The sequence below is a fragment of the Xenopus laevis genome, chromosome 2L, assembly GCF_017654675.1.
Source record: "Xenopus laevis strain J_2021 chromosome 2L, Xenopus_laevis_v10.1, whole genome shotgun sequence".
NCBI classification, from domain to species: domain Eukaryota; kingdom Metazoa; phylum Chordata; class Amphibia; order Anura; family Pipidae; genus Xenopus; species Xenopus laevis.
The window spans coordinates 120356092-120576422 of NC_054373.1; the positions used below are offsets into that span (position 1 = coordinate 120356092).

The 220331-nt window shown below is 37.9% G+C and overlaps 6 protein-coding genes across 10 annotated transcripts; 3 read left to right on the forward strand and 3 right to left on the reverse strand.

Moving 5' to 3' along the window:
- Nucleotides 1-7683: 7683 nt before the first annotated feature.
- Nucleotides 7684-47591, reverse strand: tfdp1.L (transcription factor Dp-1 L homeolog). Of its 2 annotated transcripts, none has more exons than XM_018245212.2 (12): nucleotides 47436-47591; nucleotides 44420-44487; nucleotides 39034-39100; nucleotides 34092-34198; nucleotides 21816-21937; nucleotides 16316-16481; nucleotides 15878-16024; nucleotides 15276-15344; nucleotides 11855-12006; nucleotides 10244-10410; nucleotides 8975-9056; nucleotides 7684-8264 (listed from the first exon to the last, which is right to left on the reverse strand). In XM_018245212.2, exons 2-12 carry the CDS (start codon nucleotides 44429-44431, stop codon nucleotides 8126-8128), a joined length of 1230 nt encoding a protein of 409 aa, XP_018100701.1. In that variant the 5' UTR covers nucleotides 44432-44487; nucleotides 47436-47591; the 3' UTR covers nucleotides 7684-8125.
- A 6234-nt stretch (nucleotides 47592-53825) lies between these two features.
- Nucleotides 53826-86165, reverse strand: tmco3.L (transmembrane and coiled-coil domains 3 L homeolog). The gene is made up of 13 exons (XM_018247157.2): nucleotides 85910-86165; nucleotides 78198-78746; nucleotides 75970-76149; nucleotides 71128-71313; nucleotides 70127-70255; nucleotides 69337-69429; nucleotides 68421-68607; nucleotides 63661-63778; nucleotides 61655-61856; nucleotides 60430-60580; nucleotides 59100-59179; nucleotides 58013-58162; nucleotides 53826-56574 (listed from the first exon to the last, which is right to left on the reverse strand). The coding sequence occupies exons 2-13, from the start codon at nucleotides 78645-78647 to the stop codon at nucleotides 56461-56463; spliced, it is 2040 nt and encodes a 679-aa protein (XP_018102646.1). The 5' UTR covers nucleotides 78648-78746; nucleotides 85910-86165; the 3' UTR covers nucleotides 53826-56460.
- Nucleotides 86166-86239: 74 nt separating this feature from the next.
- dcun1d2.L (DCN1, defective in cullin neddylation 1, domain containing 2 L homeolog) lies at nucleotides 86240-101693 on the forward strand. Of its 2 annotated transcripts, none has more exons than XM_018247159.2 (7): nucleotides 86240-86659; nucleotides 90592-90808; nucleotides 92797-92965; nucleotides 94963-95093; nucleotides 97154-97236; nucleotides 99134-99230; nucleotides 100829-101693. In XM_018247159.2, the coding sequence occupies exons 1-7, from the start codon at nucleotides 86657-86659 to the stop codon at nucleotides 100906-100908; spliced, it is 780 nt and encodes a 259-aa protein (XP_018102648.1). In that variant the 5' UTR covers nucleotides 86240-86656; the 3' UTR covers nucleotides 100909-101693. The 2 variants fall into 2 exon arrangements, with proteins under 2 accessions (XP_018102648.1, XP_018102649.1); XM_018247160.2 differs by lacking the exon at nucleotides 86240-86659 and adding an exon at nucleotides 87239-87331.
- A 9525-nt stretch (nucleotides 101694-111218) lies between these two features.
- adprhl1.L (ADP-ribosylhydrolase like 1 L homeolog) lies at nucleotides 111219-122352 on the forward strand. Of its 2 annotated transcripts, none has more exons than XM_018247162.2 (7): nucleotides 111219-111515; nucleotides 116378-116542; nucleotides 117713-117838; nucleotides 119204-119344; nucleotides 119790-119917; nucleotides 120052-120184; nucleotides 121504-122352. In XM_018247162.2, exons 1-7 carry the CDS (start codon nucleotides 111302-111304, stop codon nucleotides 121659-121661), a joined length of 1065 nt encoding a protein of 354 aa, XP_018102651.1. In that variant the 5' UTR covers nucleotides 111219-111301; the 3' UTR covers nucleotides 121662-122352. The 2 variants fall into 2 exon arrangements, with proteins under 2 accessions (XP_018102651.1, XP_018102652.1); XM_018247163.2 differs by having other exon boundaries at nucleotides 120052-120180; nucleotides 121504-121628.
- An 11764-nt stretch (nucleotides 122353-134116) lies between these two features.
- On the forward strand, nucleotides 134117-191161 carry grtp1.L (growth hormone regulated TBC protein 1 L homeolog). Of its 2 annotated transcripts, none has more exons than XM_018247164.2 (9): nucleotides 134117-134273; nucleotides 140880-140967; nucleotides 151863-152014; nucleotides 152312-152473; nucleotides 154339-154463; nucleotides 159826-159922; nucleotides 174616-174788; nucleotides 188921-189106; nucleotides 190806-191161. In XM_018247164.2, exons 2-9 carry the CDS (start codon nucleotides 140927-140929, stop codon nucleotides 190896-190898), a joined length of 1029 nt encoding a protein of 342 aa, XP_018102653.1. In that variant the 5' UTR covers nucleotides 134117-134273; nucleotides 140880-140926; the 3' UTR covers nucleotides 190899-191161. The 2 variants fall into 2 exon arrangements, with proteins under 2 accessions (XP_018102653.1, XP_018102654.1); XM_018247165.2 differs by lacking the exon at nucleotides 134117-134273 and adding an exon at nucleotides 134421-134581.
- A 2008-nt stretch (nucleotides 191162-193169) lies between these two features.
- On the reverse strand, nucleotides 193170-208509 carry lamp1.L (lysosomal-associated membrane protein 1 L homeolog). The gene is given in 9 exon segments (NM_001093573.1): nucleotides 193170-194029; nucleotides 194707-194874; nucleotides 195376-195445; nucleotides 195972-196094; nucleotides 198206-198393; nucleotides 198901-199062; nucleotides 200282-200504; nucleotides 203284-203405; nucleotides 208317-208509. Coding segments are annotated over 9 exon segments (1254 nt in total). The 5' UTR covers nucleotides 208375-208509; the 3' UTR covers nucleotides 193170-193889.
- Between the last annotated feature and the right edge of the window lie 11822 nt (nucleotides 208510-220331).

Sequence of the window (220331 nt, forward strand, 5' to 3'; positions counted from 1 at the left end):
TTTTATGCAAACATCTACAGTATGTTGTAGAGCAATTTACAGGAATATAAAACAAGGAGTCTACTACTTTATTTGAAGTTTAATGCACTCTCTTATCTCCAGCAAGTCTTTGGAACTCTTCTGTAGGGAAAATGGAACTCTTCTGTTGGGAAAATGGGCAGTTTCTGGAACTGGTGGAGAATTGGTATTATTATTAATAATAACAATATTCTTTTGACTTCTAAGTACAATAAGCTATGAATAAATGGCAGACCCTTCATTTTAATTAAAAATCTCTAAAACATAATTGGATAAACATGAGGGAACTACCCTTGTTATATAAATACATACCCTTTGTATCAGTATTCTTTGATATGGCAGAGCTTCACATTAAAAAAGGATCAAAATATCTATGACGTGTATTTAAAAGATGAAGATTATGAAATCTAGAGCGACATAAAGAGACAGATTTATCAAAATGTGAGTTTAGAGCTTAAAGGGGAACTATCGTGAAAATGAAAATTTAATATAAGCTTCCTCATACTTAAGTAAGAAACTGTAAGGAAGCCTTACCCTGGTGGTCTAGTGGGCAGCGGGGTCCACTGGCGCGTCCTCAGCGCGGACGCCTGCTGGGCTGCTCCCATTTCTTAAGCAAGGGCCCAGATAGGTAGGTCCATACCCTATTGTGGAAATTGTGAACCCAACCTTTGTCCGTCTTGAGCTGGAGAAGTCAGAGTAGTAAGCAGGCAGGCAAGGGTCAAACCACTTGAGGATCAAATGAATAAACTTAGCAAGGCACCTAGGAACTTCTAAATAGAACCTAACCACGGGCAGTGTGCTGAAACCTAAATTCCCCTTTTAAACTATATGAATTTGGCGCCATTGCGCGCTGACGTCAAACGCCAGCGCACTGCACCTTTAAAAGACGGACGTGCGCGCGCCTTAGAGAAAGCCTGGCACAGGAGAGAAGGGAGCAGCGCAGCGGGCGTCCATGCCGAGGACGCGGCGGTGAACCCTGCTGCCCACTAGACCCACCAGGGTAAGGCTTCCTTACAGAGACTTTCTAAATACAATCAATTAAAATTCATGCATTGTTTCTGAAATAATCAAGTTTATATTCACTATTCCTCTCTCAGTATCAGTTTCTCTTCATTCTGTATTCATGCAGCAGTTGGGTGTCGGATGAATGATCCAATATATCTTATAGGGGGGGTCCCATTCCTAGCAAATGTACAGTATTGGAGCTAGCACAAATAACTGAACCAGTATAAACAAAATCCAACATAATAACTGTCTTTTGCACAAATTCTGCATGTAGAGAGACAGGATTTCTGGTGATTTTAATAGAGTGAGCTCTAATACATCTTGTAGGCAAAAGGAGCTCCCCTATAAGATATTTTGGATCATTCATCGGACACCCAACTCCTGTATGAAGAGAGAATGAGGAGAAACAGATGCTGAAAGATGAACAGTGAAGATAAACTTTATTATTTTAGAAACGGTACAGAATTTTTAATTTATTGTATTTAGAAAGTTTCTTATTTCAGTACGCTGAAACGAATATTAAAATTTCATTTTCGCAATAGTTCCCCTATAATATATAAAAACTCTCCCATGTTCTAGTCATTCATATAGGATTTTTAGAATTGCATTTATCAGTGGGTGAAAGTTATAACTCCCCATTTAATAAATACAGTTTTAATAAATAGAACATGGGTGATATATCCTCAGAGGCACATTTATCAAGGGTCAAATTTATATGAGTTCTTTAAAACTCCCATGAACTTGAAATTAGACCAAACTCGGATGAATAGAATTGACCCGAAAACTTTAATCAAATTCAAATCGCATTAGATTTGAATTTAATAAAACTCAATTCGACTTTTTTTTTTTTTTTAGAAAAAAAACTCGACTGTCAGGAAGGCTGCAAACAACTCACAATTGATCCCTGGACCTCTCCCATTGACTTAAACAGCAATTTGGAAGGTTTTAGGTGGCAAATAGTCTAATTTGAATTCTTAAAGGGCCAAAATATTATAAATCTCGAAAATCTAATTAGAATTTTAAAAAAAAAAAACCGAATTTGAATAACCGTTTTGACAATAAAAAAACGCAAAAATTAGAATTCAAAATTTCTTGATAAATCTGCCCCTTATTGTCTAGATTTTGAATCAGCAACAACGTCTAAAAGGTCTTGTAGAAATTGAACCAACACTGTATATGAAAATGCATTTTACTATGCATGTTAAATAAACAGTTTCAAAATGGGTGTTGTTATACCTTTATAAGTTCATATGTGTTTACGGTTTCTTTTATGGATCCATTACATTATAAGTCTAGTTTGAGTGGAATTAACTCAGATGCAGTAATTTACCTTATATACATTTACATACTCTTGGTTGAAACCAATTTGAAGGTAAACAGATGCAGACCACTCCATATTCACCAAAGGTTATTAAAGTTGCCACTTCTAAAACACAATTACAATTATTAAAGGCACTCAACCATAGAAATTAATCTTGCTTTTGACCCACTAATTGATATTACAAAAAAAAACAGATAAGTCCAGTAGGACACACAGCATTTACTAGGCAACATAAAACAATTTGCAGCATATAATTTCCCCCTTTTTTCCTATGTAAAATTATTCTTCTCCTGGATTTTCTAACTGGATCTGCTTACACAAGGCACCATAGACTTATCTCTGCATTTAACTGTGCAGATGTCAGCATTCATCAGAGCTGACCAGTAATCAGTTGCCCAACATAGGGATTTAAAGGTTTACAAATACATACATGTAATTTTACACAGGGAGTTAGTCTGCAATTCATGTTTGCATTGCGGAAGAGATTTGAACAATTCTAAATTCTTTCAATGGTACAATTTAGTCAGGGTAAGCACTAGAGGGTATAGCACGGGCAACTGTATATACAAATACATTTTAAATCATTGAAAGAGGGAATTTTCTTGAAAGTGGAATGTTTGGGATTCACAGATCAACATATATGGAATAATGCATCCTCTTTTGAAAAATGTGACAATGGTAGGAGTATATGGTGGTAGCAGTTTCAGAAGTATACAGCAGCTTATAGTTAAGGACACCCCCACCACAAATGCATCTGCTATCATAAATTTTAGTGCTGAGGTACTGGATTTATGGTAGAAGGTCCTTATAACACATGAATCCAACAATTATTTGCCATATTAGTAGGGATGCACCAGATCCACTATTTTGGATTGATGTTCTTCCCACTGTAGGGCCACACTGACCAGGCGCCCTAGGCAACCTGACCGGTCACATTGCCGCAATAGGCGTGCGGTAAAAAGGACGCACGCATACGTGCGGCAAAAAGGACGTGGACGCACATCGGAAAGAGCAGCGAGAGGGGACTAGAGTGTGAGGCAAAGACGGTACGCCCCCCCCCCCGAGCCTTGCGCCCTAGGCACCTGCCTACCCCTAGCTTTGGTTCTTCGTGTGCTTGCTGTCCTCCAATAGACAGTCCCTTTCTAGGATACTTAAAAAGAATAGAATATGGGTCTTAGCCACAGCTTGTTTTGAGTATATACTAATACAGGTTATGTTTTACTAGGTGGTGCTATAGTATTCTCTCCACAACCTTTTTTGGTAAAAGAAAGGTTCTTCTTTATTTAAAGAGTGACAGAACTCACATTGTAAATGTAGACATGAAGAGGCAAGGGACCACTTCAGCTGAAGATAAAACAATATATTAAATTTGAAGAACTGTCATAAAGGAAATTAGGTCACTTAGATGACGTCTCAACAAGCTCACTAACAAAAGAAAAAACAAAGTAATTAACATGTGAACAATAAAAAGTTTGCCATACATAATGAAAATACCAAAGTGAAAATGTAATAAATGTACGTTGAATAACATAATTGGCAATAAACATCAAATGTACTTTACTAAACGAAAAATAGATTGTGTAATGCCTCAATTCTGCAATGCAACTTTATATATCAAATATGTATCTACAAGCAACAAAGAAAATACTCCCTTACTAAATCGCATAAACTGCTTCAAATTTAATTATTTAACAGGATACATTTAAAACCGGATATGAATGCAAAAAAAAAAAAATCACATTACAAAATACATCAAGATACATCAAGATACAGACGCTCAACCTAAGCTAAGATGTATAAAAACATGCTTATTACAAACTGTGTATGCAAACTTCTTTCTGGACATATATTTTTTATATATATGGCAAACTTTATTGTTCACATGATTATTGCTTTGCCCTGCAGACTTGGCCCAAGAAGGCGAGTCCCAGGTGTAGGTTGGGTAGACTAAAAGCATTGCCCATCACCTTTGGAGATGTATTAGTTTTGATCAATCTTCTATGGTGACTGAACCCATCCATACACAAATCTTCAGAGGGAAGTTAGGTCAGATGTGGGTTTGACCATAATGTAGAAGTGGCAAAATGTCCAATGTGTTATTTCCCTAATACAGGTAGCCCTTATAATTAAAAGAATTTTGAAGATATCAATGTCTATGTCTTCTACCGTGTAAAGTGCAATCATGTTTTCCTCCAGAGAAAACAAAACTTTCCCAAATATTTGTTTCCTTTAGCTTAACTTAAAGTTGCACACTCTGCACTCTTTCCAGTACATTAATTCTGTATCTTCAGGACGGAGGTCCAAAACTACACTGAAACTCAAGATGAGGCCTTACCAGAGATGGTAATGAGGCAAAATGATCTTTTCATGCATTGAGTTAATTAACTATTATTCACTTTAGGGCAGGGGCACACAGGCAGATTTAGTCGACCTGGCGACTAATTGCCGCTTCTTGGAGGCGACAATCTCCCCAAACGGCCTTCCATCTGCTTAAAATAAAATCGCCTGCGCCAATGCACTCGCGATGCTTCAATTTCCGAAGTTGTGAGGAAACTTCGGGTGACTTCGAAAAACGAAGCGCTGCAAGTGCCATTGCGCTGGCGTTTTCTCATTATAGCAGGCAGGGGGAAGGCAGTTCGGGGAGATTGTCGCTCCGCAGAAGAGGTGATTAGTCAGACGACAATCTCCCTGAATCTGCCAGTGTGCCCCTGCCCTAAGTAGACACTACCACTGCCTACAGCAGTCTAAAATAAACAAAAAACACAACTCCTTCTTAATTAAGGTAGCCCTCAGTACATATTCAAATATTATGTAACTATCATTTATGTTTTACCCAAGTGCATCATCTTCCACTGAAAAATCTGATTTCCCTGCATTTTATTTTACCAGCAACCCGTTATCTTTTTTAGCATGTGTGATTCTTTTTTTGCATGCTTTATTGTCCTCATTGAACCCAATTAAAGTTTCCACTGACTAACATGAAATTCTTAAATGCATATATTTTTCATACCGACATTAATACTAATCTTTAAACCACAACACTTTTTCTCTTTCCTTGTTTTCAACTGTATTATACTGGACAGGTATATTTGTCAAGTAGCATTTTAAAGAAATTCCACTTGCCTTCTAACATTTGCTTAATACCGTACATAACAGGTACACATGTATTCACACCTAAAGTTGTTGAAACGTTGCTTGAATGTTAAAATCACTATGAGGTGCCAAACGTTAGGCACCCAGGCCTAGTTATTGCAATCACTTGTCTGATACCTTGGGCCAGTGCTCTTGTTAGAAGAGTACTGCACCCATCTAGGGTTCTTCTTAGAGGTCAAAATAGAACTTAAATTACAGTGTACATTCCAAATAATTTATTGTTTCAATTAAAACTATTCTTAAACCAATAAATATATTTAATTGTAATATTGGTCTTTAGACCGCCATCTCAGGCCAATATGCCTGATCATGAGGTTTTAGAAACACTGCACAATACAACTGGTTTCAGATTGAATAGGAAAAACAATAGCTTTTCTGACTTATTACACAGACTTGGCTAGTTCTTTTTCCTGCTTTTTGAAGGGGTTAAGAGAGGTCTGCGTGTCAGGAACCATTTCCTCTCCCTGCAATAAGTGTACTTGGTGCTAAAGTATCCACTACCTCTCAACATATTTTGTAATTTCACCACCCTCTGTCTGTCACTGCATAAGGTATTTAGGATCTAAAAATCACTGTTCTTAGAACTCACTGTACTTATCCTCTAACCCACTTTACATTGTAAATAGATTTCAACTCCACCAACGGAAAGGAATTTTTGGGAGACTTGTTGCTGACGAGAAGCACAGATTTCCTGTGGGCAACATATCTCCCCGTGTGCCATCACCCTAAAGTGAATGGGTGGCAGTATTGGGACAGTTTCTGTACCAGACTAAAGCAGAGCAGTGACAGCAGCACAGAACAGAGGTGCTATCAGTTTGGACCTGTTGAAACTCTTTAGAAAAAACTTTCAGGATAAGATTCTGCTGGAAGAGCACTATTAACAAGTACGTTATAAAATAAATAAAAAAAAAAAACCTACCTAACAAAATCCCTTTAACATCTTTTCACTCAGCCATAAAAGAAATAAAATAAACGTGCAATATATTAGGCAGACCACTATTCATATTCCTGTCTCTTTCAAACCACTGCCTGGTTGCTAGGTTATATTGAACCCTAGCATGAAGATAGCTGCCAAAATTCCAAACTGCAGGAGAGCTGTTGAACAAAAAGTTAATTAAAAAAATGCAAATAAAAAATGAAGACCAATTGCAAATTGTCTCAGAACAGCAGCCTCTACATTATACTAAATGTTAATTTAAAGGTGGACAACTCCTTTAATAGATATTGTAATGCTCTCTTTGGAAGTTTCCCCATATTATATGAGTGGCAGATCATTTAAATGCAACATGTAGAACTATAGTTTTATTTGGTTTTAAATGTGAACATTTCTAAAATAAGAAAAACGTTAACACAAAATATTCTTGAAAACCTGCAAACAAACTTTAAAATAACGCAATCCATTAGATTTGATATATAAACAGGAATAATTTCTAAATTACTCCTAAAGTTCATCATAACCATAAGTGGAAAAAAAAAATAAAATAACTAGCAATTTTATATTAACGCTATAATTATAATATAATACTATAATATTGCTTAAAGGCTCGGGAAAAAAAATCTATGCATACAAAAGAAAGTTACTGTACATTCATTTTTATATTAAAAAAACACTTAGCTTATTTAAAATGCCCATGCATTTTATTAATGACTAACAGTGTCAAGTTAAATCATTTATAATTTTCTGCAGCGTTAATAAAATTACATATTCGTATTAATGTTTGAATAAAAAGAATATGATCTTTACATAGGCAGCGGACAATATCTGTGCAGTTGTGATTTTTTTTAAATCTGAAACTAGTTAATCTGCCCTGAAATTTCCTCAGTTAAAAAATGTTAACTGTTAAAAAAGGATTCAGAAATCTAAAGAAAAAAAAAACCAAACAGAATTGCTAACATTAGAATAGATTGCAAGTATAGGTTTAGGAAACAAATACAAAACATTTGTTTCTTTTAGTGATAGCTATGTAAACAAGGTATAAAATAAAAGTTTACCTGGTATAATTCAGGTAAATTATATAAGCAATATATAGAACCTTCAAGATTATAAATAGCTGCACAAGCATCATAGTAAAACCTTTGCCATACCATGTATTTAGTTCTCCCAAAATATACAATAAAAAAATATACAAAACGGGTCATTTTTTTTTTTTTTTTTTTTTACATTTTTAAACTATTAACAATTTTAGAAAAATGCATCTTACTTTATTTGGACTTTGCATGACTTCAACAAAAAAAGGGACATACATACCTAAATTCTAGGCATTATTGAAACACTTCCCAAAAATGGTACTGCTATTATTCCTTTTTTTTTTATTCTTTTTTTTTTTTTTTTTACAAAGGATATCAGTTTATTTTCCCCATTAATGTGGATGAAGTTCCCCTTCAAGCAAAATTCTAAGGGGGCAAACATAACTATACATGGGAAAGTAAATAGATTTGAGCAAAATACTGTCAAAATCCACAGCACACAAAAAATATAAACTTGAATGATCCTTCTTGGTTGTAAGAACCAAGTACTGTATCAATATTTCCTTGGAATGGGGGGGAAATAAGAAAAAAAAAATCACCCCATTAACAGAAATTTTTTTCCCGAAGTTGTATCTCAACACAGAAAAAATGTGCTACACATCAGTCATCATCAAGATCATCATCATCATCGTCATCTTCCTCTTCAACATACGACACAGGAGTCTCAACTCGGGAACTACTGTATTGGGATCCATTTGAACTCGTAGCCAACATGCCATCTGTACAGCCAGTCAAGTCACTGTAAAAAAAAGATAGTTATTGTGTAAATGGCAGCAACCCCAAAATAAGAGATACACAAATGATGTCTCATGCTAAGCACGCAATCCCTTGCTGTTAATAGGTGAAGACTTTTCAAAATTGCTATTTGTACAAAGCAGCTGAACATAGTGTCAAGGCAAAGAATGCATTTCTTTAATTGATATATGTATTCATGCCATTAATTTTTAGTAATTACAAATGTATTTATTAAATTAAATTTAATTAATTTAATTTAGAGTGGCAGTAATTTAAGGTTACTGCACAAAGATGGAATGACAAAATGCTAAAAGAATTGCAATGTTCCTTTATATTTATTTACAAGTTTTACAAAGGATTAAGTAAGTTTGCATGTAAAACCAATGTCTAGAATGACCAGTAACAAAACTCTGCAGAAAATCTTATATTATCTCATATTAGTTACCAATAAAGGTATCACTTTTATACCACTTTTGTTATTTTTTATTTCAAAAGGGTTGCCCTGTAACATTTTTACTGGCTAACACGGTACAGCAACTTTACCTGCAAAGACACTGACTTTCAAACACAACTGTTTGGCCTGGTTTGAGCACCAGCTATCTCAAACTACAAAAGTTATGTAAATTGCAATAGTATTTAGAGAGGCACTTTTGGTGTTTAAGATCCACTTTAAAATGTTTTTCTTTTTTTGTGTGTGCACAATACAGTTCTTACCTTGATGAAAACCTTCTGCCATTAGACACTGAACCTGATGAAAATGAGATATACACACTGCTAATTGATCCCTGAGCCATTTCTGTAAAGTCAAATATGAAGAATTAGCCACTAAGTAATTGACAAACTACATACCATTATTCAGGGGTGCGACCACAAAATGTATACAAAACACAAGGAATCCTTGGGTGAGCGAATCCTGTCCTCTATGGGTGATGGATAAATCAGAAATGCAACCCCTCCCACACCTTGTTCCATGCTGAAGTGATTCGTTTTAGGGCTTGAAGTCTCTCTGGAAAACAGAGGGACTCAAAAACCTTAAGACTTCAATGAATAACTTCAACATGGAACAAGGCGAATTTGCAGTTGATCCAGAAGTCAGGCTAATGGAGGTTGGGAAATGGTAATCCTCCAGCCATCCCTCAAAATGTTTTTATATTTCTTAGTTCAGACATTCCTGTCATTTGTTTTTGTTTTACTATGGATTTTCTTATGCCTAAAAAAGTCTTAATACAGTATGTAATTCTGCCTCTGTAAAAAAAAAAAATCTAAATTCCTAAATATTAAACATTTTAGAATACAGAGACAAATGTAAACATTTTATATGCATCACAACTCATGATTTGAGCCAAATTATCTTCAAACCAGCACAAAATGTTTAGATAAGGAAACTTGTAACTAAAGTAGGGCATTTAATTTCTCTTGTTCTTGGATACAAAGACAAATCCTAAATGTAAATATCACAGGTCTAAATTTGTTTGACCAATATTTGCACTGTCATGTAGAACACCCTCAAAATATATGACTAGTGCATTAAGAATTTCATTTCTGATACTTCTGCCTTTGCAAAAGAAACACCATATATGGGGAGAGCCATATAGATTTGGAAACTACTACATGCGGAAGCATTCAAAATGAGTAATTACGTATAGTATTACAACCAGTCGCTGTGAAGACCCAATTATTCATGGCATGGGGTTGAGGAATAAAAAGAAAAGATACTATGTGCCATCTATCCCTTTAGATAATAGCAGGCACACAGCTATTGGATATACTGAAATGGTTTTATTTGTTGAATTATTGATTGCAAAGTCAAATGATATTTTTGTTTAATTACATCACCTTTAAATAGAGTTTGAGTGAAGATCAATTATTGATATTTCCACATATAAAATAAATAAATATTGGTGTGTACTTATTCATATACATGGCAGAATTGTGGCTGATACAGACAGAATTATTCTGAAAGAAACGATGCAAACCACTGACCTGTCACATATGGTTCTAGAGCTTTTGGCACTAAGCTTTTGGCAGTCTTAAGGTCCTCAGCTGAACAGCTTCCTGATTCTAGACCACAAGCCATTCCCATTCGCTTCAGTACTTCAATATCATCGTGTATTTCAAATGTATTGTCAAAATTAAATAGGTATTCAAACCTAGGACAGAAATTTTAAGACCAGCTGAGCATACAAATAAAACCAGCAGTGAATATGCACATTTCACACAAGTATATTTAAATCTGATTTTTGGAGGCAAAATAATATAATTTAACTGTTGCATTTCAACAGATCATGTTATATCCAATACAACGGTTTACAACACCACACCTTCCATTTACACCTTTCACCTTTAGCACATTATTTACACTTTCAGCATGCAAGGACAATGGTATTTGATTTGAAGAGAAACGGTTATTGCAGTTTTATTTTTTGTTATTATTTAAAGGAACAATAACACCAAAAAATGTAAGTGTTTTAAAGTAATGAAAATATCATGTAGTTTTGCCCTGGACTGGTATAACTGATCTGTATGCTTCAGAAACACTACTATAGTTCATATAAACAAGCTGCTGTGGAGCAATGGCGGAAATTGAAAAATGGCTAAATGGCACAGGTTAACAAATGGATAACAGATAACACCATTAGACAGACAGAGCTTATCTGCTATCTGCTGTGTAACTTGAGCTTTTTCTCCTTTGAATGGTTGCCCCCTTTGCTACACAGCAGCTTATTTATATAAACAATAGTAATGTTTCTGAAGCAAACAACCGTTTTACCAGTGCAGGGAAACACTGCATTATATTTTCAATACTTTAAAACACTTATTTTTTGACGTTACTGTTCCTTTAAGTTTTATTTGGTTTCTCTGCAGTTTGACTATTAAACTGTCATGCTGGAGTCCCATTTACCACAAGAGCATAAAGAAAATAAGAATAAACCTGCCACCACTGACGCCACCTACCATATAGCATTTTATTTGTCAGGTTACAGAGGTAGAATTGAAAGCCATTTTAAAAACAAAGATCATCTGTATTTATGAGTGTCTTCTACTTTATGAACTTCATCCTTAGAGCTACTACAGCTTTCAACATTTAATTGCCTAATGATATTCAAAATTTTAAAGGGGAGCCTTTAAGTTCTAAATGTTTTTTTCAGCTATTGGTAAATGTTGCTAAATCAACACCCAATTTTTTTTATAGATTACAAACTATATTTGACTATACTAACATTGCCAACACCATGCAGCTACCCTTAACATTCTATCATATGCTGCTTTCTTTTTCCAGCATGTAACAGTTATCAAAACTGCTGGTCTGCAATGCAAATTGAGCCTTCAAACAGTTTCTGACTCTTTTACAAATGGTCAAAGAAGTTTACACACTCACATCAATGACCATAAATGAACCTTGATAAAAGACAACCCTGTTCACTTTATTTTTAAACATTGCCTAGAGAAAGTGACCTTGTGGGCAAAGGGGGCAAAAACACTTCACACTTGCAAAACGGATTGTGCAAAGTCATCTAATCAATGCAAAGAATTTAATCATAAAGTCATGGCCTGAACCAACAAAATATTGTGATAGAACAGCCTTTAACCTACTTGTCATTAGAAATGCTGCAGTCAATCACTGTCTTCTTGCTGGTGTTCACAATGATGAAGGGTAAATGTATGACTGAATTTTGTGGGGGTGGTCTGTTTGCTTTTTGTTCTGTAAGACGATTTCGCTGAACTAGGTTTTTGAAGGCAATTTGCTGAAACGGAAAGAAAAGTTCTGTTTAAAAAGAAATGCAAGCAACATTTTCAGATTATGAAGTTTATTTAAATTTCAGAAAGAGCCAGCACTTTCATGAGTGAACAGATTTTGGACAGGCTATTGTATCTCCTGAAGGAGTCACAATGGGACCTTGATTTTTACTATTGAGTGCTATTCTCATATCTAGCAGGGAGCTGCTATCTTGTGTCAGGGAGCTGTTGTGTTTACCTTCCCACTGTACTGCTGATGGACTGCTGGGGGGGGGTTATATCTAGGGATGCACCAAATACAGGATTTGGCCTTTTTCAGCAGGATTCGGCCGAATCCTTCTGCCTGGCTGAACCGAATTTACATATGTGGGGAGTGAAATTAAGTGACTTTTTGTCACAAAACAAGGAAGTAAAAAAAACACTTTCCCCTTCCCACCACTAATTAGCATATGCAAATTAGGATTTGGTTCAGTATTCGCCCGAATCTTTCGTGAAGGATTCAGCTGAATCTAAATTAGTGGATTCAGTGCATCCCTATTAATATCACTCCAGTTTGTAGTAAAGTATGACTGTATAAAGTTTACCAGAGTACAAGTCACATGACTGAGGGCACCTGGGAAATGGAAAATAAACAAATGATATCCTCCGCACTGCCTTTTCAGTCTTTTTCGAAATGCATCAATCCTCGCTTGGGTAAACCGCTATCCCAACAAATGACAAAGATTAAAGAATGAGGAGAGCACTGCTCAATAGCAAAAACGCTGTGGTTGTGTTTATTTAAAAGCTACTACACGACATGTTTCGGGTTATTGTATACCCTTTCTCAAGTAGTAGGCACCTGGGAAATGGACATGTCCATGTGCAGATTTGATGCGAAACTGATGCAATTAAAAAAAAAAAAAAAAAAGTTTTCCCGCGACAGACTCCATTTAACTCTTCAAGTATGTGCACAACTCGAGTGGCACGTGCTGGTCTTCATTCACTGCTCTGAATAAATTTACTCATGACCCTCCAATTTAACCACAAATTATGTAATTCAACTCACACACAATCTTATTACACTGTAGTTAAAGGACTGCTATACCATCGAAATTTACCAAAGAATTTCTGCACTGTACAGAGGAATTCCTATGCGGTCATAGATTTCTATAAAGGCAACAATAAAACAGACAAAGTTGTCCCTGCTACAGAGTGTGCTATTTCTAATCATACTTTGCAGGGCACACAGCTAATGACTTCCTGTTATTAACATGGACTGCTAGAATACCTTATGACTAGAATACCTCCCTATGACTATGGGGATTATAAAAATAAGAGACATGAGGCGGCTAAAGAAAGGCTACGGCTATCTGCACCTAACCTCCACGTTAGTGAGCACGGACATGCACCTACCAGTATGCATATATTCATACCAGTTTAGAAATGGTTTAAGGATGTTTGTGCAAAATGAAGAAAGGGTGAAGAAGACCTATAAAGAGAAACAAAGGGAGGGGGATCATGGGTTAGATATGGAGGCAGGCACAGAGGTGCCATATAGCTAGTTAGATAGAGTCAGATGCTAAGTATGTCAATGGGATGGATGTGGGATCTCATCTGCTAAGTATGTCAATGGGATGTATGTGGGATCTCATCTGACCAAGTCTTGGTACGCTTGTGAATCTGTGAAGAGAAGCCGGTAATGCCATTTGCGGGAAAGTATATCTTGCTCAAGTGTATTCAGTTTGAGTCTTTCAAACTGGTAAATGTTACTTACCTTATGTCCGTTGCATGTGATCTGTCGCAGGCATTTTTTTGCAGCGCATCGGACCGTGCCGAAAACGCCCATGTAGTCCTACCCTTATACGTTGAGTAACTATTCATCATTGGGAAATTCCATGATTTCCAGTGTTTTGGTATCACTGACCTTGCTGCTGTGATGAAGTTTGATACAACAAACTTTATATTGAGATGTGGATATTGTGTTTTTATGTAGGTTGAAGGTGATTGAGTCTTCTATGTCCGTGTTGGTTAATTTTGGTAAAAGTTTTTCAACGCTGAACTGTATGGCTCAGGCTGGGACAATGCCAGTAGATGTGTCATTTATTTCCATTTGTTTGGCTGCATCTCAAGGTGGTGGACATTGGTATAGATTTTTGGTAATGTACAGGTGAGACACTTGTGTAGTTAATATTCCTGTAATCTGCAATGTGCTGGTTCTAAATGTTGTTATGAAATCCCATTCTTGTGAAAGTAATTTGGACAGTTGTTTTTACTAGCGTATATGTCCCTAAATCCTTTAATATTAAGTTTAACGTGTTTGCTTTGAAGTGAGTTTCCTGTAGGAAAGCATTTCCTATCTTTGTTTTAGCTCAGTTTTAAATAGTTTTGCTTAGCAAACTTTTCGAGGATAGGAGGTTTAGCATGGTATCAACCATTGAACTTTGGTAAGGTATAGCACTAGCCTGTGGTTTATATTTTGGTTCTGGTAGTAGAAATTATGATGCAGCAAAATTATCCTCTGCAGTTGGGTCAGTCATGCAAGGCTGGAGGCAGCTAAATACTCCCATAGGGAGTGGTATGGATTTAATTTGTAATAAGCCTATGGAAGGATGACTATTCAACTAGGCAGGGGGTGGAATGGAGGCATTTTCATGACACATCTGTTTAGAAATACTGACGGTCCTATTGATTTTCCATTTAATAATCAGACCTGTACCATCATCTTATTAAGGCAAGCCTCTACTTGACAAATTGTGACAACCGTAAGGCTTAGATTCTCAACAGCTGCCTAGAGCACACTGCACATGCGAGTGTCACTTACAAAACTCAAGAGCTCCTGTGACAACTTTTAAGGCCTGGATCATTCCTACTATAGAGATGCTGAACCTTTAGGCTGCTGCAATAAGTTCCATATCTAAAATATGGGATGTCAAGCCATATTAATTTTCATGGATTAGCTCTTCTTAAACTATGTCAACATAATGGAATCACACCTTGTAGCCTATACCTGAGCTCTTCGGTAAAACCCTATAGGGTTAAGTTGATCCTACATAAAGCTTAGTGAGGATAGATATGTTCATAACAATCATAACTAAAATGAAAAATACGGAGCATGGTACTGGTATTAAAAGTACTTTACATCAAATTGTTTAAGCTTCATCAGACAAAAGGTGCGTCACCTCATAGAATATGTTGAAAAGAATCATTTTTGTTGGAGGTGAATACTACACGAGAGCCTCTCTCTAATCATGTTATATAGGTCATGTTATATATTTCAGACATTGTTGTGGTAAGTTACCTGTAGTATAAGTTCTTGCAGCTGAGACTGCTTTTGCTTTATTCGTTCAAGTCTTCTTTGTCTTTCAACCTACAAACATATTTACATAATATTTAAGCAGTGAAGGGCAAAGCAAAAAATGTCAACATATGATCTTGAAGTGAGACTAAATCAAGCTTCATAACTATAACAGGCAATGGCACTTTGGTTACAGGCCAGAGCTGTAAAACACCATACTGGCAAGGAAACTGCTTAATTTTCCAATTGACTGTTGCCTTACAAATTAGTGTTTCCAAGTGCAAAAGATCACCACTGAAAATAATGGTTATTGGTCTCAAATGATGTGACCCACCCACAATGAAATTGTTTGGGTGACAAAACCCACACACAAAACCAACACATAAGCCAATAAATATTTTTTGGGGGGTTTTTTTTTTTACGATCCACGTTACATGAAACTGAAAAACTGGGAAAACAGTGATATTGTTACTGGGAAAACTATATCTCTCACAGACATAACAATACACAGAATTAAACAGAAGGCTGTCTATCAGTCAGTTAAGCTCAGGTGCAAAAATGATTTACCAAAAATGCTATCTACCATCAGTGAGAAATATACGTACCTCCAAATTTTGACATTCCTGAGCAGAGTTTGTAGGTAAACCAATCCACTTTATTTCTTTTTTTTCTTTAGAAATAATATTCATAGCCATTAGCACATTTAAGGCATCATAGACTCGTCGTCTAATATTCTTCTGGTCATATGCTTGCTAAAAGAACAACACAAAATGATTTTATGGTTAAAAATGTAAATAAAACCAAAAACAGAGCTTTTAGGGTAAAAGATATGAATATTATTTCCAATGTTGGACAAGTTTTACTGATGCAATGTTTACCCCCTGTTGAAATTTATGAGGATATGAGAAGTCACCTTACAGTTCCATGATCTGTATGGGGTTATATTTTACAATAGGGGGTACATTGTTATTAAACCAGAATAGGAAAAAAAAAATTAAAAAAAAAAAAGGCAACAATAAATTATGTGCTATTCTTATACTTACAGACTCATTCGGAGATATATGATTATCTGCTGAACTAAATTCTGCAACCAATTCGTCAGCCACTTCATTGTAGGATGTTGTTCCTTTCTTCTGTACTTTCTCACAAACCTTCATGGAGAAATGACGCAAGCCTTTGCCATTCTTTTCACCTTTTTTATTTCTCTTCCTTAAAGGAAAAAAAGACTTCATTTGTCCAAAATGGTAACATTCAACCAAAATGTGAGCAACCTCTACAGAAAATCACAACGCCAAGGACAGGTTTTTTTTTTAACCCTTTGCCTGCCAAGCACGTACACCGTACGTTCTGGCAGGCAAGGGCTTTAACTGCCAAGCACGTACATTGTACGTGCTTGCAGTTTTACATGCTGTACTCTGCATCAGCGGCTTTAGCCGCCTCTGCAGAGGTTTAGCAGCATTGACAGCCCCCTGGGCAACGAGGCTGGGGGGCTGTCATGTCGGTCCTGCGACTGGATTGTCGCAGGGCCGACCTAAAAGAGGCAGACACAGCAAATCGCGTGTCTGCCTTGCTGCTCTGCTTCCTCCTGCTCACCTCGTGTTCCAGCGACGCCCACACACTTCCTGCTTGCTGTGAATCTGCAGATCTCTCTTCTGCAGCTCTTAGATCAGCCAAAAACGGTAAGTGCCCTTTATTTTACACACTTGCATACACCTACCTACATTATACACACATACACACATATTTTAGTAGTAGTAAAAAAAAAAACAAAAAAAAAAAAACGTTTTTTTTAATTTTTCATTTTCCACTTATATGCACTTATATGCATTTATATACACTTATATGGACTTATATACACACTTATACACTGTCACACAATTCTTGGAAGTGTACACATGTATACACATTTTATTTTTTTTACTTTTTCATTTCACCAATTTGTGTTTTTTTTACCCATAAAAACTGTTTATTTCAGCAGCATGACTATTGGATAATCGATTTCGGCCTCTAATTACACTGTCGGTGCAGTTATTTTGTTATTTCATTGATTTGCACAATTTTTGTGGTTTTATTGCAATTTTATCCCTGGATTATTGTTCCTTATGTATCTTTAGTATAGTTTTGCTGTTTGGTGCTTTGGTATATTATTTTACTTAGATTGATCCGTCAGAATATATGCTTTCCAAAAATATATGGTTTTCTGGGGTCTTTTTACAGTTTGGGGGTCTTACGGCACATAACGCACAGTTGGGGTTCTCTTTTCAGCAGCTTAGTTGGCCAGTGTGAAAATTCATATGCACATTTTTCATTTGGGGCCGTACACACCATATACTTTGGTAAATCTATGCATATTGGGCATCAAACTATTCAGTAGACCTCTGATGTCCATATTTGGGGTGATTTTTCTTTGTACGTAAAACATTGTGTGAGATAAATGTGGCATACTTCAACATTTTTAGGCGATTTTCAGAAATGTAAAAATCTCTATGTTTATAAAAGTTTTGCAGTGCTGTAGAAAGACGTCTTTATCTTGGTTGTTTTTGTCAGAATGTGTACTTTCCAAAAACATATGGTTTTGGGGGGTTTTTGCTGTTAGGAGGGTCTTGAGGCACATAATATGAAGTCAATGGTCTATGTTTACAGAAGGCGAATCGGCAGCAGAGAAAACTCATATTCACTATTTACATTTGGGATCCGCACATGCCAGCTGCCTTGGTATATCAATGCATATTGGGCATAAAACTGTTCAGTAGACCCTTGGCATCAGTATTTATGGTGTTTTACAATTGTATGTAAGAAGTTGGGTGAGATAAATGTGGCCAATTGCAATATTTTTAGGCGATTCTCAGAAATGTAAAAACCGTTGCTTTTATCGCCAAATTTAGGAAAGGCTTGCGACTTGGTACTTTGGAGTACAAAGACATGCATACCCAATTTGGATTCGCAGGAATGTGTAATTTCCAAAAATATATGGTTTTCTGGGGCAAACATACTTTTTTCTACCTTTGCCCCCCCCCAAAACTATGTAAATGTGTTGATTTTGCAGTACCTGAAATGACAGACCATATGGGGGTCTTCCTTTTGGGGCCCTATATGCCACGTGCTTGGGTACACCTATACATATTGGGCATCAAACTGTTCAGAGGACCCTAGGCTTTCATATTTGGGGTGATATCTCTTGATACCTAAAAGTATGTGGGTTATACGATGCTGCAGGGTAGAAATTTTGAGGTGATTTTTGGAAATGTCGCCAAAATCATCAAATTTAGGAATGGTTTGCGGCTTGGTACTTTGGAGTACAAAGACATCCATACCCAATTTAGATTCATGGGAATGTGTACTTTCCGAAAATATATGGTTTTCTGGGTTGAAATTACTTTTTTCTGCCTTTGCCCCCCCCCAAAACGATGTAAATGTGTTGATTTTGCAGTACCTAAAATGAAAGACCATATGGGGTTCTTCCTTTTCGGGCCTCTATATGCCACGTGCTTGGGTACACCTATACATATTGTGCATCAAACTGTTCAGAGGACCCTAGGCTTTCATATTTGGGGTGATTTCTCTTGATACCTAAAAGTATGTGGGTAATACGATGCTGCAGGGTGGAAATTTTGAGGTGATTTTTGGAGATGTCACCAAAATCACCACATTTAGGAATGGTTTGTGGCTTGGTACTTTGGAGTAGAAAGACATGCATACCCAATTTGGATTCAGGGGAATGTGTACTTTACGAAAATATATGGTTTTCTGGGGTGAACGTACTTTTTTCTACCTTTGTCCCCCCCCCCAAACAATGTAAATGTGTTGATTTTGCAGTATCTGAAATGACAGACCAAATGGGGGTCTTCCTTTTGGGGCCCCTGTCTGCCACGTGCTTGGGTACACCTATATATATTGGGCATCAAACTGTTCAGAGGACCCTAGGCTTTCATATTTGGGGTGATATCTCTTGATACCTAAAAGTATGTGGGTAATACGATGCTGCAGGGTAGAAATTTTGAGGTGATTTTTGGAAGTATCACCAAAATCACCAAATTTAGGAATGATTTGCAGCTTTGTACTTTGGAGTACAAAGACATGCATACCCAATTTAGATTCATGGGAATGTGTACTTTCCGAAAATATATGGTTTTCTGGGGTGAACTTACTTTTTTCTACTTTTGACCCCCCCAAAACGATGTAAATGTGTTGATTTTGCTGTACCTGAAATGACAGACCATATGGGGGTCTTCCTTTTGGGGCCCCTGTATGCCACATGCTTGGGTACACCTATACATATTGGGCATCAAACTGTTCAGAGGACCCTAGGCTTTCATATTTGGGGTGATTTTGCTTGATACCTAAAAGTATGTGGGTAATACAATGCTGCAGGGTAGAAATTTTGAGGTGATTTTTGGAAGTATCACCAAAATCACCAAATTTAGGAATGATTTGCGGCTTGGTACTTTGGAGTACAAACACATGCATACCCAATTTAGATTCATGGGAATGTGTACTTTCCGAAAATGTATGGTTTTCTGGGGTGAACCCACTTTTTTCTACTTTTGACCCCCCCAAAACGATGTAAATGTGTTGATTTTGCAGTACCTGCCGAAAATATATGGTTTTCTGGGGTGAACCCACTTTTTTCTACTTTTGACCCCCCCAAAACGATGTATATGTGTTGATTTTGCAGTACCTGAAATGACAGACCATATGGGGGTCTTCCTTTTGGGGCCCCTGTATGCCACGTGCTTGGGTACACCTATACATATTGGGCATCAAACTGTTCAGAGGACCCTAGGCTTTCATATTTGGGGTGATTTCTCTTGATACCTAAAAGTATGTGGGTAATACGATGCTGCAGGGTAGAAATTTTGAGGTGATTTTTGGAAATGTCGCCAAAATCACCAAATTTAGGAATCGTTTGCGGCTTGGTACTTTGTAGTAAAAAGACATGCATACCCAATTTAGATTCGTGGGAATGTGTACTTTCCGAAAATATATGGTTTTCTGGGATGAACTTTTTTTTTACTTTTACCCCACCCCAAAACGATGCAAATGTGTTGATTTTGCAGTATCTGGAATTACAGAACTGATAGCTCAAATGAGGTGTCTACATTTTAGGGCCCCTATATGTCACGTGCTTGGGTACACCTATACATATTTCGCATCAAACTGTTCAGTGGACCCCAGGCTTTCATATTTGGGGTGTTTTACATTGATACCTAATGATGTGTGGGAGATACGATTCTGTAGATTGGAAGCTTTGAGGTCATTTTTCAAAAAATTCACCAATTTCTATAAAACATTATAACTTTAGGAAACAATTGCAACTTGGTAGTTTGGAGTACAACGATATGTTTACCCATTTTTGATTCACCAGAATCTGTTCTTTCTAATAATGGGTAGTTTTCTAGGGTAAACCTACTGTTAGTGGAATGTTTGGCCTTGAAATCAGAAGTATGCCGTTTGGGGAGCGGTGTTTTGGACATTTGCTAGTGTACTGCTTTTAGATTTTGATCTATACAAGTGAGAAATCTCCATAAAACTATATATATTTGGTATTGCCGCATTCAGGAGACATAGACCTTTCCAAATCAGCTGTGTTCTCATACATAAAGTAAATAATGTTTCTGATATATGTGATTGTTCTATGTGAAACATGATTTTTTTCATTTTATTGGACACTTAGAAGCCTATATTTTTTTACAGAAGTAGAATTACACCAAAATTCTTGCATATTTTGAAAGTTCAGGTTGTCCTGAAAAAAACAATATATTTTCCTGGGTAAACTAAAAGACCGCCCCAGGAAGGGGCCTAAAAGTGAAAGAGTGCAAAATATCTAAAAACTGCTTGGCAGTAGATGTTCGCATCTAGGACAAAACGGCTGGCAGGGAAAGGTTTAAAGGATATCCTGGAATGCCAAATACAATGGTATGGAACTTTTATAGCAGGGAAAATTCCCTAGGTTCTCTCACAAGGTGTAATGACAGTTAAAATTAATATATGCTAGCATAGGTATCCATCTGTAATAAGCATAAGCTTTGATTAAAGTTCTACAACCCCTATTTTTTTACAAATCAGTTGGCTTTAAAAAAAAATAAATCTTTTTTTCCCAAAAACATCATATAGACTAGAGGAAGCCCAATTTGCACCGACCATTTCCCAGCCCTTCATACCAAATGGGCATGATAAGAGTCTGAGAATAGATGTCCTTCATGCTTTCAGAAGAATTTGTACACAGTTTGCCATATTTCCTCCAGCTTACATTCCTCTCTGCAGGTTGGGACCACACCTCCTGCCCTCAACTCCTGAGTTTAAATGCAGAAAGTAAACTTTTCCATGGCCTCTCACACAAGTATATTCCAGATGCATGCAAAACGAGGAGGGGGGGGGGGGTGGAATTCCCATGTTATGCTTTTGTGTGAAAGAAAAAAGTGCAATATCCACTACAAGAATCAACAGGCATAAGAGACGTGCAACATGTACATTATAAACATATGAACCACCTACTGATGTGCCGATACTTATTCAGAGCATTACATTATAAATTTGTCTTACCCAGCAGACCATGGTGAAGAGTCTGTAGCTTGGTTCTGTGATATAAAATGTGTATTAGGCGTATGAGGGCTTCCTATAAGGATAGTATTTGGTGCAGATTGCCTCTGTGGTGTCCCAAGAACCTGCAATTAAATCAAAACATTAAACAATTCAAGTGTTGTAGCCATCAAAACACAAACTTCAAACATCATGACACTTAATAGAAGTTATTTTGAATACTGCCTTAGTGCCAGAATCCGATTATTGTAGTAAAATAAAGGCATAAAATCTTATGCCCACTATGTCAAATAAAGTAGACTGTCACCATGCTTAAAATGCAAACGGATAGACAACTTTAATAAACATGCCAAGACTGAATAGCAGGGTTGCGACTTTGGTAGCATTTACTGTAAAAACGGATGTGAATTTACAAGGTTATTAATCTGTGTGAATTTACAGCTCCAAGGTTCAAAAGACCACTCTTTTTAAACATTATCACTTCACTGGCACAGATCAGGCCCCATATTAATGTGGTTGAGGAGATATGGGAGTTTAAATGTTTACTCTTCACTCAAAGTTTTTGTAACCCATGAGTCTAATGTCAGCTATCAAACAGATCATTAAATACTACCTGCCGACTGATTGTTATGGGTTACTAGGCCAATATTGCACCAGTTAAGAGTATGCTATTACAAATTTAAAATTTTCACATCATATGGTGTACATACAAGAAAAGCCAAATTATCTGGTGATGCCAAACATTGGCACCTATGATAAAGCTATAACTGACCCAGGGAATCACAGCTTTATGACAACATTTTGAACTTTTTCCAGGTATCCCCTGAAAATTTTACACTACTGTGCGTGAGCAAGTCCCAAGTTTGCTCAAGGATGCATGGGAAAGGCAGGGAAGATGGCGCAACCTTAGAAACTATTCTCAGATTACTGCAAACACTTTACTGCACTGTGGTGCTTTGTGAATGGACTGCTTTATTTTCAGCTGACCTAGTAGTTTGTGACATGCAAAAGCAGCAAAGACACAGTACATTACAAATGTCCCTCACAGTTCAAATGGAAACGTGCATTAAAAAGTGAACTGAACCCAATATAAATTTTAAAAACGCTTTCAAATAATTTTAATATGCAAACTCTAATTTTACCGTTCTGAATGTTGACAATGAGGTAAGTGTCAAAATAGTGCTGTTCGTGCCTTACCCCTACTAACTTTTAAAGCTATGCAAATACAGGTATGGGATCCATTATCTAGAAACCAGTTATCCACAAAGCTCTGAATTACAGATAGGTTATTTTCCATCAACTCCATTTTATCCAAATAATCCAAACTTTTTAAATGGATTTCCTTTTCTCTGTAATAATAAAACAGTACCTTGTACTTGATCCAAACTAAAATACAGGTATGGGACCAGTTATCCAGAATATTCGGGATCCAAGGTTTTCCAGATAAAGGGTCTCCCCATAATTTGGATCTTCCTACCTCAAGTCTACTAGAAAATTATGTAAACCCAATAAGCAGGTTAATAAGGATTAATTATATCTTAGTCGGTTTTATTATTACAGAGAAAAAAAAAGGAAACAGTTTTTAAAAAATTTGGATTATTTGGATAAAACAGTATAGGAGATTGCTTTTCTGTAATTCGGAGCTTTCTAGATAACAGATCCCATACCTGTATAATTAATCCTTACTGGAAGAAAAAAAACAGCCTATTATGTTTATTTAATGTTTACATGATTTTGTAAGACTATGGAGATGCAAATTCCATAAGCAGAAAACCCCAGGTCCCGAGCATTCTGGATAACAGGTGCCATACCTGTATGTGCATCAGCTTCAGTAAGGTTGAACTGTGTACATGTAAACTTATGTTATGTATCTTCCTACTATTTTAAGTGCTGCAAGAGACAATAGCACTACAGTAATAAATACCCTTTTGTTTGTTTAGAATTTACAAAGTGCTATTTGTCAAGATCTGAGGATCTACAGGAAGAAAACAAAAACAAATACAAAACAAAAATAAGTATTTAAAGTAGAGGGACAAATGAATTACAAACATCTTGGCATAAAATTTCAGAGCCAAGGTTGTAAGTGTGGTGCAGATCCAGAGAAGATAATATCTCCAGTTATTTTAAGCTACCCTTTTGTTCTCCTCCTTAACTGGATAAACATACTACTTACAATCACCCTATTAGATGCTGAGAGAGGATTTTTTTTTTATTATCTTCTGTAAGTCCAGATGACCTCGTTCAATGTTAACATCTAAAACCTGGTTGACAAAACATTCAACACCTCTAGATAGTAGTTGAATCAAGGACAGATCTGGAATATATTTTTTTAAAGCAGTAAAATTTAAGTATACATTTGTAGGTGTTCTACAGCTATAGCCTCAATGTATTTTGCCATTATTAAAGGATGTCAATTAAATCTTTATTAGCCACATGTAATTGATATCATGAGCTAGTCCACAGCAATTTGTGATGATTTTATATTACAAGAGTCATTCTATATAAAACAAAGCAGAAATCTGGTCTATTAAACAGTAGCTTCTGACACTCTGTTACAAAAGTCAATGTCAATGTAGAGGACAGATGCTGGTTGCAGTAAGCAACTACATTTACAAATACAGGTATAGGATTAGTTATCCAGAATGCTTGGGACCTAGGGTTTTATGGAATAGTTAAAAGCGAATGTGACTGGTTTCCCTTCGCCGAAACGGCAAAGTCTATGGGTGTCCAAAATTTTGGACAACTTTTTTTTTTTTGATATGCGACAATTTTTTTTACCCATTGGAGTCTATGGGTGTCATTTTCATAGCAATGTTTGCTCTTCAACAGTTATAAGGTGTCTTTTGGATCCCCGTACTTTAAAGGGATTTACACCTTTACATTAATTTTGTATGACTGACGTAATTCTAAGACAATATACAATAAGTTTTTTAGTTCAGCATTTGTTGAGAGGGTTGCTAGGGTCTCATTTACCTTAGCACCTGAAACTAGAATAATAGGAGAGGGACTGAAAAAAGCGAAGTAATAAAAAGTAACAACAACATATGTCCAGACTCCTTTAATACTTCATCTACTGTTAATTTATTTGCACAATTCTAAAGGTTTACACATGTATATATCCAATTTTTGCCAATATATTGTTCATTTCAAATGTTTACATATTTGTGTATTTTGTGTAACTTTTTGTGATCTGTTCTAGCTGGAGCCATGTCGTTTCGTCTCACTGTGCATTTGTATACTGCTGAGAGGACAATAAAGTTTACTTTGACACAGTAAGCTTACAGGGCAATTTTGCTGTCGGGGGCAGTGATCCCCATTTGAAATTTGGAAAATTGTAAGAATGGGAAAGCAAATTATTCAAAAATTATAACAAATAATGAAGACCAAGTGCAAAGTTGCTAGGATGAGGACATTTTATAGAATATATATATATATATATATATATATATATATATATATATATATATATATATATATATATATATATATATATATATATATATATATATATATATATAATGAGATTTTGTGTACTCACCGTAAAATCTTTTTCTCTCTGGTAGCTTGGGGGACACAGGGAACCATGGGGTATAGCTGATGCCATTAGGAGGTAGGACACAACAACAGAAAAAATAGCTCCTCCTCCGCTGGCTATACCCTCCCAAAGAAGGAACGAAGGAGGTTTTATAATTTTAAACTTCAACAATTAACTTGAAAACTTATCACACATGTTGAAAAAACAGAAGAGGCCTCCACTAAGGGAGGGAAGCCCTGTGTCCCCCAAGCTACCAGAGAGAAAAAGATTTTACGGTGAGTACACAAAATCTCATTTTCTCTAGTGTATGCTTGGGGGACACAGGGAACCATGGGGACGTACCAAAGCTGTCCCCCCAGTAGTAGGGTGGGAGAGGCCCTAACTGGATTTTTCCACTGCGGCCTGAAGCACCTTTCTGCCAAAGCGTGTGTCGTGCCGCAAATGAATCAAAATGATAGAATTTTGCAAAGGGGTGGATGGATGTCCACGTAGCTGCTTTGTACAACTGCTCTGCTGAGGCCTGATTCCGAAAAGCCCAGGTCGTGCTCATTCCCCTTGTGGAATGCGCTTTCACTTTATCCGGTGGTGTTAACCCTTGTGCCACATAAGCTCTTTGAATCGTCTGCTTGACCCATCTGGATATGGAAGCCTTAGTGGCTGGAGATCCTTTTAGTGGACCTGAGGTTAACACGAAAAGAGAGTCAGTCTTTCGTACATCCTGTACTCTATGTAGATAGAATTTTAAAGCACGTACTGGATCCAAAGTATGAATTGCGGCTTCCTTGGGGTTTTTTGGTGAGGGGCAGAAGGTAGGAATAGTTATTTCCTGGTTGATGTGAAATGCCGATACCACCTTAGGCAGGAAGGAAGGTACCGTAAGAAGCACTGCTCTGTCATGCTGAAAAGTGAGAAACGGAGATTTGCAGGATAGTGCACTGATTTCTGACACTCGTTTTGCTGAGGTAATTGCGAATAGGAACACTGTTTTTAATGTTACCCAATGTAATGGTATCAATGCCATTGGTTCAAAGGGAGCTCTCTGTAGTGCTTTAAGAACCAAGGTAAGATCCCATGTCGGTACTGATTTACGGAAAGGAGGAACCACATGTACTACCCCTGTAAAAATGTTTTGACATCCGATAGAAGGGCTAGCCTTTTTTGGAATAAAATAGATAAGGCAGAAATCTGTGATTTGAGAGAACCGAGTGATAATCCTAGAGACACACCTTCCTGGAGGAATTCTAACAATTTTGACATTGAAAAAGATCTAAAGTTTACTTTATGTCTGTAGCACCATTGTCTGTAATTATTCCATACCCGATAGTATGATCTGGCCGAGGAAGGCTTTCGCGCTGCTCGCATAGTTTGAATTACATCGTCCGAGAATCCCATCTGCTTCAGAATGCTGGTCTCAAGAGCCACGCAGTCAAGTTGAGGCTGTGAGGCTTCGGGTGTAGAATTGGGCCCTGATGTAGTAGGTCTGATACGTTTGGCAGAATCCACGGATCCTCTATTGACATGTTTACGAGGTCCGAGAACCAAGACCTTCGAGGCCAGTTCAGAGCTATGAGGATAAGAGTGGTGTTCTCTCTTTGTGCCTTTTTGATTGTTCTGGGTATCAGGGGAATTGGAGGAAATGCGTAGGCTAGTTGAAAATCCCACGGGGCTGTGAGAGCGTCTGCTGCTAGTGCCAGAGGGTCCCGGCACCGAGCAAGGAAGGTTGGTACCTGTCTGTTGTGGCGAGAAGCCATTAGGTCTACTTTCGGCAAGCCCCATCTTGCTGTTATTTCTTGAAAAATCTCCTCCTTTAGCACCCATTCTCCTGGGTCTAATGTTTGGCGGCTTAGGAAGTCTGCTTCCCAGTTTTGCAGGCCTGGGATGAAGATGGCCGATAGTCTGGCGTTGTTCTGTTCTGCCCACCGGAAAATGTGCCTGACTTCTTGTAAGGCCGCCTTGCTTCTTGTGCCCCCCTGGTGGTTTATATAAGCCACCGCTGTCGAGTTGTCTGACTGTATCTTTATCGGTTGTCCTGATAATTCTGTGTGCCAGTGACAGAGTCCTAGACGAATAGCCCTGATCTCCAGAAGATTTATGGGTAAGCGGCTTTCCACTTGAGTCCACAGACCTTGTGCGGATCTGCCCTCTAGTACTGCTCCCCAACCCGACAGGCTCGCATCTGTTGTCATTAGTCTCCATTGTGGCTCTCCGAGAGGTTTTCCCTTGGAAATGCACTGTGTTCGTAGCCACCAGGTCAGGGATACTCGCGTCCTGTGAGAAAGACGGATCTCTTGAGTCAAGTGTTTTCTTTTCCATAATGCAAGAATGTTCCATTGAAGTTCCCGCATGTGAATTTGGGCGAATGGAACCACTTCTATTGTTGATACCATGACCCCCAGTACTTTCATACAGAATCTGATTGAATGACTTGTTTTTGCCAGTAAGGAACGTATTAGAGCTTTGAGATGAACAATCTTTTCCTGAGTTAGGGACACTCTTTGTGTCCGTGTGTCGAACAGTAGTCCTAGAAAAACCATAGACTGTCTGGGTGTTGTGGATGATTTTTCTAGATTTATAGACCATCAGAGATCTTGTAGTTTGTTCATAGCAAGATGGGTTGCTCGTTGTGCCTCTGCTAAAGAGGGTGCTTTGATTAACAGGTCGTCAAGATATGGGGTTATGGATATTCCTAACTGCCGTATCTCTGCAGTGGCTACTGCCATGATTTTTGTGAACACCCTTGGTGCCGAAGTGAGGCCAAAAGGAAGTGCCCTGAATTGGTAGTGGCGGTTTTGTATGGCGAATCGTAAGTACTTTTGATGAGAAGGGAAAATTGGCACATGCAGGTAGGCGTCCTTTATGTCTAGGGACGTCATGAATTGGCCTGGGGTCATTGCTGCAATGATGAAGCGTAGAGATTCCATTTTGAACTTTCTTGGATGAACAAATTTGTTTAGTCCCTTTAGATCTAGTACTGGATGTACCGATCCGTCTTTTTTGGGAACGACTAACAGATTGGAATAGTATCCCCTGAAGAGCTCCTTTGGAGGAACCGAGGAAATGACCTCTGCTTGTAAAAGAGTAGACAGCACGTCTTGGAAGGCCTTGAACTTTGCTGGTTCTCTTGGGATTCTTGACATGAAAAATTGGAGAGGGGGCAACAAATCGAATTCTAGGTGATAACCTTGAGTTACCACCTCCTGTATCCAAGAATCTGATGTGATGTCTAGCCACCTTTGAGAAAAGTGGAGTAGCCTTCCCCCCAGAGGCGTTCCATGTGCCGGAGGCCTCCCGTCATGCGGTGGAGGGCTTGTCCGATGTCCTGGTAGAGGGTTTGCGTGCCTGCCATGAGGTTCTGGGCTTACCCGTGAAGCGTCCTCTGTTGGAGGTTGTATGCCGTGGTGGCGAGTGTCTAGAGCTCTTGTTTTGTGAAGGGCGAAAAAAACCTCCCTCTCCGAAAGGAAGAACGGACTTTTGGTTGAGGAAGTAGCGTGCTCTTTCCTCCTGTCGCTTGACTAATGATCTTGTCCAGATCTGGGCCGAACAGGAGTTTTCCCTTGAATGGCAATGATGTAAGAGACTTTTTGGATGACAAATCAGCAGACCATAGCTTCATCCAGAGTGACCGCCGAGTGGCTATAGATAGCGCTGAAGCTCTGCTAACTGCCTGTGTTGCGTCTAAGGCCGCCTCGCAAATATATTCATTTGCGTCTTTGATTTGCGTCGCCAGCTGCGAAAGTTCTTGTCTTGGCACTCCCGAGAGAATTGCCTGAACAAGGGATTCAGACCATGTCTGTACTGCCCTGCTAACCCATGCTGTAGCCAGGATAGGGCGAAGGACCGTGCCTGAGGCTGAGAAAAGGGAACGTAGTAACCCGTCCATTTTCTTGTCCATCTGGTCCTTAAAGGACGAGGCATCTGGTACTGGAAGAGCTGTGTTTTTGGATAAGCGTGAAACAGGAGCATCCACTGAAGGAGGAGAAGACCATTTCTCTGTGGTATCTGCAGAAAATGGATAGAGTTTGAGGAATCTGTGGTTTGGTTGGAAACGACTTTCCGGCTTGTTCCACTCCTGTTGGATTATTTGCTCAAGTTGTGCATGAGAAGGGAAAGTAGGTGCAGATCTACTACTTCTTTTAAACAGTATCTTAGACTTATCTGTACTGGTCTCTGGTTCCTGTATGTTAAGAGTCTCCAGAACAGAAGTAATTAAATCATCTATCGCTTCAGCAGAGAATTTTGAAGGTTCCTCATCTAACATGTCAGAACTGCAAGATAACTCCCCCTCTGATAGACCAAGGGTCTCCTCCCTGCCTGGTACAGGTGAGGAATCTCTAGAACAATTGTCACTCTCTTCGTCCGAAGACGAGGGTGCTCTACGTTTTGATCCCCTATGTCTGGGTTTATCTAGTCTTGACAGGATTTTATCCAAAGATGATGCTAGTTTTGGTATGCCAGTAGCTAACTGGGCTGCCCAATCTGGAATTACTGTCTGAATTGGATTAGGTACATCTGTGACAGTCACAGTAGGTGTCTGAGGATTTTGTTCTGTTTGAATAGGAGCAGGGCCTGGGAGTTCTTTCTCAGGCTCAGCTGTTTTACACTTAGAGTAACTAGGCTCTTTTTGCCCTAAAGGGGAGCTTTTTGCGGCACTTGGCACATGCAAGGTATCTTACCGAGGCTGTCTTCCCCCTGGAAAAAATGGCCTCACTGTTTTCCTCAAACATGGTTGGTAAGGAAACGCCTAATTGGAGTAAAGGTCGCTCTGATAGAGCCAGGGGGAAAGTCAGGGAAGGAGGCTAGTATTTCTAGTCACCGTGTCCTGTAGTTGCACAGTTCCCTGCTCGTGCTGCGCTGTTCAGTAAGCGACTGTCCCCCTGAAGAGAATGCGCCGTTCCGGTTGGTAGTTTCGCGCCAGTGCGCATCACGTGGTGTGCGGCGGCCGAAACCGCTATAGTAATGCGCTAGTACGCGTATGTGCGCTGTTCCTCTCTGTGCGCTAGAAGGAGAGGACGCGCATATTAAACAAGAGGCCCCCAGAACCTGCGGCTATGCTCCCCTATCCGTTAGTGGGATAAACCGGTCGTCTTTGCCCGCTGTCCTCTCCTTGTTTGCCGCATCCTATCGATGCTATGAGGAGAAGGGCGACGGTCCGCTCCCCCCTCCAGTCATAGGGGGGAGGGATGAAGGCTCTTACTGTTATAATACACCTGGGACTAGGGGATATATCATGTATACTTACCCTCCCCCAGGGTCCCGAAGCCTTCTGTGTCCTGGCCAGTTCACTCCTCCTGCACAATGAGAGAGGGTGATATGAAAAACTGGATGGAAGTAGCTGTGCTGCAATTACCCCAAAGACACTTCCCACGATGGGAGAAATATGCCAAGGCATCCTACACAGTGTAGGTGACTGGTATGACTCCTTGTACAATAGAATAAAAATAAAAATAAAAGTTTCTTGAGGGAAACCATGACATGTCCTGACCTCCTGAGGACATAACAAAAAACTGGAGTAGGCTCCGCCTGCTGGGGGCTATAGCCAGCGGAGGAGGAGCTAATTTTTCAGTTGTTGTGTCCTACCTCCTAATGGCATCAGCTATAGCCCATGGTTCCCTGTGTCCCCCAAGCATACACTAGAGATATAGATAGATAGACACACACACACAGCAAAGAGGATTGCTTTGTTTCTTGGTTATGATCAATACAAGATACTGTTTTATTAATGGAGACCTTTTTTATTTTAAATTTTAATTATTTATTTAAAATGAAGTCAGCAATTAAGTAGCAATTAAGGAGCTTTTTGGATACAAATCACATACAGGCATGGGATCAATTATCCAGAAAATAAGAGACTTGGGGTATATGGGTTTTCTTCCATAATCAGGATTACCATACTATATTGTAATACAAGAAAAGCTGTTCAGTGTGCAACTACAAACACGTCGATTAGTTCACCAGTAACCACGTGGGGGCTGGGTGTGCATGCCCAGACCCAAAGCTGGAGGAGAAGGATTATACTAAAGAGGTGTCAGGCATTCACAGATCCCACAGACTAAATCAACTAAAATAATGGCAAACTATTTATGCAGACATAAAACTTAATGCAGTCAGTATCGTGTGCCAGGGAACTTAAAGTGGTTGTTCACCTCGATTTAATGTTTAGTATGATGTACAGAGTGATATTCTGAGACAACTTGTAATAGCTTTTAATTACCGGTATTTGTTGTTTGAGTTTATTGGCTTTTTATTCAGCAGTTCTCCAGTTTGCAATTTCAGCAATCAGCCCAAATTACCCTAGCAATTATTTGAACGAGAGACTTGAATATGAATAGGAGAGGGCAATAACATTAATCTGTAGTTTTACAGAGCATTTTTAGATGGGGTAATTCGAGAGCTGGAGTAGGAAAAAGTAAAATATTCAAACTATAACAATTTAAAAATATGAAAAAATGAAGTTTCTTAGAATTACGTATTCTATAACATAATAATAATAATAATGAACTTAAAGGCGGACCACACCTTTAATCTTTGGTAAGTGGTTTTGGTGTGCAACCACACACGTCGATTAGCTCACCAGTAACCACATGGGGTGACCGGAGTCTATGATTAAGTGCCCTGGTGAACAAAATGTGCATGGCTGTTTTAATTGTTATGTTGACTTAAAATAAAGTTTTTCATTCTTTTACTTTGCCCGTCAATGAGATCTGTGAGTGCCTGTCACCTCTTTGGTACAATCCTTCACCATAAAAAAAAGTAAACATTAATATCGATTTATGCAGCTTAGGATCAAGTTAAAGGGACTTTTTATTGCATTGTAAAGGGTAATTAAAATTAGAATTATGTTCCTAAAACGAGTTCTGAAAGATGGGCCAATTGTAATTTGCAGTTTCTGGATACCAGGACACCCCAATATATAACTTGTAAAATTAAAAACAATGTATACTAGAAAGTTGCTGCTGCCCATGTCCTACTTCTAAAATGTGCAACTATTTACATAATGCAAAAAAAATGCCCCATATGCACTGGACACTGTTCAGATACAAAGGGTGACCTCATAGTGCGCCCCCTCTTCCACGCATGGTTATTGTTATAATCTCCGGGTATTATCACCATCCACCCCCCCCCCCACGAACTCCAACCAAACAGCACTTTGTTTGCAGGAGAAATAAGTTACTCCTGTATCACAAGCAGCGATTAGTAGCATTCTTCACTGCTACCATGTTGACAGGCTCACTTCTGAAAATGACATGGCAGCAAAGAAAGTTGCGGTATACTGAGGCAGAATAATTTTGCTTTCTTAGAATATGGGGATAGAATTCTCAGATTAATATAAATGTGAAAATATGTTGCCTTGTGAAAAGGAATGCCATCTTACAGTTTAAATACGAGGACATAATCAACTGCTATACAAAAACTGTGCAAGTTATTTAATGTATTTATTGACGCATTCGTTTTCATTTGGAGGGGTTGAACTTGATGAAAAACTCCTTGCATTTAGAGCAGGTGTGCCCAAAATGTGGTTTTCTAGCAGATCTTCAGCTGTCTTGGATAATAGGTGCTGTTTAATTAAACATATTTCTTCCCATAAAAAGCTCAACTGCAATTTTAATATGAAGAAAGACCAAACAGCAGAATTACACTACAAACTACATGTTTTTGGCAGAATTGGAACAGTCACATACAACAGTAGACCTGCTGTGTACTAGATGAGGAAATGCAGATTTGCATCACTGCTATCAATTCCTGCACATATAACAAATATAGCTTTGGAATAGGATGGCAGAACCCATGGAACACCCTGTGAATGTTTACACACATTTTTACTATTTTTAGAACACGTGCACCTTTTTTTTTTTTTTTAAATATAAAAACACAACACAAAACTTGTAAACTGTACAGACCTAAAGACTATGAATTCAATACTCAAACGTGGATGCTGCAATGATCCACAACCAGTGGCTTACCACATTTTAAGTGATGTTACTGAATTTATAGCTATTTTATTGCATATCAGTTACAGTGCCATATATTTCTGAGCCTTGTTCAAGACTGTTGGCTAGCAGAAGTACACCATACTTTTGCATTTCTAAAACTAGAATATCCTCAACATCAACACATGTTGTTACAAAAAACTCATAGCAATATTCAAGGACAACAGTAAATAGGTAATGATTTAGGGTGGTTTTAGTGGCTAAGAACCTACAAACCTTGCTATCATGGAGTACATAACACAATTCGGCCAGGCACAAGGATACGGCTGAATACTGCTAAAAAACGCCAAATCCTTGCTGAATACCGAACAGAATCCTGGATTATCTATTTTATATATATATATATATAGATATATATATAGATATATATATAGATATATATATAGATATATATATATATAGATATATATATATATATATATATATATATATATATATATATATATATATATATCCACCATTAAGGTCCGCACTCGTCGTTAAGGACTGAACTCGGGTGCTGTGTGTAGATCGTGAAATCCAAAAGTCCAAAGGTTTACACGCACACCGATGTTGATATAAATGTTACTTTATTAGGAAGTCATTAATTTTATTGATGCAATAAATTAATGACTTCCTAATAAAGTAACATTTATATCAACATCGGTGTGCGTGTAAACCTTTGGACTTATATATATATATATAAAGATTTCTTTGAAAGTGAACAAAAGTCCCAGATTTCCACAAATCAGTACAAACACATGACTATCTGCTTACCACATGCTGAGAAATGTTTACATTGGACTGTCCAAACGTTTTCGGCAGCAGCTGTTTTCCAACGGAACTGACTGATGATGGATGGACAGTCAATAATGACACTACACCTAGAAATAATAATAAAACAATAAAAAAAAACCTATCAACACATTTAACTAATACAACTTTGATCCATGAGAGCAAAACTTAATATATAAAGATGCAGTGGTCCCTAACTCACCTTTAATTATGGCTAGACAAACAGACCTTTTATTAAAAGCAGTGTAGGTGGTTCTTCACGGTGAGGGCATTTAGGTTGTGATGGCAGATTCATTTTATGCCTTTAAGGCTATGGGCACATGGAGCTGAAGGCTCCACTGCTCGCTCAGCCTGCATGCCCTTGCTCCTTTCATCTAAGCTGCTTCCGCTTGCATGTCTGCCCAAAGATGTCTCATTTGGAGTATTTGGGCTCACCTCTGCTTCACTGCGTGTGAGGGCATGCAGGCGGATCTAATTCAGATCAATGGAGATGGGGCTATGGAGAGTACCTGCTTCTGTCAGCCCATCATAAACATGCAGGCTGAGTTGTAATATTGTTTTGTAGGCAGCCAGCTCAGGACATTGTGCCCGATTCTGTACTTTTTGTGCAGGCCTGGCCAGACCAGATATGACTGACGCAGTTGAACACATTGCAATATATGGACAAACAATCTCTGTTTTATTTAAGGGGGCATCTTTTAGTAGCTTAATGCATATTGATAATGGATAATAGGGAAGAGGATATCATACCATTGCCTGCTCTCAAATAAACTAGTGCTGTCTAAATTCTGTGGTTCCAATGGCTAGAATTTTTCTGGGCTACATGGTGGAGGCCTGATTGTGGAAAGTGTGGACTGCTCCCACTTTAAACCACACCCATGTTATCAAAAGAACTCATGTTACCCAGAAGATAATGAACACACCTTAGGGACCCACTAAGAACTATTTCCACATGCAAACAAACCAACATGCAGCACAGGGCAGGCACAGTCAGGACCTTGATTAGATGAACAATATGTACTATAATTACAATGACAATGTTGGAGCTGATCCTACAGTCTGCCTGAGGTGTGAACAATACATGGAGTTAGTGTAAATATGATATGTGAACAATGAAGGGGCCAGTCAACCTTAGTACACACACACAAGGTAAGCAGTCAGACCAGCTTGTCTCGTTACCGACCCTATTCGGTCGATAGGCTGCTGGGGGGGGGGAAGGGGGGCTGATATCAGAGCACAAGTCACATGGCTGAGGACACCTGGGAAACCGATAACATGTCCTACACCATGTCAGATATCAAAACAAAATATATTTTAATAAAAAAAATCTGTTTGATTGCAATGTACAATTCTGCTGGAGGAGTACTATTAACATATGCATTTTGTGTAAATTAAAAAAATAAAATAAAAACCATTTTCAGGTGACAATTCCTTTAAATATTCAAAAATACAGAGAGAGCATTGCATTGTCCCGTTATTACATGTATTATAAATATCCTTTTATATTTTTTGCAAATAAATTTAAGACCACAAAAAGTATTTCCAAACTATTTCCATATAACAGTATTTTTTAACATGACTGCAGTCACAGGAAAATAGCTGCAATATGCTAAATACAGTGCTAAGAACCAAAGCTATATAGGAATGTTATTAGTGTGACACCTAGTGGCACATTCTTTATTTTCAGTTTTACTGTCCCATTGCTTGTATGGGGGGGGGGGAATACATTTGAGTTATAATGTGAAAAGAAACCGAGGCTTAAACAGTATTCTTACTGTTACAAACCCTGTGGATCAGGAAATCAGAGCCAAAGGCAAACGTTTTGTGTTTTTCTGGAGCTAAATGGGAGAAACAGGGAAATTCTCTACCTCACAAGAACCAAACATGGAGTAGCTTTAATCTGTCATTTTAGCAGTATACATAGTCCTTTCACCATATATTTTGTGTATTTAATCTACCAGATAAGCAGGGAGTTAAATAAGAAATGAATAAAAACCATAATTTTTGGGGGGGGGGAAAAGCCCATAATATGGGATCTATTTTTGGGGTAAGAAAATAGGCAAAACCTAAGTTTCCTTGTTGTACAGTTTATTATTGGCCTACCATCACACCTCATAGGGCAAGCAGGTAGAAAAGGGAGGGAGGGGGAGAGAGAGAGAGAGAGAGAGAGAGAGAGAGAGAGAGAGAGAGAGAGAGAGAGAGAGAGAGAGAGAGAGAGAGAGAGAGAGAGAGAGAGAGAGAGAGAGAGAGAGATGCAATTTTCTTTTTTTAAACAGACCCATAACTGGCCAAGAGCCAGTTCACAGTGCATTACAGAGCCCACAAAGCTACCCCATTAAAACTCAAAGACAAACTACATCCATTAACATGAAGTGATTGCGTTAAAAAAAAAAAAAAGGCTTTAGTTCCTCACGTTTTTATGCAATCTTTTTGTTCAACCGACTGAACTAAAGCTAAAAGTCTGCAGTTCAACTGCATCAGAGTGGTTTCATTTAAAATTCATTGTGGTAATGTACAGAACCAAAATTAGAAAAAAGTTGGCTCTGTCCAAAGATTTATGGACCTAACTGTTATCTATTTAAAAATAACACTGTCGCAATCACAGCCTCCATATTGTGCGATATGGGAGCAAGACCTGCCTATCCCATTGCCAGAAAATGGATGGGATAAAATCTGGGCATCCACTAAAGGGGTTTCTGAGAACGTTGCTACTAAGGAATCATACAAACTCCTTACCAGATGGTACAGGACTCCACAAAGGAAAAACAAAATCTCTTCATTGCATTCACCCCAGTGCTTCAGGGGATGTGGAGATATTGGTACTCTAGTTCACACATGGTGGGACTGCCCATTAGCACGACAGCACTGGATAAAAATTCACTCTATGTTGCAGGATTTTTTCAATAACCTTTTCGTTTAAACCCATGGGAGACGTTACATAATTACCCAATAAATGATTTAAGCAAACGGTCCAGAAACTTAACCAAACATGTCCTTTCAGCAGCAAACTGGAGCCTAGCTATAAGTTGGCTGACGCCAGATATAACTTGGCAAAAGACTCTGAATAAAATACAAGTAATCTATACAATGGAGCAGTTATCAGCACTTGGATCAGCTATGAAGCAAAACAAAAAAAAAAAAATGTGATTACTAGGCCTGAAAGAAGTATATACGGAGTGACAAGGTTAATTTTTATTATGAATATTGCGGTTAGTGGGGGACTCTACTTGTAACTTCCTACTTTATCTTTTATGCTTATTCTTCTATTATTCCTTTTTGCCTTTTGTTGTTTTCGTTTGTTTGAATTGCATATAATAGCTGCATTGCCTAAACTACTGCTGCTTACGGTACTGCTTGTAACAGTGTTACTGACTTCTATACAGTAATAACACTGTCCGATATAGCATGTCTGATGTAGGATCATCCGTGAAGATGTATTTCCACTTTGAAAATCATTTACATCAAAAATGAAAATAAAATAAACTAGCTAGCTACATATCACCTGCTATCAACTTACTGCATGCGTATATGGGTTATTCAATTTCTAACACTTTTTAAAGTTGTCACCAGAAATGACTTTATTTCAATTATCTTCTATTTGTTACAGTTTTGAAGCATCTTTCTAAAGCAGCTCAGGGGAAATTGCCGACTGATGCATTCCTAATCTTTGGCCCTGCGGAACAGAATCCCTGAGTTTCATTAAAGGCAACCGTTTTATTTGATACAACAGTTGCTAATATCACACAGATGTTGCCAAGAAATGTATCAACTAATGTAGCAAGTTATCAGTTCAGAATCTGCACCTGAAGTTACTGAGCTTCCAGACAAAACAAAAAACCTAAAGGATAAAAGTTGGAAAACAATTAAAAAGTCTTTATTTCTGATGAACAATCTGAAAACATCTGAACTGAAAAAGTGCTTGGAAGACCCCATCATGATGCATAAACAAATACCTGTTTTGCGGTCTACCCTTCAATTAGGCATTGGCTGAGTCAAGTCCACAGTATGTAATTTATGTATATAACCTTAGTCTTGTTTAACTTATGTATACGGCTTTAGTCTCTTCTCGTAACTTATAACCCAATATAAATAATACCTGTAAGACAGACTTACGTCTGCTATGTCATCCGAAGGATAGTGTTTATTATTGAGCTTTTTGGATTCCGAAACACCACCTCAATAGTTAAAGATACAGCTATGCCAGGTTTGGAAGGATTGTATTTTCACTTTGATCAGACATTGTGGGAAGCAATGCCAGAGCAGTTACAGCTATTGATGAGGACTGTCATAGTTTTTTATGTTCCTTCAGAGTACATGCATGAGTCTTACTTTAGCGGACTCATTAAACAGTCCAAAAAGCATATTGGCATTAACTGATAATCACAATCTTCACATACCTTCAAAGTTACGGAGCATTTTTTGGTTTTCCATAAGAGACGCTGTTTGAGCACAGAGATAGATTGGGAGCAATAAGAAAAGTTTTTTTTTAGTTAAGTGTCCTTTAGAAGAGATAAAAAAAGGTTGTTTTCTTTTTGAATCCCCAAAGATTGAGATTTTTTTTCAGTTCACATAACTATGCATGCTTACCACATAGGACAACTTTTCCACAGTGGTATTCAACTTTTTACGATTAAGTTTTTAGTCAGGCCTACTTCAACTGCTGTGCCCAGGGTGTGTTTAAAGAGCAAGGCAGCAGTGCAGGTTTCTGGTGTGTATGAATGCAAATAATTTTGCTAGACAAGACCAGATGCTGGACAGAAGGCAAGCAAATGGAAGCCCATTTTAAGCAGCTTATAAATAGTACAATGTGTAGTTGGTGCACAGGATAATTGCAATGGACCTAAGTTTCTTTTTAGCATTGCTAATATTTAGCAAATTCAAAGTGGCACGCTGAGAAGCAAATGTGGGGTGTGGATAGTCTTACCTTTTCCAGGGCTAAGATTCTGATCTACAAAAACCTTGAGTTCTCCATTTGCTTCTATAAGACCAGCCTGTTGAAACAAAACAAAAAAGTTACGACATGCCTTGTGAAGAATAGGCAATACAGAAGTTCAAATTGACAGGAAAAAATACATTTTAAAACTGACCGTAAACATGAAATGATGTAACCTCACAAAACCAAAAGAACAGGATCTTATTACATAATAACCCAAATATGTAATAAAAGGCCAGGAGCAGTAACCCATAAACAAAAAGCTTTTTTTCTTGAAATCTTCACAAGTGAATGATTCCTGCCGATTGGCCCAGGAGCAATAACCCATAGTATCCAAACTTTATTACGTTATTACATAACCTGAAAACAACTCAACTGAAAGAGAGGTTGGAAGATGAACAAACCCTTTAACTCTTGAGTTGTTTTCAGATTGTTCTCCAGAAATAGTTTTTTTTTTTTTTTTTTTTTAAATTACTTTCCATTTTTACCGGTTTCCCAAATCTAAGTTTAAAGAGGTGGTTCACTTTTAAATTAACTTTTAGTATGTTATAGAATGACCAATTCTAAGCAACTTTTTAATTGGTTTTCATTATTTTTTTTTTATAGTTTTATAGTTATTTGTCTTTTTCTTCTGATTTGTCTTTTTCTTCTGATTCCTTGCAGCTTTCAAATAGGTGTCGGCATCCCCTTCTAAAAAAACAAATGCTCTGTAAAGCTACAAATGTATTGTTATTGCTACTTTTTATTACTGATCCTTCTAGTTAAGACTCTCTCCTATTCAAATCAATGCATGGTTGCTAGGGTAATTTGGGCCCTAGTTACCAGATTGCTTAAAATGCAAATTGAAGAGCTGTTGAATAAAAAGCTAAATAACTCAAAAACCTTGAATAATAAAAAATTAAAACCAATTGCAAAGCTCAGAATATCATTCTCTACATCATACTAAAAGTTATCTGAAAGGTGAACAAACACTTTAAAGTTTACTGTCCCCGTCTCTAGTGTTTCATTGTGGCAGTTCAGTAATTCAGGTGAAGATTCTAAACTGTTATATATTTGCAACATTTAGTTGATACAGATTTCAGCAGCATCTCTGGAGTATTAGCAACTATTGTATCAATTAATAGTTGCTGTTAATGAAACCCAAGGGATTCTGCTCAGCAGGGACAAAGATAAGAAAAGTATCAACTAAATGCATCAACGTAGCTGCTTTAAAAGGTTGAAAAATGAAACTTTACACTTCAATCTTAAAAAAACAGTTGCACATAGAAAACAAAATAAATTGGGAAGTCTATTTCTGGTGAACTATCTGAAAACAATTGAATAAAAGCCTTGGAAGGAGAACAACCCCATTAAAGTAAATTTGAGCTACCCCTTGAATTTATTAAATTTGTGAAAATATTTTTTAGAAGCCATAATGAACGTTAATTGTTGGCACATAATAGCAGGTCCTGTTCTCAGCAACTTTTTTCAGTTTTTTGTCTAGCACCTGTATGGCCAAAGTATGTAAAAATCAGCTAGTCTGGCATGCATAGAAAACAAGAGGTTAAGACTTTATAAAAGCAAACATTCCGATCACAAGTGCAGTTGCAGCAAATAAGACTTCCGGCTGAATGTTAGGGTCTAAAAGAAGTTTTGGCACGTGACTGTTGTGGAAGAAATATTTGCAGGCCTTCCTAGTGCCACAAGTGAAAACTAGGGAGTATAGAAAGAGACTAAATCATAGTTTGTATTTTCAAATCTGAAAAAAATAAAAATAAATAAAACATTTTTGAATATAATATTGCATTGAGTTGTCCAGAGCTTTAAAATTACATGACTTAAGAGCCTGGATCTGGTCAAATTGACTAAAGGGCGAAGTGACTAAATCGGGCGAAGATTCGCTGATTTTCTAATGGTCGCTGGCATAACTTCGCTAGCAAAGAAGATAGCCTCTAGTGGTACTTCGTTCCCTAACGCCTGCCGAATTTGCATTCTGGCAAATATAAATATATACATAACCTACTGGCAAAGATCCCTTGAATGGAGTTATCACTAATTTATTAACTACTGAAAAAGCATACACACTTTGGTTGTTCAGGTGTAAACCATATTCATTTCATGAATACAGTTTTGATTAAATACACAATTAAACAATGAGGAAATTCTGGTCTAACAAATCATCCATGCAGAAAAAAATCCAGCAGAAAATTCCAATATTCTCTCATGCAAATCTCCAGCCACCCATTGTGACAAAGTGCCATTGTGACAAAGTCTTATTTTTTAGTGTTTTTGTGTATCTCTTGATCCTTTGTTTAATAATTAATGGATGAAAGTTTAAGAATCAAGAGTAAAAACATGCAAAAATATTTCTCAAAAAAAATAAAAAAAATAACCCAGTTTCACCTGTCATTCGGAAAGAAAACCACTACTGTCCATTACAGTCTGTTTTCTTGCCAAAAACACTTACATACACATTCTGGCAGGGCTGTGTATTTTGCATGTTAATTTAAAGACTTTAAGTACAAAACATACAAGACATTTTATCAGTGCCAAAGCTCAAAAATATATCCAGCTGATATTAATTTGAACCGACAGATTTCAGCAGGTTTCTTGGCTGTCCATGCCTTTTATTCAAGAGTCCCAATAGTTATTCCCTATGCCATTCCACTTTGTATGTATGGGATTACTTGGGTTGTTACAGACATTGATGTAAATTTCATGTCAATAGCCCCATTAGGAATATATTTACGGAGAAAACCATTGACTTGTTCAATACGTATTTTGACTGCTGTATGTAAATAGACAGTTTGCCACATTGAGGTGGATAGAAGAGGGAAAACATTGTCATAGGAGGAAAAAAAAAAAAAAAAAAACTTGCTTGTGAATAATGACTTGGTGAGCTATATATCCGATACAGCATTGATTGGCAAAGCCTTTAATCTCAAAGGCAGCCTTGCCAGCAGCAGGCTAAAATATGTGCATTTTCCAGTGAGCACCAACCATAGAGATATGAAAACTAACACAAGTTAAATACATTTGGATAAACAGGTTATTCAGCAATTTCCCATCAATCTTTTCTTGTACCCCTGCAGAAAACAGTTATCTATAAGAATATTGGATCTACTATTGGGTTCTATAGTATTTTATACATTTTCTAGCTACCTTTTGATAACATAAATATGTAACTTAAAGGACATGTAAACCCTACATGCAAAATCACTGAAGAGCCTCTTTGAAATCTCTAAATACCTGCCACTCCAATTGTTCAAAGGTTAATAGTAAGGCTGCAGCATCCCCTTTCTCCTCCTCTAACCCACTTTGTCCCCTCCCTCTAAAGTTTCCTTTGGCTGTCGGCTCATGAGCATGCTCAGTTCTTCTCAACTCCGATTACTAAACACACCCTCCAGTATAGCAGCCAATGAAGAGATGGCATTGCTGCTTCCCAAAGAAACTCTCCTGAGCAACTATTGCAGTGCTCAGCAGGACTTATCATAATAAATTTTGCCTGTGCTCTTTAATTGCATGAACTTGACATCGCATATGTGCTGTTTGCAGATATAAATGCACTGATGATGTGTCAGAGGGAAAATGACCTCCGGGTGAAAGCTGCTATTTGTTTTAGGGAAATTTAATGATGCTGGCAAACAGAGGGGATATTTGCAGTACAAATAATGACATTTGGGTGGGGAGATGTGCTCAACTTACATACATGGTAGGAAAATGTAGGCTTTATATGTCCTTTAAGTGATTTCAACCTTACATTGATAAGAGTGACTGATATAGATCTAGAAAGCAAATAGGCATAGCAAGTTCTTCCTTTTTCTTGTCATTAAGGAAGTTTGAATATCAAGGTCATTTATATAATCTTAGGCCTGCAAGACAGATGTACAAGACTAAATGCCTCATGAGGAAACATTGAAAAATGAAGCACCGAGTATGGTTTCCCACCAGCGATTTACTATTGCACATAGGAAAGCATTTTGGTACCCCCAGTCACAACCTTTCACTCGCTAAAGCATTTCCAATATCAAACATTAACCTTTTGAACTTGAAACCTTGTAATATTATACTTCACTGACTAATATCGCATGAATGTGTTTTTCCACTTGTCAGGTTTGCAGTGTGCTATGATTAGTCATGAGGTAGGCCTTGTGAAGTAACTGAAGTGCTCAATCTATGTTTTCTTTGCTTTAAAGGGAATGTTAACCCAAAAAGTACATTTTGCCTCATAAAAGAAAAAACAATTCTAAGCAACTTTGCAATATACATTCATTACAAATTTTATAAGGTTTTTAAGTTATTTACATATGTATTGCTAGTGAAAGAAGTGTTTGTCTGCCCCTCTCTATTCTCTGCCCTTATGGATCAGACTGTTGATACAATGTAAGACAAGGCAGGTGATTAACAGACCTGTCTTTGCTGGGGAACGAATACTTTTGCAACATTGTTTAAAATGTAACCGCCAGGAGGTAAGCAAATGCTGCTTTCAATAGTTTTTACAAATAACTTTTTAACAGTGCTGAAATGTTTTCATAAATGTCTTTTGGAAAGTTGCTTAGAATCATGTTTTCTTTTATTAGGCAAATTTTTATTTTGGGCTTGACTTGCCCTTTAACAACCCCAAGCCATGTTTCTGAAGTCAAAACAGAGGTGAATATTCAATGGACAGTAACTGCTTTTGCAATTGGTTGTAGACACAACCCAAGATCGCCAGATGTAGAGGACCATCAGCAAGTCATCACTCCCATTTTTAAAAAATTTACTTTCTCAGATACAGAGAAATCTGATGAAGTGCCGGGAGAGTTAAGGCACAAAAGGCGTAGGTTTTCTCACCAACCCACTGGCAAATGTTCACTAGATGTGCACAATAAAGCCGCATTATTATTGAGCAAGGTGCGTCACCTGTGAATCCTTCAGTCAGCGCCGTACAGCAGGTTAATCTTTGTGCAATTGTTAGCTCCGGAATGAAGTGATCGGGATACCGCGAGAGCTGCTACTGGAAGGGGAGACGCTGCGCTGCTGCACGGATGAGCTCCGCTACATTTCTAAAACCTTTTCTGTGACAGAGAAACTTCACCAGGTATTATTTGGTTTGTTTTTACTATGAACTGTAATAGGTGTGGGGTTTTTTCAGTGATCTGACACCATATAATCATTTGATAAAAATAGTTAAAAAAAAATGTATATTTCTGGAGTTGGATTCAAGCCTACATAAATACATAGGACAGGTGTGAATGGGCATGCAGGCAAAGTCAACTGAAGGTGAAGAAGCCACATAGAACCAAGTTTAAATGCCAAGTCGAAGAGAAACAGACAAACGTATATGATCATTAAATTGCAGAAGAGTTTTATTGAAAAATACAAAAACTTGGAGAAAAAAATATCTGGAATTACTTACATCTTTTGCCATGTTATCAGATCCTAGAAGTCAGGATGGCAGGTCTCAGGTCACCAAACAAATACAACCTAAAACAAAACAAATGAAACCGGATTTTAATAGGATGTTAAAAAGGTAGATCAGCAAATTGACATCATGTCTATATAGGATATTGATGCACACAATCCCTTTTTCCTTTTGCTAGGGCAAACACTAAATGCGTAGAACTACTTACAACTCTTAGTGACGAGCATTTGGAAGAAGCACTGGCTCCTTATATAGGAACCTAATATAGGACCATGATACAATGATTCAATTCAAGTTCCTTCACCAGATTTATACAACACCTTTAAAATTACAGAGGGTGGGTGGCCGTCCAGCAGCCGCCTGTCCTAGATGCCAAGACAAGAATGCCTCTTTCCTTCACTTGGTATGGGAAAGTCCACCACTGGAAGTTTACAGGAATTAGTCCAATATATACGGAAGAAAACTTGCAGTTCCCCAGTCTTTGCATTTTAGAAGTATGTTTATCGGACTTTGTGAAAGATTTATTTCCACTGGACAAAACAAGATCCTTTGCCAGGACCTTATTTTACTACTCTAAGAAATTAGTTGTTTTGAACTGGATGGGAACTAAAGCACCTTTGGCTGCATACCAAGGTAACCTAGTGAATAAATCTCTGCCAGACTTACATAACTCTGGTCTGCCGGACTAAATTTGAGTAGATATGGGCCCCTTGGTTAGATAAGTCACCCTCCTGTTGATGATGCAACCCGTACACAATTAAGAATGCCCTATGTTATGTGCAACGGAATACTGGTTGAATGCCTATACCTTTATTGTATGTCCAGACTGTGTATTGTACACCATTCTTTTGTTTTTTCATATCTATTTTATGCTATTGTTTTGGATTTGTTAAAAAAAATGTGTTTAAGTTCAACGTCCACAGCTTCTCAACTGTGCTATGCCCTTTCACATCAACAGATCAACTTTTCAAACATGACCAACTCTTCAAAATTACTAGTGAGCAAATACTCCACAGACATCCTAACTTATCTTATCTAATCTTAACTGCCTTAGACCTGGCCACCAAGACAGTATCGTTAAGATGGATACTTTCTGGATAAATCAAAATGACAATTAAAGAGGATCTAAACTTAGGAAAAAAATATATTTACTCTGAACTTCTCAAAGCAAGGAATGCCCCCAAACCAATCCAAAATGCAGGCAAATCACACCACTTTTAATCAAATCAAACTTCAGTCAAATACTCAACAACGTCCAACCAGCAGTTTTATCAAGGTTATTCACTTGATACATCCCAAACACTGACTTTAGTTTGATGCTGGGGATTGATTCAATTCCAGCTGGGTTGCCACAGGTTGGGGAACCATCATGAAAATTTACAGCCTAGATCAGTGATCCCCAACCAGTAGCTTGTGAGTATCATGTTACTCACAACCCCTTAGATGTCCCAGTGGCCTCAAAGCAGGTGTTTTTTTCTTTTTTCACCTCCTGGCTTGGAGGAAAGTTTTGGCTGCATAAAAACTAGGTATACTGCCAAACAGAACATCAATGTAGATTGACAATCCACATAGGGGCTACTAAATGACCAATCACATCCCTTATTTGGCACCCGAGGAACATTTTTTTATGCTAGTGTTCTCCCCAACTCATTTTACTTCTGAATGTTGCTAACAGGTTCTAAAGTTTGGGGATCCCTGGCCTAGATGATTAATGTGCCAATTTTATCACTGTGAATTGAAAGCCAAAACAGACAACCACTGGGCATAGTCTTGTTTCAACATATTACCTATGTATTGTTGGGGAAATAACAAAATCGGGGGTAGACTTTAGAGAGAGGGACATTGGGAGGTACAAATGTATTTGCGGGATAGCGAGAAATGTTTCAAATGACACTACTTTCAAAAGGGTTACTGGGACCCATAGCAAAACCCCAAAACATATCAATTTACCTTTTTAACACGCATGTTGCCAACTGGGCACCAGTGAGCTCTATAAGCTCCTAAGGATTCAGGGTCTGGTTTCCCTTTAATAACCCTAGTGTTAAATCCCATTACTACAAACATGTTGAGCCTGTACCCAGCCAGGAATGTGTTTATTGTTAACCACAGGCAGGGAAGGCTATGAGAAGCTTGCACACAATCAAGCCCTCGCTTCATGTTGGCTATTTATGTAGCGGTCAGGTCACACCAGGTCACTATCCTTTTGCTTACTCTATCCCACCTCTTAAATATGGCAAGGGTTTAAGAAAAGGGCTGTATATATGGAGGCAGGAGAGCATGGGAGAAAGGACTAATGGAAAAACACAAGGCACTTGTGCAGCACAGACATCACACAGGAGGAGGAGGGGAGACCCCAAAGGCTCAAGACAAATATGATAGAACACCATATGTCACCAGGTTGGGGAAAACAATGATAACGCCATACAGATGTGATACTCGTCCCTCTCCTGGTGGTGCTGGGTAGTTCCCCTCCCCATTTAAAACCTTATATTAGCATGCAAGGAATAGGAGGTCTAAATGGCAACGAGCTAGTGTATGAAACAAGGGCACCGGTACAACACAGGCCCCGAGTCATTAATACAGATGTAACAGCCCCATACGTGCAGCCTGTCACCCCCAGCCTGGGCCGCCATCAGGGGAGGAGAGTGGACCCAGGCCCTGTGTGGGTTTGAAGGGAGGGGGCGGCTGTGCTTCACTTACTTGGATTCCCGGGCTCCCTGCTGTTAATAAGCTGCAGATTTCAGAAAGAAGGGCGGGAGTTATACTATCTGCATGTTCTTTTCCTACACAGCTTTCTCTATGCTCGTTTTGGCACAGAAGTTTAAGTCCCGGTAAAGCCTATAGGGATTGGATAGGCTTGGGGGAAGTTCAAACTGAACCTTAGCTCCCGCCCTCCCTTCCGAAGTGTGCAGCTCACTGGCAGCAGGGGGCCCGACAATGCAGGTAAGCGCATACTGCCCCACAGCCCTGCTTTTCCTTATTCAGCCCGCAGTCCCGCATCGCTACTTACACCTCCAGATAAAAGCTGTTAACTGCAGGCGCCTAGCCTCTTATCTTATACAAAATCCCAACGCCGCATGTCTCCTCGCGCGAGACTGGCGTCAAAGACTACATGGAAGCGCCAGGACGCTTTACGCAGCCGCCTTGTAGGAGTGACGAGTAAATCGCGGTAGTTTAGCGCCGAATTTGTTTTTCCTCTGCTCGCGCCTCCTACTTCTGTTGGCGAACTCATGAAAAACAAAAAAAACTTTGTGTTGGTGCCGTGCCCTCTGCCACCTCAGCTCCAAATGTTTCCTCATAAGTCATTTGCATTCTCTGCTCAAGAGTTGCCACTTCTGCCAGGAAGCTGAAAAAGGACTTTTCCCATGTAGCAAAACCGCAGAGCTTCTCCCAATTTCACCAAAAATTAAACGTGTTTGTGAGAGGAAATTGTCGTATTTTGACTTTTTTGGTCATTTATTTAACATTATTTATTATTATTATTAACATGCATTTATATAGCGCCAACATATTGAGTAGCACTGTAAAGTGATTGTACAACTAAATCACATGAATTACATACATAGAACATATGGAGTTACATACATCACAATCAATACCGATACAAAAGGTGAGGAAGGCCCTATGCAAAAGAGCTTACTCTCTAAAGGGAAGGGAGTAATACACAAGGTGTGGGAGTTACAGTAATGATCACACCCATCTGCATAATGACGACATCAAATTCTTTATTAACCCTGTATTAAAAATCTTTAAGGGATTCTGTCGTGATTTTTGTGGTATATCGTTTATTACTTAATCACACTACACTGTAAGTAATTTAATCTACCATTTCAAATATTACTGAACTAACAAGTGTAATATTGTTGTGTAGGCAGCCATCTCACGTCATTGTGCCTGGTCATGTGCTTTCATAAAGAGCCAGCACTTCACAATGGAACTACTTTCAGATAGGCTATTGTTTCTCCTACTCAATTTGGGCTAGCCAGACTTGGATTTTTACTTATGAATGCTGTTCTCATATCTACCAGTAGTTGTGGGCATGGTAACATGTTTAGCAATGCAAGTGTCAGGGAGAGGGTTGCCACCCTGCCGGTATTTTACCGGGGCCGGTATTACAAATTTACCGGCAATGTAGTTCTGGGCACCGTGCAGTGTGGCTCCGCCCCTTTTTGCGACACAATCCTAGGCTCGGCCCCTAGGCTCAGCACATTCCTTAGCCTGCCCCTTTTTGCATCACGCTCCACCCCCTTAGTTCCCGCCCCCCCACCACTGGCCGGTAAGTTTTTTTTAAAAAAGGTGGCAACCCTAGTCAGGGAGCTGTTATCTGGTTACCTTCCCATTATTCTGCTGATAGACTGTGTGCAGAACTATATTCTAGGTTATGAGCCTGCTAACTCAGAAAGAGGTGTTTTTGGCAGAAAGCATGTACTGTTGTCTTCCTTCCGAAAATAACTCATATCTAGAGATGACGCAGTGATGTAAGACGCAGAGTGATGGCCATGAACTAGGGAGTGGCAACGGGAAAACTTGATTGGAATTTTCTTTTAAAAACATACTAACCTCCTAGCTGGGAAAAGGTGTTTTTTAGGTAAATATCAAGTAATTCTTGGTTACCTTTTGGTCTACACACATTTGTTAAACAATTACTCACCTTGTTAGTGAAATAATACGAAGAAAATTACTATATGTATGCCATGTGATCTAAGTAAAGGGAAGATGTCTTCTATGTAACAATTAGTTCTGTCCAAATGGAATTTTGGTGTATGACCTAATTTTTATGGATATGAAAATAACCAAATCTATTCTGTGAACTAAATGTACAATTTTTGTAAAGCTGCCAAATGTTAACCTGTAAAAATTAATTAACACAAATTAAGTGAATTATAATAAAGTGTATAATAGTGTTTTGTGGACAACTGGTAATTGGTAATTAAGGTAAATCTTAGTTAAATTCTCAGCTGCAAGAAAACAATTAGCCAAGTGCAGCACTTAATTGGGGGATAAACCCTCCTCTGGGAAACACACCTTTTAAATGGCTACCTTGTTGAGACTCAATTTTTTTTGCCTGCTGACTTCCAAGAATACGTTATGTCCTACTAGTTTTCCAAAAACCTACGTACCCAACTTAAAACCGAACCGGGGTACTTGATTCTGAGTATCCAGTATTTTCTTGAGTATTTGAGTTCTAGACATGATTGTGGATCTTGACCTCCAATTGAAATCTAGCAGGGTTAGATTCACACAGGGTGCATTGGTAATGCTTGCAGCACCAAGACAAAGGGGCAAATTCACTAAAGGGTGAAGTGGCAGTCACTAGTGGAAATTTGCCAGGAATGTCATCCGCATGGACATCAGCGTAGAGGACAATTCGCTAGTGAACAAAACTGTTGCTAGAACCCTAACGCCAGACTACTTTTTACTCTGGCGAACGGTCATTATTCCGAAATTCACTAATATGCGAATTTTACTGAATGTTACCTCTTTCGCCAGAGCTTACTTTGCCACCTCAGACCAGGCGAACTTATAAAATGAAGCTACATCTTCCTCAATCTTATGTCAGTGACATCATATCCTGTCTGCCGGAAATGCATTTAAGTTGTAAAAAACGCTGGTGACTTTTCTTTTTTTAAAGCGGGATTGCCTTCAAAAGTCCAAACTATTAAAGATTTAGGCGTGAGGAATTTTTTAAAACTAAATTGTGGGGCATGCCACATTTGTTTGAGAGAATATCCTCTGTCTTTATTATGGCTCATTGGACATGTGTTTGAAATAGTGGCCACTTCAAGGATTTGCACCAACATTACTATTAAAGACGTCCAAACGACTTTTAGGTACCCACCCTATTCAAATAAACCTAAGTGAAGAGTGCTAGCGAAGTTTTGCTAGGCAGAAATGAAGTCTAGCGAAAATTCGCTATGAAATGCTCACCTTGCCGTAGTAACGCTAGCGAAAAATCACCAGCGTTCGACTGCTGAGACACAACTTTGCACATTAATGAATTAGTTTAGTGGTAACTAATTTACGGCTGGCAAAGTGGTGCATAGTGTGGCGAAGCGGTCGTTGGCAAATATTCGCCCTTTAGTGAATTTGCCCCAGAGAATCCAAGACAGAGAATGGAAGCAATGTAGATTTGTGCCATCCTCTCACTCATAAATAGACAAATAAAGGCTTTTCTTTTATAGATGGTAATGCAGGGAATTATTTCTACTGAATTAAGGTATTACCTGTATTTGGAGAAACTCATTATTCCTGTGCTATATATACGCCCACGGTTCACAAGGGTCTTGTCAACCTCTTGAACCTCCAATATTAGCAGAGATTGGTCCTGATACTAAAAATGATAAATGTGGGACAGTAATAACTTTTTGGAAAATTTAAGCGGTATTGGGCACATTGGATCTGTCCACACCTATAGGCATATATTCCTCACAGCAGTTAGATTGAGGCCTGTGGTTGCTTATTGAAAGGGAATGTGTACAAAGGGGATCAGGTAAGGCTCTGCTTGAGATGATTTTAATCAACAATGCTGAGTGAATGGTTCCAAGTTTGTGCACCTATACAGTATTTATCCCAAGTTCAAATGCAGTATGCAATAGCTGTATCACATCTGAATACCATTTGTTTGTAATATGTTTGTAATTTTGTATGAAAACTTTTCCTGTTATCCTGCTTTTTAATACCATTTTACATTTCCCCTATTAAATATGAAGTATGACAGGACAGGAACTATTGCGAAAATGAAAATTTAATCTAAGTTTCAGAATACTGAAATAATAAACTTAATAAATACAATCAATTAAAATTTCTGAAATAATCAAGTTCATCTTTACTATTCCTCTCTCAGCATCTGTTTCTCTTCATTCTCTCTTCATGCAGGAGTTAGATCCATTATATCTTATAGGGGGGCTCCTTTTGCCTAGAAGATGTATTAGAGCTCACTATTAAAATCACCAGACCATGACTTTCTACATGCAGAATTTGTGGAAAATGCAGTTATTTTGTTAGATTTTGTTTGTACTGGAATCAGTTATTTTAGTAAGCTCTAATTCATTTGCTAGGAAAGTAAGCTCCCCCTATAAGATATATTGGAACGAACGCTCATTGACTATCTAACACATCTGCTGCATGAAGACAGAATGAAGAGAAACAGATGCTGAGAGAGGGACAGTGAATATAAACTTGATTATTTCAGAAACGACGCAGAATATTTCATGGATTGTATTTACAAAGTTTCTTCAGTATGGTGAAGTGTATATTAAATTTATTATATGTGATAGTTCCCCCTTTAAGACTGTATTTACTTTAAAAATGCTTAACTAACAGAAGGACACTGGTGAGCCGTAGCAATTTAGTGTTGTTAACTTGCTAAACCAGTCCCTGCACTCCCACTAAAAATGTATCCAAATGGCTCATTTCGTATAAGTAGTCAGGTAAAACATTCATTGCTTAATTGAGCAAGTAGTTTGTCAAGCAAATCTATGTGGTTAGAAGATGAAATGAATATGAAAGGTATTACTTTTACTTAAACTAACATTGCATTCTCTACATGCATTTCTTCAGATTCCATTAGTCTGCTGATTTAGTTTGTCACATACAAAAATACAAAGGAGGAAAGGGAAGACTTGTAATAGTGCAGTTAATTGCAGATAATTGGCACAAAGAAATGCAATGGCAGCTGTGTGGGTGGTTAATCCTATGTACAATCTATTGACGTCTCAAAACTGGAATGGCTGGTTTAACTCATACATTTGTGGAAACAATCCACTGCATAGATAAGATATCTGTCTGCAAAGTTTACATGTTTCTGTGATTCTTTTTGGACAACACCTAAAAAATAAACTTGAATTTAATTTCACAAACCATGTTTTTCTCACAGTTGTTTAGATATTCTAATGTATTTGTCAACAATTGTTTTTTCATCTGTAAACAACAGCACATTTTAGCTTTGAGTCACCAACCTCTTTCAGGTCATCTATAAAGTAGATTCCACCACTGGCAATGCCACTCTGCTGAATACCATGAGTTTGTAGCAAGATAACATTTTAAGATGGTAATTCATCTCTTTTTGTTCATAATTAAGCGCGCAGTCAAAGTTTGTTGCTGGAATTGGTTCAAACTGTGGTCCATGGGTCTCAATGGCAGACTTAGCGACACAGCAGTCGCAGTCAGGATCCTCTATTCCCAAGCACAGCGCTGCGCCTTGACAGCCGTTGCGCCACCAAACATGGCTTTGTCAAGAGGTTGACCAAGACATGTTTGGTGGCGCAATAGCTGTCGAGGCGCAGCGCTGTGCTTGGGAATCGAGGATCCTCCCTCCTCTGAGGATTTGTGGTGAGCCGGAGAGTGTACCATTGCGGCATGCAAATTGGACTGACCCATTGGAAACAAAGAGTTTTGGTGCTGAACATGTTCTATAAAATCTTACATCCTGTTGGGGCAAGTTTATTGCCAGGGTTCAGGCTACTTCTGAGATAACATTTTTACCCAACAGATTTTAAACTATAAGCTACGAAGGAGTGCACTCTGACATTCTTTATAGAAAAAAATTACAATAAATATTTCAGAGAGAAATCTGGTCTGTAATGTCTTTTTAAATACATTGTGCTACCTGTTGACGGGTTGTTATAAGTTATGACATCTGATGCACACTTTGCTCCTTTAATTAGATTACCCCCATCTTATTTCACTACTGTCTTGCAAGGAACTTACAACTCCTTAAATGCCTTTAAAACATGATCACACAAGCACAGCATGGTATTCAGGAATAAAATACCATCAGATCATTGAGCTCGTCATATCATCTGTACAAATATATTCAGTTAAATCATTTTTTATATGAAAGACTTTATTTTAAAAGTATTACATATTTTACAACAATTTTTTTAACATTTATTAATGGATTTCCTGATTTGAAAAGTACATTTAATGATCTTTAATATTAAATTTCAGCAACCATCAAGTTACATTTGTTTCGGATATATTATAGATAATATAATTCAAGCATAGATTATATTTACCAGATTTTAACGGATAGTGTGCCCCCCCCCCCGCATTATATCAACTTTAGCATTCAAAAGCTCCCTTTAAAGGACACTGAAATGCATTGTGGATGGGGCAAACTGTTAAAGCACATGAAAGCAAATAAAATAATTTACTTGCTTACTATCTGATTGCTAGGTCAAAGGGATGGAGTGGATTGTATGAGGATAGATGTACATTATCTATTATAGGTATGGGACCGGTTATCCAGATTGCTTGTGACCTGGGGATTTCCAGGTAATGGATCTTTCTGTAAATTGGATTTTCATACCCAAAGTCTACTAGAAAATGATGTAAACATTAAATTAACCCAATCGGTTGATTTTGCTTTCAATAAGGATTCATTATATCTTTGTCTGGATCAAGTACAAGGTTATGTTTTATTATTACAGAGAAAAAGATTCTATGGGAGACAGCCTTTCCTTAATTCAGAGCTTTCTGGATAACATACCTATATTTATACTTCTGTTGAAATTAAATTCAGGTCTTTTCCATAGGCACACACCCCCATAATGTAATAAAAGCCATAAAGTTTGCCGAGGTGCAGTAACCCATAACAACTAATAAGATGGTTTCAAGTGGCCAGGAAATGATAAATGCGGATTGGCTGGCATAGTTCATAAGAACTGTAGCAAACTTCGCACCTTGAATTATATAACCTAAACTCTAGCAACCATACAATAGCCTAAATGTCACACTGTCTAAAGGACAACTGCAGAACAAACACAGTAAAATTATTTAAACAAAGCTGAAAAAGCCAAAACCTGGGGAAAAAAAACAATTGCAAATAAAGCTACTTTGTTACAATATGGAAATCATTTTAAAGATCAACATCCCTTATAAGAAAACAATATAGAAAATAAAAACAAAACACATTCCTAGAACCAGAAACACAGCAGAGTATCAACGTTATTGCTGGTCTCTTCATAGATCTCTTAAAACAAACTTAGTAGCACGATTCTTCATGTCCATTACTTATGCAACTGTCACAGAACAAATGTAAATTGTACAGTAATGGTGAGTCTAGTGCAATGAGTCAGGAAAGCTTCAACCACCTTTGGTCCTCTTTTTAAACAATTTTTTGCTTCCACTGTTCTGAAGGTTTTTAAAAATGTCTTCACATGAGTCCAGAAATGTCTTTTAATCCATCTCAATACTATGGAAAACTAACAAGTTAAAAGTCAGCAATATAATTAGCAATACTTGTGCCAGAGAAATCTTTCAGATTTCTGTCTTCTTACAGAGAATGTCTATATTGTGTGCTTCGGAACATTACCTTAAGGGGTACTATTATTAGTTAAGTGTTCTAAATTTTGTCCTTCGTTTAACAATACCAAAAAGATATATACATACAAAAAATACTTTATTTTCATGCTAGAATGGGGTGGGACTTCTAAGGCAGCAGAAGAGTTGTCTATGAAAACAGCCAGGTCTCTATCAGTATTCTTCTTAATTAAGCAATTGCGGGTTTTATATAGCTCAGTAGACAGAAGACACAAACAATAAATCGCTCCCCTTTTGATTCAAACTCAAATCATCTGTAATATTATAAAAGCAACAGCAGGCACAATTGGGGACAATGGGGAGCAATGCATTTTCTCACTCACTTCCCCAAGTATAGAAGAAGAGAGAGGAATACTAAGAGATCATGATTCGTAATGTTAAAGCCTCTGCTACAGTGTCATTTTCAAGGATATTAGAAGAGGATGTGTTCTGAAGAATGGATAATCTGTATAAATTGATGTTTACAGGTTATGGGTTTTGCTAAATTGTACCAGTGAATACAAGTAACTAAGGGTAAGGGGAGATTTAGTCGGACCTTCATTTTCCGAAGTCGCCTGAAGTTTCCTCATGATGCAACTTCGGGTGACTTTGGAAAACGAAGTTCTCCAAGTGTCATCCAGCCGTGATTTCGATTCTAGCAAGCAGGAAGGCTTTTCTGGGAAATTAGTCACCTGTAGAGGGTGACTAAATCTCCCCGAATCTTAGCGTGTGCCCTTATCCTAAATAACAAAGGAAAAAAAATGAGGGAAGAAAACAAAACTGATATAGTCCCTTTAAGCTGGGTACTGCAATGTAAAGTAGGCAGTATAGTAAGGAATAAATTATTATGGGTCCCATACCATAAAATCTGAAGTTGTTGTTTCTGGCCTAACAATCTATAGATTATTTTTTTTAGTTCTGATCTAATGCCATTTCAGTTTATACTGAAAAAGAGGGGCAGCATCATGAAAATAAGGATTTGAAAAAAATACATAAACTCCTGTCATGAAAATCCACAATTTACACAGAAAAACGCTCTTGCAGAGTAGTGATGTGCGGGTCAACCTGGGTCTTGACCCGCACCCGACCATAACCCACCATGAGCTCTCCTATTTATATACTTCTGCATGTCCCCGAAGAGACAGAATGGAGCTGGGCACACTAGTATATAAAAAGGCATTTGTCTGGCGGAAGTGGGAAACCGCCCGACCTGTGAGTCCCAAGGGCTTCGGGTCTGTTCGCACATCACTATTGCAGAGAATCAGATAGCTTATCTTTAGTTTTTATGGCAGGCATCACATGCCTAGATAGTAAAAAAAAAGGACAAAGCATCTACATGCCTTATTATACATACTAAATCTCCTATTTTTATAAGCACGATCAGCAGCAAGCCTCTCCAAAACCTCTAATTACATAATTCATTGATCAGTACTGTACTGTACAATACAAGTGCAGCTAAATATAGTATTTCCAGAGAAAAATAATCAAAAAATAATTTAGTTTCAAGGCACATTTAGAAGAAATATTCAAGGATACCACCAGGATAAATATAGATGTATGACAAATACAAAAATGGAATTGTATTTAGTGTTTTGGGAATCAAGAGACTTAAATTGGTTGAACGTTTTCTTGAGAAGAGTCTCTGTATGTTTAGATTTATAGTGACCTGTAAAAAGAGCACTATGTCTTAGAGAAAAACAAACACAAAAGATTGTTTTTAGCTCTTGCTCCAGTCAAGTGTTCAAACGTTTTTCTGGTCTCGGGACACATTTGGTAATGGCAACCCTCCACAATGCAGGCGCTAGTAAAAGGCTTAAGGTCGTCACACTCAGGATCAGTAGGTAGACCTAAAGAAAATGACAAAATCATTAGCCGTTCCTAAACAACATGTTTGTAGAGGCAAAAACTATCTACAATTGTAATTTCATCCGGTCTTTCGCTATTCAACCCCATTAAGCTAATGGCACATGATACAAGTTTATTCCACTGGAGGGAAAAAAGCTGATCCTGTCTTGTGTGTGACAAAAATGAATGAGATCTACATGCTTGTGTTTGAATTTATTTGGCCAAAATCATCCCTGTGTGCCCAGTGACAGGCAGATAACATTCATTGGTCACTACACATACAGGTGGCTACCAGCAGGATGGACCTTTTGTCTGCTGGTGGAGAAACCATCTGCGATTGGCATTAATCCATTTTTTTCTCTCCTATATGTACTATTCCTCGCGGATTGTCATTCTTTCCTTTCAATTGATGCATTTTCCCCAACGTTCTGTTAATTATTCTCTCCTTTTGATGTTTTTATTTGGTGTGGTTAGCAGACAGGAGACTTAAAGGCATACCAACACATTCCTAGGTAAACTCATAGAACATTTCAGTATTACTAAAAAATAGAATCTACATGATATTTATTAGAAAAGTTGCACCCAATCTCCCCCTCGGCCCAGCAACTGCTGCTGTAATGATCAAGAGATACCAATGTGACTGATGCAACCAGCTCTTTGTTTCCAGATAAATGCATTTGCAATTTACAACAATTTTTAATTTTTTTTTGCTTTCTGACATATTAACATGTCAAGAATCCTCTTTTCACAGTTTGGGCGCATGACCCCCAGGGTTAACTAAATAAGTTTATGTTCATTTTATATTTGGGTTTGAGATACATTGAAGATGACAGCCTTTTAAAGTCTTAAAAATTATCGTACTAAAAATATGTTAATGATTTCTGAAGATAAGTCTATAAACAAGCATCATGAATTTACATTAAAGAAATACTGACACCAGAAATTAAACTCTTTTTTTACATCTATCATAATATTGCCTTAGCTACTCATTACTCAAAGTATTTGCACAATGCTTTTACATTACCTATCTGATGCCCATATTCCTGAATGAGGGGGCTGCCATATTTGTGCAGCAGGAGTCCGTTAGCATTGTAAACTGACAGGCTGAGATGGGACAGTCAGGTTGGCAAAACAGTCAGGTTTAGAAACTCCAACTAACAATAACTTGGATAAACAAACCTCTCAGCAAAAAAAATGATCAACATGACATATAGGTAACTTTTAATGTATAAAAGTCGTTTTTTAGTGGCAGTATCACTTTAACACACGTATGGGGTTTGTGATCAGATCTGCTATACAATATAAGTATGATTTCACCATGTCGTGCAGTACTCTAAAAAAACATTGTTATTGAATAGTAAATAGACAAAACAGAAAATAATAAACGATACAGCATTTTTATTACGACAGAAAACAAATGTAAACACGGCAAGCACTGACCTCTCGAGATATAATCCCTGATCTACGTGCCCTGCTTCCTAGTACAAATGAGAATTCACTGACTTGAGCCAGACCAGCAGATACAATCCATTTAATGTACTGGCTGTTTTTTGGCATAATCAATGACAGTACAAGTACAGCCAATACAAACTGTTGGGAGGAAAAAAATAGAAATCATTAGAAAATCTCATTCTTAAGCACAAATTGGTTGTCTGTCTGAATTCTGGGATATTCAATCAGCCCGCAGATTACTTAGGCTAAGTTCTTTCATGGTCATCTAAGTTATCAACCAGGTTGTTATTTTTTGTTAATTGATTGTGGTGTAATACATAATCCTCATACATGGGGTAAAACCGATTATGCATTCAATGTGATCATTTTTTGACAAAGGATTGGTCTAGCTTGGGGCACCTCTACTAAAGGACCATTACAGGTGTACAAGCTCACCGGTTTGTCAGAACAGAACCCCAAAAAGTCCAAGGCTAGATACTTGGACTTTTTTTATTTCCCAGTCAAGAGTTGTAATCAACATGGGGAGCACTGATGAAGCTGAAATAACAGTGGATAAGAATGAAAGTTTATTGATGTAAAGAATGGTAGCAGAGTAAGCTACGGGGGTCAATTTTACAACAATGGTAACGCAGTAGTGATGTGCTGGTCAGAAAAAACAACCCACACCTACCCTAACCTGGAAAATATTGCCATTATATTACCTGCACCCACATCTTCCTGCTCCATGCACTACTTCTGCACAGACCACTGGTTCCAAGACAGGAAATATTTAGGGAGCTTGATAATTTGCAACAACCCCTTACTTTAGCTTGTCCACAGCTGCTAAGAGCCCACTGAGCATGTGAGTGTCACAGACACTTTCCAAGATGGTGGCCCCCTGTGACAAGTTTGAAGTCCTGGATCATTGCTGCTATTGAGAAGCTGAAACTTTAGGCTGGTGCAATAAGTATGTAAAATATGGCATTTTTGACCATGTTCATTTTTAGGGTTTAGTTCTCCTTTAAATGTTTACTTGTATTAAATTGACAATACATATTTTATACATACAAAAAAAAAAATAAAAAAATAAACTAACCTTCAAGATCACCACAAACAGGGTCAGAAACAAAAGTATTGTTAATTCATATACTACAAATGTGGGAAACACGTGAAGTCCTGAAAAAAAATGTGGAAAAAGTTGATATTAAATATCCTTGCTCCAAAGTAGAACATTGGAACTGAAACACACAAGTCATACATTAAATGTCTATTGCAAAAAAAATCAAGGTAGCCTTTCTCCTAAATTATTACATTGTAGTATGTAAAATTATGCAGGAATGGTAAGTTGCATTCCTAAAATAGCAGATTCTTAAGACAAAATATACATTAAAAGTTGATTCCCTTTAGGCTATGTTAAGGTCAAGAATCTGCCCCTACACTCAGATCAGCCTTCACATGTGACTGCACCTGGAGGCATTGTATTGGCCCAGATGCAGACACATGGAGCAGATTTTGGTGCAGAAACACACAAGTATGCATTAGAATTCCACTCCAGGTGCGTACACCTGGGCCAGCACAGTGCTTCTGGGTGCAGGCACATGAGAGGGCTAATGACAAGCGTAGGGGCTGATTCTCATCCTGCATTTATCTGAAGGCAGAGAATCAGCATTAACTACAGAAAACAAGGATAAAGTAATCATAGCGCTCTACATACAAAAAAAAAAAAGGAACAGAGAAGGATTGTTTTATCATTGCACAATAAACTAGAGTGTACTCATTTATGTATTATTTAAACCTTATGGTCAAAATATTTCATATTCAGTGCAAATTAATCTAAAAAATTTATAGAATTATGGTTATTTTAGGGATTACCTTTTATGTTACCTGGAATATTATACTAACAGGGAATCTTGGCAAGAGTAAAGCTGGCCATAGACACAAAGACCCGGTCGTACGATTCCTCGATTCGTATTATTTGCGGACCATGTCTGGAGAGTCACAACATTTTTCGTCCCACGTTTGGTCGGCCAGGTTAAAAGGTTTCTGTCGGCTGCCAATAATTTCTCTGCATGTATTGCTGATTGTACAATTTTAAGAGGGAGACTGTCACTAGCTTTGGTTGGACATAACTTTGTATGATTGCTGTCAGGGGCAGAACATCAGCTGATCTGTTCTTTTCTACTTTATTTGATCTAGTGGCAGGTCGGGAGATGGAGAAGTCCGATCGGTCGAGGATTCGAACGATCGGATCTTTGCATCTATAGCCAGCTTAATGTAGATAAAGACAGACAGTCAGACAAAGACTACAGAAAAAGTACAGGTAAGATTGGAAAAATAAAGCTTCACATCACAGAAATTCATCTGAAAGCTTGTAGACAAATTTAAATGCAGATTTGCCCAGCTTCTTTGTTTGTGTTGTTTATTACCTATAGATGCAAAGAAAATGATAGCTAGAAAATCACGTATAGGTTCAATGCAGGACATAATTTCTTCTGTGATCATATGCCCTTGGGATGAGATTAGAGCTCCAGCTAAGAAGCACCCCAATTCCATAGACACATCCAGTAACTCTGTAATCTGTTGGGGGAACAAACACAATTTACAAAATGTTGCTTATCATGTTCATATATGAGCCGGGTCTCATTTTTATTTAGAATGGAAATACAAGGCTACACACATCATTAATTTATGCAAAGTTAATGCAATTCGATGGTAAAATGGACGAATACATTAAAGCACTATGCAGATATAACACTGTTTTCTAACAATGGGTATGTAAATCACTTAAAGGGAAATATATAACTCCTGTTTTGATCTTTTTTGAACTTCCAATATTAACGTAAACAAATTTTTTTTCCGGTTAAAAATTCCATGGATTGAAAGGAAACCATGATATTCTAGTCCCAGGATATATCACTTCACAATGGAACAAACAGATAGAGGGGCTGCATTACACTGTGAGCCTAAGTGGGGTGCAGCAAACACAGACAGACTATAATTATTTCCTTTCTATCTGTGGAATTAGGTATAGAAATATAAAATAAATACATTTATATTTATTTTTGAAAGTTGAAAGTATTTATGCATCTTTTCTATACAAAATTTTAAATTTTCCCTAAAATATCCAAAACAAGCACATATACATTTTCAATTATGAGTGGCTACAACGGAAGATGGTAGATTAATCTTTTTTTCCATGTGGTTTACTCCCTTTTTTATGTTCATGTATTCCATATTTTATGAGGAGATGAAAAAGACGAACTAATTGACTTGAATGACATTATGACCAGCAATGCTATGAAGGACAAAAACACAACTGTTCACTGTAATTTATTCAGCACAAGCTTTGAATTATGCAAAGCTCTGCATATTTGCTACAAAACTGATCTATGTTGATAACTGTTAGGAGTTCTCTACATGCAGAAATATTCACGATTTACAATGTGCCCACAGTTCTGCACAATATGGCCAGTTAAACCATTGAATGAAATGTTTTAAAGAAAAAGACCTTTTTGGTGTGTTTAATTTTACAGCAATTTTGGAGAAATCTTACTTTGTCCATAATGTAATAGGGTTCAAGAAAATATCCAAACCCTTTGAGAACAATCTTTTATATGAAATACAACGATTTGATGGAAGTTTAAAAGTTACCGTTAACATGAGAAAGATGAATGCAGATATTCCCATAACAAGAATTTCTTTGTTCCCCTTGCTCTCTGTATGCAGTTTACGATAATATGGTCCAATGAGATAGGTCTTCATAATGACACATACAAGAAAAGTGGCAACCAAGGAAAAGAGGATTTGTCCAATAAGTGAAAGGATTCTCAGAATTTCCAGGAAAATACTAGAGCTGAAAAAATAAAATGAAAATGCCATTTTTATCCAATGTCTAGCAAGTCAAAAGAATAACGCATGAACAAACATTAAAACTTGAAAAGAAAACAAAAAAGGGAACTTTACAATGCAATACACACACTGTCCCAATAAAGGATACACAAAATAAACACAGTTGCCCTTCACAATGGTATGCTAATTGAGGCAAATATGAGGTTACTACAGACATCACAGGAATGCCCTTTAGAACTGATTTGCAACGGAGCAGTAACACCAAAAAATGAAAGTGTTTTAAGGAAATGAAAATATCATGTAGTGTTGCCCTGCACTGGTAAAAATGATCTGTTTGCTTCAGAAACACTACTATAGTTCATATGAACAAGCTGCTGTGTAACAATGGTAGAAATTAAAAAATGTTATATGTCAAAGGTTAAATAGTGGATAACAGATAATGTTATATTCTACAGAGCTTATCTGCTACTTTGAGCCTTTTCTCCTTTGAATGGCTGTCCACATTGCTACACAGCAGCTTATTTATAATAGTGATGTCTCTTAAGCAAACACAACAGTTTTACCAGTGCAGGGCACAGAGCCGGGCCAACCCAACCCTAGGCAACCTGGCTGGGCATGGCACCGGCTGATTGCACGCTTGAGTGCACATGCGCGAAACTGCGCTTGGACGCGCACATGTGCAGAATCGCTATTACAAGAAATTATCTGTGGCAGTCGGCGAAAGACAGAACCGGACAATCGGTTAGGCGTCAGAGCAGGTACGTGCCTGGCGCCCCCCCCAGCTTTGCGCCCTAGGCACGTGCTTACTCTGCCTACTAATATTTTGACATTACTACTCCTTTAAAGAGGTTGTTTACCTTCCAAACACTTTCAATTGTTTTCAGATTGTTCCCCAGAAATAAAGATTTTTTTCAACTACTTTCCATTTTTTTATTTCTTACAGTTTTTTTCAAAATCTAAATTTAAAGTTTAATGTCTGTCTCTGGTGTTTGCGTTTGGCAGCTCAGCAATTCAGGTGCAGACTCTAAACTGATACAATTTTGTAACATTTAGTTGATACTTTTTTTCAGCAGCATCTCTAGAGTATTAGCAACTATTTTATTAATTCTAACAACTGCCTCTAATGAAATGCGGGGATTCTACTCGCAGGGCCAAAGATAACAAACGTATCAACTAAATGTATCAATTTAGAACAGTTTACAGGGTCAGTGACCCCCCTCCACAGATGCTGGGCAGCACTGATCTAAAGGATTAGGGTACATTTGAAGGAAGATGAAATCAGCAAGTATTCGGAAAAAGTGTCACACATAGAAAAAAAGTAATTAGAAAAAGTCTTTATTTCTGATGAACTGAAACCAACGGAACTAAAAAAAAGTATTGGAAGGTGAACAACCCCTTTAATGCTAAACCACCAAAACATATTATTTGGCTTTATCTACTTTCCAATCAGGTTGTACTGGACTAGAACAACATGGCTCTGGCAGGTGAGGGTGACTGAGGAATGCAAGTTCTGTGAGATGCCATTGCTATTATGGCAAGGCATACAGCAAAGCTCTACTGCCGAGTATGGCAGTCGGGTGCTGATCTATAGGATGTTCAGTGATGACAGTGTTCCTTGAGCAGCTTTGGAAATGCCATCTCCAGTGTTTGCCAGCGAGTGTCATACAGAGGAACAATGCACGGTCCGTTTCCAACCTCCCAACTGGCCAAGACTAATAAAGATCAACTGCTGAACTTTAACTGAACATCAAAGCTATCATAAAATACAAAATATTTACTTTTTGAAAAATAAATGTAAAAAGTATTACCTCGAATTAGAGTTCCCGCTGGCTTGAATAAGCATTGGCATAACAGCAATGAATAAACTAAGCTGAACATCCTGCATTACTAGCATGCCAAGAAGCACACTACTGTAGTCAATGTCTCCTGCATAAGTAGAATCAAGTTAATCATATCAATTATATGGCCTGTAATGCAATATATGCAAATAACTTGTAACCAGTAAAACACAGATGCATTCTTGCATTGACTTCCTTAATGCTAACTTAGTGTCATTAGTAAAAAAAAAAAAAAAAAAAAAAACACCGGTATTCACAGCTGTTAACATCACACCAGAGTGTCTTGTGTATTTATTTACAGATGAACCCTTAATCATGGATAAGTCAGGACATAAGGGTGGTTGGCTATCAAGAGAATGTTTTGTACAACAGTACACACCCAGATATCTTGCCAGTGTCACCAAAAACACATTTAAATAAAATGAAAAATATAAAATTGTATTAATAAAAAATAAAATATTCTCTTTAAACAAAGATTCAGTCCCTACACTTATTTTGTAGCACCACCCTTTGCTTAAGTCTTTTGGGATAAGTATGTACCAGTTTTGCAAGCTGTTCAGGGGTGATTTGGGCCCATTCTTCTAGAAGCAAGTGATCCAGGTTGTTCAAGTTAGTAAGATGCTGGTTTACCACAGTTTTAAAACAGTACCATCGATTTTAAGTTTGATTAAGATAAGGGTTATTGCCCCTAAAATCAGCCCCTACACAGCATTAGACTTCGCCTGCCTGTACACAAACGTTGTGTCGGCTCAACTGCAGGCACACGCATCTGATTTCAATAACAAAACACAAGAGTTTGCATTCTCCTGACAAAATCAGCTGCATGTGCCTGCACCGAAGCAGACACAATGGTTCCAGGTGATGGCAGTCGAAGAGGCGGACAGGTAGGGTTTGCTTTTCGGCCTGCATATTTCAGAAGCCCAATGTCAGCCCCTGTGTGGCACTAACCTTAAAGGACCAGAAAAATTAAAAAAAAAATAATTTCAACGAAAAAAAACCCCCACCAAGACCGTTTTAACTTTAAATTCGCAAAGTCTTTATTAAGAAATTACTTACCGATTCTCTGCTTGCGCTCTTCAGAAACAGCAACAAATCGACGATCCATCGCGCAGCGTTCAAATTCTCCTCCTTGGCTATTTCCTATAGAAAGCAGGGAGGAGAAATCGAGCGCTGCACGATGGATCGTCACCCTGTCGCCTTTCTGAAGAGGAGAGCAAGCAGAGAATCGGAAAGTTATTTCTTAATAAAGACTTTGCGAATTTTTAGGTTAAAACTGTATTGGTGGGTTTTTTTCATAAGTAGAAACAATTTTTAAAAAAAAAAAATTTATGTTACTGGTTTTTAAAGGGATTCTGTATTATATTCATTAATACCACTTTCAACTGTAGAATCCTGTACTGAAATACATATTTACAAAGATCAAACTGATTTTTTTTATATTCAATTTTGAAATGTGACATGGTTCTAACATGTTGTTGGTTTCCCAGGTACAATCAGCCATGTGACTTGAGCTCTGATAAACTTCTGTCACTCTTTACTGCTGCACTGCAAGTTGGAGTTATATTACTCTCTCTTCCCCCCCCCCACCAGCAGTCTATCAACAGGACAATTGGCAGGTAACAAGTTAGCAGCTCCCCGACACCTCTGCTGATGGATTTAGCTGCCTGGATGCAGAACATCTCTGGTTCTATACTGCTGCCACTGGCTTGCCTTGGGTTAATAGCTCTGCTGGTAGAGAAACTGTCCTGTATTTAGTGGGAAAACTTGCAAAACTGCACATACAGGAAGATATGTCGCCCAATGGAAATCTGTGCTACCTGCAAGCAACAGATCTCCCAAAAACTGGTGTTTGCATTGGTGTCAGTAATAATCTCAGGGCCCTATTAGTACACAGAGTACCTGAAGTACCTTTGAATTCCTCCCCAAGTGATTCTCTGTGGGTTAAAATGGATTCATGTAATTGTGCAGAAAATAAATACAGAAAGGAACATTGCCATGCAGTTATGCAAGGTCAGTATAACCCAAAGGGATTCACATAGGGAGCAATATATCACACACATACTATGCACTTGTAAATAATGTCACAGTGACTTCCAAAATACATTATAGAGAAAAGACAGAGGGTAGTGACACCACAGATACATTAAATGTAGCAGTAGTGGGAACTTTAGCCCCAAATACATTTAATACATTGAGAGGAAATAGTTCCTAACACCACAAAGCTACACCTAGTGGTAGTTATGAGAATAGTACCCAAACAGGAGAATTGGGACAACATGCTAAATAGTCAAAGACTTGGGAAAGAACATTCAGAAAAAGAAACAGTAGCTTATCTGAAAGCAGTTCGATTGTGAGGTGCTGGCTCTTTCTGAAAGCTAAAGAATAAACTTCAGCCAAAAGACTTAAAGCTGTTTTTGTTTCAAAGGGTGGCTCTACAAAATATTAATAAATCTTCACATTGTTTTGCCATTTCAGCAGTTTTAATGATCTGAATATTAATTTTTGAAACTTAGTGTTGTGTGACCTCTCACTTTAGAGGCTGATCAACTGGTTTATTTGAAAGTAACACATATACACCACCAATGTGGTGGTTTTTGAGTGTTGTGTTCCTTCAGCATCTATTGAGCATGTTCCAGTGGTAACTGACATAGATGGCACAAAGCTGAACTTCTGGAGGTATTTCATTATTGCAGAATGTTTTGAGCCAAAGATTTTAGAACTACTTTATGTTAAATGCATTTAAATATTGATAAACAGACAAAAGTTTGTACTTTTATTTTGGTCAAATTTGCAGGACTCCAAATCCCAGCCACTTAATGAAATTTTTGTTTAGTTTAAAAATCTGACCAAAGGTTTGTAGCACTATGTCCATATTGGGGTAAACAATCAGGATATTTATGGGGGGCAAAAGTTTGCTCAGGTTGAGTAAACCATATCAACCAAATAGCAATAATCGTTTATTTATGTAGCACCAGCAAGTTAGGCAGTACTTTTCATTTCAGAACGATCAGGGTCTTAAAATCATTTGGGTTATTGAATAGAAAAATAGGATCAGAGGGTCCTAGTAGCAAGCTTACAATCTAAAGCAGTGCTGTCCAACTGGTGGTCTGCGACCCACCTCCTTATGGGGCTCCCCACATGAAAATCTGCTTGCTGTGCCTGCTTCCCTTGTTAAAAGAAGCAGTCTTGTTTAAGACATGATCTTGTTGTAACATGGGTGAGGTTTTTAGTTGGGTTGGTTTAAAACAGGGAGTGGTCAAGACTGGCTTCCATTATAGGCCCTCGGTACCACAAAAGCTGAACAGAACTGATCTAAAGGGTTAGGGTACATTTGAAGGAAGATGAAATCAGCAAGTAGCATTTACTTGTCTAGCTGGTAGAAAGCAAACATTTAATTGGTATACTAAAACTTCTATTGCACCTTGATACTGACAAAGGAGGTCATTTGGAGGGGTTAAACTTGATGGGCTTTAAAGGAAAACTATACCCCCAAAATGAATACTTAAGCAACAGATAGTTTATATCAAATTGAATGACATATTAAAGAATCTTACCAAACTGGAATATATTTACATAAATATTGCCCTTTTACATCTCTTGCCTTGAACCACCATTTCGTGACTCTATCTGTGCTGCCTCAGAGATCACCTGACCAGAAATACTACAACTCTAACTGTAACAGGAAGAAGTGAGGAAGCAAAAGGCAGAACTCTGTCTGTTAATTGGCTCATGTGACCTAACATGTGGTTTGTATGTGTGCACAGTGAATCTTACGATCTCAGGGGGCGGCCCTTATTTTTTAAAATGGAAATTTTCTATTTATGATTACCCAATGGCACATACTACTAAAAAAGTATATTATTATGATAATGGTTCATTTACATGAAGCAGGGTTTTACACATGAGCTGTTTTACTCAGTATCTTTTAATAGAGACCTACATTGTTTGGGGGGTATAGTTTTCCTTTAACTATAGCAAATCTAGAATGAAAACAGCAGCAGGCAATTTTAGGTTACTTTTAGTATTGAATGGCTAATTCTAAGCAACTTTTTAATTGGCCTTAATTTATTTTTGTTTTATAGTTTTTGAATTATCTGCCTTTTGATTCTCCCCATCTTTCAAATAAGGGTCACTGACCCCAACTAAAAACAAATGCTCTACAAAGAGCTACAAATGTATTGTAATTGCTACTATTTATTACTCATCTTTCTGCTCAGGCCCTCTCCTATTCATATTGCAATCTCTTATTCAAACCAATTCATGATTGCTAGGATAATTTGGACTCTAGCAACCAGACTGCTGAAATTGCAAACTGGAGCTGCTGAATAAAAAGCTAAATAAATCACAAATATTAAAAAATGAAAACCAATTGCAAATTGGCTCAGAATATCACTCTACATCAAACAAAGTTAATTTAAAGGTGAACAACCCTTTTAAGTTGAAACACAGACAAATAAATATGGGTAAAAAAAGGGCAAGATGGAAAGGGCAGTGCAGATATCTTGCAGCCTAAACACAGCCTTAGCTAACCAAAACCCTGGAGGAAAGCTTCACAGTTCTCTATTTACTCTTATAGACTTTTTTGTCGAAGAATATTTTAGGTAAATAGGGCGTGTAATTATTTCCCTAACATATAAATCATGTGCTTATTTGTAGATATGGAAAGGCCAAATAATTGTTGCAATTGTGTGCAGTGTTTCACTTAATACTGGCTGCTTTCATAAACATACCGTCTTTATCTCCACGAGACCCTCCAGCAAGGAATCTGGATACCAAAGGTGTGCTTGACAACGATAAACAAGCTGAGATAAAGACACTCTGTGTTAGTCTGATTCTCAGTAAGTGTCCCCAAAGCAAGCCAAATGCAATCATTAGGACAGTCATATAGCATGGTCCTTGAAGTGCTATTTTCCATACCTAAAGAAACAGAAGTACAAAGTAACATAGACCTTGAAATGATGCTAGCAGCTTTTTAACCTCATTCTTATCGGCATTACATTTTTCTGTGTTTGGTTGCCAGGGTCAGTAACCCAACAATTTTTAACTGCAGGGAAGAAATATCCAGATTAGGCAAGATAATTCAGAATATGAAAAAGTTGCTTATAAAAGGCCCATTTAAAAAATACTACAAGTAAATACAATATAATGGTAAAGTATGGCAGGGGTAGCCTTTCAGTTCTTGTGAACTATAGTTTCCATCAGCCCATATGCCTCTATCCCGTATTTCTCTAGAGCACCCTCCCCTGACCCAAATCCCTTACTCCTCATTAGGTCAACGTGCATTGCCCTTCATGAAATAATCACCCTTACAAACTGGTGGGAAGAAAAAAATATGTTGCTGTTCCCTATCTTAAACGATCATTGCTATGCACCAGTTCACCCTTGCGAGGTAAGAAAAGGTTAAAAAAAAAAAAAAAAACACTGTCATCATATAATATTAATTTACAATGAGGTTGAGGGGACACAAATGCATTGCCTGCTCCTCTCCGCCTAATGAATATTAATGAGGTGGAGAGAAGCAGATGCACTGAAATCAGCGTTTCCTTTAAAAGAACAGCTTCCACTCGTGTGCAGCTGCACAGAGCGAGAGAGAGAGAGAGAGAGAGAGAGAAAATGTGTGAACACATGTAATAATGCAACATTTACCTTTCTGAGCCGTTCAGGAGAAAACTCCAAGCCAACTACAAAAAGGGTGAAGAATACTCCAAATTCCCCTAAGGTCTCCACTTGTACAATAGACTGTGAAATAGAAATAGAGGGGTAAGAGGTCCACAGTAGAAAACATGGCTATTTAACAATAACATTTTTAAAGGAAAACTATACCCCCAAAATGAACACTTAAGCAACAGATAGTTCATATCATATTAAGTGGCATATTAAAGAATCTTACCAAACTGCAATAAATATTTAGGTAAATATTGCCCTTTTACATCTCTTGCCTTGAGCCACTTATTCGTGATGGTCTGTGTGCTGTCTCAGAGATCACCTGACCAGAAATACTATAACTCTAACTGTAACAGGAAGAAGTGTTGAAGCAAAAGACAGAACTCTGTCTGTTAATTGGCTCATGTGACCTAACATGTATGGTTTGTTGGTATGTTTGTGAGTACAGTGAATCCTACAATCCCAGGGGGCGGCCATTATTTTTTAAAATGGCAATTTTATATTTATGATTTTTTACCCAATGGCACATACTACTAGAAAAGTAAATTATTATGAATATGGTTTATTTACATGAAGCAGGATTTTACATATGAGCTGTTTTATGCAATATCTTTTTATAGAGACCTACATTGTTTGGGGGTATAGTTTTCCTTTAACCATACAGAAGAGCCCTACAACACACTGTAAAATTAAGGAAATAAACTGCATCATATAAACAGTGTTATGTTTAAACGTTTAATAGTTTATATATGTTTTGTACTAGTAATTTTACCTTGATGCTGTTTAATCCAGAAGGACCCATCAGTACTCCACACACAATATATCCAAACATGGTTGGAAGGCCAATCATTGTGCACACCCATCCACACGGAAGAGACAGCATAACAATGGTAACAATGTCCTAGAGAGAAGAAAGTTTTAATTGTAGCAATGACATTATTATAAGTCAAAATTAAACTTAAAAACTAACATAAAATTAACTGGTACTTGCAAATACAACCAGAAAAGGCATTATACTATATTAAAAGGGGTGGTTTTTCACCATATCTATTTTCAACTATACCTCTGCAAAGATCACTGGACCTTTCCATTTCCACAGAGCTAACAAGTGCTATCCATGTATATACAACTACAGACACAGTTTTTTAAGATGAGGGAAGAAAAGAAGACAACAGCAAAAATTAGTACCAATGTAATGACTAAAGCAACCATATATTGTTCCCATTAACCTAACAACAACAGAATTGCTGAATGGTTGATATAGGTTACTGAACTAGTGCAATCTGAGTTTATGGTAAAGGATACCACTAGATTGTTCTTCATGTTGTCTACAGTTTTTACATTGGAATCTAGGATTAAAACGACATCTATATTTGGTAGATCTGTTCCATAACTATGAAACAAACTCCAGAAGATCTTATCAAAGCACCTTATCAAAGCCACAGCCTCCACATTGACTTTTATCAGCCCATGTATGGGGCCTACCAGAGGGCCTGCCTAATATCTGTCCACAAATTAGCAAGATATCTATCTTGGATTAAAAATCGTGATGGGGTGAGGGGCCGTGATGCGGTTCTCACCCTGATGATCTGATCAAATCAGTCCGATATCACCCAGATCAATGTGGGCAAATCAGGGAAAGATCTTTAAGTGTATAGCCAGTGTTCAAATTCTGGCAGTAAGAAGGTAAATTAGCTAAATAATTTCTTAAATTTTTACAGCAAGACAGGGCTTAAGACTTTACCTTGTATAAAATGCAGCACACATACATACCTTTATAAAGTGGTGGTCTGCACGGGGGATGGTAGAATCCCTTGGTTTTGTCAGAATATACTGGTTATTCTGTGAGTCAATCAACATACTAAGCCCCAAATCATCCTCTACGTGTCGTTGAGATGTATTTCTTTTAACTTCATCCTCTTCTACTCTGAGGACTGCCTCCACATTCACACCTCGAACCTGGCACACACACAAAAAAAAAAAATATCAGATTTGTTGATAAAAAAAAAAAAAGACAATATAGTGTAAACCCCATCTTTAGCCTGTTTGACTAGGATGCGACAGCCTCTCTTTTTTTTGGTGTTTGCAATTTTATAGTGGGCAGTCTAGGACCAAAGTGCAACCACCCAGAGTTTTAAAAAATTCACAATTCAAAAACTTTTAAATTCAGAACAACCAAATGCCTGGAAGACCTTTTGTATGAAAGTTTGCTCACCCAACTCATTTAAAGGGATTCGGTCATGATATTAATGACGTAGTTTTTATTTATAAATTGCATTTTACATTACAAATAATTCACTCTACTATGTAGAGTATTCCTGAACCAACATGTGTATATTTAATCAGTTGTAATATTTGTGTGTAGGTAGCCATCCCATGTCATTGTGCCTGATCCTGTGCTTTCAGATAGGCTATTGTTTCTCCTACTCACTGTAACAGAAGGAGTCACAGTGGGACTTGGATTTTCACTACTGAGTGCTATTCTCATATCTACCACAGAGCGGTTATCTTGTGTCAGGGAACTTCTTCTGCTTTCCTTCCCATTGTTCTGCAGATGGGCTGCTGTGGGGGAAAGGGAGGGGTTGATATCACTAACTTGCAGTGTAGCAGTAAAGAGTGACTGAAGTTTATCAGAGCACAAGTCACATGACGGAGGACACCAGGGAAACTGACAGCATGTCTAGTTGTAGCCCAATGTCAGATTTCAAAATTAAATATGAAATATATTTAAAAAATCTGTTTGCCCTTTTGAAAATCGGATTACAGTGCCGAATTATGCTGAAGCAGCACTTTTAACAGATACATTTATTTAAAAAAATGTTTACCTGCAACCACTAACCACTGATACAATATGGTAATTTAAAAAAATTGAATTAAAAATAATTCCCAATGCTCTATGTTAGTTTGTGCTACTGTATCCAATACTTGTATCAATGTGCCATTTTCAAACAAAAACAGTTATCTAAAAAAAGCTCTATTTTCTAAAACAATACTTAGGAAAATTAGAACACAGAACATTGCTTGTTAAAATAAAGTTTCTATGCTTTTTCGCATGTTATTTCATTGCAATATACCTCATTATATTCACTCTTCCCAAACCAAGAAAATATTCTCTCTGAGTTTTTATCACTGTGTACTTTAGCCTACTGATAAAACTGGGTGGACCTGGTAAGCTATCATTATATACAAATACAATATATTCCTATTTACACAAAGTGAAGCCCAATATAAAAATAGTTTAACAGCTGCTTCATTCCTTATTTTTTTTGGCATGAAAACATTGCACAGGTTACTTCTCTTGGGAGAGGGGATTTACTTAATTGCTCTGTCTAATCATGCTGTGTAAAACATCACTGGTGATGTTGCCAATAGCAACCAATCAGATCTTTACTTTTGTTTTCTAAAATGTAGGTTACTGTTGAAATCTGTTGCAAGTCAGTAGAAACGTGGTGCCCCAGAATAATTGGTAGATAACTCACCAAATAGTGAATGTGGTCCGGGTGCTCCAGCCCCAGACCCCCAGCTTTAGGGAGTGGTACAACGAAGGATATATGGAAGCAGGGCTGACAGGTCCTGTGGATCTGTTTGAGTGCCGGTCGGCCCTGTTTTTATTTATCATTGCCTGTTGAAATCTAATTGCGGATTGTTCACCGGTGATGTTTTTCTCCAGTGTAGTATGATAAATAGGCCCCTAAATGTATACAAGCTTTTCCCGTGCTGTGTTTTTAAGGCAGATGGAGAGAAGCAGATTTGCTACTTTATGCTCCCATGTTTAGCTGCACGGACAGACATAGTATCGGTCTGAGTGCAGCCACAGTAACTTTTCTACAGTCTTTTCTTTTTTTTAACGGTTTCTGCTTTTATTATCCTCTCTCCTACTTTTTTCATCCTCCAACTATAAATGCTTTGATTATAACTAGGAAGCTAAAATGTGTTCTTGTTTTTTAATTGCTTTTATTTTATTTGAGCCCTCTATTAAAGGAATTGTTCAGTGTAAATAGATAGGCTGTGCAAAATAAAAAATGTTTCTAATATAGTTAGTTAGGCAAAAATGTAATGTATAAAGGCTGGAGTGACTGGATGTTTAACATAATAGCCAGAACACTACTTCCTGCTTTTCAGCTCTCTTAGGTTAACCCTGACTGGTTACACTGACTGGTTACCCTGGTTACCAGGCAGTAACCAATCAAGTCAAGTGGATTTTATTGTAATTTCAGCCATATACAGTAAATACAGTACATTGTAGAAACGAAATGGCGTTCCTCCAGAACTCCCCGTGCTATACAACAACTCTAGTACACGGTCATGCTGGGCAAAGTGGACATTTCAGTTCCTTATGAATATATTCAGTTCAGTCCTTGGGAGTTGAGATACCTGATGGCTTGTGGAAATAGACTTTCGCATTCTGGAAGTCAGCGCTCGAATACTGCGGTATCTTTTACAGGATGGCAGGAGGGTAAAAAAATCATGTGCAGGGTGGGTGCTATCCCTGACAATGCTGGCAGCCTTCTGGAGACAGTGGGTGTGGTAAATATCCATAATGGCAGGAAACGAGACCCCAATAATCTTTTCCGCTGTTCTCACCACCCGCTGCAGGATCTTGCATTTCGATAAAGAGCAGTTTCCATACCAGGTAGTGATGCAGCTGCATAAAATGCTTTCAATAGACCCTCTGTAGAAGATAGTGAGAATGGGTGGTGGAAGGTGGGCTTTTTTCAGCTTTCGCAGAAAGTAGAGACGCTGCTGTGCTTTCTTCACTATAGAGCTGGTGTTAAGGGACCAGGAGAGGTTCTCCGCCAGATGTACCCCAAGGAATTTGGTACTCTTGACAATTTCCACCGGAGATCCGTCAATGTACAGTGGAGAATGATCCCCATGTGTTCTCCTGAAGTCAACAACTATTTCCTTTGTTTTGTTTGTATTCATAGGCAGATTGTTGACTTTGCACCAGTCCGTTAGCTATTTCACCTCTTGTCTATATGCTGACTAGTTGTTCTTGCTGATGAGACCTACTACGGTCTTATCATCAGCGAACTTGATGATGTGATTGGATCCATGACTTGCCACACAGTCATGAGTCAGCAGTGTGAACAGCAGTGGACTAAGCACACAACCTTGGGGAGCTCCCGTGCTCAGTGTGAAGGTACTGGAGGTATTTTTTTCCATTCTGACTACCTGAGGTCTCTTGGTCAGGAAGTCCGGGATCCAGTTGCAGATAGAGATGTTCAGGCCCAGCATGCTTAGCTTAACACTCAAGTGCTGAGGAATGATTGTATTGAATGCTGAGCTATTGCTATGAACAGCATACATACATATGTGTCTTTATTGTCTAGATGGCTAAGTGACAAGTGCAGGGTAGTGGCGATGGCATCGTACGTTGAGCAATTGGAACGGTAGGCGAATTGCAGTGGATCCAGAGATGGTGAGAGCAGGCCTTTGATGTGTCTCATGACCAGCCTCTCAAAGCTCTTCATTATGGTGGATGTTAGGACATATTCTAACAAAAGAAATTGTTTATCTAAAAAAGCTTTATTTTCTAAAACAATACTTAGGAAAATAAGAACACAGAACATTGCTTGCTAAAATCAAGATTGCAATATACTTCATTATAGTCACTCTTTCCAACCAAGAAAATATTCTCTCTGAGTTTTATCACTGCGTACTTTAGCCTACTGATAAAAACTGGGTGGACCTGGTAAACTATCATTATATGCAAATGCATTATTCCTATTTGCACAAAGTGAAGCCCAATATAAAAATAGTTTAACAGCTGCTTCATTCCTTATTTTTGTGGCATGAAAACATTGCACAGGTTACTTCTCTTGGGAGAGGGGATTAACTAAATTGTTCTATATATTGCTCGGTCAAATCATGCTGTGTAAAACATCACTGGTGATGCTGCCAATAGCAACCAATCTGATCATTACTTTTGTTTTCTAACATGTAGGTGACTGTTGAAATCTAATTGCTGATTGTTCACCAGTGATGTTTTTCTCCAGTGTTTTACATAGTATGATAAATAGGCCCCTAAATGTACACAAGCTTTTCCCCTCCTGTGTTTTTTAGGCAGGTGGAGAGAAGCAGATTTGCTACTATATGCTTTTGCGTTTAGCTGCACAGACAGACATAGCATCGGCCTGAGTGCAGCCACAGTAACTTTTCTACAGGTCTTTTTTTTCGGTTTCTGCTTTTATCCTCGCTACTTTTTTCAGCCTCCAACTATAAATGCTTTGATTATAACTAGGAAGCTAAAATGTGTTCTTGTTTTTAATTGCTATTATTTTATTTGAGCCCTCTATTAACTTCTATTCAATCTTAAGCCATTATCCCCCTCAAAAATATATATTGTATATTTTTGATGAATGGAAAGTGAAAGTAATTGCTTGCCCCTCCTCTTTGCCTAAGGCATAGAGGAGGGGCAGGCAATATTTGACTGACAGCTATAAATGCTTAAATAAAAAAAATAATTTGGTTTTCATGTTTAATTTGAAAAGGACATTTATTATAATACAGCTTTTTATGTATTGGTGACAGGTCCACTTCGAAGAAACATTATCTAGAATTTTAGTAAAGTGTCAGAACTGAACAACATGAGTAGTCAAAGTTGTGACTTACAGACTTATTATCATCAAAAGCATGTTCTTCTATCTCCTCCTCTAGTCGGTCAGCAGCCTTTCGAACATCTTCTAGTATCTCATCAAGAATGGACAGACTTTTATTCTGATGCTGCATGTTTTTGAGTGCTTCAACTTGGTGTTTTTCAGCTGCCAGAAGTTCTACATATTCTTTTTCCTCCTGAAAACAAAAAATTACATTTATATTCCGAGTTACGGCTTCTATAAAAACTGATTAAATTACCAATGGTCGAAGTTATTGTATATTGTACATCTGTGTGTGCGTTTGCTTGGGTGTGCCGGACACTTATTTGAAATGTTTAGTTATTGTGGAATGCTGACCATCCTATCTGTGGCTTCTAGCACATAGGGTAATTAGATTGCCTCTAACTTGAAAGGTAGCCCAGAACAAGAGAGTTGCATAAGTATGTAACATGTAAAAAGTGATTGCAATTTTTTTTTAAATAAATTCACTTTAAGGAGGCCAGTAAGCATACATGCATATGGTAATGCTAAAATAAAATTTGTATAAATTTATATAAGGGCAGGTATATAAGCAATAAAATCATGCACTTTTGTGCTGAAGTTTAAGGAAGGTCATGTATTAAATTGCTTTAGCAAGAAAGCCAAAGATCCCTGTTGCAGAGACTTTTAATTATTAGCCTAAACCATGTACCTATTGCATAGGTATTGTATAGTATATCCTTTCACCAGTGCATTACAAACAGTAGACCAGAATCTTCCAATAGATTGTTTGAGGAGGTCACCACTTGAGCAGATATATGTCCCATTCGGGCCTGGTCACTCAGAAAAAAGGAGAAATCAGCTCATCTGATGGTTTAATGAATGGATCATACTACAGGTCTTCACAAACCCACCTGGAGAAGGCTTTATCAATGACCAAATACAATATTGTGTGATCAATTTAAACCCAGCTGTTCTGATGCAGAATAAAGGCCCAAGTGGTGCTTGCAAGATAGCAAGTCTAACAGCAGAGTGGTGACTCCACCTTAAACGCAGGGGTGGTCATGGAGTATTATGTGGTTTTCTATTATAGGAATCCCCAAAGCCATTGACACGTTTTTAAATTTAACTCCCAAAACAAAATAGAGAAAAGAGAATATGAAAAGGTAACACTTCAAACACTGCCATTTATTGTAAGCAGATGTGTAATGGTATCAGATTTTATCAGATTGTCAAATAATTTTAAGACCTCTGTTATAAATTAATGTAAATTGTAGTGTTATTTGCTGGCACTATATAAATAAACCATTAAGCTATATGTTTTTTTTGTGGCAGTGTTTGTGTTGTAACCTTGTGTTATGCTATGCGGGTGTTTATGCAGGCAGAAGATGAAACTGAAAAAGTTTGAATAAGAATATGCTTTTTCTACTTAAAACCTTTACTGAGTGAACAAACCCTATATCTCAGATGTGTTTTCCACATTATATTTTGGTTTGGTTTGGGGGCTGTGTGCCGAGATTATAAAAATCACAAAGGGTAATGTAGATACTTATTTGAACTGATGATCTCATAGTTCAATAAAGATGAGTTTGGTGAGTTTATATTTGATCGCCATTGTAATTTCTATATAATCTGATCAGATGAATCTCACTGATAATGCTTTCAACTACAGTAAGATTTGCCATTCAAGGTCTAATACAGCTAGAAACTCAGTTTCAGTTGTGTTTCACTGAAGCAGATGGGACTGCAATCACCACATGGTTTGGCCTGGCGGAGGTAGGCCACTATGCCAGTTTTGACTGTGGTCTTCATTCTGCTTGTTCATCTTGGGTTTTTCATGTTTTTTTTGGACTGGATGGGGTGGGAGTCATTGCAGCAGTACAGCTGGTGTTTATTTACGAGGGGAGGCTGTGGGCTACTTTGATATGGTATAGTTTGGTGGTCATGTCTGCAGTAGAGGCTAGTGTCACAAAACAAAGCAGAATTACTTTGTATACCTCTATATGAAAAGAAGTTCATAAACCCAACCTGTTACCACAGACAGTTAGAAACTGTGATATGTATTACAAACAATAGATGAATGTTTGAAATAAAATACATTTTAAAGAAATATATGAAAGCAATGGAAGAACCCCTTGCTGGGAAACATATACAACATGCAATTTACAAATTATGCAGCATTTTTTATAAGGCCCCTGTCGGACAATGGAGTGTTCCAACAAATATTCTTATGCTAAAAGGGAAGCTGTTAAAATCAACACTAACCTTAATTGCTGCTTCTCTTAAAGCTTCCAACCGCTGCCTACTGCTTTCCTTCATGTTTACAACATCCTTGTAATCTCCCTGCAGAGCTCTGCGCAGCCCATGAACTGCCTGAAATACAGAGTTCTCACTTTCATTTAGTTCCTTCTGGAAAATTTCAAATGTGTGTACTTGGAACAACTTCTCTTCAGATGACAACCCTGGATCTTTCTCTACAGCTTTAATAGCATTATTCAGCTTGTTCAGCACCACATTCTTCTGATGAAGGAGGCCAGACAGCTTTCGGCAGTTGTTCAGAAGCCATTGCTTTCGCTGGCTTACTGTGGCTCCTTTGCCTCGATGTAGCTTTATGGCATGCTGAGCTACTCCGTCATGCTCTGCAGTGCATACTAGGTGGTATGACAGCTGTAATGTAAGAATCCATAGGATGTTGGTAGGCATGGTTGGTTTCATCACAGGGTCAGCAGAGCAGCACGAAAAAAGTATCTGGATACATGAATGACTCAAGTCCCTTTGTCAAACATTGCTGATATTTCCACTGCACATTTTAAGCTGTAAAAATTTTGTAAAAGTGTCAGGAGCACAGATAATTTGTCTTTTAAAATATATTAAAGGGGTTGTTCACATTCCAACACTTTTTTTCAATTCAGTTGGTTTCAGATGGTTCACCAGAAATAAAGACTTTTTCCAATTACTTTCTATTCTCTATGTGTGACCGGTTTTCTAATATAGTCTTAATTTTCACCTTTCTAAAGCTGCTCTGGGAGGGGGGTCGACAGCTCTCTAAACTGTTCTAAATTGATCGTTTAGTTGATACAATTCTTATCTTTGTCCCTGCTGAGCAGAATCCCTGGGTTGGGATTGATACAATAGTTACTAATACACCATAGATGCTGCTGAGAAATGTATATGTGAAACTTAAATGTAACAAATTGTAACAGTTTAGTCTGCACCTGAATCACTGAGCTGCCAGACTGATATACCAGAGACAGGGACATTAAACATTAAACATAAATTTTGGAATAACTGTAAAAAATGGAATGCGATTGAAAGAAGCCTTCTGAAAACAACTCAATGGAAAAAGTATTTGCAAGTTGAACAACCACTTTAAAAGAGAAGAAAGTATTAAAATATTATTAGAAAAGAATTAGTCTGCTTGCAAAATATTAAGTTATTCTGCAATACCTCCTTGTTATTCTGCCAAAACAAAAGCTATTAACATGTTATATGAGATCATTTAGCAGACTAGTAGTCAGCACGACTTCCACTCTCTTCCTTGGCTGGGTGCACGTCCTCCAATGGCCACTTTCCACTGGCAATACAGGCGCAAAAATTAGTCCAGCACCCACAGTTTTCAATAAAATGGACTTTATTGGTCCAAGGGCATTACAGCAACATTTCAGACCAAATGGTCTGAACATTTGGTCTGAAACATTGCTGTAATGCCCTTGGACCAATAAAGGCCGTTTTATTGAAAACTTTGGGTGCTGGACTAATTTTTGCGCCATGTTATATGAGATCAACAGAAATATTAAGAGCAAGTGTCTCCTATGCACTTTACCCAAACCCCTTCTTCCCATAGTTAAAAATGTTGATTTTTTATTATTTATGTTAGTCAAGTGGTCAATTTTTCAACAAAGATTGTTCGACAAGTTCTGCAGGCTTGTTTTTATGCTTTTACTTACTTCCATTATTTCTAGTGTTAAGAAATCATTCAGATGTCAATATATTCTTTCCTACTTCTTTTCCTGTGGAACTGTGCTAAGCACAGGGGACAACCAAACTAAGAACAGTTTTAGATCTCTCACTCCATATGAAATCATTTCTGAATACTCAGAAAAAAAAAAATAATTAAGAATTACATTTCTGACAAGCCATGTTGGAAACAGCATCATGCCCAATTAGCAACATTGACAGTATCCAGATGGTTTCTGGTAAGGATAATGAAAGACAGGGCTATTCCCAGCTATATGCTAGGTGCAACCTTCAACTCGTGGGTGTGTTGCACTTAATTGCCCTGTTCGGTTTATGTACGTCAGTATTTACACATAGATATCTTTGCCCGTCTGACTGCTGTCAGGACAGAAGTAACCAATTACGCGCAATACTCTTTTACATGCCGATAGTGGGCATCCAGCGTCTTGCTTGAGAGGGATCCCAGTAGTTTATTCGATTGCGACGCATATGCTCCTCTTGGAATACATTCCAGGATCAGGCTATGATTCTTTGGGACAGATTCCTAGAGAGGGGCTATGCGCCTAAAGACATCAAAAATGCTTATGATAGGGCAGTGAGTTTGGATAGAGCAGCCCTTCTACAATACAAGCCCAGATCTAATTCTAGATTGGGACGTGATACTTCTCAAGCAAAAGTTTGTTTTCGCACTACTTATAGTAAGGATGCTAATTCAATCAAGAGTAGTGTACGTAAACATTGGGGGATTCTTCTCCAAGACCCAGTTTTGAAAAGAACTTTGGACAAAACTCCAAGTTTTGTCTTCAGAAGGGGTAAAAGTATAGCTACCCATATATCGAAAAGCTTATATTCTTCAAAAGTTAAGGAAACTGAACATCCCTGGATCAAATTTAAAGGCATATATAAGTGTGGGAGAACCAGGTGCAAAACCTGTTTAAATGTGACTCCATCAAAAACATTTTCAAGCTCTGTGACGGGGGCTATATATGCGATAAATCGATATTTTAATTGCATGTCTGAAGGAGTTATATACCTAATCACATGTGAGTGTAAATCCCAATATGTGGGCAAGACTATCCGCATGGCAAGTACCTGGTTCTTGGAACACATGTCAGCGGTGGACAGGAAGGATTATAGATCTGCAGTTGCCAAACATATAGTTGAGGAACACGATGGATATGCTAGGGTTAATTTCCAAATAATAGATAAGCCATTGCTAGACATTAGAGGGGTAACCATGAGACTAAACTCAGTAGGTTGGAGAATTTTGGATATACCACTTGAAAACCACTGAGGATTATGGGGGTCTAAATAGAGAGTGTGAGCTCGTGTTTTTGCAATTAGCATTATTATCAATATGTTTTGGTATTGTTAATGATATCTTTAAAATATCTTGCTTTTAGTTGAAAATATGTTGTATTTTTTAGATTTAATTTTTTTGTATATTTTTATATTAATATTTATACAGTAGAATCATTATATTCTCCTTTGTACTTATACTTGTACTCCTCCCCCTTTTTCATATCCTTAGGAGGTAGCGATTGAATATTACTAGTTACGCTTAACCCGGAGGGAATGTTATAACCTTTCATTTAATTCGTTTTCTAGAATGTTTTTAACCTGTGGGTTTTTGAAGGGTTAATTAGTCTGATTTATTCTAATTAACTATGGGTTATTGCACTATTTAGGGGTGGGGAGATAACTGTTTTCCTATGCTTCTGAGGAAGCGGTGTTGAGGCCACGAAACGCGTTAAGCATGGACTGTGTTTGATGCACTGTTGGTGTATTTTTATGTATGTCATTTAATCTTCAATAAATAGAAATATTTTAATTTCCGACCTGGTCTAGTGCTCCGTGGATCAAAGACTTTTTCAGATACTAATTGCTACGCTTTATCCGGAGGCGTGTCGGCGTTGTTAGCACAGCCTGTTTTTGGTCGGTTCCTGACTCTGGAGTCTGGGTGAGTGCTCTCCTATTGTGCCTCTACAGGACAGAAGTATAAACCAGTATATATAGAACTACACCTATATATACACAGAGCCACCCCTTCCATTAAGGAATTTATTTTCTTTTGAAGCAGATAGGTGTGCCTGTTTCAGGCTTTAGCTTTTCTTTTATGCTAATTTGGTCCCATTAACACCCTTTACTAAAGATCAGTGTTAAAAACCTCCATTATGCAATGCAGAAAAACATGCAACTAGGTAGTGCTTGTTTGGTACCCAGGGACATATGTTCCACTTGATCAAATGCATATCCATCCAGAATGCTGGGCTGATAGCAGTGATGGTTACTATTCCCTCTTAAATGGGCTGCTGGTGATAAATGCTTTAAATCAGTTTGGGCTGGTGATCTTTGAAACTGTAATGCTCAGGTAAAGCTTCAATAGTGCGGAGGTAAAATAGAGTACAATGATTTGAGGATTAAGTAAATTCACTCTATGTGCAGTTCTCTTAAATGGGCAGTATACCTCTTGTTAAATAGAAGTTCAATAAATATGGCTGGTGCTGAACAAACCGTTTTGTCTATTGTTTCAATCATAAAAAAAATCTATGTTTTTTGTTATTGCTTGGCTAAACAGGGAAAGAAAGGCGTCAATTATGAAGGGAGATTATCTATGCACTAAAGATTGAAAAAAAGGGGTAAAGACCGCTACTGCTCACCACTTGTACTCGTCCAGGTGCTCTATCAAGCAGTATTAGTTTTTGTGTGGGAGATAATTATATTACTAGTGCATAGATAAAAGACTCAAGGTAGGCAGACGGCACTTCTGGAAGAGATTTATTGGGGTGGCTGCTGTAAATCCTAACGCGTTTCGGGAGTTAATCCCTTAGTCATAGGTCATAGGGAGTTAATCCCTTAGTCATAGGATGACTAAGGGATTAACTCCCGAAACGCGTAAGGATTTACAGCAGCCACCCCAATAAATCTCTTCCAGAAGTGCCGTCTGCCTACCTTGAGTCTTTTATCTATGCACTAGTAATATAATTATCTCCCACACAAAAACTAAACATGGAGTAGCTTCAATATCCATATTTGCCATGTTCAGCTCAAGTAAAAACAAAACACAGATGTTTCATGATAAAAGCAATAGCCAAAAAGTGGGCTCTGCACAAGTCCTACTCACTGTTGAACAAAAAGGTATACTGCCCCTTTCAGAGAAGAGTCTTGTGCAGCCAGATTGGTTTCCAGACTGTTAAGGTTATGGCTTCATTTGACTCACCAGCAGCCTTCAGCCTTCAATGTAAGATACCATTCTCCCATATGCCAAGGCTCTACACATTTGCACAAATGTTTTTGTTTGTTTTTGAACAGCATTTCATCATTATTTACTAAGGCAGAGCCATTTAATATATCACTGGTTTATGGCAGTCATATTACTTACAGAATCATTTTATGTGCGATTTCTGCAAGGATTGCTGCAGTTTTTTCCTATGGTATTGACATTAAGTAGATTAATACTCTGTGTAATATCTCTCACTACATTAATTTTGTCCATTATGTTTTAAATCAATATTATCATACTCTTGTCATTGTCATTTTGTATATTATATCTTGTGTAATATTGCAGTCTGGCGTTACTTTATTATGCCATCACCATTTGCTGCTACCGCATTTCAAGCTGCAGTTTAACCTTCTCTATCCAGAATGCTCGGGACTTGGGGTTTTCTGGATAAATGATCTTTTTATAATTAAGATCTTCATACATTAAGTCTAGTAGAAAATCATGTAAATATTAAATAACCCCAATATGCTGGTTTTGCTTCCAATAAAAATTACTTGAATCTTAGTTGGGATCAAGTACAAGGTACTGTTTTATTATTACAGAGAAAAAGTATATCATTTTTAAAAATGTGGATTATTTGGAGAAAAAGTCTATGGGAGAGGGAAATTCTTCTGAACTTTTTGGATAGCTGGTTTCTGGATAATGGATCCCATACCTGTGCTATATTTTCAATAGTATGTTATTCTACTTATCTACTTATGGGGTGGTTCACTTTCATACAAATACAGTTTATATAGCCAATGATGTAAATGTAAGAATATTTCTAATATATGTGTATAAAAAAATCTCAGTCATTTTTTAGACAATAGTTGCTGTTTCTTTCAGTGACAGGTCTCCACGTACATGCTCCTGTAGTAGGGGTTCGTCAACCCCTTCCACCACGTCTGCAGGAGCATGAACCAAACTGCACAATGCAGAATTAGAGAAGAAATAGAATCATCTGTATATGATCATGTCTTGCAAGTTAATTTCATCCCTGTCCTGCTATTAGATAAGTGTTGTATGAAGTGCCTCTTCCACTTTCAGGTTTATCAATTAGTGATTGCACTGCTGCAGTAACTGACTTGAAGAAACATGCAGAAAGAAAATAGTGAGCAAATTTGGCACATTGTTTTTTTACATCTCCCTTGCGTGCCCCTGAAATGCAAAGCAGCATGGCCTCAAACAGCAGCACAAGCTTGCCATTCACATTATGGGATATCAGCATTGAGGCTGAGCAGTGATGCAGTCGGTGGTATAACTATAGAAGGGACACACAATTTTGTGCAAAACCTGCCAGCTTATTCTGCTCTGTAGACATCATTTCTTGCACTTGCTTACTCTGCCAATCACAGCTAATTTGTGCAGCACAAAGGGAAATACCTAATTTAATTGTATATTTTCTGCACTGTGTCTATATTATTGCCATTACAATATATTTTAGCAGATCACACACGTGACATGTGTGTGCAATATGACTTGGTGGAAAGGCGTCAAATGGTGCCACGTTGGAAGGGTTTGATGCTACAATGGTGCCACGTTGAAAGTTACTGAACTCTTCAGGTGTACCCATTTTTCTGCCAATGTTTGTTGCTAGAGATGACTGAGTTTTTAATTATACAACTGTGTAAGCAATGGGTATGGCTTGAATTCAATTCTAGTTATTAAAAGTGGAGTCCAGATACTTTTGGCTGCATAGCACGCAGTCATTCACAGACCTTTGTTATTATATAACCATCAATCAGGGAAGGAAACAATGGGATGTGGGAACAGTGGAACACTTACTTATATTCATTTTCATTTTATTAGAAGCATTTCATTAGAATTGCCTTATTCCCAATATGAAGGGGGGTAAAGTTATTTAGCTGTGTGGCCCAATAACATACAGTTATGCCAATGCCACCAAAAAGCAATAAATTAAAGGGCCAGCAACAACAAAACTAAGAGTGTTTACTAAGCAATGGATGCAGAGTACTGTTGTTACCCTGCACAGTAAAAAAATGTCTGCTACTAAAATATTTATAAAAATAAGCTGATTTACAGCATGGGTGGAGCCATGCAAGTTATAGGGCAAAAAGTCTTCTGTTTACACATCAGGTAACAGAAGACTGTATATAATACAATGGGGTCCGTTCTTATGCAGAAAGATAAAAAGAGCCCAATTCCCATTAACGGCTCTCTACAGGATATTGGAATAAAAACTTCTTGCATAACATATTTTTGTTGCCAATATATATTTAATTTTGTTTGTAGGTACTGGATGAATAGATACAAGCTTTAAATGTATAGTATATATTTTTACTTTTTTTTTTTTACAAATATGAGCAGAAATGCAGTAAAGTTTCAGCTTCTCTTTAGCAATAATGATTCAGGCACAGTGGTTCACCATCTTGGATTTTGTTAGGACTGTCAGTGACACTCAGGTGATCAGTGGACTGGTGAGAAGTTTAATTTAGGGGTGATAAGTAGATCCTCTAGCAAAAAATAAGGTTTGTATTAGAAACCTATGTTAATTGCATTGGTATCTGAGTTGCCATGTAATGAGAATCTGAATCACTAATCAGACTTCTATTTTGACTTTTCTATTCTCTCTCTACGTAGTATATTGTGAGTCGATCCCTAAGCTCAGAAAACTGCAGCAAAAGATGTCCAGGAAAATGTACTTTTTTAGTCCAGCTACTCCCCTTCACGTTGGAGATGCGGGTAGGGGTGCGGGAGAGCCAAGCACCAGACTTTGTATAAAAGTAAATATTCATACCTGATATCTAGGGAACACCGTTATATAACTTTTGATAGACTGGCATCGGTACAACAGAGCAGCTGCCTCTCATATGGAAGTGCTTCCATCGTACTGCCGTTTTCCTGCAGCCAGCAAGTCATTCCAGCCTGAGTCGTTCATTGTTAAGCAGAAAAATCACTGCTCGTGTGACCCTCTTCTCCCATAACCAGCTGCAGCAGCTTCTACGCTGATCTGCCAGCGTCACCAGGCGGGGCCACCGCTAAACAAAACTCAGCGCACCTTAGTACGCACAAACTCGCCCACGCGTCATCACGATGCGCCTCGAAGGTGTGTCGGGAAACGTAGTTTTAGGCAGTGTCATAACTCAGCTGGAGGAAAACTGGCGTCAGACTGTATTATGGCTTAAACAAAATCTCCTTCATTCTTTTTAAACACGTTCAATTACCCCGTGTATGAGCAACATTTGTGTGTTAACCTGAGCACGCTGGTACAAATATACATGTTAGAAATGCTTCCATACATGTGAATACGCCCGGCTATGCTACTTAGGGACACGTCTTATCAGTTTCAGCTTTATCCCGATGAAGGCCATTACGCTGGTCACAGACTATCAAGCAACAAACAACACCGTAAAGACCTACAACTCCCGGCATCCCCCGGGGCACTTCAGGTCCTTGGAAGGAGGAGGGAGCGATGGACGGGATTGGTGTTGCGCATGCGTCGCCTGCTTCGGGCTGAGAAGTGGTGCAAGCGGCTAGGGATAAAATGGTAAGGTGGGGGGTAGGAATCTATGGGGTTTTACTAGGTTGGTGGACGACTTAGGCCGATACACTCCAGAGGACTAGGACTAAGGGGGGTGATAGAAAGGGTGGAAATACTAATATGTGCGTAGGAGAAAGGTCAATTCAAGGGACACCGGTGATACATGGAAAGGAGGCAGCTAACTTTGTGCTCTGCTAACACAGCCTCCCGCTCCCCTCGCTATATGTCCTGTCACAATAGGTGACATGGCTGCCTGGCCCTTTCACTTCTCCTCCCGGCGGTCCTCCTGCTGTTGCTCAAATCTAACTCCCAGTGTAGGAAGTTGTAGTTGTGCAAGTGCTGATAGGATACAGCTTGGACTATTCTCCGCTTGTAAAGCACACAGGGTATGAAATGGAAGCTCCCGGTGTATGGGAGAAGCATGAGTTGCTATAAAGTTTGCCTTGGCAGGGGCTGTGACAGCCAGAGAGTCAGGCACAAGGGGACTGACAGGCTGGAGGAGGGGATTTGCTGGTATTTTGAGAGCTGTCACATGCAGCTTCCACCATTGCCTTTTTTGGGCTGCACTGTTAGGTGTAATGGTATGGGACCTTGACTCCAGCCTCACTCCTTGAGAGGCCCAAGATTCTCACTCCAACACTTTTGGGGGATTCTGCACTTGTAAATGAAAGGAAACAGGTAGGGCCTGAGGGATCAGCTTTTCTTTTCAAGGGGTGTGGGGGGTTATAGGGTTGTTACCACCCATATGGAAGCAACTAGGTTTTGCTTTCTTTCCTTTTCAAACCTACTGACACTTGATAGCTGCTTCTATATTATGTTTTTCTCTTCACAGTCATTCAAAGTAAAAACACTCAGCCAAATACCTGCTTTGTTTAAGGGCTGGTTCCACATGACAAATATAACTTCACTGCTTCATTTATATTTCTTAATGTTGTGTTTCCAAAATGGCCTGCCCAATATACACTTGTCAAGTTTCATTCTGTGTCCTTGTTGCACGTTACCTTATTCACATTCTATTTAGTCCTTAGCTCAGAGACTTAAAGCTGTTAAAACATTAGCTCTTAAATTTGGTTGTGAGCCCTGTTTGCTCATATCAAGGTTACATGTATTTGACAAAATTGTATCATTTATTTCACAATAGTAGGAACATTAAAATATCGCCCTATTCATATGGTATAAATATAAAACATAGGTTAGTCAGACGTAAGTGATGCTTTATTTCAGTGATGCAGCTAAACTCCAAATGGATGCACCAAATCCAAGATTTGGTCCAGGATTCAGCTTTTTTCAGCAGGATTCAGATTCGGCTGAATCCAAGTGCGTGGCCAAACTAAATCCAAAAAAATCACATGACTTTTCATCACACACACAAGGTTTAGAATTGATTTTAAATGGTTAAAGGTTCTTTTTGATTTAGTACACATATCAGGAAACAGCTGTACTTCCGAGTGTGCCATGCATGTAAGAAACAACACACCAAATCAGATTTCTTCACTGATGACAGATGAGTTGTTTCCACATTTATTGACGGTGCCTTAGTTCACCTTACATCTTCTATAGTTAACACAGGATAAGACTATCAGGATAACATATCTGACAGCTATGGTTATGGAGATGTAGAACGAAGCCGCACACACACAATTCTGTGCAGTTGGATCACAATAAATGGGATAAGCTCCCCAACTGTGCAGAATTGTGTGTGTTTCTGTTCTACCTCTTTATACACTGCGAGGACCTTGCCGGTCATAGGGGGGACCAGCACCACTAGTGCAGTACGTGAGTTACAACAGGTGTGCAGTGTTAAAACTGTATTTGATAACTACTGTTATCCATAACCAGTTTCACAGAAATATCGTTTATATTTTTTCTTTTCAAAACCCTGTACTTTACATCCTATTTTATCAAATTCTATCAATACTGGAATCTGTAAACATTGATTTGTTAGGTGTAAGGCCACAAAAACGTTCCTAAATGGATCAAGCGGCTATCAATATTTTATCTCAGAATACCATAGTATTTGTTAAGGTAAGAGCCAAGTCAGTACAGGAAAAGAGATCAGTACTTTAGGCTGTCTGGAGAAGTAGCAGCATCAGCTTATTACCATTTATGGGGAGCAAGGATTTGATATATACTTCACAAGTGAGGCATTTAACTCTTTATTCTAGGTTTGAAGATTCTGGGATACTTCTAGGTTTGAGTTAATGAGAAAAAACACTGCAGGACACTGGCAAAATAAGCAACTTATTGAACAGAACAGGGTTGTCTGATAAAGTCAATCATCTTGTATCCCAAACAAATATGTAAACACACTCATATTCCATGAAAATAAATCCACGGCCGCAAGTATATTCATAGACATCTACAGTACCAGGTCACAAGTAATAAGAAATGGGCATAGCATGAAAGCTGGATCCTAGAGCACAGGATGATTCCCTTCTGTTTTGGGACATAGACCTTTATTATAGATAAGTTTGTGTGTGGTAGCCATACTTGCTGGTAACCTGGTGTTAAACTTACTTGCATATGACAGATTTTCGGAAAACAATGCTGCATGTATATACCTATAACCATGGAAATGACATTTTGATAGTGTTTTATTATTATGCCCACAACACTATAGTGAAATGACTTGAGTGTCTACTGCCATTTCTTAGAAATCTATGTAATTGCAATTGACAATCATTCCAAAAAGGCAGTACGTTCTCCAACTTCTTTATAATTAAAAAATAGTATATGTTTTGTAAAATGGTAGATGCAGCATAGAGCAGGACAATACCTGACTATATTTAGAATAAAACAGTTTTTAATTAAAAGGTGTTTTATTATTGCCAGTCCTATTTACATCTCTTAGACTGCTGTACATATGGCATTGTCTGAGTCTGAAGAGCACAATTTGCTGCAAAGATATAGGTATATCTAGGGAGAAGATCCAGAAAACTTTCATTTATTAGACTGATGCCACAGGGGTCTAACCAAGAATAAGCCCCTACACTTGCACTTGTCTCCTTCCTTGCATGCAACTGTAACCATTGTACTGGCCGTGGACAGGCACATGAGTCAGATTTTTTTTGCCGAAATGCGAGAGTTTGCATTTAGCATCTGAAATCCGCTGAGTGTGCTGGACGCAATGGTCTTCCAGGTGCGGCAAGGGAGATGGCTGATGCCAACGTAGAGGCTGATTCTTGGACTGGGTTTTTTCTGCAGACCAAGATAGGATTTTCAAGTAACTGCTTATTTTTATGCCAGATTTTTGCACAAAGGTACTTGGTCTCTGAAAATTAATACAGAACTCAATAAATAATACGTTTTCTACCCAGCGATGCCTGGGGATGTGTGGTGTAATTGGTTGAATAGTAAATGTGGATTTTCGAGTGCCAAAATTCACAAATTCAAATTTTAATCCCCCTTTTAATAGCCCTCCTGACATTTGAGTTTTTGTTTTTTTTTCGGGAGAAAAACTATTCGAATTGAAAAACATTTACATGAATTCGAATTGCGACCTTTGATCAATGGGCCTCCCCATGTTGGTCAATAAACTAGATGTAAATATATTTACCCTGTTTATATAAAATAAATTCAGCCAACCTCAAATGGTCAGGAAATATAATTTTTAATGATACCTGCGAGAGAAATACTTAGAATGCTTTTTTGAGGGTTACTTATTTAGGCATCTGAAGTATTTTCACATTACACGTTCCTTTCAGTAGCCTGATGTTTTACCAAGTTCTGATTTGTTTTTAATATACAATACCTAACTATATGTATATATTGATGTTCTCTTTCAGTTTCCAGATAAGGTATTTTAAAACTCTGACAAACAAAACTTTGTCGTCTTGTACTGTTCTAAGAGATAATACTGACATGAAAAATATGTATACATCAAGAGACCTAAATCTTGTTTATGTAACAACTTCTGCTGCTTCTTTTGCCTCCTAAAGCATAAACTTAAATCGTCTCAGAAGGACAAGGTGCGTCAGTTTATGGCATTTACCCAAGCTGGGGAAAGGACTGCAATATATTGTTTAACACAGAATGACTGGAAATTAGAACTGGCAACAGACAACTACTTCCAGAACACATCGTTGTACTGCAAAGAATCAATGAAAAGTACAGTAGATAAAAAGAAATTAGAACAATTGTATAACAGATACAAAGGTAAGAATTCCTCAGCATGGAAGAGTAATCCTAAACATTGTAATGTTCTTCTATATGTTTTGCTGTTTAGGTGGCACCCTTGGGTTTTTCCCAGTAATGCAAGCAAAGTTGGTGTTCTTCAAAGCACTTTTCAATTCCTGTGCCTCTTGCATAATTAGTCTATGAAATAGAATTGTTATATGTTTATGCAATTGGTATATATGCATAAACATACATTTTTGCCTTGTGGTACACCTAGCATTTTGGGTGTTATAACTGCAGAAGGAATTCTTAAAATTCCCATTTCCATGGAATACACAAAGGCTGAGCCTTATTCCACTGATTTTTAAAGCACAACAGATTGTTCTACTGTGGATGTTTGAAACAAGAACAAGTGGAAATCCTTTTTATCTTAGACTTAGGGGGTTATTTATCAAAGGTTGAGTTTGTGAGGGTTTTCCTACCTCAAATAAACTCACAACTCAAATGTTTGCTTATTTATGAAAAACCCGAATGTAAAAAACTTGATTGGATGCAATCAGGGAAAAACTTATGGTCTTAAAAAAACCTCAAATTTATCAAGTTTTTAAGCACAAACCACTGTAAAAAAAAACCCTGAAAATCATAAAGGCAAAAAACAAGGGACCTCTGCCATTGACTTGACATAACGTCAACAGTTTTTATCTGGACTATATTCGAATTTGGGATTTTAGCAACTTTGGGACATAGTAAATATTGAAAAAAAAATTTTTTTATACCAAACAATTTGAGTTTTTAAAAAAAAAAAAAATCCTGTAACGTATAAAATATTTTTTACCTTCTATCTATCTATGTAGAATACAAATTTTGAGTCATTAGTCATAAAGTCACAGCAGCTTGAATGGCTGCCCCCATGGCTACACAGCAGCTTGTTTATATAAACTATAGTAGTCTTTTCTGAAGCAAACACACGGCTATTAACGGTACATTTTATTCTAATTACTTTCTACACTTTCAGTTTTTGGTGTTACTGTTCCTAATATATTTTCCATGTTGACTGAAAAAAGTTAAGTACATAACATACAAGACATTTTATCACTGACAAAAGATCAAACTATAAACCATTCCTTTGATAATCAAAGTTAAACTACATAAAAGAAAAACAATTGGAAAAAATAAAACAACATATATTAATTGAACCATACATATAGCTGTATAATAGTTATTAAAATGAAATCCAATTTCCATTTTTTAATAAAGCATTTATAGCTGCTGTAAGCTCATTTAAAAATCTAAGCTGTCAATCAAATTTTGTCTGCCACTCCTTTATTACTTAGGCATAGAGGCAGGGCAGACAATTACTTTCACTTTCCATTCAGCACATCCAAGATGCCACTGCTCTCCACACATTTCCCCCATTCTTTTCACAGTTTAATTGTGTAGTCAGGGAATGGGGATGGACATTGGTCCCCCATTCTGGTGCACAAACAAGATTCTGAGATGATGCAAGGCTTTCCTTAAAAACAGTGTCCACAAAATGGCTCCTGCTTGCTTGCTTAATTATACACTCCCAGACTGAAGGAAACACAATTCAAATAATTTATATAGTGTAAAGTTCATTTTGCTTAACTAATGTGATAAAATAGGATTTTGAATAATTATTTTTGTTGACGGGTCCCCTTTAAATGTAATCCTAAATTAACTAATGTATTGTTACTTTTTACCCAAAATTGCTTCCGACTCCAACTCCACCTCCACGACTTTAACTCCACAGCTCTGCTCATCTGTCTATGTATCAGAACTGCTGAAATCTGTTACTGACCAACAGGGGTGAAATTGAACCAGTGATACCAAATATTTTCTTCACATTTTGACTAATTAAAACTCAAAATAATTGCTGATTGGTTGCTACGGCAAAAGGATCCAGTATACCACCCCAAGTTAGTAAATGAGCTCTTCCAGGGTAAACTGTGTTATTTTAAGCTAACAAGACTGCTTCTTCTGTGTGTCTTTTCTCTTTTCTGTTACAGATCCCCAAGATGAAAATAAAATAGGTATAGATGGAATTCAGTTGTTTTGTGATGACTTACACCTGGATCCTGCAAGTACCAGTGTATTAGTTATTGCTTGGAAGTTTAGAGCAGCCACACAATGTGAATTTAGTAAAAAGGAGTTTATTGATGGAATGACAGAGCTTGGGTAAGTATGGAAGGATAGATCAGCTAAATCTTCATGTGTTTTTTTCATTTATCCATTGTGTTTCTCATTAGACAGTGCTATAATTATAGTAGTGTCTATCTTCCTCATAAAATGTTTATATTTTGGTATGCATTATTGGTACTGAACGTGTCCCCCCCATCTTTTAAAGATGTATTACTATAAGGAGGTTTATTTGTATGTTTTACAGCAAAATATTTGATTAAAGGTGACAGCCTTCTCTATAGAACATATTTTGCACATTGTCAGCATCATCACATAAAGGCAGAGATAACAATGCAGGTATGGGATCTATTAACTGCAATTCTTAGGAACTGGTGTTTCACATATTAAGGCTCTTTTGGTAATGCAGAGCACCATATTTAAAGCATTGGTTCCCAGACTTTAAGGCTGGCCTAAAAGCAATGCATGGGCACCCAACACAAAGGATAATTGGGGTGAAATCTGTTTTTTCTTAAAAGGGTTGTTCACCTTCCAACACTATTTTTTCAGTTTGTTTCAAAAATATAGATTTTTTTCAATTACCTTCTGTGTGTGACAGTTTATCCAGTGTTGAAGTGTAAAGTTTTCTTTTTCACCTTCTTTCTTGCTGAAGCAGCTCTAGGACGGGGTCACCGACTAAAGTACTGTTCTAAATTGATACATTTAGTTGATGCATTTGTTATCTTTCACCCTGCTGAGCTAAATCAGTTTCATTACAGGCAGCTGTTATCATTGATACAATAGTTGCTAATATTCCATAGATTCTGTTAAAAAATGTATCCACTAAGTATAGCAAACTGTAACAGTTCAGAATCTGCACATGGATCACTGAGCTGCCGGACCGAAACACCAGAGTCAGGAGCATTAAAAAAAAATAACAGTTGGAAAGTAATTGAAAAAGTCTAAATGGAAAAAGTGTTTGGAAGGTGAACAGCCCCTTTAAGAAAAGTATAGGTGAATGAATATTATCATCAGATTTTCATCTTGAACTTTATTTTCAGTTAAGAAGGACTCAAAAACATTGGAATATGGAGTGGGACCTGACCCCCAAAAGTCTTCAAAAAGGCACATAACACTTAGCAAAATAATCATATTAGGTTTATTAACCTGGAATTTTGCTATCTTGCTTATTGTCCGGTACAAGGTGCTGTTTTGTTATTACAGAGTCATTTATTTAATTAGACGTTATGAGAGATGACATTGCTCTGTGTTTAGAGTAGGGATGTGCCGAATCAACGTTTTTGGATTCAGCCGAACCCCCCGAATTCTAATTTGCATATGCAAATTAGGGGTGGGAAGGGGAAAACAGTTTTTACTTCCTTGTTTTGTGACAGAAAGTCACGCGATTTCCCACTCCTAATTTGCATATGCAAATTAGGATTTGGTTCAGCCAGGCAGAAGGATTCGGCCAAATCCTGCTGAAAAAGGCCGAATCCTGGATTCGGTGCATCACGATTTAGAGCAGTGATCCCAACCAGTAGCTCGTGAGCAACACGTTGCTCCCCAACCCCCTGGATGTTGCTCCCAGCTGCCTCAAAGCAGGGGCTTATTTTTGAATTCTTGGCTTGGAGGCAAGTTTTGGTTTCATAAAAAACAGGTGCACTGCCAAACAGAGTCTTAATGTAGGTTGGCAATCCACATAGGGGCTACCAAATGGCCAATCACAGCACTTATTTGGCACCCTAAGAACATTTTTCATGCTAGTGTTGCTCCCAAACTCCTTTTACTTCTGAATGTTGCTCATGGGTTCAAAAGGTTGGGGATCCCTGATTTAGAGTATTCTAAATAACAGCTTTCCAGATAATATATCCCATACCTGTATTCTAATGCATTTAATATATATGTGAGCTACAAACCTAGAGTTGTGTCTCCTATGTTTTTGTATCAGTAGGCAAATACTTTTAAAGCAACATTATGGTTCTTGCTGATTTTGTGATTTAGTATTAAAGATGCGCATATGAATAGAAAAATGAATTGCGCCCATTCTTCTATGGCAGGTGTGACAGCACAGATAAATTAAGGGTGCAGCTACCTCGGCTAGAACAAGATCTCAAAGACCCCCTCAAATTCAAAGACTTCTATCAGTTTACATTTAATTTTGCAAAGAATCCTGGGCAAAAGGGACTAGGTATGTATTTATAAACTGCTGGTAAAATAAACTATGATGGCTTGTTGAAACTGCTCGTGCATGTGCAACCACCCAACCATGATGCTTTGGTCACACATTGTCAGATGTAGCCCTTTGACTTAACAAACAAGTTGTGGCCAGCTTGGCCATGCAGGTAAGCTAGAAAACCGGAGGTTCCTGTTTGGCGCAAGTGTACTTTAACATGGTGAATTACTCCCCTGTTGTGGGAGCAGTTTACCCAGTTTAAAACAGCCATTCAGTTGTTTCTAATGTTTCTTAGATTAAACCCCTTCACTGCCTGGTTCAGTGGCGGAACTACCGGGGGTGCGAGCGGGCCAGGGCCCGCACCCCCTCAGGGCCCCCCAGCAGTCCGTGCGCCACATACAAATGCGGCCGTACGGAGGGGGACGGGGCCCGGCTGCACGTCACGCACCAGGGCCCGCCCCCCTCTAGGATTGCTACTGGTCTGGTTCCCTTAGGTGGAAGAGGCAGTAGAGGTTGCATATGTTTGCTAACTAATAATACAGGAAGATCGTAACATTTAAAACAAAATTTTAAATGTCAATGTAACAGAGCCCTCACAATTTATTGTGACAATGATGCTGCCATCTGACCCCTTTTAAACCAATACTCGTAATATATATATAAGCACTCGCACACCCTTTGTATTTTTAATGGCAATAAGCTTGGTGCCCAGTGTTTAGAGGATATTGCAACCTCCCAATCCAAGTAGAAAAGAAGCATACTGGCACACAAGGAGTGTAGTTGCAGGGCAAGCCCTTGCAAAATGCTTACTGTGGAAGTTCAAAGTTTCAGGGCTTCCCCCATACCTTATCTGCAAATGCAGGGCTGAGCAGCAGACTTAGTAGCCACCATGTTTGGCCTCAGTTCTGGTTCCAGGCTCTCCAAGTGTGCGTAGTAGTAACCAGAACAAGATTGGCTTCCAGTGCACCTGCTCCTGCTTAACAATCTGCTCCAGGGACAGGAACTGGCACAGGCAAACATGAAGGAAGCCATTCCCACTGCACAGATTTAGGGGCAGATTTATCAAGGGTCGAATTGAAAATTACATTTTTTTATGGTCAAAACTGTCAATTCGACTAGGGAGTTATTCCAATTCAAAACGAGTTTTTTTTTAAAAAAATTAGATTTTGAAGATTTATCATACTCTGGCCCTTTAAGAACTTAAATTAGAGTATTCGCCACCTAAAACCTACAGAATTGCTGTTTCAGTCAATGGGAGAGTTCCAAGGATCATTTTTAAGTTGTTTGCAACCTTACCGACATTTGAGTTTTTAAAATCCTGATCGAATTACATTCAAGTTTTTGGGTTGATTCCATTCATCCGAGTTTAAAAAATTTGATTTTTTTTTTTTTAAATGTAGGGGAGTTTTTAAAAACTCACATAAATTCGACCTTTGATAAATGTGTCTCTTACAGTTAGAAATAAGGTATGCAGTAGCAGGGCAGGTTTGGCAGTAATTGAAGTGGTTGTGGAAGGGGCAATGGTGGTTTGTTCACCTTTAAATTCTTTGGCAAATCAGCATGTTTTTGGTATATGTGCTCAGTTGTAGATCTACAATATATTTGTAGATTTTGGAAAATCTGCAAATTACTAAAATTAGGGGATGGGTTCTTAAGAATAAATCCATTCAGGTTAGCTATGACAATTGTTTGCTGGGTTCAGTTAATTTAGCAGAATTATGAAGACCAATCGAAACAAATTCCAAAGTATATAGACAGTGCTGAGTGAATTGATAAAATTCATCTAAAAAATCATGGTGGATTTACTGATCAGCTGTATGTTTGAATGCATTAGTTGACTGGCTGAAATGGGTTAGCCAACTTGGTTTTTTGCACCTGTCATTACTATGCCCCTTAATCTTGTAACCATAGTTAGGCTATAGAGTAATTTTATGGCTATTTATCAGCTAACATTGTCCCTAGGAGCCTGAATAGAAACTGAGAGTGAGACAGGTTTGTATGATTCTAGCGTACCTACATTCAAGATTTCTACTTATATTCTAACTCCAATAATTCTTTTGTTTGTTTATTTTCAGATTTGGATATGGCAGTTGCTTATTGGAATCTAGTGTTGTCTGGAAGATTTAAATTTTTAGATCTTTGGAACACATTTTTGTTTGTAAGTACACCATCTAGTATCATTTCTATAATTTCATAGATTTTTTTTTTAAATCAATAATTATTGATAATGAAAAATGTTATCCATACAATAAGGGGCAGGTTTATTAAGGGTCGAAGTGAATTTGAATTTTCAAATTTTTTTGGTCAAAACTCTCAAATTTGAATTGTGAATTATCCAAACTTGATTTGAGTTTTAATTCAAATTTTGAGATTTATCATACTCTGGCCCTCTAAGAACTCAAATTTAACTATTCGCCACCTTAAACCTGCCGAATTGCTGTATAAGTCAAAGGGAGAGATCCAGAGATCAATTTGTTTGGAGCCTTCTCTAAAAAAAACTTGTCGAGTTTTTTAATTAAATTCGAGTTTTCTAATTCGATTCAAATTAGATTCGAATTTGTGCGAGCTGAGAAAATTTTATTTTATTAATACATTTTGATTGGTCGAATTATGAGTTTATGGGAGTTCATGAGAGTTTAAAAAAACTTGCATGAATTTGAAATTCTACCCTTGATAAATGTGTCTCTAAGGGTTAATGCAGAAGGAACACTTGCGTTGTTACATTTTTGTGGCCGCTAAAAGCCAAGAGCAATATCTATTATTATGGGGACCAATTATTTCTAAAGGAGGCCCTGACAGGGCGTTTGTATCACTGGGCAAATCACACCACTCCGTAGACAAGATGCCTGAAAATAACTTTTGTTTTGCAGATTATAGGAATTGTCTACTCCAAACCAGTCCCATTACATAATCATGATTCCTATTGTATTTTTGTGCCCGCTGGTGGTGTGTTTAAAAGCCCAAGCTGTTTATTATTTTAGTTCACAAATCACTTACTACACTTCTTTTTTTTTTCTGGAAATGCTACTAGGTGTTCACTTCACTAGAGTCCCTCTTTAACTATTTCTTTCTTTATTTGGTTTTGGTAGTTCACTAACCACTAATATAGTAAAGGTACGAGACCTATTATAATGCTCAGAACCAGGGTTTTCAAGATAATAGAATTTCTGCAATTTGGATCTCCATACTTGAGTTTGCTAAAAATCACTTAGACATTTATTACATCAAATAACCTGTATGGTTTGTTTGTGTGCCCCGTGAATCCTCCGATCCCAGGGGATGGCCCTTAGTTCTTAAAATGGCAATTTTCTATATAGGATTACCCAATGGCACGTACTACTACAAAAAGATACTATTATGAAATTGTTTTATTTACATATTTACAAGCAGGGTTTTACATATGAGCTGTTTTATGCAATATTTTTTTAAGTGACCTACATTGTTTTGGGGTATAGTTTTCACTCTATTGTAAATAGGCTATTAAGCAAATGTTGTTTCTCATATCTGACAAACTTCACATTTCATTACTAGTTTACTCCATGTTATTCCTCATTGCTAATTACAACAAACATATATATATATATATATATATATATATATATATATATATATATATATATATATATATATATATATATATATATATATATATATATATATATATATATATATATATAAAATATATATATATATATATATATATATATATATATATATATATATATATATATAAACTCACGTTACAAAAAAATCTAAGTACCTCGGTGCAGTCATAAAATATAAAATAATCGAACAACAATGTCCACACTTTCAGGTCCTAAAAAGTGAAAAGGTTATTTATTGAAATGACCTGACGTTTCGGTTAGCACTTTAGCATGTATCTTAACTTTGAGATATATATATATATATATAGATATATATATATATATAGATATATATAGATATATATATATATATATATATATATATATACTCCTATACATAATATAAATATATATATATATATATATATATATATATACTCCTATACATAATTATGTATATTTGTTGTTTAGGAACATCATAAAAGGTCAATTCCAAAGGATACATGGAACCTTCTCTTGGATTTTGGCAATATGATTGCAGATGATATGTCTAACTATGACGAAGAAGGTATGATTTTTCATTTACGGTAACATACATGAAATTGTCTAACTACTTTTAGATCTGAGGACTGGGTAAGCTTGCCCTCTACAAAAATCAACAAATAGTTAATGGCTGGCAACAGTTGTTGCGCCAATGGTTTTATATTCTTGTGCTAAGATGCGATAACGACAAGGGAAGGGTATAAAGGAAATCGGGAAGAAGGCAACATCTGTACCCACCTACTGTATCAGCCACATGGAAGGAATGCTAGTTTATTTAAGTTGTAAAGCTTTTCTAAATAAAAATTTCTGCATAAGTTTAATGGAAACACATCTTAAAAAAAATATCATTCGTGTTAGTTCCACTTTAGCAGTGCAAACATGCACCAGTATTTAATTTAAAAGCAATAAATGTCTGTTTACATTCTCTTTTCTTTTGGCTATGAAGTCTCAAACAATGTTACAAGCAAGCTCAGACCCAGAGAATTTTGGTATTCATAAGTAACATTGATTTAAACTGCAAATCGGCAGGTTTTAGGTGGCAAATAGTCGAATTTGAGTACTTAAAGGGCCAGAGTATGATAAATCACAAAAATCGAATTTGAATTTTTTTAAAAAACTCGAATTTGAATTTTTTTTAAAAAAAAACTAGAATAAAATTTAGCAGTTTTGACCATAAAAAAATCAAATTTCACATTCAACTCTTGATAAATCTGCCAGTAGTGTGGTCCAGGTGTTGGTAGGGGAGGAGGGAGGTGGATTCCCTTAAACCAAAAACAAGCCACACATATTTGCATAAGGATACATATGGTTTTAAATATAAGAATTAAAAGTTGTTCAGTGTTTCTAAAAAGTTGGGTAAGCTTTCTGCTTGTGCAGCCTCTAATAAATTAAAGGGAATAATAAAGTACAGTATTCTTTGTATTTACGAAGCACAAAGCCTATCCTACCTTGAAATATAATTTAACAACTAGTGTGAATGTAGGTGTGGTCTCATACCACTTTACTTATTCATTAAGCCCTTTTGTGTTGGATGACCTCATTAAACAAACTGCTTTGGAGTATTGAAAACAGTGTGTATGCTCAAGGTGTTTCATATACTGAATCATAAATATTCTTTTCCTTGATGATTCCTTGATAGAAATGCTTTCAGCTTCACCTTTAGTGTGTTATATAGAATGGCTAATTCTAAGCAACTTTTTATTTGGCCTTCATGTTTTCTTTGTTATAGTTTTTTTTAATTATTTTCCCCCATTTATAGACAAATGTTTTGTAAGGCTACACATTTATTGCTATTGCTGCTTTTTATTTTTCATCTTTCAGACACTATTTATATTCCAGCCTCTTTATTAAATCAGTGCATGGTTGCTAGGGTAATTTGGTCCCTAGCAACCAGATTGCTGAAATTGCAAACTGGACAGCTGCTGAATAAAAAGCTAAATAACTCAAAAAACACAAGTAATGAAAAAATAAAGGCCAATTGCGAATTGTTTTTGAATATCACTCTCTACATCATACTAAAAAATTTAAAGGTCGACAAACTTTTTGACATTCTGATCAGTTCTATGCACACAAGCATGTATATCTTCTAAAACTGAAATTGAAACAAACTCTTTTCTCTTTCAGGTGCATGGCCTGTTCTTATAGATGATTTTGTAGAGTATGCAAGACCATTAGTCACAGGAGGAAAACGTAAACCTCTTTAGCTAAAGACTGCTAAGAAGGACTAATGATGCTTCGTCATTTCATTGGATAATGAAGACTTTTTATTTGGTTAATGGCCGAGAAGACCTTGCGGCAGACAGTTCTGGACCTACAAAAAATCCTTGTCAGAATTCTGCCTGAACCATGTTGGTGGGCTGCTCTTGGACAGGAATTTGCCCTAGAGAGGGCACTGGTAGTTTGTGGGATGCTGGCTTCATATCTTATATTGGTTGTATCTTATAGGATGTAGAGAATGCATGATTTTATACTTTGGAGCAATTACAATAGAGGCCATTTTATTAAAAGGAGAAAATATTTAATGAGCATGCCATTCCGTTTATGAGCCAGAAGTAAACACCAGCAATTAATTATCAGCTGTATTATATTGTAACTATATAAAAAGCAGTATTTGTGGTATAAATTCTATCTGATGAGAACTTGTATGGCATGTTGTATTTTTTATCACTAACCCTTTGATACAATAATGAAAATAATATAGGCAAGGCCAGGTGACCCTTACAAAGCAAAACCGGTATAGAACCTAATTTGACATTATAAAGCTCTGGTTCAAAACCAGGTCCACCCAATGTGATCTTCAATAAGCCCTCTTGTGTACCTAGGCCTTGGGTACAAAAATTAAGTTGTAAGCTCTTCGGGGCAAGGATTCATTCTGACTATGTCAATGTAAAAAAAAACATAAATTATAGTGTTAACGAGCTTTAATGTATAACTCATGCCTTTGTTTTTTATTTAAATTGATATCTAATTAAATAATATTTAAACTGTATTTTGTCTGTTTTCTTTCAAGGGTATCCGGCATAGCATGTTTACTCCAGGTGAATATATTAAATAAGTGCATTGTACCCATATAAGCAACCAATAAGTACTCCTTGCAGAGTAGGCTTCCCTTTTAAATATGGATCTGATCACGTTGCATGAAAATAACATGCAGTCACTTGACATATCAGAACTGCAGCAGAGGAGCAGATATTCATGAAGTTTGAAACACGGTGAAACAAGGTACTAAAAGCTTTCAAACCAATAAGAACCTTGTTATACATTTGTAATTTGTGTGAATTTGTTTGTATTTTCTTTAAAAGGCATACTTGTAAAATATATGTCCTATATATACAGTTAGGATAATTGAAGCAAACCTGAATAAGGGCAAACATTTACTCTTATTAAAACATGAACCCCATAATTCCTAATTAGTATATACAAAGTACCCTGCAGCTGGAAAGAATAATACACTGTCAAAGAGTGGGGAATATCAGCTCAACTTCTGCATTGTGTAATGATAAATCTCACGCCACTACAACTTTTCCATGGGGAACTGTTCACTACACATAAAATGAGATTTTTAATCTGAGTAGATCCGTTTTTGTCATAATTCTTAACTGCAAATGCCTTTGTGTTGTTAGAAATGCAACAAACACATTTTAATCAACCCAAAATGCTATTTGTTGCCCCATCCAGTGACAGGAAATTCAGTAACTCAGTAAAACATACCACACTGTGTTTATGGTAAAATTGCCTTTCCTTTGGGCTTAGTTTATCTTGTGCTCAAATATTATATATAATAGAGTCTTTTCTAATGTAAGCTCCAGTTTGTCCATTATTTCTTTATAGCTTAATATATACCTTTAATTCAAAAACAAAAGTATATATGATACAGTTACTGATGAGAGTTCCCAATACCTCCAAGGTGAATAATGAAGTTAAAACAGAGTTAGAGGTTGTGATTCTCTATGGGAGGTCCCCCTTAAGGGGGTATAATCAGAGGAGTTAATATATCAATACATCTAAAATACAGACACTCATGCTGCAGCGTGTATGGTGGTATTTAAAACAGAAGAAAGGGGAGCAAAGACCTTGCTAGAGCTGATCCTTCCATACGTTTCTAGGCTTAGAATGTTCTTTTATCTTACTATAGGACCTCTAGGGTACCATCTAACTGTAAGCACAATTTTATTTCATTACTTTACAGAGGCTGTTGATATAATATAACTAAGTTGAAATGTTTAATTTCCTTGTTTCTCTTTCTTCAGTTGCACCATACAGAATGCTTGAAATCACTGTTTGTTCCTCCCCTTCCTTCCTTCCTTTTCTCTCCTTTTTCCCCTTCCTTTTCCCTTTATTTTTCATTAAAATGGATATCCAAACTCATACTATTCCAACTGTATCTTGATATCAGTTTTGGATAATTCAAAATGTTAATAGAAACAGGAACAGGGCAGTTAGACCTCAATGAGTCTAGGTTTTTATTGCATGGTACAGCTTCAGAGCTTACTGTTTGGAATATTGTTACACTGTAAATGAGCATATTCCTTTAATTCAGAATAAGATTCAGTAGGTTTTTGCAAATGGTTTCTGTTTCACTTAAAGGAGAAGGAAAGGTCCAGTTGATGGGGGGGGGGGGTCCCCAAATGATAGGGCACCGCCCAAGCATTGTAATCACTTACCTGATACCCAAGGCTGGTGCTAATATTAGCAGAAAACTGCACCCGCCTGGGGTACTTGTGAGCGATCCTCTTCCTCCCCCTTTTATTTTTAGCTTATCTTTTTTGTTAAAGTACAGCTTTTAACTCTACTCTACATGTGCACTTATTCGAAGAAACAAGGGAAAAAGAGGATTGCCCACTTACAAATACCCCGTGGTGGTGCACTTTTCTGCAAACACCAGCCCGGGGTATCAGGTAAGCGATTACAATCCTGGGGGGTGCCATAATATTTAGCACCCCCCATTGTTGGACCTTTCCTTTTTCTTTGAGATAGTCTGTGTAACTACTAATGCCGGCAAGTTGCCAAATGCTGCTTCCGGTCAGGCTCAGTTTGAACTGTTGACAGCTGTTCCCTGTGGGAGCTTCAGGTCGTCCCTCTACATAAAGCAAAGCACCAGACAGCCATATTTACAGCTATTCATGCTTCTACTGTACCACTTATTTTCCACATGTGCCATAGTATCCCATCACAATGTGCAGCGAGAAAAGCACCTGGCGACCAGAAGAGGGAGATGAAAAAAGGGTGACTCATAAAAAAATTTACAGTCTGTATGACCTTTATTAAACATGATTGAAGCCCTCAGAGCAGGTGCTTTATGTTAATTTGACACTGACAAGTGAAGTAATTGTTCCCAAGTTCTCCCCTGGCCAACTCCATAAAATATAGTCATCAAAGCAGTACAGCCACTCAGAAGAACTTATCTTTCATTGCCAGCCGATTTTACACATGCATGTACACTAGTTTCCAAAGAGCTCTCAGTATTATGCAGTCATAAGTTTCAATTTTGTAGCTAAACCTCCATGAAATAAAGGGAATTGTGTATTTTTTCAGCTCAAACGGGGCGTTAACATGCTTTTTTTTATTTTCTTGTGCTCTAACCTAATATTTTTTGTAAAATATTTAGCAAATTAAAATATTCTTGTTCCCTTTTATAGAAATACTAGGTATAGGTTTTAAATTTGCCTTCCTTTATAAATTTCTTTTTTTTATATGGCAATTCTTCAGAATCGATACTTCTGCTTTGAACAGTGTTACAACACCATATTGTTTCAAAAATAAACATGGAACAGAAGTGGAGATCGGCCCTAAACCACAAAAGTAGACATATCTGGGCCAATCTCTGCTCAGTGTAGCTGCACTCAGGTGGAAGCTGTGTTTGCCATTGCAGCTACAGGGAGATGCTGATTAGAGTGGATCCACTTTTGTCCACCTGATTAAAAATCAGAGGCAGAGAGCAGCGGAGCCAACACTCTGTGTGACCATGTCCTAAAGGTGGCCATACATGTGCAGATCCGCTTGTTTTAAAAGGTTGCCCCGATATGCCCACCTTGAGTGAGAGATATCAGGCTGATGCGATCTTGGATCAGATCACAACAAAGGGGAATGCAGGAGGTCCGTGCAAGGGTTGCATAAACAAACCAATGCAGTCCTCCATCTGAAGGGATTTTTTAATTTGCTCGATTGACATCTGGCTGTTTTGGCCAGATATCAATCGGGGAAGCCCGTAGGAGGCCCCCATACACTGGCCAATAAGCTGCCAACTTAGTCTGCCAGCAGCTTTTATCAGCCTGTGTATGGCCACCTTGAGTTATGATTTTGCACCCTCTAGTGCTCTGGCACTTGCTTCCAGGTCATTGGTAAACTACTCCTTATTTGCACATGTGCAGAGAGATAATCAATTAGGCAGATATTGTGGTGAGCTATATTGTCTTATGCAAAGTCAGTTTACTTGGACAACATAGCCATATAGGGCTTAAAGAGCATTGTTTCCCTGTTCTAGATCTTCCATGCATTCCAGGGCAAAGGAACACAGGAAAATGTGCAGGCCTGCATTTCCATTGTGACTGTACTCATAGGGGGTTATTTATTAAAGGGGCTGTTCACCTTTGAGATAACTTTTAGTATGATGTAGAGAGTGATATTCTGAGATAATTTGCAATTTGTTTTAATTTTTTATTATTGAAGGTTTTTGAGTTATTTAGCTTTTTATTCAGAAGCTCTTCAATTTGCATTTTAAGCAATCTGGTAACTAGGGCCTAAATTATCCTTGCAACCATGCATTGATTTGAATAAGACACTGGAATATGAATAGGAGAGAGTCTGAATAGAAGGATCAGCAATAAAAAATAGCAGTAACAATACATTTGTAGCCTTAAAGGCTGTGCAAAATAAAAAATGTTTCTAATATAGTTAGTTAGCCAAAAATGTAATGTATAAAGGCTGGAGTGATTTGATGTATAACATGTCAGTCAGATCACTACTTCCTGCTTTTCAGCTCTCTTGGTTTACACTGACTGGTTACCCTGGCTACCAGGCAGTAACCAATCAGATACTTGAGGGGGGGGGGCACATGGGTCATATCTGTTGCTTTTGAATCTGAGCTGAATGCTGAGGGTCAATTACAAACTCACTGAACAGAAATGTACCATGTGGCCCCCCCTTCAAGTCGCTGACTAACTCAGAGTTATAGAGCTGAAAAGCAGGAAGTTGGATTCTGGCTGTTTTATTAGACATCTGTTCACACCAGCCTTTATATATTACATTTTTGGCTAACTAACTATATTAGAAACATTTTTTATTTTGCACAGCCTATCTATTTACCAAGGTTTTATTTTCACACTGAACTATTCCTTTAAGGTGGCCATAGACGCAAAGATCCGCTCGTTTGGCGACATCGCCAAACGATCGGATCTTTCACCGATATGCAATTAGCGATCATGGCTATATCGGGGGTAATCTGAATGTTCAGCCTTATGATTCGTACGATAGGATCTGTGCGTCTATGGCCAGCTTAACAGACCATTATGTTTTTTTAGAAGGGGACAATGACACCCGTTTGAAAGCTACAAAGAATCAGAAAAAAAGACAAATAACTTTTAAAAATAACAATGAAAACCAATTGAAAAGTTGATTAGAATTGTTCTATAACATACTAAGGGGTCCATTTACTTAGCTCGAGTGAAGGAATAGAGGAAAAAAACTTCGAATTTCGAATGGTTTTTTTGGCTACTTCGACCATCGAATGGGCTACTTCGACCTTCGACTTCGAACTTCAAATCGAACGATTCGAACTAAAAATTCGATAGTCGACCATTCGATAGTCGAAGTACTGTCTCTTTAAGAAAAAACTTCGACCCCCTAGTTTGCCACCTAAAAGCTACCGAAGGTCCCCATAGGCTTCAGTATCTTTTTTGGGTCGAAGAAAAATCGAACGATTCGAAGGATTTAATCGTTCAATCTAACTATTTGCACTAAATCCTTCGACTTCGATATTCGAAGTCGAAGGATTTAACTTCGATGGTCGAATATCGAGGGTTAATTAAATTTAAATCTGCCCCTAAAAGTTACTTTAAAGGTGAACCAGCCCTTTAAAGTCTGAATGCAAAAAACAAGGGATATATTATATGATGGAAAAAGTCTGAATCCGAAAATCCGGTATCTCAGACCCACTGAGGTTGTACAGTGTATAAGTCAATGACAGAAGTCCTGAAGATATCCTGATCTGCACTGGGTTTTGTACTATAATCCAAAGATTACGGAGCAGATTTATCAAGGGTCAAATTTCGAAGTACAAAAAACTTCGAAATTCGGCCATCGAATTAAAAAACTTCGAATTTGAATATTGAATTCAAAGTTTTTTCAACAAATTTGCCAATCCTGCGGTCGAACAAAAATCGTTCGATCGAACGATTAAATCAAACGTTTGGACCGATTTTTAGCGACCGATCTAAGGATTTCTATTCGACCAAAAAACGTAGAAAAGTGCTCTGGAAGGTCCCCATAGGCTAACATTGCACTTCGGTAGCTTTAATTTGATCATCTTTAAGTATGAAGTCAAAGTTTTTTTTTTAAGAGACAGTACTTCGATTAACCAATGGTCGAATAGTCAAACGATTTTTCGAATCGGAAGTCGAATGGTCGAATATAGCCTATTTGATGGTCAAAGTACCCAAAAATTTACTTCGAACTTTATGAAATTCGAACTTCGAACTTTATGAAATTCGAACCATTCACTCGAGCTTAGTAAATCTGCCCCTACGTGTTAAGTGGGCAAATATCCGAAGATTATGTGGTTTTTCTGCGGAAATCCAAAAAAAAAAACAACTGATTTTTCGGACGGAAAATCCAAAAAATTTGTAGGATACAAATTTTTGGTGTCTATTTTCACGATTTTTTCCTGAACTGGAATATTTCAGGTAAATGTATTGATAAATAAGGGGAAATAACCCGTGCGGATTTGGTCGGAGTATATTTCAGAAAATCATAAGATAAATTCGGATTTTGATAAATAACTCCCATAGTGTTGAACGCAAGTTGCATTTTATTTCCTTCATACTAACTAGATATCTCCTTGCGGTGAAATGCATGAAAGTTCCACTGCAAGGGAACACAGGTAAAAACAACCCAGTGTATAAGAAGAATGCCTTGCATTTAGCTGTAGAAAATGAAGCAGCAGGGCCATTCTGAATAATTCTCATTTTAAAAGCTTATTTACAATATCACTGCAACGAAACAATCTTAGCATATATTCCCTTCCTTTTTAAATATGTGAACGAGAAATATTTACATGTTAATGAATTTAATACTTCTTGCTGTCTGGCTCTTACATATTTCTCAAAACGGAAACAAACGTGCTTAGCTTAACTTTCAAGTGGCATAGATCTTAAAGGTTAAACCTAATTCTTAAGGGTGGTGACCTCCTCCTGCATTTCATGGTAACTAAATACCAGGAAGAAAATTGGATATTTAATTTCCTCTTTTAGTATAATTATTTTCTTACTATTTTTAACTTATTTGGAGACATCAACAAGAATTAAAATCCACCAGAATGCCTTCTAGTTCACTAGTTAATCCCTGGTGATATTACATTTCGTTATTAAGGTCAGAGAAGCTACTGTAGCTAACACATGTTTTTACATAGCACTGTGAGGAAATCAGCATGCTATTATAAATAGGAAAGTCTGCAAATGGTAAAAAAAATACTGTCTTGGAATTCTGTATTATGAACTTGCAGGGAGATCTATTATAACATTACATTATCCACAGAAAAGTGTTGAGATGACAGCTCCAGACTGATGTCTCTTTCTGCTTATCTAATGAACTCCTTCTATGGTGTATGACCTGGCCTCACCTCCCGCAATTGTACAGATGAAGCTGTTTTATCAAGACATTGGACTCACATGACTCACTGGGGGTCATTTATCAACACTGGGCAAAATTGCCCATGTGCAGTTACCCATGGCAACCAATCAAATTGTTACATTGATTGTTCTACTTGCAGCTGCCTGAAAAAAAGACAATTGGTTGCTACTCGTTACTGACCATCGGCAAATATGTCCAGTGTTGATAAATGAGCCAGTGCCTAAGAGGATTCTAAATTACAAAAAGTTATAACCTATTGTAATAGTTATCTTAGAAAATCAAAAGAAACCCCCATATTCAATGACAAAGCCTTAGGTAAGGAGCCATTTTGATGCAGTAAAAGAAGAGGCTGTCATCGAATGAAAAGGTATAGCTGCCCATAATACAGATGTGCAAACAAATTAATGCTTTCCAAAATGTTGCACCAAAGTGGATTGGTCAGGCTAAAGTGATGTTTGACACTTAGGTCAGTGATATGGGGCCATATGTAGGTCAGTCAATAGTGTCCCACAGCTGTAGCCATGTCCTGTCTTTAGCCAATTATTTACTAGCCCAAGTGATATAAAAATGTGAACTAATTAAGCATTGTGGATCCAATGGCGTAGCATAAGAATGAGCAACCAATGTCTGCTCTTGCATTGGCCCTTTAAGAGGTGGAATGACGTCAAGAATTGCAAGTGAACCTACCCATGAGGGTAGATTTCATGTTTGAGAAACAGATCTTAGTACAGGTACAGGTAGGGTAGGGTAGTATGTAATACCTGGAGTTTTCAGGATAAGAGATCTTTCCGTAATTTGGATCTTCATACCTTAAGTCTACTAGAAAATCATGTAAACATTAAATAAACCCAAAAGACTAATAAAGTACAGTACAAGATACTGTTTTATTATTACAGAGAAAAGGCCAATCATTTTTAAAAATTTGGATTAATTTGGATAAAATCGGGTCTAGGGGGAGGCGGCCTTTCCATAAATCTGGATTTCCAGATAATGGATCCCATACCTGTATCAGTTCTCAGAAAGCATCTAAAACTGTGTTAGACTGGCATCCATTGTCAGTGTGATTTGGGCTTCTCTACAATTTTCCGCTCTGGAAGAACAAATGCAGTACTACCAGCATTATATTGTAATGGGAGAAGTAGTTTCTGTTCCCAAGGATAGGCATCCTTTCAGGTGTTTAAAATCGAAATATCCCAGCATCCTTCCATTGGAAACATGCATGCAATAGCAACAGTTTAGTGCAGAAGTTTGTGTGTCACTATTCTCGATTGTTAGTATTTATTTCCTGGCCAGCCTGCAAGTGATTGTCATTTATGTGCGGGTCAGTTGTTTGTATGTATGTACAGTATATTATTATTTATTAAATAAATGCTCTACTTGTGCATACAGCGCTGTACAGTGGAACAAAGCAGGGGTTAGTACAATAATAAAATAATAATAAAAAAACATATAGTTACATTCAAGTATAAGTCATTCACGTGTTAAATAGACAAGATAAAGGAAGTCCCTGTCCCATAGAGCTTACAATCTAAAAGCTACAATCATAAGCCATCTAATGTGCCATGGCCAATTGAAACCACTATGATTTTTGTTGTGATTTTGAGAAAATAATCAGCAAAGGATGCCAAGGCTGCAATTTCCGTGTCAGTTTTCAGATAAAAAGAAAAATATATGTAATAGAAAACTGGCACGCAAAAAAATTCATGTGCAAGTTGTCATATAGATTATACAATAGATTATAAAATAGTTCATAGCATTTACACGACAGTAAATTATCCAGTAAGTTATCCAGGATACTTTTGGATAACGGATCTTTCTGTAATTTGGATCTTCATACCTTAAGTCTACTAGAAAATCATGTAAACATTAAATAAACCCAATAGTTTTGCTTCCAATAAGGATTAATTATATCTTAGTTTGGATCAAGTACAAGGTACTGTTTGGTTATTACAGAAAAAGGGAATCATTTTTACAAATTTGGATTAAAATGGAGTGTATGGGAGACAGCATTTCCAAAATTCAGAGCTCTCTGGATACTGGGTTTCCAGATAACTGATCTCATACCTGTATTGTGGTTTTATTTGAATTGCGACTTTTAATTGTGCTAGTGTAAACTAGGTCCTTCTTTTCTTAAATAAGCAGCAATAGGGTAAGGCCACACAAGGAGATTCAGGGAGATTTTGTCACCTGGCGACTAATCGCCTCGTCTTTTGAGCGACTATCTCCCCAAACTGCCTCAGCGTTTTTCCCCATAGGCTAGAATGAAAAGTCGACCCGCGCTAATGCACACGCGGCGATGCTTTTCTATAGTCGCCCGAAGTTGCCTCACTGAGGCAACTTTGGGCGACTATTGAAAATGCATCGCCCGAATCTCCTCGTGTGGACTAGCCCATATTCTTTAAAAAAAATCAAACACACACACAAAAATATTTTTTTTCTTAATGTACATAATTCTGCATTATCAGCAAAACTATTAAGTGACATCAAACATTTTAATGAGAAAATCTGAAAAAATTAAAGCAGCATTCCAAAAACCTAGCTTCTGAGATGTATACTGATTTCAAATGAGGTTGGTAGAAAAAGCATTAGTAGCTGTGATTAGCCAGTGACTGTCTCAGATAATAATAGCTTTGCCTTTTATAGCAAGTAAGATTACAGGGTTCCTACAAACCATAGTGTGACACTAAAGTTAGACCTGGCTATTCTCAAACAAAAGAGAAGTTGGACCCTCCACAAGCACTTGCCCTCGCCATGGAGAAGTTTAAGGCTGCGATGCTTCTAGCAGGAACAGGGGATGCTTTGGGCTATAAGAACTTTAGTTCAGAAATGTGTGTTTCAGGAGTAAAGATCCAAGAAGAGCTAAAACAACTTGGGGGATTGGAAAACTTGGTTCTGTCAGCTAACAGCTGGCCAGTGAGTAACAATACTCTAATGCACATAGCCACAGCGGAATCACTAGTCTCAGGTAAAACTTCTACTTGATACTTATTTTTTATCTATTTATAATCCTGAAACCCGTTATACAGAAAGACCCATCTCCCATAGAGCAAATAATAATAATTTTTTTGTATTAACAATATATATATATATATATATATATATATATATATATATATATATATATACAGCAAGGAAACTTTTTGTGCCATATTTTGAATACAAATAGTTTTGCATGTTCTACCATTTGTCATAGCGTATAGATACATTTAGCACTTTGATTACTGAGAATTGTTCATAGTTTATTATAGCACAGTGTCTCATTAGGAATTCTAGGAGACGTCACAGGGCATGGATGATAGCAATGAAGCTTAAAACCTAACTTTTATCATTTGCCCTTACATGAGACATTGAAATAAGGGAAGCGGAAACTCAGCAAAGTGATCTAGCAACATAGAAACGTAGTTGTGAAGGCAGCTGATATAAATAGATATAAGCACAATCTAATAAAGCAGTTGTTCCTTTCTCTGTTCAGATTGGGGCTATATTTGGTTGTCACCAGACTTGCATATAGTTTTCTTTTATACTCATTGTCCACAATACAACAAAGATATGTCAACATGGACAGTATGGATGGCAACAGCTGAATGGTGTTTACTAAAATGTGTTGTAAGGTGAAAGATAAGTACATTGGAGTAGAATACAGGATTGGTTGGAGGCTTATTGATTGATATTTCATGTTTAGGGAGCTAGGAGCTTCCAAGTCACATGATAAAACTTGGAGGAGGGCTATTGTTTGATTGGTCAAAGAAGAATTCCAAAATATGGATACAGCACAAAAGTCTTGAAACTCAAAACGATGGGAGGTGATATGAGGGTCTGCAATAAGGACATTGCATTCATAATGTAGAAGACATTTGGTGGAGTATTTTTCAGCTGTAGAAAATAAAATTGTTAGTGGAATGTTGGTTGCTACCAGTAGATTATATAGATATAGTTAAGTAAAAGGATTATTTATGGAAATATTTATGGAAATAAATGAGAGGTCTACCAACAAGGTGAATTATGGATAGGAGATGGCATAGATGGGTAGGGCCTGCTTACAATCAAGGTGGAAAATAAATATGATTGTTACAGCTCTCTTACACTATGAGACATTGGATGAATCAGTGATGTAAAGACAATAAGATTTGGAGAGAACTCAAAAATAAAAGCACAGTAGAATGTTAATCCAAAACAGCACACTTGGGATGTAAGCATTGCTGTTATGTGTTTGACATTGATTGTGATGTTATAGAAGAGATTGGTGTCAAAAAGAAGGGCATCAGAATATTAGAAGTAGACTTTTACCAAGGTTTTTAATTCAAGTACTAAGAGATGGCAGAAAGGCGGGTAGAATAAGCGATCAAAAGAGAAACATCAATTTGAGTAGTATTGGAACATAAATCATGCTGACATCTAAAGAAGCTGATTGGGTTTGCAATTGATGCAATATGTAATGAATCAATACAGGCCTAGATTTGGTCAGGCAATTTGGGTGATTTGCCATTTGATCATGTATGTCATATCAAGGGGGCAGGATTGACAAACCATTTTGTAATCCTTCCATATTGCAGTCCATACTAAAAATGTCACACCCTGGAAAACAACATCTCCTTTATTGTGACGTGGCAGATATACAATGTGCCCATGCACCTTCTTGGTGGATGCACTGGGCATGTAAAAAGAATGCAGTCTCTCATCAACTCCATGGAGACTTTATTTGGGCTGACAGGCCAGATCAACAAAACAATGATATCTGGCCAATCCTGTGTATGGTCACCAATACACATTTGTTTGCCCCATTGTCTGAACAGTTAGATTGCCTTTAGGCTTGCCAGTGTGCTATAACATATGTGTAGATTCAGTAGGTTGAAACAGAAGAGCTGATACCTTTCTAAAATCAACATCCTATTTTTCTAGAAGAGGTGAACTATAATGTCTAAACCCAATATGGATGAATAATAGCAATAATAACATTCTAGCTAGATATTGTTGGGGGGCTGTAAATCATGTGCAAGACATAGTGACAAATGCTTGACATAAAAGTGACTTTGCCCTCTGGCAGAACATTATGTGATGATGAATTCATGTCAGCCTGTATTTTAACCTTCACAAGTAGCTAAAAACTGGTTTCATTGTTTACATTTATCTTCACAGTGGTAGCAAAGAGCTCTAAAAATGCAATTATGCCATTAACATGTTTTACGTGTAAGAAAAACAAACCATTTTGTACAATTCACTGCTGAAAACATAAAGGGTAATTAAGTAGTGTTGAACAGACATAGCACTCATCATCATGCAGGGTCATGACATATACTTAGCATTAAGAGTTGAGTTATCTCGTGTAGCAATGTATATACACATATAGGGAGAGGACAGAATGGAATGTCCTACCTCCTTTGTTTGATAAGTTCTGGCATTTGTTAGTGCCACTGTATAATCCTCAGCCAAGAATGCCCTAAATTTAGCACCAATATTCAGAGGGAATGTTAGCTATCTAAATAAAGCTCAGCCAAGCATAAAAAGATACAGTAGCTCCGATGTATTCATTGTATTTGTCCTTTCTTAAAGGCATTGTTCACTGTTGAATTAACTTTTAGTACGATGTAGAGAGTGATATTCTGAGACAATTTGCAATTGGTTTTTATTTGGGGGTTTTATATGCAGCAGCTCTCCAATTTGCAAGTTCTGCAATCTGATTGCTAAGGTTCAATTTACCCTAGCAACCATGCATTGATTTGAATAAGAGACTGGAACATGAATAAGAGACGGGCTGAATAGTAATAAAAGTAGCAATAGCAATAAATGTGTAGCCGTGCAGAGCTTTCGTTTTTAGATGGGGTCTCATTTGAGAGCTAGAAAGAGTCAGAAGAAGAAGGCAAACAATTCAAAAATAAAATAAATAATGAAGACCAATTGAAAAGTTGCTTAGAATTGGCCATTCTATAACACACTCAAAGTTAACTTAAAGGTGAATCTCCCCTTTAAATAAAATGCATGTTTTGGTTCTTGTAATCAGTCTATTACAATATGAATAAATTCATAACTACATATTCTTGTCATCTAAATACACTAATATATTTAAACTGATATACTTGTCATATGATCTATCCAGCATTTGCCACAGGCGCTACTAACTAAATAACCTGAAATCTAGGATAGGTGTTTCTTTCATACATTTCATACAGGTAGGAGAAAATCCTCCAGGACTAAGTTTGGTAAGTTAAGCTAGTTGTATTTTCCATTTTTTGTCCTGAGGGAAAAGGCTGGAAGGCATTTGTGGATGCAACTGAATTGTAAAGCACTGTATTTACTTACTGTATTTGTATATACTTTATGAATATGGTTCACAAAAGTAAATTGTTATCATTTAAGGCTGTGTGGTTTCAGATGTATTATTGTTTTTCTTTAAACGTTGTGGGAAGATTTGCTTTTATAATGGTAGGCAAGTGGGTTTCTTGTGCAGTGAATAGACAGGGACACAAAAAATGCAGTAAAATATGGCTTTGCTTTTACTTTGAGGAGCTTATATTCATATTGCATAAAAAATATAATAGTCTATCTCACAACTGAGAATGTAGTCTTTCTGACTACCCCAGGGCCTCTCCCAGACTCTGGACCAGACTCAGAGATCCACTGTGTCACCCCTTTAGACACACGGGAGCCCCAAGAGCCATCCAAGGAAGAGCCCATAAGTGTGAGAGCACACCCCTTTTACAGGCAATATCAAGTCTAACCTCAACTGCTACTTAACAGTGTTAGACCAGACAGATGTGTTTTCTAAGCACACTGGGGCAAATTTACTAAAGGGCGAAGTGGCTAACGCTGGCGAAAAATTGCCAGCATTATGTCATTTTGCCACTTCGCTGATTTACAAATGCTTGCGTAAATTTGCTAGCGAAGGAGATGGACTCTGGCGCAACTTTGCACTGTAACGCCAGGCAAATTTTCGCACTGGTGAATGGACATAACTACGCTAATTCACTAAGATGCAGATTTTCCTGAACTTTACCTCTTGCGCCAGACTTGCCTTCGCCACCTAAGACCAGGTGTAGTGCAATAAAGTAGATAGGAGTTCCTCAAAAAAAAAATTTCTAAGCCCCCCAAAAAAACACTGGGGTCTTTTCCTTTATACAGGGCGATAGGCTGAAAAAGAGCGAAAATTCTTTTTGGGGGACCCTCCTTGCCCCCTACATTTGATAACATATGGCACCTAAACTATACTGTGGGCACATGTGTAGGGCATTATAAGAACTCTATATAATTTTATTAAGGTTCCCTGGCCTTGTGTAGTGTAATGTATTTGCTGCAGCATATACGGCCATTGTACTTTAACTGCACGCCATATGCAAAATTGCGAATGCTAGCGTAACTTCGAACTGCTGATCGTATTTTTGCTACCGCAAATTCGCAAGCGTTCTGTACCCTGTGCGCAACTTCGGATCTTCGTGAATTATCGTTGTCCAGGTGAATTTACGCAGGCGAATTCAGCCAGTGCTGGCGAATTTGCACAGGTAAGTAAATTTGCCCCACTGTCACAACATCAATAAACCTGAATCAGTTTGCAAATGTGGGGCTTTGTTGGAGAAATTTTGAAGGTTTTTGGAAGACAATGACAGAAAGGGTAACAGAGATATCAGTAGATTAGCATGCAAGGAGGACTTTGTACTTTACAACATCATAAAGTGTATAGCAGCATTAAAGAGTAATTGATTAGAAATTAAACAAGTTTTGCATTCTAAAACCTATTTATTTTTTTCTAATTTTTCAGGTAAACAAAAATGTTTCAAAATGTTCAGATAAATGTACCATAAAACTCTCTTGCAAAAAAATTCTCTCTTGTTACAGATTACTGGAGTCTAGAAGACCTGTATCGTGACATGGTGAAACGTTATGTTGATGTTGTTGACAAGCTGCAGGGCCGGAGGCCTGATCCAGCAACTATTGAAGGATGTGCACACTTGAAACCAGATAACTACCTGCTTGCTTGGCACACCCCATTCAATGAAAAAGGTTTGGAAGATGCTAAGCCTGGAAACCTATAGATTCTGGCAAAAGGCTGCTGTAACATGTCATAGATGCTTACTATGTTTGAAGCCTGTGGGGGATTGTTTGGGCTTCTGTGTACCATGCCAAGGCTTATTTGGAATCTCAATCTGAACCTGATGTCTGCATGGATTTTTCAGCAGCTTGTATTATGAGCTATCTTCCATAATCTTGTATTCCCTCCCTTGCTAAAAAGCCATCCAACCCCTTCTTAAAGCTATCTAATGTATCAGCCAGTACAACCGATTATGTTTAAATGGAAGACTTTCATACACAATGTTCTTTATTATTTTACAACTCCATTTTATTGGCAGGAAAAAATAGTAATAGATAGTCAAATAAATTTGAAATGAATGTCTATAGACTATTCTACTCATTCACAGAAGATTTAATCGTGTAATTCTCAGCCAAACAAAAACATGTTTGCATTTATTAATCTTAGCATTGTTTTTCCTACAGTGTGTACGTTTTACAGATTTTTTTTTTGTGATCCTGGACAATATATATAGCCCATTTGCCAGTGGAACAAAGATTGCAAGTTTTATAGTTTGCACCTGTGCTCAGTGTATTTAATAAAACTTCTTTCTGCAAAAGTCATTATTTTTGCATCAAACGAATATGCTACTTTTTAAGCAGGCTTCAAAAAATGCGCTAATGTGATGTTTGTTTAATTATGTATGTTACAGTGTAATATATAAATGTGTGTTCTTATAAATGCAATTTTTTTTTTCGATTGTGACTTTACCACATAGGGGAAAATCTAATAAAAGAAAAATTGTATTTGCATAAATAAGAATTTAAAAAAATTACACATTGCAATGTAGTATTATTCTTCAATAATTTTAATTGTGCATTTTTAAGTTTAAGTTTTATTACTTACACAGCGCAGGGGTGAAAACTATAAAATTCAGTCAGTCAGTCTTCCACTGGTCACTAAGTGCTTTCCAAGTTTGCAAAAGTTGTATTCAGTTTGTGCCAAATAATACTTGCTATGCCAAGGAATTTTTTTTTCATTGGAAATACTTTTCCACTAATTTTTATTACATTCCCCCCATTAGACTTCTAATTTTAGAATTTTACTAAACTGCAAAGAGGGTTCTTTAGGGAAGACAACCAGTGACTCTAGTTGTTTCTTAGGTTCAGGATTTGGAGCTGCAACAAAAGCCATGTGTATTGGGATGAAATACTGGAAACCAGGAAGGTTGGAAACATTAATTGAAGTCAGCATTGAAAGTGGGAGAATGACGCATAACCATCCAACAGGTACAACATACAGAAAATATAATCAACAGATCATTTCTATTAACATGTGACCAATAAAAGAATAAAACCACCTTATGAAAATCTATAAATATTTCAGTTGTACATCTTTTACCTTGAGCCACCATATCATAATTGTCTGCGTGCTTGCTCAAGTACAAGTTTATCAAACCCGCTATAGTAAACTGCAATGCAATAGATTGAAATTGAAATGTATTTTGTAACTTTACTTTGGTTTCAGCTTGATATTTTGATTAACTCCTTTCCTCAGAGATGGCTAAACAAAAAAAACAAGTCTTTTCTAACTTGATCCAAAAAAAATTCCATTAAGATAAAAAAAAAATATATTTTTATTGCACTACTGAGGTGTCTGTCATCTGTGTATTTTATAGTATTCTATGTACTAGCGTGGCATTAAGATTCAATATGGTGATTGGTTAAGGTTGATTGAGATTTTCTTACATTACATCCATCATAAATGTATGCAAAGTAAAACTTCAGTGATGACAGAATATCTTGCAGCCAAAAGCTCTTGGTGGGCTAAGTCACCTGCTAAATAGAGAACTACTGGACATGTCACAGTGATGCCTGAGTGGAAAACTAAATAACAAATACTTGAATGAGGCAGGCAGTGAAAGGGATACAGCTGCATACATCGGTGATAATATTGAGATATGCATAAGGTTGATTTACAAGGAGCAAAAGAGCTGAAACTTGGTACAATTGGTGGTGCTTTACAAATAAATACCCACAATTCAAATACTTTGTACTGTTTATTGTACTACTGCAACATGGCAATGGAAAGGGATGAAGTAGGAAAAAGCAACAGTAAGAGCTAAGTATGGAACATGTTTGTGTGCAGCAATGGATTCATCCACATGGAGCCATTACAATATAAAAAAATGCTAGATAAACTCGGGTTTAAGCACTAGTGGCAGTTGATGGTAATTGTCCAACAATGTGGCTCAACAGATTTTGGCACATCATTATATTCACTGATATTCTGGCAGGCCGCAGGCCAGTCTTAACCTGGCTCATAAAACGTGTAAAGCAGTGAAATGTGTAGAGCAATACCCAGAGGTGCTTCTGCCATGAGACAAGGCGAGAACCTTGCCTCAGGCAACCTTTTACCAGATTCACGAAAATTCTACTCCTTGACAGTTTGAGAGCAGACTTTTTATTTTGTAAGGAAATTCTGGGCTTTTAGATTAGGAAAATGCATAGCAAGGGCCGGCAACTATTGGTTTATATAAGACATACCTGTAGAAATTATAACTAAATATAATACCCCCATTATATAGACAAGATGATGTTTTATACATAGAAAGTTTCTTATTTACCATGTTTCTATACTTACAATCTTTCAAGGGTTCCTTGGGTCCCTGTGCACGGCCCTGTTCACTTCCTACGCAATCCAAGAAAAACCACTTGTTCAGTGGGGAAGAGAATTGCTGAAGGTGTTGCCTATGGCTGAAGAGTACTGTAAGAAGACTATTCGGCACATGGCAGGTAAGGGAAAGCCCAAGTAGCAGTAATATTGACTTAGTTGTGATCTCTAAAAGTGTTTATAATATTTTTTTAATTCAAAAACCATGCCGTAATATCATAATATCATAAAATACTTTATAGTACACTGTAGATGTAGATTCAAAGTATTATTTTAATTAGATACAATTCCATAGATCTCAGGGCATTTATAGATGTTTATTTGAATGCCTTTAACATTTGATAGAATACTCTCTCTCTCTCTCTCTCTCTCTCTCTCTCTCTCTATATATATAATTTTTATAAAACATGTTATGGTGTTCTGCAAGTTAATATTAAAAAAAAATTAGGGATCTGTTATACAAGGCTCCATTTTTGACTATTTGTGAGCTCAAACACCATCCTCATCAGATGAAAAGTATTGTTGTGTGCAGTAATCCATAAGCACAAGTTCATTTGTCACTTTTAGAATATCAGGAGCACTGGTTTTATTTTGAAACCAAGTGGCAGTTTTACCTGGAAGAAAGAGAAATTGCCGAAGAGAATGAGAACAAACCTAAATTTCCTGATAAGTACGATGCGGAAGAAAGAGACAAGGTAAACTATAACTATCATCATGTAGTCCTTTCATATTGTAGTTTGAAAGGTAGAAAATGTAGAGATGTAAGGTTATTCAAGTAATACGAATATTATGTAAAGGTGCATTCATTGTGTCCCCACCTACCCCACAGGCATACAGGAAATGGAGCTCAGAGGGAAGAGGGGGAAGAAGAGGACATGATGCCCCTATGATTGCATACGATGCTCTTCTAGGGGCAGGGGGTGACTGGAAAGAACTTTGTAACAGAGCAATGTTTCATGTAGGTACGTGGATGTGTCTGGAAAATCTGATACTTGTAAAGATAAGCTCACTCTAGCAGAAGTCTCTCTATTGCTAGGCTACAAAAGTAACCTAGAGTAACAATATAATATCCAAAAACTGCCTTCAGTTTAATTAGGTAGCTATGAATATGGTCCCCTGTGCAAGCTTTTGTGCTTTCATAATCCCAATGGGTGATTGCAAGTCTGAATAGGCAGCTGGATAAGAAAGTGTCCCGTTACTTTTCATGCCATTCATAAATACTTGACCATGCCACATGACCAGCCATGCACTGATATTTCCAAGTACATTAGTGGGCACAAATGCCTTAATATGAAATAGCATTTTTTATCATTTGCTCTGAATGTGCCAAGCTATTTTTCATTTACTAAACAATAATCATTATGCCACCCCAATAAACCCCTCACTTCCAGTGTTCTTAACTGGAAACAGGTTTAAATGTTTGCCTTTTCCAAAAATATATGATTAATATATTAATATCAGGTATTCTGTTGAAGGTCAGAGATGCATTTAGGCTGTATCTTGATTATGTTTATGATGCAAAGTAGATTCTTTGAAATTAAAGTCGTGAAATCAAACATGTTGATAATGGTCCTAGTGATTATTTTTACTATAAATGACTTGCCGACCCCTTTAAGGGTATGTGATAACTAAGTCTTCTGAAAAAAACTTTCCATCTCAAAAGCAGCAGAAAAAATAGCAAATGGACATCCTGTAATATTTTAGGAAAAAAATGTTCCAATATTAAAATAGAAATAATATTTGGAGGCATGAAGGAAGTGAGAAGGAAGCAGTTGTTTCTTCTTCTTTTTGATACTGCCACAACAGTAAATTAAAGGGGCAATAAATAGGGCTTGTACTTACATTCTTTTTGCCTTATGTACAATCATGGAATATATTAATATATTTGTACCTTTGTTAAGGAAATGGTAAAATTACGCTATAAATGGTCATTGTAATGTAGATAATTAGATTACAGTATTAAAACCCCTTCCTTCACCTTCTGTTGCTGACTATTTTGTTAACAGGAATCCATTCAAGGGTATTAAATATGGCGTAGCTTCAATTTCCCTGCTTGCCCTGTTTAATTCAAGAAAGAACAATTTATTTCTATGATTAAAACAATATTCAAAAACTATGTATAAAGCAAGCTTTATTAATGCTAAATGCTTGTTAAACTTGAGATGGACCAGTTTTTTCATAACAACAACAATAAACAAGTTGTCTTTATGTATATTGTATTCATTTAATGTAATACATTTAATTCTTTACATTTTGATAAATGGTTTCATTTGTGTTTCAGGAGAAGGTGGTGCTACTGGGTCTATAGCAGGGTGTCTGTATGGATTGCTCTATGGTATAAGTAAAGTTCCAAAAAGCTTATACCAGCAGCTTGAGATGAAGGAAAGACTTGAAAACCTTGGCGAGAAGCTCTATCACGTAGCTACAATGGAAAAGTAAAGCAGTTTCTACTATTTCATGTTTCTTATATCTAACTTTCCAACACTATGGACAGTAATCTACTGTGAGTTGCTGTTCTTTTAGACTGTTCTTTTTCAGTCCTAAAGAACTGAAAGATTATTAAACCAATTTGTTTGAAAAATTCACCCAAAGGAAGCAGGGCCGATCCTGCGCATTTTGCCGCCTGAGGCGGGTTTCATTTTGCCGCCCCCTCCCCTTCCCCACGGTACTCACTGTTCCAGACCGGGACGGGGTAGGGGGGGTCCACATCACTAATGCAGAGCGCGCAGTTGCGCGCTCTGCACTAGAAGAGCCGAATTTCCGGGTTGAAAACTTCAGAACACTAATTATTACTCTGGCTACATGATATTGAACTATCACTATAGTAGTTACTTAATAGTGATTGGACGTATGTAATGCTTGTATACTGGTAACTATTTTTGTCTTCTGAAGTGCAACTAGTTTTTACATGTGTCTTTTGTTCACAAATTCTCCAGCTTGTGATGTTTTTGCTTCTGCCTTAAGTGCTTGTACATAACTGAGATTTATATATATATCAGAATTTTGGCACTTTAAACACTCATGAAAAAAAATTAAGGTTAGGTGATGTTCTTACTTAAAAGTGCAAATCAGCACAATCCAATTTCAACTGAATGGAAATGTTTATTCAAAATAAACCTGTTTTCCCTTGTCTATGCTTCCATCTCTTTTAATGCCAGCAAGATAATATTTTTCTCTGTTTCTTCAGTGACAACCATTTACGTTTTAGAACTGACTGTTCTGATATTATTATTAAATAAATACTATAACAACTAAAATTTTCTAAACATGATGTTAAGTTTGCAAAGCCAGATGTGAAATTGTCTAATTCATCATTGTTTTGACAATGCGCATTAATAGATAAAGCAGAGATATTGGTGTGTTGGTGCTGGTGAGTGTAAGTCTGCGATGGTCTGGCAAAAATGATATACTAAAATAATATACTTCACTGAATTTGACAAAAAGATGGCCAAGTCTAGTACACCTAAGTAGAATCCAGTGTAGTTAGTATAATTGCATAAGAAATGCCTAAGCTACATAATCTAACCAGCTACTCCAGTTTCTATGCAAGTTTACTATCCTAATTGTACATAAGCCAAAGTTTGAATGCTTAAAGCAGGAGTTTTTCAACCGTGAACCACATTCAAATGTAAAAAAGAGTTGGGGAGCAACACAAGCATGAAAAAGTCAATGGTGATGCCAAATAAGGGCTGTAATTGGGTATTTAAACCTGGTTTTTATGCAACAAAACTTGCTTCCATGCCAGGAATTCAAAAATAAGCACCTGCTTTGACTGTATCATTGTGAGCTAATTGGGGATCAATGGCTTAATGGATACACTGTGGGGCAGATGTATGAAGGGTCGAATATCGAGGGTTAATTAATCCTCGATATTCGACTAGGAACTAAAATCGTTCGACTTCAAATATCGAAGTCGAACGATTTAGCGCAAATCCTGCGATCGAACGATCGAAGGATTATTCGTTCGATCGAACGATTAAATCCTTCGAATCCAACGTTTCGAAGGATTTTAATCCAACGATCGAACGAATATCCTTCGATCAAAAAATCTCAGGCAAGCCTATGGGGACCTTCCCCATAGGCTAACATTGACTTCGGTAGCTTTTAGCTGCCGAAGTAGGGGGTCTAAGTTTTTCTTAAAGAGACAGTACTTCGACTATCGAATGGTCGAATAGTCGAACGATTTTTAGTTCGAATCGTTCGATTCGAAGTCGAAGTAGTAGTCGAAGGTCGAAGTAGCCCATTCGATGGTCGAAGTAGCCCAAAAAACACTTCGAAATTCTAAGTTTTTTTTATTCGAATCCTTCACTCGAGCTTTGTAAATGTGCCCCTGTGTATTACATTTTTGCCCACTTTTATAAATATGCTCCTAATTGATTTAAAAAAGTTAACAAAGAGAGGACACATAAATCTAACTCAGACCAACCTAGGACAGTGGCTTAATCACTGAGTGACCACTTCTGATATAACTAAAGGCATGCAATTCTGTGTATATGGCACACCCATCTTCCTGCCATATAGGAGGATAGGAGCCTTCCTGGAGGATGTGAAGCAGGGTCAAAGTGGGTGGCACATATTGATGGGCAGGTGTGATCACCCTGTAGTTGATCATACTGGCTGCAGTAGTATTAATACTGTATGGGTAAAAATCATAATAACTGCTGTATACTTAAGTTGATTTCATCTTTAAATACAGGAGTGGGATCTCTTATTTAGAAACCATTATCCAGAAAGAGCTGAAATAAGGCATTGCCTTTCTCATAGTGAACTATTTAAGCAAATGGATCCTTTTTTACTGATATACATTTTATCTAATATTAAAATATGTATTCTGTATTTGATCTGACCAAAGCTAGCATAAATCCAAACTGATGTTGCTTCATATTACAGAACGTACCCTTACAAGAAAAACCTCAGATCTCAAGCATTTTTGTCACAAGATCCCTTCCCTGTACATAGATAAAAAAATATGTTCAAATTTAATTGGATGCTTTGAATTAACAATTTTCTGGTATGGAACAGCTTATATGGCTTGATTTGAACGTGCATGCTTTCAGATACAAACACAATAGCTTTGCATGTTATTAAGAATGTCATACATACAGTATTAACATTTTTCCTGCATATTTTCTGCATCTTGTGTAGAATGCTAAAAAAAGGTTTTCTACTTACATTTGCTTTTTTGACTTTATTTTTTTTTAATAAGCACCTGTATATCACGTGCTTGATTATTTTAATATCTTTACTGCAAATTCTCTGTCCTATATTATATATTATTCTGTAGATAGTCTGTAGGTAGTGGCAATGTAAAATGCATGTTAATGTATCAGTTAAGGATATGACACACCCTAGCCCGCAGATATTCCCTCACTATTTTCCCATGTGTAATAAAATACATTAAAGTAATAAAAGTTTGCCCAAGTGCAGTAACTCTTTTTAACCAATAAGATGCTTGCTACTAACCAGTGCTGCCTACTGATTGTTTGCTATAGGTAGTTAGAACTTTAGCAAACTTTGCACCTTTTATAATCCCCCATATGTCTGTCATCAGGGATCAAAATACACTGGCTCACTACAAATCACTCCCTACTGATGGCAAAAAGAACAGAATTTTCGTAACTTTTTTGTAGTTTTCATCTTAATCTCGTTTTTTTTAGATGTTTTTTTCACAAGCAAGATTTTTTTTTCATGATTGTGACAAATAAATCTACCTCTAGTTTTTCATTTAGGGCAGAGACACACGCGAAGATTTTGGGACATTTAGTCGACCGGCGACAAATCGCCTCTTCTATGGGAGACTAATCTTCCCAAAGCGCTCCGAGCGCCATCCCATTGGCGATTTAGATTCTAGCCGGCAGGATGGCACTTGGAGCGCTTCGTTTTCCGAAATTGCTCCAAGTTTCCTCGTGAGGCAACTTCGGGCGACTTTGAAAAACTGGAAGGCAGTTCGGGGAGATTAGCCACACGGAGAAGCAACTAAATCTCCCTGAATCTTCACGTGTGTCCCTGCCCTTAATATGTGATGTTTACATGGGCAAGGATTCAGTAATGAATATGAAGCATGTTTAGAGTTGTTAAAGGGATACTGTCATGGAAAAAACATTTTTCAAAATGAATCAGTTAATAGTGCTGCTCCAGTAGAATTCTGCACTGAAATCCATTTCTCAAAAGAGCAAACAGATTTTTTTATTCTGAAATCTGACATGGGGCTAGACATATTGTCAATTTCCCAGCTACCCCAAGTCATGTGACTTGTGCTCTGATAAACTTCAATCACTCTTTACTGCTGTACTGCAAGTTGGAGTGATATCACCCCCTCCCTTTTTCCCCCCAGCAGCCAAACAAAAGAACAATGGGAAGGTAAGCAGATAGCAGCTCCCTAACACAAGATAACAGCTGCCTGGTAGATCTAAGAACAGCACTCAATAGTAAAAACCCATGTCCCACTGAGACACATTCAGTTACATTGAGAAGGAAAAACAGCAGCCTGCCAAAAAGCATTTCGCTCCTAAAGTGCAGGCACAAGTCACATGACATGGGGCAGCTGGGAAATTGACAAAATGTCTAGCCCCATGTCAGAATTCAAAATTGAATATAAAAAAATCTGTTTGCTCTTTTGAGAAATGGATTTCAGTGCAGAATTCTGCCGGAGCAGCACTATTAACTGATTCATTTTGAAAAAATGTTCGGGTGTCTTCAAAGGTGTCCGATCATAATTTTCTTGCCAGCCTCATCAACAAGCCAACCAATATCGGTTTGCTCGTCTCCCACCATACACGCACTGAAAAAAAATTGTTTTGTACGATATTATAGGTGCATCTATGGCCACTTCAATGAATGTTCCTGCTCATCAACAGGAGACATGTAACACACTTGGATATCAGAGATATCATATTACAGGTTGTTTGGGGTTCTAAGGGCATATATTTGATAATGAATGTATACAAATAGCCAAAACCCTATACCAACCAACCAATTGTTTTACCTTTCTATCTCCATTGGCACACAGGAATCTGTCTGATGAATGTTACTGTACTTTGCTCATACTACAACATAACTGATTGATTTGTTCAAAGTTTATTTATCATTAATGTCAACAAGGGTCCTCCATTTTCTTTTATACAGTGCCAAAAAGTCAGTGCTTCATGGTGGTAAGATGTTATTAGATCCACTGTTCCTGAAGAAGAAGCTCAACAAGAGGTTGAACTTGGGAGGATGTATTGTTCTCAGTAGTCTGCTAGAATACATCACAAGCATGAATGACGGGGGTTCCAGGAAAGAAATCAATCATGAGCAGTCCGTTCTAGCTCAAGAAAGAATGATTAGACACAGCAAGCAAGATGAGGCCTTGTCAAAAAGTAGCAGGAGTCCCACTCGATTTCAACTTCTGCAGTCGAAGTTTATGAACCCGAACCATGAACCTCCAATAAAAAAGCCTAGAGACATAGGAAAATTAACGTTGGAGGAAAGTCAATTTACCGTTCGATCTACAAGCAGCCTCATTAAAAAATTTATTTGTGTTAAAGACAAAAATGAGAAAGAAAGGAAGGAGTTAACACTGCGTAATAATAAATCCATAGGAAATAAATTAACTGGGAAAAATACAGTGAAATCGGTTTTGAAAAAATTCTTAGATGCAGAGAATAACGAAAATAATTCAAAATCTCACGTGGCCAATCTTACTAGGGTGAAAAGCAATTCAGTAAAAATACTCAATAAGAGTACAGTTTCTGCTTTAAAAGTAAAGTTTGAAGAAAGCCCAGAGATCTGTTCCATTAAAGATGTGAAGCCTTCTTTGAAAAGAGAAAATGTGAACAAAACCAAATCTTCTTGCAGACAATTTAATGAAATTGAAGTTAAGTTGTTAGACACCCCAACAATTGTTGTTACCTGTTTGGAGAATCCGGTTCCTGAGTATGCATTGATAGCAGAACAGGCCAGTCTTGTCACTGGTATTGCAAGTGTTGGTAGTCATCATGGTGTGTGGATGGCCTGCAATGCAATTCACAACACGCCTCAAACCAGCAACACTAAAATCTCTGGATTAAACTGGGAAAATCTGGATAAGAGTAAAGCTGAAAATAACGCAACTAAGCATGATACTCCAATTGAAAAAGAGATATTGTTGTATTCATGTGAGGAGATAGGTTCAAAATCAGAAAGTTGTAACCATTTATTAGTCTCTAAAGAAGACATAATAGTAAGTATGGAAGACGAAAAGATCAGTGGCCAATTGGACATGGAAAAACCAAAGCATCACTCAGGAATTTCAGAAGACAGGGTAGAAAACTTATTAGAAAAGAATGGACTGAATACAAAAGTTAGTCGACATACACCAGAAATAAGTACAAATCATGAAAATGTTTCTAACACCTTGGAAATTACAAATGCTGTGGCAAATGATATGGAAACAGAGACACAGAAGAATGATATTTCTGATATCAAGTTTCTATCAAGTAACCAAAATCATTTGCTAAACAATAGTGAAGAGTCTCAAGTATCCAATATAGTTAATAATAACCTTTGCTGTACAATGAATAACAGAGAAGAAAATACATTAAACAGTGACATTAAACAACCCTCAAGCATTGATGGAAATAGTGTAAAGGGCAGAGGCTCAAGCACTAAATTGGAAATGAAATATGCTATGTACATGGCAGTGGATAATTTTTCTGCAGCGGAGCTTCAAGACATTCCTTCAATTATTCCTTTAGCCAAAAAAGGAATATGTAGCACAGAACCTTGCTTTCCCAAAGTATGGGCAACATGTAACACCCCAATCTTGTATGAAAGCACTACTGTGGAATCTTCCTGTGTAGAGGCTGGTAATAATCACCCTCCAGAGGTTGAAAGGAAAAGAAATTGCCCTAATCAGATAAGTCAGTCACTATGTCGAGCTATCAAAGAGAACTGCTCACAGCCAGCAACCCCAAAAGAACAATTAGTGGAAGCCAAGAACACAGAGGTAGACCAGCCAAACCCAAACAAAGCAACTGCCCAAAAGATGTTTTCCAAGTATCATATCCCATCACCAAGAGATATGTGCAGCAGTGAAGATCACGCAAAACTGAGTGGCAGCAGCGGGCAATCCTCATATTACACAAAGATGGCCGATCTGTCCAAATATAAAGCAAAGAGCTATCAGGACATTGAAATGTCACAGAAACAGTCATTCAAACCTCTAGTGATTACAGCAAGTGACACATTCAAATGACACACAAACATTTTCAGTTTTTATTTCTTATGTCACCAAGTATTTGAGATAGTCGGCACAGGTATAACGCCAGGTCCCCAATAATTTACAAAATGGGAGGGGGGGTGGATCAATACAGGCAGAAATAGAAATGTAGCACACTAATACCCACTAATGGTATTAGTGTGCCCAATAATTCACCACTTTTCCACTTGTATTCTATTTAGTTTGTATGTTCCTTGATTAAAAGATTGTTTCCTTTAGCTTAAAACACTTAACCACAGATGCCTGATAAAAGCATAGACCCTTCAGTGCTTCATATAATAGCCTTCTCCCCATAAAATCAGCAAGTGTATACTTGGTAAATAAAAGGGGTGCATATTAATAGGCACCTTCATTCACCCAATGTGAAAATTGGTTTCGAAGGATAGGAAATGCAAATTCTGAGGAAATTACCTGCCTTGAAATGAAAAACATACAGAAATGTCTGCAAATAGTAAATATCTGGATAATTTCTTAAAATATGTATTGAAATGATTTTTAATGAAGCTTTTAATTTCCACTATTAGTAAATCAGTTGTATATATATATGTTTGTTTGTGTGCTGTTTTTTTCAAATAACATCAGCTTCTTGCAACATGATCATAAACTTTATTATATATGGAATTTTACTCTCAGAAAATAAAATAAATTGTCAAGAGAGGATCCCTCGAATGTTTGCTTATTTATGAAAACATCAGAAAGTAAAAAACTTGATTGAATGCAATTGGAGAAAAACCTAGAACACCTCGAAATTATTGAGTTTATAGGGAAAAAACCTTGAATACCTCAAATTTATAGTTTTTGAGAGCAAACCAGGTTAAAACACCCAAAAATCATGAAGACAAAAAACACCTTCAAATGATCTTTGCCACTGACTTTTACATGAATTTGACAGGTTTTAGCTGGAATATTTTCAGATTTGGACTTTTAGCAGCTTTGGGGCATAATTAATCTCGAAAAATTCAAGTTTATTCCCCCTGGAAAAACGTGAGGTCTTTTTTGTGAAGCTAACCTTGAAAAACTAGAATTTTTAAAGAAAACACAAATCGACTTTTAATAAATAACCCCCTAAATCTGCCGTTGTTACACCTGTTACCTCTGCTAAGGCTGCTATGATTATAAACCTTTAAAATAGGTGAATGTAAAATTAATGAGAGTGCTATTCAAAGCACTTTTGCAATGTACGTTCATTATTATTTTTTTTTTTTAATTCTAAGATATTAAGAGAGATGTACTGTTAATATAAATTAATTTTGTTACAACAGCCCCAACTACTGATCATATTCCAATCATTCTGACCAGCAAGAAGTCAAAGATGTTGTCAGTAGAAAGAAGAGGGCTGGTCTGATGTTCTTCTGGTTAGGAAAAAAATTAGAAACTTCAGACTTTTTTACACATTTCATAACCAGAGGAACATCAGAATAGCCTATTTTCTTTTAGCTTCCTTGACTACTTGGCGGTCATAATGTTTGGGGAAATCACCAGCAGGTGGCGCTGTTGTAATAATATTCATTCAGTACAGTACATGTATCCCTTAATATCTTGAAATTAAAAAAATAAACAGTGAATGTACATTGCAAAAGTGCTTAGAATAACACGCTCATCAAGTTTACATTCCCTTTTTTTAAGCACCTCTTTGCTATAGGTCTAAGGGCCCAAACACATTTATATATAGCATATGTACATCCACAAAACCAAAACGTGTTTGTTTTGTAGTTGAACATATTCACTGGCTTATTGGCTCCCCCCAGTGGTATAATTCAGGTTTACAGTGAAACCTCAATTTTACAACCCCTGATTTTAAGTTTTCTCTAATTGTACATTGTTTTTATATGGTCCCTGATTGGTAATTTTCCAGTATTTCCTAGTCCCCTCAAAAACATAAAATCTGGGCTCTATTGTATATCAGAACTAGAAAAAAAATATTTTGTGGTAATATGATACCATTTTTTGGCTAACTAATAGATTTAAGAATGCAAGCTTTTATAAAAACGGAATAATGACTTATCTTCACTAGACATTTATGATCAGTGGCATGGAGTGCACTGGGCCCCCCTGCAAAACAATCTTCGGAGGGGCCCAGTGCACTCCGATCCTCATCCTCCCACCCTTTTCCTGCATCCGCCCACTCCACACCCTGACTCCACCCACTCCCTGCCAACTTTTCCGCTCTGTGCCGACTTGTATTCTGATACCCCTGTAGCAGGTAAGAGAGATGCTGGGGAAGGGGGGGTTATTGTTAGCTTTAGAGGAAGCAGACCCCACAGGCCAGGCTCCCCTGTGACTGCGGGATCTCCTTCCTCCATAGTTATGCCACTGTTTAGACTTAGAAGGCAGGTGCAAAGTGCAATAAAGGCATACAAGCCACCATTTTTGTGTACATAGAATCTTGCCTTCCTGCCTTGCATCCCTTTGGGAGGCTTCAGTGTGCTTTGTTTTGTTTTTATACAAAAATGGAATTCTGTTTGGAATATGGCTGGATCTCAGTTCTTTTTGGAATATTCAAATTTGGCCAAGTGTAAAGCCAAACCTAATCCAAGCACTTAATGGCATGTGACAAATCTGTGGACTATTTGTTCACAAATAATGACATTTATCATAATTTTGCTGAAGTCTGACTTTAAGAGTGTGCAACAAATGATGAAGGGGAAGCCTGGAGTTTACTCCACTCCGGACCTGGCTGCATCTTTAGAGCTCCCACAGTGGTTGTTTCTGTAGGCTCACCAGATTTACACCGGTGATGCAGCTTTTAAACACACACCCCAAAAGTCATGTAACCCCTAAATGCTAGAAGCAACTTGCTCCAATTTGCAGGGGATGTAAATTAGAGCATGGCTGCAATTACACTGAAATTATGGGTATAAACATGTTTGTAAATAACCCATTATATTTTGAATTGCACATTCTGAGTGGGAGTGAAAATGTGTGCACATTTCTAATTCTATTGCAAATTATATATATGGGAACAGAAAAAGGTACAACTCAAACTGATAGTAAATTGACTCATAGTTAGAAACCTGGCTAAAGGAAGTTACAGTAGCTAAGCAATAGATGTTGGATAATAATTTGAGCATTTCATCCACATCCACTTATTAAAACATTACCCTGCCCATACAGACCCAGTTTGATAACTTCCCTGCAAAGTACTAGAAATGGATGTAATTCCAGGGTTCCAACTGCTCCAGACCGACTTTGTATTTAAAGGACCAGAACACAAAAATGAATGTTTTAATGCATTTGAATATTACACATTATATTACTTTTATTATATTGTACCCTACTCTGGCAAAAACAGTACATTGGATACAGTTTATGAAAATAAGCTGCTGTGTAGCCAGAGGTGAGAGCCATTCAAGTTAAAATTGGAGCTAAAGTGCACACAGTTACATAGTGGATTTTATTGAGAAACTGTTAGAAAAAAGTACAGAAAAAAATAAAAAGGGTATATAAGGGCAGCTTATGGCATGGGAGTAGTGCATCATACAACAACACTGAGTAATAGTAACATAAAAACATAACACATGACCTATCCTAGCTTTTGAAAACCAGAGTCAGTACAACATTTATAAATTATAATAATTCCAGTGAAGCTGGTATATCTACTTCTTTGAATCTGCACACCCCATTCAGAATAGTGAGGGCCGGGTGCTAACCAATATAGTTATAGTTCATGAATATAAAGCACTTATGACAAATCCCAATGCAATGTGCCACACTGGTCAGGAAATATTCACATTTTGTAGAATTTGTCATGAATAGAAAGCTTTGGGCTTTGTTCACAAGTAATAATAATAATGCAATTAGCCCCATATTTGCTGAGAAGGAGCATACCATAGATTATGTACTGCATTGCAAAAAATATATAAATAAATAGTAAAGTATAAAATCTATGGGGGGGTAGGCTGATTCCTGTTGTGCTGTTTGTGGCTTCCAGATCAGCAAGAGCAACAGTGAATTAGTGATTATGCTTCTGCCGGTAGCCATTGACTCTTCTTCATTCTGCTTTTCCTATTTTTTTCAGATGGCATTATGCATCAAGAATGTAACCCCATCTTCTGTGCTAAGGACAGAAAGAAACAAGCAAATGAATTATAGAAAGTGAAGATATACATGAAATAATGAACTTGCTTTGCATGCACCTTGCTCAGTGTGACGGTGGCTATGCAGGATCAGTTATATACACTCAATACACATACCAACCATCATACCATACCATAATAGTCCAAGTATATCATGGCCATTATTGAGGGAGGCAAAAGAACCACAGCAAAGCCCAGTCTGGTCACTAAGACTTATATAACTTTTCCTGTTGTGTGACAGGTGTTAAGTACTGGGTTCCCTGGTGACTGTGTGATCATCCTATACTCCCCTTAGTGCCTGTAGCATTTATATATGAGCCCTAATGTATCTAGACAACTTAGTATTTACCCTCTACATCTAATTTGATACTGATAATGAGGCGAGTTGTGGCATTCGCCTCAGGCAGCAGCGCCGCTCCTGGTAACCAAGAGCCAAATTTCCGTTTTTAAACCCGGAAATTCGGCTCTTCTAGTGCATAGAGCGCAATTGCGCTCCCTGCACTAGCGACGTGGACCCCCCCCCTGCTGACCCTCGTCTGTCCCTGAAGGTGAGTGCCGTGGGGAGGCGGGGCACGGAATAAACAAATCGAATTGAGGATTCGTACGATTTTCGGACCGTGTGTGGACATTTTTCGTAAGGCAGAAATCAGTCGTTTGGTCGATTGGACAGGTTAAAAGATTTCTGTTGGCTGCCTATAATATCTCTGCATGTATTGCCGATCGTACGATTTTCAGTGGGAGACTGTCACTAGCTTTGTCGGACATAACTTTCATACGATTGCTGTCAGGGGTAGAACATCGGCTGATCTGTTCTTTTCTACTTTATTTGATCTGTATGGTTAGTGGCAGGTCGGGAGATGGGGAAGTCCAGTTGTACGATCTTTGTGTCTATGGCCAGCTTTAGTACATATCTTGTGCAAGTGAGGCCTGTACTTAAAGTCTGCCCAAGGATTGGATCTGATTCTGATGCTCCTTGTGACCATAAGCTTCGTAAGGGCCGTTTATGTGAACATCTATGGGCTCAAAAGCAAAATAAGTTGTAATCAGTTGTAAAAAGGGTGCTCTGCTCAAAACTCTGTTTAGCAAGGGCAAATACAGAATATAAAAAGAAGGATATACTGTATGACAGCTATCTACTTATAAATGAAAAATAAGTTTCTTGGCTGAAAAAGCCTTACACGATTCATAAACCTATAGCTGCTCATGTGCCATCCCTTAATTTTGTTTTTTCTTTAACACTTTTTTTTTATGTTACTGTTCCTTTAAACACACCGAGAACAAACAAATATTCAGCCATTTCGCTTCCCTGCCGGGTAGCACCGGGGTGTGGGGTTACAGCTGCTTCTGTATCATTGTTATTTAGTTTATAGGTTAGGAGACTAAGCAGCTAGAGAACCCACACATTCGCTTCCACATGAATGGCATGGACACTGTGGAACAACCCAGAGCATTCTCAACACTTGCTGCCTGTCCATCCAAGCTGTGCTCTTATTGGTTAGATCGGCACGCCCATGATCATCGAGGCCACGCCCTAACCAGCTTTGTTCCTTTTGGAGGAGCTGGAGCAGGTGTAGAATTACAAGCAGACGCGTGACCCCGCCCCGTTGGGATGATTGACAGCTCGCGTCTCCTGGAGCGGATTGGGATTAAAGTGCAGAGCGCTGGAGTGGAAATGGGCAGCGAAGCGAGCACTTCATTCCTGAGCCCTTGAAACTGCTTTGGGAGTCACAATCCCAGGTAAGTATCTGAGGGGCAGCAGTGGCGGTAGTAGGTGCACAAAAGTAGTTGTGAGTGTCGGACTGGGGGGGCGGGTTCGTGTGTGTAGGAGACAGGTGCAAGGGCTGCTTCCCCGCTGCTAAGCCTGGCCACCTCCTCCCAACTCAGCGTGCCCTGCTTACTGCTCGTCTACTGCCACTGCCAACCCAATGCTCAGCTGTGTGACTTCAACTGTGTGGGACTTCAGCTGTGTGGGACTTCAACTGTGTGTGACTGATACACACCAGAGAGGCCGTGCTGCCTGCTGCAGAAAAGGCAAATACTGACAGGTTAAAGCGGATCTCCACCCAAAAACTTGTTTTTTTCCCCCTAAAGCACTTCTAGCCAACTTTCCAATATCAATGAGTTATTTGAAACGGTTCTAAAGGTATTTGTTAATGTAAATGACTACTGGAAGCAGTTATCTTTCTGTTTTTTATCCTCTGCACTCCAGGTTCTGACTCCTGAAACAATATAGCCGAAGCCAGCTGACTAAGAGGACTGAGAATTCATTTAGTCTACGTTGTTTCAAGAGTCGGAAAGGGGTAAAATAGCCAGTAGTCAATAGCAATTACATTTCCATCTAATGTTAAAAACATTGACGTTGTCACCTAATTATTATAGTAGTATCGGGAAGTTGCTTGTTCACAGTTAGCAGAGATTACTTTTAACAAGACTAGTTAGAATAGACATCAGCAGGGAATGAGCAGCAGTAATGGAAAAGCAGCCGTGGAAGGTATGACCCATTCACTGCTAGTCTATATGACTTGCTTATGGCCCTGGAATCCAAGAAAAAACTGTAGCACACTGGTCCAGTTTGTGGTGCAAAGAAAAGTGCTTTTATTGGCTCAGGGTAGACATCAGAAGTTTGGCCAATAAAAGCTCTTTTCTTTGCACCACAAACTGGATCAGTGTGCTACAGTTTTTTCTTGGATTTCTGTGATATTTGGGCCCTGAGCAGGGGGTCTTATGGACTGTTTAGCACCTGAAATATCTATTGATTTCAGGTGAGCACTCTAATTTTGTGTGGAATTGCTTATGGCCCTGGTCACTGAGTTACCTGAGAGCTAGGGACTCCTCAATGTTCTCTCCAGCATTTCTCACAAAAGGGATCTCTTTACTAAATGGCAGATTGAACTAGGGCATGACTTATGTATATTTGTAAGGTTTTCAGTCCTTCGCCTACATTGTAAACATAAAACCAGAGCTGCTGTATGTGTCATAATGACCAGCACTTATTCTTTGGGGCATATTTATCAAAAAAGGGAAAGTAGAGTTTACCAGAGGGGCACTGTACAGCTCTCAGCTGACTTGTATAGGATTTGTAATGTTATATTTATCAACAGGTGACAACACAGCACCTTTTTTATATAAATATGTCACTAAAATCCTATACATGTCAATTGAATGTTGTGAGATTTCCCTATGGTGAACGGTTTGATAAATATGCCCCTTTGTGTGTCTTCTGGTTTCGCTTTCCTTGCTGCCACCTTTACAAAACATGCCCTGAGGTTGTGCTCTATGTAGTTTCCGCCCTGCAATATCTTTCTATTTTTTCCTCTGTACAAGTGTCCAGATGATGTTTTGCCTCTGCTGTTACTTTATCCGGTTGCTGTGATTGACCTGTAGTCATGCTTGGATGAACATTTTATGGTATAGTCCCATTTCTTGTGAGCATGGATTATGTGGAATATGGAAACATCTCTCTTATTTTGACTCACCAGTCAGGCAGGGGAGAGGAGCCAAGAAGGGGCACTGGAATGCAATTACTATATGGAGTGCAAGCACAGTGTATGCAATTCCATCATAAGAATAAAAGCTGGCGCCTGGGCATATGAAATGTGTATTTGGACACTGGAGCTTAATGCTGTTTTTGCCATTGGAGTGTATTCAGTGTAACAAGGACAGAGCAAATATAAATATAAAATATGTTAAAGGGGCTGTTCACCTTTGAGTTAACTTTTAGTTTAATGCAGAGAGTGATATTCTGGGACAATTTGCAATTAGTTTTCTTTTTTTATTATTTGTGGTCTTTGAGTTATTTAGCTTTTTATTCAGCAGCTTTCCAGGTTGTAATTTCAGCATTCTGGTTGCTAGGGTCAAATTACCCTAGCAACTATGTACTGATTTAAATAAGAGACTGGAATATGAATAGGAAGGATAGAAAGGTGAGTAATACAAAGTATCAATAACAATACATATGTAGCCTTGCAGAGCATCTGTTTTTAGATGAGGTCAGTGACCCCCATTTGAAAGCTGGAAAGAGTCAGAAGAAGGCAAATGATTAAAAAAAAAAAAACTATAAAAACAAATGAAGACCAATTGAAAAGATGCTTAGAATGAGCAATTCTATAACGTGATAAAAGTTAAAGTTTTGTCTGTGGGTAACTGACTTGCAGACATGTCAACTCACACGGATGTTTTGGGAGTCACTTTTTTTTTTTTTTTTTTTGCCTGAACCGGTCATCCACAGTATCAGTCACCCCTACCCTGTAATTTGCAGCCAATGGCAGTTCAGCTCTGCAACAACATGTATGGGATCTGTTATTTGGAAACCCGTTATCCAGAGAGCTGTGAATTATAGGAATGCCATCTCCCATTGACTCCGTTATCAAATAATTCAAATTTTTAAAAATGATTTCCTTTTCCTGTGTAATAATATAATAGTACAGGTATGGGATCTGTTATCCGGAAACCCATTGTTCAGAAAGCTCCGAAATATTGTAAGGCCATCTCCCATAGTCTCCTTTTTATTCAAATAATCCAAATTTTTAAAAACTATTTCTTTTTATTTGTAATAATGAAACAGTACCTTGTACTTGAGCCAAACTAAGATATAATTAATCCTTATTGGAAGAAAAAACAGTTTATTATATGTTTAAATGATTTTATAGTAGACTACAATATTACAGTAGGTACAAAGGTCCAAATTACGGAAAACCCCAGGCCCTGAGCATTCTGGATAACAGATTCCATACCTGTAGCTTGTATTCGATCCAAACTAAGATATAATTAATCCTTTTAGTAGGCAAAACAATCCTATTGGGTTTAGTTAATGTTTAAAGGATTTTTTATTACACTTAGGGGGTTATTTATCAAAGGTCGTGTTTTTATACCTCAAATGAACTTGAATGGTTTCTTATTTAAGAAAAACCTCAAATGGGAAAAACCCGATTCTGCGAGTTTGAGTCCCGTAACCCAGAAACTTGAATCAATAGAGTTTTCCGCAGGAAAAAATTTGAATCGCTCGAACTATTCATGTTTTTGGGCAAAACCCTCCAAAAAAAAAAACTCAAACATCATGCTGGTTTTCAAGATTTAGATATGGTTCAAGGGACCTCTGCCATTGACCTCGACAGGTTTTAGATTATGTATTTTCGGATTCAAGCAATTTCCAGGGTTGGGGTAGAATAAATCTTGAAAAAATTTTTTTTAATGAAAATTTGGTTTTGACCAAAAAATACAAGTCAAAAACTAAAATCTTTGTGGAAAACATAACTTGAGCATTAATAAATCTGCCCCTTAGAGTATTGAGATCCAACTTATGGAAAGATCCCTTATCCAGAAAACCCCTGAGCATTCTGGATAACAGATCCCATACCTGTGCAGAGAACTGAAAACGCACATAAATGATCTGAAGAAACAGGCAACGTTGGGCAGAGCTGGAAACACAATCAAGGGCATGACTGGGGAATAATGGACCATGAGCAAGGTGCACCCTAATTATAAAAGACTTGGGTTGGCGTTTGCATTGGCTAACTATGTATGATCTTCTAAGATTGTGTCCCTTTAAAATGCGAGCCATATAAAATACTCATGCAGCAGCGCTCATTAGTAACTTATTCAAAGGCACGCTCGCTGCATGGATGCTTCAGAAAAAGCTCTGTCTTTAACCGTGATCTATGGTGATAATTCTAAAGCAAAGTTGCATGTTTATTTCAGACTAGTCTATTTTTAGTGAGAGTAAACGACAACCTTAAGCGCTGCTAAGCAAGACAAGGCCTTCACTTTATAGTTTTAGCAAGGATCAGCATGTAAATCTTCCGTACGTGTAGATTACCCCACACATTAGTCTGGTATAATTTAATTCCCAGTTTATACCTTTTAACACTTGACATATGCATTCTGCATGGCAGCATTAAAACAGATTTGTGTGACTTTAAGGGGCAGATTTACATAGGGTCGAATATCGAGGGTTAATTAACCCTCGATATTCGACCATCGAAGTTAAATCCTTCGACTTCGAATATCGAAGTCGAAGGATTTAGCGCAAATAGTTTGATCAAATGAAAAAACGTTTGATCGAACGATTAAATCCTTCCCCATAGGCTAACATTGCACTTCGGTAGGTTTTAGGTGGCGAAGTAGGGGGTCGAAGTTTTTTTTAAAGAGACAGTACTTCCACTATCGAATGTTTGAATAGTCAAACGATTTTTAGTTTGATTCGAAGTAGCCAAAAAAATGATTCGAAATTCGAAGTATTTTTTATTCTATTCCTTCACTCGAGCTAAGTAAATGGGCCCCTAATGGTGTGTAATATTTTAAAGGATTTAAGCTAAAAAGTAAAGTCGTGTTGACTTGCAGTTGTATTTATTAAATGGTGGTTCCTGAGATATAAGTGTTCCCATGACTGGAGCACCACCTAATCTGAACTGACCTGCATGGGCGTCATTTTTATGTCTGTTCTGTTCTCTGCAACAGAAAGCAATAGCTGCCATGCACTTTTAGAATAATGTCCTTCATTTTATTGCACTGCTCATGGGCACAAAGTGCTGGGTTGAGAGATTTCTGCTACATCTCTGTATAGAAAACCTGCAAATCAATATACATATTCTGTGTGATGTCAGCCATACACAGCACAATATGATCCCTGGCATATCAGTTGGACCATTTTTGAGAGAGATAAAAGCAGTTTCATTTATTTAAATATTTTATTCACTGAATGAAAGTTCGAGGGGGAACTCACTTGCAGTGTCCCCAAGCAAGGTGGGATAAATATAGAAATGTGGCACACCTGCTGAATAGAAAAGATAAACCTTTTGATTTTTGGTTTCACAGGATAGGAATAATATAAACCCCAGAGAACACAGAGATGTTCTAAGGACCCTTTTAAATTTGCTTGTGAGACCTGTATATAGCTGAGAACAAAAGGTCGGTCAGTGAGTGATCAACCAAGTAAAAGTTGGTGTAGATAATTTCAGTTTCTCATTTTTGACTTACAGTTTGAGACTGGCAGCCTTACAGTAGATACTCTTATGGATCCTTTATCCAGAAACTAGGTATTCACCGAATCCACTATTTTGGATTCGGCAGAACCCCCGAATCCTTTGCGAAAGATTTGGCCAAATTCCGAATCCTAATTTGCATATGCAAATTAGGGGTGGGAAGGGTAAAATATTTTATACTTTCTTGTTTTGTGACAAAAAGTCATGCAATTTGCCCCCACCCGCAAATTAGGATTAGGTTTTGACTGGGCAGAAGGATTCGGCCGAATCCTGCTGAAAAAGGCCGAATCCCGAACCGAATCCTGGATTTGGTGCATCCCTACCAGAAACCTATTATCCAGAAAACTCTAAATTATGGGACTCCATTATTATGAAATAATTAATGTTTTAAAATAATCTCTGTAATAATAAAAAAGTAGCTTGTACAGGTATAGGATGCCTTATCTGAAAACCCGTTAGCCAGAAAGCTCTGAATTACAGGAAAGCCATCTCCCATAGACTCCGTTTCAACCAAATAATTTTAATTTTTAAAAACAATTTCTTTTTTCTCTGTAATAATAAAACAGTACCTTGCACATGGTCCAAAATAAGATATAATTAATCTTTATTGGAGGCAAAACCAGCCTATTGGGTTTAATTAATGTTTAAATGATTTTTAGCAGACTTAACATATGGAGATCCAAATTACAGAAAGATCGCTTATCTGGAAAACCTTTGGGCCTGAGCATTCTGGATAATAGGTCCCATACCTGTACTTGATATTAACTAAGCTGCAAAACAATCCTATTGGGTTTATGTTGATGTGTTGGTAGACTTAAGATATGGTGATCAAAATTACAGAAAGATCCCTAATCCACAAAACCCCAGGTCCTGAACATTCTGGATAGCAGGTTGCATACATGTGTTTGTTTTATCATACTTTGGATCTTCAGCCAGGCACATCCAGTAATATAGCTAGCTGTTTCTGAGCCCCACAGCAAGATCAAATTAGGCAGGGCCCCAAAACATTATTACTAAGATAACATATGCCAAAAAGATATATTGAAACTGCTCATTAATCAAAACCTCACGGGGCCATCTACACTCCTTGGGCCCTCCGCAACCTGCAGTAAAACAAAGTAATACTTAGAACTGGATGGCTTTCATTTTATACATCAAATAATGTACACATATCCCTTTATGAAACAAGGATATATAAATATATATACAATGTATTGTTTGGCGAAATAGGTGTTACTCCACGTCTTCCAAAGAACTTCTTTGTTCTAATGTGAAACTTCATGACATCAATAATACCTGCTGTCATTTGTCTACTCTAAGTGAGGGATTAAATGAACAAACAATGTATTTCATATCTCATCAGGCAAAACTGTGCATACCGAGCCGACCTGAATAATCTGCTCTGCTCCAATGGATGAAGTGAATGAGACGGCAAAGGACTCTGTACCCAGGTAAGATATTTCAGCTATGGATAAAAAAGTGACTAAATGGAGAAAGCCAAGCAACACTGGATTCTGTAGCGGTCATTTCCAGCTGTAAAAAGAAGTTCATGATAAGAAGTTAATTTATAACATTAACCAAAATATTAGATACTTAGGAAAAGTGGTATCACTTTAATAGGGGAGGACTATGTATTCACTGTTGACACGTCCTGTTAAATATTTCCCATTTACTGGGTAAAATTGCACTAGTGCAGTTACCCATATCAAGCAACGAGATATTTGCTATCATTATTCTTCCGATCAAATCCTATTGCTGATTGTTTGCTATGTGCTCTGGTGCACATTTGTAAGGCAACGTATAACTATTGTGCCGTGTTTAATGGCTGAAGTTTAGAGTAGTTATGAGAAACCTGCAGCCCTTGAAATGTTGAACTAAAATTATTGTGCATGTTTGCATATATATACAGTATTTTGAGCTATTTTTATGATACTTGACCCTTGGGGCAGCAACACGATTCTGCTTATTGTATTTTTAGCTATCATTTCCTTTTAAAAGTATTTTCACAGACCTTTGCCCTTCCTTAAACCAATCTTCACTTAGGCGGATATAAAGTTTGCTGAAATCTGTTGGCTGGCGTAATCACAAGTTATGAAAGCCAAACATTGGGCTACTGATAATACTCTGTTGGCTGGCGTGACCACAAGTTATGAAAGCCAAACATTGGGCTAATGATAATACCCTATTATAATTTTTCTTCCTGATAGTAAAAATATTTTGATTAAAGAAGTCCTTCTTTTTATTGCGGTATTTCTATGCATAAGGACACACAGAAAGATTACCAGTGTAACCCAATGGAGGTACCTATTTGTGCCTTATTCATGATCTGAAAGCATTAAGCATGACGGGAGCAGGAAGCAAGGCTTTAGTTATAGTCATTTAGTGGCTGCAAAGGTAGCAGGGTTTACAAGATTAGTGACATGAGCTCCACATCACCGAGTACACAATAATGAATCAGTTGAGGGCTTCCTGGTTTATGCTTCTGTTTGAGAAGGTTGGGCTGCCTCGCCCATGCTTGGGTTTTCAGGAAAGCACCTGTGCTGTAATGCTGATATACGTCAATGGCTTTCTCATTATCATTGTATGTTTATGAAGAGAGGAAAAAAAAGAGAGGGGTTCCATGTTTAAATTTTAATGGCTGACATTCTAGATTTAAAAATGAAAGATTAGGGGTCGAGTTTGTGAGGTTTTTTTATACCTAGAATAAACATACAACCCAAAAGTTTACTTATGATAAAACTAGCATGTAACAAATTTGAATTGGTGTAATCTTGGTGAGAAACTCTAAAGTTGAATTTATTGGGTTTTCGGCAAAACAGAACTCGAATCACTTGAATTTATTGAGTTTTCAAGCAAAACCCACCAAAAAATGAAGGCTACTTACATCTTCAAATGGTTCAAGGGACCTCTGCTATTGACTTCTACATGACCTCGACAGGTTTTAGCTGGAGTATTTTTGGATTTGAGCTATTTCCAGCTTTTACACGAAATATTTCTAAAAACTACCCTCGAAAACTTTTCAGGAAATAACACAACCCGACCTTTACTAAATAACCCCCTATATCTCTTTATCAGGCCAAACTTATTAAAGAAGGTATGAAGAGAGATTTTCAGCAGCCTTGTGCAATATACTGTACAGTAAAGTAAACTGGTTGAAGGAATCTGTGGCTATCCAGCCTTAGCCTTTAATAACAGTTAATTATGGCAATTGTAGTTCAGCAATAGCAAAAAGATGCAGAACACGGCAAGGTGAGGTAAGCAAGGTATCTGGTTAGGACTTAACCTCCACCCCACCTCTCCCTAATTATTTCATAAATGTCATCAGCAAGCAAGAATCCTGTCAGGCAAGTGTCTCCTGCTAGCACTGAATCACCTTGCTTCATTGGTTCCAATTCCACTAAATGTTCCGTTTGGAATAGCTTAATGACAATATACTGTATCTGCATGTTAGTGCACCATTCTGCTGTGCATGTAACAGAGATCGTATGGCTTGCAAGGACTTCCACTGTGTAGACTGAGGCTGATCCAAATCAGCGTTTACTAGTTGCAGAAACTGACCCTGCTCTCTATCTAGGGATGAGCCACCCATTGAATACCAGGTAAGAATTCTTAGTGAGCTAGATTTCCTGCATAGCCACATACTTTCACATACCTTCAGTCCTACTGGAAGTGTGCACGCATTGTGAATGCTGAGAATGCAAATACAGGGTTTATATGAAAATAGAGCAGACAATGGAAGCATGCTTTTGTAATTGCTTTCAGGAGACAAAATGCAACCCTTCAAAAGCTGGCCAAAGTGGCCATGCATGTACTAATAACAAAAAATCTGTATGTGTATGGTGACCCAGCAATGTTTACCAATATCCATGTACTTTGGATATTGGCTTGTTTGTCAATCATGTATGTTTGGAAATGTAATCTGCCCATGCACCCTATCTGCTAATGTATGGTAAATTGGAAGGCGAGTAAGTAAAGAAGCGCTGCAGTTTCTATTGATAGGCAGCAATCACAATTAGAAACAAATTTACAGATACAGTAAGATGAGTGTAATCACAAACATGTAGAGTAGTGCTACACAACCACTCTTACCACTTTTTGTAGCATTGGGTGCTGACTGTAACTCTGTCTGCCCAGGCTAAGTATTCACTGCAAGAAATATATTCCATATATTTATTGTGAATAAATGTGGTTTATTTGTGCCACAAGACAGATGACATTTTGGGCTTAACCAGCCCTTTATCAAGCCTCTTGAGAGGCCCGAAACATTGCCTGTCTTTTGGCACAAATAAACCATTGATTCACAATATCGGAGTGCTGCTGGAATATATTTCTTACAGATACAGTAAGGACACTCCATAGGCTTGCATTGCTTTCAAATTAAATCATTTCCCTTGTATAATTCTACATCCATTGTAAAATGTGTGCCAATAGGAAACAATGGATTCTAAATGTTATAATTCATAAAATACTTTCTGATAACAAATTTTCACATTACTGTGATTTTAAATGTTTGTTCTGTTGATATTTTCCTTTTCCTCTTAACCATAGTGAACTGCATGGAAAAGGGGTTATTTAAAGTTCAGATTCAGTGCAGGGAAGTTAGTTATTGGGTCGCAGAATATTGTGAAGAGGCAGAAAGAAGGAAACACTATTTGATAAACCTCCAGTTTCTTAGTTACATATATATTCATTAGTAATTCAGCACCAAGGTACATGTGTGCTAAGTAGCGAGTTTTCACTGGACAGGCACGCAGAAAAGGGGGGGGCAGGGGCAATGAACCGCAGCTGGCCTAAGGGTGGCTGCTATGTAAATCCGGTCCTTATTATAGTATGTAAATAAATCGACTAGGAGACTAAAGAGGTTGAGAGAGGAGGAAATTAGTTTGGAGAGTGCCCCCATGGTCTTAAGCTTTTCTGCTGGCCCCTATCATCCCAGTTCAACACTGAACTATAACTGTTTAAAAGAGAAGAAAAGTTCTGGTTACTGCCAGCATTTCTAAAGCCACTTTACAAAAAGTACTGCAATACAAATATATATTATATAGCTCATAGCTTGAGGGCAGTGCCATCAAATAACAAAATAACCTTTACAAAATAAATCAGGGGTGCAAGCTGCCTTGTAGGAACTGTTTGTGCTGCAGAAGCACTTCTAGACTGAAAGCCATCTTTTTCTCTCCATGCAGTTGGTATAAAGCAAATGTTTTCTGAAATTTAGTATTTTATTGTCTGGTAGACTGTAATGGATAATTTGATTTTAATTCTTTGATACTTAAAGAAATGTACATGTAAAATTTCTGCATGATGAGATTTTGTAGCAATGTATATGTCTACGATTATGTTTTTTAAAACCTCCAAAAGTACATACTGGATATCGACTTTCCGACTCAAATTGCTTTTTTGTGTTCTTGTATTGTAATAAATACTGGTCATTTGTTATGTAATGTGCAACTAAAGCAGTGGGAAAGCTCTTCATCTAAGAGTGCTGAGGTTGACGCTAGTATTATGGTTCACTAACAATCTTGTGCTTCTCGGTGGTTGCATGGTTAGGTTGTGGAAAACTTACAAAATGACTTTGTTGCTGGTCATTAGTCTTTGGAAATATTCAGTAACCATTTTCAAAGTGACAGGTTCACCTTTGCACATGCTATATTTCATATTGCCTTAAAATAATGAGTGAATAAAAACATGTGCTCCCTGATTAATGTTAAAGGTTCACCTTTGAGTTAACTTTTAGTATGATGTAGAGAGTGAGACAATTTGCAATTGGTTTTCATTTTTTTTTATTATTTGTGGTTTTTGAGTTTGAGTTATTTAGCTTTTTATTAAGAAGCTCTCCAGTTTGCAATTTCAGTATTCTGGTTGCTAGTAGGGATGTACTGAGTTCGGAATTTGGGCAGGATTCGGCCTTTTATCAGCAGGATCTGGATTCGGCCTAATCCTTGTGCCTTGGCGAACTGATCCTAATTGGCATATGTAAATTAGGGGTGGGTAGGGAAATCACATGACTTTTCGTCATTATTTTTTTCCACTTTTGATTTCCTGTCCCTAATTTGCATATGCAAATTTAGATTCTGATTCTGTTTGGTATTCGGCTTATTCTTTCACGGCCAATCCCAAATAGTGGATTTGGTGCATCCCTAGTTGCTAGGGTTCAAATTACCCTAGCAACCACACTGATTTGAATAAGAGACTGCAATATTAATAGGAGGGGGTCTGAATAGAAAGATGAGTAATAAAAAGTAGCAATAACAATACATTTGTAGCTTTACAGATCTTTCCTTTTATAGATGGAGTCAGTGACCCCCATTCGAAGCTGGAAAGAGTCAGAAGAAGAAAGCAAATAATTAAAAAAAAAACTAAAAAATAATAAAGACCAGTTAAAATGTTGCTTAGAATTGGCCAATGGCCATCTAAAAGTTAAACCATCCCTTTAAAGGAGTTGTTCACCATAACATTAACTTTTTAGTATGACGTAGAGCTTAATATTCTGTTTTTCTGTGTTTTTTAAATCTTCTCTTTGTTCAGCTGCACTCCAGTTTGGAATTTCTGCAGTCTGTTGCTAGGGTTCAAATTAGAGAGACTGGAAAATGAATAAGAATGGGATTGACTAGAAAGATAAGTAATAAAAAGTATCAATAACAATACATTTGTAGCCTTACAGAGCATTTGGTTTTTAGATGGGGTCAGTGACCCCCATTTGAAAGCTGAAATAGTCAGTAAAAAAATTGCAAAATTCAAAAACTATAAGAAATAAAAAAAAATAAAGACCAATTAAAATATTTCTAAGAATCAGCTTTTTTGTAACATACTAAAAGTTAAGGTGAACCACCTCTTTAAACATGATATTTTAGATGATATTGGATGACAATATGTAACACACACTTTTGTTGTTCCTTTGGTTTGCATTTTACATTATTCTTTGTGTAAATTAGTTGTATCTTGGTTGCAGGTATTAGGGTGGTTAAATAAGAAATGCATTCTATTCAAGAATATAGGCCTTCTAGAGTTCTTCTCTATCAAACTATGGTGAACTGTGTTTTCACCTTGTAATAATTTTGACTGTGTATCTTCATTTGCATGCCACAGACTATGTATGATTTTTCTAAACTACTTTATAAGCATTGAGACGTTTTGCTATTTGCACAAACAAGCTTTCCCAAGCCACCCATGGCAGCAATTCACCAATATGAGTATTCCCGCCCCACAGTCCACTGGACAGGAAAGGGTTAACTTAATTAGACTATAACATCCGCCCCACCGCCTTCCCCCTTGGTCTTTTTCCTGTCCATGGCACGGATATGCTTACCGATTCCAGGGGCTCCTCTCTTTCTCCCCTGATGCCTCCCAAAAACGCTGCCCAGAGGGGATAGCTGAGGGGACGGACTGATCGGCTGGGTCATTTATTCACCAGGATAGCCGATAGCTTATGCTGGCTGGGAAACTGGTGCGGCTTGGAGGTACTGCCGTGACTGTTTGGCGCAGAGGGATCCCTTGAAATTGATACCCGGAAGTGCGCACAATCCCCTTCAGAGCTTCAGGATCCGCTCGGTCTGCGGTCATTGCGGCTTGTGTCACACGGCAGACGGCACTTCCACATTAGTATAAGGAGTGTCTCCTGGTCAAGCGCATGGAGGACGTTTTGCGTTCCAGCTGAAACGTTCAAGGCTAACGTCACTTCCGCATTCTGCGCTTTTAATGCTGCAGTATACAGAGTGCAGCTGGCGCTTTGAGAAACGTCACAGATGGTGCTGGAGGTTACTGAGGATAGAAAGTGGTAAGGAAAGCTCCTAGGAGTGCCACAAGTGGAGCGTACAAAGTGATTTGACTGCTTGCATTTTGTTCTTAGGTCCTTGCAGTATGGAACAGCCTGGCTCTGGAAAGGGGGTTCAACCTAAAGTCTCTGGGTAACCTCAAGACAAGGATGTGTTTTTCTTTTTTATCTATTGGCAAGAGGTAAAAAGGGGCTAATTAGGATTTTATTTATTTATTTATTTATTTTATTTTCTAGTCTCTCTGCCCCTGGAGATATGCCTAAAGTGGAAAGTCATCAGACAAGGAAGCATCCCTCTACCGAACAGTCTTCTATAGCTGTACCGCAAACCTCTTCACTCGCTCAATTGGAAGCGGTAGTGCAGGGGGTACAGGAAGCATCAACCTCTGGTGTGGCTCGGAAATCTAAAAGAACAAGAGAGGTTCTTTATGACTCCCTGTCAGAAGTTTCTGAAGAAGCGTTGTATGACCCTGCGGATGTCCAGTCTGATCTCTCTGAGGAGGGAGAGGTTCTTTCGGAAGAGGAATCAAATTTTGATTCAGCGGTAGTGGATGGCTTAATCAGAGCAGTAAGGAAAACTTTAAATTTGACAGCAGAGCTGCCAAAGAGTTCTTCAGCTGAGAAGCTATTTCCTTCAGTAAAGAAGCGTGCAGCGTCTTTTTTGGTACATGATTCCATTAAAGAGTTAATTCAGAGTGAAAGAAAACGGAAAAAAGAGTTGTAATTCAAGGGAAGTTTTCTAGAAAAATACCCAATGGATGAAGCTAATGCAAAACTATGGGATAATCCACTGAAAGTTGATGCAGCGGTAGTCAGATTGGCTCAGAAGACTACACTACCTGTAGATGATGCGGTTGCATTCAAAGATCCAATGGAGAAAAGAATGGAATTTGACATAAAGAAATCTTTTGTGTCGGCTGGAGCCTCCTGTAGACCGGCAGTGGCATTGACCTCAACTTCAAGAGCCATGAAGATATGGGTGAATAATTTGGAGGAGGCTGTGGCAACAAATGTTGAGATCAACATTGCAAGAAATGCTGTCTGATCTTAAAGTGGCAGTTGACTTTGTGGCTGAGGCTCCATTAGATCTGGTCCATCTGGCAGCAAGGTTGATGGCTCTTTCGGTGGCAGCAAGAAGGGCTCTGTGACTGAAGCCCTGACTGGCAGACTCGGCCTCAAAGACAAACTTATGTCAGTTTCGAATTCAGGATTCGATCCGAGGATAACGTCTGCAGTATCGGTGGTGAATTTCCTCTTTGCGGGATTTCGAAGAGGTCTGGGAGTAAGTACTTTGAGAGGTCAAATCTCAGCCCTTTCAGCATTAATCGGCAAGACTTTATTAGCTGAAGAGACATTGGTAATTCGGTTTTTCAATGCTTTAAAGAGAATGAAACCTTCCGGAAGCTAAGGCTAGGGGCACACGGCGCGATTTCGCCGCGATTCTGCGCTGGGCGAGTTGTCGCTGCGTTTTTTAAGCTGAAATAGCTTTGCTAACTTTGGCGCTGGCGTCAATGCAAATCGCGGCGAAATCGCTGCGCTAATTCACACGCGGCGATTCTTTTTCTACTGTCGCCCGGAAACGCCCAGCGAGGCAACTTCGGGCGACAATAGAAAAAGAATCGCCGCGTGTGAATTAGCGCAGCGATTTCGCCGCGATTTGCATTGACGCCAGCGCCAAAGTTAACAAAGCTATTTCGGCTTTAAAAACGCTTAAAAACGCAGCGACAACTCGCCCAGCGCAGAATCGCGGCGAAATCGCGCCGTGTGTCCCTACCCTAAGAGTCCCTCCATGGGATTTGCCTTTGGTCTTAAAGGATAAGGAAAGGTTAATAAACATGTTGGCTTAAATCAAAGGCTTTCTGTTTTAGCACTTACTGCACTGAGTGAATCCAGGCTGTCTCTTTTCTGTCTCTTGTAAATATACTGCCTGCACAAGCTGAGTCTCCTGGTCGGGTGACGTCACTAACATTCTTTAGCTTTCTCTCCCCGCTGCCTCTGGCACAGAAGAGTCGCATTTCACAGTTTTTTAACCTTCTGCGCATGTTTCTAATTCAGTCTAGCCCATCCACCAGCCTATTGGAATACACGCCTCTCGTCTCCATGACAACGCTCGAGGCTGCCGGCTAGCAGAGGGGGGAGAGAACAGGAGTGAGGAGCTGTGTATGATCAGGAGAGCTGCTAGAGACTATTTGGAGCTCAATATATTTTGGTGCACAATGTAAACTGACTGTGAAACTGACTTCCCTGCTCTGCTTAATGATATGTTAATGAGGAGGAGAGCCTGGGGTCAGGAATTTGGCACATGAGCAGTAATGCACTTACTAACAAAGATGGCGGCTGTGTCTCCTCCTCAGCAATGAGAACGAGCAAGTTACATTTATAAATAAAATATAAATGATTTTTTTTTAAAAAAAACCTAGCGATTGAGGAGGGATACACAAGGAGACCATAAGTAAGTTTTGCCTTTCCTTCTCCTTTAAAGGCATTAACATCAGCTCCGTTTGAACCAATTGAAAGCTCCTCAGATTGGCATGTTACATTGAACGTACTGGTTTCTGGTGGCGATCACTTCGGCCTCCAGAATAGGAGAGATCCAGGCCTTGTCAGCGAAAGAGCCAGATACGGTGATCTTTCCCGATAAAGTTGTTCTAAGACCGGCATTTTAGTTTCTTCCTAAAGTGATGTCTCCATTTCATCTAGACTTGAAATTGACTTTACCATCATTTTGCCCAAATCCAAGTAATAAGCAAGAACGAGAGTGGCATACTCTAGATCTAGTTCGAGCTTTGTCTTATTATTTGACCCGTACGAATTTTTGGAGGAAGACTGACGGATTGTTTGTGATTCCTAGAGGTCCAAGAAAAGGAATGGCGCCTTCGATAGTTGGTTGTATTGTATTCTCGTACCACAAAGCAGGCAGAGTGGTTCCTGGAGACTTAAAGGCTCACTCTACCAGAGCATTGGCTACTTCCTGGGCGGCTAATGCCAGGGCTCAGCCAGAAGCGATTTGTAAGGCAGCGAGATGGTCTTCCTTACATACATTGGCGTTATAAACTAAATGTGCTTTTATCCCAAGATGCTAGATTTGGGAGGAAAGTCTTACAGGCTATATTGCATTCATAATAAAAAAAAACACTTAAGCATTGTTGTCCCTCCCTTCTTTCTTATAGCTATGGGAATTCTCATATTGGTGAATTGCTGCCATGGGTGGCTTGGGAAATAGAGAAATTTATTTTACTTACCATTATTTCTATTTCCAAGTCATCTTCCATGGCAGCATTCACCAATCTCACTCCCTTCTGAAGCTAAGAAACATAGACAAAGGGGGAAGGCGGTGGGACGGATGTTATAGGCTAATCAAGTTAACCCGTTCCTGTCTAGTGGCCTGTCGGGCGGGAATATTCATATTGGTGAATGCTGCCATGGAAGGTGACTTGGAAATAGAAATTACGGTAAGTAAAATAAATTTCTCTATTTTTTAAAGTGTATTCGCTAGCACTCAGAATAAATTAGGATGACTATTATTAACATCTCTGTGTTGCTGGACCTCTATGGATGCTTTATCATTTCTTCTGAATGATTTGAGCTGAGGAACTTGTGAAGTTTGCAGATTAGCCTGTAAAAACTGGAAATGTAGATATTTTCAGTATGTAGACAATTCATGTTTTGTTCTCAAGAACATCGCTGTCAAACTACTGTGGTACTGACGGCTGGAATTTTTCTGGCCTACGTGGTGGAGGACCGATAATGGAAGCCAGTGTTGACCATGTCCTGTTTTTAAACCACACCCATGTTACTACAAGCGCTTAGGGCAGGCAGAGTATGGCACACACAGGGAGCATAGGGCAGGCAGAGTATGGCACACACAGAGAGCATAGGGCAGGCAGAATAGGGCACACAGGGAACATAGGGCAGGCAGAGTATGGCACACACAGGGAGCATAGGGCAGGCAGAGTATGGCACAAACAAGATCATATGGCACGCAGAGTATGGCACACACGGAGCATAGGGCAGGCAGAGTATGGCACACACGGAGCATAGGGCAGGCAGAGTATGGTACACACAGGGAACATAGGGCAGGCAGAGTATGGCACAATCAAGAACATATGGCACGCAGAGTATGGCACACACAGGGAGCATAGGGCAGGCAGAGTATAGCTCACACAAGGAGAGTATGGCACATACAAAGAGCAGGAGACAGGGAAACCTATCAGGACCACTCTAGGATGAACTTTAGAAGTAACACAATGATGGTGCCCCTCCTGCAATTTATCCGAGGCGTGAATATGTGGGCACTGTTAGTCCAGGTTGGAGGTATGAACAGTACAGGGCTTTAGTGTTGAGAACAATAGAAGTGTCACAGGTGTGAACAAAGCAAGGGAGATTACAGGAGTGAACTGTATGAATTTGAGGTGTAAACAATGCAGGAACCAGTTAATCTCAGTACTGATACTTTTTAAATGTTACACAAAGGTAAACGGTCACAGCAGGCAGACTTTTATGTGGAGGGTCATGCAAGGGGGCTGCGAGTTGCTTTGGTTAATACATTTATGTCAAAATTTGATCTCTTTGTAGAATTGATGCATATGGATTTGTAAGACCTGCAGAATTTGACTATGCTTTTTATGAAGAGTTCATCGCCAGATATCATGTGGTCCTTACCAGGAGAGCACTTAAATGGTCTAAACTTCTTCAGCAGTCATCAGCGGTGGAGAAAAGTATGAAAGGTACTCTATTAAAGCATTATTATAAAGCAACAGCATATTTCACTGCATTGTTCAATAAATGGGTGTATTTGGCAAATCTAACATCACTAGCACCCAAACCTAATCTGATACATTTGCATTACTTCTGTTTTACTGTTTAGAAACCTCTATTGTCAACAAAACGCAACTGTGATGGTAATAATTATCAGTTACATCTAAACAGAGAGTTGCAACCAAAGAATGAGAGAAGCTTAACACTCCCCGTTAAAATATTTGAGTGCTATTTGCAAAATACTTATTTTCATTATCTTCTTTCAGTGAAGCGGTACATTCGGAAAGGCATCCCTAATGAGCATCGCTCTCTCGTGTGGATGGTAGTGAGTGGAGCTCAGGCCCAGATGGACATAAATACAGGATATTTTCGAAGTGTGTTTGCAGAGGGAGAAAAGAATCCAAAGTTGCTGGACCTTGTAAATACAGGTAACAGTGCCGTTATGGAAGAGGAACATGTATTAATATTACTTTATACAGTTTTACCTGAAACATTTTAACAATAGCAACACTTTCATATTATTCTTTCCATAAACTATTAAGGTTAATTTAGGTTTTATTAACTATTTTTGTCACAGAGTTGCCCCCTGAGGTTGATTAGACCTTTAAGGCACCTTTATCTACTGTGCCGATGGTATATTCACTCGTCTATAACATAGCTATGTTATAGCTCTATCCATATAACTGGTGTTAGTGAGGACACTTGTTATAATCGGTGGTTTATAATGAAATTTGTGTCAAATGGCTCACTGAGAGTATTGTATCAAATAATATTTTGTTATAATACATTGCTATACGATATGAGGATATGAGAAGCCACCTCTGAGTTCAATGACCTGTAAAAAAAGCCTTTGACCTTTATATGGTCATGGAACTCCTCAGTAACTTATAACATCTTTATATTTAACAACAGGGAGTACATTATTCCATATTTTAACTTTTAAGGGTCGAATTGAAAATTCTAATTCTAATTTGGACATGTTTGTAGCCTTCCTAACATTCAAGTTTTTTTTTCGGAGAAAAAACTCGAATCAAGTTCAGTTGAATTTGATTAAAATACGATTCAAGTTGTTAAAATTAGTCAGAGTTTTAGATATTAATTTTTTTTATAAATAAACCCCAGTCGAATTTCGAGTATATTTCAATTTAATAGAGTTTTAAAAAAACTCAAATGAATTCACAATTTGACCTTTAATAAATGTGCCTCTAAGAAAGATAATCTCTATTATCAGTGAAATATGCCATGTTATGTTACATGTGGGCTAGCAATTTTTTATTACATAGGAATAGGAATCTCTGGCCAAGCATTGGTGGTGTTACATAGAAAGCCACAAATACTCAAAACTCAAAACAGTAGGTTAACAGTGACACACAGACCTTTACACTAAAGAAATATTGTTTCATTTGCCTTTTGCTTTTTTTTTTTTTTTGCCCAAATTCCCCCTCACACAGAGATCCCTGCATCCATTGAAAGTTAAATTATTATACAGGAGGCCATATATTTCACAGCATTACGGAGCACTGTAATGCTTTTTCTTGTTGCTTGGGGAATACTGTTATTCCAAATATTGTTGCTGGCTCCCAAGGCAAGCTATAGTCAGGGAAGGCAGCAGAGGTGTGTGTCTAGGGTCTGATTTACCCTCTCACTGTTGCGCATTAGGCACATGCCTCTTCTGCCTACCCTTAATTCTAGTCCTGTCAGCACCTAATAGTTAGGTGCAGGCTATCACTTGAAGCTTAGCCTAGCTGTGGCACCTCAGAGCCTTAACTCCTTTACCTGCCCTTAGGCCATATAACCCTGTGCTTGGTTTGTAGTCTACTTCTCACTGTAGCATATTAGACCAGATAGGGCCTATATGGTTTCATGTAGTTCTCTCCTTGTAACTAAAGGGGTCTTCAACACAAAAGTCCAGAAATAGCTATGGCAACAGTACCAAATCTCAAACAGAACTTAGTTACTTAGTCTTGAGATGATTTCAGTTACACTAAATAACAGTTTGACCAAGTAGGGCTTAGTTTTGCTTTGCTACCAAAGTTATACCATTGTCGGTAGAAGAACTGGATTCTCTAACTACATGTTTAGGGTTCCATTAAAAATAATTTGCCTTATATGGTTACAAATTTCTATAGGATTTTATTTATGATGTCACTGAAAACACAAATACCCAAAGCATTTTATCAGTATGGAGTCATATTGCATTTTTATATTGAAATTTAGCACCACAGACCAGAACCATTTTAGTTTTGGCAAACTCCTAAATATATTAAGCTGAGTTTGTGTTTAATTTTTTCAGATCTCAACCGAACATTTCCTGACAATGTAAAGTTTCGAAAAAACGCAAACCCTTCTTTGCAAAAAGAATTGTACAGTGTGTTGGTAGCTTATGGACAGCATAATAAAACTGTGGGCTATTGTCAGGTAAGTCCAACTCCTATTACACTGGTCAGTAACGGAACTAGGTGGGTGCGGGCCGTTCAGCCGGGCCCACCTCCAACCTCGTCCGTGTGATTTCTCTGTGGCTGCAGCTGAATCCAGCCGGCTGCAGCGCGCGCGATCTGCCGGGGGGGCCCTGGACCAATTGCACCCCCTGCTCCCCTGGTAGTTAAGCCCTGACACTGGAAAAGATTTAGAATTGCAATTCCTCCTGCATGAGAAGAATGTATGCATACATGCAATGTTTAAGGAACACTATAGAGCTAGGAAGATAGGTTATACAACTTATAATATACTCACATGCTTGTATGTACAAAATATGCAGGGTACTAGATCATATAAGCAATAAAAAACTCAAGTTTTGCTTTTAATATCCATTTAATTTCTGGTAATTCACGATGTAGGTTTTTATAGATCATCGTATCCTAAAAAAAGATCTTTAGATCTTCATAATAGGAGTTTTACTGCTGTGTAGATTCTGTTACCCTAACACAAATTGTTTAAATATCAGAAAAGACAACATATAATATACTGCCTTTACAGAATGCTAAATAATAGTTTTAAAAATCCATCCAACATTCAGTCATCAATCTGGCTGGTTTCTCTATCAGAGGGATTTTATGGTCCCCCATCTGCTGCATTGTCAGGATGTGTACATTCTACTAATGAAAAAAATTGTTGCCTTCCTTCATGCCCCCCATCAAAAAACAAGATTAATGGTTAAGTTGTTAACACTTGTCAGGGTTAGACCAGTGTCAGTAGCCCATACTTTACTGACTCAATAATGCACTGAAAGTTAAAGTAAGTCTTATGATCTGCTCTGGCTGCAGGGAGGTAAAATGAGCAGCGCCTGATGATGGATCTCTAATGGCAGCACTATATGAACATTGTGCAATGCTGGTATGGTGATGAAATGCAGCTGAATGCCTCGGTTCATAAATAGTCTGCCATGTCCTGAAGCTTTTGTGCCCCCTGTTCTGAGAGCTCACTAACAATCGGTCGCTATGGCTGCAGTTGTAAAGTTGGCTGGCAGTGAGAGACGGAATTCACAACAGAATAAAAACCATAAAAAGTGGCCCATTGAGCTCCGTTGAAGGAAACCTGAACAAAGCATAGAAATCTGGAGAGCATTTCATGGGCAGCTACAAGTACATCTGTGTGTTACTGAACCAAGATAGTCATCTATGTTTAAAGGGGTAGTTCAGTTCTCATGATTTTCTAATAGTAAACCAGATATCATTTGTTCCATATAAATTCTCTTTTCTGTCGTCATTTAAATTTAAAACTGTAAACCAGGTTGTCTGCCTTCTAAACTGTTACATTTTGATACATAAGTAGACACATTTAGGGGTCAATATATTATGCTGTGTAAACCAAATATCGCTGAAAATATGGTGTGAAAAGATGTGTAAAATAAATGGAAAATTTGAAGGTTTTTACTCAATCTGAATGCCTACTGCTTCAGACCTCATGTTGTCTATTAAAGCCAATGGGGAAAATTCATGTGGCATGTAAATTCTGGCAGCATCACTCAAGGAAAAAACACGTAGAACTCTGCTATGGATGAATGCCGCATTTTCAAACAGCTGCCTACAGTTATGCAAGACTGTGCGGAGGTTTATTCAGCAGATGTCCAGTTTGCAATTTCAGCAATCTGGTTGTACAAATTACCCTAGCAACCATGAATTGATTTGAATAGGAGACTGGAATATGAACAGTAGAGGGCCTGAATAGAAAGATGAGTAATAAAAAGTAGCAATGACAATGAATTTGTAGCCTTACAGAAGAAAAATGGTAAAAAAATTAAAGAAGGAAGGTAATGAAAAAAGTCTTTATTTCTGGTGAACAATCTGAAAACAATATAACTGAAAGAAGTTAAACAAAAAAAACTCAACACCTTGCGCAAGATAGAAGATCAAATGGATGCGCAAATACAAATAGGTATTCCAAACCAGAAAAGAATAAAGATAAATAAAGATAAAATAAAGATAAAACACTGTATGCACTTCCTCCCACAATTTTTTTTTATCTGATTGAAAATCCCATTTTAATCAGAAAATTTTTCTTGTCTCTGAATCGAATTGGAATATATGTCTCGGCAGTGAAAAGCCAAATGCAGTTTCTTCTCCACACCAAACTAGCACCTCGTTGTTCCACCTCCGAGACAAGAAAAACAGACACAGTTACACACTGTCCCAAAGTAAGCGCAGGCTCCCTGCTGTTAATACTCACAGGATTCTTCCAAATTCAAGCGCAAATCAGTGTTTATCCAGTGTAGCTCGGTCCTCATTCTGTTTGATTGCCTCTCGCTCCACTCCCCCACACACGCTGATGCACTTCCTGGATACTCTAGCTCAGCTGCAGAGAATCACTCAACATAGACTGTGGGCTGGGAAACCATTCCGGGCAAAACAAAAAGGAACTCAAATATGAGGTTTAAATTTTATTACATTAAATAGTATCCACTCACTCTTAGAACTGAAGTCCTCGGCCTAACGCGTTTCGTGAACAGTTTCACTTCATCAGAGGCTGTCAGCCTGAAAGAAGTGTTTGGAAGATGAACAACCTCTTTAAAGGACCAGTAACATAAAAAAAAAATGTTTAAAAATTCGTTAGAGCACAACAAAAAATGAACACAGAGACAAATGAAACTTTTAAATAGCAAAGACTTTATTAAGAAATAACTTACAGAAAGTCCACTTCCTGTCCTCTTCAGAAACGGCGAAAAGGCGACCATCCACACTGCAGTGATCGATTTTTCCTCCCTGGCTATTCACTGACGTCTTCCTCCCGGCGTCCAGCATAAGCAGTGTCTGTCACAGGCTCTTCTCTCCTTCACCGTAGATCGGCTTCCCTCCTCCGCTCTCCTCACCTCCCTCCTGCTCTCCTACTCTCAGAGAGAGACATGCGGCGCCTGGTTACATTCCAGTTATAGGCAGAACAGAAAGCCGCAGGTTACTTAAAGGCGTCCAGCAGCAGCATTGTCAGAGGCTCTCCTTTACTGTGCATCAGCTTCCCTCCTCCGTGACATGGGCAAGTTTTATAACTCGGGTAGACTCTTCAGCAAAGGCCTTTCATACGCAGGAATATTCCAAATGTGAGCAAGCAGCCCACGAGAGCAGTGAGCGATCCTTGTCTGTGCCCTCCACTCCCACGTGGGAACTGGCCTGGGATTAACCCTATCGCTGCTAACTGATCAGGATCCCTCAGCAGGCGCCACTTCTGATGGTTCTTCAGACGTCTTTTGTAAGAGGGAGGTGAGGAGAGCGGAGGAGGGAAGCCGATCTACGGTGAAGGAGAGAAGAGCCTGTGACAGACACTGCTGCTGCTGGATGCCGGTAGGAAGATGTCAGTGAATGGCCAGGGAGGATAAATCGATCGCTGCAGTGTGGATGGTCGCCTTTTCTGAAGAGGACAGGAAGTGGACTTTCTGTAAGTTATTTCTTAATAAAGTCTTTGCTATTTAAAAGTTTCATTTGTCTTGGTGTTAATTTTTTGTTGTGGTCTAACGAATTTTTAAACATTTTTTTTTTATGTTACTGGTCCTTTAAGGATGGACTGTGGGTTACTTACTTATTTATGAGGCTTATCAGGCAGTAGCTACTCACAGCCTGCAGTTATCCTGTCCATGTTGGTTATTTGATGTGGACACAATGCTCTCACGTAAATACATTGCAACCAGTATAGTTTTGTCAATCGTTGAATTTAAGCAGGTTATTCATGGACAGATACACACACAATATTATCATTATTCTTTATATAGTGCTAACATATTCCATTGGACTTATGGATACGGCTGATATTCCTGCTCCTGAATTGTCTATTTTTCTACTCTTTTTACACACTCTGATATCTGTATAAATGTTCCTTGGCTTGATTTACCTGCACCCTTATTCCAGCTTTCCTGGACTGCACTCCTCACAATAGAGCATTTCCTCTCCTGAGCACAGCTATATCTCCTCAAGGTTATTGACGTAATTTGCAGGAAACCTTCATATCAGAACAGGAACAAGTATATCCTTCTTTGATTAAATTGTACCCTGATTTGTTTCCATGTCAAAAAAATTTAAATGTTAGGGTGTTGAAAAAGTATTCACACCCTTGACCAGTACCAAGAAGCAAAACACTGAATTATTTCAAAGAACTGAAACACAACACTAGCTATTAGTCTGACATTAATCTATGTTTAAAGATAAATACCAATATGCTCTTTGCATAATAATTTAGTTCCCACAATATTTTGTAGATTGCAGTAATACAAGATTTGGATAATGTGCAGTAACTGTGGTTTTTGATCTCCAGCCAATATTTTTATGCACAATAATAAAGCAACGTTAGAATTTTTAAAATGGTTTAATCTATTTTTAACTTTTGAAAGCAATGTTTGTCTGCCCCTTTATGGTCTCTTGCTTTCACATTTAGAACCAGCAGTGCTTAAAAAGACAAACGAATGCTGTGCTACATTTTACATTGCAAATTGGAAAGATGCATAAAAAAAGGATACATTTTTTTAAAAAATTCTGGTTGTTGCAGAAAGAAATCATTCACCTTTAAATGAACTTTTAGTATGTTGTAGAGGTGTGATATTCTGAAACAATCTGGGATTGTTTTATAAAATAGCCATATTTAAGATGTACAGGGCAGGGATCTCCTTCATTTTGTCTCTTTGACACGTTTGCCTCTTAATCTTTAATGCCATTGTATTTATCATTATAATTATCCCTGATTGTTCTTTTAAATTAATGTTCTTGTGTCCAGTGCTGTGTGTATATAGTAGCACAATATAAATAAAAAATATACTTGTGTGTTAAGTACATATTATAAAATGTTCTACCGTATTCTCCACTAAGTGTTCAGTATCAAATTCTACAATTAATGAGAAACATAAATCATCTTCCTCATTACCTTTCATTATCCCTCTGAGTGCTTATCTTCATCATGTGACACAAGGCATTTGCATGAAATGTTATTATCGTAACCACGGATTGCATAATCCCATGGAAAGTATTCTAGGCTAAATACAAGTGACTAACATAGGTTTGACTATTCAGGTCATGAGGCAAAAAGGAACCGCTTTAGAAGGCTCATAATACTACATGAATATTTTAAGTGTTGGAAACAGGAGCTTTAAACACCTTGGTGTACTTTCTCTTTCATTTTAGAATTGTCGGGAAGTGTTCCTATGATTTGGTGCATTTCCATTCCATCAATATAGCATTATCAGAAACATATCACCAAAGTTTGTATAATGCTATACAATAATGAACTTAATGGGACTTCATAAGGCTTTTGCCTTGTATCATTTTGTTGTATTTGTAATTGAGCTTCATGTTTTATTTTTGAACAGGGCATGAATTTTATTGCTGGGTATCTGATTCTTGTGACAAAAGATGAAGAGAAAGCATTTTGGTTGATGGATGCTCTCATTGGACGAATTTTGCCAGGTATGTGACATCAAAGCAGGCGGCTGTTTGATATGGATACAAGCATAGGCGGAGGCCGGGGATGTTTGGGGAGGTTAATTAAAACATTTCCTTCACAGATTTCTTCATAGTATCCCAGGGCCAGTTCAATGTGTAATACCCCAGAGTATGTGGCATGATACATGCAGTGGCAATTTCCTGTAAATACAGTACCAAACAGAATATCTTGCAAAATATATGTAGTGCTAGTTTAATATAAAAACGCCCCAGAAAACATCAAGAAAACACGGGCAATTTCATATGTCCCAGAACACATGGAAGGATAATTACAGTATCTGTTCCATATAAAATGCTCACAGAAGTATAAATACAGTGTCAGTTTCTTATGTAATAACCCACAAACACATGGAAGGATAAATGTGGTGCCAACTTCATCAATAATATCTTCATCCTTCCCAAGCTTTCATTAAAATCCGCCCTTGGATATACAGCTGAGCTGGCAGGATCATGTTTGTGTTTGGTGTTCTCAGGAATGCTGAAGGCTGGCTATTCCTGCTGTAATATTAGCATTATACAACAATTGCCAACTGTACCCTAATATTAAGTTAAAAAGTCTAAGATTGAAAGTTTGTTGTTGATTTGTGTATTCTATTTGCTTCTTGCTAACTTAAAACCATCCATTATGTTTTGCTGCCTGCGGTATAGGAAAAGCCAGTTCTGTGAAACAAATGCACAGAAGTGCTTTGTAAGTATGTGGAATCCATTAGTGAACCTTTTAGCAGAACCGTAGAGCAGCACAAGGAGATTCACTGGACACTCCGATTCATCTGACAGAATGAATGCTCTATGTAGCTGCTATGATCCTGTGAGGATCAGAAGCATATTTTGGTCTGGTGCTGCCCAAGGCAGATGACCTGTTAGCGCCCATAGGTGCATGTGCAAATACGTCGGCAGAACCCATACCCCCCACTTCTGTGGCTGGATTTCATAGGAAAGTATCTGAAAGTGCCTTTTTTTCATTCCATATAGGGATCTGAGGGTTGCCCCTTTAATGCAGTCACCCTAGGCACAGGCCCACAGGATGAGGACACTGTGCGAGGAAGGGGTTAAATAAATAGTGTGGGGAAACAGTAAGCAGAAGAAGGGGAATGGAATAATAATAGGAAACATGGAATAAGAAGAAGGAAAGTAAAGTACAGTAAGCAAGGTTGAAGGGTAAAGGAATAAGGAAAATAAAGTACCGTAAACAAGGTGAAAGGAATAAGAAGATGAAGGAAAATATAGTACAGTAAGCAAGGGGAAGAAGAAAGGAATAAGAAGGAGATAAAGTACAGTAAGCAAGGTGAAGGGGAAAGGAATATGAAGGAAAATAAAGTACCGTAAACAAGGTGAAAGGCGTAAGAAGATGATGAAGGAAAATAAAGTATAGTAAGCAAGGTGAAGAGGAAAGGAATAAGAAGGAGATAAATGAAGTACAGTAAGCAAGGTGAAGGGGAAAGGAATAAGAAAAATAAAGTACAGTAAGCAAGGTGAAGGAGAAAGTAAATGAAGGTAAATAAAGTACAGTAAGCAAGGTGAAGGGGAAAGGAATAATAAAGTACAGTATGCAAGATGAATGGGAAAGAAATAAGAAGAAGGAAAATAAAGTATGTTGAAATATGCAGTGTGGGGGATATGGAAATACACTGAGGATGGGTTAGAGGGACGGAGCAAGGTGTTTAAGTGAGGCACCACTGAGCAAGAAGGGAGTGGGTGAGACTATGAATGGATCTCTTTCATTTCCTTGGAAATTCCTAAAATTTACATAACCATAATTTTCTCTAGTGAATATAATCTGTATCTACATTTGTATTCTGCGTGTATATATACTGTATATATTCACTTAGTTAGCAGATCTGCTTTCATTTATACCACACATTTCTGTGAGATCCAATCTCCTCCCTGACTGGAATGAAAGAGTGTTCTGTTCCTCTGCCTGTTATGCCGGCTTTCCCTATTACTAGGGAATGTGGGGAATGAACTGCTGTCACACAGGAGAGTTGTCCCGCTTGTGGAGACACTGCTGTCACACAGTGGGTGGTTAAGTACAGAGAGGTAAAAAAAAAAAAAACTGAAATGCAATTCTTGCATAAACTGAACTCTAAATGTGTTTTTATTCATTGTAGTAAATTGTAAAGAACTGGTACTTATTCCTCCGTGATTTGATTTAAGTATCGCCGCACCTTGCTTCCATCCAAAGCCAGTAATAGTGGTTCAAAAGTAATAGGTGTCGATACAAAACAGCGCAGAGGTTCTGCTGCAAAAGTGCCTTTATTAACACGACATGTTTCGAGCACCAAGGCTCTTTATCAAGTGCTCGAAACATGTCGTGTTAATAAAGGCACTTTTGCAGCAGAACCTCTGCGCTGTTTTGTATCGACATCTATTACTTTTGAACCATTTTTATTCATTGTATAGGTGTAGGATCTTTTATCCAGAATGTTTGGGAATTTTTGGATAAGGGGTCTTTCCATAAGTTGCATCACCATACCTTAAGTCTGCTAAAAAAAACATTTAAACATTAAATAAACCCAGTAAGATTGTTTATGTGGATTTGTGCAACTTAAGTTGGATCAAGTACAAGGTTCTGTTTTATTATTATTATTATTATTATTATTATTAATATTATAGAAAAAAAGAATTTTTTTTTAAAACTTATAATTATTTACTTAAAATAAAATCTATGGAAGATGACGTTCATGTAATTTGGAGCTTTCTAGATAATTGGCTTCATGATAAGGGATCCCATACATGTATCGGCTTTTTGAAATGTGTGAATAAAGCAGGTGCGCATCTTCACTGTATGTCAATTTAATTCATAAATTATTCTAAAAATGTAATTAACCTCTGATCTCCAGTGTGTTAGCTGTTGCACATACTACACAAGCACTCTGGCAAGTTGCAGTTGTACATGTGCATATATGCTTTCCTAAAAGGGACAGCATTTCCTTTAACTGAATTGAGCTTGTGTACACCTGCTATAGGAACTGACTTAAAACAGCTAGTAAATACTGCATCTTGGCAGGATCAGACTGGCCTGCCCGGACCAGAAAATATCCTGTGGGCTCCAATGGCATTGTTGATTATGGGTCCATGGCAGGTGCCCTGATTCCTATACAGTGCTACGCAATATGTTGGCGCTATATAAATACATGTTAATAATAGTAAGTGCCCTGAGTTTTAGAGCAGTCTGTGGAACACCCTTCTCAAGTACCTCTGATGGTGCAGACTTAATAGAAACAGGACAACCAGTTCTAATAATTGCAGGCAGACCACAGATGGCAATTGTTTTACTATGCTGTACTATGTACTCAAAAGAGTTTAAAGGGGTTGTTCACCTTTGAGTTAACTTTTAGTATGATGTAGAGAGTAATGTTCTGAATCAATTGGTTTTAATTTTTTATTATTTAAGGTTTGGTTTTTGAGTTATTTAGCTTTTTATTCAGCAGCTCTTCAATTTGCATTATAAACCATCTGGTACTAGGGTCCAAATTACCCTAGTTAACCATGCATTGATTTGAATAAGAGACTGGAATATGAATAGGAGAGGACCTTACTAGAAAGATGAGAAATAAAAATTAGCAATAACAATACATTTGTAGCCTTACAGAGCATTTGCTTTTTAGATGGGGTCAGCGATGCCCATTTGAAAGCTGGAATGAGTCAGAAGGAAAAGGCAAATAATTATAAAACTTTAAAAAAAAAAAATAATGAAAACCAATGGAAAAGTTGCTTAGAATTGGCCATTCTATTACATACTAAAAGTTTACTTAAAGGTGAACCACCCCTTTAAGACCCAGCCTAACCAATTTGCACATGAGACATGCTTCTTAAGGGCAGGACTCCACGGACGATTCCGGCGCGCTGCACAAAATCGCAGGCGTCACGTCGGATGCAATGGAAATGAGGTAAGTAATTCTATTGTCGGATTGCGTCGATGCGACTGTCTGTTGCAGACGCTGCACGCTGCGTCATCAGACAGTCGTGTTGCATCAACAAGACTTTATTTCTGTACAATTTGAAAACTGAACTAAAAAAAAATGGAAGGTGAACAACCTCTTTAAACACTGTAGTGTTAGTTAACAATTACCATCTGTGAGTTGCCAGCATCTAGTAAAAGTAGTGGTTTTGCTGTTTTTGTTAACTCTGCATTGTCAAAGCTACTTGGGATGGGCACTCAACTGCGGCTATGCCGAAGGGCATCTGGGTGTAAAACTCTGCAGTTTTTGGGGGACATTTCTAATTTCTAGTAAAAGTGATGGAGGAGGTTAAGCAATAAAGAAACTGTGAAAGAAGGAAAAATAAAAATAGAGCTACGATGATAGAAAATTATAAGCCTGTCTAAGATTTTGCAAGGGTTAGAAATTGTTAATTATTAGTGCATAAGGTCCAAATTTAATTCTCAGAGCTTACTTTTGTCCTTTGCACCAGACTTGTTGCCCCAATATGTCTGTCTAACACTTCATCTTGGTTGTATTCGTCCTATAAAACAAATAGCAAAAAGTAAACAAATAAATGAGTTATAAAAAAATAATTTTCCTGCAATTTTAAAAGCCTCTATTTTATGTACAAAAAAAGTAGGTGAACGTGCCTAGTTTCTTGCAACATGTTGCTAGTGGACTTAGAATGTCCCTACTGAAACGGTTATCTGAACTGGAGCTACACTGAGTGCATTTGTTGTGTTCATGTTCCTTTCATACTGCAGTCAGTCCCCCTGTCCAATGTGAGAAGTGACTGAGCAACTGAGGCTTGCATTTTCTTTTTCCCCATTCTGAAGCTTCCTTTTTGATTCCATGTGAATTGACTGCTATGTCATTTTTTTTCCACAAATCATTAAAAATGTGGGTTGTTTTTTTAAAGCTCTAAAAATTTTAGATTTTATTAAGTCTAAAAACCACAAAACCCGTTAATACAAAACTTTGCAGGTAAAAGTTGTCAAGGTCATATCAATGGGAGCTGCACTAATCCTGTTGGACCATTTCAAATCAGTTCGGACTTTAAGAGGTTTTCAGATTATTTTTTTTCATTAGGAATTATCCGAAAAACTTGAAAACTGAAATTGTGCAGCATAATTTCTAAAACCACTAAATCTGACCTTTAATAAATAGGCCTCTATCTGTTGCTATCTCTGCAAGAAAAAGCCCAAATAATTTTCTGTGATGTGTTTTTTTTTTTTCTTTTAATATTGCCTTAATTCTCTTTTCTGTACTAACTGCAATCTGAAAGAGAGAGAGAGAGAGAGAGAGAGAGAGATAATGATCATCATCATTTATTTATATAGCGCTGTCAAGATACGCAGTGCTTTACTGCAGTTATAGCAAACAGGGAATAAATGGTGGATAACAAACAAGGATTACAGAGTACAAAAGGGTTAGAAGGACCTAGAGATTAGAGTTTACAAACTAAAGGTTAGGGTACAATTGAGACATTAGGATTATATAAACATTTTGTCATTTTTGATACAGCAATGATTAATTAAGGTACATCGAATACGCCTCTTTAAACAGGTGGGTCTTGGAGGAGTGCTTGAAAGTTTGGAAAGAAGGAGAAAGTCTGACAGCTTGTGACAGAGAGTTCCAGAGAAAAGCAGAAGCCCGAGAGAAGTCTTGTAGATGAGAATGGGCAGAAGTGATCAGAGGAGAAGTGAGGCGAAGATCAGAAGCAGAGCGAAGGTTTCGTGAAGGAGTGTATTTGGAGATTAGAGATGAAATATAGGGAGGGGTTTCATAATTAAGGGCCTTGAATGTGAGTGTAAGTAATTTGAATTTGATTCTAGAAGAGATTGGGAGCCAGTGAAGGGACATGCATATGGGAGCAGCTGATGTTGAGCGGCGAGATAGATGAATGAGTCTAGTGGCCGCGTTTAGAACAGATTGGAGTTGTGAAAGGTGACTTGTTGGAATACCTGTGAGGAGTAAGTTGCAGTAATCAAGGCGGGAGATGATGAGAGACTGAATCAGTGTTTTAGTTGATTCTGAACTGAGATATGGTCATATTAGGGCAATGTTGCGCAGTTGAATACGGCAAGATTTTGCAAGTGTTTGAATGTGTGGTGAAAAGACAGATGTGAGTCTAAGATAACTCCTAGGCAGTGTGCCTGTGTGGTGGAATGAAAGGTGGTGTTGATATTTGTGAGTGATACAGTGGTGTGAAAAACTATTTGCCCCCTTCCTGATTTCTTATTCTTTTGCATGTTTGTCACACAAAATGTTTTTGATCATCAAACACATTTAACTATTAGTCAAAGATAACACAAGTAAACACAAAATGCAGTTTTTAAATGAGGGTTTTTATTATTTAGGGAGAAAAGAAATCCAAACCTGTGTGAAAAAGTAATTGCCCCCTGAACCTAATAACTGGTTGGGCCACCCTTAGCAGCAATAACTGCAATCAAGCGTTTGCGATAACTTGCAACGAGTCTTTTACAGCGCTCTGGAGGAATTTTGGCCCACTCATCTTTGCAGAATTGTTGTAATTCAGCTTTATTTGAGGGTTTTCTAGCATGAACCGCCTTTTTAAGGTCATGCCACAACATCTCAATAGGATTCAGGTCAGGACTTTGACTAGGCCACTCCAAAGTCTTCATTTTGTTTTTCTTCAGCCATTCAGAGGTGGATTTGCTGGTGTGTTTTGGGTCATTGTCATGCTGCAGCACCCAAGATCGCTTCAGCTTGAGTTGACGAACAGATAGCCGGACATTCTCCTTCAGGATTTTTTGGTAGACAGTAGAATTCATGGTTCCATCTATCACAGCAAGTCTTCCAGGTCCTGAAGCAGCAAAACAACCCCAGACCATCACACTACCACCACCATATTTTACTGTTGGTATGATGTTCTTTTTCTGAAATGCTGTGTTACTTTTACGCCAGATGTAACGGGACGCGCACCTTCCAAAAAGTTCAACTTTTGTCTCATCGGTCCACAAGGTATTTTCTTGGCAATCATTGAGATGTTTTTTAGCAAATTTGAGACGTGCCTTAATGTTCTTTTTGCTTAAAAGTGGTTTGCGCCTTGGAAATCTGCCATGCAGGCCATTTTTGCCCAGTCTCTTTCTTATGGTGGAGTCGTGAACACTGACCTTAATTGAGTCAAGTGAGGCCTGCAGTTCTTTAGATGTTGTCCTGGGGTCTTTTGTGGCCTCTCGGATGAGTTGTCTCTGCGCTCTTGGGGTAATTTTGGTCGGCCGGCCACTCCTGGGAAGGTTCACCACTGTTCCATGTTTTTGCCATTTGTGGATAATGGCTCTCACTGTGGTTCGCTGGAGTCCCAAAGCTTTAGAAATGGCTTTATAACCTTTACCAGACTGATAGATCTCAATTACTTTTGTTCTCATTTGTTCCTGAATTTCTTTGGATCTTGGCATGATGTCTAGCTTTTGAGGTGCTTTTGGTCTACTTCTCTGTGTCAGGTAGCTCCTATTTAAGTGATTTCTTGATTGAAACGGGTGTGGCAGTAATCAGGCCTGGGGGTGAGTACAGAAATTGAACTCAGGTGTGATAAACCACAGTTAAGTTATTTTTTAACAAGGGGGGCAATCACTTTTTCACACAGGCCCATGTAGATTTGGAGTTTTTTTTCTCCCTTAATAACGTAAACCTTCATTTAAAAACTGCATTTTGTGTTCAATTATGTTATCTAACTAATCTGACTAATAGTTAACGGTTTTTGATGAGCAGAAACATTTAAGTGTGACAAACATGCAAAAGAATAAGAAATCAGGAAGGGGGCAAATAGTTTTTCACACCACTGTATCTGTGAGTGATATTTGAGGGACAGGGGAAGATCTTGGAGGAAATATAATGAATTCTGTTTTTGAAAGGTTCAGTTTCAGGTGGCGCTGTGACATCCAGGAGGAGACAGCAGAGAGACAGTCTGTGACTTGGGAAAGGACAGAATTAGAAAGATCAGGAGTAGACAAGTAGAGTTGGGTGTCATCAGCATAAAGGTGATACTGAAGTCCAAATGACTGAATGAGTTTTCCTAGTGAAGTTGTATAGAGCGAGAACAGCAGGGGGCCAAGAACAGAGCCTTGAGGAACTCCAACAGAGAGTGGGGACATAGTAGAAGTAGAGTTAGAGAAGGAAACTTTAAAGGAATGGTCAGACAGATAAGATGTAAACCATGAAAGAGCAGTGTCCCGAATGTCAGATGAGTGTAGAATGTCAAGGAGGAGTGTGTGGTCAACTGTGTCAAAGGCTGCAGAGATCTAGAAGGATTAGTATGGAATAGTGACCTTTAGACTCTGCCAATAGAAGATCATTGGCTACTTTGGTGAGTGCAGTTTCAGTCGAGTGTGATGGGCAGAAGCCAGATTGCAAGGGGTCGAGGAGGGAGTTGTGAGTGAGATGCTGGATCAGGTGTTTGTAAACAAACCTTTCTAGTAATTTGGATGCGAATGGAAGAAGGGAGACCGTTCGATAGTTAGTGGGAGAGCTGGGATCAAGGGAAGGTTTTTTGAGGATAGGAGTGATTAGTGCTTGTTTGTATAATGATGGAAAGGTACCAGTAGAGGGTGAAAGATTAAATAGGTGGGTAAGTGCAGGAGAGAGTGTATCAGAGATTGGGTGGAGAAGGCGAGAGGGTATGGGGTCAAGGGAGCAGGTGGTGGGTTTTGAGTAGGCTAGAAGTTTGCTAACTAATCTAGAGTTGCAGGGGTGAAGGAGTGCAAAGTAGATGTGAGTGGACTGCACGTTGGTCTGAGATTGTTGTTGGACGGTATGCTCAGCCTAATGAGAGAGATTTTTTTCATTAAAGAAATGAGCAAGGTCTTGGGCGGTAACATTAATAGGTGGGGCTGATTTACTAAAACAAGTTTAGGGCCCAGAAAAAAAAAACAGCACATAGCTTTGTTCAGTCTTCTGCAGTTAGAATAATGACAGCAAATCTCTAATTGTTAACTGTAGTTACTGCACCATTACTGGAAGTGTTCTCATTGTTTGTTAAAAAAACATAGCCCCACTGTTGTTAAAACGCAACTGGAGGGTCCATGGTCCCACTTTTCTATTACCAAAGCAGTTTCTACTTAAAGGGGAAGGAAAGGCTTTGTACACTTGGGGGTGCCAAATGTTAGGCACCCCAAGTATATTAACTTACCTGAAACCCCATGCTGACCCCGGGGTTATACCAGTGAGTACCATGGAGCGATATATGGGGTCTATTTACTGTGTACCATGTAAAATTAATCACAGCACAAAACATTATAAAATGCAAAATATTTTTATAGATGTATATAGTTTTAAACTGAGCAAGCTTTATATTTAATGTCAAGATTTTAGACCATTATTTTTAGGGTGTAATCCATGCAAATTAATGGGAAACAAATTACTTGATAAATGCAGTTGTTTTACACTGCTGATGGTGATCAAGCAGAGATATGTGGTGTACTTGATTAGGTCCCTGTATATGTCATTTTTAAACCTCTGGCTCTTTTTTTTTATTTATTTTTTTATAGTAAAAATAGAAGTACAGGTATGGGGCCTATTATCCAGAATGTTAGGGACCTGGGGGTTTTTCAATAATTTGGATCTTAATACCTTAAGTCTCCTAAAAAATAATTTACACGTTAAATAAACCCAATAGGCTGTTTTTGCTCCCAATAAAGATCAATTACATCTCAGTTTGGATCAAGTAGAAGGTACTATTTTATTATTACAAAAATTAAAATTTGGATAAAATGGAATCTATGGGAGAAGGGCTTTCCGTAATTCAGAGATTTCTGGATAACGGATTTCCAGATAATGGATCCCATACCTGTATTGATTTTCAGGCATTTAGCCCATTCGATTTTTTTTTTGCAGTCCAGACACCCACGACTACCCTCTGGAAGCATAAGAGATAGACGATGATTTCAGGTTCTTTGACGAAGAAAACAGGTACCGGCACACAGGTGCAATACAACGTTTCGTGTGCCGGCACCTATTTTCTTCGTTCCTGCTGTGTTGCGGAAGTGCCGACTTCCTAGGGTCCAAGCACCGGGTCAAGTACTCCATAGGGCTCGGGTGTGCACGTGAGTGTGTTTGCATTTCAGGTTCTTTGACCCCACTTGTTTGGACTATTTAAAAAAAAAAAAAAAAAAAAGGCAAAAAGCTAAATGTATCTAATGTGTTTAATAGAAACGACTGCTGTGAGGCACACAATACAGCCGTGTACAAATGCATAAGTACAGTGTAGGGATGCTCTTAGGCACTGATAATGTTTCACTGGTACTGCAGTTAGTACCCAGATACCTTCATGACTTGTCTCTAAGATTTCTTCTTTTTTCCTACAAAGTTATAAAAACTGAAATAAGGGGTGTATGAAATGAAAGGCCAATGTTCTTCTCTTGATCCACGTGTAAAGTAGTAAATGCCAGGAAATTAGGAATTTAAAGATTAACATTTTATTTCTGGATACCGCTGATCTGGATATTACAATAAGGAGATTATGTGTATTAATGTAAAGTGATGGTCTTATTTTTGGCTGTGTGTTCTTAAGCTACTATTTTCTCAGTCCAAGGTCACATGCGGCTAACTTCTTTATCTTGGTAATACGCTCCTAGCCAGAGAAGCCAGCTTTGTATGGGACTGAGAGTCTGCGTTAGGCATCACATTCCTTAAATAAGCTGGATATCTACATATGGTTTGTGCCTATGGTTGTGCATCAATGTTCACACATAGCTTTTCATTCATTTATATAATACACAATGGCCATGAAAATAATGTAAATTATATCCTTATAAACGGGTCTTAGTGACATCATCAGTTATAATCGGAGCTTAGTGATGTCATTTCCTCACATGACTCACTAAAACTTCTGAATTATAATAGATCTTTTTTTTTTATATGGTCACGGAATTCCGGAATTCCGGTAACTTATAATATCTTTATATTTTACAAGAGAGGGTCCTTAATTCATTACATATTTTATAATAGGGGTACTTTATTCACTATATATATATATATATATATATATATATATATATATATATATATATATATATATATATATATCTCTCTTTATCTATATCTCTTATGCTTTCAGAGGGTATATATATCCTTTTCCTAGAGTGCCCTCACCTCTGACATTAGTTGATTGGAGGTGCTTGATCAATGTTTCAAAGTATAAAGCATAAAGGATCCGCACTCTCTTTGTCGTTTCAAAGTGTAACAGCTTTGTAAGAAATAAAAGCTGTTACACTTTGAAATGACAAGGAGAGTGCGGATCCTTTATTTTATATATATATATATATATATTTTATTCACTTTTATTCGCTTTTTATATGACAATACAGCAGTCATCTTAACACCTTTACTATTTAATATTTTTATCACTACCTTTTTGGTGAATTAGTCACGTATGGATAGATTTTACATTCATGAATGTGGGATTGAAGTACTTGTGATAGTGAAAGGGTTAAAAGTAGTGCAACAGTGATGTAATAATTGGAGACTGACACTGATTGGGTGAACATGATTTATAGGTGTGTTTTGCACTTTGTAACACTATCCTGATGACGGCCCTGTGTGGGTTGAAACGCGTAGATAAGAACGTGGAATAAAGAACTTTTAACTAAGTATTGAAGAAAACTGCTGTGAGTGCTTTCATGACTGCCAATTTGTTATTATACTCTGGTTAGCACCCAGCCTTAACTTTGGAGTGGTGAGTGCCGTTGAATCACTGCCTATATATATATATATATATATATATATATATATATATATATATATATATATAATTATTTTTTTTTATGGTTTTTTAATATATATATATATATATATATATATATATATATATATATTTTCTTTTTTATGATATATATTTATAATATAATTTTTTTTAAAATATTTTTACGTAGGTTTATATTTTCCTATTAGTACATGGCACCCCACATCTAAATACTCTTAATTGTATCCCTGGACATTAATTCCTTGTGTGTTTTAAAGGGGTGGTTCTAGGTTTTAGTAAATTACAGAATTGCTATTTCTAAGCAACTTTTTAACTGTACTTCATTTTTTTCTCTTTTTATAGTTTTTGAAGTATTTGCCTTCTTCTTCTGGCTCTTTCCAACTTTCTAATGGGGGACACTGATCCCATCTAAAAACAAATGCTCTGTAAGGCTACAATTGCATTGATATTGTTATCCTAGTCTCTTACTCAAGGCATGGTTGCTAGGGTAAGTTAGACCCTAGCAACCAGATTGCCAAAACTGCAAACTGGAGAGCTGCTAAATAAAAAGCTAAATAACTAAAATTTTAAATTTTATGATACCTTCAAGGTTTACCTTATTAAATTGGGACAAGAGTCAGATGGATACATAGTCCAGAAGCTTACTGCTTGGCAAACTCCAGAAAACATCAGTACATGGGATAAATATAGTGGGTTTAGGCTATGGTCTTTAGAGCAGTAAGGAGCGTATTTATTAACCTGTGTTAAAAAAAATGTCAAATTTATTTACAATTACACATTCATTTTTAAGGTCATGTGCCGCTTTGCTTCAATTTCACTTTGATTTCTTAACTGAATCATGAACTGTTCAATCTGATCAAAACCATGCTCCATGTTGGCAATAACCGTGAAGAGGACCCAAAGCAGCGCTTTATTTCTCCTTTAAACAATCCCCATTCACTAATATATCCTGAGTTGGAGTTTGGGTGCATCACATGATGTAGCTGAGTTAGTGCAAAGTCTCAGGCCCAGGCATTTGATTTCCAGGGTCTCCAACAATGCCAGCTGGATAGTTAATGTTACATTTGTTTATTGGACACAATTGGCACACATAAATTATTTAGGTTGTGACCGCTGGTTTGTATCCAGTTAACTCTATGCTTCCTGGAAGACTCATTTGCTTTATTTGTGGATATTTTCTCCTCATTCTGCAAATGCTTGATTTTTTTTTTTCCTGATCCCGTTTCTGGTTGCAGTTTATTAGAAAATGTTCATAATTTATAAAAAAAATTTAGGACAAGGTGCAATGGTGCTATTTTATGTCTGCATAGAATTTCATGATTCTCATTGATAAAAAATATGATCAGTAGACCCAAGATAATCCTCTTAATTTTATATCTTCAAATAAATATCCCTTATGCAGAATAAAGGGAAGAGGAGAGTCATATAGGCCACAAAGGCCTGGGCAGTAAGTTGTTGGGGGTGGAAGGTGTTCCTATATTCTACAGGCCACATCTAGCAGAATATACATGTCACTAGGGGTACAGACAGCCCAACATTAGGGGTGTAGGAAATCAGAATCCATCCCTGGTGCCTGGGTAATAAAGACTATTGCCCACATCTGAATCAGGGTTTTTCCAGTTTTGACCATCTGGTGTTTTTTTTAACTGCTAACCATTGTTGTACAGTACCCTACTGGAGGAGTCTGAGAGTTGCAGTTTACAACAATCATGTATATACTGTAAATACCTTCAAAATGTTTACACAATATACAGTATGTGCTTTGTTAGAGGAAAACAATCCCCCCAAAAAAGATACTTGAACAAATCAAATTAAGTGGCATATTTTAACAAACTGGTATATATCTTTAAGTAAATATTGCCCTTTTACATCTCTTGTCTTGAACCACCATTTTGTGATGGTCTGTGTGCTGCCTCAGAGATCACCTGACCAGAAATACTACAACTCTAACTGTAACAGGAAGAAGTGTGGAAGCAAAAGACACAACTCTGTCTGTTAATTGGCTCATGTGACCTAACATGTATGGTTTGTTGGTATGTTTATGTGCACCTTATTTTTTTTAAATGGCAGGTTTCTATTTATGATTACCCAATGGTACATACTATTAAAAAGGTATATTATTATGAAAATGGTTTATTTACATGAAGCAGGGTTTTACATATGAGATGTTTTATGCAGTATATTTTTATAGAGACCTACATTGTTTGAGGGGAATAGTTTTCCTTTAAGTTAGTATTGCCAGGCTAAACAGGCCCTTAAGAATATTTTCTCCTTATGGTCTGAGTTCCGGGTGTTGAGAAGCACAGAAGAGACTATTTGCAAATTTCTTAAGCCAGGTCCTGACTTCATATGCCCATTTTTATGCCCTGTTGTGCCACCTTAGTACAGGTATGGGATCCTTTATCCAGAAACCCGTTATCCAGGAAGCTCTGATGATATAGAAAGGCTGTCTCCCATAGACTTCATTTTATCCAAATAATCAAAATTTTTCAAAATTATTACATTTTTCTCTGTAATAATAAAACCGTAATAATAACAACAGTATAATTAATCCTTATTGAAAGCATAACCAGCCTATTGGGCTTATTTAATGTTTACATGATTTTTTAGTAGTTGGTTAGGGTTAGTTTATTAGGGTTAGGGTAAGGTATGAAGATCCAAATTACAGAAAGATTCATTATCCAGAAAACCCCAGGTCCCGAGCATTCTGGATAATAGGTCGCATGCCTGTACCCTCTGGGGAAGAGATTACCAGAAGGGTCCTCTGACTTTGTAGTGTTGGAAAAAGCATGGGAAGAGATGTTTGTGCTCACATTGATGGTCAGACCATGGCCCCCATAAAATATGTCCTTTGTTCTTCTATATATAAACTTTTTCTGTCTAAGTTCTGGGCTTCACAGAATCATAGGTCGCCATTCAGATGCCATGAGGTAAAGCATAGATGATATTTGTGGTTCAACACCAATGAAGAAAGAATTTGCAAATTTTTATCCTTTCCATTTCTCTTCCAGATTACTACAGCCCTGCAATGACTGGACTGAAAACTGACCAGGAGGTTCTGGGGGATCTAGTGAAAAAGAAGGCTCCGGCAGTGGCACAGCTGATAGAAACACATGGGGTGATGTGGACCTTATTGGTTTCCCGCTGGTTTATTTGCTTGTTCATTGACATCCTTCCTGTAGAGGTAGGTTCTCTCCTCCCTTCTGTTTTAAGGGGGCATTCACCATTACAAAATGTCCTTTTACTTAGGAACCTTTCAATTGGTCTTCGTTTTATTTTATAGTTTTCCTTTCCTCTCCTGCATCTTTCCAGCTTCCAAATGGGGGTCACTGACCCTGGCAGCTTAAAAAAAACCCTATTGCTTTGTTGAATAAATAACCGATATTTACTTGTATAATGCAGTTATGGTGCTATGTCTGTCTTATCTGAGTGATAATTCATTAAAGGACAAGGAAAGTGTATACATAAATCCTGCTTCAGATATAGGCATACCTTTTGTGTATTCAGCCTTGCCTTCCAATCGTCTCTGTGTATAGCCTTTAGTGACATCTGCAGGCTGCTTAGAGAAATAACCGCACAGTACTGTGTAAAAAAATCCCATGATGCATCCGATCTCAAGACAGACAAAGGCAGAGGATTCTGCGCAATGCAATCGTTCAAAGGCAGCGCATGCGCAGTAAAGCTCATATGTGAGCGAGCTAACAAGAGATTGAGGACGTGCAAACTGTGCTTTACAGTGTCGGGCGTGCACGTGATGCGCGTAATGGATTTGGCGCATGCGCATTAGAACAACTGGCGCCATCTTGATTAAAGAAAATGTCGGCGCTGAATATGATTTGCTTCACTTACATACAAGGATGTGGAACAGGAGAACGGAACGTATTTGGCACAAAAAAACTTAGCGATCAGGTACATCATAGGGCGGACTTTACAATCATGGGGGATAAAAAAAAATACTTTCCTTGTCCTTTAATTTAGTTAACCTAACAAAATTTTGGGAAACTGCAAATTTAGAGCATTTCTCTTTTTCTAGTTAAATTTCTGTAACTATTGCACCAGGTTAGTTTGTTAACTCCTTTATTTGGGGGTTAACAAACCTAGAAAGGCATTTTACCATATTGTCCACCTGAATAGTCTTAAGTTTTTTGTTTTTTTTTCTCTGCCTGTGTTTTATCGCCACCTAATGCTTAAACATATTAAATGCTACGGAACCCAATTGTATAAGAATGTTGGAGGGCTGCTGGACACATCTTTTTCACACACTGTTTTGATTCTGTCTCTATATGTTTTGTACTTTCTCCTTTAACTCCAGTGTCTGGGATAGCAAAACCTTTTTTTTTTTTTTTTTTTTTTTTTTTTTTTACATGAATGATTCTGCAGGGAGCTTTGTTAAGACCATTTTGATTTATTAAAATGCAATGTCCTGAGTGAGAACACTCAAACTGTCTCCAGTATGAGAACATTTAGTCAGGAGCGTGGGGTCTTTATGGCTGCTTAGCGGCAAACAAACCGCCGTCCCCATGTGCAATGCCCATGCCAAGTCTCAGCTGGAGGATAGGCAGGAGTTCATGTTCCTGTGCTACAAACAGATATGTTGTCTATGGGACAAATTATATTGATGTGCAAAATACACCCCATCCAACTAAGATAAAAAATCTGTATAACACATAGGGGCAGATTTATCAAAGGTCGAAGTGAAGGTTCGAAGTTAAAAACTTTGAATTTCGAAGTAATTTTTGGATACTTTGACCATCGAATAGTCCAACTTCGATTCGATGTTGAAAAAAACGTTGAAATTCGAAGGTCAAATTTTTTAAGTACTGTCTCTTTAAAACTTCGACTTCAACCATTCGCCACCTAAAAGCTGCTGAATTGCTGTTTTAGCCTATGGGGGGACCTCCTAGAACCTGCATGGAGGCAATTGGGGGAGTTTGGGAGATCGAAAGTCGAAGTTATAAAATCTTCGAATCTAGGTAGCTCTACTTCGAATCGCCCTTTGATAAATATGCCCCATACTGTCAGGTAAGCTGGTGAAGACCATACAGTGGTTATTTTGGCCTGTTTAAAGTTCCACTCATGTGCCTTTTCATCACTTTCCAATGTTTTGGAGACTGGTAACGCTTAAACTGGCTCTTTTAAAGATAAAAGTATGGCATCCCTTTCTCGGAAACCCGTTATCCAGAATGCTCCAAATTACAGGAGGCCATCTCCCATAGACTCCATTTTAATCGAAACCTGATTTCCTTTTTCCCTTTAATAGTAACACAATAATCCTTATTGGAGACACACTATACTATTGGGTTCATTTAGGGGGTTATTTATGAAAGGTCAAATTTTAGGGGGTTATTTACTAAACTCCGAATGCAAAAATCACAAAAAATTTGATTTTTTTTATTTATTATTATTATAAAATCTGACTTTTAAAAAATCATTTTTCAGAATTAATTAAACCCAGAGGATGGAAAAGTCTGAATCTGAAAATCCGGCATCTCAGACCTGTCGAGGTTGCATATAAGTCAATGGGAGAAGTCCCAATGATTTTTTGATGTGCAATACCCAAAAGTTTTGGGGTGAAAATTCCTAAAAATTTTTTTGAAAATCGGATGAAAAAATCGTAAAAAAATTTGATTTTTTTTTTCCCGAAAAGCACATTTTTAATAAATAAGTGTAAAAAACCCGAGCAGATTTGATTGGAGTTTGTAACAGAAAATATTGAGATAAATTCGGACTTTGATAAATAACCCCCTTAGAGTTTGTGAGCTTTTTTTATTAGACCTCGAATGAACTCGCAACTCAAACAGTCTCTAATTTACAAAAAAAACTCAAAAGGGTGAAAATTAAACAAGTTTTTGGCTTAAAAAAATAAACTTGAAGTAATCGAGTTTTTTTTGGTTTTTTTGGTGGTGGTTTTCGCTTGAAAACTCCTAACATCATGAAGGCTACAAACATCTTCAAATGATTTAAAGGGATCATTGACTTCTGCCATTGACTTTGATCTCAACAGGTTTTAACCCTAAAACTTATATTTTTCTAGGTAAAAGTCAACCTGACCTTTGATAAATAACCCCCTTAATGTTTAAATTATTTTTAGTAGACTTCAAGTATGTTGATGCAAATTATGTAAAAATCCGGAAAACCTCAGGCCCCAAGCATTCTGGATAACGGGTCCCATACCTGTAATTTAATACACAAGTGTTAAAGGGGTGGTTGACCTTCAAACAACTAGTTGTTTTCGGATAGATCACCAGAAATAACTTATTTTTCCAATGACTTTCTATTTTCCATGTGTGACGTTTTTCTAATATTGAAATTAAAGTTGAATGTTTCACCTTATAAAGCAGCTCTTGGAGGGGGGGTCGCCAACCCTGTAAACTGTTCTAAATGGATACATTTAGTTGATACATTTCTTATCTTTGTCCCTGCTGAGCAGAATCTCTGAGTTCAATTACAGGCAGCTGTTAGACTTGATACAATAGTTGCTAATACTCCAGAGATGCTGCTGAGAAATGTATCTACTAAATGTTGCAAAATTGTAACAGTTCAGAATCTGCACCTGAATTACTGAGCTGTCAGACTCAAACACCAGAGACAGGAACGTTCAACTTTAAACTTAGATTTTAGAAAAACCGTAGAAAATAAATGATGGAAAGTAATTGAAAAAAGTATTTTTCTGGGGAACAATCTAAATACAACTGAATTGAAAAAAAGAGTTTGGAAGGTGAACAACCCCTTTAACTTCTCTAATTTTGTAGAGTTGTTATACGCCTTTTCAGTAGTGCAGCCATTTACTCAAATATCCTGGATTTTGCAGTACACAGGCACAGGGTCCTTAACATGTATGTGGCCAAAATATAGAAAATGGAGGGCTGAAATGGTGGAGGGTTGAAGGGTTTTTCCACTTTGCAGGGGATTTTATGATATACTTTATATATCATACTTGATCAAATCTATTAGTAAAACTTGCTGTCCCGTATTTAGTACCACAAACACATTACAAATCTTGCTGGGTTAATTGTGCCTTAAAGAGTTAATGACACCAGAAATTAAACATCATAACAGGGTATTTCATGCTTTTTATCATTTTGCCATAAAAGTATTTGCTGAAATCTTTACATTACATATCCATTCCCCACGTTCCTGTACAAGAAGAAGAATATTCCAACATAAGCCTTCTCTTTTAGAACTTGTTGAGTTGGGACATCTGATATTAACTTTATATGACTTGGACTTCTGTCCATATAGACATGGATTGGCCCTCCACCTACCCCGTCAATACCTACCATTATTTGATGGTCAGTCAGGCATATGATCAAATTCTCTAAATGCCTCTTGCAGCTCTGATGGGACCTTTACAGCAGGTGTTGTCAATGCTGGAGCTTGGCATTCAGGGTTGTTGAAGCTCTCCAGATGGTCTTGGTTGTTGAACACATATGGAGGCTTTGTTTTTCTATGTAATAGTTGTTCCCAGTCAATATCCTAAAAGACAGGTGATATTTCACAATGAGTATCTGTTCCACAAAACTAAAATTGCTGGAACCAGAAATTATAAAGCACAAGGAGCCTACAGAAAAAAGATGTTGAATAAAACATTAAAGTGTTATCAGTATTGAATAATGCATTTCTATCAGTAAATTAAAATGAGTAGAATGGAAACCTACTCTGAAGAAGGGGTGCACTTTGATCACTTCAGCACCAGCCTCACCAGATCCGAGGCGATAATCTGGATCTTTTTCCAAGAGCTACAAAAAACAAAACAACAGAGATCAGGCCCGGATTTGTGGGAAGGCCACCTAGGCCCGGGCCTAGGGTGGCAGGATTTTAGGGTGGCGGCATGCTGCCCAACCACACCCACATTGGTTAAAAAAACTGGGGATGCGCAGGAGATACGATCTCCATGAAAATTTGCATGAATAAAGGGTAGGGGACAGGGAGGACAAACTGCAGTGGGCCTAGGGGCGCCCGCTATGTAAATCCGGCCCTGACATAGATTAAGTTATATATTTCAGTGACACTCCATTATGGTTAACATCCCCCTATATTTGTGGGTAATTGCTGCTTCTGATGTTCACAGCCTGTCTCTGGGGTAATACGCATTTCAATATTCAGTTAAAAGCTAAAACTACCACTAAAGGGCACTAAAAGACAGTGATATTGTGTAAATGATAACTATATTATTATGTGTATTCCCTTAGCATAACAGGTTGATAAAGTCACATGACACTGATGTGCTAGGGCCAACTTACTTCATATATTAATTTACAGACATCTCATTCTGATCTTCATTGCTGAATGATAACTGAAAAAGAAAATCATGACTTCTTTAGTAAAACAACATTTCTGAAACACCTGTCACAATATCCATTTAGCAGCCTCTGTATCTGAGCTATACATCTGTCATGGTATCTCCTTATATCTGACAATGGGAAGCCAAATACTATAATATTCACACTATGTATTATTACTAATAATAGGAGGAAGTTATGCTTGTAAACATGGAGATTACAATATATATTACACTTATATATGACAAATTATTACACTATGTTTAGTCTCGCTATGAAATGACAGGGGGGAAGGATTTACCAATGTAGGCTGAAAATAAAGAAATTGTCTTTACCTCATACATGAGCATAGCGTATATACTGATTCCAAGGGCCCACCAGTCGGCTGCCATGCCATATCCAATATCCATAAACATTTCCGGGGCCATGTAAGTTTTTGTGCCGCACATGGCGTTTGTGCGGTCTGTGTATCCAGATCCTTAAACACAAGAAACACTGTAAGAAAACTGCAGATCTGGGGACCCGAACGTAATGTAATTTAATGTAATTTTACAAAAAGAGAAATATGAGAAGTTACAATGCGTTGCACCATCCATATATACCCATATTCACCTTTAATATCAATAAGAAACACATGATGAAATTCAACTAATTTATTGCAATTGAAACACTATGAACTGTGTGATAATCACCAATCAACTTTGTATATGCACAATATACTAATTATTTCTTTATCATGGCATATGGATGGTGCGACGCATTGTAACTCTGCTCATATTTCTCTTTGTGTAAAATTTCTCTAATGGAGTTGTCTGCACATCCATTTTCAGTTGATATATAGAACTCCTTTATATCTGGCAGTGATGGTCTGTTAGGAGGTGCGGATAAATAGCATTGTATAATTTTGTAATGTAAGCTGCTTGCTTACAAACTACACACTTGCATATTTTTATGCCAGTTACATATTATATTTATAAAAAAATAGCACTATTGTTTGATCCTGATAACAATATGAGTATATTAGAGAAGCCTACAAAAAGATTTTCTCTTTAACCTGGTCAGTGTACATACCCATCTACTGGCTCCCACACACCTTTACCCATAGTGACAAGTTATATCCTAGGCTGGAACATATCCTCAGAAAATCTCCAAGTTGAGAGTATTGACACATAAAAATGCTATACCTGGGCAGTAATGGCCAACCAGTAGCCTTCCATATGCTGCCAGTCCACATAAGAATCACAGCCCTTATTTGGCATCCCAAGGAAGTAGGCCAGTTAAAAGCAAATTTTAGACCAATAAACCCTGAAATTATGCTATCTATGGTCCAGAACAACACTTACTGTCTTTGCTGAGGCCAAAATCGATGATTTTAAGATATCCGCCTTGATCCAACATCAATTTCTCAAGTTTAGATCTCTGAATTAAAACAAAGTAAATAGTTTAGTAGAAATACAGACTGTATACAATCCTTAGTCTTTAGCAGCAAGTGCGGTGGAATAAAGATGATTTATTGATATTAGTACTTACCTATGGATAATGCCCATCTTGTGTAATGCCTCCAGGCCAAGCACTATACATGCGGTGTAAAACCTGAATAGAGAAAAAATAAAAATCAGTATGTCATTTTTTCTTGATATAGAAACTATGTGTGAGAAACTAGGTGAACAGATTGAGAAGGAAGGCCTGTGTCATAGCCATATCTTTGGTTATGATAAATTACATTTTAATGATATATGCTGAAAAGAATGAAAGAATGAATAGAATGAAAAGGTTACGTTTTGTTCATGTTCATATAGTCCTGACTTTTCTGTGGCATACAATTAGCAGAAGGTATTGGCTAGTTATGAATAATATCCTCTAATGAAAAGGGAAATGAGGAGAATAGCCTTTACATAAGGTGTATATCAGGCAATACTAATATTTTTCTATAAATAAGCAACTGAGCCAAAACAAGAGACTATAATACAAATCAGATACCTGTTAGATGGCCTTCTATGCACTCTATAGACATCACTGGTGGTTCATATGCATTTGCTTTTACACAAATGCTCACCAGTGGCTCCGAAATATCCATTATACCAGGGACCTCCACCGTGACATCCTGAAGAAATAAAACACAGTCTGTGAGATGAGAGCAGCTCATTATACAGAAAGACATGCCATTAAAATATGAACTATTGAAAAGTTTTAATTAAATAATTCTGCTCAAACCTTTTTAAAGGGTTTAAGGCCTACCTGGCTGTTGTTGGCGTTTACTTGCTCCTCATAGATGTTGGATATTTCAGGCTGGCAGGTGTTAGGGTCTGATTCCTCTGTTATCTTCTATTTAGGACAAAGAAAATGTATTTTTAGATTAACTGAACCCTTGATTTTAAAGAAGAACTGCAACACTCAAACTTCTATGTTTGTGTCCACAAGTAAGGGAAGAAAGTGGAGTTGTGGTGCAGGGTGAATGATTGTTATGTTTGACTGGGTCCTTTTTTTAAAAAACACAATTTCTCTGATTGAAGGGGTATGTACAGTGAAACTTGTCTGGATCTTTCTTTTGGTTATTTTCTGCTTACCTGGCAGTGGCTGCCATCAGCTATCTGCTCCTGCTCCATATGTTTTTCCTCCTGGTTAAGACAGCAAAAAAACATTTTTTTTTATAGCTCGAAGTGTATATTGCACTGTAACACAATGCATAAAAAATAAAGTATGTTTGGATTCATTTCTGTCCATTTCTACTTACCTGAGGGAGGTTTTCTTCTGGTCCTGGTTTTGGGAAAGAAAGAGCATTATTAGAAATACAATTCACATAAATATAAAATATAATTACAATACTAATTAAGTGCTCAGTGTCAAGGAGACAAAAGGATGAAGGACCCTACCCCGTAGGGCTTACAGTCTAAGTGTGATAATGTCATTGCCTGTGTTTTTATTTTGAATGTGGGATTTTTATCTTACAAGTCTAGCTCAGTGTGAAAATATTGCTTTCACCTGATCCATAGGGCACAAGTCCACTGCATGTATTTATATGCATTTCAGGATATAATAAATTAATATAAAGGTTTAATTAGATATTTCTGTTCATACCTCATTGAAGGCTTCGAGGTTCTCATAGTTGATCTGAGCATTGCTCATTTTCAGCGTCTTCAGGCTGGCGGGTGTTATCACCAGATTCCTGCGCTGTTTCCTTTTAGTGGAGAGAAAATGTATAATGAACCCACTTGATTAAAGAAGAACTGCAACATCCAAACTCCTCTGCTTGAGGCCATAAGCAAATTGCACTTGCAGGCAATTCAGAACGGGAGGTGGGACAGGCTTGCCAGTGCCAAAGTTGGTGGTGCCAGGGTGAATCTGGGTTTAATATTCCCTTAAAATATATTTTTATATTGCGACCATATAATTTCTTCTTACCTGACAGATATCAATATCTGGGGTTTTTGGAGTCTCCTCCAGAAATAAAAACATTTCTATTAGAAATCAATAGATTAGAGCCACGCATCTCTGGGATGTATTGGGGGGGGAGCAAGCAGATAACTATTATAGTTCCAAATGTGGGTGCAAATCTTAATATGACATATTTGGTGTTCATTGGTTATAGTTAACTGTTCTTTAAACAGCATAGTAAATGGTAAAGTCTTCTGTTTCCATTAATAGTAACCATTTTGCCCAATCAACTATGCCGAGGTCAGCCCCATGGCTTTATACCACTTCTTTTCTGATTTCTTGCAGAGTATCACCAGGTTATCCTGGTTAATAGCAATGATATAAGAGACTGTTAGGTCAGTACTCATCTCTAGGAATATTGTGATGTTCCAATGGGGAGCACTGAGCTAACAGCTCTCATGTCAAAATGTGGTTACAAACTTTTGGAGATTTTTGGAACTTGGCTGGGGGGGGGGCAGACCCGGGAATCTAATCATTAAAAAGGAACTTTGGTAATGATACTAATAATATTAAGTAAGTACAACATTTAAAGGAAGTTAACAAATAAGGTCTGTTTGATAGCAACTCTATTACTTACCAGGCAGATGGTAATCTCATGGCGTTCCTCAATGGGTTTCTCCTGGTTGAGTGAAAAAATGGTGGTGTTACTTCATGCAATTAAAGGCCCATCAATTATTCTTAGTTATAACTAAAAGAGTGTGGCTTGTTTTGAAAAAATATGCTTTTGATTAGATATAACTAATATGAGTAATTATGATATAATAATAATGACTAAATAAATGAATGGTCAGTATAGTGATTTATTCTGATAATGCAAAATCAAGATATTTTTCTTTTGGCAGGAGAGAATGAGTTTTCATCAACAAAGAAAACAGTTTTAACAATAAAGTAAATGCCATTATGAAATGTTCCATCTATGGAAATGGTAATGAATAATTATGTAGCTGAATGTCACTTTTAAATGACATTAAGGGGTAGATTTATCAAAATGGGAGTTAGAGTTTATTAAATAAAAACTCACCCACATTCTATTCATTCCTATGGGGTTTTTAGAACCGTATTTATCAAATGGTGAGGTTTAACTTTTACCTATTGATGAATACAATTCTAAAAATCCCATAGGACTGAATAGAATGTGGGTGAGTTTGTATTTATTAAACTCTAAACTCACATTTTGAGAAATTTGACCCTTATGGGGCTATTGACTAAACTCCGAATGCAAAAATCACGAGAGATTTTAAAAAATTACAAATTTTTCGGAATTTATTAAACCCCGAGGATGGAAATATCTGAATCTGAAAATCCGGCATCTCAGACCTGTCGTAGTTGCATATAAGTCAATGGGAGAAGTCCCAATGATTTTTTGATGTGCGCTGGGTTTCGTGCAATACCGTAAAGTTTTCGGATTTTTCGGGTCAAAATAGTTGCACGTATAAAGATTGTCGCTCGTGTCAAAATTGACACGTGTCACAATTATTTTGACACCCATTGACTTCAATGCGTTTCGTTAATTTTTCGCTGTTTTGTGAATTTTGCAGTAAATTTGTGAATTTTTTTTTTTTTTGGCGAAGCGAAATGGCACAGATTCGCCAAACCCTATTCAGTAGCCATTCTCAATATAGGGAATGATGCCATCATAACGTGTATTATTTGTATAAGAAATGGTGCAATTAATATATTACAAAGAGTGCCCCATTATTATATAGAATGTATATGCGTATAGGGAACGCAGTGTTGGCTTGTTCCTGACATTCACTGAGTTTGCAGCAATCTTTGCTCATTGCAAAACAGTCCTGTGGTTTTTTAGTATTTAAATGTATTTTATTCAACTGGGGCAGCATAGCGCATCTTGACACTACTGGATATCAGTGCAGAAGGCTTTTTGGCCTTAGATTTAATCATGTTAATATATTCATGTTATGTATTTAGCAAATAAAAGTCTGGGAAATTTTGCAAGCAGTAAATTATAACTGGATTAAGATTTTTAAAGTGGACAGCTGGTACATCATCACATACAATAGTTATTTATTAGAAACTTGTCAGTTGATCTTTGTAAAGTACATTAATGGGGGCCCATTTATTAATCCTGGTCAAGTTTTTTTAAGGGGAAAACTTGAATTTTTTATGGAAAAATAAAAACTCAAAATTTTCTGAGATTTATTATACCCGAAATCTGCTAAAAATCCAAATATACTTTATTTCAAACCTGTCGAGGTATGTAGAAGTCAATGGCGGATGTTACTGAAGTTGTTTCTTGACATCTTTACCTATGCTGGATCTGAGAAAGTCAGGATTTTCATCTGATAATAGTTATGTATTCACTGAAGACATCACAATAACAACACGGCAATCAGATGGCACTCACTCGGCAAACTGTGCTTACAATTTGTGCTTTATTCAGATCTCCACACAAACTTTCGGAGGCTCTACCCCATTTCTCAAGTGCATTTCAAGTGAAAGGGGGTAGAGCCTCTGAGCCTCTGGGTGAGTGCCATCTGATTGCCGTGTTGTTATTGTGATGTATATGGAATTGAGGAGCAGCGTAGTTACCAGATAGAGCACCACTAGGATATCCACGGAATTTGGATTTGTATTAACGGAGATTCACTGAAGACATGCTGCTGTTGTCTGTACCTCCTAAACTCCCCAATAACGCTTCCCCCTGCCATTTGGAGTATATGGCCACCCTCCATGCAATCCAGCTTCCCTGCAGTGTCTCCTGCCAGACTACAGACCCCAGGTAAGTCTTACAGACCTTAACACACACTTATTTACACACTTACACACTTACACAATTTGACAAGTGTCTGCATCAACACATTTTTTTTTTGTAATTTATATTTTATTGATGTTTTACAAATGACAGAAATTGGTAGGCAAAACATAAGGAGACAAAATAATATGAACTCATTTGGGAGATGCAGGTTTTCCAAATGAGTTGTATTTTCATAAAATAGCATAACATTTATTTATATGAAAAAAAAAAAATATGTAATGATTTCATTTTTTATATATATTGGGACAAAAAGAATACAAAATGTTAAAGAATCTTCTAGTAGTAAGAGCAAGTTAAGCACCAATTTTGCTATTGTCTATTGTAGAAGAACATTTCACTTTTTAAAGGGGCTTATGGAGACACACCTTAAAGGAGAATGAAAAATGCACATTTTCCAAAAGATTTGTTTATTTAACGGCTATAATAATTTTAACTAAAAATGTAACCGGAAAGCAGTACAGTGTCATTGAAATTCTGAATCTCAGCAATATCACGGCTGCCATTCATTAGGTTGCATCTTCCTAAAGTCCACAAGCAGGTTGTGCAAGCTCATCGCCCAGGACAAGTCAAAATGACATGTCAACAGAAGTGCACTAATGTCACCCAAGCAAAAAGGAGATGGATGAAAGAACAAATGTATTTTTTTTAGCTGTATTATTGGTGCAGCCATCTCAGTGCATTGTACCTGATCCTGAGCTTTGAGAAGGAGCCAGCACTTCAGGATGGAACCGCTTTGAGATGGCTATTGTTACTCCCCTTTCCATTGTATTACATCACAACATGCAGTGCTAACCAGATAGTAGCTATCCAACACCTCTATTGAAAGATTTGTTTGCATTGCTAAAATGAGAATAGCACCCAAGCAGGAAAAAAAGAGGAGCAACGAGCAGGAGATTCCCATCTGAGCATCCTAAGGGGATGGAGTCACACTGCGTGTTAAAGTGCTTGACTCGGCTGAAGACTGATAGTACAGTATCCTAAGAGCCTGGGATGCGAGTATTGTCATTATCCATAGCAAAGAGAAGATTACACAGACTGTGTGTCTGGGACTGAGTAAAGAACTTTATTTCTTTAGTTAGAGAGTGAGTTTGCGCTGGTCTTAGTTAGTTAGTGAGGCCCCATGGGCACTTGTCAGGAGTATTGTATGTATTAGTTTGCCCTTTGCTTACTCTTATTTTCAATAAACAGTTATTCAGTTTACCAAATACCGTGTGTGCATTATTACTGTGTCCTAGTGGGGCCACCTGTAGGTGCATTCCCAGATCCCACTAGGTGGAGGCACTGCACTAATAAGTACCAGGTACCCAGTCTCTCCCAATACCACTGTGGAGTGGTTCAGGTTTGCACCACAAGTGGAGTGTAACTCTTGACACCAAGGGATGTTGGAAGGGTTACATGTGGAATTGATGAAATGGTCCATAAAAGTTATTTGCACACAGAGGAATGAATCAGATATAATGGGATGTATAACCAAAACACAGCGTTGCCTAATTAAAGAAAATGTAATTCTCATAGGCGGAGGGTGATTTTTTTTGTTTGGGTAGGCTAATGTCACATCAACAGTTTCTTCACCTGTGATTTCCCAGCTGATTCCGTCCCATACTATAAGCATTGGCAAAAGTTGTAATTCACCTGTCTGAGCACACAGGGTGGATTTTTGTCTAAAAACTACAATCTGAGATCTGCCCCATACATGGTCTGACTTACCGATGGGCCCACAGGCTGCATGGTTAAGTACTAAGTCATTTTTCACTTGACTTGGACTAAGCCATTGTCAATGGATATTGGTGTCTCCTTACTTAAAGGCTTTGTTCATCTTCCAAACATTTTTGTTGAGTTATTTTCAGATTGTTCACCATAAGCAAAAGACTTTTTCAATTGCTAAAAATTATAAATATTTATTTGTTGTTATTATAAGTAATCATCAAGTTGATCAAACATGCCTATTGAATTCAATGCCTTTGGATTGATATCTTAAAGGGATTGTTCACATTTTAACACACATTTCCAGATGAGTTGTTTTCAGATTGTTCTCCAGAAATACTTTTTTCAATTGCTTTTCTTTTTTTTTATTTTTTACAGTTTTATCACAATCTTAGTTTAAAGTTGAATGTGTTTGAGTCTGGCAGCTCAGTAATTCAGGTGCAGACTCTAAACTGTTACAATTTTGCAACATTGAGTTGATACATTTCTCAGCAGCATCTCTGGAGTATTAGCAACTATTGTATCAATTCTAACATCTGTCTGTAATGAAAACCAGAGATTCTGCTCAGCAGGGACAAAGATAAGAAATGTATCAATTAAATGTATCAATTAAGAACAGTTTACAGGGTCGGCGACTCCCCTCCCAGAGCTGCTTTATAAGGTGAAAATTTGATTTACACTTCAATATTAGAAGAACGGTCACACATAGAAAATAGAAAGTAAGTGGAAAAAGTCTTTATTTCTGGTGAACTGTCTGAAACCAGCTGAAATAAAAATAGTGGTGAAAGGTGAACAACCCCTTTAAGCTACTCCACTAACTATAATAGCCCAATTGTTAGAGAGCTAGAAATGAAATATACATAATTTAGCTGGTTTCATTCATAGATTTCATTCTAGTTTCCCATCATAGTGCCAGAAATGATATTAAACTCCTCCCACCGCCTCTGTGCAGCTTGTACTCTCAGCCAATCATTGTTAGATGGAAAGGTGAAAAGTATACAGTACATGTATATTGGTTTTTCTACTGTTTTTTTTTTTGCCAGTGGAAATAGATGCAAGCCAGATGTCTAGCAACTCCTTTTTCTGTTGTGTACCTGAAAAGATCATTTCTTTTTGCAGACAGTTTTAAGAATTTGGGACAGTTTGTTCTTCGAAGGATCAAAAGTTCTCTTCCGTGTGGCCTTAACACTAATCAAGCAATATCAAGCTTTCATATTGGAAGCAAGAAACTTTCCCGATATCTGCGATAAATTTAAAGAGATCACAAAGGGCGCGTTTGTTACGGACTGTCATTATTTTATGCAGGTAGGATATGTTGGATTAATATGCTTCATCTGCTTCAACTTTTCCATCTGTTTGTCAGAGTTCTCCCCACGTTCTGTTGCTTTATTGTAGCATGAATGAACAGTAGATGCTGCTGTTGTTATGAGATGCAACACTTCTTCTCCTCCTTCCTTCTTACTATCAACCAGTCAGCAATGATATTCCATATACTATGTTAGTTTCAGAGGTAATACCTGAATTTAAAGGAAAACTATACACCAGAAAAAAAAATCTAGGTCTGTATTAAAATATAATGCATAAAACAGCGCACATGTAAAACCATTTTCATAATATTAATTTTTAGTAATATGTACCACTGGGTAAAATAGAAAAAAATGCAATTTAATTTTAAATACTAAGGGCCACATATTCCCTGTGCGCCTACACAAAAACAAGGGCACACATACATGTTAGATCACGTGAGCCAATGGATGGACAGAGTTCTGTCTTTTGCTCCTGTACTACCTTCTACTACAGTTAGTATTTCTGCTCAGCTATCTCTGAGGCAGCACACAGACCATCATAAAATCGGGCATAAAAGAGCAATATTTACTTAAATATTCCAGTTCTTTAAGATTTTTTAATATGCCATTTAATATGATATACAGTAAGCTATCTGCTGTTTAAGTATTTATTCTGGGGGTATAGTTTTCCTTTAACATTAGTGCTGAGCCATAATATATATATATATATATATATATATATATATATACCAGGTTGTAGACTTGCAGGGAGAGGGAAAAGCCCATATTATTCAGTTTATGGTTTTGGGTCAAGCCTCATGATTACAGACAACGCATTTATTTTGCATTAAATCTGCCCTTTTCTATGGATCTTTCCTGTATATCACCTTTACTTCTCCTTTAAAGGAGAAACAAACCCCTTATTTAAAAAAAAAAACCCTACCCCACCCCATTTAGACCCCCTCCCTCCAGCCTAGCTGCTACCCCGGGCAAATGCCCCTAACATTTTACTTACACCTCGGTGAAGATTCAGGGTTCGGAGTTCACGGCAACCATCTTTTGGGTTTTTGGTAATCGGAGAATGAGACTGGTGGAGTGGCGCATGCACAGTTGGAGCAATTTCCTGGTTTGTGACAACTGTGCATGCGCCGAAATGGACGGAATCGGTGGAAGATGGCTGCCGTGAACTCTGAGCCATGAATTTGCACTGGGGTGTAAGTAAAAAGTTAGGGGCATTTGCCCGGGGGGGGGCAGTTAGACTGGGGTGAGGAGGGAGTGGGGGGTCTATGTGGGGTAGGGTTTTATAATAAGGGGTTTGTTTCTCCTTTAACAGTTCAAAGGCACATGGTTTCCCTATACCTCCACCCCTTTCCTTAGTATCTTCCGCCAGCAGAAGTTGAGGTCATTATAGAGAAAGTGATTATACATGGAAATTGACACCTTCTATATGTACGGTACTGAAGGGCATAAAGTTAGCCCGGGTGCAGTAAGCCCTAACAACCAGTTAGATGATTGCCATTAAAGGGTGACCAGTAAATACTAACTTGTGTGTGATTGCTGTAGGTGAGTAGGGTTGTAGCATAGTTTACATCTTTTATTACTCAGGCCACTCCTCTCCATCTGATCACTATCTCCCCCTTGTCCCACACTAACTCTGCAGAGCACAGGGGACATTAGAAAGTGTATGTACAATACAGTATATTTTACTCTCTTTGCAGAAAATCTTTGCAGAACCCGGCAGCTTATCTAAAAGCACCATTGACAAGCTGAGAGAGAAGCAGAGACTCAGGCTGGCCAATGAGGAGAGGTGAATCCACTATAGAGCGAATCAGAACACATTCCTTCCATGCAGCCATTGCACAGCAAGCATAGGCCACACCCAGCAGTAAGTGCTCAACACAAGACTAATAACTGTTATTAACACCAATCTACCTGCCCTTAAGTGCTTCAAACACTTTGTACTGTTATTTCAATTTCAAATGTCTGAATCTGACCAAATGGAATACGTGAGATTCGTTTTTGTACATATACAGAACCCTGCAACTCGAGCGGAATAAAATATTTATTTCCAAAATGTTTGTTTGAAATGCAGTGTCTTTAAACAGTGTCTGTGTAAATGGTACATAATACAAATTAGCACAGAAAAAGTGTGTGTGTATATATATATATATATATATATATATATATATATACATACAGTGAGAGTATATATACAGTCATATGAAAAAGTTTGGGAATCCCTCTCAGCCTGCATAATAATTTACTCCACTGGGTGTTTTCTGAACAGATTTTAGTGAAGCAGTATTCAGTTGTGTGAAATTAAATCAAATGTGAAAAACTGACTGTGCAAAAATTTGGGTACCCTGGTAATTTTGCTAATTTGACTGCATGTAACTGCTCAATTCTGACTACTGGCAACACCAAATTGGTTGGATTAGCTCGTTAAGCCTTGAACTTTAAAGGCAGGTGTGTCCAATCACGAGAAAAGGTATTTAAGCCAATTGCAAGTTGTGCTTCTGTTTGACTCATCTGAAGAGTGACAACATGGGATCCTCAAAATAACTCTCAAAATATCAGAAAACAAAGATTGTTCAGTATCATGGTTTAGGGGAAGGCTACAAAAAGCTATCTCAGAGGTTTAAACTGTCCGTTTCAACTGTAAGGAATGTAATCAGAAAATGGAAGGCCACAGGCACAGTTGGTGTAAAACCCAGGTCTGGCAGGCAAAAAAAAATACAGGAGCAGCACATGCTGAGGATTGTGAGAATGGTTACAGACAACCCAAAGATCACCTCCAAAGACCTGCAAGAACATCTTGCTGCAGATGGTGTATCTGTACATTGTTCTACAATTCAGCACAATTTGCACAAAGATCATCTGTATGGCAGGGTGATGAGAAAGAAGCCCTTTCTGCACTCACGCCACAAACAGAGTCGCTTGTTGTATGCAAAAGCTCATTTAGATGAGCCACAGTCATTTTGGAACAAAGTGCTTTGAACTGATGAGACAAATTTAATTATCTGGTCATAAAAAAGCACTTTGCATGGTGGAAGAACACCGCATTCCAAGAAAAACACCTGCTACCTACTGTCAAATTTGGTGGAGGTTCCATCATGCTGTGGGGCTGTGTGGCTAGTTCAGGGACTGGGGCCCTTGTTAAAGTCGAGGGTCGGATGAATTCAACCCAATATCAACAAATTCTTCAGGATAATGTTCAAGCATCAGTCACAAAGTTGAAGTTACGCAGGGGTTGGAAATTCCAACAAGACAATGACCCTAAACACACTTGGAAATCTATAAATTTATGCTGTTATACTACTGTTTCCATAAGGCATGTTCTATATTAAAACGGAAGTTGTTACTTTGAAAGCTCAGCCAATGATAAACAAAACTCCAAAGAATTAAGAGGGGTTCCCAAACTTTTTCATATGACTGTATGATGAAGCTTGAATAGAAAGAGGAAAAAGTCTGTACTGATGTTCTATTGTGCATTTGGAAAATGTTATTTAATGATCATGTACATCAAAGGGAAGGAGTGACAATATGGAGCAGGGGAGCTGATGTGTCTATTCTGCTGCAGCACAGCCTTCTTAGCATTTTCGCTCATTATTAAATCAGCAGAGAGCAGTAAAGGAGAAGGAAAGGCTAAAATTAAGTAAGCTTCTATAAAAAATACAACAGTAAACCCTCAAAGTAATGCTGCTCTGAGCCCTCTGTCAAAACAAACACCACATTTCTTTCCTTCTATTATGTACACATGGGCTTCTGTATCAGACTTCCTGATTTCAGCATAAACCTCCAGGGCTAGGGCTTGAGCATGCTCAGTTTGCTCCTCTCTCCTGTAATCTGAGCCCAGAGCTATGAGTGAGCAGGGAGAGACTCAGGCAGGAAGTGATGTCACACCAAGAGAATATGGCAGCTGCTATCCAAAAAAAGACATTATTTAGAGCTGTTTACTCGTGTATGTTAAAGAATTCTGCAGAATAAATACTGTTTGCACTATTGTGGCTAATCTATTGGCAATAACCCGCCTCTGTAGCTTTCCTTCTTCTTTAAGAGTGGGCAATGACACAGAGACAATAAAGAAAACAAATTATTTTATTAGCATTGTTAAGGCAATGCAAACGCACACTTTTTATAGAGAACAACCCCAACCAAAGAAGCTAGCATTCTGCATATACAAATCTGTACTGTACATATGTGCAGATAAAATTTCAACAACAAAGACACTGTGTATATCGGAAAGAAATGAAAAAGGGAAAACATAAGTTACTCAATTTTAGAAAAAGGAACGAGTACCTAGAACAGCAAACCCGATTTTAGAATCATTTCAGTACTACGGAGTTAATGCCCTGCAACCTTGTGGTATTGGCTTGTGTTTTAGAGAGAAAGTTATGAGCAGCTGAACCCCAGTCATGTAATGCAGAGAAATCGGAAGGATTTCACTATAGTCTTTTCATTTCCCTTTTTAAAGTGAGAATTCAGTAGGAAGTAGATCACTGGACTGAGCACTGAGAAAAACTGCAACAAAATCTATGAATTCTTGTTTTGCTTTATTAAAAAGTGCTTGCACCTATGTCCCCTGCATTGGGAAAGGATCATTTCTAGAAAATAAAAAGAAATCGTTAATTTAATCATGGATCTTCAGTGCATAGTCAACATATGCAGTGTCAGCTAGTTCACATTAAAATAGTAGTTTTGTGTGAGAACGATCTCACACTGATGGGAATCCTTATCCAGACACTATTAGCTCACTGCAATTCTATGTTGCTCCTCAGTGGTACAGGTACGGCTACTGGCCATTATATTGTTTGGTATCCAGCGTGACTTCTCTTTCGGCCAATCAGATAAGCAATGAGCACAATTAAAACAAGCCCAGCGAGAGCAGCTCCAACTACAATGGGCACCAGCATCCCGTTTTCATCCAATGAGCATTCTACAGCTGAGGCGAAAGAGAGAACAGCAGAGATTCAGAATGAAGTTGCACCAATGAAATAGATTACTTAGGTTTCTGTGCCGAGTCTTTAGTAAGGACAAAAACACCCACCAATGCCCGGGTGCCATTAAAGGGGAAATCCACAGAAACTTAACTTAAGCTTTTCAAAAAGTAAACATAATTTCAAGCAACTTTGCAATATACATCAATTAAAAAAAATATGCAGACGTTTTATGTTTTTTTAATTAAACAGTTGCCCCCTGCTGATCTGTCTGACTACTTTACTGAGCTGGCTGACTACTGTTACTTTGTATCAGCAGTTATCTGTCCTTATCCTGCATCCTCCAAACCCCACAATTCCCTGCATATGTGATTTCAATAAGGAACAGAACATCACAGTGCAATGCATTGTGGGTTATGTAGTTCCTGCATGCTGTGAAGTTGTTATTTGTAACATCAGTGTTTAGTCCCTCCTTCCCTGCCAGAATTTCAAATGATGCAGAAAGAGAAGAACTGTTAAACAGCTGGATTTCAGCATAGAATATGGCATTTATTCATACTTTTTAAAGAAACAGGTAACTGTGATGGGTATATTAGGGGTTTCTGTGTTATGTGGGCCTCTTTATCAAATTTTGGTTTGGAAGCCGGAGTTCCCCTTTTAAACTAAAGGAAGAAGTACTTACCAGATGCAAATGTATTGTCTGAATTAAAAGCCTGGACTTGAAGATGGTAAGTGTTAACAGTAAAAGGGTCTGTGATCGGGAGAGTCTGCTTTGAGTTGCACTTGAAGGATTTATGCACGTTGGTCTGCATGTAATTCAAACTGCTGTTCGCCGCTTCAAAATGTGTATCTATAGATAAAGAACTGTATAAGAATCATATTTCGCATGAAAACAGGAACTGGCTAAAAAACAAGCACAGGGTATGGATAAAAAGACATTCAATGGACGGCACTTTTCAGGTTTTTGTGTCGGCCTCATCATAAACAGCCTCTTAGCATCACTGAAGGACCATGTCCTTTCCCACAGACATCTGCAGAACTATGGGGAATGGTACAATACATTGTTTTGTACAATGCCATCGAATTTGAAGGTTCAAAATCCTTTAAAAGGAACATTAGGCAAAAAAAATGTACTCAATTGTAAAGAGATTCCGCTGCAAAAGTCCTGGGTACGGTATTGAAAAGATCTCCCAATTAGAATCAGCTTCTCATACACCATTTATTGGAAGCAGTTGCCGCTAGTTATTGAATTGAAACAACAAGATTTCTACAGGGAAAAGCCTAACTTCTAGTGTGACTGACCTGAAACACATTTAAAAACCATTCAGCAAATGAATATATTAGACTTTACCATTTGCGTCTGCAGGTAAGCCTGTGCTTAGGGACACGCCATCAAGGTAAAACACCTCCAGGCTGGAATTCTGTAAAATGTATAACAGAGAAACATTCAATCCAAATCTTATCTCAAAGCTACTCTGAAAATGGCAACTTTGTGGCACACCCACCCAACAAATCAATATATAAAGAGTAGAAATGATACAATATCACCACATATTTGGGACCATTTCACATTGCTAAGCAGCCTTATTGACTATAATCAATATTCTCCTCCCGCTGCCATCTTCTTACCTACCCCACGTATCCCCTGAGCCAATTCAAGACAACACAGTATGATAATCTCTGAGGTTCTGCAGGATGGCACAGGGGATACCTGGGAGAATGTTGGCAGTGGTGTGAACTCTTGATAAGTAGGTATATGAAGGAAGAGTTGTGCCAGCTGAAATAGGTGATTTTTGCTTCAAAGTGCCAAAGAACTATAAAGGTTACTTGCTGTCATGTCACCCACCCTAAAACATCACTGGAGATGCCAATGTTAATTTAAAACTCAAAAACTCCTGGCACCGAATATTCAGTCCCCAAGTTCATAGTGTGCCCCAATATACTCACCAAGGTAAAATTAAACCGGAGGTCTATTGAGCCAGTAGACAGGGATAGGTATGCGGTTGTATTAGTGCAGTTTCCATCAACGGTCACACCTTTGGATTCGATATTAAACACATAACTTCCATTCTAAGGAACAAATCAGAAAAAAAGCTCAATTCACTTGATTTTGAGGGAAGAGAAAAACAAATATGCAGTTTTCTTTAGAGCTACATCTTTGCACCTGAGGAAGGGGTTTGTCCCCGAAAGCTTGTGCCACAATGTCTGCAATAAGCAAGATGAAGGCTTAAGCCCGAGTGAATTGGTGTGCTTCTTCCCCTTACATAACCTCCGTCTTTTTATGTCAGTTGCAGGGGAAGCTTCTCTTGCTATTTTCTGTTTAACAGAATTAATTTGTGTGTTAGTGGCGCACACACTAACAGAAATAGGCTTTGTGTAAATTCTGGCCAGTGCAGTGCCAATTCCATTGTTCTTTCTGGAAAACCTCCAAGAGACACAATGATTGAAAAAAGGTACCGCAGTCAATGCTGATGTTGTGCAACAAGTGCTGCAGCCAGTTGGTTTATTTGGAGCCATTTCCAGGCCTCGAGGAAGAAGGCGGCAGCCCTTGAAATGTCTGCATGCTGTTCCACTGTGCTTACATATCAACTAACTGGCTGGCGCACTTGTTGCACAACTTTATCACTGGCTGTGGTACCTTTTTTTTCTCCAACATAAGTCATTGCTTGCCTTTAAAAAGAACTTTCACGTTCAGGTACAATTTCTCATTTCTTATAGTATAGTGTTGGTTGTGCGAGTGATTTTGGATAACCTCAAATGTACTCATTTCTGCTTGTTCACTTTTAGTAACAGTGTGGAATCCCAGACAAGGTAGAGGCAGTGATCCATTTCCCCAACAAAGTGTCACATGTCTATCACAGCCTTCATCTTTATCTTATTGGTTGTGACATCAAATGAGATACTGTGATTGGCTACTAAATTTGGGTAATGAGCTAAACATGTGTAACGAGCTAAGCAAGAACACATGCTTCTGCTCAACAAGTAAGACCCCGTGGTGTAACTCTGCTTTGGGTTCACAGGTGGGTGGTGATGGGGACACGTTTAGGAATTGTGTTGTTGTGGTTGGTTGGCCACCCTCCCCACTCCCAAAATGCACCACTGGGGAGTCTCACTACTGCATCTCACACTGTACCTGGCTAGAAAATGCAAAGTAGGACAGCTGGGTTGTCTGATGGCATCTCGTATTACACTTCAGGTTTCTTTCCAATTGACAAAATTAAAGTAGAAGGAAAGGTTAAAACCAAGTAAGCTTTATCAGAAAGGTCTATATAAATACACCAGTAAACCCTCAAAGTAATGCTGCTCTGAGTCCTCTGTCAAAGAAACACTGCATTTATTTCCTTCTATTGGGTACACATGGGCTTCTGTATCAGACTTCCTGTTTTCAGCATAAACCTCCAGGAAAAGGGCTTGAGCATGCCCAGTTTGCTCCTCTCTCCCTCCCGCCTCCCTTCTCTTCTGTAATCTGAGCCCAGAGCTATGAGTGAGCAGGGAGAGACTCAGGCAGGAAGTGATGTCACACCAAGCCAATATGGCTGCTCCTATCCTAAACAAACAGAGAGAGCTTCTAGAGCTGTTTACTCAGGTATGGTAACGCATTCTACAGAATAAATAGAGTCGTATAGCTTGCACTATTGGCAATAAACTGCTTTGGTAGCTTTCCATCTCCTTTAAGTATGCACAATTGAAGGCAGGTCTGGATAGTCTTCAACTGTGTCTGCTCCTGTGACAAGTTTGCAAAGAAGTGGGCCTGAAGCATTGCAAGGTGGTGCATGTTACCCTCCCTGTGCACCTCTGCATTTTAAGGCATGTACAGAGATCAATGCAGTCGTGAGACAGACTGGTGGTGGGGGAGGGGGGTTGTTGAGGAACTGGGGTTGTCTGTAAGCTTGACTGATAACCCTCAAACCTGGATTTTGATTAATTTTAATTTATTAAAATGAGTATGAAGGTGCCTGGGTGTGAAATGCAAAGCACATGATATAACATGCACTGTAAGTGCTGAAGCCAAGTCAGCACACAAAAAAGCGTGCTTCCAAGATAATGTTAAAAGGAAAAGATTGTCCATTTGATTCTCATGTTTTGCAGGAACACTTCTCTACATATGTGTAATAGGATACCAGTATCAATATTCTCTCCTTTTACAGCTGTAGGGTTATTTATAACAAAGAAGAGCATACCTTGCCATCTTTTGTGGTGTAAGTAATATTCATCTGAAGGCCTACTTTAGCCAAAAGGCAAGGTTCGGAGCTTCGATTTACAGAATACTGCACCACAGGAGGATCTGGTACTGGTGCTGGTACTGGTGCAGTTGTTGTTACAGGGGCCGGTGCTGATGTAGGGGTAATATCCTCACTGCACGTGCTCACTAAAAGTAAAAAACAAAATATATATATATATATATATATATATATATATATATATATATATATATATATATATATATATATATATATATATATATATATATATAATTTATTTTTTATCAGTGAAAAATATCAATATTTAAAACAAGGCAACAATTTAACAATGTAGTGATTAGGAGTAGGGATGCACCAAATCCAGGATTCGGTTCGAGATTTGACCAGGATTCTGCTTTTTTCAGCAGAATTCGGCTGAATCCTTCTGCCTGGCCAAACAAATCCTAATTTGCATATGCAAATTAGGGGTGGGAAGGGAAATGGCGTGACTTTTTGTCACAAAACAAGGAAGTAAAAAGGGTTTCCCCCTTACCACCCCTAATTTGCATATGCAAATTAGCATTCGGTATTCGGCCGAATCTTTTGCGAAGGATTTGGGGGTTCGGCTGAATCCGAAATACTGGATTCGGTGCATCCCTAATTAGGAGCAATGATTTTCACTGAAATGTTGTTACCTTTCTGACTGAAGTTACTCTGCTTTAGGTAAGCTTCAAGTCTGATATCATGAAATGTTGCATTGGCGTTATCCATTCTAATAAGATGTGGATTCATGCACTTGTACACAGTGTCATTCTCAGCCAACACGGCAGTCTTGTTTGTGGATACAGTTTTAGTTCCTGGAAAAACAAAAAACGCATCCGAGTAATGAGAAATAAATCTAGCAAAATTCCAGAGTTAGAAAGTCTATACATTACAGTCATTCTTGTTTTAATAAAGGGCTGACATATTACACGGCATGTGTGTGTCATCAGACACTTTCAGAAAAGTTTGCAATTTTACACGGACACAAAGAGGTAAGTCTCATGAGACACCATTTAATTGTATTGTGGTAAGAAACTTAAAGGGCACCCATCACCTTAAGAAATAATTCCAAATCCAATTTTATGATGTTAGTTCATCAAAATAAACTTTGCTTACACTATCAATATTATTTGAATCTTGTCTTGGGATTCACAATCACAGAAAGCAGACAGCAGTCACTGTTCTTTTTTATTAAAAGAACAGTGACATCAAAAAATGAAAGCGTTTTAAAGTAATGAAAATATCATGTAATGTTGCCCTGCACTGGTAAAACTGATCTGTTTGCTTTAGAAACACAACTATAGTTCATATAAACAAGCTGCTGTGGAGCAACTGTAGCACGTGAGTTTTTTTAAACTCTAATAAATTGGAATATACTCGAAATTCGATTGGGAGGTTATTTAAGATAAAAATTAAATATCTAAAACTGGAACTAATTTTACTGACCCGAAAACTCGAATCGAATTAGACGAAACTCGAATCGAATTTTTTCTCCAAAAAACAGAAAAAAACCTCGAATGTCAGGAAGGCTAATATCTTCAAATTGGTCACTGGATCTCTCTCACTGATTTATACATGAACTCGGCAGGTTTAAGGCGGCGAATCGCTGAACTGGAATTTAAGAGTTTTGACCCCAAAAAAAAAATCCCAAAAATTTGAAATTTTAAATTTCCTATTAGACCCTTAATAAATCTGCCCCTTAGTGTTAAAAGGTATTAATACTATCCAATGTAATATTGCTTGCTTGCAGTCAGCCATTGGTCTAGAACTCTAGCTGATATCAATGAGCAAGTCATTCCTGTAGCAATTTACCAAGCACAAACAAAGCAGCCCATTTGACCCTAGCCTTAAGAATTGCTTTGTTAGACCATGTCCAAGGGCTAAACCAGCATCAGACATTGTCAGTACACAAATGAGGGATTCCCAGAGCTCCTCTACACTTTGGCACAGCACCAGTCACACAAACCCACTCTCTATATTCATAGAGAAACAGAAAAGTGTCTTCCGTCACTGTATTCAATGAAAGCAGCTTACCGTTTTCAGATGCATTTGGGAAGATGATTTTGTCAGACAAGTTGTAGGACATAACCAGTTCAGCTACTTCATAGCGAGTGTTGTTTCTAGCAAAATGAATGCTCAGCGAGTGGTTGGATCCAAACTGAATTGCTAAAACTGGTGCAGTGGTATTTTCTACCCCACAAGAGCTTTTGTTAATGTTTGTCACAGCCTCTGATGGCAACTCAAAAGTAGCCAGTTCCTGAGGAAAAAAATAAATAATGTTTGAAAATGAAAAATGTACACATTAATATTGCTCTTTAGTTATATTATTAAAGGAGAATTCCACCTAAATAATTAGCATTGTTAAAGGGATACTGTCATGGGAAAAATATTTTTTTTCAAAATGCATCAGTGCTGCTCCAGCAGAATTCTGCACTGAAATCCATTTCTCTAAAGAGCAAACAAATTTTTTTTATATTCAATTTTGAAATCTGACATGGGGCTAGACATTTTGTCAATTTCCCAGCTGCCCCTGGTCATGTGACTTGTGCCTGCACTTTAGGAGAGAAATGCTTTCTGGCAGGCTGCTGTTTTTCCTTCTCAATGTAACTGAATGTGTCTCAGTGAGACATGGGTTTTTACTATTGAGTGATGTTCTTAGATCTACCAGGCAGCTGTTATCTGGTTACCTTCCTATTGTTTTTTTGTTTGGCTGCTGGGGGGGGGGGAAGGGAGGGGGGTGAAATCACTCCAACTTGCAGTACAGCAGTAAAGAGTGATTGAAGTTTATCAGAGCACAAGTCACATGACTTGGGGCAGCTGGGAAATTGACAATATGTCTAGCCCCATGTCAAATTTCAAAATTGAATATAAAAAAGTCTGTTTGCTCTTTTGAGAAATGGATTTCAGTGCAGAATTCTGCTGGAGCAGCACTATTAACTGATTCATTTTGAAAAATTTTTTTTTCCCATGACAGGATCCCTTTAAAGGGGAACTATCACGAAAATGTGATATAAGCTTCATCATACTGAAATAAGACGCTTTCTAAATATTAAATATTCTGCATGGTTTCTGAAATAATCAAGTTCATGTTCATTATTCCTCACTCAGTGTCAGTTTCTCTTCATTCTGTCTTCATGCAGCAGTTGGGTGTCAGCTATTAATTGAATGTTAGATCCAATAATATATCTTACAGGGAGGGGCTTCCTTTCCTAGCAGATGTATTAGAGCTCACTCAATCTAACAAAATAACTGCCTTTTGCACAAATCCTGCATGTAGAGAGACATGATGTCTGTTGACTTTAACAGAGTGAGCTTGAATACATCTTCTAGGCAAAAGGAGCCCTTCCTATAAGATATATTGGATCTAACTGTCAATGAGTATCTGACACCCAACTGCTACATGAAGGGAGAATGAAGAGAAACAGATGCTGAGGGGCAAATTCACTAAAGGACGAAGCGCCTAACGCTAGCGTTAATTCGCTAGCGTAGCGCATTTTCGTTAATTCGCCGATTCACTAACGGACACTGGCGTAAATTCGCTAGTGTTACTTTGCACCCTTACGCCTGGCGAATTTGCGCAATGGACGTAACTACGCAAATTCACTGACGCGCGCATTTTTCTGAACGCTACCTTTTACATTAGACTTCCTTCGCCACCTCAGACCAGGCGAAGCGCAATAGAGTAGATAGGGATTGCTTCAAAAAAAGTTGAAATTTTTTCAAAGTCCCAAAAACTCTGGCATTTTTTCTTTTTTTATGGGTGATAGGCTGAAAAAGATCGAAATTTTTTTTGGGGCTAACCTCCTTTCCCCCTACATTTCCTAACTCATGGCACCTTAACTATACAGTGGGCACATGTGTAGGGCAAAATAAAAATTTTATTTGATGTTTTGAAGGTTTCCCAGGTTTGTGTAGTGATGCTACATATACCTCCATTGTAACTTCAATTTGGCGCCATATGCAAATTAAGCATCGCTAGCGTAACTTCACTTTGCCTGGCGAATTAACCCTAGTGCAACTTCGCAACCTTGCGTTTCCCCTGAGCACAACTTCGGATTTTAGAGAATTTGCGTAGCGCTGGCGAAAATTCGCCTGGCGAAGTGCGGCGAATCGGACGATGGCGCAACTACGAATCTTAGTGAATTTGCCCCTGAGAGAGGGACAGTTAAGATAAACTTGATTATTTCTGTTAATCGATTATATTTAGAAAACTTCTTATTTCAGCATGCTGAAGCTTATAATCAATTTTCATTTCATTAATTATTTTAACGTTATTTGAAAATAAAATCTCAACTAAAAGCAGTTTACGATTGTCCTTTGAGACTGCCTTCTCATACAGCCAGACTTCACAATCAACTCACAGTAACCTCTTCAGTTCCCACCTTGCCTTGCATACACTTCTCTCATCCTCAGGTCTGTTAATGAGAGAACACGCAAGGTATTGTACAAAAAAGGAATGGATGGATGAAAGCAGACCACCAATATGTTTCAATGGCTGGTGAGTATTCAGGGTTATGAGAAGAGAAATACTGCTTCTGATAGCAGTTACTCTATTAATAACTCTGAAATGTTATAATAAATGTATACTGAAAGAAATACATTGTTATAAAAACATTTTTGTGTACAGCTCCCCTTTAACCATGGCTAGAAATCCCAAAGAATCCAAACCATACTGATTTCACAGTGAAAGCCCCTCTAAAATGTAATCAATATACTGGGGTTCCTGCTGCTCAATATGTCCAAAATGATGGTGAGCTGAGCAAACTGCTTCTGCAGCTTCACAGAAAAACTTTAGGTTAAAAAGAATGTATAATGTGTCTTCAGCCACATTGAAACTGCAAAGTAGTGTCTACAAAACAGTTCAAGGTAGATTATATTTCTCTTTATATGATCACATTCTTTCAAGGTTACCAAAGCTGAACTGGTAAGGATAAAAACACACCTTATGCTGTGTGTAGAATAGAAGCATTTATGTCATCAATAAGCAAAAATCCCCCCCCCCCCATATACCAATAAAAAGTTTAAAGTAAGATTACCATTTTTGAAGAAACGTTGTATGATACAGAGAAATTGATGGATAAATCAGCCAATATGCATGATATATTCGTTTTGCCATCTTTCACTTCAAATTGAACAGCGGTAGCAACCTGAACAACACCTGTAAAATATACAGAATAAAGTGTTACATTTGAAACGGTCTGTAACAAAAGAATGTTTTAAAAGTACAAAAATAGGAAAGGTTTTAGTATTATTTATTTAACAGGCAGCACCTAGCATACACCTTTACTTTATGCCTAGGGAAGCCGTTCAGCATGAAACAATATTACAATTTGGTTGCCGGGGTCACGGACAACTAGGCAACAGAATGCAGATTAATCCAATATTGTAATTATTATTTTTGTATAACTAAGGTTTCTATTTGGACCAAGTCCTATGTATGTGCCCGGAGTTCCAAGAAACATGGGATAATATAGGCGCACTATTCATTGTGCCACCATCTGTCACTTTTCATTTAGCAATCAAAGTACATGAAGCATCATGGAACTCCTGAGTACAAGGAATTTCTGGTCCAAAGCAAGTGCGGATTTAAAACGATTATTTGCACAGATATGAGCAGGATTGCTTACTAAATACTGAAAGATTTCAGCAGATTTTTTGGCTTTTCATGCCTTTTTGCACATCCTTTTCTTAATGTGTTCAATACTTCTTCCTTGTGTCAGTCTACCTTATTACCCACAACTTCATTTATGGACGTATTTGTTTTGATTTCTTTGTATGTGTGGGTTACTTGGGTTGATAAGACATCTGGTGTAAATTTCATGTCAATAGCCCAATTAGAAATAGATTTACTGAGTAAAATGTTGACATGTTCAAAACTTATTTTCACTGCTGTATTTACACCACAGAGAACATTACTCTTTATAAAGAATACAGGCAGTCCCTGGGTTACGTACAAAATAGGGTCTGTAGGTTTGTCTTGAGTTGAATTTGGATGTAAGTTGAACTATACTGTAAATGCAAATACATTTACTAAATGCAACTTAAGACTTATTTGTCTTAAAAATATGCATTTTTACCTTTCTATGCTCTGTAGTAAGCAAAAAATGCCAGAGGGGCTTGGGGAAGGTGGTTTATTAAAGCTAAATGCTAATAAACGTCATGCAAACCAGTGCATTACTGTAATAGCCTCTGTGTTCAAGTGTGAGTTGTATGTAAGTCGGGTGTATGTAACGAGAGGACTCCCTGTATATCTGAATGTAGGGCTAATAGTTTAGGATGCATCTATGTTTTCTACTGGACTGCTGAAGCATACAACTGTAATTCTCCTATGCAATAACCATTTATCCACTGGTCTATCCCAGACTAACTGTCCCTCCTATCTGCCAAATTCTGCACCTCCTGCCTTCCAATGAGAAGAGAACAAACTGGACAGCTGACAGTTTCTTTCCTGCTTCTTCCTCTGCCATCCTACAGCAGATATCTGCACAGGTTTAGCTTTGTATGTTTTATTTCCTTTTAATATTGTCTGCTTCAAACTACAGCCAGCTATGTGGCAGTTGGGCAATTGCAATTGCTGACTCACACTAGCATCAGTTTCTTAGACCAGGCAATACCCGACAGCAACAACATGCCAATGGCATGCTTCTGGAAAAATATTGGGTTTAGGAATTCATGAATGAATAACCAGGAGGAGCGAGTGGCACATTTGCTTTGCTGCTGCAGTACATGGCTCTGACAAAAAGCTAGTTATAGCCATTTATCAACTAAAGGCAGCTGACACTGAAATTACATTGTTTAAGCAAATAAAGGACTGTAGAATGTTTCACCTTTCTAAGAATGATTTGTTATGTTAACCAGAAGACATGCTTTTTGGAGCACCAGTACAGCTAGCTACCTACTATAGCTAGAAAAGGGTCCATTTCTCTACGTGCAAGCCACACAATATACTGTTTTGCAATATTCCATGAAGCTTTCATAAAATGGAACCAAATTTCATTTTCTTGTCCCTCTCCTCTGCATACTGTCCAGGACCTTCACTTCCATCAGAGCAGAAGCTGCAATCAAGAAGCCCTTTAGATCATAAGGTTACTTTTACATCACACGCCTTGTTCTCAAGCTGTATTGTTTCTTCTCCTGTTTCTACAGATAATACCATATTCGACAAATCAATTTTATGGTTTCTTTTTTACAGGACAGCTACTGCTACTAGCAAAAGGCTTTCTTGGTACCACTGGTCCACGCAATATATCCTTTGCTACAATAGTATGAAAAGACTACAACGTTAATACACTATTAATTTAAACCAGTAGTATGCACACCTGGTTTTCTTTGCCTGAATTATAAAAAAGCAACACTCATATTGCTCCTGTAGCAGAATCAAGCCCAAATTCCAAAAGCAGATTTTCTCTCCCTATGTGTTTCGAAAAGGACCTACAATCACTCCAAAGTAAGCCGAGAACTTGCCATTCAGTGTAACATCAATGTTTTCAAATGTTTACGGGTATCTAAAAAAAAGTCTATTATTTGTTGTTAGAGATTGGGCATAGTTGGCTAGGGCTTTTAAACAGTATAACAAATGCCTCCCAGTAGGCTGCTCCACATTAGATACTTTTATTAAAGTACAGTAGAAAGTACAGAACAGTACAGTGGAAAACAAACTTATGGACAGGATACGGTGTACATATACTTCATTTTCTTCTGCCTTTTTCTTATTGGTCACATCTTGCCATGTACACAGGAATAGATATGCACAATGATGATGGCTGTGCTGTACACATGGCTCCCAGTCCCACCAGGAAGAGCAAACCAGATTACTCCAGCCACTACAGAATAAGCACGATAACCGCAACACAATCACCACAAAATGTTGATCCACACCCAGTCTTTATCAGGGAACTGATTTTGTTTATTGTGAAATAATTGCCTTTCTTTCATTTAATAAGCCTTTCTGTCCCAAGTGAATGTAAATATGAATTACTTATTTTATTGTCCAATATGCTGAAGAGCAATGCAGCTAAAACAAAAGGTTTTGCAAAAGAGAAAAGATCTTTCAGTAATCGCGTTACCCACAACTGCTCCCTGGAAACCTCCTCTTTGTAACCCTGTGTTCAGAGCTGGGAGTAATCTTTTTTTCCCGCAATATATTACAAGAAGCAAAACTGGTACCTGGGTGCAAACACGCACATCAAGAACCCATGTGATTCAAAGACGGTGTGTCCTTATTTCTGACGCAGGGATTCGCCCCATGTATGTTTGTACCCTTGTGCCAGTTTGATTCTTTTAGTATTATATTGCGGGGGGATACAGATAACTCCCAGCTCTGAGCACAGGGTTACAAAGAGGAGCAGCTGTGGGTAACACGATTACTGAAAGATCTACAAACACAATGTGATGCAAATAAAAATTGCAATTACATGGCACTCCACCCAAGAAAAAGCAATTTCCCAGTACAATTATAAAAACACATTCAGTTGTTTTTTTAGTTATATGTAAACATAATCACATTTTTAAAAAAAGTTTGTTCCTTTCTACTCGATGCACTGCTGTTTCTGACTCTTGAAACGATGTTAAGCAGGAAAAAGTAAACAATCAAAACATAGTGAGACACTTTTCCAAAAGGAGAGGACCCAGAGCCACCATTAGGAATCATACTAATAAGTTAACAGGGACGTCCTGCCTAAGGGGAGCCCAATTATGAACTCAGTGGTCACCTGGCCCCCTGGGTGGAAGGCCCAGCCAAGAAGTAGAATGGGGAACCACCAAAGAGTCACCCGCTGGCCCTGATCTACAGTCACACCCTGTTATGCCAAAACTCAAACCACAAACTACCCAAATCCCACACTCTCCTGCAAGCCCCTGAAAGTGGGACAGTGCCCCCCCCATAGTTGCCCTGAGAGGACACATTTAATATCTTTATAGAGTATAGTACAATTTAGAGAAAGTATGCACCCTATTATATACAAAGAAAATGTATTCACAGATGTGTAAGTGGCTCAATGTGTTTCTACCCAGTGGGGTCTTCCTTAGTGGCAAACAACCAATGGACCTTCCTTTTTCTAAAAACACTGTAGCAGAGGCCTGCTGAACAGTCCTGTGAAGAATAATGGAAGGTCCTGTGGAATGGACTATGACTATGTGTGGAAACACACAAAACGCGTAAGGTGTTACTTGTAATGAAATAAAGATGTTTTCTTTGATTCTACACTGCATCCGAGGAGTTACTGGAGTGCGTGCCCAAGGCGAATTGCCTGTGGAATGGAAAGCTTGGCTGCTGTAGAGTGTCGTGTCGTTCCTGCTATATTTGTTCTAGAGTCACAATCAGCAGTGCAGAGAGTTACAGGAATGAATTTCTTTTTTTTTTATCTCTTATAAGCAGAACCAGTATAACCTTTTAGGTACCAGAAGCTCAGCAGCACTAGTGCAATGTTTTGTGTAGCCTCCAAAGCAATGAAACTGAATAAAAGCTCGTAACGACAGGCTGAGTTAAGACGTTGTGTTTCTGCAGAAACTCCATTATCAGATACAGGCTTTGTACAAACGTGCCCATTCTCTTCCCTAATCCCAGTGTTTATGTTGCAAATGTGGAGGAGTTCACTACACAAGTGGGTAAGAGGCATCTGGTGAAATAACCTGTCCCCTCCCACAACTGTCCAAGAGCCAAGGAGGTGGGACTAAGCACAAAACTTTAGTGGCCTTCGGTTGCCCGGTTTTTCTGACGATAAACGAGTTTGATATCAGCAAGATTGGCCGGAAACGGTGTAAAAAAAAGCAATATCACAAGCCAGCCGGATATCGGAACAGTCCAAATCAATGTCCGGCGGGGTTTTTAGTCTCTACGCAGTTGCAAAGTTCCCCCAAGCCGTCACACAGAGGCATTGTTCTCCCCGTGACAATACAGGCTCCCTGTCACTTGTGCCTGGGTTAAACTCACATGACCAGCCAGTCTCCTCCCAGTGACACTGACAGAACTGTTGGCAATACCCTCACCGCCAGGAAACCGTGGTTTAAACCACTGTAACTATGGGGGATCCACTCCCTACTGCAGTCAGCGCACCGACATTCTACTTACCTATAAGCAACATCACCGCCATCCAATACACTGGCATCTTGACTTGCCTCCAACTCATCTTGCCAGTATGCGCTTCCAGCCTCAGTGTCATGCTTACAAACTACCTCAGCCCCCCAGGTTCAAAGTGCGAACCTAAACGCAGCACTGCACTGATGATGGGTCGGGCAGGCGCACAAGCAGTCGGGGGTCTTGCAGACAGCCGCACACTACCGAGCGAAACAACTAGCACTCAGAAGTCACATGAAAATACGTCATTGGCCACTCCCTCTGGTTTCTTCCACGCCCCTCCCTTTAAATCATTTTTTTTGTTCTTAGCACTACGGTGTAGAGACAAAGTATCAGTGCGGGTAGTCGTAAACAACATTAATCAATGTAATAGGTCGCTCGGTTCAAACGTAGTGACATTTATTATACTAACCTATTAGAGGGTAAAGTGAGGGGTCAGGTGACTGCTGCTGCTGGTGGGTAACAGGCCTGTTGATATCTATGGCAGAATAGAAGGCAATAGACACGTTTATTCTCTATTATTCTCTTTATTCTGTCGCTGTTATCACATATCTAAAAGGTAACCTGTTTCCCTAAGAGATAATTCCACATTCTTTTCTCTTGTGTTTGTTAAGTAAACTTCGCTGACACTATATAAATTGTTTAAATATGTGTTGCCTTCAGGCTTGGATTTCACAACAAGCAGGCAGCAGCCATTTTGTTATTAAGACAAGCTTTGTATTTCCCAAAAGTTATGTTTATGCTCCAGAATTGGGGGACCCGATGTCCATGCCCAGGCTATACAATTATACAGTGAGGAGGGGGAATGAGAGGAGTGCAGTGAAAGTAACTGCCCAAGGCACAGAAGCAGGAATGCAATATGAGATATTGTAATACCTTTATTGCAAGTATGGATGTTTTAATGAAAAAATAGTTTCATGTTTAATTTGATAAGGATTTTTATTATCCAGCTTTTGATGTCTGGGTGACAGGTGCCCTTTAAGATAGCAACTTTTCCCATGCAGAAGCTGCAACAAGAGAGGCCTCATTTAGGATCACAAGCACAAGTGAAATTTCAAGCATATGTTGCAATTTTTTTTAACCACAATGCTGCATTCTCCATAATAATTCCAGTGTCATTGTGGCCTTGATTGGGCAATGCATTAAAACAAACTCAGTTGAGTGTGTGCTTCAAAACAAATTGGCACAATTGCACTGAAAATCTTTGGTTTTCAGATGTTTTCCAGAGCCTACAGTCAAAATGACATCTGCACCTAATTCTTAAATGGGAACGGTCCAGGTAAGACACCCCCATTGGGCCCTAGGCACTTGCCTCTTTTTCCTAGTTGTGTGCCTCTTCTTCGTAGTTCTTGCCTGTAATGCTATTGCCACCTTTGAGGGCGATGGAGGCTCCAAGGTTCAGATATCAGTAGGTGCACTGTATGTGCAAAAAATGTGTAATTTCCTGAGCTAAAGGGCAAACGGCATTGAAGCTACTCCATCTTTGATCCTTGCAAGTTAGATGATCCCAGTGCACCAATGCACAGATAATCCCCCCTGCATAACAGCTCCAGCTTACCCTGCAGTGGTGTGGATAAGGTTTGGTAAAAGTATTCATCTGCTGTTCTGGATAATCTTGGAACACTCATAAGGGTGATTATACGGACATTCTCTAACCTTGTTAGCTGAGGGTGAAAAATGCTGCACTAGAAAAGGGGCGTAGGGCTCATGAGAATAAGCACCACTGGAGCTCATATAAATAAACTTTAGTGCAGAGGTTAGACAAATAACAATATTGCAACTCTACTCAGGGTTGCATTTTTCCCAAGCGCTTACATCCCCTTTAAAATAGCAAAGTTGAAAGAAAAAAAAAAAAAAGAATTTAGGAATAAACGACAAATTTGATGATAAGGGCCCGCAATCAACATGATGATTTTGATGCTCTCAAGTAGGGTGTAGAGACTCATTTTCCAATGCCTCTGTTCATTTTCTCATATTTATTTTATATAAACTATACCTATACAACTGGGTGTGTTTTCCACGCTTTTCAGGAACTTAAGTTATTGCAGGCATTGCACATAGAGGAAGTTGAGAAACACGAAAGATAAAGTAAAAATAGACCAAGGACATTCAGTATGTAACCTGCTCATATTACTAGGCATAGTAACATCTTATATTACAGTATACTAGGCATAGTAACATTTTATATTACAGTATATTATACTTACTGTTCTGCTTTGACATAAACTTTATTGGTGCAGCCTGTTGAGTGTTGAATATGTACTTTCCTCCTTATTGTGTGTAACAAACCCCTCTCTTTATCATAAACATTGGTTAATTATTATAGTGCAGCATTTACTACACATGCATGAAATAATTTTTTGTGGCAATCACATTTTTTTAACTATCACAATATTAAGGAGTCAATTTATCACAGCATTACTTAGAATGAGAATCTTTTTATTACTCTGAATTCTTAAGTTGCTTTAAAAATGAATCAAAGTCTACTTCGTAATTCAGAGCTTCCCATACCTGTAAAAGGAAAATGTATTTTCTAATTTTGGTCAATAATTTACCTGGATGTTAAAAATTATACATTCTCTATTAATGCCAATGTCATTAGTAGGGAAGAATAGTAACAAAGATAACAAAGCAGAGGAGGTGGCATCTCTAGCCTCAGTGCTCATTTTCTTACAATGCTATTATAGAAGCAGAAAGGGACACCATTGTTCAGCAATCTTGACTATAAGTGAGGCAAGTATGGTACAAGCCCACAAAGAGCGTAACACTGGCCATACACATACGAATACCATCATACAAAACGATATACAGTAGTTAAATACAAGTAATTTACACACAGCATATATCACACCATTATTTTGAGAGCTGATACAAGTCACATGTTTGCTTGTAAAATTTTCATGGTTTGCACATATTTCTAAAATAGCTATCCAGGCCAAGACATTCCTACCTGTTTATAAGACCAAGGTCCGCTCCAGCCCCAGCTAAAGGTAAGAAAAAAAAAAAAAATACAACAGACAGAATTTGAAGAGGATGTGTTTTAAAGGAATGACAATATAATGTACTGTTGCCCTGCACAGGTAAAATTGGTGGGTTTGCTTCAGAAACACAACTATAGTTTATGTAAAGAAGCTGCTATGGGGGCAGCCATTCAAGCACAGGATAATCAAAAGATAACAGATAAGTTCTGATGAATCCCATTGTATACTATAGAGCGTATATGTTATCTGCTGTGTATCCTGTGTCTTTTCTCCTTTTTTGAGCTTTGAATGGCTGCCCCCATGGCTACACAGCAGTTTGTTTATATAAACTATAGTAGAGTTTCTGAAGCAAACACACCCCTTTTACCAGTGCAGAGAAACAGGACATTATATTTTCATTACTTTAAAACAATTTCATTATTTGGTGTTACTGTTCCTGCATAAGTTATCTGCATAAATTCATGAAAGTGTTAGCTGCCATTAGCTGAGGCAACAATAGGATATCTATCAATAATGCGCAGAAATCACAATAAATAAAGAACAGAAATTTGTGGGCACAAAATCAGCTAATAGTTTGCTTATTCTTTACTCTTTACAGCCGTGGGAAAATATATACACGATAAGAACATAACGCTGATCTTTGTTTTCTTTTTTTATTTCTAACACTGCAAGACATGAGCAGTGGCAAAGTAAATGCTGTACTTTTCCATATCACACACATTCCCTGCTATTAAAGGCTACCACTTTTTACTTCACAGGAGACTATTGCCATACTTATATAATAACAGCACCGATATCTAAAATAGCACCTTTTTGAACCAGTCAGTAGAGTCAGACTCATTTGGAAAAAAATCAGGGCATTATCAGTACAAAGGTTATTCTGTATATACTTTTTAATCAGTAAGAAAACCTATTATCGTGCAGAAATCACATGACAGAACAAAGTTTGGAGGAGAAGCATGTGATTTATGTGGTTAATGTGTGTCAGCCTCCTCGTTCTGTGGATTGCTTTGACCATAATGTTGCTAAATCTTCAAAATACTCAAGTCAGGCAAAGGGAAATACTATGTTGAGCAACCTGATGAAACAGTAAATTCTGGTAATAGAAGGGAACTTTGCTAACATGTGCAAGAAAATGGATAGGCTACAGTCCGGTGTGTAGTGTCATAACTGATATGTCATAGGGAAGAAAACCACTAGCAGTTTTCTGATACTAGAATGCATGTATAATGTCATATCAGGAGATCACCACACCACTCATGTAAAAAAGGTGCCTTTATTCAAATATACTAAAGGGTACATGTGTGGGTTGACTTTAAACCTGCGGTGTCCCGTAGGTTGACCACCGGTTGGGCAGGGTTGAGAGGGCTGGGTGCTGTAATGTTGTTCCAGCCATTCCTGTGATGTTAAATGTTCATTTTAATATGCATTAGCAGCTTAGCACTGGCTGGAGTAATGAGAAAGGTTATGGACTCGTGAAGGGGGAGGAGTAAGCAGCCAGGAATAAAGCCGACTTCTACCCTGCAGTCTGGCATCTCTGTGTGCATTCTTCCAGTTTCACAACACCTTGCACTGGGTTATCACAGGTGCGCGTCAGACTGGGGAAGTACACTCCTCCACTATTCATGATGATTCACTGTCCTCCTATGTCATTCTTCATGATCCCCCTTAATATGAATTTTTTTTAAAAAAAAGATTGTCCGTTACCAAAATTGGTCCAGTGAGAAAATGGTTTTCTCTAAGTTTAGTATGATGGCAATAGCATATAAAAACTTAAAGACGTAGAATTATCTTAAGTATCCAATTGTTTAAACACTTCCTCAGTGATATTCGGTTAGGGCTTGATCAGACTGGCACAGGTACCCCCATGTGATCCAATAAGCCTGATTTGGACCACCACTTGGGTCACACAGGTCTGAACTGTCAAAACATTTCAACTACACAGAGCCCACCACCACTACCAGCCAACTTACTAGTGACTGCCTATGGCATCTTACAGCAGCCCTAAAGGCATTTGCCAGAATCCACAAATTGCCAGTCCTGGCAACCAAACTAGGCAAATATTTGCTTCCTCACAAAACAGCTAAATCTTCCATAACATAGCCAGCCTAAATGACTGCAGGCGTAAGCAGCAACATACATATATAAACAGTGCATCATATGACACAAACCTGTGATTATCATGTTGTGTGAGATGCGACTGCTTTTTGTCGCTGCAGTGCTGTGCATTTTTATAATAAAGGCACTGTATGCAAAGTTTAAAAGAAATGCAGCCAACATAAAAACATTTCTCTGTGCAAAGGTGACGGCAAACGTGTTTTTTTTCTAGTAATAGACTGCTTTTTCATTTACACAATACTGTCAGGCACAGATTAAGAACAAATTGCAGTTTGGAAGGCGCACACCCAAAAACAAATGCTGAGGTGCTAATACCTAGGGGGGCCGCCCAAAGAAGCCTCCTAACATGTATCAGCTCAAAAAAAATTAAGGATTGCACACAATCGTTCTGCCTTTTTATACTTTTTTGTGATTGTATAATATTTGGCCCCTGATGAAGACCACTCATGTGGTCGAAACGCATAGGGCGACCTGCTAATTATGTAAGTGTCTAATAAAATTATTTTTGTATATTTAAGACTGAGTGTGCAATCCTTAATTTTTTTTTGAGCAGGCACAGATTAAGCACTTTATGATTGTTATATTATATCTTCTGTATTGTTTTTAAACAAGCATGTGATTATGAACAGTAGGTGGCCAGACTTGTTTTACAGGTCTTACATCATCTGATCTTGTACCTTGCTGTTTATTTCTTTGCTTAAACAAGACAGAGGCTGTATTTTGAAGCCTGCACTACAATGAGTAATATAACCTATAAATTTAGCAAACAGGAAGAAAAAGAGAAGGGAAGCCTAAGTCTAATGCCACACTGGGCTGTTTCCCAGCCTATGTAAACGACTGGACTCAATGCATGTGTGAATATGGAGAAAATGTGGTATCTTATCCAGATGATACAACTGCAGCTGTGAAATGTAGCACTTCCCATCTTGAATTGTGTATCACCAAATTAACAGATTTTTACAGCAGCAAGATATACAAACAATATACCGTTGCTATGAAAAATCATCCTAATTAGCAGACTGCCCATAATTACTGCAGGCAGGGCCGCCATTAGAAATCACGGGGCCCCGTACAACAAAATTTTTGGGGCCCCCTGGGCTCCGCTCACACTGACGACCAAGCTCCACCCCATATCCCGCCCACTCCACATCGCAAGACATTAGTGCTAAAAAAGTAACCCCCCCCACACAAGTTGTAAAAAGCTATTGATGGTCAGGGCCCCCTTATAAAAAATTGGGGCCCCAAAAAAAAATTTTATTTTTTTTTTTAAAAAAAAAAAACATTGGTGGCAGGGGCCCCCTTATAAGTTAAAAAAAACTTGGGGCCCCAAAAAAAAATTTGAAAAAAAAAACATTGGCGGCAGGGGCCCTCTTATAAGTTAAAAACAAATTGGGATCTTAAAAAAAAATGTAAAAAAACATTTTTTTTAAAAAAAAAACTGGTGGCAGGGGCCCCCTTACAAGTTAAAAAAAATTGGGGCCGCCAAAAAAAAAATTAATTTTTTTTTTTTTTTTTCAAAAAAAAAAACAATGGTGGCAAGGGGCCCCTTACGAGTTAAAAAAAAAATTGGGGCCCCAAAAAAATGTTTTAAAAAAAGATTGGTGGCACCGGCCTATAGAATATTAAAATAATACATTGGTGGCCATGGGATTAAAAAAAAACAAAAAAACACTCAAACTGGTGTTCAGTAGGATTGAACTCATGGCTTCAGTACTTCAACTCCGCCTTCTTTCGTGACTTCCGGTCTTTTCACCGCTTCAGGACTTCAATTTCGGCTGTTTTCGTGACTTCGGGTCTTTGCGCTGCTTCAGGACTTCGGCTTCGGCTGTTTTTGTGACTTCGGGTCTTTTCGGCGCTTCGGGACTTCGGCTTTTTCCGTGACTTCGGGTCTTTTCGGCGCATCGGCTTTGGCTTTTCGGCACTTCCGTATTTGGCAACGCAAGAGGCAAGACGTACGGCTCGGGCGCTCGTAAGGGGGGCCCAGATCTTCAAAAAATGCAGCGCTGAAGGTGCCCCCACACCATCCCCCAGCCACAACCCCCCTCCAGCCACCCCATTCCAGCAATAATTGTACCAGGGTCCGCACCCCCTGCAACCCCACAGGCAGTTTGCAAAAGTGCCAAAAGGCTGAAAAAAACAATTCCGGAGGCCGGACGTTCTGCACCGGGTCCGCCTCCCCAGGAAGTCAGGAAGGGACACAAGGAGAACAATAGTACAGGGAGCGGGTCTGGGCCAGAGGGGTCCAAAAGAACCGGGCCCACCAGGTTTTTTCCCAGTGTTCTGCCAGCCCAGTCCTAGCCTGTTTGGATCAATAGAAATCCCTTGAGAAAGGAGTTTATCTGAAACAGGGTTTATCACCTTTTGCACAATGTGACTGCTTTAACATATTTGTTAATAAATGTTTTGAGCATATTAAAATGGACCTGTCACTTACACATAAAAAGCTGCATAATGAAACTCCTTTGCAAATTAAATATGAAACCCCAAAAATTGTTTTCATTAAAACATCTATAACTGTTATAAAGGTGTTTAAATATCTAAACTGTCAATCAAATATTACCTGTCCCGCCTCTATGCCTGTGGCATAGAGGAGGGGCAGTCAATTACTTTCACTTTCCATTCAGCACTTCCTACATGTCACTGCTCTCCTTACATTCCCCCTTCCCTCCTCAGGCTCTATAATTGTGTAGGGCACTGCACATGGACATCAGGTCCCCCATTCTGGTGCATACACAAGATTTTGGGGTGATACGCAATTTCCCTTAATAACCGTGTACACAAAATGGCTGCTACCTGCTTGCTGTGATTGTATAATTTCAAGACAGAAGGAAACAAAATTTAAATAATAAATACAGTGTAAGTAAAGTTTACTTTGCTCAACTAACATGATAGAAAAGAATTTGAAATTATTTCTTAGGGTGACAGGTCCCCTTTAAAGCATTTTTTTCTTTCGCATATACCATGGTGTGCTTAATTTACTAAGGTGTGCATTGGGCTTTTCAGAATGTGATATATGGATGAATCAGGCAGAGAATCAACTCAACATCAGCCTGCTTTTTTCTGTGCCCTTGACAAAGACCCCCCCTTTAGTTTTTGGGGTCAAATGTTGGGATATTCGGCTAATAAAATACTGTAAATTTTAAAATACATTCTTTTAATCTGAGTGCCCTGCTATTTAAATGTTGCATCAGCCACTGTGTTGGCCTAGGGGCAGGAACAGGAGCGGATTTCAGTACCAAAAGGCATACAGTCTACATGATGTTCCAAACTCACTTATTAACTCGGCGGAACATTTCAAATAAAAGTCACAAACTTAAGCACAAGTCATCAACATATAAAACATTCTAGCTGGGTTTTAATACACCAGACACACCCTCTTTTATAGTTGCCTTCCATTTTTGTCCACCTTTTTTCAAATATTCTGTTAGTATTGTCGAAAATGTTGATATATTATTAATAGAATACACATGGTTTTAAGTTCCCTGATCTCTTTTTTCAGCTCAGTTTTTGTGAGTCAGTGTTACTTTTGTCACCCACATTGCTATCGTGTAAAAAACAGCAGCATAACATTTTCTTGACAGTGTTTCTAAAGTTAAATATCAGCTAACATCAGAATCAGAAATGTTTGCACAATTATTGCTCACTAAGAAGTGTAATCCGTTATGCTCAGCAGAAGCATTTTATTTATTGTAGTTAACCACAATTCACATGTGTAAAAAAGTGTGGGCGGAATATTGCTAATTTCGTTAAATTGCCATATTTCAGTATAAAGATACATACTGGTTGCGGTGCCCACGAAGATTTATGAAATTTCAGATACTTGTTCAGATAAAAAATGAACCTATTTTCCTGATTTTTAACCATATTTGTTGCTAGGATGTTGAAAGATTAAACAGAACATGTAGTTAAAGGGACATATATACAGGTATGGGTTCTGTTATCCAGAAACCCATTATCCAGAAACTGGATGACCCTCTCCTACAGACTCAATTTTTATCCAATTAATCCATATTTTTAAAATGATATCCTTTTTCTCTGTAATAATAAATAGTACCTAGTACTTTAACTAAACTAAGATATAATGAATCTCCATTGGAAGCCAAACCAGATATTGGACAGGGAGCAAAACACGTAAAATTGCTCATTTATGTATATAACTTGCTTGTCAAGAAATTACCTTGTAAATGGAGAACATTTAGTTCTTTGCCAACAGACCGACAAAACACCAGGTATCACAACATTTACCATATCACTACAGACCGCTTCCAGTTTAAAGGAGAACTAAACCCTAAACATGAATATGCCTAGACATGCCATATTTTATATACTGAGCTTATTGAATGATCAAGGCCTTCAAAGTAGTCACAGGAGTTTCCCATCTTGGATTTTGTTAGGAGTATCTGTGACACTCACATGTTCAGTGGGCTTTGAACAGCTGTTGAGAAGCTAATGAGGTTTGCCTATAAGCTTCATATACTGTAAGCTGATGGTACAGGCTGAATATTAAATTCTGATGCTAATTGTGCTGGTTTCTGAGCTGCCATGTACCAATAATCTGAGTTATTTTCTAATCGCCCTTATATTGTGACATTTATATTATATATACATTCAGTATATTGTGAGTTGGTCCCTAAGCTGAGTAACTGACAGCAGTACAGAACATGTACAGTGAATCAGCAGAAAAGAAGATGGGGAGCTACTGGGGCATCTTTGGAGGCACATATCTTTACTGCTAAAGGGCTGTGGTTGCCTTGGGCTGGTTCAGAAGTCCAAAACATAATGTACAACATTTCTGCCCTACTTTAGTTCTCCTTTAAAAATCTGCCTCCTTGGTTTTTTGGAGCAGTTGTGGAAGGAAAAAAATAAATGGTGTATTCCAACCAGTTAACCCCCATCTCTTCCCATAACCCACTTCCTGGTATAATAAACTCACCATAATCTGTAAGTCAGACAGAGGCAGCAGTTAGTGAGGGGGGAAGGCTTGCCTATAAAAAGCGTTGCCTATAAAAAGCACTGCTGATTTCAAGAGGAAGTAGTAAAAAAAAACATAAAACCATAATCTTTAGCCCTATAATAGTATTTTTTTTTATAAAATCCACACAATACTGGAGTTCTGTACCTGTTACCACTGTACCTGTTACTGCTGTACCTTTTCAGGTGTCAGGTGCTAAACAATCTATAAGACCCCCTTGCTAAGGGTCAGAAACATTAATTTTCAGTACAAGTCCTATTTATTTGCCTGATGTTGAAAACTAGGAGATTTTGAGTGAAATTAGTCTTCCACTCAGAATCATTGCGTTTTGGCTCTCCAGCTGTTGCTGAACAACAACTCTCAACATCCCAATAGCAGACACAAGTGGAAGATCACTCTTTTAGACTACATATATTTAACAGCAGATATAAGGTGTACATTTCATTCCTGCTGCAGTAACAAACACAGGGTGTGGTCTTCACTTTCCCATTCACTCTATTATAATTAGATTCAGGTTGGGACATAAGCACAGTGTGCCAGGCATTTGGGTATAGCTATGAAGGTTACAAATATATCTGTACTTACCCATTTTATAAAATAAGTACACTCAACAAATTATTTAAGAAGACATGACTAAAGCAAATATTACTATTTGTAGGCAGTGCTTCTACTAATTCTAGGAGCTCACAAAATAATAATTATTAGCTAAGCAAGCCCCCATAGATGATAAAGTCAACTAAAATATATGGACGGCACTTCTGGGCAAGGCTTTTATTGACAGGTTGGCTGTACAATGCCTAACGCGTTTCGGGAATGGATCCCTTAGTCATAGAGTAATGGATCCCTTAGTCATGGGTAAAAATCTGCTACACTTTTAAATGTGGATGATGCTTGGCACAACAGTCATGTGCGTTGATTCTCTAATAGTAAGACCTCTATGTCGAGTGTTGTTGCATTTCTTTACCTCTGGGGCCATGTTTCCCAGTGTCCTGGCCAAGCCAGTGGTGGTACTTTCAAGGAACAAGTTCAGCTTGGCCAGTCCAAAGCCTGATATTCGTACATGGCCCACACGGTCCAGGATGTTTGGGGGTTTAATGTCCTGTAATTTAGAGATAGAGTTTTCTTCAATACATCATACAATTTCTAACTATGTCCCACAAACACTAAGAGGCAGATTTATTAAGGGTTGAATTGAAAATTTGAATTTTCATTTTTTTTTTGGGTCAAAACGGTCAAATTTGACTCATATTTTTCATACTCTGGCCTTATTTGAATTGGAATTTTACTATTCACCACCTAAAACCTGTTTAATTACTGTTTAAGTCAATGGGAGAGGTCCAGGGACAAATTTGGAGATGTTTGCAGCCTTCTTGACAGTTGATTTTTTTTTTTGGAGAAAAAAAATCGAATCTAGCTTTCGGGTCTTTAAATTCGTCCGAGTTTTCCCTAGTCGAATTTTGAATTCATTCAAATTTAAGGGAGTTTTAAAAAAACTCTAATTCAAAATTTGACCCTTATTAAATGTGCCTCCAAATCAGGCATGGCCCATTTCAAATTTACACCGGCCCTCATCCTCCATCATGAAATTAATAATAATGAGGCCCCCCCCAGCACAGTGCAATCAGGAATCCCATAGCAGTAATATTTGGGCACATTAGTGAAATGATCTGCCACTTGATCCATACTGCTGCCTGTGTGCTGAAGATGTTAGCAATAGACACGTACTGGCACGTAGAGACGCACTGTTTTCGCATACTTCTTTAGGGCTGAAGGTGTCAATAGACGTACTGACGTGCCAGTACAGTAAACTAAGTATGGCGTCACTACGTTCCAGTACGTGTCTATTACTAACACCTTCAGCACACAGGCAGCAGTATGGATCAAGTGGCAGATCATTTCACTAATGTGCCCAAATATTACTGCTACGATTACTCCATT

Bases quoted from the DNA above. Each gene is read 5' to 3' on its own strand.
- dcun1d2.L (XM_018247159.2), top strand. The intron at 90,809-92,796 runs GTAAGAATTCCT...TTTCTGTTACAG, and splicing joins ATTGTATAACAGATACAAAG to ATCCCCAAGATGAAAATAAA. The intron at 95,094-97,153 runs GTATGTATTTAT...GTTTATTTTCAG, and splicing joins TCCTGGGCAAAAGGGACTAG to ATTTGGATATGGCAGTTGCT.
- adprhl1.L (XM_018247162.2), top strand. From the start codon at position 111,302: ATGGAGAAGTTTAAGGCTGCGATGCTTCTAGCAGGAACAGGGGATGCT. The intron at 119,918-120,051 runs GTAAACTATAAC...CCTACCCCACAG, and splicing joins ATGCGGAAGAAAGAGACAAG to GCATACAGGAAATGGAGCTC. The intron at 120,185-121,503 runs GTACGTGGATGT...TTTGTGTTTCAG, and splicing joins CAGAGCAATGTTTCATGTAG to GAGAAGGTGGTGCTACTGGG.
- tmco3.L (XM_018247157.2), bottom strand. From the start codon at position 78,647: ATGAAACCAACCATGCCTACCAACATCCTATGGATTCTTACATTACAG. The intron at 70,256-71,127 runs GTATGTATGTGT...TCTTCTCTCTAG, and splicing joins CAGACCACCACTTTATAAAG to GACATTGTTACCATTGTTAT. The intron at 56,575-58,012 runs GTCAGTGCTTGC...CATTTTCTTTAG, and splicing joins CAGGGATTATATCTCGAGAG to GTCTACCTACTGATCCTGAG.
- tfdp1.L (XM_018245212.2), bottom strand. The intron at 16,482-21,815 runs GTAAGACAAATT...TTTTCCTTTAAG, and splicing joins TCTTCACCATGGTCTGCTGG to GAAGAGAAATAAAAAAGGTG. The intron at 16,025-16,315 runs GTAAGTATAAGA...TTGTTCTTTTAG, and splicing joins ATATATCTCCGAATGAGTCT to CAAGCATATGACCAGAAGAA.
- grtp1.L (XM_018247164.2), top strand. From the start codon at position 140,927: ATGGATGAAGTGAATGAGACGGCAAAGGACTCTGTACCCAG. The intron at 152,015-152,311 runs GTACTCTATTAA...ATCTTCTTTCAG, and splicing joins GGTGGAGAAAAGTATGAAAG to TGAAGCGGTACATTCGGAAA. The intron at 189,107-190,805 runs GTAGGATATGTT...CTCTCTTTGCAG, and splicing joins ACTGTCATTATTTTATGCAG to AAAATCTTTGCAGAACCCGG.